General features: G+C 42.7%; 3 protein-coding genes and 1 non-coding gene across 20 annotated transcripts; 3 read left to right on the top strand and 1 right to left on the bottom strand.

Moving 5' to 3' along the window:
• The first annotated feature begins 7,025 nt into the window (after positions 1–7,025).
• CYRIB (CYFIP related Rac1 interactor B) lies at positions 7,026–160,375 on the top strand. Of its 17 annotated transcripts, none has more exons than XM_070481601.1 (14): positions 7,059–7,125; positions 46,570–46,622; positions 107,090–107,128; positions 127,539–127,621; positions 128,535–128,617; positions 135,294–135,415; positions 140,567–140,672; positions 146,936–147,072; positions 148,145–148,222; positions 150,485–150,601; positions 151,519–151,598; positions 152,850–152,976; positions 154,418–154,488; positions 159,632–160,375. In XM_070481601.1, the coding sequence occupies exons 5-14, from the start codon at positions 128,545–128,547 to the stop codon at positions 159,693–159,695; spliced, it is 975 nt and encodes a 324-aa protein (XP_070337702.1). In that variant the 5' UTR covers positions 7,059–7,125; positions 46,570–46,622; positions 107,090–107,128; positions 127,539–127,621; positions 128,535–128,544; the 3' UTR covers positions 159,696–160,375. The 17 variants fall into 17 exon arrangements, with proteins under 17 accessions (XP_044637127.1, XP_070337698.1, XP_070337707.1 ...); XM_044781196.2 differs by having other exon boundaries at positions 7,068–7,365; XM_044781192.2 differs by lacking the exon at positions 127,539–127,621 and having other exon boundaries at positions 7,026–7,365.
• Positions 137,525–137,650, top strand: LOC123275906 (small nucleolar RNA SNORA25). Its single transcript, XR_006512078.1, has one exon. It is a non-coding gene; the product is annotated as a small nucleolar RNA SNORA25 (small nucleolar RNA).
• Positions 160,376–167,246: 6,871 nt separating the features above from the next.
• On the bottom strand, positions 167,247–181,427 carry LOC106824805 (gasdermin-A-like). Its single transcript, XM_044743793.2, has 9 exons — positions 181,208–181,427; positions 180,493–180,679; positions 179,534–179,708; positions 173,440–173,545; positions 172,581–172,628; positions 171,549–171,712; positions 171,035–171,176; positions 169,809–169,882; positions 167,247–169,107 (listed from the first exon to the last, which is right to left on the bottom strand). The coding sequence occupies exons 1-9, from the start codon at positions 181,425–181,427 to the stop codon at positions 168,841–168,843; spliced, it is 1,383 nt and encodes a 460-aa protein (XP_044599728.1). The 3' UTR covers positions 167,247–168,840.
• Positions 181,428–206,868: 25,441 nt separating this feature from the next.
• Positions 206,869–236,875, top strand: GSDMC (gasdermin C). Its single transcript, XM_070480905.1, is given in 14 exon segments — positions 206,869–207,178; positions 218,385–218,602; positions 219,296–219,479; positions 221,467–221,635; positions 230,704–230,815; positions 231,879–231,926; positions 232,522–232,548; positions 233,058–233,141; positions 233,357–233,383; positions 233,670–233,696; positions 234,535–234,674; positions 235,006–235,135; positions 235,597–235,670; positions 236,358–236,875. Coding segments are annotated over 13 exon segments (1,476 nt in total). The 5' UTR covers positions 206,869–207,178; positions 218,385–218,388; the 3' UTR covers positions 236,598–236,875.
• The last annotated feature ends 6,918 nt before the right edge of the window (positions 236,876–243,793 follow it).

The following is a 243,793-nucleotide window of genomic DNA, read 5'->3' as shown; positions in this document are numbered from 1 at the left end:
AGAGAGGGTAATTAATTGGTCAGAGTCACACAGCTGGTAAGTCAATGGCAGAACCAATATTTCCACCCAGTTATTCTGGCTCTATTCTGGCTCATGTTCCTAACCAGCGTGCCGGCTCTCTGTGACAACAGGAAAGACTAACTTTGGACAGTGGTTACCCCGGGAGGAGGGGGGAGAGTAACAGGGGAGAGTATATAGGGACCATCGACTTTATCTGTTATGTTTTGGGCTTCTTTTTTTTTTTTTTAAAGAATCTGAACAAATATGACTATATTAGTTTCCTAGGGCGGCCAAAACAGAGTACCATAGACGAGGTGGCCGAAGCAACGGAAATGTATTTTCTCCCAATTCTAGAGGCTGGGATTCCACGGTCAGGGTGTCAGCAGGGTTGGTGCCATCTGCAGACCCTCTCCTTGCTCTGGAGATGGTCCTCCCTGTGTCTGTGCTGGGTCTTCTCTCTGTACGTCCTTGTCCTAATTTCCTCTTCTTTGAAGGACGCCACTCACAGTGGATCGGGGCCCACCCAAATGACCTCATTTTAACTTAATCACCTCCTTAAAGGCCCATCTCCAAATACAGTCACATTCTCAGATACTGGGGAGTAGGGTGTCACCATATGAATTGGGTGGGGGCACAATTCAGCCCGTAACAGTGGCCAAGTCATCAGAGATGACAGAGATTTATATTAATCTCTACACTGCTTTGTATGCATGAAATATTTCACAATAAAAAAGTCAGTGTGATTGATTATAATACTGGGCTCACAGTAACGATGAAGCAACACTGGGTGGGAAGGCGCAAGAATCCAGGAGGAATAAAATGGCCATGTGCGGCCGCTGTGCAATCTGGATCAGGCTTCTCAGACCTGGCTGCACGGTAAAAACACCAGAAGAACTTTGAGAACATTCTGAAGTCGGAGCCCCACCCAAGACCCATTAAATCAGGATCTCGGGCTGGGGCTCTGGTATTGGAGGGTGAACAAGTTCCCTGGGGGGGTTCTAATGCCCGGGGCTGAGGCAGTGGCTCTCCATTGTTGACTGTGTTGGGGTCGCCTGGAGGGCTTGTTAAACCCAGAGTGCTGGGTCCCACCTCTGAGTTTCTGAGTCAGCCAGTCTGGGGTGAGGCTGACACTTGGCTTTTCTCGATAGTTCCCAGTGCTGCTGCTGCTGCGGCTGGTCCGAGCACTGTACCTTAAGAACACTGCTCTGAGAGCTTGCACACTTGCAAACTGCAGGCAGACACCTGTTGTTGGATGAGCGCAACATTTTGTAAAGATTGGAACATGAATGCCTAAGGATGGGGCACATCCTTTCTCCTTCGCCACAGTCCCCACCACTCCCTATTGCTCAATCAGGCAGATTTCTCTGCATGAAGGGTGAGAGTCTGCAGAGAAGCTCTGCCTAGTGGCTGGAACTGTCAGGCAAGGTCGGTGGCCCTTTTTTCATTGACATCAGTATCTTTTCCCATTTGTCCATCCATTCCTTATTCAACGCACCTTCATTTAGCTCCTGTTATGCTTCAGGTACTGTACTAAGGGCTGGGCCCACAATGCTGAATAAGACACAGTGTCCGCCTTGGAGGAAATGACACTGAAGGAGAAACAGTAGTCTCTGTCTCGCATGCTCCTTCTCTCCTGGGCGAGTTTCAGGCTGTCAGTGGCCTCCCAGTCTATGGTTTAAACCTCTGTAGGATGAACATCCTCACGTATAAGTGAATAAAGCATCAGGAGTCAACACTGTGCATACAGTGTGATTGCAACTATTTTAAAATGCATTTAAAACAGACTGAGAGATAATACGTCAAAATGCTAAGAAAGAGTGGTTGACTCCGGAAAGGGCATTATGGAGGAGTTTTGCTTTCTTATACTTTTCTCTCTCAATTTTTTTCTATAATGAACATGCATTACTTTCATAATTAGATAAAATAACTCATAGAAACACCCTCCCTTTCCTGTGCATGTATGCACGTGGCGTGTGTATGTGTGTGCGTGTGCACACATCTATGCTTGTGGGTCAGGGGAGAGAGACTGTTTCTGCTTGGAGAAATGACTCAGATTTAGTGAGTGGCTTTATTTTTGTGTGATCAGCAGGGGGGAATTTCTGTCCCTTATCAACAAGGGCCATTTGATTTCTCGCTGAACACGCTGCTGATACAAGATCGCATCTCCACATAATTGAGTTTTCCTGGACAACGAAAGTCGACCCACTTTCACAGCAATTCGTCCTTCAGTAACCAGTCCACAGCAACGCCTCTGAAACAAACCCCACTCCCCAGCTTTTCGGGAGGATTCAGGCTCTTAGTGGCGTGTGAAAGGCTAGTTGCTCCTCCACAAAAGGATTCCAGGGAATCTGCAGTATTTTCACTGGCTCCCTTGCTTTCAGTGGTAACTGTCACTTTCTAATGTCCCAGTGACAGCCACGCATCCTTCTCTGGAGATCTCTGAGCAGCGCGGAGCTGGCTACGCCTGTTCGACCCCATCGCTATTGCCCACCATGCATGGTGCCAGCACATGGGAAATCCGCACAGAGCTGCTCCTTAGTCGGTGCGGTCCCAAGTCCCTAGAGTGCGAGAAGAGGTTTCTACAGTTGCCCCAAGAACTTCTTTGGTTCCTCTTCCCCGTGGACTCATGTCTTGAACGATTTCATATACCATTCACAACCACGACTGCCAGGTTGCATTAAGCACCCTCCGGGTAAAATTGTACCTATGCTATTGCACTCAGCCCCCACGACCATCCTCTGGCATAAATGTCATCTTCACCCCATTTTACGTAATGAGGAAACACGAGGCGCAGACAGGCCAGCTGCTTTCCCTAAGGTCCTGCAGCTGACAGGAACGAAAGGCGGGATTCGAATTCAAGTCTCTCTAACTCGACCCAGAGCTTTTCCAGCACGCCATCAGGCTGTTTTTGCAGAAACACAAATGAAGTTATAAAAATAATAATAAAAATCATGCTAACAAAATTGCATTATTCCATACTAATTCCTTTTACTTTTGATCATTAAAGGATCACTTATACACACTGCCTGCTCACGAGGAGTGACAGCCCCCAGTTGCTATGATGCTGACATTTCGGCTCATCTGGGCAGCCCTAGTGTGGATATGCTGCAATACTGAACATGCGCTAAAGGTCCTGCTCACCAGCTCCTCCCCTCCCCACACCAAGTTTTCTTCCTTCTTCCCTGTTTTTTTATTCAGGTGAAATTCTCAGAACCAATAGTTACCCATTTTAAAGTGAATGATTCAGTGGCATTCAGTACACTGACTATGTTCTGTAACCACCACCTCCATCTAGTTCCAGAACATTTCCATCACCCCAAAAGGAAACCCCGTATCCATTAAGCAGTTACCCCCATTCTCCCCTCCCCTCAGCCCCCGGAAACCATCACTCATTAGCTTTTGACGCCCTGGTTCCACTTTGAGACTCCTCCCTTAAGGCTGTTGGTTCTGAACGGCCGGACGTGCGGGGACCCTGACGACCGGGTAAGTGGAATGTCACTGAGCTTGCCTTTATCCTGGTGGGTGTGGGGTCTGCTTAATTGCAAAATACTAACCAGCAGGGCGGAGACGGAGTCCTGTGTCTCCTGACTTCCACCTTCTGCACCCTCTCCACATACCAGCATTCGCTCTGGTGACAAAGCACAAGCACAGCAGGGACATGCACAGCTTTGAGGGGCTTTTGTACATATGATGGGAAGAGCCAGCACTTTGCTCGAAAGATGTGTGGACTGTATGTGCTCTGGGAGAGCAGGAGTCTAAGATTGAAACTAAAATGTGCATGCCGTTCTTATAAAGCATTATAAAAGCATATATATCAAGCTTATAAAGCATTAAAAATTCAGTGTCTCACACAGCTTACTTAACAACAGAAGATAATGTTATTATCCCCACTTTACAGATGAGGAACCTAGAGTCAGGAGTTAAATGACTCGCCCAGGGTTGCACAGATGGACATTGCATGCAGGCCATTCCGACTCCAAAATCAATGCTCTTTACAGGATGCTAGGTGTTACCGACTGAATGTGTCCCCCCCCAAATTCATATAAGTCAGCCCTGCTGGTCTAGTGGTTAGGATTCAGCGCTCTCACCACTGTGGCCTGGGTTCACGTCCCAGTCAGGGACCCACACCACCTGTCCGTCGGTTGTCACACTGTGGCAGCTGTGTATTGCTGTGATGCTGAAAGCTCTGCCACTGGGATTTCAAACACCAGCAGGGTCACCCATGGTGGACAGGTTTCAGCGGAGCTTCCAGACTAGACAGACAAGGAAGAAGGACCTGGCCACTCACTTCTGAAAAAGTTGGCCATGAAAACCCTATGAACAGCAGCAGAGCATCGTCTGATGTAGCGCCAGAAGGTGAGAGGATGGCGCAAAAGACCAGGGGGATTCCACTCTGCCGTCCACAGGGTCCACAGTGTCTGGAGGGGTCGGAATCGACTCGAGGGCACTAACAACAAAATATTCATATGTTGAAACCTAATCCCCAACATGATGGCGTAGGGAGGTGCTGAGGTCAGGAGAGCAGAGCCTTCATAAATAGGATTAGTGCCCTTAGAAAGAAAGAGACCCCAGACAGCTCCCTCCTCTCTTCTGTCCTGTGAAGACGCAGTGAGGGAGGTCGTCTGTGAACCAGGAAGCGGGCCCTCACCAGACACCAAATTGCCAATGCCTTGATGGTGGACTTTCCAGCCTCCAGAACTGAGAGAACGAGATAATCGTTGTTTAAACCTCCCGGTCTGTGGTATTCTGTGATAGCAGCCCGAACAGACTAAGACACTAGGCTTCTACCTGCCATTGTCAGATGATGCCCCAGGGAAACACAACAGGTCTCTGCAGGGGTGAATCGGCAGATGTTTTCCCAGGCATTATCCCTAGCTTTCCACTTACTTGAATTTGTCAAATCTATCAGGACCTGATTGAGCCAAGACTGGAGGCCAGCATCATCCTCTCAGCCTCACCGTGTCTAGTGAGGGGAGACACATACATATGACTTGGACTCCTCATCTGAGGCATCTCTAAATTCAGTGGAGTGCAGGCTAAGCGTGATCCAGCCCCTGCCCACACCTTCACCTATTCCTTCCTGCTTGTCCACCCCCTACATATGTACTCTTTGTTACATTCCCTCCAGTTTGCAGTTCCCAAGCATGCCAGAAAGTCCCTCCAGGTCCTACTAATGTGTTAGGTTCTACACATGTGCTATTTAATTTACCCCTCCCCCTAACCTAATGAAGTAGTTGTCATCAATTCCATTTCACAGATGAGCAAACTGAGGCTCCAAGTGGCCAAGTGCTGGGCTTTGGAGCCAGACCATCTGGGTTCACGCCCAGCCCTCCCTACTATCTAATTAGTATGACCTTGGGCAAATTCCATCTCTCTCCCAGCTCCAGGATCTTGCACAACACGGAGGATGATGAATCGGCCTCATGAGACTGTTGTGAGAACTCAAGTAGACGGGCACAATGTTTGGCACCTGGTAGGTACTTCAAAAATGTGCGGAATTATCCATGCCCACTTCCTAAGCTGCCGAGAAAGTAACTAACCTCCGCTCAGCCCTGTTTGATTCCAAACCTTCTCCCTGCTTCTTGTGTCCATAGCTCAAGACCCAGCTGCTTCCCACATCCCCACCTGGCCGCGCAAGATAGGCGTCAGTTTCCCTCTTTTAGGAATGACAGCCCTGATGCTTAGGCAAGCTGCCGTGTGCTTCTTTTTCTCCTCTTTGCCTAACTGCCTCTCAAAACTTCAAGGGAGGGTTTTCTGATCTCCTCCTGCTGCCCTCTCTGTGGTTCCCTCCCTTCCAAGTCGAGTACACCCCCTTCCCCCTTCTCTACACGCTGTCCTCTGTGCCGCTTTCCTGCGGATACGGAGTCACACAGCACCGCCCCCCCACCCCCAACCACCACCAGAAGGCTCTTGGAAGTGCTGTTGGAATCATCTTATCTCGGTGCCCCCAGCTCCTAGCACTGGGCCTGGGCAAAAGAAAGGGCTGTAGACACCTTTGTTAAGGAAACCAATGGCTTATAATCAGGTAAATCGGTGCTCACTATGATCTGGTCACATCCCAAGCCCTTCCTCCCCCACCTCCAACCCCTCCTGGGGGTAGCTGGGGGCGGACAGTGGACAGACAATGAAAGCTTTGATGTCACTCTTTGGATGCCCTGCTAGAGGTCAGTGGAAAGATACTTTAGAGAACACTGTCTATATGGCTGAATTTCAAGATAATGGTAGATGGGCTTGAGGGCTGGGGCGCAAGGCAGAGGGGAGAACCACCATCTCAGTTTCCTAGCCATATCTTGTGACATGGAGAAAAATACCTTCTTTGCCATTACAGACAAGGGGAAAGACCGGGTCTCCCACAGGAGCAAAGCTGGAGTTACAGCGAGCAGCTTTTGTCTGGGAATCTCTGCGCTAAAAGTCCTTGGAGAGCCACTTACGACAGCACGACGCCCCCACTCTCTCTCCCCTGGCTCTGCTTTCTTCTTCCTCACAGCGCGCAGGCCACCAAATGCATCAGATATTTATTGCCTGTCCCCTCCACCTGCCACCCCCCAGGCAGGGATTTTGTTTGGGTTCCCAGCTGTGTCCCCAGGACCTAGAACAGCGCTGGCACTTAGTAGGCCCTCAATAAATAGCTGTTTAGGGCCAACGCACGATTGCATGCACATCCTCTCACCGACCTCGCCGCGGGGTGGCCCGGGCAGGGATTGGCATCATTCCCAAGGTGCAGGTGAGAGGGGAGAGGACCAGGGCCAGGAACCTGGCTGGCCTGAAGGTCGGAGGCCTCCAGTTCGAGCTGGAGCCCTGCCAGACAGGCTGTGACCCTGGGCCATCAGAGCTGGACCTTCCTTCCACCGGGAGGACCACGAGCTCCCCAGCGCACCCCGCGCCCGCTTGCCCGCCCGCTGTGACTTGCCCAAGGTCACCCCGGGGCCAGGCCAGGGCGGGTCGGCTGGGGGAGCAGGGGCCCCCGCGGCGCCCGGACCCCGCTCCCGGGCCCCCGGCGCCGGGCTCGGGCGGGGGCGCGCGCTGACGCGGGGCCCGCGATGCGGCGGGGCCGGGGCGCGGGGGGAGGCGGCGGCGGCGCGCGTCCTCCTTTTGTGCGAGCGCCGGCGGCTCGGCTGCTCGAAGGTAAACAGCGTTTCCTCTTCCTCCTCGAGGCGTCTCTTCCTTTTATAGTTATTTCTCGCCTGGCACTCGCCGGGGCCGCTGCGCCGCTGCTGCCGCCGCGCCGGGGGCCGCTCGCAAACCTGTGGCGGTGACGTGCGACCGGCCAACCCGGAAACGGCGGCGGCGGCTCCGAGGCTCCGAGGCTCCGAGGCTCCCGGCTCCAGCTCCCGCGATCCCCTCGCCGCTCGCCCGGGCCGCCAGGTACGTGCCCGGGGCTCCCCGGCGCCGCCGCCCGGGCCGCCGCGCGCGCCCTTGGAGCCGCTTTGCACCCGGAGAGGGCGCCGGGCGCGGGGCGCGCGCGTGATGGGTGCGGGCAGGGCTGGGGGTGCCATGCGATCCGGGCCGCGCCGCCGCGGCTGCAGAGGGGGCGCCGCAGGGGGTGGGGAGCGGCCGGCACGGAGGGGGGTCCCCAAAGGATGCGCCTCTGGGGGCCTGGGGCGGGAGGACGCGGGGGGCGCACGCAGCGGGGCCGCCGCCCGGGTCCACCCAGCTGCGGGGAGCGCGCCGCGGCGCCCCGCGCCTGGAGGGGGCGCGTGCTCGTTGGCTGCCCCCCACAGACCCCTCCTGGGCGCCAGGTGAGGGCGCGGGGTCTGACCCTGGCGTGGTGCAGCCCCCCAGCCAACTTCCATTGGGGGCTCGGAAGGCCAGTCGCTTAGAATTGAGGAACTAGAGGAGGGGAACGCCATCTCCACTGGCCTCCCGACTTCCTCCTGGGGTAACCACCCGCCTCTGTTTAAAGAACACTTCCTCTTTGCCCTTTATCTTCTCATCATCTTTTTTTTTTAAATGGAAGTTCAGTGTTAGCAGTGTTAACGGGTGAATGCCCTGGCAGCCTGCAGGGCTTTCCTGGGGCTGTGTTCACACCGTGGGTCTCCAACCCTTGTGTCCTGTGTCGGGGGTGGGAGGAAAGAGGAACCGAGGACTTCCCTTGCTGGAGCCCCCCGGGGGCTGTCTTTGATCCCCACCCTGCTGCAAGAAATGGAGCCGGTGGGGGAGGGGTTGAGCGGGAAGGAGGCCCCGCTGGGGAATGTCACGTGGACTTAGCACCTATGTTTAGTTCCTGGCCCTGCCACTCACTAGCTGTGTGACCTTGGGCAAGTTGCTTACCCTCTCTGAGTCTTAGGCGCCTGTCAAATGGGTTGCTTTGAGTTGGGCCTAAAGAAAGTGAGCGTGGGTTTCCTGGCCTGGAGGGGGTGCAGTAATGGAAAGTGTCATTGTCAGTCACCTTTAATTTCTACATCCCCAGCGCCTAGAAGGGTGCCTGGGGCATATGGAGGGCTCTCCGTAGATATTTGTAAAATGGATAAGTGGATGGTGAATTTTGAGAAGTGAGTGGGTGCGGTTCCGCATTTTGACTTCCTTGCCCTGTAACATCCATCCCACAAACATTTTGCCACCTGGGATCTATATAATCCACCGCTTTCCCCGAGGAGGATTATCTTGTGAAAATATTGACTCTTTGTGAAAGGAGCTTAAACTCTGACTTTGAGCTTCCTCCGTTCTTGGAAGATGCCATTTGGTGGAAGGGAGAAGGAAGCATTATTTTGATTGCCACCACCAGGTGACAGGGCGGTCAAGGCGGGCTGCCAGGACTGACAGCTGGGCCGATTTCCCAGGCCTGGGGGTTCCTGTAAACGTGGAGGAAGCTGGGGAGAGGTGCGTTTTCTCTGTCGGTGGGGCACGCAGGAGTGGTCAGCTGGCCTGCGTTTTCTTTCGGGGGAGGCACGTTGTAATGTGCACTTTCTGGATCCTTGCTGGACTCACCACGGGCAGGGCAGAGGGTGTGTGCTGAGGGAGCCCAGGGCGGATTAGTGCGCAGGGGCCCTTGGAAATGGCCTTCGGATAAAGGCCCTGTGTGCATTTCTGCGCTTCACTTTGGGAGATTTCCAAGTCATTTTGCCTTCTCTGCCTTCCGTGCCTCCCTTTCCTTCTCAGCTCCCAGATGCTTCTGTGCCCCACTCTGAGGACCCTTAGTTCGGAGGGTATTCCACATCTGGAGGGCGGGAGACGAGCCTGAGGGCTCCTATGATCTTAAGAGTTGACGGCAGGCACCTCTGTTCACGGCCAGCAGCAGTGTGAGCACGTGCAGAGTCATTTTCAAGACGTGGAGTGGCCGTGGATACCTGTGAGGCAGAGATTTGGTTCTTGTGTTGCTAGACTTCAAGAGAGGGCAGGATCTGGCCCAAGACCCTCAGCCCCGAGTGGCAGATTCCGGACCCTGCCCGAGTCTTCCGTCTGCACAGCTCTCTCGCTGTTTCCTGTAGGCTGTGCGCCCTCCGAGCGGCCTTTGGGTTTCCCCTGGCACCTGGCAGGCTGTCTGGCATATGCTGGGTCTGTGGTGCAGTCAGAGCGACAAGAGTGACGTCTGTTTCCCCTTTGTGCATTCTGTCTCTACCTCAAGGTCAGCATACTGGCCCGTAGGTGACCTTGAAATTGTTCTCTGGCTGTCTCTCCCAAGTGTGTCTTGATTGCCCAACATGGAATCCCGGTCCATGAGCCTGGCAGCTCTTACCTGGGGATCCAGAGACCATGACAGGAGGGACTTCTGAGGGACACCAGTGCCAGGAGGCTGTGGCCTCAGGTTCAGCATTACTGCCATCCCCTTGATTGAAGAGACCATCATCATCTTGTGGCTTTGGCCATCTGGGGCTTGGCCGGCTTCCGTGAAACCGCCTTCCAGGGGAGCATTTTGGGAGTGGTGTTGTGTCAGTGAAAAATCAGATTTAAAATCTGTGCATTTTAGCTGTGGGGTAGCTGTGGAGCCTTAGAGAGCTCATCTCCCTCTTTTCCTCATCTAGAAACAGGCCAGATAACCCCCGCCCCTCCCCCTCTGTCTCATGGGTCCACGGTAAGAGGCAAGATCCACCTTCACACCCCACGTTTCCCTCCTCCTGCTGTGTGCCCGTCGCGGAGTTTCTTCACCTCGAGGAGCCTCAGTGTCGTCTTCTGTGAAATGGGACCATACATCGTGGGGTTGTTTTGCTCCTCGGATAGACTGAGTGGAGCCCTTAGCATGGGCGCCGATTAATGGCGATCGTCATCAGTGATTATTATCACCCTCATCAATAGGAGTCGTTGCTGTCTCTTCATCTAGACCATGAGCATCTCGAAGGGTGGACCGTCTCTCTTTGTGAACTTGGACTGGAGCTTCTCCAGAGAGTCCGTTGGGGTGCGAACAGGAAGGCTCATTTTATTCTTTTTCTCCTTCCCCTCCTGGGGATACTTGATAAAGGCCTGAGGAAGAGTCACTGTGGTCCTGTTTTTCATCCATTTCCTTGCTCATAAAGGCAGCCCTTCGTGTGCTCTGGCCCTCATTTCATCTCTTCTCACAACGTTCGCATGGACTCCTTCCAGCTTCCAGCCGAGACCTGACTCCCCTGGGTTCTCAAATGGACTGACCCAGCTCCTGTTGCTGCCACAGAACTTTGGGAGTTTCCTTCATGATCTTAAGAGGGTGACCGGCCTCAGCAGGTTGAAAGAAACGTGGTAATTTCGTAGCCAAGGATGCCCCGTGAAGGGCAGTTCTGTTTTTCCTCTCATCCTTTTCTCCTTCTCAAGGCAGCGTGCCTGTGGGTTTAGAGGCCAGATGGCCTGGTTCACATCCTGGGTCTCTTGCTTACTAGCTCTGTGACTTTGGGCAACATACTTCCTGTCTCTCTCTGGGCCTTCTCCACCTTTCAGAGGAGGACTAATCATCGCCACTTGGAAGGGTCGCTGTGAAGATGAGCTCAGAGGTCGTGTGGAGATGCTCGGCACGGTGCGTGCAAATGGCGGTTGCTTTTCCCTCCCCTTCTGGGCTTCTGTCTGTCCCCACCCCAGTCCCATCGCCCTGTCCCTCTGCTAACAGGGCACCAGTTCCCACTGGAAACCAAGCCCTTGGCTGGCAGCTGCTTCCTAGATTCAAGTTCAAGCCTCCGTGTTTTCTCAAACCAACTGTTGACTGGCCATCGTAGGGCGTTTCCGCCGGATGGAAAGATCATTGTACCAGAGCTTGTCGAGAAGGCTAAACTGGGGAGTCCCTGAGTTTACGTTCTGTCCCAGTGATTTTTTTTTTTCTCCTTTCCAAAGACTGCCATCTGCTCCAAGGGAAGGGGACAACATGTTCGTAAATATATAAATAATCGAAGTCGACCAGGAGGTTTGTTTAAAGAAGTGTTGCTGAGAGTGATTTTTATAAATATTTAAGATAATCTGAAACCGCTAGAGGAATGGCAGGGTTTATTAAAAAACTGAAGACGTGTTTTGGAAACGTTCCTTTTCTTTCCAAGTTGAATAAACGTCAAGAGTAGAAAATGAGGGAAAGGCATTTTCTGAGCATGGAGGCAAGGCCCGTTAGGGGGCAGGCGGGCCGCCGGTTGGTGTGTCTCTGCTGCCAGATGCTGGAAGGTGTGCAGTCACTCATTTATGGGGGTTCAGGGGTAGGAGGGCGAGGGGAGCTGGATCCACGGAACCAAGGGTGGAAACCAATGTTGATTTCAAATCAACATTTTTGAAAACTGCCCCGGTTTCCTTGAAACTCACAGGGCCGGTGGGTAACACGTGCCTGGAGTCACCCTCGGGGCTGCACATTTCCCATCCTGCTTGTGAGAGTCAGTGGCAGGCTTCTAGAAGGTTCCTAAGGTGAATGTCCTTTGGTTTATGACGGGCTCTGTTTTAGCGAGTCCTGCTCAGGCCTGCATGTGGGAGGCCTCTAGAGGGCAAAAGTGAAGGATGTGGGGTAGGGTCGCGTCAGAGCTGGAGGGCACCTTGGAACAGTGTTTCCCAAACTGGAGGTGCCCCCAGAGGTCCTGCGGATTGCCTTGCAGATTCTGAGTCAGAGGCTGGGTGTGGGCCGAGATTCTGCGTTTCCAGCACTTTCCCACATGATGCTCTGGTTTGTGGACCACACTTGAGTAGGGAGAGCTTGGAGGTCCCCCGTCCCCTCGTTCATTCGAGACCAGCTGATGCTGAGGATGCGAATCTGAATATGGCGCCAGAGGCTCCTGAGGCAGCTGATAGGTTCGTTACTGGAGGAGGCAGACATGCCCAAAATACAGACGATAAAAAGATGGAGGCTTAGAACGAGCACGGTGAGAGCACGAAGCGCTTGTGGAGAAGACAGCCCTCCTTTATCTCCCAGGCGGTGCCTACTAAGCCCAGCAGGGCCTGGATGCCCTGAACAGTTGAGGTGGGATGGAAGCAGGGAGGGGAGAAAGGGAAGCAGTGAGCGCGTCCCAGGCCTTCGCTTATGACTGTGTTCTGGAAGGGCTGGGCAGGAAGCTCATGCTTGAGTTGCAGCTTTTAGGCATCCAGTACTCTTAGTTTAACAAGAAGGAACTGGGACCCAGAGGGGGAAGCATCTTGTCCAAGAGCAGACCCAGGACCGGGGCTCCCAAGCTAGGCTTTTCCCACGGCCCTGCAGTGTCTGCCTGTGAGCGCCTTGGGGCATCCTTAATGCAAGGTTCTGGGGCCAAGGGGATGCTGGGTGCTGGACATCCTCCCCCAGCTCAACAGGTGTCTCTGCCCCTGACCTTCCTTTGTCAGTGGACTGAGGGACTAAATCCTTACATCTACGGTCAAAAAAAATGCCCAACACAGAAAAGGGGCAGCTTTGAAATCACCCACTGGGTCAGAGACTAATGGCCTCCTCGCTCCCCCCGCCCACCCCCCATCCTCTGATAAGGACGGGGAAGGGCAGTGAGGTGCAGTCATGCAGAGGAGTTAGTGGGGGAAGACGCTTGGGCAGTGGGAGGAAGAAAAGCTCCGTCCTTTCCTCGTCTGTGTCATACGGTCTCCTGTGACCGGCTCTGCCTGGCCACTTAGAGCTGCTTGGGATTTAAACCCAGTGCCCACTCAGCAAATACTGTTGCCTTGGGGAGCTGAAGGCTCCCAGGCCCCGGCATGCAGGAGCTGTGTGACCTTGGGTAATCGTGGCACCTTGCTGAGCTAGAACTGTCATGGCTAAACATTTGCCTCTCTGTGTTGTTTGGAGGACTAAATGGGATAATGTGTCTAAAAACTCTTAGCATAGCACCTTGCAGAAACATCCCGTACATATACTGCCTCCCCCAAGGACACAGTCACAGGTGGGTGAGAACCCATTTGTCCAGTGCTAATTTTGGGCCAGGGCTATCCTTCTGGCAGAGATGGGGTATGAATCTGATGGGAGGAGAGGGGTATTTCTTTAAGATAATTTCATATTTCTGTGGTGTCTTTATGCAAAACTGAATGCTGTGGTTGGCCCCTCTGGCGTTCTCCTTTGAAAGGGGATGGTGTCAGGCTGAAGAACCATGGACTTGGGGGAGGTACATCTTGGTTCACACCTGCCTCCCTCACTGCGAGGTCTTTTGCACATTGCCCAGTGTCCCCCAGCATCCCGGTGCCTGCTTTTCAGCCTGTTGTGGCTCTTAAGTCAGAAAGTGTCTGAATGTACCTGACATCTAGTAAGTACTCAGTAATTTGAGTTCCCTATTCACACGATCTCGGGGCTAGGACTCAGGGAGAGGAGTGTAGACTCAGGGAGGCCTTCCTGCCAGTCATGCACTGGCCCCAGCTTTGCTCAAAACCAGAGTTGAAGTCAAATGCAGTAGATTGCAATGGAAGTGAAACTCAGGCAATAACATCCTCTACTCTGCTCCCTGAACTCTGGTTTTGCGTCTTGAGGCACCAGAAGCTGGCTGGGGAGCGTGAGATCAGTTAGGCTTGTGAATGAAAGCCTGGTGACATTTTACAGTCATTTCTGAACATGCCTTTGTGGCTGTCAAGTGTTCACTTCTTTATGGAGGAATACCATTCATCCTGCGCTTCGACGGCAGTAATTTGAGTGAGTACCTACTGTGTGCTGGGCCCTGCGATGGGTCCATGTGAGAAACAAATAGTGTGTGTCCCACTGCCACCCATACAAGTCCCAAGGGCCTGAGCAGCTGAAGAAGGAAGGATTTTGGGTTTGTTTCCTTGGGCTAAACCAAGCCTTACCCCTCAGGGCCCATTCTTGTCCTCCAGGAACTGGAAAAGCTCTCTGGCTAGGTTTGGAGAAAGGATGGTAGGGGAAGTCACAGGACACCAGTGGACATCCCAGCGGGTCGGTTGAAGTGCGGCCAGGACTGGGGAGTGAAGCAGCATTTCCGATCCTCTGCACGGTCGTTTACGGCCCAGACAAAAGCCTTGCTAACAGTAAGGCTCCTGTAAACATCATGTTGTGGGTTTTTGTGATTTGGGGTGTTTTTCTTGGTCTCCCTTCTTGAGCATGGACAACGTGTACCTTGCATATTTTTTTCCTTACATGCACAATACCTCTGCAAAACGTTATCCCCATCTTACAGATGACTGAGAAAACTTTGAAGCTGATAAAAAGCAGAGCTGGAATTTAGATGCCCCACGCCAGCTTCAACGCATACCCACTCTTTTTACTCCCTCTTTCAAGGGAACCTCAAACATAACTCGAAAAGTCTCCAGTGGGGGTTGTGTACCAAAGACCAGACACTGCTGTCGTGAGATGCTGTGAGACGCTGCGAGATGCCGTGAGATGCTGCGAGATGCTGCTCGCCGAGGGCGTGGTTTTCTTGCAGGGCATCTCGTGGTGACAGGCGTCTCGGCAACCTCGTTGCCCAGAACCACCTACTGTGAACTTGTCAGCCAAGGAAATTCAGAATTTAGAAATGAATCTTGCAAGGAGATTGCTTGGGCTAATTTGAGTGGTGAAGTTTTTGGTGAATTCAGTGTGAAACTGACTCATGCTATTAATACCCTTCTTGAAGCGTTTGCTGTTGGGATTTGTAGCATGTTGCATCCTCTGCCTGCACACACTCCTCCCCGCTCCCCGGGAAAGATTTGGGGGAAAGAAGGGTCCTGTGGCTTCATGCTTTGGGGCAGTTGAATCTTTTTTTTTTTTAAAAAAAAGATTTGCCCTGAGCTAACATGTGTTGCCAATCTTCTTTTTCTTCTTCTTCTTCTTCTCCCCAAAGCCCCCCAGTACATAATTGTATATTCTAGTTGTACGTCCCTAGTTGTGGCATGTGGAATGCCTCCTCAGCATGGCCTGATGAGCGGTGCCATGTCCGTGCCCAGGATCCGAACTGCCGAAACCCTGGGCCGCCGAAGCGGAGCTCATGAACTTAACCCCTCGGCCACTGGGTGGGCCCTGGGGGGGTTAAATTTGAAAGGACACTGGTCCTTGTAGACTTGAGAAAGTAAGTGGACACTGGATTAATACCTCCTCTTACAGTGTTCCTCCCTTCCACTTTCAATATGAGAACTTGCCAGAATGTTCTATGCATGTGTTCCCTCTTCCTCAGTATTTCTTTCATCTGACCATACCTTAAGCTTCAGCATCCCCAGGGGAGGGTCAAGAATCCACATTTTGGACAAGCACTCTCAAGTAATTCTGATCCTGTGATCCCTGTTCGAGAAACCCAATTAGAGAAACCCCCCAATGCTATAATCTTTTGCCCGTGTGCAGTCTGTTTCTAACTCTGGATGTGCCGGGGTGGGGCTGTTGGTGTGAGACAGAGGACGCTGAAGATCACCTAGTCTGGTCCTTCCCAGCCTTTTTCACGCCATGCAGGAAACAGAATTTGTAAGGCACAGCTTGGGGGGATGGGCAGTAAAAGCAGAAGCATCTCTGAACTGGAGGTGACTGACCCGGGGCCCACTCCTCCCAAGTGCTAAGGAGGTCAGTGTCTCAACACACGGTAACCTCATCTTGGAATCCTGCTTGGGAAACTCTGATTTTGCATCTAAGTGGGATGCCCAGAGAGGTGATGCGAGTTGCCCAGAGTCACACAGGAGTTTGAAAATCATCTAGGCCACTCATTGGAAGAACGAGGGACCAGGCCAGGGACGTGGAAGCCCTGCTAGGGGCCACACAGCCAGCTTGGAACAGACGGGCTGTCCTCGGGAGGCAGGTTATAAAGCCATGGGGCCCTCCCAGCGCTCAGCAGCCCGGTTTCCTGTTCTGATCCAAGACTGATTTTCTGCTGGCACCTAATGGACCACACAGCCCTCAAGACCTGAAAGCACCAAAGGAGGGGGACCTTACACAGCAGGGTCAAGCCTCATTCTAAAGTTCGGAAGTCAGCACAGCAGCAAAAATTCATAGTGAAAATGATTCCGGACAGTCTCCTAACTCGCCCCTGATGGACAGTACACGTGATTTTGTGTATGTGATCCTGTTTAGTTGCATGTTTGTTTAAATATATGGCATACACAGTCATGTGCGATATACAGTAAAGTACAAGATACAATACCCCCAAAATAAAACAAATACAAATAAACATAATAGGCACAATCCACTTTTACAGTATTTAATTTTTTTTGCTGAGGAAGATTAGCCCTGAGCTAACATCTGTGCTCACTGTCCTCCACTTTATATGTGGATTGCTGCCACAACAGGGCTGATGAGTGCTGTAAATCTCTGCCTGGGATCCGAACTGGTGAACCCAGACTGCCGAATTGGAGTGTGCCGAACTTAACCACTATGCCACCACCAGGCTGGGCCCTATAGTTTTTTAAATTAAAAAAAATACATTTGTCCCTTTGTGTCTAGTTGAGTCTGGCTGAGTTAAATGAGCACGCAATGTCATTCTATTGCGTGTCACGGTGCAGTGAGGACGTATTCAGAACGTGCAGTGTCCGGGCCCAGTAGTGGCTGACAGATATTACATGTGCTGTATAATTATTCTGGGGTCTCTCCTGCTTGAGTGTGATTAACTTTGGGGGGATTTCTTGGGGTCCAGCTGTCCAGTGAGAGAGACCCCGTGGACAGAAGACCCAGTGGACAGGAAGGAGGCAGCCCTTTGGCCTAGAGAGATCTGATTCAATTTTTTTGAATAAAGCCGGTCTTTCTGGTCACAACAGCTCCTAGATTTAGGACCTTTGTGATTGTCATGGATCCTGCGCCTCTGGAGTCTCTGGTTGAACGCGCCATCCTGGGCTGCCATGGGGACCCCTGTTTGGGAGGTGGCCCCTCCTCCCTGAGGCCTCGCCTCTGGGTGAAACTGTCTCTTTCTCAAGCAGTGTTTCTCCAGGTTTCAGTGGGGACATGCAGGGGGAAGTCTAGAAAAAGGACATTTGCATGCTTCTGACTTCACCCCAGCCCTCCCCCTCTCAGAAGTTAATGAGGAATAAAGGAAGTGTGACCTTTGGAAGGCCCCCCGCCCCCTACCCACAGCAAGCCCCTCCCCGCTGATCATGGCTGGAAATGCCTCTCTCCAGATAAGCTCATCTTTGTCTCAGACCTTGGACACTTAAAACCGAGAGAAAAGGAACCTGATCTTTCATGGGGATCAGATTAAATAGCTATTGCGGCAGGAGAGGGGAGGACTTGATTCCACCTTGGAGCTTAGTCTCCACGGCATCACGGAGCTTGCACACGCTGAGGTGCAAAGACGAGATGTTCCAGAAGGACTCCCTCCGTAGAAAACCCAGCGGGTGCCCCTGTCCCATGCCTGAGGCCTCTGAAAGGTGTCATCCCCTGAAGGCACTTGCAACTTCTTGCTGGTGGCCAGCTGGATCCTCAAACGACCCTTCTGGGCAACCATGGCAATTTATGTCAAGAGCCATGTAGAGGTTCATAAGCTTGGACCCAGTGAACCCACTTCTGGGAAGCTCTCCTGAAGAAATCGTAAAAATTATGGGCAAAATGTTGCACGAAGATCTTCAGCTCAGGTTTTTTTAGTTTTTTTTTTTTTTTTTTGGTGAGGAAGATTAGCCCTGAGCTGACATCTGTGCCAATCTTCCTCTGCTTTGCATTTGTGGCTGATGAGTGGAGCAGGTCCACGCTGAGGATCTGAACCCAGGCCACCGAAGTGGAGCACGGGGATCTTTAGCCACTCGGCCACTGGGCCGGCCCCCAGCTCAGTGTTTTTTACAATAAGAAATTAACCGAAGTGGAAATAACCTAAGTGTCTGACTATAACTGAAGACTTGAATCGGTTCTGCTGTAGCCACTCAAAGCGAGGGCCAAGGAGGCTGGGAGGATGCAGAAAAGCAGTCATTTCTAGGACCAAAGATTGGAAAGAAATACGCACCCAAATCGTGTCAGGTATGGTTGGGGGAGACGAATGTGGATGAATTTCTTCTTTTCTCTGTTTTGCACGTTTTCTGTAATGTGGTTATGTTAGTTTTCCCGGAAGCAAACCGTCACCCCTTCTCTCCTCATCTCTCTTCCCAGGAACCTAGAATTCTGCCATTTCCAGGGAAAGAAAGAAAACCAGAGTTTAGATCCCTTTATCAATGGCCTATGACCAAACAGATCAATTATTTCCAGGGAAAAGTAAGATGATTGACTAAGAGCAGAGTGTTTGGAGCAGAGGGAACTTCTGATCAGGTGCAGGGAGCTGCTGTCCTGTGTGTCCGGGGGGCTGAGCTATAACCGGTCGTGGGATCGCAAACTTCCAGACAGTCCCTGTGGCCTTTAAAACGCCGTTTCTCTCCAGTTCTGTGTCTGCTGTGCGCTTGTCATCTTTGCCTTCGAAAGGTGCCTGGAACGCAGGTGCCGAATGCATATTTGATGAATCAGTGTGTGAATTAATTCTCTGCTCTGGGTAGAAAATTGAAATTGGAGTGTTTTTAAAGACTCATTTCAAACCCCAAGAGTTTTCATTTTTAGGTGTGTGTATATGCGTTTCTGTAATTTGATATGACAGGGGCACACATTTTGGCATCTCAAGTAGGCATTTATTGAGTGTCCAGAAATCCCTTTTTCCGCATTGCTCTCCCTCTCTGTTCTCCTGCCCGGCACCTGCCGTCTGCTCTCGAGCACCTGCCAGGGGAAGTGGTATGTAAATGATCGGTGGTGCTGCTTTGGATGAATGAAGAGAGGAACCCCAGCCGCTCGCAGGGCCGGGCGGCTCACCAGGCTGAGTCATGCCTGTTCCTCGCCCTGGCAGTTTCGAGGGTCACAGGAAGAGTCTGGAGGACGAGAACACACGGTGAAGAAGCTGAGGGGAGAGGCTTCGCGTGGCGCCCACCATCTCCTGTGATCCCCATCAGCACCCCTCGCCGAGGCTCATTCACGGAGCCGGAGGCCCCTCAGGAGAGGCAGGGCTGCTAAAGGGTTAGTGCTTGGGACGGGTTGGAGCGGTGGCAACTCCACGGTTTTAATAACCTGAGGGTGTCTGTCTCCTGTGCTCCCCGGGGCGGGAGGAACCCCCGTTGCTGATCCCATGGGTCTTGCCCCTGCAGGGTGTCACCAGCTCTGCTAGTCGCTTCAGGCTGTCGCTCCCTTCTCTGAGCTCCCTTCCCTTCCCTTGGAGTAGGGATCAGGAAGCATTCCTTACAGGAGGAGGAAGTCGAGAGTGTGTGAGGCCCTCGTAATATGTGGTGGTATGTCTGTCCCCTCCCCACGTCCCTCTCGCAGTGACCATAACCTCAAGGTGCTGCCACCTGTCTCCCTCCCAGAGGGGTGTGACTGCACTCTGGGCAGCAGGGGGTCTTCTCTAGGTCCACCCTGCTCTCCTCTCCCCTCCTCCTGCCCTGTCCCCTCCCTGCTCCCGCCTCCACTCCTTTCTCAGAGCACGGGCCAATTCCTCTGCTGGAGAGGAGAATGGAGAGCTAACTCTAGGAACACACAGCTATGAATAGATGTGCTGCAAGGAAGCGTTTTGCCCAGTTTGAGCCAAGCTGAGTATTGTCTGCACTGAATTAAAGATGAGCTTCCTGGCTCTCTGTTCTCCTTTGCATTGACCAAAAGCTATGTCTTGAATCTCAAAAAAAAAAGGAGGGGCTGGTCCAGTGGTGTAGTGGTTAAGTTCGGTGCTCCAATTCGGCCACCTGGGTTTCACAGGTTTGGATTCCAGGTGTGGACCTACATACCGCTCATCGAGCCATGCTGTGGTGGTGTCCCACATACAAAATAGAGGGAGATGGGCACAGATGTTCACTCAGGGCCAATCTTCCTCACCAAAAAAAAAAAAAAAAAAAGGAAGGAAGAGAAAAAGTTAGAAAGGGGCTTATATGATAGAAAATAAAGTCTTAATAACAAGACTTTACATCCAGAGAGTGCTTTGTGTTTATGCCATGGCCTCATTCCGTGAAACATTCCTGAGCCCAGGGACTGGGCCTTTTCTGTGTTACGTCCACAGGTCAGGCTCACAGAAGGCCTTGCTCCAAGAGTGTTTGTAGAATGAGCGCATAGCTTTTTCAGACATTTGAAGCCCAGAGAGGTTGACTGATTTGCCCAAGGCTGCACAGCTGGTCAGGGCCAGAGTCGGGATTTAATTTCTTAGCCCTGGCTCTTCTTAAACTCCACTTGGTGGCCTCCTCGCAGATGCACTTCGGTCCAAAGCCTAATTCATGAAAAGGGCATTTACTGAGGCCTCATCCCTCCTTTATGAAGGCTGGTATTTCTTGTCCTCTCAAAATTAGCCTGTTTCATGGTGGCCATGTAAACTGTCCTCCCCTGCTTTCCCCTCCCCCGCCCCGCCCCTGCCACGTGTAAGCGTCTTCCCGGTTGTATGACAGTCACTGGGTTTCCTCCAGAGGTCCTGGAAGCCCCCAGGGGCTGTGTGATTTGGTGAGCTGAATGTCAGAGTGAGCTTGTGGCTTCCTCTGGGAAGCTGGAGCTGGACAAGAAGACGCTGGTCCTCAGTGAGTGAGGACACTTGCTCTCTCTGCGATGGTCCCCAGGTGGGCTCTCCTCTGGGCCAGCCACGCTTTGTTGTCCCAGCTTTTCCATTTTCTTCTCTGTGGGAAGGGTCACTCATTCGCCAGATGCGTCCAGAGCCCTGACTGTGTGCCAGGAACAGTGCTGTGGTCCTGTCCCTCCCAGGAGATGCTGCCCGGTCCCCTCAGCCAGTACTGGACCGCGTCTTACTTGAGTCCCATGCGCCTGCAGTCTCTAAGGATCGTAGGAGGTGTTCAGAGGCCGCCTATGGGTTGACTCCACTGGGGCCGCCTCCGCACCCCTCTCCCCACTCCCTTTTCAGGTCCGGTGGGTGAAAACCCTGTCTTTGGTGTTTTCTTCTTTATTTTCCATTTGCAACAAGCATGAACTATGTGCCAGGATTTGGGTTAGGTGCCCTGATACATCGATTAACAGGATGCAGACGCTGCTCACAGAGGGCCCTGGACATAAAAACAAATCGTGGTATTACTAAGCAAAGTGTTACAGTTATGAAAATTTAAAAACTTACAAAACAATGGATACATTGTTTAGGGGGAACAGTCACATGTAATAAAAGTATAAAGAGGGGCCAGCCCGGTGGCGCAGTGGTGAAGTGTGCATGTCCTGCTTTGATGGCCTGGGGTTCACCGGTTCAGATCCTGGGTGTGGATGTGGCACCGCTTGGCACGCCATGCTGTGGTAGGCGTCCCACATACAAAGTAGAGGAAGATGGGCACAGATGTTAGCTCAGGGCCAGTCTTCCTCAGCAAAAAAAAAGAGGAGGATTGGCAGCAGATGTTAACTCAGGGCTAATCTTCCTCAAAAAAAGAAAAAAAAAGTATAAAGAAATGCACAGCAGTGATCAATACCAAATTCAGGAGAGTGCTTACCCCTGGGGAATTGGGGAGAGGGAGAGGATTGGGGTGGGATACCCAGGGGACTTCACTTGTATCTGCTGTATTTTATTTCTTAGCTGGGTGGTGGGTATGAGAGGTGGTTTTGTCACTATACATTTTTTTGTGTGTCTTCAATCTTGCACGGTAACATTTTTAAAATAGAGTTGCAAGCAAGAGGTTATTTGAAGACACTAGCCTGGGAGGGTCTCCAGCCAGATACAGAAGTTTCTCCTCTCTGCACGTCTAGCCAAGTCCAGGGCTTAGCCAGGCTCACACACGCCACATGTTGAACTGAACTCTGTCTGGAGGGGCTGGGGAAAGGCTTTATAGAGAAGGTGACGGTTTGAGTTGATTTTTGAAGGCCAGTGCAGGGAACAGCATTTCAAAAGGAACAGCACGTGCAAAAGCAGGTAGACCAACATTCAAGAAGCTACTAGGTATGAATGGGTGGGAGGGCTCAGCTTTGGGGTGGTCCTTCAGTGTGTTTTGCTCTTAATCATTATACTCAGAATGGCTCAGTATCTAGGTTAATTTGGAGTTGACTCAGGATGGACTCCACTCTGGTATTAAAACCAAGTCAGTTTCAGAGAGTGCTTCGATGTTTGTTGGGCCTCAGCACTGTGAGAGATTGGTCCCAGCCCAAGGAGACTGGAGGGTCAGCATCAAGTGCAGAAAGCCATTGTAAACCAAGACTCTGGTAAAGGAGTTGCACTCCTACGGTGCGAAAGCTGGTGAGAGAGATCATCTCTTGTACAGAAAAGAGCCAAGGTTGCCATTGTCTGACACTGAAGACTCATCTGGGAGACTGCTGCCTGCTCCGAAGAGGAGGAGGAGGAGGCAGGAGGGCCAAGCTCTCTCTGAGTGGCTGGGGGAATAATGTATATGCAAGATCATTTTCTTCAAAAACATTGCAAAGCCAACGAAACTCCCCGGGGGGACCCAGATTAGAGCTGGGAGGGGCAGTTCCATCAGTGCCGAATCACAGATGTTGACTGTTTTCTGGGCCTCTCTGGTTACCCTCCCAGTGTTTTCTTTAATTGTGGAAACTTGTTCTTTAGGGTGTTGTGAAGGTTGGCCCTGAGCATCACCCCTTATTTGCCCCCCTTGATCTCTAGGAAGTCACCACTTCCTGGGGGCTCCTGGGGGACCCTGGGGGCTCCTTGGGGCTCCTCACTGTCTTTACCACTTATATCCAAACTCAGGCCAGACTCCCACGCGTGTTTCAGTAGAGAGGACATCCCCACACCCCAGCTTCCTGCCTGGGCTGGGGAAGAACATGGTTGCGGGATGCCGTCACTGAAAGGGACCTTGGCCAGTATCTAGTGCAGTGGCCAGATAAGGAGACTGAGGCCCTGAGGGGTGAGATGACAGTGAATGTTCTGGAAGGCGGCACCCTCAGCTTTTGACACTTCACGAGGTGCTGCTTTTAACTCCAAGCACAGGTTTTACCTCCGAAGGCTGTCCCCAACTAACCCACAAGTCCACAGGACTTTTAAATCCAGTCTCGATGAGCTATGTGACAAGCCAGTGGTAGGAGCAGGGTGGGGAGGCCATATTAGCTGCATCGTGACGCTCTGGCCGGGTCCAGAGGCACTTAGCAGGGCTCTCCCAGCGGGGACCCATCAATCCTTCAGGCAGTTGCAGTTTACGTCTCACTCTGGACGCTCAGGCCCTGCACCGCTGTGCGCCTTGGCCCTGGGCGTGGAGCATCCTCCTCTGAGTTTTGTATAATCACAGTCATGGTTGAAAACTCACAGCGCTTCCCCCTGATTTTATTACCTAGTCTTTACCCACACTTCATCTGCTTTCTCTTAAACACTTTTTTTGGGTCTGTGTTTATAGACCCTGAGTAAACACAAATCCTTGACTTTAATTGGGAAGCCAGCCATGGCCACAAAGGGGGCTCACTCTGTCTAGTTCTCTCATACTGGGGATGTTGGAAGGAGAGTAAACGAAGGCAGGGGATCCCCAGTAGCTACGAGAGTGACCTGGGAGTGAGAAACTGTGTGTTCTCCCCCCCCTTTAGCAGACTGTGTGCCCTGTGTCAGCTTAAGTTACATCTTGACATGACCTGCGATGGATCGCTTGACGTTGACTGCATTTCATTCATTCATTCGTTCATTCACCAAAGGGACACCCCCTTTTCGTCACCCCGTTTCACGCTCCGACCTTAGAAGGCAGGTTTTTGCCCGTGTCCGCTCCTGCTTCGCTGCCTCTGGAATAGAGCATACCATACATGCTCGGTAAATGTCTGTGCGGTGAATGAATGAGAACCCGGCGTTCCATCATTAGGAATCCATTTCTTTGTCTTAGTCACAGGCCTCTATCTTCAGGGTATCTTAAAAAATACCCCAGGGGGAGGGTGTAGACAGCAATAAGTTGATTGCAGGAAGGCAGACGGGACTCTGTGGTCCCCGGGAGAGGGAGAGCCGGAAGCTGGCTGGGGTGACGAGTCGGAATGGAAATTGGTATGAAGAGAATGGGCTTAGAGGCCCAGCTGGTTTTCCCAGCAAGAATGTCTTGGATAAGTCATCCAAGCTCTCCGAGACAAGCTTCCTGATCTAGAAACCTAGGGGGTACTGCCAATGCCGGGTTCTTTGAGTCTTCCCTGCCCTGTCCCCCTTGGTTTCCGTCTCCCCCATGGCCCCTCGGTCCTCCCAGCCGTTCCCATTGGTCCTTGCTCAAGACATTCATTCTGCTCCCACTGTGTGCCCGGCCCTGGGGATGCAGAGCTGTATGAGGTGGATGAGTCCCTTTTTCATCCACATGATACAGGGTGCTCTGCGCCCATGGAGGGGGGGTGGGCATCCAACCCCGCTGGAGAGATCAAGGAGGGCTTCCCAGAGGAAGTGGCTTCCAAAAGGGTCGGGGCTGTGTTTTATTACTCTTTAGATTCCCAGCTCTGAGCAAAGTGCCTCACGTATAAGGGGTATTCAGTGAACAAGTCATGAATGAGCGAATGCATATTAAAAAAATGCATTATAAACTGGAAAGTGTAGTGCAAATGGCGGGTGTCAGTATTATGATTTGTGGAGGGTAGTGCAGGGGTATCTAAGGCGAACTCTGTCCCCTAGTCTCCTGAGGACCAGCTGTTGCCAAGAGCTAGGGTCTGCCCTAGAGCACAGCCAGCAGGTGACAGTGTCAGCTCTGCCTCTTGTCCCCACTACTTGGGGGAACAGGCTGCCCAAGACTTGACATTTTTAGCCAACTCAGTAGCCAAGAGGATCCAGATTTGGACCAGAGCCTGAGTCCTCCGGACCACGGTCCTAGGGCTGGTGGCTGATCACAGAGGTAGCTCACTGGGGGTGTGTGTGTGTGTGTGTGCGTGTGTGTGTGTAAAGAAATGGAGCGATGCCCAGCAAGTGCTGACAGAGGTCTGAGGCACACACTCCCATTGCCGACCTCTAACCCTCCACTACAGTGGCCAACCCCAAAATGAAACTTCTTTCATCCTCTCCTCCAGCCATCAGAACTTCTAGAAGTCAGGGATGGTGACTGACTCATCTTCGTTACCCCAGTGCCAGCACAGGACTTGGCACATCGGGGTCTTGGGACAGATTGCAGAACGAATGAGTGAACGAATGAACGAATGAATGAATGAACTTCAGATAATGGCCTCCGGTTATCCAGGATGGAGCTGAAGCCTGAGGTCTTCATGGGGTCGGGGAGAGGGAGGATTCTGGAAATGACCTTTCGCTACAACTTTAGATGTTTTGCAATAGCAGATGCTTGAAATTCTGCTTGACACTTGCTCCCTGTGGTGAGAGATGAAGAAACACTTCCTTTGTTCACACTTGGCTCTGAGTCTGTGTAGACACACACAGGCCTCTCCCTCACTTCTGCCGCCCAGAGAACCCCTGATTCCCTGGGTGGGACCCAGTTATGGTGACACGGGGCTCCTGGATCTGCAGTCACTTGATTCCATAGTTTGGTGAGTTGGTGTGTCTCAGGGGCACTTTCTATATTTTGGGGTGCTCAGCATCTTTCAAACCTTCCTGTTTGGGGGACCCCCAATGTGTAAGCCTTGGAGGGAGGCAGTTAGAGGTCCTTGAGTCGAGTCCAGTGGAGATGGTGAGTGTCCTCGCAGACTTCCAGTGGCGTGGCCTTGGCCACCTTCCCCCTCTGCCGAGACTCCTCTGCTCCTTTTCCCCAGCCTGCCTGTTGATTCTGGGAACTTCCCGTTATTTTCTCATTGGATTCCTTTTTTTTCCGTAAAATAGTCACAACTGACTTCTGTGGTCTGTAACCCTGACTGACCTGTACCGCTGAGGCCACAGGGAGGCACCTGTCCCTAATATGGGCCCTGGTGAGATGGCGAGCTTGCTGAGGATGCTCCCCAATCTCCCGCTTTTTGTGAAGGCCTGGTCCCCTTCCCTGAAGACCCAGTCTGCTGCACGTCAGGTCAGCAGAACTCAGCCACCTGCTGTGTCACACCTCGCTGTGCTGAGAGAGAGAGGAATCCAGAGATAAGGAGTCCATCATCCCTGCTTTAAGGGCCTTACGGTCCAGGGGTGGAGACAAGCACACAGTTGGATAGCCCCTCCCAGGACGATGGGAGAACGGGGCAGGCAAAGGTGCTGTGTCTGCCCAGGGGACTCCTGACCCTGATGGGGGACCCGCAGAGAAGAGCCGAGGTTGGTGGGATGCAAGGAGTTAGCTAGGCTCAGTGAGGGCTCAGCATAACCAAACCCGGGAGGTGGCAGGTGTTACTACGGGCGGGGGCAGAGCGTGGTGGATGAGCAGTCATTATGGATGATCCATATGCTAGGGGTCAGGGAACACTTTCTGTAAAGAGTGAGATGGCAACTATTTAGGGTGTGTGGGCCATATGGTCTCTGTTGCAACTGCTCTGCTCTGCTGTGCTAGTGTCGGAGCAGCTGTGGACAGTCCTTAAAGGAGTGAGTGTGGCTGTTTCCAATAAAGCTTTATTGACAAACACAGGTAGTGGGCCTGATCCGGCCCGTGAGCTGTGCTTGGCTGACCCCTGTTGTACACCATGCTAAGGAGTTTGTATTTTGTGTTGCGATTATGGAGAATAGATGTACTTCAGTTGCTGATAACCATAAATGTCCAAGGATAGGGCAGCCTCTAGGTGGGGTTTGATCTGGACCCTGGCTCATTTCTTTGCTGTTCTCTCAGTTCTGCCCTCCTGTGTGAGCTTCGTCCTCAGGCTGCCTCCCTCGTGGTGGTAACGTGGCTTCAGCAGTTCCAGCCTTCACATCTACTTCTCCTCCCAAATTCTTATTGGATCACCTTAGGTCATGTGTACACTCTGGAGCCAATCACTGTGGCTGGTAGAATGCTGTGTGCTGATTGGCTTAGGCCTGCGTTCCCACTTCCTTGAATGGCTCCCTGTGACAAAGGGATTAAGACCACTGGGGCTCCTTGCCTTAGTCCAGCCAGTGGCCGCCTGGAAGGGAGATACAGTCAGTCCTGCCCAAGCTGCGTGACTGCTGCCCAATGGGGGAGGGTGGGATAAGTCCATACACGAGAGGATTGAAAGCAGAAAATCCATGCTGCCAGATACACCATTTCCAGAAAAATCACACTGGTGACACTGTGGAGAAGAGCCAGGCTAGAGGCAGGGATGTCATTAGGAGGTCGTTTCTGAGGCTGGGTAGCCGGCAGTCAGGCAGGGGTGCTGGACCTTGAAAGGAGAGAATGGATCTGAGAACTGTTCAGGGGATGGAGTTGACAGACCTCGTGACCAATTTACTGTGTGCGAAGGCGCTGATGGGGAGGGAGGGAGTAAGAAAGATAAAGTTATCAAGAAATGCCAGTTTCTAGCTTGGTAACAAGTATAACTAGATGAAGGACACATTGGTAAGGGAAGATGTTGAGTTCTTTAATGAACAAGGTGAATGAATTAGAGGGTGCCTTCACCCAAGGTCACCTTCCTTGCCCACCCACAACAGATCCCACCTTTGATTTTTAGAATTTAGGGACAGCCAGGAAAAGCTGTGTTCCCCTACAAGAAAGGTTGTTCTTCCTCCTTACCCTGTATTCCTTTTTGCCCTGGCTGCCAGGAAGCTCAGAGCCAAATTTGTGCTTATTCACAGAAGCTATAACCAGCCCTTAGGTTCAGTCTATTTGCATCGTTTCCATGGTCATTTTCTTTTTCTGTTTATTATCTTCATTGATCCTTTTTTGTGGCAAGCTCTCTGAGCCCTCTTTTGGAAAGAGGCAAGGTATAAATAAATGAATGATAAAGAAAGGAGGAAATAAGGACACTGTGTTGATCCAGAGCTCTGAATCTCTGTTCCTTTCAGAAGTATTCGTCTGAGTTAAATTCTTCTAGTCTGGGCCAAGCTGGCTGATCTTGGACAGTAGAAATTTTAGGCTCCCGGAGGATGGGGAGTGTGTCACCCTCATCTCATCCTCCGATATTTATCTCAGGCTGTTGCATTCTAGGTGCTTATGAAATGTCTGAGTAGCGCAGTGAACTGGCGATGGCTGAGTCATATGCTCCCTTTCTGAGCGGGGCTCACGGGTAGCCAGCAGGCTTGTTTCTTCCTCTTTGACAAGTGGGCAGGGTGCTGGGAGGGTGTTTTTCTCTCTCTCCAACTCATTCTTCAGACTGGGCTTGATCTTCTGAAGGTGTAAATCAGATCATAAAGTCCCTCTGCTTAAAACCCTCAATGGCTTCCTGCTGTCATTTAAACACTAAGCAAAACCCAGGGTCTGAGGACCCGGCCCCTGCCTTCCTCTGAACTCCGTGCTGCCTCTCTGCCCTTCTGCGCTGGCTGCAGCCCCCCAGCTGCTGTCGTTCCCCAGAGATCTGGGCTCTTTCCACCCTTGGCGCATGCTGTTCCCTCTGCCTGCTCCTGTGTCCCTGGGTCTTCGCAAGGCAGATGCCTCCTTCCTCGGTTTCCGTCTTTCCTCCTCTGACAGTCTTTCCTGTGGCTCTCCCCTTTGCTCCATCTGACACCCCATCCTTCCCTTCGTAGCTCTCCTCTCGACTCGTAGGTAGTGTGTGCGGTTCGCATGCTGGTTCTTAGGTCTCCTGCACCACGGTGAAGGCAGAGACCACATCTGTCTGCTATTTGCCTCGGCTCCCCAGAGCCTGGCACCATGTGGCGCTTGCTCAGTAAATGCACATTGACTGAAACTTGGCTGGCCATCCATCCCTTCCACCACTGTTTATTGAGTGCATACTATGAGCCAGCGGGCACTACGCTAACGCCTAGGGAGGCAGCAGAGAAGGAGAGCCGCCCTGGCGGTTTCATTTCACCTTTGCTGTCTGTTCTGCCTTTAAACGATGTGGTGTTCTTTTTTTTTTTTTTTTTTGCAGAGGAAGAAATGCCCTGAGCTAATATCTGTTGCCAATCTTCCTCCTTTTTCCTTCCTTCCCCTGCCCCACCAAGCCCCAGTACATAGTTGTATATTCTAGTTGTAGGTCCTTCTAGTTCTTCTACGTGGGATGCCACCACAGCATGGCTGCTAACAGATGAGTGGCATAGTTCCATGTCTGGGAACCGAACTCAGGCCACTGAAGTGGAGCACACTGAACTTCAACTGCTAGGCTCTCAGGGCTGGCTCACCATGTGTTGTTCTTTACCTATTCATTCATATATGTGTGTATACGTGAATACATATGCATACATACATGCATGCATGCATGTATGTGTATATGAAACAATCATTTACTGAATACCTGTGTTCTATATATAGGCTTTTATATATATAAACATGTCTATATATAAAACATGCATATATATGTATGTACTTGTGTATGAAAACAGGCATTTCTCGAATACCAACTGTATGCTACAAATAAAAGCATGTTTGTATATGAAACATGCACCTACAGTATATATACATAAACGTGTGTAGGTATCTATACTGTGTATATATATGAGCATGTGTGCATATATGTGCATATGCATCTGTAGATATATGTAGATATATGTCTGTTGTATGTATAGTAGGAGAGCACAGCCTAGTAGAAGAGACGGAGAAGATAACAGCCTCTGGAGGGAGTGCAGTGTGGTGCGCAGGGCCTGAAGCTGAGGAGACTGGGCAGAGAGGTGACCCTCGGCAGTTACCGTGAGGCGGGAGCGGAGATGGGGTGTCAGGCGTGGGTGTTCTGAGCACAACCTGCCGCCAGAGCGGGACTCAGTCCTGGTTACCTTGAGAAGGATGGTCTGGCCGTGCTGCCTGCTGAGGGCGTGACTCGAGTGGCTCCTTACATGTTGATTTAGGTGCTTGTCAAAATCAGACATCGCCTGGGATGAACTTAATTTGGGTTCTTGTAAAATAATCAACGAGATGGGAATTTCCGAACTCCGAGAGACTTACGTCCGTGCAGACATGAAACTTCTCTTTTTCCTTAGAATTGACAGTGGAGTGGGGACCGGGGCTGGGGGAGTCAAGTCAGAGAGAACTGAAGACGTTTCTCCTGCTCTCCCCGCATCCCCTGCCTCATCTAGAACTTGACCAGTCATCCTGGTCCTCTGGCCGGGATCTATCGTTCTCTTGCCCCATTCCCTCCTGGGTCTTGAAGCCAAAATGAGGACCCTTTCACTTCATTGATGCTGCGTGTGGTCCCCTAGGACCGGGCTCCCCAGGGCTTCTTCAGCTTGGGGCTTCTGGACAGGTCACCTGTGTGAGCCCTGCATGCTGGCCACATCCCACACTGGCTATTTTTTGTCTTTGTAACAGCTTTATTGAGGTATACAGTAGACAGAGTAGTGGCCTCCCAGAGATGTCCATGTCCTACCCCCCAGAACCTGTGAATGCATTGCCTTCCCTGGCGAGAGGGATTTCGCAGATGAGACTAAGTTAAGGACCTTAAGGTGGGGGGATTCTCCTGGATTATCTGGGTGGGCCCAATGTGATCACAAGGGTCAGAGTCAGAGAAGGAGGTGTGGTGATGGAAATGGAGGGTCAAAATCAGAGATTCAAAGATGCTACGCTGCTGGCCTTGCAGATGGAGGAAGGGGCCACGAGCCAAGGAATGCCAGCAGCCACCAGAAGCTGAAGGCCAGGGAACAGACTCTTCCCTGAGCCTCTGAAGAGAGTGTGGTCCAGCTGACCCTTTAATTTCAGCCCAGGGAAGCCCACTCTGGATTTCTGATCTCCAGAATTATAAGATAATCCATTTGTACTGTCTTCAGCTGCTACATTTGTGGTAATTTGTCACACCAGCCATAGGAAATTAATGAAGGTATATTTTGCATACCATGAAATCTATCTATTTCAAGTATATGATTCAGTGATTTTTTTAGTCCCTTTACCGAGCGGTGCAGACGTGACCATAATAGAATTTTAGAACCTTTTCATCACCCAGTAAGATCCGTCCTGTCTCTTTACAGTTAATCCTTGTCCCCACGCCCAGCCCTAGGTAACCACCAATCTACTTTTTGTTTCCATACATTTGTCTATGAACTTGCCTTTGGGGCATTTCATATAAGTGGAGTCAGATCATATGTGATCTCTGGTGTCTGCCTTTTACTGAGCGTAACGTTTTTGAGGTTCATCCACATTTGAGTGTATCAGTACTTCGTTGCTTTCGATTGTGGAATAATATTCCATTGTACGCAGACACCACGGTGTTTCTCCAGTCTCCCGTTGATGGACTTCGGGTTGTTTTCAGTCGAGGCTGCTGTGAATAACGCTGCCGTGAGCATACGTGTGCCAGTCTTTGTGTGGACATAGGTTTTCATTTCTCCTGGCTGGATACCTAGGAGTGGAATTTGCTGGGTCATGTGGAGTTTCGAGTTTAACTTTTCGAGAAACTGCCAAACTGTTCTCCAAAGGGGCTGCACTATTTTTCATTCCCACCAGCAGTTTGTGAGGCCTCCCTACACTGGCTTTTAATTCTCTAAGGATGGTGGCTAGCACAAGGGGCTGAGCACACCTACGTGCCTGTGTGTGTGTGTGTGTGTGTTCGTATGTGCACACCTGGAGAACATTTCCGAGGTCCTGTTTCCACTGTGTGTGATTGGCTGTAGCCAGAGGTGGGAGGAGAAGAGAGAAGAAAAGCTTCTCTCTTTCTTTTCTGGACTTTGAAGAGGTAAGCAGTTCCAGCAGCTTCCCCTGCACCCCTTTCCCTCCCCGCCCCCAGTAGAAGCTCCACAACTGAATAAATAGTCTGTTGGGGTTCTAGATCCGCGATGCTTGGTCCATCCTGCATTCTCTCATCGCCAGTTTCGTTTGGGGCATTTGTCGAGATTTGGGGTTTTGGCATTGAGTGAGACCTGATGTTGGTACTTTTAATGTAAACAAGGAGGCAGAAAGTTCAGTTCATCAGGACACTTGGACAAGTCGAAGGCTTAACTCGGTGTGTTTCTTCTTTGCCCCAAGCAGGCCTGCCACCACATTAGCACAGCCCCATCCCCTAGTTCCAGTTTCTTCTCGTGAGTTCTGCTTTCCCCCCTCATCTGAGCAGGTCTAGACTCCTCCCTGGGTGGGGTTGGGGGCTGGGCATAGACACAGAAGGTTCCATCTGTGCATAGACGTCTGCCTTAGAAGGGGTCGGGGTGAGTGGCCCACCCCACGTTGGGACGTGATGGGCGGGCTGAGCTCTGGCGGTGAAGCCTGGTGGTTCAGTGCGGGCTCGGGCGGCAGGCAGGCCCCTCTCTGTTCCTCAGTGACAACAGCAAACAGAACACAAGTTACTTGTGGACAGAGATTGGTCAAAGCATCTCGCAAGCATGACATATTCTATTGATTGTATGGTGGGAAATGGCCATATGGACTTTGTGACTGACTCTGAATTCCATTTGATTCTATGAGGAAACAAATGAGCAATGTTGTGGTGCCTGTGTGAGGTTCTCAGGCCTTTGAGGAGAAACTTGACCATGGAGTTTCTGGACTATGCTCGGATGACCAGGTTGTAGAGCTGGACCCTGGAGCTATTAGGGCCTGGGGCGCATCTGAGCCACGGGTGGTTGGTCCTCAGGCGGGAAGGCAGCCGCCTGACCTTGCCCCAGAGAGGGGTGTGGATGGGATGGTGTTGGCTGGGCTGAGCCGAGTCTCTGAGGATCATGGCCTGTAGGTTCAACAGTTGACGGGTGGCAGCAAGGGAAAGACCCAGCGAATCTGAGGTGATGGCCTGGCTCAGCAGAGTGGCCTAGCCCTAGAGTAGAGCTCAAGGGCCTCGAACCCTGTTCCATGGATGATTCAGTGGCTGTTCAGCCATTTTTGAAGGTGAAGAAACTGAGGCTCAGAGAGGCTAAGTGACTCGTCCAGGGCCACACAGTGAGTGAAAGGAGCAGCCAGAAATTCAACTCCAGGCTGTTTTTGAAATCACTGTCACCTTGCAAATTGAGATTGATAAAATTAATCTCATCTTTAGAGATTAGTGAGATATAAACCAAACAACACAACACCAAGCAATGAATGAGCATCCTCATGACAACTTGGCTGGGTCCAGGAGAGGGTAGACATTTTCACAAAGCACCACCACCACCCAGGTCCCCATTAGGAAGTAGATACTGCCTGTCATTGCACAACCAGCAGCTGTTATTGTCTGCTGCCACTCTTGGTGTTGTTTACGGGCCCTAGAGAGGGTGAGAAACCACATGAAGCCGAAGGCCTGGAAGGCTCCAGTCACCCTGCCAGGAAACGCAGGGACCCCATTTTTCAGACACCCGGCGAGAAGTAGTGCGAAGAGCAGAAAATGCGTACAGAACTTCTCGCTGGTGGACCTTGCTCCGTGAGCATGTATTAATCAGTGTTGTGATACAATAAATTAAAATGGAGGGAGTTATTTATGAACGTCAGGGGGAGAGAGCAGAGAACCCAGTCTTTGTCCTGGCACGTCTGCCTTGTGAGTGTGACTGTGGGGCGTCATTTCACTTCTCACAATCTCAGTTTCCACTTCTGTAAAATGGGAAAGTTGCACCAGACGATCTCTAACATCTATTTTGAAATGAAACTCTTTGCACGTTGCAATTATAAATGCTGTCAGTTCATGGTCAGCGTGGAGAGAAGTTCTAATCGTAGATCTTCTCCTGTGGCTTTAGATGAAATTTATGCCGTTCAAACCATTTCAAACAGTCTTAATTTACATGACAAAGGCTTATTCAACCCGGAGCCTCTTTCTGTCTCAGGTGGGTGTTAGGAAGCTTTGGGGAGGGTCTTGATCGTCATGAGGGGGAAGAGGCTGTGTTTATGAGGTTCTTGCACATTTACTTAACCCCTTTGAAGAGCAGGCTTTGACCTCAGTGGACACAGGATGTGGGTTACAGAGCAGCAGGGGTCCCTGTTGTCCTCAAAGGGCTTATGGTGTCAACTGCGACTGTGAAAACACCTACCGTGTGGAAACATTGCTCCTGTCAGAGTGCACAGTTGCCTGGAGCTGAGAGAGCCCTCTGTGTAGGTCCGTGTGGCTGAACTAGAGGGTTTGTGTGGAGAACACAGGGCATCGGGCCGGATGATGCTGGCTGTAAGGTGTGTTACAGGAGCTCGCGTCACCGTCTGCAGGCAATGCCAGCCACTGAAAGATTTGTATTAGAAAAGGGCCTTAGTGACAGCGTGGGAGATGGAGGACGAGACTGGAGTCTGGGGGTCCACCTGAAAGAGGAGTGTTCTGTTTGCACAAGTGGAGGGCTGAGGGCCTGCGGCCAGCCTCCCAGAGGCCATCAACAAGCCGCCAAGTCCGATGAAATGGCAGCCAGGGCAGGAAGCAGGGCCTGGTAGCAACCAGCAGCTTCTCCTTAACTCACTGAGAAGTGTGTTAGTTGGGGCTCTGGGTTGCAAGTGACAGAAACCAAATTCAAGCTAGCTTCAGTTTAAAGAAGGTTATTTGTTGTGTCACGTAACCCAGCAGTCAGGGGTCGTGGGTCTGCGGCCTGGAGCATGCTGGCTGGGTTTGGTCTCCCTCCGTCCTTGGCCTTGCTTTCGCCTTCTCATTTCTCCAGAGGTCTCTCCCTTAGATGGGATTCAGGCTTTCACCCTCTCATGTTAACAACTCTGTGGGGGGAACAGGCCCCCCTTCCCAGGTGGCTTCAGCCAAAGTATAGAGAAAGCTCTCATTGGCCAGTTAGGGTCACATGCCTGTTCTTGAACCGGCCATTGGTTCTGGAAGATTCTGTGCTTTGACTGCCCTCCCCTAGGTAATATGCTAGCCTCTGGAGCCCGTGGAGGGGAAGGTTAGGGGCTGCCCCATGGGAAAACTGGGATCGTAACCAGAGGGGTCGTGGAGGTTGGGCAGGCAAGACGTCAGCTGTATCTTGCAGGGGATTTGGCGCCCACTTTCCTTTTGCCTGGTTAGGGAGGCCTCTGTCGCAGTGTGACCTGAACTCAGATGGAGTGAGTGGCCTAGAGGGAGGGAGGTACCGTGGTTCTGTGGCCTGTCCTTGGTGCCACTGCCACATGGAGAGGTCTCTCCTCCTCTGCCTCTCTCTTCCTTCAGCAAACATTTATTGAGGCCTTGTCCCTCTTCTGAATCCCTCAGAACTTTGTCTGCGTCCTTCCTGCCCCTTCCCCATGCCCAGGGATGCCAGTCAGAACATTTGACGTTGGGCACTCCTTAGAGTACTTTCTAGAAGCTTCCACAGTGTCTTGACATTCATTCTTTCCTCGCTGGATCCTGGGGAAGATCTGGGAGTGCTGGGGGCGGGCCGCATGGGGTAGGGCTCTGGACAGCAACTATTTCCCAACCTGTTTGGAAGTGTTTCAGTCTTTCAACAACTGGTACAGCCAGGCTGGCGTGAGGCAGCTGAACGCTTCCTGCGGGTTTGAAGGCTGTCAGGGTGGGGCTAGAGTAGAATGTTCCTCACTTCCATCCCCCTTCCTCTCCACATGCACACTCGAAAATGGTTTCCAGTGGGCCTTTCAGAGAGGGAATGTGCCATTGATTTTTGTGGAGGTTGATCGAGAGAAGCCGGAGTGATTGCTCTGGAAACGGCGGCCTCCCCCTGCCCACCCCAGGCTCTCGGCTGGCGCTCTGCGGTGGTTCCAGATCGACTGCCCTTTCTGTAGAGGTTCAACCAGGCCACCTCTGCCCACACTCACTCTCTTTGCGTCTAAGCATTTATTTATTTTTTTTCCTGTGAGCAATTCAGGTTTATAGGCCTTGGAGAGTGTGCCCATATTTGATTTTCATTAAGGAAGTCTGGAATGAGGAATAGAAAAAGTTACTTCTCATTTATTATTTCTGGAGGACCTGGGGGTGGATAGATGGTGCCACATGATTGTCTCCAAGAGAGGCCAGGCGAGGGAGCATGGAGTGGGTCAGGGTGCTCAGGGGGGGCCCATGGGAAGAGAAGAAAGTGAAGGAGACAAGAGGGGGCACACTTTGCAGGCGCTTGTGGGCCAGAATCGGGAGCGTGGAGCAGGCGAGGAGAACGGAGCCCTGAATGATACCTACCACCTGTTACTACTTCCTGCTGGCTGGCCATCTGATCCTGTTAACTGATCTCAGTAATCCTCACCACGATCTTTAGCGGTAAAGAGTATCATTTCCATCTTACAGCTGAGGAAGCTGAGCCCAGAGAGGTTAAGAAACGTGTCCAAGATCACCCAGCTACTAATTGGCAACCCGCATGCGTCAGGCTCCATAGCTGTGCTAAAGACCCCACGAACTGTTTTGAGGATAGGTGGGGTCCTATAAGTTAGAGGCCTGGAATACTGAAGATTTTATCCGGACTGGCAGAGCCTGTATCTGGGCTGTAAGAGGAGAAAAAAAGGCATGTGGGTGGGGGATGGTGGGGGATGCGATGGGCATTGAGCTGGGGTAGAAGGGAGAGACTGGGCTCAGGAGCCCAGAGTTCCTGTCCCAGCCCTGCCCCCAGCATCATGGGGCCTTGGTGAGTCATACTGTCTCTAGGAGCTGGTTTCCTTTTCAGTGAAATGAGAGCAACAACCACAATAATAGCGTTTATTGTGGGCTTCCTTAGGGCTGGGGCCAACCCTGGGACACTGGGACAGAGAGGTGCGTGGATTGGGGCTTCCGCCCTTGGGTGCTCAGGGTTTAGTGGGAAACGAGGACACTGCCCACCAGGGCTGCACAGGAGACAGTGAGTGGGCAGGTGCTCTGCCATTTGGGGTGGGAGGGAGGGGAGCAGCTGGTGTCCCAGCTCTGGCTTCAGGGCCCTGCAGCCCTCTGACTGTTGCCCCTGCAGCCAGAGGGAGGGAGCCATTAACAAGGGGACTTCCTCCCCCAGCCCTGGATAGTGCCTCCCTGCCAGTGCTCATCAGTCTCCCTCCCAAGCTTTCAGATGAAAATTACCGAGTCCCCAGCTGTGCAGCCCATTCACCTGGGAGCTTTCTGCAAACACCTCGATTCCCAGTTCTGGGGAACACTGTTTTAAAAAGCTCCCCGGGTGATTCTGATCTGCAGCTTGCTGCTCCTGGGACCCACCACCCATTCCTGCCCAGGGAGTGGATTCGTTAGGGCCCTAGGGCCTGGGAGAGGCTCTGGGAGGATCTGCTGCCGGGGACTGTGCAACCTCTGGGCTCCCCTCTCCCGGCATCCCGACCCAGAGGGAGGGAGTGGGGGCTGCCGCCCCATGGCACTTTCCAATGGGGCACCTTCTAATGGCACTCAGTGACAGCCAGCCGCAGGCCTGGGACAGAAATCGCAGCGTGGCGAGCCCAGCAGGACAGCCATGCAGTTCAGAAACAGAATTTAAACCGCATGGGGATTTTTGGAGATCTGGTTGAATTGATACCCACTCGTGCATTCTTTTGGGTTCAGAATCAGACTCTTTTTTAGCATTTTTACATAGATTTGGTTTAGCTGCTTCTAAAAAAAAACCCTATTTCTTGAAGTTCTGCTAGGGGCCAGCCAGTCTCCAAACATTGTCTCATAGTACATTTGTAAGAATTACAGATGAAGAAACAAGCTTCCCCAAGAAGTTGTGACACATTAGCAAAGGACGGAGTCAGGATTTGGACCCAGGTCTGTCTGGCTCCGAAGCTCGTTCCTGTACACAGAGATGGACCCTGGTTTCACATACAGTCGTGCGCCGCATAACGATGTTTCAGTCAACGACGGACCACATGCGTGACAGTGGTCCCATAAGATCAGTACCGCAGAGCCTAGATGTGTAGCAGGCTGCACCATCTAGGGTTTGTGTAAGTACCCTCTGTGATGTTCGCACGATGACGAAATCACCTAGTGACACATTTCTTAGAATATATCCCAGTCCTTGAGTGATGCTTGACCGTGTGCAAAACCAGAACTTTCGTCCATTACAGGAGCCACTAACCACATGGGGCTATTTAAATTGAAATTCATTAAAATTAGGTAAAATAAACTCGGTTACACTAGCCAGAGTTCAGGTGCTGTCACCACATGTGGCTGGTGCTAGCGTTTTGAACAGTGCTGATATAGAACATCTCTATCGTTGCAGAAAGTTCTGTTGGATGGTGCTGAGCTAGAGTGACCACAAGGCACACACAGGGCTCTGGGGCCGGGCCTGTATGCCTGAGGATGGCGAGAGGAGGAGGAATTGGGAGCAGGCTGTGTGACCCCATTGGAGACCACCAGTAGAACGATCAGCCATCCTGGTTTGCCGAGGGCTTTCTCGGGATTTGAGACTTGCTTTGCTGAAGCTGGGAAATTCTCTGGCAACCTGGAATGAGTTGGTCTCTCTGTGCACTACACAGTTTCCATGTAGATAGCACTACTGGGCTCAGGCCCAGGACGAAGGGTTTAACAAAGAGTTACTCAAAGGTCCGGGGAGCAGCTAGTTGGATGAGACGACGTCATTCAGATAGAGTGGGAGGAGCGCTCTGAGAAAGGGGAGCACCAGGTACGATGTCCCCAGCAGGAGCCCCCATCTGGACTGAAGGCTCCTTGAAGGGGCACACCTGACCTGAGAAAGGACATCTGGGGAGCAGTTAATCAGGTGAAGGACTTTGGAAGTGGGAGGAAGCTAATGATCATCCCTGGGTAGTTAGGATTTGGGGAAACTGGGTAGCTGGTCCCAACTCTGCTATGATCCTACTGTCTGACTCACAGGCTAGGTCCTTTCCTTCCACGTTTCAGATTCTCTCACCTGTAAAGTCAGGCAGTTAGACCAGATGCCCAGAGATAATATTCTGTACCTCTCCCTATGTCCCTTTTTCAAGTAAATAGTGATACATCTTTAAGGGTCACCGTCCTTACACTGAGAAGCTGTTTGATGATCGCCTCTCCGTTATTTCAGAAACACTGTCTTTACCTTGCTTGTCTGTTAGCCAGCTTCTTCCCATTTCTCTCCTTTAAAAAGGGAAGGGCTAGAGCTAGCTTGCAAGGTTAGGGTTTAACTGAGACAGTATCAAGTCTGGCACACAGTGACTGTTCAGTGCACATGGTTCTTTTCCTTCCTTCTCCACCTTCCTGTTATGTCTCTTAAATCAAAGGGGTGCTGAACTGGACTTCTTGAAAAAGAAAGAAGATCGCTTACTAAAGTACACAATAAAAATTAATATTGTTAGTTTAAGGAGATGATTGGTTAAAGCTTCAAACTATTTATATGTTAGGCACCCTACTTGCTTGTCTTTCCCTTCCCCCTAAAATCTCTGAGAATTCTTAAGGTTAAAGGCAAATTTATCATTTGGACATAGAGTTGCAAGTTCCACAGTTTCCTTAAAAACATTTGTTTAATATATAAGCAGACCATGATGCTATGGCAAAATGCAAGACGTGTGTGTGTCTTAAGCTGACATCAGCCTATGTAAGGAGAGTGCTGAAGCAAAAGATATAGAAACCATGTTTGGATTTTATCCTGCTTCAGAATTTGATCCTGAAAATGGCCCATAGTTCTCGGAGGAACGCAAAGGGAAATGATAATTAGTAGACGCTACTGCTGAGTGTTGTCTTTGAAAGGGAGCTGCCTGGTGTAGTAGCAGTTTCTCCCCAGATCTCAGGCCCCGAATCCAGGAGACAGGTGTGCTCCACCTTTCATGGTCCTTCAGCTTAGAGGGTCATGATCTCAGGGAAGATAGGATGTGAGTAAAAGAGGCTCTAGGGGTCATTATTCCTTCAATGTCAGTATAGTAAAATATTCGAAATTAGCCTTGGCTATTTTGGGGTAGAAAAATCCAAGCCAGAGAATTTTTATAAACTTGCGGTGGACCCTACAATCAGTGATGTCTCTCAAAAGAATCCCAAAAGGTGTTTGGGATTCCCATCTGGGTGGCGAACATCATTGAAAGTCCGAAGTACTTTGTTGTTCCTGGTATTAGGATTGTAGAAAGTTGATATATTTTTAAATACATGTGTGCGCGCACACAACCTTCATATATAATTCTTCATGTTCTGAGTGTATTTTGGGGGTTTTTGCAAATAGAAGCAAAATCTCTGGTTTTGCAAGTAGAAGCAATATTGCTGAAGATAGTGGGTCCTGTTGTCCGGTAAGACACATTTAAGTTAATAGTGTAGAAACTAAAATGAATATTTCTAGTACTAATAATGGTAATATCAGTAATAGTAATAATAATACAAGGTGCCCCCCCAAACTGCTTATGATCTCATTGAAAGAGTCAAGAAAAACATCAGATGATAAAACAAAATGGCAAATGATTAAGTGATGGGAGTTGGGAGGAGAGTATGATTGATGAGAATGGCAATAATCTTAACATTGTTATCCGCAACTGTTTCTCTCCTTATTTATTTATATTTACTTATTTCCTAGGTTCTGATTTTAAATATTTAGGGCTGCCACTGTGACCCTATGCTTTGTGTTTCTTTGTTGCCCTGTAGTTGCCTTTGTCAGAGTCCTTGTCCCCTTGTGTGCAGTAGCCAATCCACATGCTCCCCTGAGTGCGAGATCCTGGAAGATGGGAACCGTGTCCTCATCTCCATCTCCCTTGTGCCTTTGAAGCTGCCTGGCGTGTGACAGTCAATGTTACGTTCTTACTGAGCAGACCAAGCCATTGCTAGCCAAAGGCCCGTGTGATCACTTTTGGCCTCGTTGTCTTAGTCCCTTGGGGCTGCTATAACAAAATGCCACAGGCTGGGTGGTGTGTACACAGCAGAAATTTATTTCTCACTGTCCTGGAGGCTGGAAGTCTGAGATCAGGGCTCCAGCCTGGTCGGGTGAGGGCCCTCTTCTTGTTGGATCCGCAAGTGGCAGAAGGGGTGAGGGAGCTCTCTGGGGTGCCTCTTATAAGGGCACTAATCCCATTTGTCAGGGCTCCACCCTCATGACCCACGCACCTGGTAATGCCCTCACGTTGGGGCTTAGGATTCCAACATATCGTCGGTTCTGGAGGGACACAAACGTTCAGACCATAGCACTTATCATTGACGTATAATATACCTACAGAGATGTGCACATCATGATTATTTTTGGATGTGTGTTTTTGAGGGCAGTTGATTTAAAACATGAAATGGCAGACTTTTGGAGATAGAAGGCATGGGGAAGCCAAGCATCAGGTGTGGGCTGTGGAAGGGTCTCGTGATAACGGGCGTGCGTCCAGAACCGAACCCAGCGGATGCTCAGCGTCCCTGTGGGATGCCTCCTGTGCTCGGTACAACGGGGGAGAGATGAGGGCTGCAGTTGTTCATCCGAGCAGGGCAAAACAAGAGATTTGGGAATGTTCTTAATAAAACCTTTCCATTTTGATTAAAAAATTGTATTTCTTTTTTTAAACAGATTTTTGGTTTCTCAGTTGTAACTGAGGGGTAACGTGAACTCACATAAGAATCCCCTTCCTGATTCAGGCTCGGGGGGCAGTTGTAGGGAAACGCTGGACTGAGAGACCATTTTTAACTAATTGCAGTGTTAGCATTTCCAAGTCACTATGGAAACTGCTCAGCATTAAGAAGTCCGCTTTCGCAGCACCCCCTTGAATGGGTAAACTAGCTACCTGGGCAATGATCACATTTAGTATCTTCTCCCACAAAATTATAAAGAAGAATTCATTTGCATAAAAGTCTGCTTTCAGGGGCCGGCCCCGTGGCCAAGTGGTTAAGTTTGCGCACTGTGCTTCGGCAACCTGGGGTTTCACCAGTTCGAATCCTGGGCACGGACTTGGCACCGCTCATCAAGCCATGCTGAGGCGGCGTCCCACATGCCACAACTAGAAGGACCCACAACTAAAAATACACAACTATGTACTGGGGGGCTTTGGGAGAAAAAGGAAGAAATTAAAAATTAAAAAAAAAAGTCTGCTTTCATAAGTTTGTTAACCATTGCCCTAGTAATTTTTTACTTCATTGCCAAGTCCTCCTAATGGTGTCAAATAAATTTCAGCCTAGTTAAGGAGAAATATCATGAATTCTGACTAATAATAACAATTATAAATAGCTAACATTTATTGAGTTTAGTATAAGCCACTGTTCTGGGGGAAAGCTTTATTAAATAAGTGATTAAGAGTTGTTGGAAATATTACAGAGCTCTTGTAATTGAACAGGATTATGGGTATACGTTTATAATTTTAGTAACAGGGATAAAACGAATCACGGCGAAGAAAAAACACGTGATAAGCCCATAAAATTACAAGATGAATTCGCTGAGGAGCAGGAGTAATTATTTGGGTTATTTTTATTGTTTAATTACCATTTATTAAGTGTCTTCTGGGTCATGGGCACTGTTAGGTACTTTTACGTCTGCTATTTTATTTAATTACAATGAGTTCCTCACTTCCAGATCGGATTTCCCGTGGGCTTCCTTTGACTAATGAGTTATTCTAGCTGCTGCTCCTCAGTGCCGTTTGCACATTACAGTCACCTGGGGAGCGTTGGAAACCTATGATGCTGGCGTTTCATCCTTAGGGAGTCTGTTTAATTGTGCCAGGTTGGGACCCAGCAACAGTATTTTAAAAAAATTTGCCTCTCTCGCCCGTGAACCTTGGTTAAGGCGGGGTGAGAACCACTGTGTGAGACTATTTGAGATGTTATTTCACTTGCAGAAAAATACTCACTTCAACTCTTCAGCGATAAGCAACTCTTGCGGATTTCGGGAGTAGAGTTCACTATGCCGGGTGGAACAAGCCAAACACCTGTTTTCCTTTGTTTCCTTTCTGGGATGTGGGAAGTGCCAGAGTAACGGGTGAACGAAGCAGGCTAGGAAATGTTGCCCTACGTGTCTCAGACCCAGAATTTCCAGGTGCGCTTAATTTGTCGCCTGGTTTTGCCCTGTGGTGTTTATCAGAAACATCATGCCAGTGACTTGCATAATAAGTTGTTTTTTTAAGAAAAAAGGACTCTATTTAAGGAACTTCTACACCAGAAGTAATTCTCTTAATGAAATACATACACAGGTACCCAGTACAGATCTGTGAATAAAAGCGTCTAAGAGGACACACAGAATGATGGGGAATTCTTTTGGTGGAGAGGTTTAGAGGTCGAAACGGCTTTTTCAAAAATCGTCTTTGATGTCATAGTAAAGTTGTTTAATATCAAAACATTACAGAAAAAACAAGAGAGAATTAAGTGGTTTGGGGAGCTCAACTTTTCTTTAAAAATTGCTGTAGCCTTAGATCATATGGTAGAGAATTAGTCTAAAAAATGATCCATAATCAAAAACATATCCGGTCTCTAAAAAAGTTCCAATCATCTCCATAAATAGATTTGCCTCGATGGGAACTTTTAGTCCTGCCTAGAAAATCCCAGGAGTCGTGGAATGTGGTGTCACTGGTGGTCGGATAAAGGAAGGCTTCCGTTAGACCTGATGACATTAAGGTTTTCTCCTACAATAAGCCATGTTTCTGGTACAGGTGACAGGATGGCCTTCCATTTAAGAATGTTGTGCCCCTCTTAAAAACATTCTATCTCATTTGCTAAGAGACCTTGGCAAGTCCTATCATTCTTCTGGACCTGGGGTTCTTCATTGGTGTAATGAGAGGATTGTCATTTTCAGGCTGGGCTTCGCAGAGGCCCTGGAGTGGCATAGAGAGCCCCGGGGAGGAGGGTTGAGTTGGCACAACTCTGGGTCTCGGGATGTCCGGCCCTGGCCTCAGGCAGAGCTGCTGTATGTGGGGGTGGGGCTCTGGGTAGCTGTTCATCTGTAGAGAGAGGAAATCAGTTCAGTTCAGCATGCATTTTTGAGAACCTACTATGCGTGAGGAAGAGTACCAGGTGCTGGGGACACCAGGATGACCAGAACACAGTGTCAGCCTCCAGGAAGATTAAAATGTCCCAGAGGAGACAGACAGGCACCCAGATGATTCCAGCATTTCTTCAGCTAGGTCAAGGCGGGTGGGAGAGGGAAAGACCGATGGTGTTTTTGGAATCAAATGACCAGTAGAGGACAGCTCCCTCCTTGAGTCACTGCCTAGTTACTCCCGAGGGGAAAAGGAAAAGGAAGGACGAGGGCCCATGTGGGATGGCTGGAACCTCCCTCGTGCGGTGGCATGGACTCAGAGACTTCGGCATGCTGGCAAAAGGGCTGTCAGGGAAAGACCTGGGCTCTCAGGAGACCACAGAGTCCACCCAAGGGCTGGAGGTCCCCTAGTCTGGGCAAGCTACCCTAGCGAGCCCACCCGCCTACATATCCAGGCCCATCTCTCTTCCTGCCTCTTGTGCTTGACCATGTGAACCAGCAGTTTAGCCCGGGCCTTTGCACGTGCTGACAATTCTGCTTGGATCCTCTGCTGCCTCAGCCGGGCATGTTCTAACTTGTCTTTTAGTTCTCAGCTTAGATATCATCTCCTTGGGGAAGCCTTTCCTACATCCATCACTTTCCATCCCGGGCTGAGTTCATTAAATACCCATTTCTGTGATTGCCCAGCAACACTGTTGTAACGTTTTTTCATACTCCATTGTAGTTGCCTGTCTGTCTGTAATTGCCTCACTAATCGATCACTCAACCAGGTCCTGTGGCCCAGTGGTTAAGTTTTCGTGCTCCACTTCGGTGGCCCAGGGTTTCCCCGGTTCAAATCCTGGGTGTGGACATGGCACCGCTCATCAAGCCATGCTGAGGTGGCATCCCACACGCCACAACTAGAAGGACCCACAACTAGAAATACACAACTGTGTACCGGGGGTCTTTGGGGAGAAAAAAGGAAAAAAATAAAAATAAAATCTTTAATCAATGAGAACCCCTAGGTGGCTGGGATGGTTTAATTCATGGACTTATCTCCACATGGAATCATGTCACAATGCTAGCACATCATAGGTGCTCAGTGGATAGTTCTTAAATTAAAGAGTGTCCTCATTTGACAGCAGAGGCTGCAGGAGCTCAGAGAGGTTCGGTGACTTGCCCAAAGTCACACAGCTCTGAGAGACTGAGAAGAGGTTGGAGCCCATGGTGTGAGTCTAAAGAGGAGACAAGATCAGATCCGGTTTCTAGAGCTATAGACCGGGTTCTCTCTGCCCATATCATGGAAGTGAAAAAAAGTCACCCGTTTTGAGATGACCATTTTTCTTCTAGGGGAGTCATACCCTGCCTCCTGGGTTTGTCTGTAAAGTGATACTAAGACCAGCTTATTCTTTGTGTTCTTAGAACAAAACCGAAAAAAAAGAGTCTTGTGAGAGTGAGTGAGTATACTTTTTCTAATTTGTAGGACTTTTGCCCAAGGGCCTCAAATTTTTCCCAATTGAACAACTTGTCCCCATTTTCTATTTTGTAAATCTGGTCAAAGAATCAGAAAGAAAGAAAAAAAGATTCTTTTTGTATCCGGAAGACATAGCAAGAGGAGGCAGCAGAACTGTAATCGTGGTTCTGGGCGTGTGTGCGTGTGTGGTGTGTGCATGCACACCCACGTCGAGTGTGGGGCGTGTTGCACACATTTGAGGACATAGCTTGTGAGTACACTTAGATGATTCTTAAATTAAATCCCCTCTTTTTTTTGGCCACTGAGCAGTTCTATGGTTATGACTTAAAAGGGAATTTTAAACCACACTCGTGCGACAACAAGAACAACAAAAAGGAAACCCGTACAGTCATATGTTGCATAATGATGTTTCAGTCAACGACGGACCACATATACGAGGATGGTCCCGTAAGATTAGCGCCACAGAGCCTCGCTGTGCGGTAGGCTGTACCATCTAGGTTTGTGTAGGTGCGCTCTGTGATGTTCGCACAATGATGCAATCGCCCAGTGACACACTTCTCAGCGCGTGTCCCCATCCTTAAGTGACGCATGACTGTCCTGGCAGACAAAAGAGGTGGCAGAAGCAGCAGTAATGGTTGAAATGATCAGCCGATAGACAGCTCCCACGACAATCAGGCTTGGCCTCCAAGCCTTCTGTGAAGAAAACGAGGCTGGTTAAGTGGCTTCCGGTACTTGCAGCACCCGATGAAAAGTAAAGAAAAAACACTAAGGTAGCTGCAGGTTTAATCAAAGGAGAGGCCAGGAAAAGGCATTCTGTTTCTCGTTCACACAATAATAAGAGTGTCTAGACACTTCAGACCTTGCTCCTGTCTTCACACCAAATGCTGGTGAGTGTGTTTGAATGGGATATGGTTTAACTCTGGTTTTATGAAAACTCCCTTTGATTCATAAGTTTTTGTCCCTGTAAGAGATTTTGAGGGTGACAAGGATGGTGTATTGTACGTGTTTGTTTTCCTTTCTCTGCAGTGGAGAAACCTAGAACAGGAAGTGATTCAGGCGTAGAATGACTGAGACTAGGGCAAACTCAAGTTGAGCCAAGCGTTTTGCTGGGACCAAGACTTGTTGCTGTAGCTTAGAGTTCCGGCATCCTTTATCTTCGAATTCTGAATCTGAAACAACAGTCTGGCCCAACCCGCTGTCTGTGGGACAACTCAGTCCAGCCAAACAGTCCCTCAGTCATAGGAGTTTGGTTTGGGTCTTTGCTCTTTACTTGCTGTGCAACCTGTAGCAAGTTACTTAACTTCTCTGAATATCCACTTCTTTGTTTGTAACACACAAGACTATTTTGAATATTAAATGAGAAAAATGTTTGTGAAACATGCTGTGTAAACTATAAATGGTCTGAAGAAATATTATTTGGAGTTGTTATTCCCAGACTGTGTCTCTGGTATGGGAAAAAATAACAGTGGCTAGGATTTATGGGGGGCTTATTGTGTGCTGAGGACTTACTGTAACTTGCTGAATCCTTGCTGTAACTCTATTTTACAGGAGAAGAAACTGAGGCCTGGAGTTTGAGTAATTCGTTCAAGGTTACCAAGTGGGTAAGTAACAGAGGCGGGATTGACCATGGCCGGCTGGTTCCAGGGCCGAGAGCTTCATCTGAATTGTCTTGTTCAAGCTTCACAACAGCCCTAGAAAGTGAAGTTCAAAGAAGAGACGTAACTTGCCCAGAATCACTCCACTAATAAAGGGTTGTCATCGTCCGTTTGGGCTGCTCTAACAGAGTACAATAGATGGGGTGGCTTATAAACAGCAGACGTTTGATTCTCACTGTTCTGGAGGCTGACAAGTCCAAGATCATGGTGCTGGCAGATTTGGAATCTGGTGAAGGCCCGCTTCCTGGTTCTTTTTGCTATAACCTCACGTGGCGGAAGGGACAAGGGAGCTCTCTGGGGTCACTTTTATAAGGACACTAATTCTATCCACAAGGGCTCCGCCTTCATGACCCATCACCTCCCAAAGGCCCCACCTCTGAATGCCATCACATTGGGGGTTAGGTTTTGGGGGGACACAAACAGTCTATTGCAGGAGTAGAGTTGGGATTCACATCTAGCAGTCTAGCTCGAGAGCTGGTGCTGTTGACCTTTGTTAAACTTGTCACTCTTGTAAGACCCCTCATGGGAAACCAAGTCTATGAGCCTGGGTACCCTCTGCCCCCAACAGAGCACTTCCCTTGTCTGCTTCTTCTTTCCCTAAGTTCCTGGTGTCCTCACTCACTGGCCTCTGGAGAGGATTAGTCATAGAATGGTGACCAATTGGCACAATGTTATTCACGAGGCTCTCATGCATGCTTTTCACTTTTAATTGAGGTGTAACTTACATACTTAATCCTACCTCTCGATGAATTTTTAATATGTTACACCCATCTAGCCACCACCCCGATCAGGATAGTTCCCTCAGGCCCCTTTGTAGTTAGTACAGCTCCCTGGGGACAACCACTCTTCTGACTTCTGGAAGTCAAGTCCTATCTGTCATATCATAGATTCTTGTTTCTAACACATCCAGATCCGAATATACTTGCTCAACAAAAACAAAACAAAGTAGAGATAAAAATAACACTTTATATCACGTGGGTGATCCTGTCTTTCCACCCATTGGGCATCTCTCTTGGAGAGAAGAGGAACGGGAGGCAGATCTGCTGTTTCTTCTGTTGGTCTTTGTTCCTATGGCTTTTTAGAGTGTGAGCATCTCGTGCCATTGAGTGTGTTTCTCATATTTATAGATTTTAGGTGTCATAAAACATGGTCCTGAGCTCCAAGCCAGCTATTTCTTCTGGTGCTTAACATAAGAAACCCAATTAAATGCTGAAGGAAAGACTGGTTGTGTTGTACCTAACAAGAGAGGGTTTTGTTGGTCTCCATTATGAGACCTTATTATGGGATTTTCAAGGAGCATTTTGACTCCTTTCGGTTTTTGTATTACGTGCTGACTGTAGGAGCTAACCCAGGAGTACAAGGCAGTTGTAATGTGGACAGAGCTCAGCACGGGTAAGTGGTTCTATTAGATTTGGTGACCTGGAGCACTTCTGGCAACAGGGTGGACCTAGCTGATTTGTGTGAGTCCTTCCTGATATGAACATGGAGTTGACTGAAATATAATAATTATATCTAGGGGAGCTCGTCAGAAAGGGAAGTCCACAAGTGTCGAACATAAAGAGAGAAATCTAAGCCAAATGGTTATGTGAGCTGAAGCCTTGGCAGTTTATGGGGCTTTTGCGCCCAGGGATAGGCTGTAGAGCCTGGGGGTGAAGGTTTTAAGTCTAGGTGGAATTGAGCCCCCAGGAGCCTTAAACATCACACTTCTTCCTGAAAAGGGGCTAGAAAAACTCCACTCTTGGGAGAAACAGAGAGGAAGCTTGCCTTTAGTGGACAAAAGTCACCAGCAAGACTGGGGCTGTACCATATGTGGTTGTGGCATCTCTATTGTTATCTTCTGTGAGATATGCAACCCCCCACGCTGAGAAATTAACATAAAAACTGGCCTAGGACCATGGAAATCCCTAGTGCAAACATAAAATTGCTCCATGGGGCTATTTCAACCACCCAGACCTAACAGGACTCCCACAGAAAGAACTACCTCCTCTGAAGATGAGTTCACAATTAAATAGTATGAACTATTCAGGAAGTGAACTGCTTTGAGTTGAAAGTAATAGAACGATGTAAAAGTGACTATAAAATAGTATGTTTAAAATGATTGAAGAGTAAAGATGATATCAAAAATGTAAAGAAAGATGAAAAAAGAATAGGTTGATTGGAAAAGCAGCCAAATTGAAATGAAAAATGGCCCTTGACGTTAAATTCAACAAAAGAGTTAACTGACAGATTAGTCATAGCAAAAGAGATAATTAGTGAACTGGAAGATAATAATAACAGTTTACATCTAAGTCCTTAGTGTGTGCCAAACACTGTTCTGTGTACTTGTATTAATTCTAATCTTCAGAACAAAATTATATAAGGAAGGCATTACCATTATCATCTATGTTTTACAGATGAGGAAACTGAGGCATAGTAGTTTAAGCCATTTGCCCAAGGTCACACAGCTGGAGCTGGGATTGGACCTCAGGCTGTCTAGCGTAGCCTAGAGTCTGTGTTTGTGATTACTATGCTTTAGAAAATCATCAAGAATAAGCACTGAATGATAAAGAGATGGGAATGTGAAAGGATGATAGAGTGGCATAGAGGAGAGAATGGGAGGGCGTCGCTTATGTTTAAATGGAGGGACTAGGAGAGAGGCAGTATTAGTAAGGATTGGATGTCCCTGAAGATGTCCTCCAGCCCTTAGATTTTTTCACAAGAATTCGTGACCATATTGAGGGCTGAAATATTCAAAGAAAGGTGGCAGAGCCTCAGTTTCCACTGTAGTATACATTGATGTGCTGATATGTTTGACAAAGGTCTCTCTAATTTGTAGCATTTGCTGATTTCTATGGCATAAGTACTTTCACCATGACCACTTTCAAACTACCCACATGATGTCACTGAACATGGAATTGGGAAGAGACGTGCACAGTCAACTCTCTTTAGGCAGCGTGAGCTGGCTCAGCACACCAGTGGCTCTGTGTGTTCCTTCTGTTTTAAATGCTGATCTCCAGGTTGTGCATCCAGGAATGCAATTTTCAGGAAGTAGTAATGTCACCAATGCCACCCATGGTGGTCTAGTGGTTAAGATGCTGTGCTCTCACCGCCGTGGCCTGGGATTCGTTTCCCGAGCAGGGAACCACACCATCTGTCTGTCATTGTCACACTGTGGTGGCTGCATGTTGCTGTGATGCTGAAAGCTATGCCACCGGGATTTCAGATACCAGGAGGGTCACCCATGGTGGGCAGGTTTTAGTGGAACTTCCAGATTAAGACAGACTAAGAGAAAGGACCTGGCCAACCACTTCTGAAAAAAGTGGCCATGAAAACCCTGTGAACAGCAGTGGAGCATTGTCTGATAGAGAGCCACAAGATGAGAGGATGGTGCAAAAAGGCCAGGCAGGGTTCCACTGTGCTGCACACAGTGTGACTAGGAGTCAGAATCGACTCAAAGGCACTAACAATGACCAAAAACGTTAATATCATATGTGATATCACAGGGGCAGGAAGAGACAATGGGACAAGAATGGAGCTCTGCTCCCTTTCTTCTCTTGTATTTAAAAAACAAACATTTTGTGAATGTGGGTGGAGAAACTGGCATACTTATTACACTATTGGTGAGAGTGAAAATGAGTATAACCTCTTTGAAGGGCAACTTGGCACTATCTCCCAACATTTTAAATGCATGTACCCTTTGACCTGCAATTGCATTTGAAGGATCTCGTCTTATAAATCCTATCTTTCCTATAGTTACACATGTTGTGTGTGAAGATACGTGTAATGTATGTTCATTGCAGCATTGTTTGTAATAGCAAGGCCTTGGAAGCAGCTGAAATGTGTGTCAACAGAGGATTGATTGAATGAATTATGGTATATTCTTACAGCAGAATACTGGGCCACTATTTAAGAAAGTAGGTCATACTAAGAGAGAATGATCCCCAGGATATATTCTTCTTTTTTTTTTATTTTTCCTGCTTTTTCTCCCCAAATCCCCCCAGCACATAGTTGTACATTTTTTCTTTTAGTTGCAGGTCCTTCTAGTTGTGGCACGTGGGACGCTGCCTCAGCATGGCCTGATGAGTGGTGCCATGTCCACACCCAGGATCCGAACCAGTGAAACCCTGGGCTGCCGAAGTGGAACGTGTGAACTTAGCCACTCGGCCACGCGGCCAGCCCCCAGAATACATTCTTAAGTTAAAAAAGAAAGGCAATATATATGCAGAAAAGTGTATGTGGTATGCTTTCACGTGTGAAAAAAAGAGGGAGGTGTGAGTACTTATGCACACCCAGCCACACACTCACATGTTTGCGTATGCATAGACTGTTGCTGAAAGGACACTGGAAAAGAAGGTGGTTATGGGTCTGTTGACCTCTTGAAGAAAAAGCCTAGGTGATTATGGATCTAGGATGGATGGAAGATATCTTACTACATATCCTTTTATATTTTTTTGAATTTTTAAGCATAAGCATGTAATATTTTTTCTTTTAAAAACAAACTACTGTGGGAACTTTCAACATGAAAGCCCCTCTTATTTTGGGGGGAGGTTGCTAATTTCCAACATTTATTGAGCACATGCCGAGCACCAGGCACTTCTGGTGCTGTCTGGCTTAGTCCCCACATGCCCACATGCTGGGGGTCTTTCTGTTGCTGGCTCTGCCTGGATCCTAGTGGTTGCCTGGTCTGTGTGTGGTAAATGGTCATCCCATTTTCAGGAAGAAGGGAGGTAAAGTCTTTGTGCTAAGTCATGTGGCATGCAAATAAAGGAAGAGGAATTCAACAGCGATCTTAAAAGTATTTTAGAAACAGCGGAAACCCAGCTGCTTCCTAGAAATCCCAGTTATCTGGAAGGCATCTCAAGCCTTTCTCACTCCTGCCACTGATCCCTGGCCCCTCTCTTGGGACCACATGGAAGTGTTCTGCCAGTATTAATTTTTCCAACGGTAAGGTTCTTTGCTCTGGGAAGTTGGAGCTGTGTTTCTGGATCCAGTGAATCGCCGATGTGTTTAGAAACAACAAAGGCAAGGAGAATTTGTCCTGTGGTGTCCTCCTTTTCTGACTTATTTTATCTTCTGTTGAGTATGCATCACCAAAGGTCTGAGACACTAGCTCTGTTCCTTTAGAAAGACCAACCTTCAGGGCCTTTCTTAGCAAAATAGATGTTGCTGGAGGGGCTTCCATTGTTGTTATTGTTTCCTGCGATCAGTCACATTTCTAATGCATCCAAAATGTTTTGTGGAAACAGAGGCTTTCTTCTCTCTCCTTTTTTATCATTTGGTCATAAATTCAGTAAATAGGTTATTCATCTTGAAAGGGCCGTTTTTAGGATGCTGTTGTGATTTGATCAACAGTAATTCAAATGGGCAGGAAAACTGGAGTGAAAACTTAAGTCTAGAGAATCAAAATAATAAAAACTGACCCGAGTATTACTTAAGAGTGTCATATGGTCTGTAACATTGCGATGAGATTCTTGCAGGTGAGTGCTGTTGACCTTGCCAATTTGCTGTCTCTGGAGATGCTTTTCTGTGGGCTCTTCAGAGAGCGCCCTTGACCCCTTTAAGTACCGTTGCCCCGAGTGCGATGTGAGGTGTAGTGGTTTTAGTTTACTGTGAGATGGATGTGGATCAACAGTGTTATCTTGACTCCTCCAAACAGCAATTCTATCTTCTCTGCCTGGATGCAGATACAGAGTAGATTTAAATACCGTTTCTTGTGTGAGGCCTTTCCTGACTCTCCCGCTCTGTCTTCCTATTGCTCTGTGTGGTATTTAATTAAAGCAATTATCTTTCAATGATTGTAGTTGTTTGTAGCTCTCTCCACATCAGACTGAGTGCCAGGAAGGATGGCATGGATCATCTCGCATCATCTGTGCAGAGCTGGCATGCAGCATATGTCACAGCACTTCAAATTTCACTAGTCAGGAATCTTTTGACCTCGAAATAGAACCCCAGCTTGAACTGGCTTCCATAGAAAGGGAATTTGCTGGTTTACATAATTGAAAAGTCCAGGGATGGAACTTAAGGCATGGATCTTAAATGGTCTTTCTAAAGCTTATGCAATTTTCGCCATGTCTCAGTGCTGCCCACCATTTTTTTTTGGATTGTGGTAGCAAGATGGCTGTCAGCAGTTTTAGCAGAAGGAAAAAAAGGCCACTCTCCCAACAGTTCAACAAAAGTCTCAGAATTGAGTCTCACTGTTTCTGATTGGTCTTCTCTGGGTAACTTGCTCCTCCCTGAACCAATCCCTGTGGCCAGGCGAGTGCGATGCTCTGATGGGCCATCCTGGATCAAATGCCCGCCCCCCGGAAGAAGCTGGGTTAGGGTCTGCCCCTCCCAGAGCACAAGGACTGAGAATGAGGGAAGGTGGATGTTCCCCGGGACAATCTGGGAACCGTTTGTGAATGGTGGGTGGGCGAAAGTCAGGATGTCCAATATAGTAGGTTTTAATCAGTGTACTCAGCGAATGAATTAACAGACAAATGAGCAAACGAGATCGTGCTGCTGATTTTGTGAGCTGGTTATACAATATCTGGAGTGGGGTTTTAACAGATGGAGCTTTTACAGAGAGGAAGGATAAAAGAGAGCCTTGAAATCAAGTCATATAAGGATGACATTAAATTAGCTGAAATATTTAACAAGAGACAGCAGACATACAAAAGCTGTTTACAAATGTCTGAAGGGCATTCATAGGATGGAACATTCTGGGTCCCTACTTTGTGTCATAGGTGCTGGGCTAGACACTTTGTCACCCCACTTTTATTTTCATTTTATTATTATTATTATTATTTTTTGGTGAGGAAGATTGGCCCTGAGCTAACATCCATTGCCAATCTTCCTCTTTTTGCTTGAGGAAGATTGTCCCTGAGCCAACATCTGTGGTAGTCTTCCTCTATTTTATATGTGGGATGCTGCCTTGGCATGGCTCAATGAGTGGTGTGTAGGTCCATGCCTGGGATCTGAACCCGTGAACCCTGGGCTGCTGAAGCGAAGTGCACAAACTTAAGCACTACACCACCAGGCTGGCCCCTATTTTATTATTTTTTTATTGGACAACTAATTTATATTCATTATAGATAATCAAAAAAATGCAGAAAAAAGAAAAATAAAAGTCCTCCCATAATCTTATCAACTAGGGCTAATTGCTATTAATATTTTGGTGTATATTCTTTCAATCTTTTCTCCCTATTTATAGCTACATTAAAAAAGAAATCTTATTGAATCTTGGTAATTGTGTTTGTCAGAGAAGGAAACTGGCTGCAAGAGTTTTGAAACTTGCCTGAGGTCCCAAACGTAGGCACTAGAACTCTAGGGCCAGGATTCTGTCCACACGTGTCAGCCTCAGCAGCCCTCTCTCGTTTCTGGGTCTCTGATTTATTTACCTGATGCAGAACCACAGTCTGTGTACTAACTGATAGAGTTTTACTGCTGTTCTGTTCTGAGAATCTTGATTTCATCACTCATTGTGGATTTACTCACTCATCTTCATGTATTCAGAAAATATTTTACTGGGTGCTCTCTGGGTGCTGGGGGTAGGCCAGTGAATGAGGCAAGGCCCCCCTCCTCCTGGAGGTGACAGTCTAGCTGAGTTCCACATCATTTGTAAATGGTTAAGTGACAGCCCCTAGGGATGTTCAGATCTGCAATACTGCCGATTGCACTAGTCCCACACCTGTTTCAGGGAGAAACCAGCAAAGCAAAGAGGAAGCACCAGAGCCAGAAAGCTGTATGGTCTAGTTTTATACATGTCCTCTGCCTGAGACTCCTCTCCTAAAAGGAGTGGGTGTGTGGCGAGGGGTGGGAGGCCCAGGGTAGGCTTTCTGTCCTCACCCTCCCAGGGCTGGCTCTGCTGGATGACCCGGAGTGTGGCCCGCCACTGTGTACCTATGATGACCCTATTTTCTGAACCCCAGATGAGAATCCCTGGTATGAAGCAGGGTTAGCTGAGCAGAAGGAGGGAAATGCGTATTGCTTGAATGCAGCCTATTGAGGTGCTTTCGCGTGGCTCCCCTCTCCCAGGGAGGAGACTATTATTATCTTCATTTTGCAGATGAGGAAGCTGAGGCTCAGAGCTGTGATTTGAGCTCAGGCCCATCTGATGGCTCCACATCCTGTGAGCTCCCTCTTCATGCCCCCCTGATCCAAACATGTTTGAGGAGTGGGGCTTGAAAAGGTTCTGAAACTTCAGGTGATTTGTTAAGTTTCACTCCATTCACTTATTTTAAAAAAGTATTTATTGAGGGGCTGGCCCCGTGGCCGAGTGGTTAAGTTCGCGCGCTCCGCTGCAGGCGGCCCAGTGTTTCGTTAGTTCGAATCCTGGGCGCGGACATGGCACTGCTCACCAGACCACGCTGAGGCAGCGTCCCACATGCCACAACTAGAAGAACCCACAACGAAGAATACACAACTATGTACCGGGGGGCTTTGGGGAGAAAAAGGAAAAAATAAAATCTTTAAAAAAAAAAAAAAAGTATTTATTGAAGGCCTATGTTCAGAAACTGTGTTAGGTCCTGGGACACTGGGTGATGAGACCAACAAGGGCTCCTGCTCCCAGGGAACTGGCAGTCTGAGTTAAATCATTGCAAGAGCAATGAGGTTTCTGCACAATCCTTTGTTCAGTGATCCATTCAGCCGCACACAAGGATGTATCAAGGATGCTTTGAGTTGCGAGGGACAGAAAACTCAGTTCAAATTGGATAATTGATAGGAGCAGTTGAGTGGTTCGTCTAACCCTAAAGGGGAGAGGTATGTAGGTTTCAGGCACACTTTGATAAGGGCTCTAGCTTCATTTCTTTGTGATTCTTCGGGCTCTGCACTTCTGTCTTTTGTTCTCAGGTTGACTCCCTTCATGGTAGTAAGAAGGCTAATAGCAGGGCTTCTGCATTGCACTGTTTGATGCCAAGAGACACCACATGGAATACGCATGCTGTAAGAAGTGTAGAGAAGAGCTGTCCAGTGTAGTGGCCTGGCTGCCAGCACATGCTTGTTAGTCCTCATCTAGGGAGAAAGAGCTACCGGTCCCACCCCAGAGCCATTGAATCACATTTCTGAGCTTCCCTCTGATTGGATCATCTCAGGACACACACCCATCTCTCAGCCAATCATGATGGCAGAGGAAATGAGATACCACTGATTGGCTTAGACCACTTGGGACCCACTCCTGGAGTTGGAGGTGAGGTCTGAATGACTGAAGGATGCTCCCTGGTGGGAGAGGAATGGAGTAGACGTTGAGGGGGCGGTGTGTAGGATTTGGGTATAGAAAGATGAGGAAGGCATTACCTCCTCTTTTGAATAGCTCATGTTCTAGTGAGCTTTGTGAGATGTTGGCAATGATCAGAGGAAGGGCGTTTACGTTTATTGAATGCTAGGCACTTGAGATATGTTTTCTCAGTTAGCTCTTATCATGCCCCTGTCAAGTAAGTATTTCCGTTTTACAGATGAGGAAACAAGTGCAGAAGATATGTTGCTTGCTGGTTGTCACACACCTAGGAGGAGAACCCAGCTAGGAGGAGAGCAGGTGTTTTGAGGGTGTGGATCCCGCATTCCTTCCTCCTTTTTGTGATGGTTGTAGAGAAAATAGATCGTTAACAGAGACCCTACAAAGGTTCATCTAATGACTCCTCTAAGATATCTAATCAGGATCTTGGGAGTAGTTACTGCTTTTCATTTCAAGCTTTTATTAGAGGAATCCTGCCTGCTTTTTTTCCTTTAACTCTAGATGGGAGGAAAACTCCTCTCTCAGATCCAGATAAGCAACAGATAATTGAACGAGCTTCTGAGAAAAGCAGAACCATTGTCAACTCACAATGCATCAGAAGAGACGGTTGCATTCAGATGATTTTACAAAATTGACTTCTCTCTCCTTTTGACTTTGTTGCCTGAGGCTGCCATTCAGTTTTAAAATAATAGAGTAACTATTATGTAATCGTACACAATGCCTCTTTCCCCTGGGCTCAAGTAAACTCACGTGTTCAAAATACAGAATACATTTTTTGGTAAAGAGTTTATGATTCCTAAATCATAATGCCAGTATGATTCCTAAATTAAACTGCCAAAATGAGGGCAAACAAGCTGGATTTTCTGATTTTCTCCAGACTCCGTAGAGACATAACATCCAATAGAGCAGGAGATGATTTGCCAAAAAGCATTTGTGTGCTGGTGGCAAGGTGTCTGTGTTTGTATTGCTCCCTGCAGCCAACGTGCATGTCTTGTGCTTTGCTGCCAGGTGAAAGAGTATGGATCTCCTGACCTCATAGATCTCCTGACCTCATCAATCTCCTGACCTCACTTACCTCCACCCCATCAGATGTAATTTCTTCCTGGGAGAAACTAACAAAAATAAGGAAATGAAAACAGTGATTGGTGACAAGTTGGTGCATAAGGTTTCCAACTTAGATGCTGGACTTTCTGAGTTCTTGAGTCTGCTTTTCTTTTCTTTTTTTTTTCTCCAGATTATTACTGATAATAATTAATTTACCTACCCACATTTCTATTAGGTTGTCTACTATGGTTTGGGTCTTGGGGACAGAGAGTTGAGCAGAGCGTAGTCTCAATTACTGATAGCCTTCAGTGGCCCTCCTCTAACCAAATATCCTCCCAGTCTGTCCACACCAGTATAATTTTTTGGTTCTCCTTTACTTTGGGCCTGGCAAACTTGTTAAATTGGACCTTGGGAAAGATGTGAAGACGAGAAGGACTTGAGGGTCAAGTGCATGCCTTAAGTGTCAGGTAAACACCAGAAACACAAGGTTGCTGGGCTCATCTTGATGAGCCTAGAGAGTGACCACTGTGGTTGTTATTAGGGCTGGTATTTAGGGGTTCTTTGTTAACCACAGTGTAACCTAACTCATCCTGACTGTTGTGACCACCACTCTCATGGAGGCGGCAGGATTCATGGAGCCTGGCCAGCTTGCATGTGCATGTGTGTGTATGCGTGTATGCATGCAAATATATGTTTGCATAGGTGTGAATCTTGATGCCTCTTCGACAGTGGTTCTCAAACTTGTTTGCACATTAAAATCATCTGGAGGTCTTTTAAAATTCCAAAGCCTGGGCCATACGCTAGATGAATTAATTCACTAACTTTGGGGGTGGGACACAAGCGCTAGCAGTTTTTAAGCTCTCCAGGTGATTCCAATGTGCAGACAAATTTAAGAACCACTGGTCTATGAGAATTATAATAATAACATTATTACTATTATTTGAAGAGGAGTAGGGATAATGGTAATGACGTGGTACTTGCCACATTATCATTTACCCACTGCTGCCTGTATGCCATGCAGTGTCCTGGGTGTATAACAAACATTATCATGTCTAATCTGCATGGTAATCCTGCAAGCCAGCTCTGTAGGTGGTTGGAGAAGGAAAGGAGGGGGTCATATCTTTTAAACTGCTGTCAGCTACAGAGTTGCTTAAGCTAGATTGTCAGGTCAAGTCCAGAAAGAGAGAGTTTTTGGGCTCATCTTCTTGATCCCAGAGTGACCACTGTGGTCATGTTTGGGGCTGAGATTTAGGGGTTGTTTGTTACCACAGCATAACGTGGCCCATCCTGACGGTTGCAACCATCCTTTTAATAACCGCAATAGATTCAGGAGTCGATATGCAAAAGCACAGTTTGCAAAGTTATAAATTGAGGGTGAGTTTATTTTGCCTTGTGGCTTGGAAAGAGAATTGAGCGTAGTAAACCAGGCTATTAATCTTGGGTTGATTGATTCATCCATCAAAATCACACTGTACGTGTTTCAAGGAATCAGGTTAAATAAATTGATGAAACATTACCTTGTGTTTTTGTAGCGCTTTTCTCAATGGGGTACATGGTGCCATACAAACCTCATACCATTGCTAGTCTTTTTGGTACATCCTAGAAAGACTGTAAGGTGTGAATAGGGATGTGTGTTACCGCAAAGTAAAAACAGGAAATAGTTTACGTTGAAATGCTTATTCAACATCCTTAGAGATGCCTGACTGGCATCTTATTGGGAAGGTAGGATTTTGGTGGGGAAGTATGAGAGTGTTGGAAAGGGTGTTTGTAGCAGAGGGAACAGCATGGGCAAGGCACAATAGCAGGAAATAGTATTTACAGGAACTCTGTAGGCAGTTTAGTATGACTACCAAGAAAGAAACCATTCTCCACTCTTATGGGTGATTGGAAAGTCTTATAGAACCTGCATTTCCACTTGTTTCCTCGTCATTCAGCACACACATCTAACACTTTCTTTTTCATCTTTGGAAGAGATTTGTGTGTAATGAAGGGCAAATAAGGATCATGCTTTAATTGGCCTCCTATATCCTGGGGGATCACACCAGACACCATACCAAATGTTGCACCCTGCTTATGAGTAGAGATGTTTTACAAGACTCTGTTGGCACTCAGTGATCTAGACTCACCTTTGGAAATGAACTCAGCAGTTCTCTGACAGTGTAGACAGGAACCCCTGTGACCCTCACTCTGGGCTTAGAGTCCAGGCCTGGAATTGTGCTCCTGCGAGCCCCCTCTGGGCCCCTCTTGGCTCCTCCGTTTTCCTAAGTGTAAAATGTTGGCCTGAAGGTGAATTGCAAGGCACCTTCCCCGTCTAAAATTCATTCAGAAACTGATGCAGTCAATCATTAATACAAGTGGCCTATTAGATAAAAATGCCATAAATGCTGAAATGGACTTTCAGCGTTTCTCCAAGACACCTTGGAGAGATGCTTCTTCTCCAAGTTCATCTTCTCCAAGTTTATGGGTTTAGACAAGACCAGAGCTTGGGCACGGTGACTTTCTCCTGCCCGCCGTTCTCTGTGCATTACACCTGAAGGAGGCATGCCTTCTCATTAAACCTGTGTTCTAATATGAAGCCAGCATGAGGATTTTAGAGAGGAAGCTAGCTCAACCAGGAAAGCTTCTTAACTTGGACCATATTGGATGGCTCTTGGAAAGGTTTTTTTTTAAACCTTATGCAATATCATTTTTTCGGTAGCTTCAAAACTCAAAACTGTGAGGACCTAAACCTTTACACACTCTTTACTTGTGTTTGGCATACTCATTGTTCTGTCTAAAGCTCTGTATTTCATCTGTTGGGTCACAAAACTAGTGACTTAATTATTTTGGCTACTTTGGGGAGGGTTTCAATCTCATCTCCTCTGTGTTGCTTATCTGATTTCCTGGCTCTAGGGCTGTGGCCACCAGGGGCATTCAGAGTATGATTAAGGCCCTAGGCCTGGTTAACTCAGGCTGGACTCGTGCCGTCTCTCTGACCAGCTGCAACTGTTTGGGTGCATGCCTGTGCCAGGCTCTGTGCTGGCACTGGGAGTGCAGTGGTGACCACACAGCATGGCCTCTGCCCTCCTGGAGCTAACAGGTTCAAGCAAGTCCACAAAGTACAGTTACAATTATGTTATGTGCTGTAAACAAAAAGCACAGGGTCCTGAGCGCTCTCACAGCGAGGGATCCAAGCTGGTTTGCTCCAAGTTCAAATGCATGGACATGCTGAAGAGCTCAGGCAAGCAGTTGGGGGCTGAAGGCATTAAGAGCAGGATGCGACCCCGAATGCAAGAGAGGACCAGGTGAAGGGTTGGAGATGAAGCCCACAGTCAGCAGTAGGGTCCGCTGATTTGATAAAGTTCAGGACCAGGCCCTCCCTGGACATCTTCTCCTGCGTGCTCCCCTCTGACTTCCCAAAGCCAAAAGGAATTATTTTTATTTTAATAATTTTTATTAAAATTGTAATTTTCCAGGCCGCATATCTGTGTCCTTCCTTTGGCAAGGGTGTGTTGCTTTGTATGGTAGTAAGGTGGCCTGCCATTCAGCCTCTGGGAGGGAAGGCTGTTTCCTGTCCCTCGTGTGGCCCTGGGTGGAATTGTGGATCAGATGATGAGTGAAAAGGTGTACCGCTCACCAGTTAGCCTAAGTGTGTGGGACTCGTCGTTCTTCATCCACAGCAGCAGGTCACAAGAAGGCTCAGACTGCTGAGAACAGGAACAGGTACCACCCTTGGTGCCCCTTTGTGCTCAAATTCACCAAAACGCTCATTGATTGAGGCAGTTAGTGGAGAAAGTCTATCAACTTGGGAATAGTTTAAGAGGTATGAGCTGGTGATTAAAAGTTCAAAGTAAACTGGCTTTTCTTCTCTGCATCATATTACCTCATTTTCTTTCTGCTCTGTGATTCTGTTTCCATTCGTAGAGTACCTACCCGCCAAAAGCCTTCTATTCGCTTCTTCCCCCCACCCCCATCCCCAGGAAGATTAGCCCTGAGCTAACATCTGCCAATCCTCCTCTTTTTTCTGAGAAATACTGGCCCTGAGCTAACATCCATGCCCATCTTCCTCTATTTTGTACGTAGGATGCCTACCACAGCGTGGCGTTTGCCAAGTGGTGCCATGTCTGCACCCAGGATCTGAACCGGCGAACCAGGGCCACCGAAGCAGAACATGCGCGCTTAACTGCTGTGCCACCGGGCTGGCCACTCTATTTGCTTCTTGACGCCCACCTTCAGGTTCACTCACATCTCCCTTGGCCCCTTCTTCCAGGCCTCTTTCATTTTCTCCTGTCTACAGACTTACCTGTTTGTATGCTTTCTTTTTAAACAAACAAAATTGTTCAGAACATTGAAGGAAAATTTAAAATAAATTATTCCATCTCTACTCTCATTCCGTTATCACTGAGTTTGAACTTCTCTGATTCCGTCTACCATTTCCCCATCGGGGTACGTGTTTTATATTAATGGCATTCTGTTTATATTCTTTTGTATTTTGCTCTTTTAACTTCATATTCACAATTTTTCAATCAACAAATGTTAACTGAGCTCCTACTGTGGGCCAGGCTCGTTCTAGGGGCTGGGGATAGATAGTCAGTGAACAACCCAGACATAGATCTCTGTGGTCCTGGAGCTGCCGCCTAGTTCACAGAGGGAGACAATACACACAATACAGATTCTGTTAGGAGGTGATCACTGTTACTGAGCAAGCAATAGAGTTAAAGAAGGTGGGCAGTATTAATTTATAAAATATGTTCTCATGTCGCTATGATCCTCCTGTGTACTTAGTGGTTGTCTCTTATCCTTAATGTTGATAATTATAATTTATTTAGAACCTTAGGACTATCAACGTTAAATCTGGACAGGACTTATGAGTCACTAAGAGCAAACCCTTCATTTTTGAGGTGAGTTAACAAGTCCAGAGAAAAGAAATGACTTGCTCCAAATCATACAGCCCCTAAGTGGCCAAGCAGGGGCTTTTAAATTTTAATTAAATTGATTTTCATTAATTCTAAAGGCAGTTCTTTCAGGATCCTGCTGTGCTGTTTCCCTATTCTGGGAAATTTAATTTCTTTTTGGGTAATTTTTTTTTTTTTTTATAAAGAATGCTGCAATGGGCAACTTTCTACTATTTGATTTGACAACTTTCTACTATCTTAATGAAGGTAGCAAGTGAACAATAGCAACAACAATAACAATAATGAATGATAGAAAGAGCTAATATTTATTGAGCACTTAAATTTGCCAGGCACTGTGCTAACTGCTTTATGTGAAATAACTTAATTCTGACAATGAGTGCCATTATTTTCCCTTTTTCTCTCTTTTTTTTGCTGAGGAAGATTTGCCCTGAGCCAACATCTGTGCCAATCTTCTTCTATTTTGTATGTTGAATGCTGCCATGGCATGGCTGTTGACGAGTGGTGCATGTGCATGCCTGGGAACTGAATCCGGGCCACCGAAGTGGAGTGTACTGAACTTAACCACTAGGCAACAGGGCTACTTTCCTATTTTTTTACATATGAGAACATGAAGGGATTCATGCTCGGGTCTGTCTGAGTCTGAGCTCTCAGCCACCACCTAGAGCCTTCTAAGTTTGAATACTAAAACAGCAAATTTCAAAAACCAGGATATCAATATCTATCAATATTTATTTAACACTTAAGAGTTACAAAAGAATATTTACATATTAGGGTTAACAATATGTACTTGCTGTTTTTAGGGTAAAAAGTGGTCATGTATTAGCAATTTCATATGTTCATCTATTCCAGTTAATCCTCACAATAACAGTGAGCTAGGTGCTTATTGTGCCTATTTTACAGATGGCAGTCTAGTATTTTAGATGGAGTTTGGACCTTGGGTGATTTAATTAACGTTTGTAGAGAGAAGGGAGGAAAGGAGGGGTGGAAGGCAAGGAAGGTAGAGTGACATGCAAAGTCAACAGCTACCAAGATTGGGGATCAAATCCTGGCTCACAAAGTGGTAGCTTTGTGACTGCCAGCAAAATACTTCAATTCTTTGTGCCTCAATTTTCTTATCTGAAAACTGAGAGTAATAAAATCTCTCTCATGATGTCATTATAAGGATTGAGTTATAGAATGGGTAGGAATCGTTTTGTTCGAAACTCGCAGACACTAAGCCATGGATCAGAGAGGCATTGGTGATAGTAATTCCTTCTGTCATTATTATATTTCAAAACAAACTGCTTTCTCTTTCCTCTAACCATGATGTTTCTGTAAAACACACAAAAAATCTTTTTTAAATGGCATCAGTAAATTAATGACCTTGACACAATTAGGGATTCTCTTTCTTTACAGATAAAGTTTCCCTCTGATTCTGATGGAATGCCCTGTAAGGTGGGTGGAACGGCAGAAATTACCCTCTATTTGGGTTTCTAGGTCACAGTAGGTTGAGGTCCTGGGAATGGATGGCCTGCCCATCTGTTCCTCTCCCTTCCATTCCTGCCGTGCCATCTCAGATTTTATGACATCTCATGCCCTCCTTCAGGTGACCCCCTCCTGTGCCTGTGTATCTTGATGAGGTGGCCTAGCCACAGTGGAGGTGGGTAGGTGGGCAGAGGTAGTGAGTGGCTTTGATCACTGAGCCGTCCTGATGGAGTGGAGTCTGCTCTTTCTGTCTCCTTCACCACGGGGGCGTGGGGAGGCTCTTCCTCATGGAGGGGTGTGACTATCAGAGCTGGAAATGCCAAGTGGCTACTGAACAACACAACAGGCTAAAAGCGCTTTGTGGAAAAAGGGCAGCACGTCCTGAGCACACCCTCTTGGATTTTTCTGCAGCCAGCTTGTCTCTAAATGGGGCAATGGGCTTTGGGCTGCAAACTGCTTACAGCATCAGTAAACCCCGTCCACCCACCTATTCCTCTTGGGAAAAACTTTGCCTCCGGGCAGGGTTGGGAGGGAGAAGTGCAGGCTTGCAGGAAGTCTTTCTTTTCCTCTTTTTACCACTAAAATCTTGGCAAGAAAACAGGCTCTTTATTTCTGTCGCCTGTATCAGCAGCAGATTCTGAAATTGAACTCCTAGGCACCGTCCTGGCTTCGTCATACATCGCTTTTCCGGCTGCAAACAATTTTGCTTCTCTAGAAGAGGGGGACTCTAATAACGCCAGGTGGTGAATGGGCGGTGGGGAGTACACTTCTGTAGAAATACAGCTCGAGAGCAATACAAACAGAGAGAAAAAATGGGAAGCTTGTCAACAGGGAAGTGGTGTATTAAAACAGTTTACCTTTGTTAACACTGGAGAAACTTCTCCTTTAGTTTAACACTAGATTTGTGAAAGACTCTATGGCATAGCTGCATGGCAGAGTGTTATATAGCCTTTAACAATGACGTAGCTGAAATACCTTTATTAAAGAAAGGTGATTAAGATAGATCATGAGAGAGGGCCAGCCCGGTGGTGGAGTGGTTAATTTCACATGCTCTGCTTTGGTGGCCCAGGGTTCACAGGTTTGGATCCTGGGCATGGATGAAACACTGCTCATCAGGCCATGCTGTGGCGGCATCCCACATATAAAATAGAGGAAGATTGGCACAGATGTTAGTTCAGGGCCAATCTTCCTCACACACAAAAAAAAGAGAGCTCATGAGATGAAACAGCAGATTATAATTCAGTATATGAACCATTTTTATAGAAATATATGCATTTTCTTTATATAGATATAGACAGAGAAAAGCATTTGAAAGGGTATCCACATGGTGTGGGAGGTTGGGTCATGAGTTTTTTTTTTCTTTTATTATTTTCTTCCTTTTCCTCATCTGTATTTTCAATTTTTTTCTGCAATCAAAATGTATTATTCACATAATCAGGGTGAAAAAAAGGTATAGGGGGCCAGGAACCTCCGTTTTTTTTACCCAATCCTTCCTCATATTTACTGAGGGTCTTCTAGGGGCCGGGTGGGCACAGTGACACGTGTTGGAGTGGGCAGGGTAGCCCTGTCCTCTGCCTTCAAGGAGCTGATGTTTTAGTGAGAAGCTTTTTTTTAGTTAAAATATTTTTAAGCTACAAAATAAAAATAATTACAGGTTGCGATAAGTACTGTGAAGGAACACAAGCCAGCGATGTACTAGGGAATGACTGAAGGGAGGCTGGGGTTCGACTTTAGGAAGGGTGGTGGGGAGGACCCCTTTGATGAGGTGACCCTTGAACCTGGAGGCCGAGAAACGGCCCGGGGAAGCAGCCAGAAAGCATTTTCGAGGCACAGGGAAGGACCAGCAGATGCAAGGCTGTTCGAGCCCCCTGCCTCCCTGCAGGTCACTCAGAGGCCTGCGAAATTAGACCTGGAGCTGCCTGCCTTTGAGGAATGTGTTCCATTTGGAAATGTGATGGAGGCTCATAGATAGACCTTGTAACTCGGGAAATACGGCCATCAAGACAACTTTATGGCTCCTGAGAGATGGGCTATGTTTTGCTAAATAACAGGAGCACTTTGGGTTTGAGCTGTGGCTTTGTACTTGGGTTCTTTTTGAATAGCAGCTGTGATGCCATCTTTCAGTGCCGGATGAGCTTCGAGCCCTGCCTGGGGATTCTCAGGTCTCCTTCCCGTGTCCTCTTCTACGTGCACTCAACTACCTCCTTAGATGCTCATCCGTAAGGCATGACCCTGGAGTCTTAGTGCTTAGCCTTGAAACCCTGGCTGGGGCAGAAATCTTTGGAAGGTGCCTCTTTTTTCAAGGATTCAGTACCTGTATTCATTCATTCTGCGAAGAGGAGGAGGGAAGCAGTTGATCAAAGTCCCTGAATGTTAGCTTGAGGACTAAACTGTTTACTGCAACAAAAACTATATGCTGGGTGCTTAAACATATTGAATGGTGTTATCTGAGTTAACGATGGCAGCAGCTATTCACAGAGCCCTCTCTAAGGGCACTTGGGCAATTCAAATCAAGGACCAAATAGTGTTCAGATCTTTTGACCCAGTAATTACAATCTAGGGAATTTGTGCTGAGGTCATAATTTTTTTTAATGGAGAGAAACCAAGAAAACAAAGGTATCTGTAACAGCAGTAATGCTCAATCATGGCATAGTGCTTTGGGGTTTTGAACGTATTTTCCCGTACAGTATTTTTATGAGAGCTGCCCAAAATTCCGGTGAAGTAGGTTCTTATGCCCATTTCACAGACAGGAAATTGAGCGTTAGAGAGACAAATGAGGGCCTCTAGCACATGTGTCAGTGGGTTTGCTCAGAAACTCAAGGTACTATGGTGAGAGTCAGAAAGCCTAGGGAGGGAACTGAAAATGATGATTGAACTTAATCTATGCCTAGTTCTGTCCCAAATGTTTTACAAATTTTATCTAAGTTAATCCTTACAACAAACTTGTGGAGAATCTGAGGCTCTGAGAAGCTGAATAACTTGTGTAAGTTATAGAACAGGTTTCACCCCCTGGCCAGGCTAAATCCAGAGCTTTGCGGCTGTTTTAGTTTTGCTTGATTGCCCTCTGCTTCACAAGAATGCATTACTGAATGAATGAATGAATGAATGAATGAAGGGATTATGGGAGTTAGGACTAGAGAACCGGCTTCCATACAGAATTAGACATCAGGATTCCCATGGGTGGTAGGTGCTTTTTCACAGCTCTGGAGTTTTGACATGCAATACGGTAGCCCAAGCTTCTCCCTAGAGAGTTGCAGCTTCGCTGGCCTTGAGGCCACACTTTTCCAACACCTTCATCTAAAAGCTCTCTTTCGTCGCTCAACTCATCCCTTGCAAAATGCCCGGAGCCGAATGAGTTTTGGGCAAACCAGGCATGCAGGGTGTGGACCTTTAAGCAACCGAAGAAAACCAAGCTATTTCAATATGATGAAATATTCTGCAGCCATTAAAATGATAAATGTGACTGTAGAAATATGAAAAAGTGTTGGGAAATAGTTGCACATAGCTGAAGATACCAAGGAAAGCAATACGCATTTTCATGGATAAAGGTTGGAGGAGAACTGGAATGAAAACTGTGTCAAGGTCTCGGGATCAGATGGTGTCACCATCCAGTTAGTCTGCCAAGCTAGGAACGTCAGGGTTATGCCCCACAGCTCCTGCTGCAGCTTCCTCCGGATTCAACTAGTCACAAACTCCTGTAGATTCTAGATCTGTAAGTATCTTAATGCTGGTGCCAGTTCTTCCTCCCCTCTGAGTTTCCTAACCCAGGCTCTCATTATCGCTCACCTGAACCCCAAAAGCCTCTTCACTGGTCTGCTGGCCTCCATTCTCTTTCCCACCGTGGTCCATACTGGACACTGTGGTCAGAGTGATCTTGATACAAAACACATCTGATTATGTCTCTCCCTTGCTTAGAGCTTCTGTTTGCTTGTTGCCTTCAGAAGGCAAGTTCAAACTCCTTAGCGTGGCCTATTGTCCTTTATAATCTCACCACCCCAGTGTTACCCCCAGCATGTCATGAACTCCTCTTATTCTGCCCATGTGCCTTTTCTTCTCGGCCCTTCTCCCATCTCTTCAAGACAAAGCTCATCCTCTCTGAAGCCTTCACAACCAGCGGTCCCAGGGAGTGTTGGTTCCTCCACCCTCCTAAGTTACAGTGAATCATGCTGTGTTGTAATTGTGAGGCTGCAGCTCTTCCTCTCGCTAAATTCTAAGCCCCTCCAGGGTAGGGACCACCTGTCTTACTGTCCTGCACCTTAGACCCTCAGCATGGTGCCTACGACATAGTAGAGGTGCAAAAATGGTGTTGACTGAATGAATCAATGACTGAGTGAAACAATTTATAATGTTTTAAAGTTGATTTAGTAAAAAATAAAAATTTCAAGGAAATCAGCATTTAAAGAAAGGAACAGGATTTTATGAGATTTTCAGTAGGGCTCTTGACCCCAAAATGTTCAGAACCATTTATCTCCATGGTAATGATCTGCTCAGCAAACTGAAAATACCCCTGTGAGAGGTAACATTTACACTTTAGTGTTAATGAAAAAATCTGAGAGTTTTGTAACAGGATTAGGATGAGCTAGCTAGATGGGATGTTCTGTTTTTGTATGTCAAGAGGGAGCATTTATGTTTGAAGAGTAAAGGGGGAATTAGGGAAATAAAGAAGATGCTGCGCCCTCCCTTGGCCGCATCCCAGTTCTCTGCCCACCAGCCATTTTTGCCCAGAGCAGACCCTAGAACAAAGTCTCATTTATCTGAAAGAGCTCTGCGTGGCCCAAGTCTCAAGTGGCGCCCGATTTCTGTTCTCAGGCCGATCATTTAACACCTCCCAAGGGCGTCTCCGCGATACCATCGCAGGCCATAACGGTGCACCTCTCGGCTCTGGGGAGCCTGTCAAGCGCATCTACCGGGTCCGGAGTGGGAGTGAGGCTCAGTACCTAGCGGAGGGGGAAAGGCGTGCCCACCAGCCCTGCCATTCCAGGCGCGGGGGGGTGGGAGGATCTGGCAATTAGGCTGGTTTCAGCTACAAAGAGTCCTGGTCTCCGAGTCCCGAGTTCCAGTTCCTGCCATTTCCGAGCTCGCTGACCTGAGGCAGGTCACCGCCAACTCTGAACCTGTTTTGCATTTGTAAAATGAGAAGGCTGCACGACCCGGACCCACCCAGGCACCGTCTCAGTGCGAAGGTGCTGCCCCTTTAAGGAGGGCGGGGGAGCGGAGGACGTGGCCGCGCCCCCTTCCTCTCCTCCCCGCGCCCGCCCGACCACCTGTCTCCGGCCTCGCCCCGCCTCCTTGGGGAGGGGCGGGGGCGCAGGGGGCGGGGAAGGAAGGCAGAGGATTTACCTTGCGGGGCGGGCGCGCGGCGCATGCGCACGGCCGGACAGGTCCGCGGCGCCCTCACTTCCTGGCATTCCTCCCTCCCCCTCCTCGCCGTTACCCTGTACATCCGGGTCACTTGCCCTCCCCGCTTGGAGCCGCTGCCGCTGCCGCCGCCGCTGCCGCCGCCTGGCTCGTCGCGGCTCCGCTACAGGGGCAGGTGCGGAGGGGCTCCCGGTCCGGCCGCCGCCGCTGCCCCGCTCCGGGCCCGGGGCTCCCTCTAGCGCCGCTGAGGAGCTGCCGGCGCGGCTCGAGGAGGGCGGAGGAGCGGGGCTGGGAGAGGCTGGAGGCTCGCGCGGAGGGTGAGTGGTTTATTTTTACCCTTCTCCCCGCTTCCCTCACGCCCCTCGCTTGCCGGCTCCTCGACCCCATGTTGGCGGAGAGGCGGGGGCGGTGGGGCCCGCGCCGGCGCGGGGCTCCCTGGTTCCCCGGCGCGGAGGGCCCGCCCGCGGCCACCCCGGCGCGGCGGCGGCTGCCCCTCGGCCGCGCGGCCCGGCCCCCGCCCCCGGCGCCCATTCATTCGGGTCCTCCCGGCCGCCGCCTCCCCTGTCCCGCGCCCCGCCGCGCGTGCTCGCCGCCCCCCACCCCAAATCCTGCCGCCCCTGACCTTTGGCTCCCCGGCCTCCCTGCCCCGTCGGCGTCCCCCGGTCCCCGGAGCCCACCTCCCTTTGCTCCTCGCGGCCGCCTTTCCTCCCTCGCTCTCTCCGTGTCTCGTCCCCACATGCACACCCCCTTCTCCCGGGGACGCCGCCACCCCTGGGCACCCGGCCCTCCTGTCGCCCGCGTTGAAGTTGGTGTCTTTATTGCCCCCCCTTCCACCTGTGCGCCCAGACCGTCCAACTTCTGTACTGCATTGACCTCTTAATTCCCAGCATTTGAAGCCCGGCCTCGCTGTCCTAGGGTGTGGTCTGAGTTTGTTTCCAAAACACACAATTTGTACTATAATTACCCCAATCTATGACTGTCAAACTGTCGTGGAAGTGGCACTTGCCTTGCGCGTGTATGTGTTTCTCTGGCTATTCTGGGCCATACCAAATATGATCTTCTATTTATTTATTTATTTTTTTTTCTGGAAGAGTACCTATGATGGATTAATTTTCTCCGAGTGTAAAATTTGGCAGAAGATTGTTCTTCTTGCTCCTCCTCCACATTCCTCCTCGCTCGGTTCCGTGACTGATTTGCAACATTACCTGTTAATACTGTTTGTTTCTGAGACTTTTTCTGGTCTCATTTGGCAACAGCAGTTATTGGGCATCCCCTGGGGTGCAGAATACTGATGGAATGCCTGAATTCTTGCAGCACCACAAAGTGCTGTTCTGGATAAGACAGAGATTTTTGGAATTTGTTTACACTTTTTTTTCCCCTCCCGTAAATTTATTGAGTTTGCCATCTTTTTACTCCTTAATCTTTACGTGAGAAATGTCTGTCAGTCAATTTTGTGTTTGTATAATCTAGCAATTTGGCAGACTGACATTCCAGAGGAGAGTTTTGTATGTCTAGAGGAATTTCAATCATTTAGGTGTTTGGGGACTTAGTGCAAATCATTTTATGCTAATACACCTCAAGAAAAATACACTGATCCTTTTAATTCCTTAATTGTGTTTAATAATAGAACCAGAAGCTTTGTGTCTACAACAACTTGATAATTGGGCCTTATTTGATAGCCCATTTGTGAAGTGTTGCATTTAACTAAAACTGCCTGATCGGCATTTGTGAAATGAAATGACAGCACTTTTTTTTTCCCATGTAACTTTCATAGTCCATAATGAACTCCAGGGAAAGGTCTTAGTCCTGAAGTACACCTACCTGCCTATCAGTACTATACAATTGTTATCAATAACAATGGCATTTTCGAACAGTCCTTTCTTCTGGGGGCTTGGGTATTAAAAAAGGCACTTGGCTGATTGTCCCCGTTTAGGTTTTGGATAACCACTCTAGCAGTAAGATTTCTTAATTCAGTCAACATTGCAGTTTTTTGGTAGAACCATTTTGCTAGATAGTGTCTTTTAATTTCCTTGAAACTTTAAGAGTTATGTAGCTGCCTCAGAGGAAACTCTTACTTTGTAAAATGTTACAGGATGTATAGTATGAACTCTAGGTTATTTGATAATTGGATAGAGGCTAGATTTTTCTCTCCTAAGAAAGTGGTTGATCAAAGGGAGGCATGATTAGTAAATTGATTCTAGTTGCCCCAGCAAAAATATAATTTTAGGTGTTGAATAAAACTAAGTGAATGTAGTTTATTTCTGATAGATTACAGATGACTTTTAACATAATCAAACTTAAAACTAATTTCTCTGAACTTTCCCCAAAAATGGGTAAAAAATTATATGTTAAGCAGTGTCACGCTTTGGATTATTTGACTCATATTTCAAATGGTCATTTTACCTTTACTTAGTAAGTGATTGATTGAGGGATATAGAGGATGCTTATTTTATTTTACTCCTAGTCTCCTTGGGGAAAATACTGGACTGTCACTTACATGAGGCTACTTAACTCATTAAGTATTGATGCACTCAGCTGTTAGAGCCTATAATTTTCTCTTTCACTGTTTAAGGAAAACAAAATTATAATATTTGGAAATATTTAATTATATTGTTAGTGGCATGCCCACTATTATATTTGCTCTCTCCTTTTCTGTTACTCCACCAGAGTTTAGCACAGTGCCTTGCTGGTGCACAGCAGATATGCAATAAATGTTTTGAATAATTGAATGAATGGTAAGGTCAAAGAGTTTTCAACTGTAACATCATTTTGTAATTATGGGGCAAAAGTTTTGGAGAAAGATGTTGATTGCTCCAGCTGCAGTCTTCTCAAGTAGCTTGTATATTTTGAGGATTGCTATATTTGATTATTTAAACTACTTTGAGATCTTTGGTGAGAAAAGTACAATAGATTGGCATTTGGTGTTATGCCTTAGTTCATTGAATGGATTCATTCACTTAGAATAGATATTTGATATGTCTGTCTTGTCAGCATTCATGAGCAATAGTCAATTCAGACAATTTCTTGTGCATTTAAAGTTCCTAAAAGTCAGCATAAAAATTTTTGGATGCATAAGCTCATCCTATATTATGACCAGTTCACTAAATTAGGTTAATTTTTCAAGGAATATTTTTTCATACGGCAAAAATGAAAGGCATAATCTGATGACAGTGGTTACTTAATATTTCAGTTGTGATGATGATGATTAATGTTAACAGTAACTAACACTTACGGAGTGTTTATTACTTACCAGGCAGTGTTATAAGACATTGAATCTTTACAACAACCCTGTTAGGGAGGGAGGTAGTTATTAGTATTCTCAATTCACAGACTAGGAAGCTGAGGTTAAGTAATTAGTGACACAGCTACTTCGTGATAGAGCTGGCTCTTGGCTCTTAAATATTATGCTGTAATATCGAACGCCTACTATGTGCCAAATTCTCCATATACATTAGGTTTGTTGTATGACAAGCTTGTGAGGTGTGGGTTAATTCCTAATTAACATTAGGAAAGTAGGGCTCAGAGAGCTCAGGTAACTTGTCCAAGTGTGCCCTCAAATAGGATGAAGAAGGCTGGTGTTTCAGCCCAGGCCTCTATGACTTGTAGTCTTTACTAAAGTTCTATTTCAAAGTACTAATTTGAGCTCCTGTACTTTATATTATATATTTAGAAGGCATGCTTAAAACAGCACATCTCAAAACTTTCTCAGCTGCCACACAAGATGGGTAATGTTGACTTGTTCTCTGTGGGAGCAATACAGGATTATAATTTCTTCTTCACTGACTGGAGCTTCACCCCTTTCCCGCTCGGGCAAGTATATTGGAATGCAGCTGAGTGACATTGTAAAACTTTGTAAACAAGGAAATCATTCTTAGAATTTTGATTCTTTAAATATACACATTTCTTGTGACACATGCCACATCCTGATAGTGGTACCGTGGGTGAGAATGCCTGTTTTCAGAGATATTGGCTGATTTTATTTAATTAGAAGACCTAATGCAAAGGGGTGTGTGCGTGTGTGTGTGTGTGTGTGTGTGTGTGTATGTATTTTTTTTTAAAGATTTTATTTTTCCTTTTTCTCCCCAAGCCTCCCGGTCCATAGTTGTGTATTTTTAGTTGTGGATCCTTCTAGTTGTGGCATGTGGGATGCCGCCTCAGCATGGCTTGATGAGCAGTGCCATGTTCGCGCCCAGGATTCGAACCGGCGAAACCCTGGGCCACCTAAGCAGAGCGTGCCAACTTAACCACTCTGCCACGGGGCCAGCCCCCCAAAGATGTATATTTTTTGTAGCTATTTTATTTATTTTGAAAAGATGACATTAGTGGTATATGGTTGTATTTGACACTGTGAAGCTTTCAATCCTGCACAGTTATTTTCTGCCATGCAAGTAATCTCTACCTGATGTATTCTAGTTCATGCATTATGTGTGGTATATATTAAATCTAGACTGATACACATGCTTTTTCCTGGCCTAGAATACTTCTTCCAGTCATAAATTGGCATGTTCTCAGATAATCCAAATTAGACTGAATATTAATTTAGGTCAATAATTTTCAGAAAAAACTTTCTATGAAAAAAAATCATGACATTCCCAGATATTGTTATTTGGGGATTATTTATGTCATTTCTCTTAGGGTAATAGAGAATTAAAGGCACTAATTTAAATGAAATTTGAGATTTAGTAGATCTTGAAGTGGACTTTTATAGTTTGTTGACTTGTGCTCTTATTAAGAGATTCTACTCATTGTAAAATTTTAGTATATATGGACAAAAACCTTGTATTTAAGCCCTGATTTGCTCTTGTCTGATAGTGTGAAGATTCTCAGACTGTAAGATGGGAATAATAATGTCTCTATGTGCCTCACAACACTCTTGCAAAATTTTTATACTAATTTCAGTGCAACATAACAGAGAAGATAGACTCTAATTTCACGAAAGGAATGCATTTCCAAGTTTAATGATCATTACACGTTTTTTGTTTTTGATCATGTATTTCTTTGACACCTGGCACAGTACTTGTTGTATGATTACCATTAAACACCTGAATAGTTATTGAGCACATAAGCAGGGTTATGTAACAGTGAATAAAGTGTTAGTGGTCCCTCCTTATGGTAGAGTAGAAGATAGAGAAAAATAGACAGTATGAATTTAGTGCTCTGTGTTTCACAGGTACCTAGTCTTAAATTTTATGAGTCAGGATAAAAGCTCACGTTGTAATGCCATCTAAACTAAGACCTGAAGAGTGGACCAGTAGTCAGGCAAAAGGGAGAATGCATGGGCCCAGGAAGAGGGAAAGGCAAAAGCCCGGAGGTGAGAGGTCACGTACATTTTAGAAATGGATACTGGTTCTGTATGGCAGTAATATAAGATGTAAAGGAGGTGTGGGAAAGAGGTACACAGTAAGCAAATTGTAAGGCAGGCTGCATGAGTCATGTTAACAAGTTCAGGTCAGTTTGGACTTAAGGCTATGGGGAAACCCTTATAGGATTTTAGGCAGGGAGAGAGTGAAATACTCGTTTGTCCCTTCAAAAGATTATTTTGACAAATTTTGGAGAATGGATTGAAGGTGAAATAAGATTGAGTACAGGGAGGCAGATTAAGAGTATGTTGCTAAAGTCCAGGAAAGAATTTATGTTGATCAGTACTTGAATATTGACAGTGGAAGGATGTTGTTGAATCTGTAAGATTTGGTGATTTACTCGATGTGGGCTCCATTGAGCCAGTGACTTTGTTTCCACTGGTAGAATAGGGGATAAGTTTCCGCCAGAGGGCTCGCTACCATTTTTTCATGTAAAGACGACTTGTTGCTGGGCCAAGGGAAAGCCAGATGTATTCTCAGATATGCATTTTCATTTGACTCTCCACATTGTTAGTCATTGAGAATGAGTTGACCCACCCCAAAGTAGGAATATCACTCTGGAGGCTCATGAGGCCTCCATGAGTCAGGCGTTCAGTTTCCACAAGAGCCCAGTAGCAAGCTGATAGCTGCTTTCCTAAAGGAGTGTGCCGGATAGCTGTGTCAGGGAGGCAGAGTCCAGAACCCCCACAGGCACCTCCAGGTGGAAGCTGCCTCCCTTTGTCAGAGGCTTCAGTCACTAAAATCGTGACTCACAGAGACTTGTAACTCAAAATGGTTGTTAGAGTTGGGGGCCTCAAAGGTAGTGGCACTTTTCTACATGCAGCCCTTCTTGATTGAGAAAATCCACTCTGGCACTTATAGGATGGGGAAGTACAACCATGTAACACATCAGTTCCTGCTATACATTAGGATGTAGAAGTGACAACAGCAAGGCACTGAACTGGCCCAAAGAGCCCCATCCATAAGTCACATTCATTTCCCTTTCCTACCGTAAATCTTTCCCAAACCCTATTAGCTGAATCTGGATGTTCCTCCCTCCATGGGACCAGATAGGATGGTGACCTGTGTGCCTGTATCCAAGAGAGCCATAAAATTTTGAGTCCTTCCAAAGCTCCCTGGGCAGCCTCAGAGGGGTATGCATGTCTTTCAGTCCCTTTTGAGGGTCAGGGAGACCTCAGCCCCATCACTTATTTTTCTCTGTAAAGCAGAAGAGTTTGTGGGTAGAAGTAGAGAGGGATGGAGAAGGAGGCATGGAGGGAGAGAGCAACCCTGTCTCAGTAATCAAGGCACTGTATTCACTTTCAGTCACTCCCTCGTAGTTCAACCAAAGGAACTTCTAATACGTTTGGTCCGTCTGAAGCTCTGTATTGGCAGCAACATCATCATTACTTAGACGGTCTCTTTTAGCTTTGGGGATTTCTTGGTTCAGCAGTCACAGCCACATTGCCGTTCACCTGGAGACAAGGGGCTTGTTGCCTCATTGTCATGACACATCCCTTCCTCTGCCAGCCCAGAGGAGAAATGAATAACAACCAGGTCACCTTTTGGGTGATGGATTTCAATCCCACTTCTCTGCTCAGTTTCTAAATGTTAATTCAGCTCCTGTTCATCAACATGTAGGAGAGTTGGGGATCCTTATTCCCACCTTCTCCCCACCTACCACAAGGATCAGTCTCAGATCCTAGGATGTCATCTCATTTCTCAAAATTCTGCCCTTGGAGGCCTTTATCCTCTCTCTTCTAGAAAGTCATGGCTGTGTCGCCATCTCATCTTGTTGCCAAAACTGTCCAGAACCATGACAGTCTGAGATCTTACCTTACTTGCATGCTACTAAGTTACTGTGCCACATTTTCATCGATGCCGGTAGAAGACATGACTCTCCATGTGTCAGAGAAGAAGGACAGTTTATTACTTTCAGTAATAGCAGTAGCCAGAGTATCACCATTTGTGCTGGTTTCTTGACCCTCAGTCTCCAGGGTGAAGTGAAGAGGGCTAACTCTGTGGCTACGTTATTGGAGAGAAGCCCTGAGTTTAGGGAACCTAGATCTTTTAGAATGAGCAGTATGCGTGCCTGCCCTTTTCTTTGGAAGGATACGTTGTACTTACTGTATTGGATAGTAAGCATGTCTGTCCTTTGCTCCAAAGGAAGACACTGTCTTAATTTGTCAAGGCTGTTACACAGACACCCTTGAAAATAAAGTCAAGAGAGAAGGGCAGTTGTACCTCGGCTTGCACATTCAAAAAAGACCTGTGAGAATCGTTTTCCAACGTATGTAAATTGTACCTCAATAAATCTGCCTTAATGTAGTGAGAACACAGTACGTGTTATTGGTGTTCATTTCCTTGATCTGTTTTTTTGGACAAACCTATATGCAATGACATTGGTGGGATTTTGAGATTAATTTCCTCCAAGGTAAGTTGGTAACTAATAACATTTACTCAAAAAGTAATGACTAACATGTTCAGACATGTTTTGATTTGAAAAAAACTGTATCTGGTCTTTTAAGAATTTCAGGGACATTAAATTAAAGTGAAATATGAGAAAACCACCTTGGGTTGCAAGCTTTGAGATTACTTTGATTTCGTTTATGTCAAACTATAGTTCTCTGCTTAAAATTCTGGCAAATTCTAACAAACAAAACATTGTTAATTAAGCACAACATTTTAAAGGGAGGCTTCTTTTGCTTTAGATCTTGGGACAGGGTAGATTTAGGGGAATAAGAGAGGCTAGCATTGTTTGGAGGGAGGTTTAAACTTATAATTTTTCATGTTTTTTTTTTAAGGGGATAAGACTCCGTTTTTATCAATTAGCATGTTATAAATCCTCCCTTCTAGTTATTTTCTGTAAACAAGTGTTCTAAACATAATATTTGGAAAGCTGACTTGCGAAGATTTTTTGTTAGATTTGAACTTGTTTTGACTTAAATATTTAGTGTGTTCTGATAGTACATAAATATATTACCAAGTTCTTTTTAAAAGTACAGAGAAGTCATCTTCGTTTATTCCATTCATTTGGGTTAAAGTGTACATGAATTTACAGACTTGGAAATGTAAGATAATCTTCTACCTGTCATGATGCCAGTTCTAAGTAGCTAGTGGGTAAAGTAGATTGATGCCTGAGAATCAAGGGCTGAAGACCTTGGAAAAGAGTCTGATAATTGGGACTTCGTATATTAAAATATGAATATGGTTAAACTAAAGCTTTTCTTTTTTATTTATAGAGCAGTGTGTTGAAGCAACAGTCAAAATATGTAGCCTGGGGTTGGCAACCCTTTGAAATGGGGTGCCAAAGTTCCATTATAGTATGTGTCATGGTGACAACTGGCCTGTGTTCTGTCTTTGGTATGTGTCACTGACCCCTTCTTAGTAATCTATTAGCCTATTAAATGTGTCTTTTAAGAACTTTATTTTAGCTGATTTTCAGTGTTCTTCCTTTATAAGCAACTTTTAAAAATAGTGTATATTGTTTAATAAAGTCAAATTTAATTTTTTAAACCGTTCTTGGTTTGCCTAGTTTGGGTAGGCAGCCTAAGTATGTAAATAATTTTAAAAATATTTAAGAACTTTAGGATATACAAGCAAAGCCTTTTGTGAAGTTCTTTACTATCTCTGGTCTCTCTGATCCCTTCTAGAATCTTATTTGGGCTTCACAAGTAAGAGATGAATGAACAGTTTTTTAAAAAGTATAGCTAGTTTGCGGTAGTATAGGAAACTGTCCGCAAGTCATAAAGTAGGGCTAAACAGGTGCTCTGAGACAATTTTCCTAGGCAGTTTTTTCTCCTTGTAGCAAGGTTACGTTGCATGTCAAGTCTCGTTAACTAATTCACTGTACCTAACCTTTATATACACCCTCTTTCCTCATTCTCTGTAAAATGGGAAATGTAAGCAATTCTTTTCACGGATTAGTTGAGAATACTGAAAAAGAGACTGCCAGGAACTATTTATTACTTGAATAGTAGTGAATAGGTTTAAATATTTAATGTGTTCTGGTATTTTATAAATATATTTACCAAGTTGTTTTCAAAAGTACAGAGAAGTCATCTTCCACTTATTCTATTCATCTGGGTTAAAGTGTACATGAATTTACCTTCAGGCCGTGTCTCCTTAGATGTGGCCTTGCTGGATTTCTGTCAGGGAGTTCTGCAGCAGGCTTTGGATAGTTCTGCCTTTGTTTTTAGTCTCTGGTATAGGAACATACAAATACATAATATACATATGTGTGTGTGTTTTTGTTTCTGTATAGCTGTATTCCTCTTATAATCTTGTATAGCCGAAGGACATAATTAATGTGGAAGAAGCTTATGACTTTTTTTTAATCTTAGTAAAGACGTGGGGCTAAAAGAGATGTGCTCCCATGACTCTTAGAAGTACGCTACAAAAAAGTAGAAAGGAAAAATCTCCTTTAGTCCTGACAGTAGAGATAAGTGTTTTTACATGTGCTATTTTGATATGCTATTTTCATGTATATTTTCTTTTAATACAGTTTTGTTACGTTACTGATTTTTAATTGGGCGTCTAGAAAAAATAATTCCTTCAATACACATAATCATGTGCTAACTTTTTTTTCACTGTCTTTTTAAAAACAATTTTATTGAAGTATACAGATTAAATTCACCCATTTTAAATGCACAATTCAGTGATTTTTAGTAAATTTACTGGACCATAGTTCAGTTTTGAAACATGTCCATAAGCCCAACCCAGTAAGTTCCCTGTCCCTTATTATACTTCATCTTCATTTCCTACCCCCAGCTCCAGGCAACCACTTACCTAGTTTCGATCGATTTTCCTTTTCTGGTCATTTCTTATTAATGAAATCATTCAATATATGTTTTTTTGTGTTTGGCTTCCTTCACTTAACATAATGTTTTTGAGGTTCATCCTTGTTGTTGAGTGTATTAATACTTTGTCCCTTTTTATTGCTGAGTAGTATTCCATTATTTGGATAGGACATATTTTCTTTATTCATTCACCATTTGATAGACATTTAGATTGTTTCTACTTTTTGGCTATTATGAACATTTGCCTGCAAATATTGCGCCTTTTGGGTAGATGCCTAGGAATGGAATTGCAGGGTCATGCTAAGTTTATGTTTAACTTGTAAAGAAACTGTTAAACTCTTGTTCAGACTGTACCATTTTACATCCCACCGGCAGTGTATGAGGATTTCACTTTCTCCAAAGCCTCCCAACATTTATTGTCTTTTTGGATTATAACCATTCTAGGGGATGTGAAGTGGTATATTATTGTGGTTTGAATATGCTTTTCCCTAGTGACTAATGATGTTGAACATGTTTTCAAGCCATTTTCATGTCTCTTTTGGTGAAATGTCTATCAGATCTTTTGGCCATTTTTAATTGGGTTGTCTTCTTACTGAGTTGTAAGAGTTCTTTATGTTTGACATTCAAGGCTTTTATTAGATACATGATTTGCAAATATTTTCTCTGTCTATGTTTTATTTTATTTTCTTAATAAGATCTTTTGAGGTGCAAGGTTTTTGAATTGTGGTGGAGTCCAGTTTACCTTGTTTTCTTTTCTTTTAAGTATCATGCCTTTGGTGCTGTGTCCAAGAAATCTTTGCCCAACTCAAGATGATGAGGTTTACTCCTAGGTTTTCTTCTAAAAGTTTTCTAGTTTCAGCTCTTACATTTAGGTCTGTGATCCATTTTTAACTTTTTGTGTGTAACATGAGGTAAATTTCTCAGTTCATCTTTTTGTATATAGATATCCCTTGTCTCTGCACTGTTTGTTGAAAAGATTATCCTTTTCCCCATGGAATTGCCTTGGTATCTTTGTTGATAATCAGTTGACCATAGATATATGTGTTTATTTCTGGACTCCCATTTCTGTTTCATTGATCTACAAGTCTGTCCTTCTGCCAGTACCACATGTCTCCACATGGCTTGATTACTGTAGCTTTTCATACCATATCTTAATAATGCAAATAGCCATTCTTTCCTTGTAAAAATATATGCTTATTTATAAAAAAATTGAAACAATATAGAAAAATAAAAGAAGAAAACAAAAATCACCATCTAAGTAGTAACTGTTTTGGTGAACATCCCTCCAGACATTTCTGCACATATATGCATGTTGTATGAGTGCACACACACCCTCCACAATTATACATAAAGACACATCAGTATTTGCCCACGCTCATTGTTCTTGTGTACTTTTTGAGTGAATGCGTTTATTGTCAGCTTTAAGAGAGAACTGATTATTTTTCTTTCTTCAGGCACTTTTGTAATTCTCTGAGTTTTTACTGACATAAACTTCTGAGAAGAGTGAAGACTTTTTGGGCTAAGAACTATGAGTGCTTTTTTCTTCGTAGCATGTTAGATGGAATTTATTTCTAACTTCATCTGCTGAAAGATGACTTGAAAACAAATTTTTAAATGTGTGCTCTGTGAATGGATGGCAAATTATGTGTGAAAATTTAACAAAACTAATCCCCAAAACCAGTTTTAAGCGTTTGAAGTTTCCATAAATTTGCTCTTGAGTATGAGATTAACCTTTTGGCAGTTGTGATGAGTGTGGAGCCAGTAAATAGATGTGTATGGTGATAGAGTTTTATTTGCAGTCGTGTGAGGACTGGTCCCCGCTGCAAGCTTGCTTTTACCATGTTAACAAAGGAATAAGAACCTTTGCTCTTTTGCCCTTTGCGAATTCAACCTTGTAACCCTTGATGAAGCTGGATCCTGAGATGCTTTCAGTAGCCATCATGGAACTGTGACCAAATGCTGAAACACTTCTCATCTGAGTGTAGGTGAAGTGCCGTCATCAGAAATTCTCCTGACATTCATATTTTTCTTGTAGGATGATTTTATATCGTGAATCCATGGTGTAAAATCACAAGTAGAGATGTCATAGGTATAGGGGAGCATACAGATTATGCTTAATTTTAAAAAATTGAAATTTAATCTGTGGCAGTGGCGAGCCATTAAAGGTTTTGAGTTTGGGGAGTGATATAATGAGAGAAGTTTCAGAAAGCCACCCTCACATTGGTTTAGTGGAAGTTTGGTGTTTGAAAAAAAAAAAAAGACATGGTTAAATTGTGTGGGAAACTGGATTGCTCAATGAAATTATATAAATGAGGTCTTTCTGTATGAGATTTTGAAAACTTAAAACTTGAAATAGATTTTCAGATGACAAATGGACTCTTTACAGATGGGAAAGCAGTACACTAAAGTGTTAATGGTGGCTAGGGCTGTGTGATGGGATTATGGATTTTCCTTCCTCCTTTTTGTGGAAAATTTAGAAAAATCTTAAATATATTATGTTATAAGATGTTAAAATGGAACTCTTTTATTCCGAGTTTGGCCCTAAGTCAATAGATGCACGTTTCTAAAGTGAGTTGTAAGAACACCATACAGGTCTTGGAACAGAAAGAGCCGGAAAATGGATCTTGTGTGACTTCTGACACCTACCCCATATGTTGGTATAAAAGGATTCAGGAAGTTGGAAATTAGAAGAGCTTTTGAACTGAATTGTTGGAAATTGGAAAAGAGTTTTTGACCCATGTTCTTGGTGTGCTAGGAGTTTCTCCTAACCTCTCCCCTCCCGTCTTAGAGCGCTGCCTCTCATGTACAGAGGCTTTATGGTAACGACTTGGAGAGCCTTAATTTATAACTCATGCAGTTTGGCAGACACAGTCGGTCGATGTCTGTCTCACTCTTGCATAGGTGGAAGAGAGATGTCTGCTCTAGCAGCACAGCAAAGCAAGGTTACTGTGTGAGTGCACTGCCCATCCTCCCAAAGTTCTTTGGGGCAAGGGGTACATGTTTCCTGTGGACCAGGTGAGGGCCACTAGTGAGAGAAAGCCGGTAGGAGCAGGATGGTATGGGGTGGAGCGGGGAGGAACAAAAGGCTGGATTCCCAGAGGAGATGCGTTGTTCTGCATCAAGGGAGTTGCAGTGAGAGACTTTCCTAGGGCTGGAGTGGGTGAGAACTCCAGGGAACCCCTGAAAGCACAAGTTTAACTTTTCCAGCCAAGAGAGTCCCCATGCCCTCTGCTGACACGTCCTGCCTCACCCGAGGTTAGTCCAGTGGAAAGGAGGGGAGTAAAGCACAGTGCTTTCATACTACTCAGGCAGAGCTGGGACAGAGGGAGAAGCTGTAACCTTGAATGAAAAATTTTGATGATTATACTAAACTGGATCTATCAATTTCTAAACTCAGTTTTTATAATTTGAAAATGACCAGAGTCAATAGGCTTGCCTAGAAAAGTTCAGGGACATTAACTACCACCATAGTTAATTTTAAAGGACAATGGTGGACAAGAAGTTGTTTTGTGATTATATCCCACATTTTCTGCATGTTCAGGGTAGTGGTTATAGTTGTTTTTCTAATAAGAAAGATACCAGTGGAAGTGAATTTTTACAAGAAGGATGTGCCCATTGAGGCATTTTGGATAAAATGTTGTCAACTTTGGAACCAGGCAGATCTGTGCTTGAGTCGGATCAGCCTCTTGTTAGCAATGACATGAGGTAAGTAAACCAGTTTTTAAGGTTCATTTCCTCATTTACTTTTGTTTTTAAAGATTGGCACCTGGGCTAACAACTGTTGCCAATCTTCCTTTTTTTTTTTCTGCTTTATCACCCCAACCCCCCGCCCCGTACACAGTTGTATATCTTAGTTGCAGGTCCTTCTAGTTGTGGGATGTGGGACGCCACCTCACTGTGGCCTCACGAGTGGTGCCATGTCCGCGCCCAGGATCCGAACCTTGGGCCCGCCACAGCAGAGCGTGTGAACTTAACCACTCGGCCACAGAGCGGGCCCCTCTCATTTACTTTTTATAAAGAGGGTGACATCACCTGTTCTGCAGTGTGCTACGCAAAATTTATGCTATCAAAATGCCTGGTATGTAATAGGTATTAACAAATATTAATAACTTTTTTCCCTCCCTATAGCAAGTGTTTCCTATAGTTTTAAATGTTTTTACTCTCCTTAACATGTGTTTTACTTCTAAACATATTCCTTAAAAATACCAAATGGATTAGGAGATTTAGTATGACTGCTGGATGCTATCAGGGATATAAGAAATGTTAGTTTTAAGTATAGCTAAAAATTACACTTTTAGGGGCCGGCCCTGTGGCTGAGTGGTTAAGTTCACGTACTCCGCTTTGGTGGCCCAGGGTTTCACCAGTTCAGATCCTGGGCGGGGACATGGCACCGCTCATCAGGCCATACTGAGGTGGCGTCCCACATAGCACAACCAAAAGGACCTACAACTAGAATATACAACTATATACTGAAGGGCTTTGGGGAGAAGAAGAAGAAAAAAAGGTTGGCAACAGAGGTTAACTTAGGTGCCAATCTTTAAAAAAAAAAAATTCCACTTTTGATTGGAAATGTGGAAGATTTTCAGAGAGAATGAAAATTTGTTTTACTTATGTGTTGGTTTTTAGTGAGGAAACATATGAATTAGGGGTCTAAAGAAAAGGTAGGCCCAGGTGGAAAATCTTTTCATTACTGTTCTTGGAGCAATTTGGAATATATAAAACTAAAAGAAGGCATCTTATTGCAACTTGGTAAAAAACAGTATCATTCTGCTGTTGTTTTTTCCTTAAAATGTACTACTTTTCCTGGAAAGTTTTTTAGTTATTTGATGTATTTTAAAACGATCTTGGTATTTTGTCGTCTTTCTGGATGTTCTCTTATACTTTTTTTTTTTAAGATTTTATTTTTTTCCTTTTTCTCCCCAAAGCCCCCCGGTACATAGTTGTACATTCTTTGTTGTGGGTCCTTCTAGCTGTGGCATGCGGGACGCCGCCTCAGCGTGGCTCGATGAGCAGTGTCATGTCCGCGCCCAGGACTCGAACCAACGAAACCCTGGGCCACCTGCAGCGGAGCGCACGAACTTAACCACTCGGCCTCGGGGCCAGCCCCTCTCTTATACTTTTTTAATGTTCAAATTTTTATACTTTGAAACAAAATTTTCTTTTTAATGATATAGGCACCTCTTAAATGTCTCAAAAAGTTGATTTATGTCATCTGTAATTTCAGAGTATCTTTATTGTTTATACTCTACACCTCAGGGTTATGTTTGTAATGTAGTTAAGTTTTGCTTTTTGTAGGAATGGCTTTAAATTAGGAAGGAAGTTATAGTTAACCTTTCTGTTTGAGTCCAGAATATTCTTTATAAATCATTCAAGGGTCTTTGGTTGCAAGTTGATGAAACTGAGAGGGTAATTTGGACGGAAAAGGAACTTACTAGGATGGTGGCAGGTAGCTCACAGATTTGGTGGAAAAACTAGGAATCCAGGTTCAAAACATGAGTGGTAACCAAAGGAGGACGAGCATCAAGAATATACAACCCAGATTGTGTTTCAGGAACAGTCTGGTTAGCACACTGGGTGCTGATCTCTTGTTGCTGCCACTGTGAGTGATTTCTCAAGATAAGTCGTGGGAGTGGAGGTGTGGTGTTTGTGGGCTGACCTTCCCTGACCTCCACACTTGTGCTCCATTACCCTCCATGTCATCATTTGGAGGCCCTTGACCTGGCAAATTTAACATGGCCAAGATGAAACTCCTGGTGTTTTTGTAACCCCATACCTTCTCCTTCCCACCAGCCAGTTGGTCTTAGAAGTTGTTCTGTAATCTGAATTTGTCAGGTTTATGTCTCCTTATAAGTAGATTCAAGCTAAACATATTTGACAAGTATTTTACATAGGATAATATGAGGACTTACCATTGTATCACATCAGGAGGCACATAATGTCCCTCACATTTTTTGATGATAACCAACCTTGATTCCTCAATTAACATGGTGTCTGCCAGATCTCTCCACTGTAAAGGCATATTTTAAAATATAGATTTTTAAAAAAATCACGTGATTTATTTTAAAATCATGTTTATTTATTTTTTCCAATCGGAAATATCTAGGTAAAAATTACTGATGATATGAAAGTATTCATAACAGCAGTAGAAATATTCCAATGAAACATTCATTTGGTTTGTGGGTATTTATCTGTTGAATCATTTAAACTAAGATGTTTGCGAAATAGAGGTACCACAAAACTAGTTTCTTCCCCATGTAGCTTGAAGTTTTGATTTGTTGGTTTGCTTTTCTATTCTTGTGTTTATCCTAATGTTTTGAGAATAAAAATACTCAAATACACTGTTTTGAGCATGGAGCACAAAATAGTACGCGTGCATGTTGACACTGATTTCAGGAAATGGACAATCCCTCCTTACTACATAAAAGGCAGCACGGGGCAGTATACACATGTATGCCAGAATCTGAGAATACTGAATGTTTTCCACTTGGGTCTGTGCAAAACGTCTAAAAGTTAGGAAAAACAAAGTTCCACTAAAGACTTACCAGTTCTTTTGAGAAGTTAAATTAACCTATATGATACGATTGCTTTTGTAGTTGTATGTATTGATGTTTTAGCTATTGAACCCATTGGATATCATGTGGCTACTTTCATTCTTAGGAGAATGGCCTGTGAGACATGTAGGTAGTTTTTAAAAAGAGAAGATAAACACAGGAAAAAATCCATTTCATCCCAGGATGTGTTGCATGTTTGCCTATGTGTTTTAAAGATAAAGCTTTAACATATAAATATATACTCTTTGGTCATTAAAGAGAAATTTTTAGAATAGAACATGCCCTTTTTTGGAAGTGTTTTTCCCTCATTTGTTTGTAAGTTCAGGCTTGAATGGTCAATATCTGGAATTATCTAAACTGCAGTAAGTAGAAATAAAAGAAGGGCAAACAGATTAAGGTTCAGACATGTATAGCAAATAGAATAGTGATTGTTGAAAACATTGCTGTAGTTTTTGTATTTGGTGGGACTGAAAAATCTTACCCATTGTTCTGTGGAATTCTTGATGTTGCCTCAGTCTCAGTTAAAAAAAGTCTTAAGGACTTTGGTGTTAATGTATTATGTACCCCTTGTTAGCAATCAGATGTATAGCATTTAAAATGCCTTTTTTAGGAGGAGAGAATATTCTCCTTTTCCAGGTTAGTGGATATGCATATATAAATCCTAAAAAAAGAGTTTTACTTAATTTAAAGCATATGAAAAATGTCTTTGGAAGTTGTTAGTGGTGGTGTGTTTTGAACGTACAAGGCAAACTCAAACGTCATCACTTCTTTAGCTTTTTCTGAACTGTCCTCTAGATGTAATTCAGTTACTCCCTCATCTGTTTTCCCTTAGCAGTTTAGCCACAGAACCCTAGTATAGCATTTTGCTTAATTACACTGTGTTGTAGTAATTTGTTTACATGTCATCGCAGAGACTGGGAGCTTCTGGAGGGCAGGTCTTGTCTTACTCAGCATTTTATACAGCTGGCCTATTGGAGGTCCTCTGCTAATCTTGGTTAAATTGCCATTAGGAGCAGTTTAGCAATTTTTTTAAGATTATGTGACAAGGCATTTTTTATAGTCTTTAAAAAAAATCTATTATTTGATTGCTGCCAAGACAGCTGTGCAGTAATTTCACGTATCAGATATACAGTATCTCTCCAAAGTGGTTAACTAGCTTGTTGCAAATGAGTTGTTTTGTCAGCCTGGAAAAACCGTCATCTGTATAGTCGTGGTCAACATGTTAAGAGTACTTTATTTAAAGTCTCTTTATTACTTTACTTTTTAATAGGAGAAATTAATACAATTTTCTAAATTTTGTCAGTTATCTGCTACCTTTATATTGATCTCTCCATATCTCATTTTCCCAAAACAAATCTTTTTAGCAGGATGACCAGTTTTGTGGGGCCATAACTCTAAATAAGTTGCATTTATTCCAGTCTCCTTAAATCTTTTATCAGTTGTTTGCCTATTCAGTTGTCCGCTCATTCAGCATATACACACTGGGGACTAGAAGGTGTCAGGCATTGTTCTTAGAGCAAGGGCTGCAGTAACTGGACAGGCTGTGATAACAGCTTTCAGTTCTGGGAAGGAGCCAGACATTTTGATGAGTGATATGATGTGTTATGGGGCCCGTGAGAAGATACTTAACTCACACTTGGAATATACCTTCTCTCATGCTATCCTGTCCTCTAAATTTCTGTTGTAGTTGTGGTCTGTGACAATAATCTGGTATGGAGAGAATTGTTATGGACTTGTTACTTTTTATATATGCAAATATTATTTCCACAGGAAGTCATTAACCTCTTTCAGGATAAAGATTGTCTTACTTCTTTGTGTCTCAAGCACTGCTGGAGACGCAATAAAGATTTTAATAATATTTGTTGAATTGACACACAGAAACTCCATAACTGTATGGTTCTGCTTAAACTCTTTGGGCCATTAGAACTAGGAAAAGGATGGTACTAACAGCACCTGTGCAGAGAGGATGCTGTTGGCTTAATGTGACAGGTAAGACCTGGGAAAAGAACCAGTGTAATAGGTGCTCCTCATTCTTTTGAATCTCTCAATCTTATGAGTAGGTATTATCTTCCTTTCTACAGATGAAGAAAGTGAAGCTTTGAGAGACTTAAGATTCTTGCTCAAAGTTAAAAAGCTAATGTACTCTTTCTGTCAAATTAACATCTTATGTGGATCCATATTTTTGCCAGGAAGATGATTAAATATTTGCTTTGGTCATGGAACTGTCTGGAATTAGAGCAATATATGACAACCTGGGCACAGAGCTTCTCTCTGGAGCTCACAGGCCAAATGTGGATCAGGTCTGTAATGTTGGCCTTGTTGATGTCATGCTGCAGTAGCCTGAACTAAATGGTGCGCTGGCTTGTTATTTTAAGCAACACAAATCACAACTTACCTTTTAAACCAGCCAGATTTTGCAAATTACTTCTCTAATTTTTAATGATATATTAAGGATCAAATTTTTTTTTTTTTACTTTTTATTAGGATTATGATAGTTCACAACCTTGTGAAATTTCAGTTGTACATTATTGTCAGTCATGTTGTAGGTGCACCACTTCACCCTTTGTGCCCACCCCCCACCCTGCCTTTCCCTTGGTAACTACCAATCAGTTCTCTGTCTACATGTTTAACTTCCACCTATGAGTGGAATTCAGGTCTTTTTGTTGCCCCATATGAATTTTAGGATTCTTTGTTGTATTTCTGTAAAGAATGTCATTGGGATTCTGATTGGGATAGCGTTGAATCTGTAGATTGCTTTAGGTAGTATGGACATTTTACCTATGTTTTTTCTTCCAATCCATGTGCGTGGAATGTCTTTCCATCTCTTTATGTTGTCATCAATTTCTTTCAGGAAAGTCTTGTAGTTTTCATTATATAGGTCTTTCACTTCCTCCGTTAAATTTACCCCAAGGTATTGTTTTATTTTTGTTGAGATTGTGAATGGGATTGTGTTCTTGAGTTGTTTTTCTGTTAGTCCGTTGTTAGAGTTTAGAAATGCTACTAATTTATGTATGTTGATTTTATACTCTGCAACTTTGCTGTAGTTGTTGATTATTTCTAATAGTTTTCCAGTGGATTCTTTGGGGTTTTCTATATATAAGATCATGTCGTCTGCAAACAGTGAAGGATTAAAAAATTTTAAGAGCAAGATGTGTGCATTTGATTTTATTAGTGGTTCCTCGTTTTCTTTTGCATATGTTGATTTTTCATTCTAGTATAGTCACGCGCCACGTAACGATGTTTTAGTCTATGATGGACCTCATATACGATGGTGGTCCCATAAGATTAGTGCCAAATGGCTTAGGTATATAGTAGGCTATATCATCTAGGTTTGTGTAAGTGGTCTCTGTCGTGTTTATGTGGTGACAAGATAGCCTAATGATGCTTTTCTCAGAATGTATCCCTGTTAAGTGATGCATGACTGTATATGGAATAATGCTATTTTAAAAAATTGCATAGTTGACTCATAATACAGCTGACTGTATTTTGAAATTTGTGATATGCAGTTCAGACCCAGAAGGTTGAGAATATGTTATGCTTAAATACATACTTTTGTAGAGCATTATCTTAATTTTTGGCACTTTAGGATGTTGTTGCTAAATACTTGCTTATGTTATATATTTCCAGCAATACAAAAAAATAGGTATGTCAAATTAAGATGGGAACTTAGGTTTGGGACTTTGGATTTTCCAACTGTGAAATTGCCTGTGTTTCTGTTACTATCAAGTGTAATTTTCAGAGGTACTCTTCAAAATACCACAATTGTAGAAAAGGACACCATGGTCTTTGTGTTCTTTGCTTCCAAAATAAACCATTTTCTTTCTGCTTGTGTAAGTTAGATCTGTTGATACTTAATGTATTTTTTACATAGGTTAGATCTATCAGTGTTTACTATAATTGAAAGTGAGCAATCAGCTGTTTTCTTCTTCCTTGTTGTATAGCTTATAGTATGGAGTTGAACATCATTTTTATGCCTTGGCCAAATTGACATCCTTCTTCCTTAGTTTGGATCACCTTCCAACATTGTATCCATTGCGTTCTGAATGTCGTGAAATATATCCAAGAGTTCCTTTAATATGATTTTTTTTTTTTTTTTTTACTGGTGTCACTTCTGGGACGTCTTCGTCCTTTTCATTGTAACCACTTTCCTCATTTATGTTGATAAGCTCACCTTCACAAAGTTCCTCTGACTGCATATTTAAGTCTCTAATGGTGGCAGTGTCAACATTCTCACAGTCAACTGTTTCTTCTGTAACTCAATTTATGTTCCATTAGGATTTGACTTCCAGTGTTATTGCTTTTGTTTCTTTACTGCACTTTTACATTTGGTGGCGAATTCCCTTGTTTGGTTATCCGTATATGTAAAATGTCACATGAGTTTCTTACTGGGAGACAAGGAGGAAAAACAACTACACACTTTGCAGTCTGTGTGTGACCTGAATAACAGATGTTCAGTGATCAGTCACTGACCATCTTTGAAACAAGTGATGTGGTTGGTCACTGATAATGATATAAAAGGTTGGAGAGAATTAGAAAACTCTAAAGCATTCTGTATTTTCAGTATCTTCATTTCCCATTACATTTTAAAGAGACTAGACATTTTAGAAAAAATATATTTATGGGTATGGTTTGTACATAATAATGATAGCATCAACTTACATTTATAGAGTTCCTTGTTACGTGTCAGGAACTGTTTTAAGTGCTAAACACATATTCATTTATATACTCCTCACAATAACCCAGTGAAGTAGGTATTACTGTTATCCCCTCTGCAGATGAGCAGACGAAGGCAGAGAGAGGTTAACTTGTCCAGTGCACAGCCTGGCGGTCTGGCTCCGTAGCTCATGCTTTATATGGTATGCTTTGCAAATCAGTACTAGTTTATAAACTGTTGCCAGTCTGCAAAGAATTGGAATTTGCATTTTGCATGTCTTTTAAAAACTTCATTATTCTAGTATTCTGGGTTTTTTCCTAGTAATTTTTACACAAGTGTTGGACCGTGATGGATGGAAAATTTAAAACAAAACAACTGTCCTTCACACAGAAAGCGTGAAGAAGCTCAGTAGGCTATGCAGGAAATACTGTGTAGTACTCTAGAAGTGACCTGTATTCAAAGAAGATGCCTTGGTCTTCATAAAAAGATTAGTTAATATTCATGTATAATATATATGTTATATATATATATATATATATATATATATATAAAAATTGTCTCAATGAAGAATTTCAATTAATCGAACAACTTCTGCTTCTGATTGTGATGGAAAAGAAGGTTTTTACTGTAATTATAACACCTTAGGAAAAGTCAAGGCTTGTCTCAAAAGCTTCTGAGATATTTAGGCATCATTTTGAAAATGGAGCGGATCCCTGAAAGTTAAGGTATTAAATTGTGCCATTCACCTTTGTGCTTTGCATGTAGATTTATCAGTTTCTTTAACAGTGATAGGAGAAACGCATACTTGTTTCCTGTCACCATAAGCATGCAACACAGATGAAGAATTCACTGAATCATTTCACCTCAACCTTTTTTTTTATTTTTTAAAGGTTTTTTAAAAACTTTTTATTAAGATTATGATAGTTTACAACCTTGTGAAATTTCAGTTGTACATTATTGTTAGTCATGTTCACCTTAACCATTTTTAAAAGTGTTATATCACTTTATCCTATTGATCACCGTATAGAATTGTTAAGGGAAAAAAAATGATTTGCAAGAAAAGAAAGGCAAAAAAAAGAAAAAAGAAAAACCAGTCCTAAGCCTTTGTTTTCATTTGAGTGTCTGTTCTCTGTTCCAAGTCATCCTGCCCCAGCCCCAGACTATAGCCTAACTTCTCCTGCTAGCCTTTGAATGCTTACTCATTTGGCTTTAAAATTATTTTAGTATTTGATACATATAAAATGTATGAAACTTATGTAGGTTATAAAGTATTAATAAACGTAAAGTGAACGTCCATGAACTCACCACTCCTTTAGGATCTAGGAAGTTACATTGTTCTTTCCCTATACAACCTCCTTACCAACCCCCCGGGCCACCCCCCCCCACCCCCAGCAAAAGTGCTCTCCTGAATTTTGTGTTTGTCACGTTTATAGCTTAAAAAAAATCATATATATCTATATCTGTAAGTAATATATATTTTAGTTTTGCTGTTTTTTGAGCTATATAAAAATTGTCATGTAGTCTTCTGAGCCTTTTAATGAATTCGTCATTGTTTCTAAAATTCATCCTTATTTTTGCAGGTGGCTCGAGCTTTTTGTACTGCTCTGTAGGTTTTTGTTGTGTGAAAAAGTCACAATTTATTTATTCTCCTATCAATGAACATTTAGATTGTTTCCAGTGTTTTGTGTTTTGTTTTTTCTATAAAAAAGAATGCTGTTTTGAGCATGCTTGTACATTTCTCCTGGCATTCATATACAAGCGTTTCTCTAGGTACATACCTGAGAGTAGAATTGTTAGATTATAGGGTATATTCAGTGTTCAGTTTAACAAGATAATACTAAAGTTTTCTAAAGTGATTATAACGGTTATAATCCCACATGTTGAGTATCTAAGAGTAGGTATCAATACACATTTTTCTCTACACTTAATATTGTTAATTTCTCAAATTTTACTAATTTAATGGGAGTGAAATGATATTTTACTTGGTTTTAGCCAGTAAGTGTCAAGGCTGAGGATTTGCCTTTTGTGTTTCTTTTTTTTGAAATGCCTCTTCATGACTGTGGTCCATTTTTCTACCAATTTCTTGTCTTGTTCTTCTTGAGTTTAGTGGTTCTTTATATACTAGACACTAATCTTTTCTCTGTTATATGTGTTCCCAGTATCTTCCTGTAGCTTAGTGATTTATATATTTAGTTTCTTTGAAGTGTCTTGATAAACAGAAGTTTTTGATATCAATAGGATCAGATTTATCAGTCTTTTCCTTTGTGGTTAATGCTTTTAGTATTTTATTTAAATTATGCACTCCTTGCCTACCTTTGGATAGTAAAGAACCCTTCCTATATTTTCTTCTAAAAGTTTGTTTTGCCTTTCAACTTTGTCTTTAATCCCATCAGAATTGATTTACATGTATGGTGTAGCATAGGGATTTTACTTTTTTCTATATGAGTAATCAATTAACCCAGCTCCATTTATGCAACAATCTCTTCTTTTCCACAGTGATCTGTTGTGTGGTCCCTTAACATTTACCTACTCTTCATCTACGTATGTGTTTGTTACTGGACTATATATTCTTCTTTTGGACTGTGTGTTCTCTTTCATTTGCCGGTTTGCCTTTATATTAATACCATCCTGTCTTAGTTACTATAGTTTTATTTTACATCTTGGTATCTGATTGGACTGATTGATACCACTTGATTCCTTGATCAGTTTGACTGTTCAGGAGTTTTTGCTTTTTTGTGTAAATTTTAGAATCCACTGATTAAGATTCATGGAAGAATCTTTTTGGGATTTTGGTTGGAAATGCATTTAATGTTTATATAAATTTGAGAGAGAATTGACATCTTTACAGTATTGAGCCTTCCTTTTTATGAACATGGTGTCTTTACATTTATCTATGGCTTTCTATAAAGTTTTATGATTTTTTTCTATGCAGACATTGTGCAACGTTTGTTAGACTTAGTCCTAGTTAGTATATTTCTTTTTGCTACGATAAATTGTGTCTGTGGGGGAAAATTATCTTTTGTGCTTTTTACTTGAGAATAGAAATGCAGTTGAGATTTGCATATTGATAATAACATTCAGTTACCTTGCCAAACTCATGAATTGTTTTTTCCTTAAAAAATTTTTTTAATCTTCAGTCTCTTTTTCTTGACTTTGAATACTGGCTAGGACCTACAGTACAGTGTTGAATGGAAGTAGTGATAGTGGACATGATTGTTTCACTTAGATTTTTCAAGGGGAAGTTTCTAACAGTTCTTCGTTAAGAATTCTATTTATTATAGCCTTTTGGTAGAGGTAGGTACCTTTTATCCTTTCTATTCTTACTTGATTAAAGTTTTTTTTTTGATTACTAGTGAGCATAGCTTTCATGAAAAGCTCTTTCTACAGCCTTTGAGCTGATCATATGGAGTTTTTTTCCTTTAATCTGTTAATGTGATGAAAAGCAGTTTGTAGGTTTTTCTGAATTAACTTCGCATTTCTGAGATGAGCCAAATTTGGTCTTTTTTTTTTTTTAAACTTTTTAATTGGAGCGTAGTACTAGGAATGGGGAGAATGGTGGTAGTGGGAGGGATGGGGTGATGAAGCAGGACAAGAAGTAGAAAAGATAGTTATTTCAGTTCTAGTGCAATGACTTATGATAATTTTGGAGCATGTATATTTTTAGTAGGATGTATAAAACCAAGTAGGCATTTATTTGATCTTTTCTAAAATTGACCCTGGAGAAAATAATATTTTCCTTATATGTAGAATTGTAAAGCTCTATTTTTCCTATGTTATTACCTCTCTTCTTATTTACTGTTCCTTTAAAATTAAATCATGTCTGTAAATTTTATAACGGATTTTGAACAAATGGAGTAGATTAAATGAACAACACTGAAAACTCTACTTGTATCTTTTCTTTTAACAAGCATTTAATTTTACAGAATTTGAGCTTATAGAGCTGCAGAGTAGGGTATGTATTTGTTTTACAGAATATATCTTAAACCTCTGGAGTCTTTAGGTTGGCACACTTGCAGCACCTGCTGGTCAAATGCATCTTATTGTCTGTTTATTGCTGTATATTCCAAAACAGACCTGAGTCAAGGTATCAGAGAAGTCCTATTGTAGAAAGCTCAGTAATCAGGGCAAGGTGTTGACAGTAACCCGGAGATCCAGAAGTAAGAAGATTCTGCATAATATTCCCGAAGCCTGGTGATCATCTTAATCTAGCCCTTGTCTCAGGTTTTCCAGTCGTGCTGTTATGGTTTATTTTTTAAGGAATTATTCTTAATTTTATAGTAGAAATTAGTGTGGATGTAGTATTTATTTTACAGAAAGTCACATTTACAGAAAGGAATATTGTAACCATTATTGCTTGAAAGAGTTGTTTCCTGAAAAATAATTCTGTCTCTCTCCTTCCCTGGCCGGCCCCCCACCCTGACCCCATGACTCTGGGTAAGCTACTTACCCCTTTAAAGCCTCAGTTTCCTCGTCAAGGAAAAGAGACTAATAATTTTATCTCATTAGATTTTTGGGCTTCAGGTAAATAAATCATGCAGGAGTTCTTAGTACAGTGTCTCAAACACAGTGAGTACTTATGAAGTGGCAGCCAAGTAGACAGAGGGATAACCTTAAAAGACCATATTTAACTTTCTCATATACATTTATATTGAGTGATCCAGGAAATTCAGACATGACAGTGATTCTCTTATAACTAAGTAAGGCCTTAATAGAAAAATGAGAAAGGACTAGTTTTACAAATGCAGAGAAAAAATAGTTAACCTCATTAGTAGTTCAATAAAAGACAGTGTGAAAGAAGGCACTATCCTGTATGTGTATGTGTACATGTGCATACTTTTTAAACACTGGAGTTCATGTCCAGGATGCTGTGATATTGGCCCATGAGTGGTTCTGATGGCATTGTAAATTGGAACACATCTTTGGAAAGCAATTTCGCATTGGATATCAAGGTCTCTACATATCCTAAAAAATTTTAAGTTATTTCAACAAGGATTTGTATTGGTTATAACCAGGATAAGTATGCATTGTCCTCTGCGCAAGGGGGCCACATCTGTGGGTATGTCAGGCACAATGTAGACATGTCATTTCTGGGATCAGGGCCTCCAGGTCATGTCTTGGAGCAGTGGTTAGTGGTATATAAACCCACATTGGCACCTGTGGCGTGCTGGACTTAGGAGAGCTCCTATGCATACACTCCCTGGCCTCACTGGTGTGTACGGCAGTGTCTCGTCCAGGCTGAGCTCCAGGCACCCCATGAGGTTCTTCCTTTCACTTCCCTGCCACCTTAGAGGATGATTCTCCTCCTTTCTAACACTGTCCCCTATTCCGTGTTTGACAGGACTTACATGGTAGTCTCATCTGAGAAATTTGGGACAAGCATGCCTGGCATTGGCTTAGGCATGTTTGTGCCTTGATGTCCAGGGGTTATGTTTGTGAGTAGGCAAGAATGTGACCCATGTGTACAGGGACACACATATTTACAGCCAAGGCTATTGCTTGTGGGGTTTTGGAACCCTAACTCAGGCAGAACTACCTTACATAGTGTTCAGGTTGTACAATAAAATGACTAGTTCATAATTTGAGAATGGGATAATTCTAATTTGCACAAAATATTTAGGTGCTTTTGGAGGCCCAGGCTATAGCATGTCCAACAGTAGGAAATTGTTTGAAAAAAATGTGATATACCCATATGATAGGATGGTACATAATGATTTTGGAAGAATTTTTTTCTTTTTCTTGCTGGGAAAGATTCAGTCAGAGCTAACATCTGTTGCCAGTCTTCCTCTCTTATTTTTTGATTTTTTCCTCCCCAAAGCCCCAGTACATAGTTGTGTATTTTAGTTGTAAGTCCTTGTAGTTCTTCTATGTGAACCGCTGCCACAGCATGGCTACCGACAGACAAGTGGTGTGGTTCCATGCCCAGGAACCGAAACTTGGCTGCTGAAGTGGAGCAGGCTAAACTTTAACTGCTAGGCTATCAGGGCTCGTTCTGGAAGAATTTTTAATGATGTGACAGTATTGCTTATGATATGAATGATTAAAAAAACAGGACACATACAAAGAAATTGGTGTTCAGTTGTGTAAAAATATGCATAGAAGAAAAATTTGAAGGGAATAAAATTGTTACAAGTAGTGACCTTTGGTTGTGGGGTTACAGGTAATGTAACAATGTAGTGATATTTTTCTTTCTACTTTCTCTGTACATATATTGAAGGGAAAATTAAAATTAAAGAAGTTTTTAGAACCTACGAAAATAAAGTCATGTTCTGAAGACCTGGTTATTTATTCAACTGTTGCTTGTAAATTTACTACTTCTTGGAGATAATACCACTTTTTTAGACTAATGAGAAATGTTGATAATTTAGACTTTCTGGACCATGGGTTTACAATAGAGATTAAGAATTTCCTGATAGTGATGATTTTAAAATGCGAAGATAAGTTAATATTTAATATATGTAATATCAAAGCATTGTATAATTATATAAGGTATTAGTTATTACATAATATCAAGATTGATTATATATTATATATACATGATTATCTATGTAGAAAATGTAGTTCTGAGCATAGTGAGGAGGGGGGCTCTTAATGTAACCTTCCCACTTTCTTCTGATGAAACCATTTCATGATGGTAATCATGGCATAAGGTGACATAGAAACCTGAAATTTGTATTCAGGTATTTGAGCTCTAGTGTGTCTGAGACATGGATATTCTTAAGTGTACTGTACTTGAGGTAGAATGTTAGATATGTATATATTATTGTAATTTTAGTATTAAATAAGTAAAGATTTGACCATGTTCAACAAAACTGGCATTTCCATTAATCTTCACACAATTATTTTTATTGAGTTCATAATAGTTTACATCATTGTGAAATTTCAGTTGTACATTATTTCTTGTCTGTCACCATGTGAGTGCTCCCCTTTACCTCCTGTACCCACTCCCCACCCCCCTTCCCCACTGAACTGTTTTCCTTGTCCATGTGTTTGTTTATATTCCACATATGAGGGAGTCATATGGCGTTTGTCTTTCTCAGTCTGTCCTGTTTCACTTAGCATAATTCCCTCCAGGTTCATCCATGTTGTTGCAAATGGGATGATTTTGTCTTTTTTTTTTTTTTATAGCTGAGTAGTAGTCCATCGTATATATGTACCACATCTTCTTTGTCCAGTCATCAATCTATGGGCTCTTGGATTGTTTCCATGTCTTGGCTATTGGGAATGGTGCTGCAATGAACATAGGGGTACATGTGTCACTTTGGATTGTTCATTTCAAGTTGTTTGGGTAGATACCCAGTAGTGGGATAGCTGGGTCATATGGTATTTCTATTTTTAGTTTTTTGAGGAATCTCCATACTGTTTTCCATAGTGGCTGCAACAGTTTGCATTCCCACCAGCAGTGTATGAGGGTTCCTTTCTCTCCACAACCTCTCCAACATTTGTCATTTTTAGTCTTTGTGATTACAGCCATTTTAACAGGTGTAAGGTGGTATCTTAGTGTCGTTTTGATTTGCATTTCCCTGATGATTAGTGATATTAAACATCTTTTCATGTGTTTATTGGCCATCTGTATATTTTCTTTGGAAAAATGTCTCTTCATATCCTCTTCCCACTTTTTGATCAAGCTGTTTGTTTTTTTGTTCAGTTGTGAGTTCCTTATTTATTATGGAGATTAACCCCTTGTTGGATATATGATTTGAAAATATTTTCTCCCAGTTGGTGAGTTGTTTTGATCTTAGTTTCTTTTGTGTTGCAGAAGCTGTTTAGTCTGATGAAGTCCCACTTGTTTATTTTTTCTTTTGTTTCCCTTGTCTGAGAAGACATGGTATTTGAAAAGATCTTATGTCTTATGTCAAAGAGTGTGCTACCTATATTATCTACCAGGAGTTTTATGGTTTCAGGACTTATCTTCAAGACTTTGGCCCATTTTCAGTTTATTTTTGTGTATGGTGAAAGATAATGGTCTACTTTCAGTCTTTTGTGTGTGGCTGTCCAGTTTTCCCAACACCATTTATTGAAGAGACTGTCTTTTCTCTATTCTATGTTCTTGGCACCTTTGTCGAAGATTAGCTGTCCGTGGATGTGCGGTTTTATTTCTGGGCTTCAGTTTTGTTCCATTGATCTGTGTGCCTGTTTTTGGACCAGTACCATGCTGTTTTGATCACTGTGGCTTTGCTAGTACATTTTGAAGTCAGGGATTGTGATGCCTCCAGCTTTGTTCTTTTTTCTCAAGATTGCTTTAGCAATTGGGGGTATTTGGGGGTCATCATATGAATTTTAGGATTCTTTGTTCTATTTCTGTGAAGAATGTCATTGGGGCTCTACTTGGGATTGCATTGAATCTGTAGATCGCTTTGGGTAGTATGGACATTTTAACTATGTTTATTCTTCTGGTCTGTGTGCATGGAATCTCTTTATGTCGTCATCTATTTCTTTCAATAATGTCTTCTAGTTTTCATTGAATAAGTCCTTCACCTCCTCAGTTAAATTTATTCCTAGATATCTTATTCTTCTGTTGTGATTGTAAACAGAGTTATATTCTTGTGTTCTCTTTCAGTAACTTCATTATTAGAGTACAGAAATGCTACTGATTTTTGTAAGTTGATTTTGTACCCTTCCACTTTACTGTGGTTGTTAATTATTTCTAACAGTTTTCTGATGGATTCTTGAGGGTTTTCTATATATAACATCATGTTGTCTGCAAACAGCGAGAGTTTTACTTCTTCACTATTTGGATTCCTTTTATTCCTTTCTCTTGCCTAATTGCTCTGGCCAAAACCTCCAGTACTATGTTGAATAAGAGACGTGATAGTGGGCATCCTTGTCTTGTTCATGTTCTCAGAGAGATGGCAGTCAGTTTTTCCCCATTGAGTATGATGTTGGCTGTGGGTTTGTCATATATGACCTTTATTATCTTGAGGTAATTTCCTTCTATCCCCATTTTAAGAGTTTTTTTTTTTTTAAATCATAAATGGCTGTTTGATCTTGTCAAATGATTTCTCTGCATCTGTTGAGATGATCTTATGGTTTTTATTCCTCATTTTGTGAATGTGGTGCATCACATTGATTGATTTGCAGAAGTTGAACCATCCCTGTGTCCCTGGTATAAAGCCCACCTGATCATGGTGTATGTTTGATGAATTGCTGTATTTGGGTTGTCAATATTTCGTTGAGGATTTTTGCATCTGTGTTCATCAGCAATATTGGCCTTTAGTTTTCCTTTTTTGTGCTATCCTTGTCAGGCTTTTGTATCAGAGTGATGTTGGCCTTGTAGAATGTGTTAGGAAACGTTCCATCTTCCCTGATATTTTGGAATAGCTTGAGAAGGATAGGTATTAAATCCTCTTTGAAAGTTTGGTAGAATTCCCCAGGGAAGCTATCTGGTCCTGAGCTTTTATTTTTTGGGATTCTTTTGATTACTGTTTCAATCTCTTTACTTGTGATTAGTCTATTCAGATTATCTATTTCTTCATGATTCAGCTTTGGGAGGTTCTAAGAGTCTAAGAATTTATCCATTTCTTCTAGATTGTCCATTTTGTTGGCATATAGCTTTTTCTAGTATTCTCTTATAATCCTCTGTATTTCTGTGCTAATCATTGTTATTCCTCCTCTTTCATTTCTAATTTTATTTATCTAAGCTTTCTCTCTCCCTTTCTTTGTAAATCTGGCTAAGGCTTTGTCAATTTTATCTGTCTTCTCAAAGAACCAGCTCTTTGTTTCATTGATCCTTTCTACTGCCTTTTTTCTTTCGATTGCATTTATTTCTGCTCTGATTTTTATTATTTCTGTCTTCTGCTGACTGGGCTTTGTTTGTTCTTCTTTTTCTAATTCAGATAGGTGTAGTTTGAGATTGCTTATTTGGGATCTGTTTTGTTGGTTAAGGTGAGCCTGTATTGAATTAATTTCCCTCTTAGTACCACTTTTGCTGCATCCCATGCGAGTTGTTCTGGTATGTTTTCATTTTCATTTGTCTCCAGATTTTTTTATTTCTCCTTTAATTTCTTCAGTGGTCCATTGGTTGTTCAATAGCATGTTTAGTCTCCACATCTTTGTCCCTTTCTCAGCTTTTTTGGTAATTAATTTCTAGTTTCATAGCATTGTGATTGGAAAAGATGCTTGTTATTACTTCACTCTTCTTAAATTTATTGAGGCTTGTCTCATTTCCCAACATATGCTCTATCCTTGAGAATGTTCTGTGCACACTTGAGAAGAATGTGTATTCTGCTGTTTTGGAATGGAGTGTTCTATATATGTCTATTGCGTCCAACTAGTCTAGCTTTTCATTTAATTCCACTGTTTCCTTGTTGATTTTCTCTCTGGATGATCTATCCATTGATGTGAGTGGAGTGTTGAGGTCCCCTGCTATTATTGTGTTGTTATTAATATCTCCTTTTAGGTTTGTTAATAGTTGCTTTATGCACTTTGGTGCTCCTGTGTTGGGTGCATAGATATGTATAAGTGTTACGTCTTCTTGGTGGAGTGTTGCTTTGATCATTATATACTGCCCCTCTTTGTCTCTCTGTACCTGTCTTACCTTCAAGTCTACTGTGGTTCATATAAGTATTGTGAGACCTGATTTCTTTTGTTTGCCATTAGCTTGGAGTATCATCTTCCATCCCTTCACTCTGAACCTGTGTTTGTCATTGGAGCTGAGATGTGTTTCCTGGAGGCAGCATATTGTTGGATCTTATTCTTTAATCCATCTCGCCATTCTGTGTCTTTTTATTGGAGAAATCAATCCATTTATGTTTGGGGTGATTATCAATACATGAGGGCTTAATGCTGCCATTTTGTCCCTTGTTTTCCGGTTCTCCTGTATTTCCTTTGTTTCTTGTCCTATGTGTTTTGACCTGTCAATCGAGTTATGTAGTTTTGTATTTTGTGTTTCTTTGTTTCCTCCTTATTTATTATTTGTGATTCTCTTCTGCTTTTTTGTTTAGTGGTTACCATGAGGTTTGCATTCAAAATCTCTCGTAGGTTGGTTTTCTCACATCTTATTCCATCTTATGTTATGAATTTGTGGTTAAAATGACAAGATCATCTTTCTTTTTGGTGTTTTCCTTCCCTTTATCTTTAATGTTATAGTTGAGTGTTGGCTAACCTGTTCTGATGTATAGCTACAATTTTCTGATTTTGTCTACCTGTTTATCTCCTTACTATGTGCTTTGTAACCCCTTTCTCCCTTTTTTTTTTGAGGTATGAGGGCCTTCTAAAGGTTTTCTTGTAGGCATGTTTGTGTGGCTGTGAACTCCCTTAGCTTTTGTTTATCTGGGAAAGTTTTTATTTCTCCATCATATCTGAAGGATATTTTGGTTGGATAGAATATTATTGGCTGAAAGTTTTTGTCCTTCAAAGATTTGAGTGTCATTCTAGTCTCTCCTGGCCTCTAAGGTTTCTGCCGAGAAATCCACTGAATGCCTGGTAGGGGTTCCTTTGTAGGTTATTTTCTTCTGCCTTGTTGCCCTTACTATTTTTTCTTTGTCATTTACTTTTGCCAGATTCACTACTATATGCCTTGCAGTAGGTCTTTTTACACTGACATATTTAGGAGATCTGGTAGTGTGTTCCACGTGGATTTCCATCTGCTTCCCTAGGTTTGGGAAGTTCTCTGCTGTTATTTCCTTGAACAAGCTTTCTGCTCCATTCACCTTCTTTTCTCCCTCTTGAATACCTATAATTCTTATGTTGCATTTCCTAATTGAGTCGAATATTTCTCAGAGACTTTCTTCATTTCTTTTTAGTCTTAGTTGTCTTTCCTCCTTTATCTGGAGCATTTCAATATGTATGTCCTCGATTATGCTTATTGCTTCTCTGTTGTCCACTCGAGCATTCAGGGAATCCATATTTTGTTTTATCACATTGATTGTGTCTTTCATCTCCAATATTTCTGATTGATTCTTCTTTATAGTTTCAATCTCTTATGACGTAGCTCCTGAACTTGTTGAATTATTTCTCTACATTCTCTTTTAACTTGTTGAGTTTTTTGATAGCTGTTTTGAATTCTCTGTCATTTAGATTACATATTTCTGTGTTTTCAGGACTGATTTCTGGATACTTATCATTTTCTCCTTGGTCTGGAGAGTTAAAATAATTTTTCATGCTGCTAATAGGACGTGGCTTTGTTATTTCACATTCTGGTATTATTTGGTCACAGTTAAAACCTATCGCCACTGGATGGGGGTCAAGAGCCACGTATTCTGAGCCCTCTGCATCCTTCTGGGATCCCAGGCACTGTAGCTAGCACTGGGTGGGTAGGAGTGAGAGTCTCTTCTGCATGTTCTCAGGGTTTTCTCGCTCTGCTCTCTTGGGGTGTTGTCTTGATGAGGTTAACCCTACATTAGCTTTCACCTCAGTAGGGGCTTTCCCGTAGCTTGCAAGGGATCTTGGGGATCTTTGATGTTCCTGTGAACGAGCATCCCCTCCCCCCTTCCTTCCCTCTTGGAGGCCACACGCATTCCAGAATCACAGTGTTTTGGGGAGGGAGCGAAGTTTTCTCTTACCCCCGTTGCACTTCCTCCGAGGCGGGGTGGGCTCCAACCTCTCCACCCTCCGATGTGTGACTGTTTGGGTCTCTCATAACGTCTTTTGTGTTTTGTGTATGTCCTCTGTTGGAGTATGAATGTCTTTTTTGTTGTATGGTGAAGGGGAGAGATCTCAGGAGAGCTCATTCCACCATGATGCTGACATCACCAAACCTCAATCTTCACACAATTTTTGAGACTATTTTTGCTGTTTTACAAATAAAGAAAACTGATGCCCATGTAACAATTTAAATAAGTGGAAAGCTCCATTTTACAAATAACAAAACAGATACTCTCAGAGCTTAATATTTTAAATAAGTGGAAACTCAGTCCAGGTCTGTCTCATTCTAGAACCAGTGCTGTAAACCATTTTGCTTATATTTCCTTTTTACTATTATGGAATATAAATTCTTTTCATATATATGTTTTTTCCTTTCTCTTACAAATTCTCACGATGTTCTCTTGATGTATTTTTGTGTACATTTGCATTAATTATTAAAACATTTTTGATTTTCCTTATTTTTAATTGTTATGTGATTGATTTTGTTCTCCATTTTAAATTTCTTATAGTTCTTCAAAATACTCCTTTAAAAATAAGGTATTATTCTCTTTTTTGATTTGATTTTGAGAAATTAGACTCTAATCTATCTAGGATGTGTAGGCTGAGAAGGGTGTATCTCAATTCCCCATGGGATTATTTCACTACCCATTTATGAAATAAAATTTTCTTTCTTCATTGTCCTATGATAATTACTTTATGCATTCCTCTTGTGGAGTATTCTTCATGAACCTTCTGTCTCCTTTTCTTGCTTGTCCAAATACTGTTCATTCTTCAAAATCTATTTCAGCTACCATGGCTCCATAAAGTCTTTCCGTCTGGTGTCAAAGATTGGCCCTGAGTTAACATCTGTTGCCAGTCTTCCTATTTTTTTTTTGTTTTTTTCTCCCCACAGTCCCAGTACATAGTTGTATATCCTAGTTGTAGGTCATTCTAGTTCTTCTATGTGGGATGCCATTGCAGCATGGCTTGATAAGTGGTGTGTAGGTTGCTGCCCAGGATCTGGACTGGCGAACCCTGGTCTCCTGAAGCAGACCACCTGAATTTAACCACTTGGCCACGGGGCTGGCCTCCATAAAATGTTTCCTAATACCTGATTTCCTAGCTGAAATCTCTTCTCTTAATTGCCTATATGTAGATATTTCTCATGAAACTTCATTTTTACCTTGAACATTTTAATTGCTGTCGTGAGACTACATGCTTCTACAGTGTGCGTTCAGTCTTTTTCATCATAGCATCTCCTAGAGTATCTAGTTTGGCACTGTAAACATAAGAGACTTTCCGATAAATATTTGATGTGTGGCTTTTTTGCATTTTATATACAATTGGACCTATTCTGATTTCTCTGTTCCCTTTTCCTGAATTTATACCAGTTCCACACAGTTTTAATTATTAATGAGTAGGACTGGTCCATCTCATCTGTTTTTCAAAAAATTTGTATAGGCTTGAATTTTTCTTTTTTCTAAAATAGATATAGAATAACCTTTTCAAGTTCTTAAATTAAAACTTACTTAGATATTTGTTGGAATGGTCTAATAATACACTTTTATAATATCGTCTGATCTGGGACTATGGTCAGTAGGCCTGTTAACTCAAGTGCTCTTTTCTATTTTTAAGGTGGCTTTTAAGATTTCTTTGTGTACATCAGGGGGAGCTTAAACAAATTGAATTCAGTTAGATTTTATCATATACCCAAACGAAGGAGGAATGCGGTCTAAGTTGCATAACCAGTTAGATTTATGTACCATCATTTGAAATACTGCAAAACTGTAAATGTGGGTAACATAATGCTCTGAAGTCATAACTTGTATGTTTTATGTCTTGCTGGAGGCAAAGAAATTTTAATACTTACTTGAAGAACATCTAGCATTGTGAATTTTAGATGCCTGGATTATCTAATTTACATCTTATCTAATATTCACTACTTAGGACCTGACATTTGATTTCTAAGGGTGAAATCATTTACACATCTTTCATTATTTGTGATTTATTAAGAATTAGGATAAATAGCGTTTTTTTCCCATGGTTTTATGCAAGTGACACTGGTTTTTCTCCTATGGTTTATGAAAGTGGCCAGCCAAGCCATTTGCTTTGTTGATTTCTGGGTGCCTGCAGTCGGCCTTAAGGAAGGAACTTTTTCTTTGGCAGAAAAGGCAAAAATGTGTTTATTCATTCCATTTGTAGTAACATTGATCCAAAAGGAGCTTTTGAGGAAAACCAGAGTGGTTAAGCTTTGAACATAAATAGTTCCCATTCATCTCCTAAGTGATAAAGAAAAGTAAAAGATTTAGGATTAATAACATATAACTTACAGACAATACAAAGTTCTGGGGCAGAAGTTGCAAACTGATGGTTCGTCAACCAAATATAGCTCTTACCCTGTTTCTTTTGGCCTACCGAGTGTGTCTAAGACTTATCTAATAGTTGATAATATCTAAAAATTATTTTACATGAATATCCGGCACTGGATCACCTGCATTTTTTAGCATGGCATGTTAATATCAATGGCACCTTTTAGATTAGACACACACCTTTGTTTGCCCTGCTTAGCACTTCCGACCCTGTATGCATTTAACTTTGTAACCCCTATTCTAGATGCTCTTGAATATGGAAATAATAGTAGATCTAATAGTGCTAATGCAGTTGAACCTACAACTTTGAGTTTATATGAGAAAGAATAGTAGATGTGAAGATTTTAGGTAGTGAGAGTTTGAGTGGAATATTGGTTATTCTACCCGCAAGGTGTTGGTGTTAACACCTTCAAGTTTCTAGATTTGTAGATGTCTCAGGATGGCTGATAAGTTCCTGAGGGTATCTCTTATTGCAAAGCCAGTGAGCGGAAAGTGAGCCCCAGTAGCGCAGCTAAGCAGAGGTGCCTTAGCTGGAGTGAAAATGTGAGGTGGGACACAAGAGGTGTCCCCTACACCTCAACCCCTTGTATCTTCCATTAAGAGCCATTTAGTCCAGTCTACTACAAAGCTTTCAAGGTGATGGCTGGCCACAGTCTCTACATTAAACTTATAACAGGAGGGTTAGTCGAATAGTGTTTATTATTTCAGTCCTCCAATACTCATTCTAGATTTTCCTCACCTTCAGCATTTTCCTGGTAGAGTGACCCAGACCTTCTTCCCCAAGGGATCAGTGCCCTTAGTTGCTTTATCCTTGTCTGGCCGTAGTTGATACAGCTGCCCATTTACAGTTATCGCAGAGCATGGCAGCCCAGTCTAATCCCCCAGGTTCTCAGTATACTCCCTCCTATCCCCATCGTGTAGCAGCAGCCATAAGTCCTCATGGTTGTTAGGGTCAGTTTACAGGACCCTGCGTCCCCACCCCTGCAACATAGTAACTCCTTCCTTAGCATGCCAGTCCAAAGTAAGGAGTCCAGAATGACCAGATGATAGTTGTTGCCTCAGAATTCTTCCTCTGTCTCCTAGTAGAAACCCCTTTTCTCTTCCCCCAGAATCAGAATTTCTAATCCACTGGAGCCTAAAGTTGTCAACTCTACTTCCATCTCTTAGTTCCTGGACCCGTGTTCCTGTTTATTTGTCAGAGATACAGCACCACATTTCAGCTGTTGGAAGACAGCTGAAAGTGTCAGATCACTTGCCATCTTGGAAGGCAGTTCTCCATCCCTTCAAGATGTCACCAAGCACTTTTATACACAGAAATTGTTTGTTAAATCTAGGTCTCTTGGCTTATAGAATAAACAGTTAAGGAAAGAAATTTTCACATAAAGGTGACTAGTTATATTGGTCAAATGTTTCTCCTCACTGTGTGAACAAAACTAGTTTGTTATAGTGGCTATAGCTGCTGTTAGTTTCAAAGTTAGAATAAATGGACTCTGAAGATTTAGTCTTCCGTAAAACTGTTTTAGGCTTTGAAATAGTAAAACCAGTCTTAGAGAGGACTTTGATTCACTTGAGTTGTGCCAAATGTGCCTCTGGCAGATATTAGGTTCTTAAATATAAAGATCTTAGTACCTGTAGTAAAAATGATTTTTTAATACGTTGAAACTAAATGAACTTAAACTGTGATAAGAATATACAAATATGCCTCCTTTGATAATTTTAGGCCACTGTTACAAGAATAAAGAGGAATTACTAATTTTCCTCTCCTGTTATCTCCTGCTTCATAATCTGTGATGAGAACTGTGTACTTTTCTTGGTACACTTAGTAGTCTTTGAGTGTCCTGAGGGTGACAGCTAGAGTGTCTTATCACCTAATAATATTTCTCGGGGCTTGACGTTATGCCTTACTCTTAGTGGGTCCTCTGTATATAGTTGTTGAGTTAATCCAAGGAGATATAGATAGATATATGGGGGTGTGTGTGTGTGTATATATATATATATATATTCACACATATATAGCATATGCTTGTGATATATGATAACAATCATGAACTTTATCATTAGTTTTAATAAAATTAGTTTTAATAAAATTAGTCTTAATTAATAAAACGTTTAGTTTTAATAAAATTAAACTTTGTTTTAAAGTATAGTAATGTTTTAGACTTTCTCTTTTTTCTTTCTTTAAACAGATAGAGGGACAAGAACTGAATCACCAGCACTGGCTGAAGGTAAATATGTCTTTGGGGGAAATGATTATTCAAATACAAATGAAAAGTTATGTTTTAAATAAAAAACTACATTTGCTAAACATAATTTAAGGAAAATGTTCTATACATAATATTGAACTGCTAAAAACGTCTTTAGGAAATACATTGTTTAGTTTCTCGCTTAAAGAGGAAGTAGTGGGGAAAATGTAAATTAATTAGAACGTTTCTTTACAGCTTTCTTTTGATAGGAGAGGTATGTTTTTCTTTGAATTTTTAAAAATCATTTTAGCTATCACCAGGATAGTTGATTAAGAAAGGTCTAATTCTAGTAGTTAAAAAATATATATATTTGGAAGCTAGAAGGGAAGACACTTCTACATACTTTTTAAAATAAGAATTCTACCTGTTTCTGGTTTGGGTCCTTTTTTAAAAGTCTTAGAAGTAAAGAACACAACAACAACAACAACAACAAAATACTACCATTAAAGGATCCTGAGTACTTAACCATTTATAATCTTGTAATTGTTTTAATTATAACAAGTTGATAGATATTTGACAATGTAATTTTTCTGTAGATAAACTTCTTCTTCAAGTGAAAATGATCAGCTTAAAAATATCTTTCTGTGGTCTTCCTATTCATCAGCAGAGATATTTGCATTTCGAAACTTACCTGTTTTATCAGAATTGATATGACAGTTATCATAATGATCCTTTGGAATCGTAATCACCTCACCTACTCTGTATGTTACAGTTCAGGAGTTCTCACCCATTTTTTGTGCCACGTGAATCCCTTCTCAGCATAATGATTCTAATAATGACTCATGATTTTATGAGGTAAAATACATAGGATTAAAAAAGAAACCAGTTATATTGAAATACAGTTAATAGTAAAAGTGCAAATTTTTGATAGGGTAATGTATATGCTTCTTACATTAGAGATTCAGCTTTAGCAACAATTCTGCCAAATACTGTAATTTTAAATAGTGATGTTTGCAATAATTGTAATATGAAAATACCTGTAATTTCCATTGATGAGAAGTTCGTAGGTATTTCTACTACTACCGTGGTTTGTTGCCTGTAGTCTTAATTGAAGGAATTGCTAAATTGCACATAGAGGTTAATGAAGAGATTCCCATCCAGATTCACAGGTCACTGAATTCTCTTTCTGGACCCCAGATTAAGAACTCCTGTTCGTGAAAAGTTAGCTAGACCTTTCTTTCTCCATCATATTTGAGTAAGTGTAGTTTTTTATATTCTGTATAACTAATCTTAAAGAAGTGGAATTACACATCTGTTTCTTTAGAGATATCCTAATGGTGTAGGCTAGAAGTTCTTGAGACAGCTTTGAAGAAACTTCTTTTTGGTGGTCAGTAATCACAGAAACAACATATTCTGTGGAAAAGGGAGTAGAAGGTAAGTGTTAACCCTTTGAGAGTTCCTGCCTTCAAAGAACTCCCATTCTAGTTCAAGGAACATGAAATAAACATGTAAAAAATAAAATATCAGTTTGAGAAGCCAAAAGTTTAACAAGAGAAATGTCAGAATTAATTGCCACAGGAAGGATGCAGATAGTAAGTGCTCTGATGTTTGTGTGATGGAAACACAAAAAAAGGTCAAGACTTGTAAAAGTCACCAAGTGTTTTGCAGTTACTTCAGTAGTATGAGCTGTACCACGATAACCTACCAACCTAGGCCAGGAAGAGTGTAGAATGGTGTGACTAAATTGGAATGTTTGTCTGGCAGCTTGTAGCTGACCTCAAATAAAGGGAATGGCAGATGTATTGATGTTTGGTTGAAGCAAAAACACACTAATATTTGTTTTGAAGGGGACATGATGGAGTATCAGACTTTTGTTTTTTTTGGTTGTGGTACTTGATTTGTTCTATCAATGTGATCTGGCCCTGATGTCATATTTTAAAGATGTTCCCAAAGCTGCACTGCCAGGGTCATTGGATTAAGCCCCATTTTTTAAAAACTAATTTGCTGCTTTTGCCTAAGTCACCAAGTGTCTTTAGTATTCAGTTCCTTCTTTTACAAAATTAAAGAATTGAGCTACATGATTTCACATCATTTCATGAACCCTGTATTCTGGGCTCAGATTTTCTGTTCTTTCTGATTCCTTTCACTTCCCCCCTTTGTCTTTCCTTTCTCCCTACCAGCAACTTAAGACATATGGTAAAAATATTCAAAGCAGTTAAGTGATTTGAACTTTGGTTTATATAAATATTGCCCTTGTATACGCTATGTGAAACAAAAAGTTATAATTATTAGATAGCATTCTTAGTTCAAAAAAGTTTATATATGATATATACATCCTGCATTTTGGTCTTACTTAATGGTTTCAAAAATCCGTTTAGGTGCCGGCCCCGTGGCCGAGTGGTAAAGTTCAAGTGCTCCGCTTTGGCAACCCAGGGTTTTTCCAGTTCTGATCCTGGGTGTGGACATGGCACTGCTCATTAGGCCATGTTGAGGCAGCATCCCACATACCACAACTAGAAGGACCCACAACTAAAATAGACAACTATGTACTGGGGGGATTTGGGGAGAAAAAGATATCAGGTCTTGTCTTTTGAAAATAATCATGGCGTATGCATTTTTAAATTTACTCATGGACTCTGTCTCTATTCTCCAACTGCAGTAAAATAATAATTCTTAAAATGATGTAATGAAAACGTATATATTAGGTTATAATTACCATTTCCTCTGCAAGATGAAAGTGGAATGAATGACCTTTGCTGGAGTCTTTAGCATTAGAAGAGATACTGATTTATACATGTAGAAAAATTGTTGAAGTACATACTTTAAAATTATATAATTATAGAAGAGAAAATTTATAGTTTGTGTATTCTGTTTGATTGTGATGAACCTGGAGAAGTTCTATTTAAGAGAATGATTTTAAGTGAAGTTCAAGAACAAGTGAAACATATGACTATGCCCTCCTATAATTTTACTGTATTAAATTCCTTTAGCAAGCCAGGCTCAACAGAAAGACCTGATAAATGGTAGAGAAGTGTTTCAGGACATCTTTTAGTTGCATCTTAGCATTTTTCTAGTTGTCATATTTGTTTTTCTTAAAATTTTCTTTCTGAGAATTTTATTCTTAGAAATTTTGGTATTAGTATTGAGGTAATTTCTTCCAGGAACACTTGAAATTTTTCTTTACTCTTTTTGGATGAGTTACGTATACTTTCGTTTGTGACTAAGAAGCGATATGGCAAAATGGTTGAGAGAATTGTTGGGAGCCAGGTTTGCCTCAGTGAGAATTTCAACTTCACTGCTTACTAATTGTTGGCCTTTGGCAAGTTACTTAATCCTTCTGACCTTCAGGTTGTTTGCTCAGAAGTAAAGTGAGGACTGTAGTACTAACCAACCTCATAAAATAGTTGAGGATTTTATAAGATAATACTGTATATATAGTACTTAGCATGGTATGTGGCACAAAGTAAGATTTCATTTATTGACTTTTACTCTCATTTAGTACTTAGAGCACCCAAGGCCCCCTGCAAAGGTGCTTTGGATACAAAAGTTGTTATAGTCACACTCAGGGAAAAATGGTTCTATTGCCCTTAGTTCTTTCTGTTTATCGTGTGTGAGAAGGTCCTTAAGATGAGTATTTCCCAAATAACTCCTTCTAAATTTTATTCTCTTTCAGAAGCTAAATCCTTTGTAATTACTAGACAGGAGATAATCTTGGTTGTGATTTTTGCATTTATGAGTATATATGTATAGTCTGATGGATAGCTTTTCTTTTGACTTCAGTTTAATATATTTTAAGGTATTTCAAATATTTAATGGGTTGTCAAGTGGTACAGGGATTGTTTGTTTAGTTTGATTCCTAGAGGCCAGTGAGTACTGGGACCAATGAGGAGAAATTAACCAGTGGGTAACTTTCAGCTTAATACAGATTTTGTGTGATTTTTGGTGGTGTGATTCATGTTGGATTAATTCCATTTTAGCATGCCATGGTCAGTTTGGGCTGCTATAACAAAGTATCATAATCTAGGCGACTTATAAACCACAGAAATTTATTTCTCACAGTTTTGGAGGCTGGAAGTCCCGAGATCAGGGCACCAGCACAGTTGGGTCCTGGAGAGGGCCCACTTCATAGACAGCCGTCTTCTTGCTGTGTCCTCCCATTGTACAAGGGATGAGGGAGCTCCCCAGGGTCTTTTTTATAAGGGCACCAGTTCCATTCATGAGGGCTCCACCTTCATGACCTAGTCACCTCCCAGAGGCCTTAGCATCACATTGGGCAGTAGGATTTCAACATATGAATTTTGAGGGGAGACAAACATTCATAGCAGCATGGATGGTCCCTTCCTGGTCTAAGATTCTCTTATTCATTGATGATTAGATATGAAGCCATTCTGCCTGATGTCTTCCACTCTTCATAGTGATATTAATGTTAAGCAGAGACCCCAGTCCACTAAAAAAAAAAATGAGGGATACCTCATTTCAGAGAATACTGTATCTTTTAACTCAAATTATGAGAGAAAGAAAGTAGAAGGACAAATTTTAAGAACCTCTTAACCATTTCAGTTGTAGTGGGGTAACAGGGAATGGTGCTTATTCCTTGTCTGCCAAATTCTGGCAGATTTAATTGAGATTGGAGGCCTCCTGCCTTTTCTTTGCCTTTCTCCACTTAAATCTATCTGGGGAAGAAAGGATGGTGGCAGGTGTGGATCTCATCTTTTTGCTACCATGAGGCCTCCTTATCTGCGAGTGAGGCCTGAGTTCCTTGCCTATTTTGCTGTAGTTTGGTGACTAGAAGAGGAGTCCAGAGGCTCGTGTTCCTGGAGGGTGAGGTGGAATGTTTATATGTAGTAGGCAAAAACATTTCTGTAGTCCTTGGTTAATCTCCATGAAAAATATATATAAAAAGGTGCTATTTCTGAGGATGACTGTTGGACTTAGGATAAGAATTTAAGGATTTTGGCTTTCATTGCTGTAATACATAAGAACATGAGAAACACAAATGAAGGTTACTTCAGCAGTGATAAAGAATATTGAGACAAAATATAATTGCTGTCCAGACCAGCCTTACTGTGTTAGTAATAAACCTTTGCCTGATAACCTTGCCCTTGATTGAGTTTCCTAACTTTTGTGGAGCTTTGTCTTTGACTTATTCCTTGGTAGGCAGTACATTCCATAAGCTTACTCCCTACTCTGTAAAGTTTCAGTTTGTTTCATTTGACCTAAAGCTATACCTTTTATGGGATCCTCTTAGTTTAGGTATGCTTTTCTTTGATAAATAAGCTTTTTTACTTGAATTGTAATTCATTTGTTAATTCAACAAATATTTATTGCATGCTGGCTGTGTGACAGAATGTCTGCCAGGGGTTAGCGTTTCAAAGATAAAGAAGATATAGACTTAGATGTATGAAAGAACTTTCCTATAAAACTTAAGTAACTGACATGTTCTATCTTTTATAAACTGTTCTACAGAATGGAAAGAGCTAATATATAAAATAGGCTTGATAGCAAAACCAGTCAAGAACAGAGAGAAAAATTATAGGTCAGTTTTACTTATGAAATAATCTAAAGTGAAATATTAGCAAACCAAATTTAGGAATATTTACGTTTATAAATGACCAAATAGAGTTGATCCTAGGAATGCAAGGATGGTTTAGCAGTAGAAAATGTGTTCATGTAGTCTGCCATATTCATAGATTAGATGAAAAAATGGTTGCTATTATAAAGGTGGCAGTTCTGCCTCAGAATGATGTTTATGATATCCCATTTTTTGTGGAAGTTCACAATCACATGGGTGAATAAAAGGCCAAGAATAGCTAAAACAATTTTGAAGGTGAATCGTTGGTTACACAATAAGCACAGACCACAGAAAGATGAAAAATTGGACGACATGTGGCAAATGGCACCACTAAGACCTATTACAGACAAGGAGAAAGTATTTACCATGTATATAAGCATCAGAAGATTGGTATCCAGAACTCCTATTTAGAATTCCTAAAGCCCAGTTTGGGGGGAAAAAAAAATGGGTGGTATATCAGTTGGATTTGAGTGAGGAAAACATCCTACTCTAGGTATTTCAAACAGAGGAAGTTTAATATAGAGGATTGGTTACAAAGGTATTAGACTGCAAGAGCAAAAGGGGGAGGGGGAGGAATAAAGTGGCAAAAAAAAGATGGGGTGATGCTACTGCTACCAGATGTAAGCTGCTGCCACCACTGGACTGGAACCCACAAACTACACCTGCTTCTGCCTCTAACTGGGGCATTAGATACTGGAATCACCCCCTCTGAACTGCTCCTACAGCAACTGCTGGTCTGCCCTGGCTGGAAATAGGAAGCTTCTCTGTTTCTCCCGCCTTCTCCTCACCCTCCAGTGCCCCTTATTGGCGTAACCTGACAGGAGCCCAGCTGGCAAGAATGTTTGGAGCATGTGATTTACAGATTCTAAGCCTCAGCAGTACAGAGCAGTGTATAGAAAGGTAGGTGTGGGACTGAGAGATAGTGGGAAAATAAATGGCACGGGTGGCAAAGGATATGAATTATACATTTTACAGATGGCCTGAAAACATACAAAGCAATGCACATTTTTACTGGTAATTAAGAAAATACAAATTAAAACATCAATGAGAAATTTCATAATCTAAAAATTAAAGCTTGAGGGTTTTGAAGCATGGGGGAGAGGAAATCTTTTACTAGTGGAGCACTGAATTGATAGAAGTACTTTGGAGAGCAATTTGACACAATCTAATAAGGTTACAGCAGCCCTTTGATTTCCAGATTGCTGTCCTGTGGAAACTCTTGTACATGAGCGCAAGGATATGTCGTGTGTGTAAGGATGTGTAAAGCATAATTTGTTAATAGAGAAAAATTGAAGATGCATTGTCCCTCAGTAGGGGAATGAATAAATAAACTTGTTTTTTGAACAGTGAAATAATATCTAACATCTAAAATGAGTGAACAGGGATAATTCTCAAAACACCATTGAGTGAGAAAAGTGAATTTTAAAGGAATATGGACAGTATATCATTTATGCAAATTGAAAAGCACAACAGTATTATGTTGTTTATGGACACATACATTTGTAGTAAAAATTTTTAAATATGTTTGGAAAGGAAGCATACTTTTCAGATACTGATTCCCTTGGGAGATGGGAGTGGGGAGGAGAGGAAAGTTGGTTGGGGGAGACTGGGAGGTTAACTGCACAAAAAAGTGGAGAGGTATCTGAAGCAAATATGGCAAAATATTATTGCTTTAATCTGGGTGATAGAGTATGTGAATATGATGGATTTTTTGTGTTTGAATTATTTTCTAATTTAAAGAAATAGAAAACAAGAAAGAATTAAGTATCAGCCTTTTGGGGAAGCCATTGGTTAGGTGTTCCTTTTTCTGTGTGTTCATAGTGTCGTTTTCATACTTCTGTATGGAAGCATGCCACACTTCTCATCTGGTCTCTTCCACTTGGATGTGGATTTCCTCTATGCCAGGTATTCAGTATCTGTTACAGTGATTAGCAGACAGGAGCTAAGGAAAGTTGGTTTGATTTAAAACAGCAATAACCACCACCAGGCATTGTGGACACTAGATAAAGAAGTATTCAAGATTTTATATAATGGTAAGGTATTTTATTTAGTAGATCATCCATGTGTTGTTGCATGTGTACTGGTAAGAGTTCAGGCACCTGAATTCCAATCCACTGGTTTTGGTTGGGCATCTTTGTTGAGTCACTTGTGTTCTCTGAGCATCAATGACTTTACATTTTTAATTTTTTAAAATTATCGATGCATACATAAGAATGTGTATACCTTTATCCTTTATTTGTAAACTTAAAAACCTAAAAATAAAAGACTCTCATGAATCCACCAGTAATTGTGGGACTAGAACACGGCCCAAACTTTCGAAGTCGCCCCAGTCTATGTTCTTATCTCTCTCCAGAGATAACCACTATCTTAAATTTTGTGTTTGTTGTTCCCTTGCGTTTTAATATATATATTTTACCATGCATATGTGTATATAATTTTTTCATGGATTTCAAAATAGTGGTAAGTTTTAAGAAAATGAATTTAGAATACTGTTTTTTGTCTAATGATCATATATTTTCAAGAGAATCCTTCATAATAAATCCTTGTAAATAGGTAATTTTGAGTTTTGGGCTTCTTTTGCATATTTCCATTACACACCATTCTATAAATTCCTAAATTACTTACCTTTGAACTTTGTACTATCCCTTTGCATATCCTATGTCTGTACCTGATGCAAGACATTTTAGCAAGAAGCATTTCTTTACTTTCTTGTTCTATGATTGCAACTTAGGCAGTAATTTGCATTGGTGTTTTAATTTTTAATGGCTGGAAGCATGGAAGAGTACTAGTACTAGTAATCTCTAAATCATACTCCAAGGTGCTGTGACAGTCTGATGGAATACTAATTAATTAGGGTTCACTTCCGTTTCAGGAGCAGTATTGGTCTCCGAATTTATTATATTCATTGCACATGGCCAGGCATCCTAGTGAGTCTTTTATTTAAAATAGCTTAAATAAGATTTTTCATTTTAAAGTACTAAATCTAAGTGTATCCACTAGATGTCAGCATTAGGAAAGATGCAGCGTAACGTATCGAGTCACAACCAGAAACAATGTGGGAGATTCAGTCTAACAAATAAATTGACTTGTGTAAAGTCACGTATTTTGTGATGGAATGAGGAGTAGAGATCGTTCCCTTCCCTTGTTTGTTTATGTCACGTTTCTTTAAGGCAAGTAACAACTCTGTAATTACTAGACTAATAAAATATATTGATCTCGACATGTGCTAGGGATTCATGCTGAGATTTTAGTACTACTGTGATGGTATTGTAGCTGCGAACCCAGCATTAATACCTGAATCCTGCTTCTCTTCCTTTACATTATACAGAGGAAAGAGAATCAAAGGATCACTTTATTGATAGCTAAACTAGTACCTGATGATAGATTAGATGGTGTTGGTAAGGTTAGGGATTCAGCTACTCTCTAGAACTTTCTCTGTATCAGTAAGATTTCAACCAGGAAAGCTTGATATTTTACTTGCTAGGTATTTTAAAACAGGGGACTTAATATATGGGTTTATTTACTCAAGTGTTGGAAGCCTGAACAAAAAGAGGTTACTGAAATCTGAGTGTTTTTACTAATAACATTTCTGACACCTATTCTGAACTATTTTCCAGCACAACTTCCGACACCAAATATGTGACTTTTTTCCCCACATTGATCAGTTCTCCACTCTCCAGACACCAACTGGATGTCCTAAAATTCATTTTGATTCTGACACTAACTCTCTGGAGTTAGTGCAGACCCCACGGGTTAAGGGCTCTTCACTCCAGAAGCCAATTGCAAGTCCCAGGCCTACTGTACTTCTCACCAGCCAGCTATGAATTGAGGGTTCCCATGACCTCCTCAGCAGATTTGATGATTTGCTCTAATGGCTCACAGAACTCGGAAACACTTTGCTTGCTAGTACCAGTTTATTAGAAGGGGTTTTATAAAGGGTACAAATGAACAGCCAGACGAAAAGGTACATAGGGTGAGATTCGGATATGTCCTGAGTCTAGGAGCTTCTGTTCCTGTGGAGTTGGGGTGTGTTACCCTCCCAGCATATGAATGCATTTACCAACCTGAAAGCTCCTCAAACCCTGTAATTTATGGGTTTTTGTGGAGGTTCCATTATGTAGGCATGACTCATTATAAATCATTGGCCACTGGTGATCAGCTCAATCTCCAGTCCCTCTCCCCTTCCTGGAGGTCGGGAGATGGGGCTGAAAGTTTCAACCCTCTAATCATAGCTTGCTCTTTCTGACAAACAACCCCCATCTTGAAGCTGTCTAGGGGCCTGCCAGGAGTCACCTCATTAAAACAAAAGGGGCTCCCATCACCCAGGAAATTCTGAGGGATTCGAGAGCTCTGTGTTAGGAACTTGAAGATAAAGACCAAATATATATGTCTTCTTATATCACTTAAGGTAACTTAAATATTAAAGGTAACACAGGAAGCAACCATTCATTCTAGAGCTGGGGGAACAAAAGGGAGAAGGGGTAGGTTATAGGTTAGGCAGAATTTAGGAGCTCAAAGGAGGAACCCTGTGAGGCTGGAGCTCAGACCTCCGAAGGGGGCCAGCCACTACACTGCTGCTACGAGTTCCACACAAAGCTAGAACCTAGAACCATCGCTGTGTTTTGCATGACAGGAAAAGCTGACAGGACTTGACAAACAGAAAGGAGGACCTTCTTTCTTCCCATGTTCCAGTTCCCTTTTAGTCTCTCCTATTGATGGAACCTAAGGAGAAGTCAGCTGACCAGTGGCTAGGAAATGTACTTTACAGCTTTTTAGCCCCAGCATCACAAAGCATATTATAGAAGGATAGGCTTGGGGATGAGAGAGAAGTGATAAATAACCATCAGCATTCATTTATCCATGTTGATTTAAGTACAATGATAACATTTTCATGCTTCTCAGAATTCTAGTTCTTGGATAGCTCATGCTCAGATTGTCTGTGAGTACAGATGGAAGGATAAAAACCCTATGAATATAGACTCCCAGAGGGGATGCTAAATCTACTTATTTTATCAAGTTCAGTGGAACCAGGAGTGGGGAGAGAATTGAAGTCCTGGGAGCTCAGGTTCTACTTAAGCATGTTTACGATATAAAGATCGGAAAACAGGAAGGGCAAGATAAAAAGGGAAATCTTGGTTATGACTTAATGAACAGATATTTGTTGCCCATTCATTGTCCTTATGCTAAAACAAGATACTGTTTAGCAGCTCCTCTTGTTGGAAAGAAAGGGGGTAAAGAAAGAAGTGGAGAAGCAGGTGCAGGAGGAAGGTTAGGGTGTGATGTGCATTTGGAGTGCTATCAGAATGCGTAATGTAATGTCAGGGTAGTTATTACAGATGCCTTATTGGTGACATGCTTGAGCTGGTTATTTCTCTCCATTATACTGGTGTGCAACTGTTGGAGGTTTTTACTTAGAGTTAGTAGTTTGTTTGATACCATCCACTGCTATGTTCCTGATGTGAGTTGCAGCCATATCAGAAGCTCAGAAGGAATTGTGATTATACCTCTCCTTTAAATTATTGTGTACCTAACTGGTCCTTCAAATAAAAGAAATGTTACTGGATCCTACCTGTTTATAGTTATTAAGTTAATGCAGTAGATATTTATTGAATATTTACTCTGCACTATGTTGAAGATTTGCTTTGTGTGCTTGTATCAGAGGTGCACAAAATATGCATTTGGACAATAAGGTCAATATTCAGCTAAGGCCAAAGCTGAAAATCATCATAGAATAAACTTCTGGGATATATTCATAAATCTGAAAATTTATCAAAATTTAAGTATTACAGTGTTATTAATTTTAATAGTTTTGGGGGGGGTGAGGAAGATTGACTCTAAGTCAACATATGCTTTGCTAATCATCGTCTTTTTGCTTGAGGAAGAGTGGCCCTGAGCCAACATCTGTGCCCATCTTCCTCTGTTTTTATGTGAGACACCACCACAGCATGGCTTGATGAGTGGTGTAGGTCTGCACCTGGGATCTGAACCTGTAAACCTGGGCCGCTGAAGTGGAATGTGCCAAACTTAACCACTACGCCACCAGGCCAGCCCCAATAGACAGATTTTTAAAGTTTGACATATTGAAAATTTTTTTTCTTGTACTGTTGTCGCTGCTAGATTACTCCTGGAGTTCCTCTACTGTTCATTTGCAATATTAAATCAACATTTGCTTTCAAGTGGTGATGCTGCAGTTTCGTAGAAGCACTTCTGAAAACAAGACTTGTGCGTTGTTTGAAAAAGATGGTGCTTGAGTGTTTTCAGAAGCAGGTGTGTTAAGTGAGAATGTTGATATCATTTGAATTTTTTTGAAGGTCCTACTATTTTAGCTTGTACTTGCTGCTTTATGCAATCACTTGAGAAATGTTTGTCCTTAAACCCTAGATCTAGAAACGTGACATTGGAGTTAAGTAACTGGCTTTCAGGATAGGAAAACTGTGAGTTTCTACCTGCCTTTCAACTTTGCCTTCACCTGATTTCAACATTTTCTGTGTAGTAGATTGATTAAGAAGGCTCTTTTCAACATGTGTCATATAATATTTCTAGTTCCTCTCTAAGAGCACATCAGTTTGGTCATTTCTTCAACAGGTTTAGCAGGTGAATTACTTTCTCTGAAAGAACCATTGCTCATTAGTAGTTTTTTTTCTGTTGGCATTATTATTATCTTCAGAGTACAGTATTAAAACTTTTTTATGTTAAAGCAGATTCTTTAACATATAATAACTGCTTGATTATCTGACAAAGCAATTCCAGAATCTCTTGTATATCTGCTAGTTTGTCTTTGAAAGGAGAATTATGAAAGTGATTCACTATATTTTTGCCTCTGCAAAATATTATGTTTTGTTATATTACATTGTGTTGTAATCAGTTTCTGAACATTCAACTGAAGAGTGTGAACAAAATGTAAGCTCTTCATTCCCTTAATCACTCCTGACCTTCATCAAGTGTGTTCCATTGTCAGTAAAAATTGCATCATATTTTTCCTTACTGATTTTCCATTCTGTTAATATATCTTCAGATTCATGGTACATGTGTATGAGAACTAGAAATTTCTTAGCAGACAAATAGAGCAGAAGCATAGTTGAATTCCACATTAACCCACCATCTTGTCAATTTTAAAGACTTCCAATTGTTTCTACAGGTCTGAATGTCTGATGAGATAGAGAAATAGCATATTTAATATTCAGTAATATTTTTATTTGCAATAGAATATAATTCAGGAGCATTTTATAGTAATATGCTTTGTAGAAGATCTTTTTGCCTAGGATTCAGAACTTGGATAAATATAAGAAATTCTTTGTCTTCAACACTAAAAATGCTTGGCAGTTTCTAGTGATCATTTTTGACACATTTTTTTCACATTCACACATTTTTAGTCACCATAAATTGGAAGGTATGGAATTGTATTAAAGCATTCTTATGAAATCTGTTGTTTTGGAGTTTATTATTAGAACAAAATATGTTTTCAGTATCTCCTTTCTCTCGAAAACTTCATGCTTCTTTTTTTTTTTTAAAGATTTCATTTTTCCTCTTTTCTCCCAAAGCCCCCCAGTACATAATTGTGTATTTTCAGCTGTGGGTCCTTCTAGTTGTGACAGGTGAAATGCTGCCTCAGTATGGCTTGATGAGTGGTGCTATCCGCACCCAGGAGTTGAACTGGCGAAACTCTGGGCTGCCAAAACAGCATGAACTTAACCACTCGGCCGTGGGGCCAGCCCCTCATCATATTTCTTTATGTTCTTTATTCAGTTATCTGGGTTGAAGATGATCATGGATGTTGTCTTGATTTTGGAGTTTGTGCTCCTTATAAAATTTTGAGGGGGCAGAATTGACACTCTGCTTTTAATTCTTTCTCCGATAATGTGAAGAATTCCCAAATAGGACTTTTAAGGAAGACTTAAGGTCAAAAGGAAATTAAATACAATTTAAAGCCACATTTTAAAGCTTATTTTATTTAATGAGATGAATGCCGTTCAGTTTTACAAAGATCAGAATTATGATATAGGCTAGTCTCTATTCTTACTTGTATTTTGGAGCCATATTTGTGGCTGTAGAAAGATAGTATGTTCTTCCTAAATGACCTTGACAAGCTCTAGACTTTCTTGATATTCATATTATCTGTCAGTTTATTTCCCTAATATTTAACATTTCAAACGTTCTTAGGTGTGCATATAATTAATAGTTTTTACTGAGAGAGAGAGAGAGACAGACACTCTTCATTGATTTGACTGGGAAGGCAATGAGCTCCTTCTAAATTCTCAGGGCTTTTTTTTTTCAACTCAGCTTTCAATTATCAATATTTATTTTGGTCTTTCCTCTCCCCTCCTTGGAACACTCCTATAACTTACAGACAATTTTTTGTTTTCTGTATATATTTTTAATCATGCATATTCGTCTAATATTTATGACTGCCTACAACATTCCAGGCATTGTTTTAGGTGCTGGGGATAGAGTAGTGTACAAAACAAAGGCCCTTCCTTCTTAATGTTCTTCTTGCCTGGAAGACAGAGTAAATAGATAATCAGAGGAATGAATGTGTGTTAGATGGTGATAACTTATAAATTTGGAAAGAGGATAGAGAGGAGAAGATATGCCATAGATAGATGGATCGAGGAAGCTCTCTCTGAGATGGTCTAATTAAGCAGTGACCTGAATGAAGTGCAGTAGCTTGTCACTGAAAGGTCTGTGGACAGAAGATTCTGGGCCAGGGAAAGATAAGTACAAAGGCTCTGAGAAGAGAGAAATCTTCCTGTGTTTGAGATGCTGCAACAGGCTGTTATAGAGAGTGATGGCAGATGAGAGGAGAGTGAGCCCAGGAAAGATCATGTAGGATTTTGTGGGACCTGGTAAGGAGTTGGGATTTTATTCTGAGTACATTGCTAAGTCACTGCATGTTTTTAAGCAGAGAAAATATGTGGTCGATTTATTTTCTTAATAGATTGCTTTGCCTCTTAGAATAAGGAGAGACTGTAGTAGGAGGCAAAGGTAGAAGCAGTTGGGAGGCTTTTGAAGTAATCCTGGCAAGAGGTGATGGTGGCAAGAAGGAGGTAAGATGAAGTGTCCACTAAGCTAATGAGAAAAGTGTATTGAGGAAGTGGGAGTGTCAGTTATGTCAAATGCTCCGGAGGGTGAAGTAAAGTGAGGAGTTGAGAATTGACCATTGATATTAGCAACAGGGAGGTTGTTTGATGACCTTGCCAGAGCAAATTTGGTGGTGTAGGGTTGGGCAAAAGCCAGTTCTTAGTGAGTTTAACAGAGAATGGAAGGAGAAGAATAAAACACAATGAGTGTAGACAACTCTTCTTAAGGAATTTTGCTACGAAGAGAAGCAGGGTGGGAGCTAGTGAAGGAAATAGAATCAAGGTAAATTTTTGTTTTGTTTTAAGATGGAAGAAATAACTGCATGTATGCCAAAGGGAAGAGTACAGAAAACGAATAGCCATAAAATAGGAAGGAAACTCAGGAGAATATGCCATCCTAAATATCAAATGAAGAAAGTGTTTCAGGAAGGAGTGAGTGATAAACTGGGTCAAAGGCTGGTAAGAGGTCCAGTAAGTTGAAGTATGAGAATTGTCCTTTGGATTCAGCCAGATGCAGGTTTCTGTGACCCTGACAGGGACCAGCTTCATTGCAGTGGTGAGAATAAAAGCCAGATTGGAATGAGTTGAGAGAATGGGAGGGGAAAAAGTAGAAAGAAGTAACTACAGACAGCTCATTTGACAAGTGTTGCTATAAAGGGGACAGGCAAGATGGCGTGGTAGTGGAGGGGACGGGAAGCCTTGAGTAGCGAGTGGGAGAACGGGTACCCTTCAGGAAAGGTTATCCATCAGGAACAGGTGCAGAGGGTGGAGTGAGCAGTACTGATGAAGAGGTGGTAGAAAGGATAGTAGATGTTTCTTTTTCTCTTTTGTAAAAAACATAGTGAGGTCATTTCTTGACTGTGAGATTGGAGGATAGATTCTTGGAGGTTTGAGGAAATTTAAAAAAAAAAGCCTTGTGGAATGGTCACCTGGTAGAGTGGGAGAGTAGATTGACTGGAGATATGTGGTAGAATTGGTAGGCAAATTGAGGATGCACTTCATGTTTGTGGTCATATGTTTAAAGTAGTGGTTCTTGACCAGGGGCAGTTATGCCACTGGGAGATATTTGACAATATCTGGAGATGTACTTGGTTGTCACACCTGGGTGCTGGGGTGATACCAGGTATCCAATTGGTAGAGGCCTGGGATGCTGCTCAAAATCCTGCAATGCACAGAGCAGCCACCATGACAGAGAATTATATGGTTCACATGTTGTTAATGCCAAATTTAAGAAACCCTGATTTATGGTAAAGCTAGTCAGTATGTTTATGAGTGTTTTTTCTTCTCACCACTCCCCTGAAGATGCTTATTAAGCTTGTAAACAGGACATGGAAGAAAATTGCCACTAAACAGAGTCATTCAGATTGTGTTAAGTATGCTGAAGGAATAAGTTGGGTGATGTGAGAGAAGGTAATGGGACGAGGCTGCAACTACTATTGATAAAGTTGGCAGACAAAAGCTTCTCTAAAGAGGGGATGTTCAAGTTGAGACCTGAAGGATGAAAAGAAGCCAGCCATGGGAAAATCCTTAGGAGTGGCATTCTAGGCAGAAGCGAGGGCATTATAAAACCCCTGAGCTGAAGAGTAAATGAAGTAACAGCATCTCTTAAGAATTTTCTAGAAAGAGAGAGGAAATAGTATAGTATTAGCTGTACCGTACAGTTGTGTTTCTATTGGCTTCTGTTACTCTAATTAAGGAAACTTTTTTTCAAATGTTTTATGGGAAAATGGTCTAATGTATTTATTAAGTGCCTTTTGTGAGCTCAGAAATACATTCCACAGACTACCGGCCAGGAAGAGCATGTTCCTTTCCAGATAAGTCTCCAACTTTGAAGCAAACATGTAACATAAGAGCTCATAGTCACAGAATTCACCAGAAATATTATAAACACTTGAGGTAAATTATATCTGGTTTCTGTATATTAAATTTGCATTAAATTTCTTCTTAGTTTATTTAGTAAATATTTATAGTATTTTGTTTAAGTCCAAAGATTACAATAAAAAGAAATTTGAAAGACAATTCTTTAGCTTTTTCTTTCTAAATTCAGATTGTAAGACTTAACAGTTTATTATTCTAAATTATAATGTTTATTATTTACTTTGAAATATTGCCTCTAAAATGTATCACTAGTATTTTGGACCAAGTTTTGTATAATTTGAAAAATCTTTTAAACCTTTTGGTATCTTTCATATCAGATTTATTTATTTCTCTGAAACTTAGAAATCTTGTTAGTCAGAACTCTTTTAGATGCAGATGACAGAAACCCAACTCAACTAAGCAGATAAAAGGGAAATCGGTTGAAAGAAACTAGGATATGTTAAAACCAGAGGAAAATCTAGTAACTAAACTGAGGGAAAAGGCAACTGGAACTCAGGAGCAAATGGAATCAGAAATTAATGACTTTAGGACACTTTCTGTGACTCTCCACTGCATGTTGGCTTCGTTCTTTTGTGACAGAGTGGCTTTCTCTGTGGCAGGAAACGTGGCTGCCACACATAATCTGAAGCCTCACATTAACAAGTTCTGCTACTAGGAACAGATCCTGTAGGTCAGTGCAATTGCTCTGACAACAGCCGAAGCAATAGCAGCAAGTGGATTGCCAGGCGTGGTGTTAAATATTTTGCTCATATTAACTCATTTAATGCTTTTATGCACCCTCTACAGTAGATATTATTATTGCACACATTTTACGGATGAGGAAACTGAGGCATGGAGAAGTTAAGAAACTTGACTAAAGTCACAAAGCGTGGAAGTAGCAGAGCTGGGGTTTGAACTCAGGCATTTGGTACTACCAGAGCAGACAGTTAGCTATTGAAATCAGTCACACTGAGGAGATGGAAGGTTTTTTGTTTGTTTTGTTTTTGGCTGAAGAGTTAAACTATGTAAGACAGAGATATGTTTATAATTTTTTAATTTATCCTTATAAAAAAGATATGACAACTGATATTATAACAAGCTGTTTTCAGATCTTTGAAAAGTTCTCAGTTTTTGTTCAAAGGGACACACATGGTGTGGGCTGTGCACACAGCATCTGTCCTGTGTGCTGTGTGGTAGAGGGACTTTCTGCCTTGGATTGCAGTTGTCCTGCAGCAGTGGTTCTCAGCCAGTAGTGATTTGGCCCCCAGGGGACATCTGGCAATGTCTGGAGTTATTTTTGGTTGTCGTAACTTGTATGGTAGGTTACTACTGGCATTTAGTGTGTACAGGCCCAGGATGCTGCTAAAAATCCTACAATTTGAAACAGACCCCTCACCCCCCAACAAGAATTATCCAGCCCCAACTGTTAATAGTGCTGAGGTTGAGAAACCTGTGCTAGATAAACTGGACCATTTTCAAACTAAGTGTCTCTGTTTGGGATGAAGAGGTAAGAAGAGTGAATGGGTCAGGACCAAATATGCAGGGTGAGGGCTATAGGGTCACATTAGGCTAGAGTGCCTCGAAGGGAGGACTAAATAGTGGAAGAAGTTTGCAGGAGATGTAGGAAAGTGGAGCAGACAAACTTGGCTAGTTTCAGCGTTCTCCCTGAGGATCGACTGCGCACAAGTGACAAGGTAAGGAAACCTGACCTCTCCCTTCTCCCTCTCCCCTGTGCCTGATGACAGTCTCATAGGACTAATTTTAGAACAGCATTTCAGCAATATTCTTGACAAAAATGGGCCTTGTGATTTATTCTGAATTATAACGTTGAGATTCATTGATCAGTTGAAGACTCTGGTTTGTATTAAAAGAAATAGAGCCGTTATTATTTTTCTTAAATTATTTTGTGATTTTTGGGTTATAATTGTACAATAGCGAACTTTTATTGAATGCTTTTTGTATGCCACTGTGCTAAGTCAGTGCTTAATCTCCTTGAATTCTCATGATAACCCTTTAAGATAGTTACTATGATTATGTATATTTTACTGATGAAGAAAATGAGTCCCAGAAAGGTTAACTAACATCCTCAAGCTCAAACAGCTAGTAAGCTAGAGTTAGAATTCTAGTTTGATTCCATAGACTAAACTCTTAACACCAAATGGTGTTAGCTTTTTCCTCTTACAAACAGTTAATTTCAGTCTTTTCTCATGCTTATTTCCCATTTGTAGTTGAAGTTTTGTTACTACTAGGTAATTCTTTGTATATTTGGTCACAGTTCTTGTTAGAGAATTTATATATGTTTGGAAACAGATATTCCATATATGTTTGAAAACTTTTAAAAATGGAAGCTGTGAAATATCCTATTTCCAAATGGTTCCTAAAAAAGGTCTATTGGATAAATTTAGTAACCAATTTGAGGTAATTATTTGGATGTGATGATTTTGAAAAAATGCGTATATTTTCCTTATATGTAAAAGCTTGGTGGTATTAAACTTTTTACAATGTATGAAATAATTAAGATGAAATATTTTCCTCTTAGTTTTAGTCTTAGCTAATCCATCTGTGTAAAACGTTGTACAAAATCTTTCCAGTGAAATTCTGTGTAATAAGGATTTTAATATCAAAAATATGGTAGATCTCTACCTCTGCCATTGGGAGAATATTGTTTTAAAAGAGAGGGGACCCTTCAGTATTTATCATATTTGTGAATAAATTAGATTAAACATTTTCTAAGAAGTGTGTGTGTGTCAGTCCATCAGACTTTGACCTCTAAAGCAGACAACTGTTATGCATATACATATACTGTTATTTCTTCTTGGGGAAGCTTAACATTAGGAACCTGTGCCATTGTGCAGGGAGTAGGTGGAGGAAGGGTGGACAGCACAGGGGGACAAAAGTGCTCACTTTTTACAGACTGCTTGTAATGGGGGTGAGTAATAAGGTGTCTTCTTTCATTGATAAAAATATTGTTACTTTCACGTTTTGTTTCATTTGCACTTGGCAGCAGTTCCATATTTGGAGAAAAAGCACTGGGATTCCGGGAGGGGCGGGTGCAGGGAGCCCATGGTCTGCCTTCCCTTTGGTCACTGCACCTTCCAGGTGTGAACCTGGTTTCCTGGATGTTCCTGACACCTCCTTCCACCTTCTTCCTCGCTGAGGCATGGCAAATTCGTGGGCAAGATTTATGCCGATGTCTTATTTTTACTGTTTTTCTTCTGTAAACTTACTAAGTTGTGATAATTGCTGGCTCCCTTTTTGCTTGTTTGCTGTGTTAACTTCTAAGTTACATACTTGTGTGGTTGTATATAGTTGAAATTGTTGAAAAATCAATCTATGAGTTAAATAATAAAAAGTTTGATTAATCTTAGGAGTATAGAAGATGTAAGAAACATTGGTTTATGTGTGGTAAAATTTTTTAAATGGGTCATTAATTGATAATCCCTTCAGTCTTTAATGGTTAAATGTGGTTTGAATACTGTCTTCCTTGTATTCCCAGTAGGATTTGATTCTGCAAGAAGGAAAATATCCCTATTATTTAAAAATAAGGGTCTCAATATTTACTTATTTGAGAAATCTATTTTTGATGTTAATTTAAATTGAGAATAAATGCCTCAAACATTTTAAAGGAGCACAGTCTGGGTAACCCGAAGGACAAATTCATGCCCTGGCGTAGATATTAATCAAATGTAAGCATTACAAGTTATATGTAAAAATCTAACCTTGTTTCCAATCTTGATTTATGTAACTTTTTTGATATGTCGAAAAGAGGGACAGTAACCATAAACTCAGAGCCAAATGTGCTTTTGTTGTTCCAAATTTTCAATGCTAGAAGCATATAAACCTGCACCTGTTGGTAATTATGAGCAAGCCAGCCTTTACCGAATCCCAGGCCTCTGCTTAAAATTTTTTTACTGGAACTAAATGATGTTGCCATTTTTATTTTTAGGTTTGCTGGCATGGGTAATCTCATTAAGGTGCTAACCAGGGACATAGACCACAATGCAGCACATTTTTTCTTGGACTTTGAAAGTAAGTCTCTTTAGCCCTTCACAGCTGGTGCATAATGGTAAAGGTGAAAGATAATTATACTCACACCGCAGTGAAGGCCAGCCAGAATATTTGTTAATAAAATATGGGGATCAAACAAAGTTTGCATGATTTTTTTCTTAATCATAGGCAAACATCACCATCATATGTATAATTCTTTAGTTTTTCATTTGCTAAAATCATGTTGAGTCTGTAGCCAGTGCTGTCCTTTCATTAGTCCATGAAGCAAGTAGCCTTATGATGAACATTCTAATAGTATGCCTTAGTGACTCTGCCTAGCAATCTGTTTGCTTATAATCCAATGATAATTATATAAAAAATCAGAATTGTGCTGCGTATCCAGAATCACTACTTTAAATAACCTCTACAAATTATTAATAATCCAAATTTGGTTAGAAATATATGCTCTATTTAATGGCATACAGGCAGTAAGTTTAATATTTTGCTATTTTAACGTGAAATGCAAAGGTGAGCTGCGGCCAAAGTCTTAATATTTGGCTTTGAAATAAATTGTTGTTTCAGTGCAATATGAAGATTACATGTGAATAATTATTGATCAGAAATTTCTTTTTCAGAAGACTAGCACTATTGGAATACTTACAGAATTTTTCATTATAAGGCCATTAATGAAACTTGTCTTGGGAGAATTTTGAGAAGAATTAGACCAACAGTTGTGCCATTGTGTGCAGAAAAACCACATTTCACCTCTAGGTCCTACATATCAACACCTTGAGAACCCGGTTTGCTGTCTGCCAGAGCACAGTCTGGGTAACCTGAAGGACGAATTCATGGCCTAATGAACATTTTCCCTGTTATTATTTTCTAAAAAAAATAAATTTCAAATGTTCTTTTTTATAAAGGGATATTTTCTCTTTTCTCATTCTTGTCTTGACAGGTACCTTAACATGGGGAATCTTCTTAAAGTTTTGACATGCACAGACCTTGAGCAGGGGCCAAATTTTTTCCTTGATTTTGAAAGTGAGAAGATGATTTTATATCTATTTCTCTTTGCCTGCAGTAGACTGCGTTTGTCTTGCACTAAATGAATGTTTCCACTTTGCCATCTTTTTAACTGCTTTGCATGACTGAGCTATGAATTGTTTGAGTAAAATTTCTGGTGCCTTCTAGAACTGGAAGTCATATTCTGTAGACTAAATTGTGATAAAATGTTTTTACTTGAATTTTTTTGAGATTCATATCTGTTGGACATTATAATTTGAGATCTCTGATGAAAACATTTGAGATTCTCTAATGAAAATATTCTTATGAAAAAATTTTGATGGAAAAGACAAATGCTACTTCAAGATTTGTTAATAGAGGCACTATTTGGGGAAAAATTTATTGCAACTGAGAAAAATTGACTAGGTTTCACTTACTCTGTGTACCTATTGAAGTATTTTAAATACAAATCTGTTCATGAAGGCCATTCAAAGCTCAGTAATTTGGGCATAATATTAAAAGGTAAGTGTGAACCTGAATTATTTAATCTTTGCAGATAATTTGAAAAGTGGAGAAATTCATTATATGCATTTATTTCAGGAATTCATTTTTTTCTAACTCTAAATAAAAAGAAAAATAATGGGTTCACAGACCTTTAAGTAATTTGCCTTCTGTTTGTTTTATGTTGCATGACCTATTGTAATATGGTCTAAGAGTGGCAGGTAAGTGTCATTGACCCTCGTGCATGTTGAAAAGCTTTTGCTTTTTTGGCTGTCAGTATTGCTTTAGCTTGTCTGGTTGTCAAATTGAGGACAATGATATTAAATTGGTGTTTTAGTGTGAATGTTGCTGTTTTAACTGATAATAAGAAAATTGTTAGGAAAGGGTGAAGAGATAGCCCTGAAGTTATAAATCATGTGATCCCTTGGATTTTTATCTGAGATTAAAACATTTCAACAAATTTTCAAATACTTAAAATTTAAGACCTTTTCTGGTTTTAAAAACAAAATAAAGAAATTCCTTAAAATAAGTTCCCAGAAAGTCATTACATTTTTCATCAACTTCAGTTTAGTTTATGTGATATTATACAATTCATTCTATTTTATGAATAATTTAATGTATTTTTTCTTTAAACCAGGACAGTTCATATGAACACATCAATTTATAGCTGATCTCCATTTTGTGAAGTAATTTGGTCTCTGATATTTTTCTACTTTGATGATGTTCCTATAAGTGTTCTGTTATAGTTTGGGTACTGTGTGTAGACTAGTAAAGAATAGTAATGTCAACATCAGGACCATATTAAATTGTTGGGTTTTTAGGGGAAAATGTTATTTTAAATGAATATTTTCTTGACCCTTCGCAACAATTTAACGGGGCTATTTTAAGTGCATGTTTAGCATGAATTTTAATCAGCTTGGGGATGTTGAGCAGATTGCTGACTTGAAGATTATCCTTTCAGATGAGGCAGCTTACATTAGAGCTATACTTTAGTTTATTTGCGTCTGTTTCAATCTTGGTCTTGTATATCTTTCTGCTCTTCTGTCTCCTTTTTACTCTTTGTCTCAAATTCTTTACATTTGCAGAATCTTGGCTTTGATATAGTCAAGATCTTGTTCAAGACTTGGCACTTGATCTTTTTATAAATGTAGCATTATTTTGTGGTCAAGTGAGAAGCATGAATTTACTGTAGTATTTAAAATATTATTTTGTCGTGGTTTACCAATCTGTGGGGGTTTGGATCATTATCCTTAAAATTTAAATAGGTAATTTAGTGGCAGGAAAAGGTTAAAATTGCTAACTGCACCAACAATAGCCACAATGAAGATCCATATATAAAGTGTTAACTTCTTAATGGCAGATATAGATTAAAAAATGGTATTTGTTGACTGTATCAGCCAATGTAGAACTTCTGAGTTGACACTTACTGGTATACTGTAAATGAAATTCAGTGCAAACACACTATATGTAGACAAGAGTTTGCCCACTATTATTTCTTATTTAGATTTTTAAATGTTTGCTTTTGAGTCTGACATTAGAGTTCTCTTAATCAATTTTACCTCTCATCTGGATATTTGCATATTTGTCTTTTTGGAAATATGCATTTGTGAAAGTTTACCTTATCATTAGGCTACTGTAGTGACTTTAGCCCATCAGGTGGGTCCTCTCTTAAACTGTTTTATACCAGACTCAAAATGCGAATACAATTAATTTGCCAGTTCCTTATGATTACTGAGAATAAAGGCACATCTCTCATTAAATAGAGTACTTAGTACTTAATTGTTTATTTTTAGATGAACAGTGATATTCAGGTTACCAGAGTAATTTAGTTTTACTGTTTCCGTCACTCTAATTGGTTAAATCTAGCTTATTGTGTCTCCATGGTTGGGCAACTATAGAAATAATTCCATACAGATAGATATACTGGCATTTTGTATTAAGCTATATACAAATTAACTATCCTAGTACATTTAAAACATTTAATGGAATCTTGTAGTTTACAAAATGAAGATTATATCTTTAAAGTAAATTATTACTCCCGTAATTTATGCACAGTCACACACGTGTACTGTTTTTCACTTCAGTTCAACATACATTAATGGCTTGCCTCCTGTATGCCAGCCAGTGGGAGGTGAGGATGCAAAGATAACTAAGAAACAACCCCTGCCTTTGGGGAGTTGTCAGTCTAGAAGGATAGATAGAAATGCAAACGAGTAATTTCCTTCACATAATTTACTTTCAAGATTTAGATCAGGAAGGGATTAACTTTACCTAGTAGTGAGTAGATTGGGCAGCACAGAAGACTTTCGGGTGGTGACATTTGAGTTGGGTGTGGATTAGAATAGTTCAGGCTAATTTAGTGAAGGACATTGTAGAAAGAAGTAACAACATGTACAAAGGCTTAAGGCGTGAAATGGCATTCTGTGTTCAATGAAACATACTGTTATCTACTCTTGAGGTGCTAGAAAGAGGGTCTTTTCCTTAAAACCAGTTGCACCTATATGATAAGATTTTATTTTAAGAATAATGATTCAATTAAAATATAAGGCCAAAACTACCCCATAAAATTTGGCAGCAGTTAAGCTGATGAAGTTATATAAAAAGCACTGAATTGGGGCCTATATATCCTCTTCTAGTTCTTGGAATTATTTTATGACATTGTTAATTTATAGCTCTTTCTGATGACATATCTTTAGCCTGAGTAACTACTATGTCTATTAGTTCACTAAATTGTGGTTCTCGGGAGAAGAGGGACTACCGTTTATTCTCGTGTCCCTTCCCAGTCGTGGCATAGTGCTTTGTAAACGAAAGAAGTTCGGTATTTGTTAGTTCACCTTGATTTGCTTATCTCCAGGTAGACCAAAATAGAAAAGTAAATGTAGGTGGTCATTTGTAAATGAGAAATAGAATCTTACTTTCTTTGACTCTTTGTATAGTGCCTTTCCATTTAGTCATACATTTCCTCTAATTCTTGTGTCTTTTATGTTACCTGTTTCCCCCATCTTTAAAAATATTGATACTCACTCCTTTAGTCTAACTTTATTTTCCCATTTTTACCTCTTGCCTAGTTTAGGTTGTTTGTGCCCTGTACTTTGAAATATCTTTATTCTGGTGGCATTTTCTTATATTTATTTTTCTAAAATGATATAGGATTATATTTTTCAGAGATAAAAATACATAATAGCCTCCTTTAACTCATGCTGGAGCATATTTATATCTCTATACCTTCTCATTCATTCAACAAGTATTTATTGTAAGAAGTCTACTAAGTACTGAGTTTATAGTGTAGTGGTTTGTACTGTACGTTGAGGTCCCTGCCTCGATGAAACTTACGGAGATAGATCATAAACATTTACTGAATGAATGAAAGCAAGATTAAAGCAGAAAAAACACTTTTCACAATTATAATTTTTATGTGACTTGGTTTGTATTATTTTCCTTTTGTAGCTGATCTTTGCCCCCATTTGTACCATAACAGCATCAATTTTAGCAGTTATTTTCAGTGACTCTTCTATAGGAAACTGGGGGAAATTATTAAAATATTTAATTTTACCTTCAAACAGTAAGCACAACTGAAATATGCTTTGATTTCCCTTGAACAGTTTTTTCAACTAAGCTTGATGAGTAATCAGTCATTCTACTCTCAGTAGTAGATGCATTATTTTGCAATCAAATGAGTGTCCTTTTGGTAGCTGGCTAAGTGGTACATTTTTCTTCAAGTAATAAAATTTTTCATTCTTTACTATGAAAAATCAAAGTGACAAGTCTTGTTTGCATTATATAATATCATTTTTTGAAAAAAATGCTTTATTCTGTATAGCCTTTTGCCCTCCCTAGTATCACCCTTTTGCATGACTTGCTATCAGTAAAGTAGTGCTTACCTGTCTGCTATTTTCTGTTTGTCTTCATTTCTATAGCAGTCTTCAGCAGCTTTCAAAATTTTAAATGTGACTTTTCTGTGACAGTCTAAAAAATGTTTAATCAGTGTGGTGCTGGGTGTTTTTTCCACCCTTAGGGGAAACTGGAATTTTCTCCTTTATTTTAAATTTCTTGGTACTTATTAAACCTTAAATAATTATTAACCACTTCCAAGGTCTATCTAAACCTCCCTGATAATGTTTCTTTTGTACGTAAGTCTCCGTGTCACATTTTTCCGTTAACAACTAGTCACCACATCAAAAATACGTAGTTTAGTATTTTTAAACTTCACACATATCTTTTGATATATAATAGTCAAAATATTGTCCTTTGTCATGAATTCCCACTTCATGAATTCAAACTATGATATGTGTCTACTATTGATGTTATGTCTGTAGTTTCACAATTCCATAAGAAAAAGTATAAAACTGCTGTTATTGCGTGTAAAATGTATTTTTCTCTACTGCATCTGGTGTAAGTATAAAAGTTATGAGGTATACTTTTTAAAGCGTCTGTCTAACTATTACTTTGGAGAATACGATCTGGCTAAATATGAGAAAATATTACTGCTGAATGATAAACCCTGATTTTTAAAGAACCATTTAGCTACAGTATCAGTATTTGCTCCTAGTAATACCTTTATGGCTTTGGACACAGAGTCTTTTTAATTTTTCAGTTGGCTCCTCTTGTGTAATTATTTTGTCATAGTATTTTCATTAAAAAAGAAAAGACACATGATTTCTGAAAGGAAATTTGAAAAATAAGGGAACAGATATGAGAACACAAAATCTTAAGTCGATTTTGCATGTAAATGTTACTTTATTATTGTTGCCATAGTACTGTTTTAAATATGTTGAATTTAAAATTTGATACCGTAATTGTTAATTTAAAAAAGTGTATATTTTTTACTAATTGGCAGGTTGTTAGGTGGAATTGAATTATGACGTGACCAAGCACAAATAAAGTTACAGATTTTAGGCATGTTGACTTTTAGTTTCATGTGTGAACTGTTTCTTTAAAAATAGATCATTGTGTATTTGTAGAGAGGAAAGGAGCCTGCAGAAAAATCTAGGTACTAATTTTATATGATTGGTAAAGAGATTTATCAGAAATTTTGTAAATTCAGTTTATAAATTTGATCTGCCTCCCCCAGCCCCAGAAGGGAAAATGTTAGCGTAGAGGTGTTCTGCCAGCATAATCTCTCTCTAAAACATTACGCTAATGGTAATGTTTATCATTTTAAGTGCTTACTGCCTTATCTCTAATACTGAATGTGGTCTTTGAAAGATTTATGAAAAACTCAATTTCCTCATGAAGCTCCCATTTCTCCCTCCAAAAAATAATCAAATGTATTAAATAAAAAGATTTATCCTTAGAGAAGCAAATGACCAAGTTAATAAAAGCAAGATTTCTGTTACCTCGAGGCTGGCAGAGAGAAATCCAGATTTAATCATCTATTAACCTCTGTTTTGTGGCTAACACCACAGGTGGTGGAAATGCCCATATGTTTGTGTATCTGATTATGCTTTTTATAACTATAATTCTTGCTTCATTTTTCTCTCACTCAATCTCAAGTATATAACAACTCAGTTTTTGCTTTAGTATTTCAAAATTTCCGTGGATAGTATTGTAGCTTAAAGTGTCTAGTTTTCAGCAGCCTAGTAATTCTGGAGCAGTTTCATGATTGAACTCCTCTGCACAGCAGTCTTGCCTTGGTGTTCAGCAGCAGAGTTCATTGGTACAGGATTTAGAGTGGTCCCTAGAAGAGGGGAGCATGTGAACACTCTTCTTTTAAAACAGTTCTTCATTATTTATATCAAAGGTCAGTCATTAAAGTGAACCTTATGGGGAAAAAAGTAGTTTCGATCTTAAACCATAGGTGAGCAAGATAATACTAATCAGCCTTTCATTTCTGTAGTATTAAAATAGCTCATTACTAATGCGTTTGCAGTCATTTTGATAGTGATGAATGTAGTAGAAAAGGTGATTAACATGATCACAATTTAAATTTTGAATTATAATTCTCAAGTTTATTTAATATACCAAGTCATGATTTGTAATTTAAAAAAATAATGTTTGGTGTTCCTTTGCTTCTTTGTGATATTTACAAACTTGAGGCTAATTATTCAGATGTAGAATTGTGGAAAAGTTATCGATCTTTTCTAAGAAGTGCAAAGTTAACATTGAAGAAAATGTTAGTCATCTTTAGAAATTTGGATTGTTAATTGCTTAGAGTTATACATGTAGTAAAAAAATCACGTGACTATAAGTTTTCTTGTGCTTTCCTGCTGTTTAGATGCCCAGCCGACAGAGTCTGAGAAGGAAATTTATAATCAGGTGAATGTAGTTTTAAAAGATGCAGAAGGCATCTTGGAGGACTTGCAGTCGTATAGAGGAGCTGGCCATGAAATACGAGAGGTAAAGCATAAACATTTTCTGATAAACTAAAACGCACTGTGTCCCTCTTGTTTTTAATCTCTGTTGTTTCCTATACTTTAGAACTCTCTGTTGCGTATTAAGTATTATATTTAAAGGAAGATCACTTGCGTTATTTCAAAAGTGGTTGCAGTGATATAAGGGTAACAGGAAAACAATGTTCTATAAATAGGTAATTTATATATATTAAAGAAAAATTTATTCTTTTGGTTGTTCTCACACCTGAAATTTATAGTATCCATGGCGGACTATATTGTACTTTTTTTGGAGGAGAGGCGAGAACATAGCTCTGTGGCTTTTTGTTCTGCCAGTCTATTTTTTGTGCTTCTCCTAAGCTTCCTAGGAGAAAGCTGAAATCATCTTTGCAGTTTGGACTCCTCTAACCCTGTCTCACGACTTTACAGCACAGACCAAATGTTGGTGTGGTCTCCCTCAATTTTCTTCTCCCAAACCTCTGAGCTCATCCAGATTTCCATCTGTCTCTTTTCCCATTTCTTCTGTTTTTTCAGAAGATGCTATGTCCCTACTTCTTACCAAGTCTAACTTCTCTACCTTTGTTCTCCCTCCTACTCTGAAACTTTACTCTTCTAATTATTCCTTCTCTTAATCATGTCTTCTATCTTTTTTCTTTTATTGACTTCTTCCCCTCAGTGTGTACACCTACTCAGGTGTCCTATCCTACCCAAGGAAATTCCCTGGCCTCTGGACCTTCTCTTTCTCTCTTATTACCACATTTCCTGAGGGCATAGCCAACACTTTGTTTCTTCATTTTCCCTCACCCTTCTGCTTCTATTATTCTTCTCCATAAAATAGAACAAAAGTTATCAAGGATGAATCTGGTGGATTGACAATCTATATCCAACCTCATTCCTCTAATGATATTTGGAGTATAGTGAAGGCAGAATTAAGTACAGGCACCAGAAGATGATGATTCAAGAAATGTTTTGGACTAAGGGGACACAGGTTTTCGTGACTGACTGGATGTTTAATATAAAGGAGAAGGGGAGGTTAAGTGATTCCGTGGTTTCTAGTTTAGGTGAGCAGTTGGTGATCCATTAAGTGAGGGAAATTTTAGATAATGTGAATTCCATTTTTCACCTCTCCTGCACTGGATTGCTTGTTCCCTGAATGTCTTGCACACATACACTTCCTTGCCTTTGTTTTTGTCTGGAATATGCCCTTCCTTGTTTCTTTTCCTGTTCAATTCCTAGCCTTCTTTCAAATCCCGAAAATCTCCTGCTTCCCCCTTCCTCTTTTGCCCTAGTAATTTGCACACGTTTCTTTTATGGTAGCCATCACTTTTTTTTTTTAAACCACTGATATTTGACGTTTCTCTTTCCACCACTGTGCCTCCAACTTGAGGAGGGTGAACCTGGTCTCTGACTAATTTTTGTGTTATCAGCACCTGGTGCGGTGCTTGTAAGCAGTTAGTGGCTGTTGAAGAAATAAAGACAACAGCTTTACACTAATCTTGTCAACATCATTAGCTTAGGTAAAACCTTAACATCTCAGTAAAGCAAGGCATGTAACCATTTCTGTGAAATTCAAGTTCTCTGAACATTTAAACATACTTTGAAAAATAAAACGTTTATGGAAAGTAAAGGTTTAAATGATCAAGCAGGATCTTAATTTACTAATTGGTAAATTCTTCTTTCCCTATAAGTCACACCAATTCACAAGTTGTTCTAAAAATGTTTCATAGTGTCTCTAAGTTAAGTGTTAGTGCTAAAAATTATTTTTCAATTGTTCATCAGTGTTATATCATTAAACTTCTTTAAAGTTTGTGTTATAAATGAGTTCTTATCATCTGGTTATACTTATCTCCCATAAACAATAAAGAAAAAATAATCTCGTTCATTATAGAGACAAACACCATTACCTATTTGATTTTTTTTTTTTTAAGTGGAACTCTTAGGATTTGTAAAAATCTTCCCAAGTGGTGGAAGGGTTACTCTGCTTATGTGTGGGAAGGCTCACTATAATAAAAAATAGTGTTTTTCCCAAAGTCTTTATATTAACTTAATTGAGTGCATATTAAGATTTAGTTGTAATCTTCTAGAAGAGAATAAAATAACAGAAAAGTTTGTGTGTAGGTCATTTCAAAGAGGGCTTATGGAGCTGTGAAACCAGGAGCTCTTAACGCTATGACCAAAGATTGAGGTTCTCCATAGGATGCCAGTCAGTCAGTAGTGCTGTGTTTCCCGAGGAGATACAAAATGTAGCAACATATAGTTCATTCACAGTATTCCTAGATTGGACATGTGAGAAAGTAAATTAAGGTCTCAAAGTTAAAAAAAAAAAGTTTGTATAGAAAAATAACACTGAAGAACACTGAAACATAACAGGAGAATAAAAATCAATGGTAAGAGATTCACCTTATCAGGCTTTGAGAATTATTACAAAGATCTCACCATTAAACAGTTGGGTAAAGGAATTAAGGACAGAAAAATAGGTAAATAAAATATGTGAGCTAGAAACTCGTGTTAAAAAACAATTTAAATCTTTGATAGATGAGGGATAAATGTGTATTAAAGCAGTTGAAGAAATTTTCACTGAGGAAAGCATATCATTTTTTGGGCTTATCTGTAAACAGAAAGATTTCTAAATAGTAGAAAAACAATTTAAATTAAGAAAGGAAGGTACAAATAAAAGCAGAAGATATATGAAATATACAAAGAACAGATAACATCCCCATATGTGTCACAGGTCAATGTAGAGAGTTAATAGACTTAGTAGAACAACCTTTCTACCTATGAAAATGCACAGACAATAGAAAATGTTCAGATTTGCTCATAAGTGCCTATCGCTGTCAGGTTTTACTACACATAATGATAAATTGTTAAAAGCTCAAAATTGGTTAGTTTATGAAGAAACAGGTTGTCCTAATTAATGCAAGTGGTATTGTAAAATGGTTGTCTTTTTGGAGGTCAGTTTGGCAATGTGTAAAATAAGATCTATAAAATTATTTGTACTCTTGCACCAGATATTTAACATTTTAGAAAATATTCTCAGAAATCACACAACTAGAATATACAACTATGTACCAGGGGGCTTTGGGGAGAAGAAGGGGAAAAAAAAAAAAGATTGGCAACAGATGTTAGCGCACGTGCCAATCTTTAAAAAAAAAATTCTCTGAAAGACTACCATTCAAGAGGAAGATAAATGTAAAAAATTTTATGGCCACTTTATTCATGGTAGTAAAAATGTGAAAGTAACTCATAGAAGTATTTTGAGGATAAAGTTAGATATTCCATGAAGAGAGCATAGCACAGTGCCTGACATGTAGAACATACATTGAGTTTACCCTTATCACTATGCTAATGATGTGGAATGAGATATATTTTGTTTAAATAGCATTTTGTTAAACATGACTCTAAAATAGAATAAAAATTAAGATAGAATCTATTAAATAAATAAAGCTTATTCTCTAGGATAAAACACTAGAGAGAGAATGAGAACTTTCCACGAATGTTTTGTAATATCCATAACAGTTGTAACAGCTTTGAAAGTAAGAGAATACTGCTCCACGACGACGTTACCATTGACATTTACTAAGTGCCCTTTGCATGCTGGTCTATAAGGGGTGCTGTACCAAAAACAGTATCAAACAGCAGTCAAACTGGTGTGAAAGGAGAATGAACCAGAATTAAAAAGAACCATAAAATGTTGTCATAAAAGAGCAGCCAGTGTCTTCAGTTCTAAATCCAGGCAAGACAGAGCCAGGGAAATAGTTAACTCTACTAAGGTATGAAAATAGGTGGCATTTGCTAGAGTATTTTGATATGGCATGAGTAGATATTTAGAAAATCATTTTTAGATCCTTGTGAGAAAAGTTGGATAGGCTTCTCAAGAGAGGAACATTAAAAAATTTTTCTGTTTGCTTATTTCCTGAATAATAAATAAAATAAACAGATTTTTACTACTTGATATAAAACGTTGCTGAGGCTGGGCTTGAGGCTAAAAGGAGTTTTTTTTATATACATCAGGACAATAGCACAGTCCCTTTGAAATATTCAGTTTAGCTTGTTTGAAGATGTTAGAGAAAGCAAGCCAGGTTGTTGAAGAAAGCATTGTTTCATAAAGGTTTAAGAAAAGCATCTGTAAGAAAAAGGAAGATGAAAGCAAGAAAATATATTTGGGGAGCAACCGTCTGTGTTCACAAAAGATTACCTATGGTTTGAAAGACCAGGCAAAGAAAGAGGCATATTCATGTTCATATTAGAGTATCTAGATTGTTTCATTTTCTCCCCTTTCTGATTTGAAATTAGTTTTTCTTCATCTTATTCAGGAAAGCCTAAGAAAATTTGGATTCCAGAATAGGATTTTAGTTATAGGGAATAAGAATCTTTGACAATTTCTACATCACATTTTTTAGGTTGATTTAGGTTCTTAAGTGTTTGGTAGGTTTTTTAAAACTAGTTTGGACCCTACAATTTGAAGTATTGAAAGTTTCTTGGCCTGTTCCGAGAGTTGGCGTCTTGTTTCATTTATTGCCTTACTTTTTTGGTTGCCTTTTATTCCACTAAAATAATTCTTAGAGAACTACTAAGAAAGTCTGTCTGTGATATGGGAAACAATATAAAGTTGTTTCTTTTTGTGACTCTAAAAGTATCAAAGCATATTTAACGAACATAGAGTGTGTCGTTTTTTATTCCGTTATATCCATATCCATTGCAAGGGTGACTAAGAGTGTGTTATAGCAGGTTTAAAGTAGCCACAGAGGGGCCGGCCCAGTGGCGCAGCGGTAAAGTTCGCATGTTCCACTTCTCGGCGGCCCGGGGTTCACCGGTTCGGATCCCAGGTGCGGACATGGCAGCGCTTGGCAAAAACCATGCTGTGGTAGGCGTCCTTCAGATAAAGTAGAGGAAGATGGGCACGGATGTTAGCTCAGGGCCTTATTCCTCAGCAAAAAGAGGATTGGCAGCAGATGTTAGCTCAGGGCTAATCTTTCTCAAAAACAAAATAAAATAAAGTAGCCATGGAGTTGCGAAGCTGAGCATCCCTGGGTCCATTATTCCTTACTTTATAGATTATTACCAGGGTTTCCTCCATTTGCCGAAACCTGTATTTTAATGTAAAAATAACGTTGTGATTTTTTAAAATCTAACTATTTTTATTCTTTGGATTTTGAAGGCAATCCAGCATCCAGCAGATGAGAAGTTGCAAGAGAAGGCATGGGGTGCAGTTGTTCCACTAGTAGGCAAATTAAAGAAATTTTATGAATTTTCTCAGAGGTTAGGTAAGTTGAAAGTTTTGTAATTACTTCTCTAGTGAAAAAGACATTTATTGACACCAGAACTTATTTAGAGTATTTTGTGTTCACATTGCTAAATTTATGTTACATAGGTAAGGCCAGTTTGTTAGACTGTAAGGTTTTAGCATAATCGTCTTACCATCCTTATGAACCCAGGTCTTTAATTCACTTAGACCATGTTCGTTGACAAATTATAACTTCCACAAGGAAATCTCTGATTTCTTTGCAGCCTAAAGGGTCCTGTTATGAGAAACCACTTGGTAGAATTTCTCTCCAGCTCTACAGCAGATCCTTTCCCATATGTGGGAACTAATCCTCAGGTTCCTGGGTTATTTAGAATTTTGTGATCTTAAAATCGTTGCTGATTATCATCAGTTCATGTATCTAAAACTGTACATGATGAGAAATAGGAAGCTAATGACATACCTAGAGCTGTCTACGGAGTTACTGAAGCCCAAAGAATTCAAAACCGTTTGCTTTTTCCCTTTCCTGGGAAAAATGATTCAGAGATGAGAATTGTGCCTTCTATACAATAAGTAAGCAAAGTTGGAATTCCCTTGTTGGAGAAGGAAGAAGGCAGAGCAGATAAGATTGAGCTGCTTCTATAATTTGAAAGACATAAATTGGAAGAGTTTTACCTGGTGAAGTTGTGGGCTTAGTGGAAGAGCGGCATACATGTATGTCAGAAATATGAGACATTTAATTTTAAGTTATTGACACATGGTTTTGTATAGTTTTGATTTGTGAATCATATAAACATGTTACACATTCTAACTGAATACATACGATTTGATAAGAAAAACAGACTATAAGATAGAAGTCAACTGGGGCTCATAAGCTGAGTTTAGACCTAAGATTTGATTTGTTTGGCCCAGTTGACTTCTATCTTATAGTCTGTTTTTCTTATCAAATCGTATGTATTCAGTTAGAATGTGTAACATGTTTATATGATTCACAAATCAAAACTATACAAAACCATGTGTCAATAACTTAAAATTAAATGTCTCATATTTCTGACATACATGTATGCCGCTCTTCCACTAAGCCCACAACTTCACCAGGTAAAACTCTTCCAATTTATGTCTTTCAAATTATAGAAGCAGCTCAATCTTATCTGCTCTGCCTTCTTCCTTCTCCAACAAGGGAATTCCAACTTTGCTTACTTATTGTATAGAAGGCACAATTCTCATCTCTGAATCATTTTTCCCAGGAAAGGGAAAAAGCAAAAATTCCTAATTAGTTGCCAGGTTTAAAAATTGGTAATTATTCGAGTTTTATATTCTCTTGTTTTTTTGAAGTCTGCAGTTGCTTTGGGAAAATCAGTAGCTTAGGCAACAATTGATCAGTTGATCTGCGTCTCATTTTGCCAGAGCTCAGTGGCAAACCATCTCTGTGCTTATTAGTTAGGACATGTGCTTTCTAGTTGTCAGGAGGTCCCTATCACTTGTTAGTTTTTTGCATCTTGCCCTTCTTATACCTTTATATTAGCTACTTGGCCATTTGTGTGACTGTTTTAAAATTAAAATTCTATTTTAAAAAAAATGCCTATGTTTTAGAAAAAAGTAAGAGAATGGCTCTATTTTCTTAGATGCAGTACAAACTGTTAAATGTAAAGACAAATAGTGGCCAGCTCCGTGGCTGAGTGGTTAAGTTCGTGCGCTCCGCTGCGGCGGCCCAGGGTTCGGATCCTGGGCGCGGACATGGCACCGCTCGTCTGGCCACGTTGAGGCGTCGTCCCACATCCCACAACTAGAAGGACCTGCAACTAAGATATACAACTGTGTACGGGAGGGTTTGGGGAGATAAAGCAGGGGGAAAAAAAAAAAGAAAGATTGGCAACAGTTGTTAGCCCAGGTGCCAATCTTTAAAAACAAAACAAAACAAAACACAACTGAATTATAAGAATGATCCCTGCCTTCAACAGGATTATATCTGTGTAGGAGAAAGAAATAAATTACTAAAAAAAAAAAAACAAAAAACACAAATAATAGTGGAGATAGAAGTGTTTGTGTAAACTGTCTTTCTTACTAGAAATAAGAATTGTAAGTTATTTTCCCAAGCATGACAATCAGTTCTTTCATACTATTTGCCTTTCAATCAAATTTCTCCGTGGTCTGTAGCCTTGTAACCTCAGAGAGCCTACGTCTTTTAATCTTGGTTCTCTTGACTCCTACTTATTTAGAGTTTTTCTTTTGTTGCTAATTCCTAGCTGCATTTGAAGTTAAATTGCTTTGGCTGATGCTCGGGTCCTATTCAAGCTTATCTTGATCTCTTAGCATTTGCCAGTAAAAAAAGAACAATTAATAGGCCAAACCAATCAGGCTTTACATGTTTTCTTATATTTTAACTATTGGAGTTAAAACAGGCTAGTGGTGTGTGTTCCATCATGGTGTTGTATTGCATTTCAGCAGAGGCATATAGTAATAGGGCAGTTGATAGCAAAAAGCTATCAATTGTTATGCTGTCATGTGGGAGCCTTGTGTAATATATTTCATTTTTGTAGTCTAGGGGCTTCTGTAAAGTTAGGAGCAAAGTACAAATTTAAGATCTCTTGGCCAATAACCTGGTTAATAATGTTTCCAGTTTCCTTGCTGACATGATGCATATCCTTGCTTGCATATGATAGAAACTCAGTGTTTGTTTAATGAATGAGTGAGTGAATGCATGATGGATTAATGATTATACACATCTGATCTAGCAAATATGTGTTGGGTATGTAGGAGAAGCAATAATTATGGATTTTAGGCTTTGGATGCATAGTGCCCTATGTTTGAATTCTGGGTATGCTGCTTATTAGCTGTGTGGTCTTAGTCACATCACTTAAATTCTCTGAGCTCGAGTATCCTATCACCTCCAGTCTGTTGAGCCCTCTGCTTTATATACCACTAAACCTCTCTTGTCTCTTCTCTTCTCTTCCTACCTCTCTGCTGAGCCTGAGATGAGGTTAAGCACCACAGATAGCACACAGAGAACCACACAGCTATGATGATGTGCATGGTCCTTCATGATCTTCCAATCCCAAGGAGATTGTTGCTTGGCCTGAGCACTACAGATGTACCATGGGGTGCAATCTAGAAGAGGGACTCTGATCCCTTGCCAATTTGCATATTTATAGAGGCATCGGGAAGGGATCACTTGACTAATTTGGAAGATTCTGAGCTTTGCCGACAGGGTTGAAACTTGCGGGCCTGGGAAACATCAGATACTTGCTTGTTTCAGTCTGAGGCCTTCCCAGTTGAGGTGGCTGCCTGAGGGAGGGTTGTGTGACAAACTGCTTTGTGTTTCCTCAGTCTTCCTCCTGTTCTAGGGACTTGGCTGTAGGGACCGCCTCTAGGAGTCACAATGAGTGAGTCTCTCCAACATGTTGACTCCTTTTCACTGGGCTAACTTTATCAAAATCTACTCACAAGGTCCCAAAGTGCCCACAATAATTGTGGTCATGTCTCTTGGTGTTTTCAATCCCCTACAGTTCACATCCTTTGGATTTTCTTCTGAGGAGTCAAGGACTGGTCTTTGATAGTAAATGGGTGGCAGTGAAGAATAAATGGCTCTTGTCTCTTAAAGGGCAACTTTCTGCAAAGGCCTTCTCTTCCCAGTCATCCAGTTGTTTTCCCTTCTTGTTCTACCTTTTGGCCTAATCTGTCTTTATTATTTCTCCCAGTTCTTTTCTTTGCAACCTTCTTATATAACTTTGGTGTCTGCACTGCTCTACCAGCTCATTTCTTCCAGAAATTAGGGCTTAGCAGTCCATTAATTTCCTCCTTGTCATTTACCTTTTCTGCGAATCATAACCATGTGATTTTGTTTTAGGAGCTTCATCAGAGAGAGCAGTCTCTATGCCATCTCTTCTTTGACCTCCCTTTCTTTCCAACTCAGCCAGAGACCTGGGCCACTTTCTGGGATCCTCAGTCTTTGATTCCTCTCTTGACTCAGGGCATTGTAGGCTGGTAGGACTGTCTTGTATCAGCAGAGGCCTCCAAGGTAAGAGGCTGATCTAGCTGCTTCAAAGGCAGATAAACAGTGTTCGCATCTGGAGTTTCCCTATTATAGGTCTACTGTTGAGGGCTTCAGCCATTCATGGACAGACGTTCTCCAACTATGGTCATTGGCCATCCCAACTCAGCCAAGAGACCTGACTCTACCCCTTGGAGGGGGTCTCCCATTCCCCAAAGTGGTAGAACACTGTGAATGGCGGAATTAACCTGAGGCTTGATAAAACCTTGGAAATGCTCATTTCTTTTTTTCTTTAACAGCCTGTAACAGTGCTGATGTTTTGGGCTTTTTAAAAATGGTTTTTGATGTTGCCATATTTCTCAAACTTTGCTTTCCACTTACATTAACACTGACATGTGGAATAAATATTGAGAGAAGTGAATCATTTTTCAAAATAGCCAAAAAATGTTTCTTCTCTTAATTGATCTTCTTCACATGCTGTCTTGCACCTCTATAAGCCATCCATACTCCTTAATCCATTCTCCACATTGCAGATGAAGTGGAGTTTTTAAATGCTAATTTGATGATATCAATACCATGCTTAAATAGTTTTTGCAGGGACGTTAGGATGACAAGGCTAGGGTGTTTCATATAGCACACAAGTTATCTGCATATTATTTCAGTCTTAGGTTCCTCTCCTTTTGGCCCTCTCTCTTCCACTTGTATTGGTCTTCTTGCAGTTCCTCTACTATGTCCTGCTCTGCTCAGTTCAGGATCTGGCTCCCTGCCCTGTCTTTTTGCAAACTCTTGCTCATCCTTAGTGCACTCCACTCTCAGCCCAGATGTCACTTATTCAGGGAGGTCTTTTCCTGAACCTTCAACTAGGTAAGGCCTCATTTTTATACCTTTGTATTGTACTGTGTACTTCTCCTTCTTAACACATATGACAACTGTAATAATTTGTCTTTCTTCTCTCTCTGTAATTAGGCTCCATGAGGGCATAGGGCTTGTCTGTCTTCATCTCTGTTTTTTCCCCTATGCCTGGCCTGTAGTAGACAGTCAATATATTTTCTGACTTTCTATTAAGAAAAGATAATAGCTATCATTTGGAGTTACCATGTGGATTACAGATAATGTCTCTGAAGTGCCTGGCTCAGTACCTGGCGCATGATAGACGCATGAGAAGCGCCTACTATTGGTGATAATCCATAAATTATTATTTTTTAAGATTGCAGAAGGCTAGGTAGAATATTGCTTTATATGAGAGACACAGTTTATTATGGTGGAAAAACTAGAGCTGTGGAGTCAGAAACACCTGGCATTTACTAGCTATATCTTTGGGGTCTAACCTCTTTGAAACTCAGTGTACCCATCTGTAATGCCACATAATAGTTGATGGTGAAAGTTAAATGAGAGACTAGGTTAAGCGCATAGTATGGTGTTATTCATAATTAGGTCTTCATAAATAGTAGAGCTGGTTTTCTTTAAGTTGAGTTGATGATCTCACATAAATTTATGATCATTAATATTTGTTTGTTAATTTGACATTTGTTCGTTATTGTCAGATTGTTGTCTAACTCTGTAAGCTTGTTTTCTCTGAATAGAATCTAGCATTTTTTTCTGATTCTGTAATATGTATCAGAATTAGTTTTGATTTCTGTAATTTTTTTGAAGTGAAAAATTAGTATTTTCATTTTTAAACACAATATTTATTAGTCTGGCATTCCAAAAATAACACTTGTTTCAGTGGGACCATTTTATTTATGTAATGCATTAGAATGTTTATATTAAGGTCCTGAAATACCAAGCTCTAAGACACTCAGGAAGCTAATTAAACCAAGTATTTTGTGTCCTTTAGTAGCTGAAAGAAAGTTTGTGTTTATAAATAAATAGCATATTCAAAGTATGACAAGTTGGTAATTTGTTCATAGCCATGTACAGATTTGATTGTGGACCCAAAGCCATTTTGAAGTTACTCAGCTATAGGTAACAAGTACCATTTCATAAAAATCAACACTGTGTAGAATGGTGAAAGTAATATAAAATTTGCCCTTTGATCCTGGTGTTTAATTCAAATTCACTTTCTGCATTATTTTGAATTTGGGTTTACAGAATTATAAAGTTGAATTAGTCCCTTTAAGGCTTTTATTCTGTTAAATGGTATTCAGTTGTAGTGATTATATTTAGCTAGTGTGGCTTTTAAAGAGATCTTACTTTTATGGGAAGCAAAATTACATTTATAAATTGCTCACTTTTTAATAAACAAATATCAGAGAGATACAAACAACTTAACAATTTTATCTTTTGTTCTTTAGAAGCAGCATTAAGAGGTCTTCTGGGAGCTTTGACGAGTACCCCATACTCCCCTACCCAGCATCTAGAGCGAGAGCAGGCTCTTGCTAAACAGTTTGCAGAAATTCTTCATTTTACACTCCGGTTTGATGAACTCAAGGTGAGATTTTCTGCTGGCCCTGATTGTTAGGAAAATCATGAGTCTTTCAGTGCACACTGGGAGGAAATGCCTGGAGACCTTGTTAAAATGTGTTTAAATGATATCTACTGATCCTTAAAAATGGAAAACTGGATGTAAACATTGTGCAGATCTCTTGATATATGCATAGCAAATAGCAAATGACTGAATATTCGGTCTTCATTTGACTTTGTTTCAAAAATCTTCTCTGAAATAATACTGACTTTTTCTAATATTTTTTTCTTTCCTGCTCATCTCTAATTTTTTCCCAATATTCTTTTATATAAAAATGTTAGGGTATTTTTTTTCTCTTTCCCTCTCTTCTCTCTTTTCCTCTCTCTCATTCTCGTTGTTTCCCTTTCTCTTTCTCTCTCTCTCCCTTTCTCTTTTCCTATCTATCTATGTATAAACGTCCTATTGTTAGAAAGAGTGAGTGTAAAGAAATAAGCACTGGCTTTCCTATCAGGAGCCCTGAGTTCCACTTCAGGCTCCATCACAGGATCCAATCATAAGGCAGGTCCTTTAACTTTTCAGGGCCTCAAGTTCCTTGTCTAGAAAATGGAAGAGCTGAATTCATAAGTCCAACATTTCATGATTCTATCATAGACCACCGTTCTCTTATTAATGTACAAGTGGCTTGTATATAAAATTTTAGTCTGTTCAGTTGCTCTGTTGACCATATATACATGCTTTTATTGTAATAATTCAAAACTAGTGCCTACGTATTCCTTTTTGTTATTTGGGAATAATGTTTTTTGGTAAACAATCTTTTAGTATTATTACCTGAAATTATTGAAAGAAGGAAAGTATACTGACTGTGACAAAAAAAAATAGTCTGCACAATTTTATATGTTCAGTAAGGACTGAATAAAGTGTTAAATAATTTAAGTGTGAAGAGCCATCTTAGAGGATACCAGTTTTAGTTCTTAAAATGGTATTACAAATTAGGGAATGTTACTTAACTGTTTAAAACTGTGTTTAGTAGATTTTTCACTTAATTTTTACACTATCATTTATACATAATACCTTTTTCTTTCACAAATGTCTTCTGTAGATGACAAATCCTGCCATACAGAATGATTTCAGCTATTATAGAAGAACGTTGAGTCGTATGAGGATTAATAATGTTCCAGTAAGTTAATGCTTTGAATTACTGGGTGGTAATAATAACCCAGCTCTTTATTTATTGTCTATTCTTTTATTTGTTCATTTGCTCATTCATTCAGATAAAGTTAAAGCTAGTAATAAAGTTAGTAATTATGGGCAACCACAGCTGTGGGAAGAAAGAGCAAAATGTAGTAAACCATATGGTGTTTACCTGTTTTTCTACTTAGTCTGTTAAATTCCCATGACTACTTCAATGAAATTGCTTTTTGTCTGTATAACATTGATAGTTATAAAATTTCTCTTTATATTCCCATTTTAACTGCACAAAAATTTTGTGAGTTAGTACTTATGAGTTTTTTGTCCCCATGTTCTTAGAATGGAAGAATTCTAGAGAGAAACTGACCTGGGGTAGAAGTACTAACATTGGCAAGGGGGGAGAGCAAGGTCATGGACTTTGAGCACTTCTGTGCCCAATCTGGTTCTTTGAGAAAATGGCTTCTGTGCCCGTTCCTTGTCTAGCATAGCATCTCTTCTCATTTCCTTAGGCTTGTTAGTCTCTTGACTTCTCATCTTAAGCTATTTAATACCCGTTTCTACCTCCAAGGAGTCACATGCCACGAATAAAACCTTAAATAAGGAGAAAGTGTTATCTTTTTCTCTAGGTATTTTGAGGACCTATATCATACTAATAGGTGTGAAAAATAGAGAAATTTCTAGGATCAGCCCTAGCCTCAAGTAGATAGTTTAATAAAGAAATATGTAAATATGCAAGGAGTGGTAGGTGGCATAAGAGGTTGGAAAAAAGTACCAAAGGATACTGTTCATTTTTTTTTTCATTGAAAAAATATTTTCTGAAGTGGTTTCTCTAAGATAGGCTCTGGGTTGGAGGAAAGATTTGTCTTCCATGAAGCATTTGTTGTTTGCATCAGTTTGGTTTTGCATAGACCAAGTCCTGCTGTGAGGCTGACCTTATCGTCTGTCTTTTTTATACCCACCATATAAAATAAGTAAAAGCAAAACACCAGTCCTCTATGACAGCCATCCTGCCATCACTCAAGGCCAAAGACGTTAAAGTCATCTTTGTACTGTGTTTAGCCTTCAGTAATTATAAGTAAATCCAGTCACTGTCAAGTGAAATCTCTCTCAGATCTCTTCCCTGTCCCCCTCTTCATCTCTTAATACTTCTATCTCAGTTGAGAGCCTAATTCTCACTCTCCTGTTGGCAGTCATTCTGTAGCAGTAGAACTTATTTTCTGACCTAGAGTCTTTTCCTTTTTGGTACAGTCTGCCCACTGTCGTCAGTTAAGTTTCTTTAGAAAATTGAGGGGCCGGCTGGTGGCGCAGTGGTTAAGTGCGCACGTTGTGCTTCGGCGGCCCGGGGTTCGCCGGTTCGGATCCCAGGTGCGGACGTGGCACCACTTGGCAAGCCATGGTGTGGTAGGCGTCCCACATATAAAATAGAGGAAGATGGGCACGGATGTTAGCTCAGGGCTAGTCTTCCTCAGCAAAAAGAGGAGGACTGGCAGCAGTTAGCTCAGGGCTAATCTTACCCCCCCCCACAAAAAAAAGACTTCATTTCTTATTCCTTTCTTCTGACACTCTAAGTGGCTCCCCGTACTTAGATACGAACTTAAGCTATAGTCTCACCCTAATCTTCCTTCCCAACCTTATCTTTCACTAGTTGCTGTCCCTTATTACACTGAATACATTGAATTACACGGAATTACATTCTGCTAAGTCATTGGAAGACATGCTCCTCCCCTTGACTGGTTGGAATACGTTGTTTACCTGCCCATCTTCACTTGCCAAAGCCTGACTCTTCTGTGCGTCCATTTTAGTTTCTTCCAGTCTATCTAACTTAATGTTTCTGTCACCCGCCTTTTCCATCATTGTCTCTTAGCATGTTATTGTGGTTGCAGTGTGGATTCTTGTGTGTTCCCAGTGGAGGCAGGGTGCAATGTCAGTCGTCTTCCTATCTTCCATGGAATTTAGAACAATCCCTTTTATACGTTAGGCAGCCCATCAAGGTTTTATTTAATTGCTTAATATCATTTAAAATATTTTAAAGGTTAATCTTTTAAAAAATTGCTTAATGTCATTTTTAGTATTTGTGTTCTCAAAGAATATTTAAGTATTATGTGTACTTGAGGGTCTAAAATATAAGAGTATTTATTAGATTAACTTAACAAGTGTTAATGAGACAGGCACTCTGCCTAGGTTCTTTTATAAATGTTACTATATTTAATACTTTATGAACTGATGCCAAGTACTCATATTTTCCACATAGGCAGAAGGAGAAAATGAAGTAAATAATGAATTGGCAAATCGAATGTCTTTGTTTTACGCTGAGGCAACCCCAATGCTGAAAACCTTAAGTGATGCCACGACAAAATTTGTCTCCGAGGTAAGCCTTGTCTAGGATGTTGTTCTTTGCCTTGTTACTCTCCTGCCTGTCTGCATACATGATGACCTCAGCAAGTCTCATGACTTTTAAGTCCCATCCCTAAGCTGATAGACTCCCAGTGTATACACTGAGTCGTGTCCCCTTCCCTGACGCCCACATGTGCACATCTACCTGCCTGTTTGCAGTCTCTTTGGTTGTATTGTTGACACCTCATCGGTATCATGACCAAATTGAAGTCTTGATTTTTTTCCCCCACCAACTCTGCCCTTTCTCCAGTCTTTCCTTTCTCAACTAACAGTAACACTGTACAAGCAAATAAGGGTTATAATTCTAAATTCTTTCCTTTATCTCATCCCCTATATCCACTCCATCAGACAGTCTTAGTGGCTCTCCCTCCAGAATACACCCTGAATCTGAAAACTTAACCCCTGTCTTGCTACCTCTCCAGATCAGTCTACCATCCTCTCACCTGGAGTACTGTGTTCATGTCTGACTGTTCTTATCTCTTCCACTCTTGCCCCACTGTAATCTCTTCTCTAAAGAGCAGCCAAATAACCTTAAAACATAAACCACATTCCCTTCATCCTCTGCCTAAGATGTTTGCAGTGACATCCCAATACCCTTAGGATAAAATCCATATACCTCATGGCCTGTGAGGCCCGGTCTGCATGTTGCAGTTGTTTCCGTCCAGCTAGAATGTAAGCGCCTCTTGGGAGAATAGGGTCTTGGCTGTCTTGATCCTAGCTGTTTCCCTAGAGCTCAGAACAGTCCCCGGAATCCAGTGCACATTTTACAAAATTGACCGGAGGAACCAGATTTTAAAGTTGCTAATTTTTCGTGTTATGCTGAGTTTAAATTCTGCATAAGTAATAACTGTTGGTCACTTTTACTTTTTTTGTTTTCCATACACTTTACAGAATAAAAATTTACCGATAGAAAATACCACAGATTGTCTAAGCACCATGGCTAGTGTATGCAGAGTCATGCTTGAAACACCGTGAGTATCAGCTGATCTTTTTCCCTTTAACTTTCATGTTGAAATGTTTGTCCAGATATGAATATGTCATATTTGGAAGGTGGAAATCAAGTATATCTCACGTATCCAATGTTAACATATGAACAAAATTAAAATAATTTGAAAGCTTAATGTAGCTTGTGGTTAGGTATGAAGTACAGCTGGTTTTCAGGTGCCTCAGACCAGTCAGACTAACTTAAACTCTTTGGAATGGGGATTTTGTGGAGCTTTTTTGGGTGTGGGGGATGAGTTTTGGTTATGCTTCTCATAACCATTCTCTCTCCCTTTTCACTAGAGAAGCTTGCCTGTTTGCTAGAGAGTTAGAGTTATTCTCCTTGTCCTTTTCTCTCAGTATTAGTTCTCAGTCTTCAATTTTTTTCTTGAACACTAACCTAAATTCTCTTCTGGGTTTCTCCTCTCCCTCAAACCATTTATGGTGTACACCACAAAGTTTTCTGGCTGGATTTTCCTGACAGCAGGCAGAAAAAAATCTCTCCTGGATTCCTGAATAATATATGGTTTTACTAGATAACTTTTGTTTTTGTGGAGCTTTTTATTTTCCAAAGCACTATAATATACATCATCTTACTGGAAAACCTTATGAAGTAAGAGGGCAACTACTCAGCATCATCATCATTCCAATTAGGGGAGCAACCTCCTGGGAAATGGAGGGACTAATGCACAGTGGATGACCCCACACATGTGCCTGGATGTCTCTGTTTTTGTTCTGGACTTTCTGCCATGCCATGCTGCCTTCTGTATAGACAAAAGTTCTATTTTCTTTTTCCCAAATGAGAGAAGAATATGATTAAATTTTAGCAAATTAAAACTCAGTAATACAATAATGTGTTTAGATCAAGATCGCCCCTAAATTGCAAAAATACTTGCTCTGTTAAGCTAGTAACTTTTTTCATCATAGTAATCATAATAGCATTTACAAAGCGCCCATCCCCAACTTGTACTTTGGGGCTACTTTTAATTTCTCTAAAATTGTCTGACCCCTGCAGGCAGAATGGGTAGCATACTAAGGTGTGTATAGAGACCAGAATATGTAAATGATAGCTGTTCCACCCACCTCATTTCTCTGGGAATCTCATGCAGAGAAGGAGGTGGTGCACAATGTTCTCTCTTTTAGAGATCAACAGGATAACGTCTTTGAGCATCAGCTGAGAGTTGAATCAGCTCATTAGTTTGTGATGTGCTTCATCCATCCATATCTTTTCTACCCTCCAGGGAATACAGAAGCAGATTTACAAATGAAGAGACAGTGTCATTCTGCTTGAGGGTAATGGTGGGTGTCATAATACTCTATGACCATGTACATCCAGTGGGAGCATTTGCCAAAACTTCAAAAATTGATGTAAGTTATATTGTTTTATATAATTCCCAATAATTTCCATACATGGAAATCATAGACTTTTATTTAAAGAGCTGGCAGACTGCACTCTGTTGCAGAACTCAGGTTTATAGTTTGTGATAGTGGTGGATTTTGGTTTCCTCTACTCTCTTGCAGTATTATTTACAGCCTGTATACAGATGTAAAATGATTGAAGGATAACTGTATTGTTTTTCAGAGTATCTCCATGTAGGGAAACCTCATACTCATAAGTGGTCCTGCATATTTGGCAACGTAAATAGATAATCAGGCATACGAAATTTTTTTTTATTGTATCCTTTTATTACTTTGGCTAAAGCCCATTTCAAACAAAAGTGTATATTAAAAGTCAGTAGAGGTGCTCCAGTGAAGAAAGTTGAAAACTACATATTTTCCCTCCTCCCCTCAATCATCATAAATTGTGGCTATAGCCTGGGTTTCTCTGTTTTGTCATTTCTCTCCTCACCTTGTCACATCTGGTTCATCAGAATTATCACCAGTGTTTGGTGAGAATTGTGTCCAGTTTCCCTTTCACAGCTAGTTCAGGCTCTTAGCATTTCATAGGTAGATTGCTGATTGCTAGCTGGTCTTCCTGCCTTCATTCATAGCCATCCTATGTAAAGAGAAATGAGTTAGTATTTATTGAGTGATTACTGGGTCCCAGGAATTTTGCATTTGTTCTCCCATTTAACTCTGAAAATACTCATAGGATGTAGGTGTTATCTCCCTCGTACTAATAGAGAAATTAAAGCTTAGGGAAATGAAGTAGTATAGTTGCTAGTGAATGGTAGAGCGGGATTTTGAACTCACATCTCCATGGCTTCCAAAGCCTGTGGTATCTCTGCTATGCTGTGGTTTTTCACAATAACCAGGCTCATCTTCCTTACGTACCATCTTCGTTGAGTTGTTCCCTTGTTTAATAGCCTGTGACAAGCCCCTGCTGCCGTCCCCATCAGTTCCACATGAGTGCTCATGGCTTTCCAGGCCCCTGTACGCTCCCCTGTGCGAGTCGTCTCAGCCCTGCAGAATTCTGTCCTCTGTGTGTGATGTACGTCATTATTGTTGTTATGGCGTTTGTCTGCCTCTTTTCCTTGCCAGCGTGTCCATTCTGTCCTTTCCAATGTTACTCAACACCTTTTCCAGGAAGTCTTCCCTTCGCTGACCCTTAGTTTCTCATGAGTGTGGGTGGTGCTTCAGTTTGACTGATTGGGTTCTCAGGAAGTTTTGTTTGGCTCACAAACTGAAAATAACAACACTTGGGTAGATTTTTTTCTTCCTGTTCTAAGAATAATTATTTTGACATTTCTAATGTGTAATTTCTTATGAGTTCTGTAATTATGGTGCTAGTTTAAGTATTACTGTTTTGAAAGTGAACGTTAGATGAAAAGAAAGATGTTTCACCTTTTCTGTTTCCTTTTTTCCTCAGATGAAAGGTTGTATCAAAGTTCTTAAGGACCAACCTCCTAATAGTGTAGAAGGTCTTCTCAATGCTCTCAGGTGTGTATATGTACATGTGCATGTGTATAGGAAAAGTTTACGTAAGAAAATGCTTCCAAATGTGAATAGCGCAAAGGATGTGAACATGAATGTTCCATGTAGAAATGCAAAGATCTTGTTTTGCTCACTGGTAATCTTGCTTTCAAATGTTGGTTACAGGATTTTTATAATGAAGTGGTGTGTGTGTCTGTTTACATAAGTGAGAGTAGCAGTTTTGTTTCTTTGCTGAAGATTTTGGCTTTCATTTTTTGCCTCTCTTAAAGCAGAGATGCTTATTGTTTATTTTTTAATGAAAGTAATACATGCTAATTATAAATAAAATTCATCAAATACAGGAACATTTAAAGAAAAAGAAGTCATATTATCTCACTATTTTGGAACAAACTGCTGTTAACATTTTGGTATATGTTCTTGTAGAGGTTTTTTCTTTACACTTAAAGATAGTCGTAGGTTTATATAGTAGTTATCTTTTTACAAAATAATACCATACAAACTGTTTTACAACTAACTCTCTTCCCTTAATATAGTGTAATTACATTTCTGTGTTCAGAAATACAGATCTCTATTATTTTTGTATATTTTGTCTAGTGAAAAAACAGTCATTATTTGAGGTCTTTTCTCAGCATAGACTATTTGATTTAGCTAAGAATGAAGGAATATTTTTAAATGAAAATCTCAACACATTATAACATCTTGACTACAGAGATTTAATTGGTGATATAATTTCCCTAACGTACAAGATGATTTGCTCATTACTTGATTATTTGGGGTTTAAGCACAAAAATTATATGAACACAGAAATATTTATATAGTGACTTTTTGAGGCCACAGGCCATCTTTGCGTTTCACTGCAGTGCATTGTAGTTCACAGAATAGAATGAAGTGATTTCCAATTCACTATTATATTCCCCGCATATTTTGTGAGCAAAACAGATTGTATTCCTCTTGAATACTTAGTCGCACCTGGTACGTCATAAAGTGAAATCTAGGCTGCGTCATTTCAGCTGAGTGGAACCATCAAATGATTTTATTAAGGTTATGAGAACTATTCTGTAAGCAGCGATAACCTAAATGATCAGAAAGATTAAGGGACATAGTAAAGCAATTAAAAATTCTTACAATGTTACGCTATTTCATCCATTTCAACCAAGTCTAGTTTTTAGAATTTTTTACTCCTGAGGTTTTCGCAATGCAAACTTCATTGGTTTTACCAGTATTTATGGTGGTGTGAATCTTTCCTACTTGGTCCCCTTCTGAACGAACGCCCACTGGGTCCAGGCAGCCTGACTTCTCCCAAGCCCTTTTCTTTTGGATTGGTTAGACTCTGAAGCCGGCAAGTGACAGGAAATCTTTTTTAACAACTAAGAGAGAATTGAGATTCAGAAGGTTTTAGTGTTATTTCTTTACCTTGAAGGGACTATGCTTAAAACATTAATTTAAAAACCCAAGAGTTTACTTTTCTTTTTTAGAGTGTAAAGGGAGGTCAATGTCTTTTTCTCTAGAGTTGGGGCAGAAGAGGGCAGTGGCAGTGAGTGAGCGATGGAGTTGAGGGCTCCACGCAGCAGTCTGTGAGGGAGAGGGGAGGAGAAGCAGCAGTGAGGCGGGAGCTGTCGGCACTTCCCTTAGGTTTTCTTTTCAAATATAGAATGGAGGGGCTGGCCTAGTGGCATAGTGGTTAAGTTTGCATGCTCCACTTCCGCAGCCTGGGGTTTGCGGGTTCAGATCCTGGGCACAGACCTACATACCTGCTCATCAAGTCATGCTGTGCTGGCATCCCACATGCAAAATAAAGGAAGACGGGCACAGATGTTAGCTCAGTGCCTATCTTCCTCAGCAAAAAAATACGTATATATATTAAAAGTATATATATTTATAAAAACTAAAAATTCGAAAATGAAGGTTTTTTGCAGTGACAACTCTTGAACTGTCTGTATTCTTAGTGACCATATTCTGTGTCTGCTTCTTATTTTTTCACCTGGAAAGTTCTATAAGGCTAATTAGTTTAGTTGATGCTGTGGAGTGGTGGTTATAATTAGTAACATTTTTATATCACTGTCAATGTCCAGCGCAATTTTATATGTAGGACTTATCTTCACCACAGATAACTCTGTGAGGCAGGTGTGGCTATGGGGTGTTGGAGGTGTCTCCGTTGTACAAAAGAGTTACCTTAAGATCTGGAGAGACTAAAGATTATACAGCTAAGTAAATGTTGGAGCCTTTTTTCAAATTCAGGATTTCATTCTTGAAATCCCAAATACGTGATGTCACACTGTTGAGCCTTAAGTTTGCTATGTGCTTGAACTTCAGTGTGCTTTGGAATCGCCTGGGTGGATATGAAAGATGCACACTCCCAGGGCACCACCTCCAGAGCGTCTCTTCCTTGGGTCTGGCGTAGGCTCAGGCACCTGCATTTTAAATACACGCCCCGGCTGACGTAGGTAATGCTGATCCTTTGAGAAACACTGCTTAAACTAAATCAACCAGCCCTTAGAGTGCTTCACTCAGAGCAAAGGAGATACTGTTAAGAAAGCATTTTGTAATCCCAAAAATGCTGTGCAAGTTTTAATTGTTATTTACACCTCTACAAAATGGAACCCCTTTTTGCTGAATTACTATTTTTTTTAGTGAGTAGCCAGTTTACTAGAGATGTTCACTCCATAGTTTTCCTAAGAGCCAACAGTTAATAACCAAACTATTTTAAATGTGAGTATAATTGTGCATATATATATTGTTTATTTTGAATGCTTTTCTGTAGTAATTATGTAGTACCTCCAGCTTACAGTATGTGATTATGAGAAGGCAACAAGTTATGTCTACATTTTACAGGTGGAGAAATGGAACCAAATACCTTTAAGCATAAGAGGAGAGAGCTGGAGCTGGGGGGTTAAAGTTCAGTGCTAGACAGTTGCCTTCTTTATTAAATTTAAGAGTAAAGGTAAATAAGTTTTCCTTCAGTAGAAGAGTCGTATGCACTTGGGAAAGGACTTGTTTTTTGTGCACAAAGTCAAATGATGCCATACGTGTTCATACATTACTTTCACATACCTCAGACATTACTGGCCTTTTCCTGATGCAGTGTGGTGATGTCATAACCTCCATTGACTCTGTCTGGGGAAGGATCTGAGACCCGTGGAAACTCATGACCACATCCCATGGAAGGAACGAGAACTTGTGCCTGAGTAGAGAGAAAAGCACAACTTTGCAAGGTCACAGTACCTTGCTGAGTAGTAATACTTTTAAGTACTCTGTAGTGGAAATTTTGTTATTCATGTTACTCGGCTCTTTGCATCATCCAGTTGTACAAAAGAGGGGGGCGGAAACAGAAATGAAGGGATGGATGTTGAAAATTCTTTTCTCCTGACATCAGTAGGATTATGTGTAGCTATGTATACTTTATCTGCACTTGGTAACTGAATCACGGGTTAAGTCTGCTGCGTCACCGACCTCTTAATTAATATTCCTTTATGGATTTTCATTTCCAGCCTGGCTGCTTACCTCCTTATGTTCCTGCCACAAATTCTTATTTAGCGCCTGTCTTGTGCCAGGCACTCTGGGATCTGTTGAGTAACGTGGGAACAGTGGGAAGTGGGAACAGTGGGAAGTGACTTCCAAGTAAAACTGTAGAGAGTATATCAGATACTTTGTCTCTTTACCTATCCAAACAGTTACTTGAGTATAGGTCCTTTCTTCAGTTTTTACAATTGATTTGAAATGAACCTAACAAGAATTGAGTTTTAATTTCCTTAACACAGAAAGGCTATCTGTGTGTACCTGCTTAAAATGATATAGTCCTTAAAGATTATTTGTGAAATTCTTGTAAGCCAAATTAACCAAACAGCATTAAGTTCTGTCTAAATTATCTCCAAAATGTATCCCGCAGTCAAGCTTTTGAGCACCTATTTCCATTGCTGCTGATCTGGTCCAAGCCTTGGTCATCTGTCTCTTAGACCTTTGTCATAGCCTAGCCCCGTGCTTGGTCCCTCTGCTTCTCCTTCTGCTCCCTCTGGTTCTCCCTCAGCAGCCAGAGTGATCCTTTGAAAACATAAATGAAATCACACAGCACTTCCCCACTTCATGTCCTCCACTGGCGTCTCTGCACTTAGAAGAATCTCCAGACTCCTCACTGTGGCCTGTAGTGTCCCTGTGACCTGCTCTTTCCTGGTCTCTGTGGCCCCATCTAGTACTTTCCTCCTAGGTTTACCCCTTCTGGAGTATTCACGTGTTGTCGTCTTTCTCTGTCTGCTAGGTTGTAAGCTCTGGAATAGTGCCTAACACGTAGTAGGCTTGCTTATTGAATTTCTGCCATGTAGAGGAATCCTATGGTGAATCTTCTCATAAAATAATCACTCTTAGTGATTCTTTTTTGGATTCTTAATTTGGATTTATATGCTTTATAGCAAAACACCTCTGCCTAGAAGTAAGGCGCTGAGAGAATTGAAGCGTGTTGGGATGTGACGGTTACAGCTGTAGTAGCTGAGCTGACTTAAATACAGAATAGAACAGGGGTCAGCGAACTTTTCTCTAAAGGGCCAGAGAGTAAGCACGTGCTTTAGGCTTTGTGGGCCACATGGTTTCTGTCATAGCTGCTCAACTCTGCCATTGTTCCAAGAAAGTAACCCTAGAAAATACTTACATGAATCAGCATGGCTGCATTCCAGTAAAACCTTTTATGTAAACACTGAAATTTGAATTTCATATATTGTACATCTTAACATGAAATAGTCTTCTTTTGATTTTTTCCCCTAGCTATTTAAAAATGTAAAGTATGCTTAGCTTACAGGCTTTACCAAAAACACAGGTGGTGGGCTGGATGTGGCCTGCAGGCCGTGATTTGCAGACTCCTGGCTGTAACAGTTAGTTCCTGTGGGTGACATGTCACAGCTCATTGTTTACTTGAGAATTGAACCAGATCGATTCAGGGAGGTAGTTAAACAGCTAAGGTAAGCAGCTGTTGGGTGTTCTGTGTGAAAAGCGGTAGGGAGGCTAAGGTAGGCAGAACCTGAACAGGGTTAAAGCTGGGAGGAGGCCTGATTTGTGAGAGGTGCCTTCCCTGGCTAGTTGCTCATCTTTGGTAGTTTAGAACTCAATGCAGGTAATGTTGTCGTTTTAAATTCCCTAAAATCGATGTCCTTTTTACTTTTAGGTACACGACAAAACATTTGAATGATGAGACTACCTCCAAGCAAATTAAATCTATGCTGCAATAACAGTTCTGGAACAAGCACCTGCTGTAGACAAAGACAGTATTCTGCAGTGACTGGGAATGCACAGTTTTTAGTGATTGCAATTCCTCTCTCATTTACTCTTGCTTTGTATTTCTGTCCTCTGTTCCTCCTCCCTCTTTTTTAATCATGTTCTTGTTCTTAAGACTTCTTTTCTGTGCCAAAATCAGTAAAGTTATACTCTGAAGGGACATTGTCCTTTCAAACAGGCCATCTAAGGCAGCTAATTATGCATTGCATTGGGGTCTCTACTGAGAAAAATTCTGTGACTTGAACTAAATATTTTTAAATGTGGATTTTTTTTGAAAACTAATATTTAATATTGCTTCTCCTGCATGGCAAAACTGCCTATTCTGCTATTTAAAAACCCTCAATGACTTTATTTTCTACTGCCGCTTTTTTCATGTGCAGCCAAAATGAAAATGTTTAAATTAACTGTGTTGTACAAATGGTACCCAACACAAACTTTTTTTAAATTAGTAAGACTTTTGTTTAAAGTTTTAAGTTTGCATTTTGACTTTTTTTGTAAGGATGTATGTTGTGTGTTTAACCTTTATTAACTAACGTTACAAACTGTGATGTGTGCGTAGAGTATTACGTATGCATGTTCATGTTTAAAGAATGGCTGTTGATGATAAAATAAAAATCAGCTTTCATTTTTCTAAGCGTGGCTTGGTTCACTGATGTTTGTTTTTAGGTTTCTAAAGCTTTCCCTGTGTCTATTTTTATGGAATGCATACACTCATTGCACAATTTTCCCTCCTTTTAGGGGGAGCTGGGTCCTTTTAATAGTATATTTCTTCATTATTGTCTCTGTACACAGTTTTGCTTTTAAAATCTTGCTAGTTGCAGTGAGACCAGCGAGCTTATCATTAGCTTGACTTTTATTCTTGGTTTAGTCTTGTCTGGATGTAGTTGTAGAAGGAAAAACGCCCTCTTCCTTGATTCCTGTTTCCCGGGAAGGCAAGGGCAGCACCTTGCAGCAGAGCGTGTGGGATAAGCACTGCCCGTAATACCAGGAGGCACTTCCCAGGGGAACTTGAAGTCCGTGATCGCACTAGTGTGGAAAACTAGCATGTGTGTTATTTTAAGATCATAAAACCTTAATCATGAAATCTGAATGTCATCATTGGGAGAAGCTTCTTAAAGATTGTTTAGTCCAACCATGCTGGTTGTTTAATGAGGAGAGTTTCTGAGCTGTGAGACAGTTAAGAGGGTTAACTCTGGAAGAGAATCCCAGGGCCTTCCATCAAAACCTTCTGGCTTAATAGTGCCGGATCTTGACTCCCACAGCCCTTCATCATGGAAGCCCTGCTGCTCTCTCTGGTCTTCCTCCCACGCTCTCCCACTCACACCCTGCCCTCCAGCCGGGCTCAGCTGCTTGCTGTTTATATTGTTGCATGTGGGGTCACACTTCCATAACTGTGGTGTGGCCGGTCCCTGAGCCTGTTATCCTCTTCCTCCCTCATGTCCTTCTGTTGAGCAACAGCTCTCATCTTTTGAGGACCAGTTTGTGTCACCTCCTTCACGAAGCCTTCAGGATAACATTAGCATGTCTTCTAGGCACCTTCTGAGAGTATTGTAATGGGTTAAATAGTGGCCCCCCAAAAGATAGGTATACCTGGAACCTGAAAATGTGACCTTATTTGGAAGAAGGGTTTGCAGGTGGAATTAAGTTAAGAATCTGGAGATGAGACCATCCTGGATTAGAATGGCCCTAAATCCAGTTACATGTCCTTACAAGAGAAGGGGAAACAGACACAAAGCAGAAGGCCATGTGAGAATGGAGGCAGAGACTGGAGCAATGTGTCTACAAGCCAAGGAAGCAAGGATTGCTGGCAGCCACCAGAAGCTGGGAGGGAGTCATGGGACAGCTTGTCCCTTACAGCCTCCAGAAGGAAGCAACCCTGCCGACACGTTGATTTCAGACCTCTGGCTTCCAGGACTGTGGGAGAATACATTTCTGTTGTTTAAGTCACCTAGTTTGTGGTGATTGGTTCTGGCAGCCCTAAGAGTCTAGCACAAGCATCTCGTCAAACACCTCTGATACTTCACTGCACCTGTAGGTATCTCTTCTGATCCTATGAGAGGATAGGGTGAGAACTTGAGAGAAGAGCCGCGTCTGATGATCCCTCAGTATCCCAAGGATCTTGCACAGTACCCAAATTCGAGCAGGTGCCAAGTGACTGCTTGAATGGAGTGAGTGAATAGAAATGAAAGTAACGTCGCAGCTGGAATAGGTAAAATAATGCTGCTGTGGCCTTTGCAGCTAACATAGTTCACCTTCTGCGTATTGGAGATGAAGTGGAAAAATGTCTAACTCTAGACGGGGTTAGCAAACCAGCCTGTGGGCCTGTCTGCCTGACACCTGTTTTTGTACAGCCTGTGAACTAAGAATAGTTTTTACATTTTTGAAAGGCTGGAAAAAATCAAAAGAATAATATTTCCTGGCGTATGTAAGTATGTGAAATTCAAATTCGTGTCCATAAATAAAGTTTTGTTGGAACACAGCCTCGCCCATTTGTTTACATATTATTTTTGGCTACTTCTGTGCTACAACAGCAGAGTGGAATTCTTGTAACAGTCCATATGGCCCTCAGAGGCCAAAATATTTCCTATCTGGCCCTTCACGGAAAGTTTGCCGACCCATCATCTAGTTACAAGAGCAGGTTTCTTTGAGAGCCTCGTGTGATAGAAGCACACTGTTGCAGTGTGCTGGAAGGAGCTGTCTCTGCAGCCAGGAAATGGATTCCGCTTCAGGTCTGTTAATTGCCATTCAGATAGCCAGAGAGAACAAACAGCATCTTTCCACCTGCCAAGTTTACCCTCTATTCACAGTGTCTGTCCTTAGGATCGAGGATTATGGGGCTGGCCATGGGCTCATCAAGAAAGAGGCCAGGGTTAATTAGCAGAGTCCACCCTGCATACTGGAGGGAGCTGTGACCCTGCTCTGGTGTAGGTCTATCTTCTGTCACTCCAAGCCGGCCTCCTTTTACCCCCTCTCGCCTCTAAAACACAGCTCTGGTCAGTATCTCTCTACTCCTCCCTACTTGAGCCCCGTGCCTCTTCATGACGTAAAGGAGCTCTTGCCTCCTCCCTTCCACCCACTATACCCGTGATGATCTGCTCCCCACCGCCTGGTGTCTACAGCCCTCCACGAGGTGAGCAGAACATTTCAGTTGGCTGTTTCCTCACTGTAGAGATTGGGGTTAAGAAGCACTCTGGAGTATTTTAAGATTGCTCCAGGCCTTTAGACTAGTCGTAGGATAATTGGCGTTGTGCTCAAACCTAGGTGTTTTGAGTTGAAATGCCATTCTGGTTCCATTTGAGATTGCAGGAACTGCCATTCCGTAAGTTCTTATAAAATAATTCCTTACAGAGCTTACTTCAAAATCTTTAGAATACAGCGTGATCGTGGAAGATGTAATGGACAGATCTGTGGATTAAGAGTCAGGAAACCCAAGCCGTATTCCTTCTTTGGAACTCCGTTTTCCTCATCAGTAAAATGAGAGAATTGAAGCAGATCTCTAACATTGATTCTATGGCGTGCACCACATGTCTCACGGACGGACTGCACAGGCAGCCGTGGTGTGAACAGATAGAACACACTGCAGAGGTGGACTGCAGTTTAACCCTAACTCAGTGTGACTTTGGGTGAGTCTCGTGTGTCCTCATTTATAAAACAAAATTCTCAAACTACCTTACCTCTCTTCAGTGGCCCTGAGGAATATGCTAGATAATGCCCAGAACATCCTGTGCATATCAGAAGTGCTCCCTGTCTTACTGTGCCCATCGTGACATTTGACTGTATTAAAAACAGCCATGGAGCCGATCCCAGGTGTCCTGCCATTGGTATGTCTTGTTTTGCATTTATCTTAAGAGTAGCCCACAGTACCAGTTCCATCTACTTCTCTCTGTCAATGACAGTGCTGGGCAGAGCTGCGTAATTTTAACGAGCCCCTTAGAGATCCTGTAACTGATTAATAAAAACTTACTGAGTGGTAGCATCAGTTTTCTAAATGAGCAAGTGATTAACTGTGTATTTGAAACTGAAACTAGCAACACAATTATTTCAATTGTTGAGCTGCAGCCTGGTGACACACTGCTGCGGTGAGCGTGTTCACGAGCTCATCTTTGTGTAGGTAAACATTTAGTAAATTCCTATCCAGAGCCCACCATGTCCTAGGACTGTAAAGATGGATGCCGGGTAGGGCCTTAACAGAGGTGGGAGCAGTTTTCCGGGTGTATAGAGGGCATTTGGACAGAGGAAGCCACTTGAATAAAAGTCAATGTTGGCAAATATTCTCCAGTATGTGGTCTGAATATTGTGTGGACATGAAACACCAGGATCTTTCAAGTATTGTTTCTTGGAAAATTCCTAAATAATCTGTGGTTGTAGGAGGAATGGTATGGCTTTGGTAAGTGAGATAGACCTGCATTCAAATTTTATGTCATCTATATTTATTCTTCCCATCCCTAAACCCGAATGTACTCATTACATCACTATTCCACACTTTGCTCTCTTCACTTTACATGAGTTGGAGATTGCCCAATAGTATTACATAAAGAGCATCTTCGTTCTTTTTGAGTGCTGTGTAGTATTCCATTACGTAGATGTACCCTAATTCACTTAACCAGTCCCCTATTTGATGGACTCTTAAGTTGTTTCTAAACTATTGTCATGTAAGCAATGGTTTAAGGGCAAACCTTGTGCACACGTCTTGCATGTATGCAAGTATTACATGTCTGTCGCACTCCATGTCAGTCACCTCCGGCCATGCTAATCTTGCTCCCCCTTGAACACAGCGTGGGGCACTCCACTGTCCAGGTCCTTTGCAGTGGCCAGTCCCCCTGCTGGGGTTGTGGATGGTCATGCAGACTTTGTTCGGATGTTATCTCGCCAGTGAGGCCTGCTGCAACCCTCCTGCTTACAGTGACAGCCTCCCGACACTCCACACAGCCTTTCCACTGTGTTTGTCTCCCCTGCACTTACCGCTGAACGTGCTGTTGTAGCCTCAGGTTTCCGCGGAAAGCAGAGCCTGAGTAAAGGCTATGTGCTATGGGTAGTTGGTTTTAGGAAGTGATCCCAGGGAGCGGAACCAGAGGCTGGGTGGAGTGAACCAGGCCAGGAGGGAAAGCCAGTACAAGGCTGGGCTCTCCACTTGGGACTCTGTGCCCCTGGCCCCTCTGGGGAGCTGTGTAGAAAGCATCTCGGACCTGTCTGGAGGGCAGATGAGGGGAGCATCTATTCACCAATGCCCATCTTCCGTTTGTCAAGGGTTGTGACAATGGGAGAGGCCTGGCCCCTGCCATCCCTGCCTCCTTTCTCTGTCCTTCCCTACCCTCAGACTTACCTCCCAGAACAGCCCACAGGTTGTCAGTGATGACTGGGAGTCATGCTGTAGGCCAGTGTCCTTGACCAAAGTGGAGTCCTAGGGCCCGTTCAGCTCTAAGGATACCCTGGGTTCCCCCAACAGTGTCCAGCAGTCTCCTGTGTAACACTCAGCACAGCGGGCCTTAACAAAGTGACCATGAAGTTTTGTTCAGTGCCTGTGTCCCACCCCAGGTGGTCAGTTCCATAAGAGCAGGACCGTGTCTGTTTCCTGCACCATCGTATTCCCAGTGCCTAGACGTAATCAGTTACTAGAGTCTATAGTACAGTAGAGGATGCTAAGGCCATGGGAAAATTACAGTGGATTGGGAGTGCTGGGTGGGTGGGCAGTTTGCAGTTGAATAGTGCTGACAGGGGTAGGTCTCACTAAGAAGGAACTTGTGAGCCAAGACGGGAGGGAAGGGTTAGCAGTGAGGGTCTCGGGGAAAAAGCTCTAGACAGAGCAGAGCAAGCGCAGAGGCCTCAAGGCTGGGGAGTCTGAGGAGCAGCGGGGTGCCCGTGTGGCCAGAGCAGGGCAGCCAGGGAGGGAGGCGCAGTCTGAGGGTGATGGGTCACAGAGCCATAGAGGCCACCAGGTCAGCACACAGCCATCAGAGGGCTCTGAGTGAGGAGGGCTGCGATCTGACATACTTAGGCTCTCTCTATGGCTGTGCCAAGAATGACCCAGGTGAGGCAAGACAGGGGCAGGGAGACCAACCAAGCACCTGCAAGGATTGAGCAAGAAGTGATGGTGGGTCGCTGAAGTGGATGTGGTGAGAAGTGACCAGACTCGGGGTATATTTTGAAGGTAGAGCCATAGCTGTCTCCAGCATACTAAATGTGGGAGGGTGCGAGAGTCAAGGATGGTCCTTGTTTGGGGCATGAGCCCCTGGAAGGAGGGAGGGAAGCGAGAAGGTGGTGGGTGGAGCATATCGTGCGGAGTGGGACGATTATTTTAGGCTCAGTCAGCAGTGGCATCTTCCGCCAGTCAAGAGCTTCTGCCCTGAGAGGCTGGATCATTCGGCCTGGGTTCCGTGGATTTCTCCCGGGGACATTTGGCAGTGAGAGGCTGGGGGGAGGGAGGGGCATGAGGGTGGCCAACAGGACAGTCCGAGCAGGGGAGAGAGTCCAGTGTACGGGTTCTGGTTCCTTTTCTGTCCTCCGCAGGCTTTATGGCTTCCCTGGGCCCCATCTCTCTACCTGTGAGAGTACAACTCTGTGGTCCCACCTCAGACCTGGAAAGGCCACTAAGGCAATGCTAGCTTCCAGGCTGTGCCCCATCTGCCTCTTTCGAGGGGTCCAGAGAAGGGAGAGCTGCACAGGGGTGGCCGGAGGTGGAGGAGGCGCCCATGCACGGAGAGACGGCTTCCTTCAGACCCCCACGGCTGCGAGGCAGCTCCCCTGTCCGCCTCCGCTGCTGGCCCCACGTTCACAGCTCCTGGGACTCTGACTTAGCTGCTGAAAGGGGATTTTAGACAAGGACCATCCTGTGGGCACCGATGGGTGGGCTCTCTAGGTCCTACAGAGGGAGGAGACCCATCTTTATTGAGGGGTGCAGTATGTAAGCAGGCTACTCAAGAGGCATGAGCACGTGGAGATATTATTACCCCTATTTTACAGGTGAGGAAACAGAAGTTCAGAGAGGTTAAGAAACTTGCCTAAGGTCACACAGGTACTGATAGGGCTGGTGTTCACCCCAAACCTATCGGTTTCAGGGCTCTTGCTCCATGTTACATTATTTTTCTCCACCTTAGATGATAGAACCCTCACTTTCTAGAAATAGTTTAATCAATACATTGTTGGTTCAAATTGTGATCATCTCTAATTTCAGGCAAAAGTTACTTTTCAAGAAGGTTGAACTTAAAAATGTATGTGTTATGGAACCACGTTTATTACCGTGTTCACCAGAGAATCCTGTCGTTGCCACTGGATGTCTATTCCCCCTCCTGCGAAATGAGAGAAGACGAAGTTCAGAGAGGGGAGGATGCACGAGGAGGAGGAGGATGGACGGTGGCGGGGTGAGGGGCTGGGGCATGGTGGTGAGAGGGGCTGGGCAGCTGCAGGGGGTGAGGGGATGGGAAAGGAGAGAGGATTTTAAGGTAGACTATGTCTGTGGACTCATTTAAAGTCATTTAAGACGTGAGTAAACAATGAACCCCCTTTAATTTACTTGTGGCTGTTTAACTTGTTGATAAAACATGAGGGGCTCTGAGCCCCTAAGAGCAACGTGCATAAGGAGAGACGTGATTGATTGGATGACCTGACAGCTCTGGCGACAGAGAGTGGAAAGGTATCTCTGTTCTTGCTTCGCCCACAGGGAGGCGCCGTGTCAGCGCTCTCCCATCAGACAAACCTGGAGAGGCTTAGATGCAGTGAAAGGACGACAAGGTGCATTATTGCCAGAATAGCCGTCAAGCGGTTGGTGTGAGGCCTGCCAAGTTCCCCTTGCCTACAACCTCACTTCTCACGTTACGGAGAGTGCTTAAGGACAGGCACACAGTACAGTACATTTTTAAAGAGCAGGTTTACAAACTATAAATACGTTACCAAATTGTCTGCCAGATAATTTATACGTGTGCAGGGAAAAAATGCTGAAAGGATAAACACCAATAGGTCAAGACTGGTTATCTCTGGGGAGTGGAATTAGGGAGATTAAAATGTTCTTCACACACTTTTTTACAATGACCATTGTTTGGATTGTGAGGTAAGTTTTATGATTAGAAAAGAATAAAATGATCTTGCTCAGAGTGGGCAAACCGGGCGGCCTGCCTGCCGCGTGAGCACTCTCCTGCTGAGGTTCACTTCGTTCTGGGTCTGCGATGCCAAGAGCGCTCGTCTGGGATCGGGAGGCCTGGTCCCGGTCTGCTGGCTGTGATGTGTCCTCAGGCTCTTCCCCTGCTCCCTGTCCACGTCCCAGCACATGCACATGCATGCACAGGCACACACACTCTTCCACTGCTCGCACACACATGCACGGCCATGCTCGGTAATGTGAGTCTTACCAGAAACACTTCCCATCGTGAAACGAACCCAACTGCTGCTCTGGGGAGGTGCCGGGGGTGAACCAGGGTTATGGAAAGAGCCTGGTCCACGAGTCAAGGGCTCTCATCCCACCCCAGACCCTGGCCCACACCCCCGGTCCGTGTGGCCCGTGGGATCCCTGAGGGGCGCAGCTGCATGAGACCCGAGCAGTTTCATCCATCGCTCTCATTTTACAGATGGGAAAAGGGGTGATTGACCAAGTCCTTTGTTAACCTAGAGAGAGGTCCTGCAGCCTCCTCCAGAATAGTGACGCTATTAACAATATAGACATCACATAACAATAGCTGACAGCCAGGGACTGTTCTGAGTACTTTATGAACACTAACTTTTTAAATCTTCACTACAGTCTTATGAGCTAGGGATTCTGATATCTCCATTTTGCATGGGGTGATTTGACGGGATCTGGAAGCACAGAGAGGGAGTAATGTGCCAAAGCTGCACAGCCATCAGTGGTGGAGCAGTGAATGGAGCCCAGGCTGTTCTGGAACCACCTCTACTGCCTCTTAGAGAAGAATCCTGATCCAACGTGGGACCCTAAGCTAACGGGTGCCCCCCAGATCTGGACAGGTGACTACTGTCTGGGGACCAGTCCTGGCAGAGCCCCACCATCACCTGTGACCACCAGAGGGACAGCTGCGTCCTGGGCCTGCACAGAAGTTCTGGGCCAGCAGTTCCCTGGAGTCAGGACGGCTGGGATCACAGGATGTGGCACCCTTCTCAGGCATCAGCAGAGGGGGCCGCAGGGCTGGGGTTGGCCAGCAGCTGCAGCCCTGCAAGGGACCCATACAGTGCAGACAACTGTGGCACCACATCAGGGTCCCAGAGGAGCTGGTGGCCGGGTCCCTGCAGCTCCAGCCCACAGCTCTCCGCCAGGCTCAGGGTGAGGGCCGCGTCCTCGCTCTGTAGCGATGAGAGGACTTCCCGTGGGAGGGAGAAGGGTGTTTCCTCCATCTGATTGAAGTTTGCCTCTAAGATGCTCTCCACCTGCAAAGAACCACCTAGAATGAACAGGCAGGTCTCCCAGCCCCTGGATCGGCGGAACCCCACTGTGGATGGGAGTCTGGGGCCTCCTCTCCCCAGCACATCCCAGCCTCAGCCTCGTGGCCTTGCTCCCTGCAGGACTGGGGTCCCAGGTAGTGTACCCCGACACTGCCCTTCCCGCACTGGCTGGAGTCAGAGGTTCTGACACTCCTAGTGCTGCCAGGCTCTGGGCACACTGTTCTGCCTAGAGACCCATCCCTGTCTTTCCGTCTGAACAGTGTGGAGGTGTCGCCCCTCTGGGAAATGCTCGAGCCCCATCGTCGGTGCCCCCACAGCCGCCCATGCCAGCTAAATCAGGCCCTGTCTGTAACCACCTGTCTGCGCGTCTCCTTGACCAGACTGCGAGGGGTGGGGCTGCCCCTTTCACCTTCGTATTCTCAGACCCTAGCTGAGGGCCTGGCACAAGGTAGGGATGCAACACGGTCAGTGAACAAACACGCACAGGACTGAGTGTGGCCCACCCAGCAGAGGCTGCGCGGGCCTGGGGTCTTGGGGGTCAGAGCCTAGCGTTCGTGCTCTCTGTGGGTGGGGGCTGGGTAAAGGGGCTGACAAAGGGCTCTCAAGGGATTGGGGACTGGATACCCCAACCAACCACTTGGTGTTTCCCCAGATGTCCCCCTCAACAGTACCTCCCAGGCTCTCACCAGCTCCAGCTGCCGAGGCAGGATCCTTCTCTCCAGGGACTGGGCCAGCAGGCAACGCTGGGTGTCGCTCAGCACTGGGGAGAGATGGGGGTTGAGGCACCCGTGTGTCTCCTTGTAGGCCTTGGGAACCCCAGGAGGAAGGCCTTGGATGTTGGAGCCGTAAAGCCAGGAGAAGCCCCACTAGGTACCTCTGGGGCCGACTTTCCCGAGAAGGTTCTGGCTGCCTGCCCTAGAAGTGCCGAGCGGTCTCAAGTTAACTGGCGCCCCTCCCACCCCCCTCAGTCTCCCTGAAACACAGTCAGTTAAGGCTGTAACACTTCCACTTCACAAAGGGCTGTCACATGTCTTAGTGCATCTGCTGGCCCAGCGGCGGTGCCAGCTCATCATTAACCAGGAAAATGGTGGCTCCTCGTTCTGTGAGTGGCAGAACTAGGATGAGAAGAACCCAGGTCGGCCTGATCCTGAACACAAAGCTCCGACTTCGAACAGCATCATCTTTCCAGCCCCGCGGGGCAGGCCCAGCCTGACTGGCACGTCTGCATCTTAAGCTCCTTGTCACACGTGGGGAGGGAACTCAGGGAGGCTGGGCACCTATGTGTGCAGACACGTGTTCAAGGGAGCGGGCATGTGGGTAATACAGACAGTAACTCTTGTTTTCTTGGAATGGACATTTCTGGCGGGGGGGAGATTAATGACAAATGATTAATAGAGTGACAGAAGAAAGGAAGAAAGTGGAGGAGACAAGTGGAAAGGGGACTGCAGGGTGGGGGAGGGCGCTCATGGCGAGGCCTGCAGGAAGCAGTGGCCTCTCCGTGTCAGGGGCAGGTTCGAGGACCTGCTGGTCGGCAGGGCTCGTGGTCGGGAGAAAGCACTGGACCCGTGGAACCTGCCAGGTGCCTGTCCATCACCAAATCTGATTGCCAAGGGGCCTGCATTTGTGACTGCCTGCTGCTCACTTCTGGCCCCCAAATCTCAGGCCGGTTCCTCTTTTGGGTGATTCTCACCCAGAACTATACAGGGAAGGGGATTCTGGGAAACAAAGACGCCACTTCCCAAGGTGACAACAGCAGCCCGGTCCAGTCTTCCAACGATCTTCTGCCACGCGCTGCCCACGAGCGGGGAGGATACACCAGCACTGGCGCTCCGCAGCGCCAATGGTCTGGAGCCTCAGGGGGCCTCCCTGTGCCCTCTTCCTCCCAACCCCAGTCCCGGGGCACCCCTCTTACCCACTAGCGCTCCAAGAACGCAGAGGATGGCCTGGCCTTTCGAGGTCGACAGGCTGCCCGAGGGGTCCTGGAGGGTGCTTAGGATGTAGGCCCCAGGGCCGCCCAGCTGTGCCAGCACTCCAGTGTCCAGGGCCTGCTCCAGCTGCAGGGGAGTGGCAAGGAGAGGCAGGCTTGGGTCTCCCCTCTGCCCTCTGTCCACGCACTTCACCATCCAAGCACCCATTCCCCACCCCCTGGCACCCTGTCCCCTCATGTCACCAATGAGACTGGGACGAGCCTGGGTTCCATGCCAGCAATGCTGAGCCAGGGTCCCTCCTCTGGGCTTCAGTGAGCAAATGCTTGGGAGAGTCTGATGCACTAGCTGGCACAGGGCTGTGCCCACTTACCACGGGGCCATCCAAGATTGTGCGCCACCAAGACCCAGAGCACATCCCATTCCTGCCTCTCGTTGCCCTGCCCCACCCTGCCCTGGATCCCAGCCCCCCACCCCGGGTCTGGCCCATGGGCCCCTGACCGTGTCCTCGAGCTCCTGCAGTGCCTGAGAGTCCTTGAGCAGCTCTTGGAGGGCATCCAGCAGTGTGTGCCGCAGCCCAGGGAGCAGCGTGGCCATGTCCTGCAGCTGGGCACCCACCTGCCTCTGCAGGCCCTGGAAGTTGGGCTCCTCGTCTAGGGTCCAGCCTGTAGAGACAGGTGGTGGGCACTTGTGGGCTCCCATGCCCGGGCCCCTGCCCAGGGCCAGCCAGACCCCAGGTGACCTCAGCCTGACAGGGAGGTCATCATGTCACAGACCTGGGCTGATGAAGCTCCTACCTCATGCAGAGTGTTCATTTATGTGCTCACTTCTCCTTCATTCCTTTGTTCCTTCAATAAGTGTTTATTGAATGCCTACCACATATCAGGTCCCAGCCACGGGTCTTATCCTTGCCTTTTCCCACATCCCCCCCGCCCCCCCATCACTTACCCCAGCTCAGGGCCAATGCTTCAGCCAGAAGGAGAAGAGCCACTTCAGGGTCTGCTCTGGGTCAGTTCCTTAGAACCCTTGCACTTGGCTCCATCCTGCCCAGCGGCCCCGCTGGGATAGCTAAGCCAGGGCTTCCCACTGTCTAAATACCACCGCAGCAGGGGTGGGGTGGGTGGATCCAGCAGCGCCCAGACACCCCTGCCTTCCTACTTGCATCCTGTTAACAATGCAAACTGCCTCCTGAGAAGCCTCCAGGTACCCAATGCCATCCAAACATCATGACCGGTCCTCCTGACCTGGCGAGACAATGCCACCCTCCCTTTGTGTGGGTGGGAAATGAAGGCTGGTATGCGGGGAGCTGGAGCTGAAGCAGGTGAGCGCCTCCCCTGCTCACCATCCTTCTACCCACAGCCTCTCTCCAGTTCTCCTGGTTCATCTCTATCCCGCTGGGAGAGAGCACACAGCCCTCCCTGTGCCTGGAGTGACTCTGTGGTGGAGGGAAGGGACCACAAGAATGTCAGGGCATTCTCTATGGGAAGCGGTGATTTCTGGCTGGGGTTGTGGGCCTGGGTGGGGGCCACTTACCTCCGCCAGTGTCTCTGCAGAGCTTGCCTTCAGGCAGGTACAGCACAGCTGTGTGGGAGCACAGGTAGGGAAGACATGAGTGTCTGAGAGGAAGGCAGAGAATCAACGATTATGGAGCTCCTTGGTGTGCCAGGCACGGAGCCAGGGACCTCACAGCTCATCTCCTGTGGCCTCACAGCCTCTCTATGGACAGGCAGCAGAAACCCCTTTACAGACGAGGATGCTGAAGCTTCAGACATTAGGTGACGTCCCCAGGGCCACATATATGGCAAAGGGCAAAGCCACCACTCAAACCTCAGTGCATTGGACTCTCAAGTTTGTGCTCTTTCCAAGAGGGCAGGGGTGGCTGTCTGGATCTTCCTCCTTCTCCCCACCCAAGCCACAGATCCAGGGGGCCAGAGTAGAGCCTCCAGAGGGGCCTCACCCTAGGCTCAGTGTCCAGCCCCATCTCTGGTCTGCAGGGCTCTGGGCTGAAGCACTGACAGGTGAGCAAAACCCACTGCCTCCCGCCGGCCACCCCTGGGCCATGGATGGGCAGGACCACTCCGGGTCCGCAGGAATCTTTGTGCTAATTACCTGACAGGACCCTTCCTCCAGCCGAGAGCAGCCCCACCCCAGGGCAAGTGGCACAGCTGGGCTCTGAGCCCTCCCTGATTGCTGACCTCAGCAGCCCTCTAGGAAAGTCAAGTCCTCTTAGGAGCTGCTGGAATGCGGGCCTGGCCGGCTGATTGCTCAGGCCAAGGGGGAAACAGCTTCTCTTTCTCTCTTCCTGGCCCACACTTGGAAGTAGCCACTCCCCCTCCCTCAGCCCTCCTGGATGGACAGTCCCATCTCCCCTGCTCCTCCAGCCTCCACTTACTCCAGCGATCCCCCTCGATCTCCAGCTGCAGCACCCTATAGGCCAGGACAGTGCCCCTCGGGACGGTCACCGTCTTCTCCTTGGCCATGTGGCTCTGACCCTGGAGCTAGGAGGGAGGCAGGGAGAACAGGACATCCGGTCCACACAGGGTTCTAGGAGCTGCAGGAAGGGGTCTTGGGGCAGACAGGAGCCCGGGATGGGAGGAGACCTGGGAGGAGGAGCTACAAGGGTCTCTTGACGATCAGGGGCTGCAGAGGTTGGAGGGGAGAGGAAGACCCAAAGGCTGGGGACAGGGCACACTTAGGCACAGCAAGAATAGCATTTTGCAAAATATGTTGCACATATTTCCAGAAAAAAACCCAAGGCATTCTGGGATCAAAGCACTACACACGGGCATGGGAAAAGCTCCACAGAGCCCCACGATGAAGAAACGGGCTTCATTTTATCTCACTCAGCACCGCCCGGAGTGTGGAGTGTTCACTTTGAGACACGCTGAGCTGGAGTCATGAGGCATTGCAGCTGGATAACCTCCAATGGCCACTACGTGATCCTCCCTCACTTGACAGGTGGAAACCGTGGCACAGAGAGGGGAGCACTCCTGGAAGCTGGGACTCCAGAACTGGGACTGGTGGTGCACTGTTATCACCCCACTTCCACAGGGAAAGTGCTATTTAAAGTCATAGTAACAGAACGAGGCACATGGCTGTCCTGAACAAAGACCACGAATCCCAGCTCCTTTGCAGCTAGATGTGGCCACATAACCAAGTTCTGGCAAAAGTGAGCAAAAGTGGCGTGTGCAAGTCCTTCTCTCCCTCCTGCAGGCTGGAAGGTGGACACAGTAACTGGAGCTACAGTAGCATCTTGGACATGAGGGGGAAGCCATAAATTGAGGGTGGCAGAGTGACAAAACGAAAGAGTTAGGTCTCTAATCACTACTATCTGTCAGGACAGCCCTGAGGCTCCTATCTGGACTTTGATATTAAGAGAGAAAGCCGTTTCTTGTTTAGAGCCACCGTCATTTTAGCTTTTCCATCACTCACCACTAGTGACTAACTGTCCTGGTTTTCCCAGGACTCTCCTGTTTTCGCCCTGAAAGTTCTGTGTCCCAGGAAAGCCCTAGTCTCGGGCACACTAGGAAGGCTGGTCACCCTACATGGAACCAACGACCTGGAGTCTCTATGTAGAAAGGATCAACAGCAAATCGCTTTATCCCAAGATGGCTCCCTACTCCCCAGCTCTCCTCCACCTTCCCTGACATCACCCCCCATCTCCTGCTCAAAACTGACAGGCGGGCGAGTCTGTCTGCAGCCACATCTGCTGAAACAACCCACATTACAAGGCCAGCCACCTGCTGTGTCAGAACACGGCTGCAGTTTAACTGGCTTGATTCAACACACGGGGGTTGGAACCAGACAGGCCCAGGTTGGGATTTCGGCCCCACTGCTGACCAGCTGTGAGCTCCCAAGCAAGGAGCTTAAGTTTCCACACCTTACGGAATCATCATGAGGGATGGTGGAGAACAATTGATAGAGAGCATTTTGAAGAATGTTCTAGCTCTGACACAGTAGTGAATCGTGGCAGCTAGGAGACTGACCTCAGGGGCCCTGTACTCACCTGCACTCAGGTGGGTGGGGAGAGGTGGGGCCAGCTGGGATGCTGTGAGTTCGACTTAATTGGTGGGAGATCAGAGTCCCAGAGCCCTAGAATGCTAGTGTGGGGTCCACCCTTCCTGCATTACCGTGGGGACCTGAGCCTCACAGAGGCTCGATGACAGATGAACAGAGCTGGTGAGGAGCAGCTCTGGGGCCTGAAGGCAGGTGGAAGGAAAGGTGAGTGTCACTGCCCCCAGCGTGTCCCAGGCATTTTCTCACATAGCTGCTGAATCCTCACCCCGATTTCCCAGCCCAACTTCACGGACCAAACTCAGAGGGTCAAGTGACTTGCCCAAGGCCACACAGCCAGCCAGGGCCAGAGCTGGGATTTGCAGTCGGGCACGCATGGTTCCCAGGTGGATGAAAAACCCCTGACACTGTGATACCAACCCTGGCAGCACATAAGAATCACCTGGGAGAGTTAAAAAATACCAGGGATTGGGTCCTGGTCCAGACCAATGAAAACAGAATTGGGGTAGGGTGGAACGTCTGGGCATTAGTATTTTAAAATAACAAAAAACAAGACACCTCTCCAGGGGATTCTTATGTGCAGTCAGAGTTGAGAACCATCACACAAGTGCCCAGGAATTTCATTCTTGTTTAGATGGGGTGATTTTTTAAAATGTTATTGCAGTCATATTGGCTTATAACATTGTGTAAATTTCAGGTGTACATTATTATATTTCAGTTTCTGTATAGACTGCATCCTGTTCAATACCAATAGTCTAGTTTTTATCCATCACCATACATGTGTGCCCCTTTAACCCTTTCACCCTTCTCCCACTCCTTTCCCCTCTGGTAATCACTAATCTGTTATCCATGTGTTTGTTTATTTTCCACATATGAGTGAAATCATATGCTATCTGTCTTTGTCTGACTTATTTCACTTAACATCATACCCTCAAGGTCCATCCATGTCGTCACAAATGGCTTGATTTTGTCTTTTTTATGGCTGAGTAGTACTCCATTTTATATATCTCTCACATCTTCTTTATCCATTCATCCATTGATGGGCACTTGGGTTGCTTCCATGTCTTGGCTATTGTGAATAATGCTGGAATGAACATAGGGGTGCATAAGTCTCTTTGAATTGTTGATTTCATGTTCTTTGGACAAATACCTAGTAGTGGGATAGCTGGATTGTATGATATTTCTATTTTTTGAGAAATCTCCATACTGTTTTTCACAGTGGCTGCACCAGTTTGCATGCCCATCAGCAGTGTATGAGGGTTCCCTTTTCTCCACATCCTCTCCAACACTTGGTATTTCTTGCCTTGTTAATTACAGCCATTCTGATGGCTGTGAGGTGATATTTCATCATACTTGTGATTTTCACTTCCCTAATAATTAGTGATATTGAACATCTTTTCATGTCCCTGTTGGCCATCTGTATGTCTTCTTTAGAAAAATGTCTGTTCATATCCTCTGCCCATTTTTTGATTGGGTTCAGGTTGTTCATTTTTTTGCTGTTGAGTTGTACCAGTTCTTTATATATTTTGGAAATTAACCCCCTGTCAGACATGTGATTTGCAAATATTTTCTCCCATTTGGTGCATTGTCTTTTTGTTTTGTTGATGGTTTCTTTGTTGTGCAGAAGCTTTTTAATCTGATGTAGTCCCATTTGCTTATTTTTTGTTTGTTTGTTTCCCTTGCCTGAGTAGACATAGTGTTCAAAAAGATATTGCTAAGACTGATGTCAAAGAGTATACTACCTATATTTTCTTCTAGTAGTTTTATGGTTTCAGATCTTACATTCAAGTCTTAAATCCATTTTGAGTTAATTTTTGTGTATGGTCTACTTTCATTCATTTGCATGTGGCTGTCCAGTTTGCCCAACATCACTTGTTGAAGAGACTTTCCTTTCTCCATTGTATGTTCTTGGCTCCTTTGTCAAAGATTAACTATTCATAGATGTGTGCTTTTATTTCTGGGGTCTCAATTCTGTTCCGTTGGTCTATGTGTCTGTTTTTGTGCCAGTACCATGCTGTTTTGATTATCATAGCTATGAAGTATAATTTGAATTCAGGGAGTGTGATACCTCCAACTTAGTACTTTTTTCTCAGGATTGTTTTGGCTATTCGGGGTTTTTTGTTCTTCCATATAAATTTAGGATTCTTTGTTCTATTTCCATGAAGAATATCATTGGGATTCTGATTGGTATTGCATTGAATCCACAGATTGCTTTAGGTAATATGGACATTTTAACTATGTTTATTCTTCTAATCCATGAGCACAGAATATCTTTCCATTTCTTTATGTCTTCTTCGATTTCTTTCAATAATGTCTTATAGTTTTCAGTGTATAGGTCTTTCACACCTCTTTGGTTAAATTTATTTATATTTTATTCTTTTTGTTGTGATTGTAAATGGGTTGTATTCTTAACTTCACTTTTTGTTAGTTCATTATTAGTGTATACAAATGCAACTGATTTTTGTATATTTTTTACCCTGAAACTTTACGGTATTTGTTGACTATTCCTAGCAGTTTTTTCTTGGATTCTTTAGAGTTTTCTACACATAGAATCATGTCATCTAGGAATGGTGAGAATTCACTTCTTTCTTTTCAATTTGCATGCCTTTTGTTTCTTTTTCTTGCCTAATTGCTCTGGTTAAAACTTCCAGTACTATGTTGAATAAGAGTGGCTAGAGTGGGCATCCTTTTCTTGTTTCAATTCTCAGAGGGATAGCTTTCAGTTTTTCTCCGTTGAGTATGATGTTGGCTTTGGGTTTGCCATATATGGCCTTTATTATGTTGAGGTACTTTCCTTCTGTACCCATTTTATTCAGAGTTTTTACATAAATGGATGTTGGGTCTTGTCAAATGCTTTCTCTGCATCTGTTGAGATGATTGTGTGATTTTTATTCCTTATTTTGTTAATATGTGGTATCACATTGATTGATTTGCAGTTTTGAACCATTCTTGCATTCCTAGAATAAATTTAGTTTGATTGTGGTGTTTGATCCTTTTAGTGTATTGTTGTATTAGATTTCCTAATATATTTTTTATTTTCATTTTAAAATTTTTTGCTGGGGAAGATCAGCCCTCAGCTAACATCTGTGCCAATCTTCCTCTATTTTATATGTGGGTAGCTGCCACAACATGGCTGACAAGTGGTGTGGGTCCACACCCAGGATCTGAACCTGCAAACCTGGGCCACAGAAGCAGAGCATGCTGAACTTAATCACTAGGCCATGGGGCCAGCCCCTTGATTTGCTAATATTTTGTTGAGGATTTTTGCATCTATGTTCATCAGTGATATTGGCCTGTAATTTTCTTTTTTTGTGTTGGCCTTATCTGGTTTTGGTATCAGTAATGTTGGCCTGATAGAATATGAAGCTTCTCCTCCTCTTCAGTTTTTTGGAAGAGTTTTAGAAGGATAAGTTTTAAGTCTTCTTTGAATGTTTGGTAGAATTCACTGGGGAAGCCATCTGGTCTTGACGTTTGTTTTTTGGGAGGTTTTTGATTACAGTTTCAATCTCTTTGCTAGCGATTGGTCTATTCAGAGTCTCTATTTCTTCTTGATTCAGTTTTGGAAGGTTGTATGACTCTAAGAATTTATCCATTTTCTAAGTTATCCAGTTTGTTGGCATATAGCCTCTCATAGTATTCTCTTATAATCCTTTTTATTTCTGCGATGCCATTGTAATTTCTCCTCTCTCATTTCTGATTCTATTTGTTTGAACCCTCCTTCTTTTTTTTCTTAGTGATTCTGGCTCAGCGTTTCTCAGTTTTGTCTATGTTCTCAAAGAACTAGCTCTTCGTTTCATTGATCATTTCTATTGTTTATTTTATTCTATTCTGTTTATTTCTTCTCTGCTTTTTACTATTTCCTTCCTTCTACTGACGCTTGGATTTGTTTGTTCCTCTTTTTCTAGTTCTTTTAGGCATATGGTAAACTTTTTTATTTGAGATTTTTCTTATTTGTTGAGGTAGGCCTGTAATGCTATAAATTTCCCTCTTACTACTGCTTTTGCTGCATCCCATAAGAGTTAGTATGTTGTGTTTTCATTTTCATTTGTCTCTAGGTATTTTTTGATTTCTCCTTTGATTTCTTCATTGATCCAGCAGTTGTTCAGCAGCTTGTTATTTAATTTCCACATATTGGTGACTTTCCTAGCTTTTTTCTTATAGTTGATTTCTAGTTTCATAGCATTGTGGTCAGAAAAGATGCTTGATATGATTTTAATCTTCTTAAATTTATTGCAGCTTGCCTTATTTCCCAACATATGGTCTGTCCTTGAGAACATTCCATGTGCACTTGAGAAGAATGTGTATTCTGCTGTTTTGGATGGAATCTTCTCTATATATCTATTAAGTCCTATATAGGGCGATTCTTAGTGGGGCAGCTCTTTGGCAGGATTTAGGGTGGTGGGCAGGGCCCCTTGGTGGCTTTCATGACCCCCAGCACACCCACGTTTGCACCCCCAGAGCACACCCTGCACCTGTAAATGGCTCAGCCCGAGGAGGGAGAGCTGCCCTGCTCCCACAGCGTTGCTGCTGCTCTGAAGCGTGGTGTCCTGCATGGTCTCCACGGCCTCTGTCACCACATACAGGCTCTCCCTCTCCTTCCGGTTCTGCAGCTCCCTGAAGAATGAGGGCCTTGGAGTCCTCAGTTTCCTGCAAGGGTGTAGGAGGGGGCAGGAGAAGAGGCAGAGCTGGAGAGGGGCCTCTGCCAGAGCTCCCGGGGCCCAGGATCCCCTGGTGTGGCTGGCCTGTACTTAGAGGCTACTGATCTAGAACCAGGAGGCATGGTTGGAAAACGGGAGAAACTGAGGAAAGTCTGAGATGTCTGTTTCTACAAGGTTCAAAATGTCCAGACCAGAGGCCACAATCTGGCTTTCCTCAAGCCAAATGGGTAAAAGGCAAAAGTTATTTGGCCTACATGGTGTTTAAAAATTTTGAGATAATATTAAAATCAGTAAGTTTCACATCAAACCCCTGATTTCTGGCTTCTCTTGAAAAATAGTGCCACTAAGTTCAGATTCCTGCCTGGCAACAACCAGCAGCAGCTCTAAAGCAGCTGCCAGCTTCAGCCAGGCAGGTGTCTCCCAGTTTGCCACAGGTCACACCACTCCCTGTCGCCTCACATCCAGCAGCTCCCATATTTCTGTTTTGTTTCCTGGCCCTGAAATCATCTGGGTTGAAATCTCTGACCTAATATTAGTTCCTCTCATAGCCACTCTCTCTTCCCTTTGCCCCCTGAGTTCACAGCTAACAGTGGACTCCCCATCCCAACCTACTCTTCAGAGTGGCTTTACTCGATTTCTCAAGCTGGCAGGAGTCTTGGGCTTTTCTCTTTTGCCCCCCACACCCCACTCCAGCCTGGGGGGGCACCTGTGACCGCAGACAGACCTCAGCCAGGAGAGCCCCACCTGCTTGGTTGACCCGCCCTGACTCTCACCTCTTCTCCACCAGCGTCTCCCAGGTGTGAGGGGAAACCCAGAGGGTCTGCACAACCAGGGTAGTTGTGCGGGTCACCCCGCTGCTCCCCATCACCTTCCCCTGCAGCCCGGGGCTCACGCTCACGGCCCCTGTCACGGCTCCTGCCACCACCTCCTGGATGTGGATGGGTTCGCTCCGGCTCACCTCTGTGGGGAGAGAGGTCGAGGCTGGAGCCAGGTAGCAAGGGAGGCAGTGTTGAGTGTGGCTACGGTCTCAGCCCTGGATTCCAATTGGCCCCTTCCTCTTACTGGTTGGGGTATGACCTTGGGCAAGCCCCTTAACTCTTGGAGACTCAGTTTCTCCATCTAGAAAAGTAGATGGAAGAATGACAGGGCCTTCCTCCACAGGTGGTTGTCAGGAATAACTGAGAAATTGGCTACATGGTCCCAGGCACACAGCAAGCCCTTAATTCATGTTAACTATTATTGTGTTTAAAATAACTATCATAATTACTTATCACACAGCCAGGGACAGAAGGAAGAAATTAGTTCATCCTTCTCCCACATGGGAGGCACCTGCTGAACGGGGTGCCCAGGGCACGCTGCAGGCCAGCAGACCTGGGGGCTCTGGGTGCCTGGGTGGAGGATGTCAGCCTGTTCATCCATAGGAATGTTTTTTCGAGCTGCCCTGCAGTCCCTTCCACTCTGCTGCCCACGGGCCCCACCTGAATGTACCTGGGACGGGGGAGTCGGGCTCCAGCACATCCATGAGGGTGAAGACCGTGGGGATGAGGGGCGTGTCCCAAGGCCAAGGGTGGCGTCTGAGCTTCTTCCTCACCAGGCAGAAGGGACGCAGGTGCAGGGCGCTGGTCAGGCTGTCAACGGGCACCAGTTCGCCTCTCCTGCCCAGCTCTCTGACCAAGCTCTTGGTGTCCCTCGCAAAGAGGGACGACATGTTCCCTGGGGGGGGGGGGCGGGGCACAAAGGGCATGTGTCAACCCCGGGCAGCAGATGCAGGGGCCTCGGTTATGGCTGCCTGTGGGCTGAACTTCTAACAGAAGGTGAGGAGTGGGGAGCCCTAAGCAGACTGCTCCCAGCTGCATCTGACTCAGGGTGGCTCCTTACATAGGCACACAGGTGGAAATCACAGGTGCTCAAACCCCCTGGGAATATTCCTACACTCACTCCCCATGTGGAGGCATGGGACTGAGAAGCTCCAGGGCCAAGGACTTCCTTCCCCTCGTTTGAGAACAGGTGTTCCCCGGGAACATTCCTACATCCCTCTGCACCCTAGTTTACCCATCCAGAAATTGGAAGTTTATTCATCTTTACATAAAACATTTACAGACATTTATTATTATTTAGAATAATGCCTCCTCTATCGGATTGTTACAGGCCTAACGAGGTGATGGTAAAGTACTTAGAACAGTGTGGCATGTGTTGATAAGCTGTCACCCTTTGCCGGCTGGCCCCACTTCCCTTCCTGAGCTCACGGGGACCCCGGCAGGTCTAAAGCATGTCCCCATGCTTGGACGGGGTGAAAGGAAAGGGATTCCTCTCTCCGCTCCCTCCTCCCAGCATACACAACTGAGTTTTCTGAGTAGAAGCAACTAGACGAGCCTCTAACCTCCCCTCCTCTGGGCCCCAGTACCATTTTGTTCAGACGTCTTTGATAGCACTTGCCATTTCAGTGGGTGGGCACTGGGGAGCCACAGCAGGCTTGTGAGAAGGACAGTGACACTGCAAGCCAGGCTGTATTTTAGGAAGAGCGCTCACAGCCCAATGAAAGAGGAGATTTGAGTTGCTTATCACCACAGTCCAGGGGAGTGCACCGAGGGCTCCAACGTGACGGGAGGGGAGAGACTGGCCCACTGTCCTGTGCCCAGGGCCCACAATACTTTTAAGGGTCATGAAAATGTTTTATTTTAAAATCAGGAGAAAAAAAGAAACTTTTAGGTCTAAGAGAACATCTTAATACATAATATATTCGTCTTTACACCATACAGTCTTTTTTTCTTTTCTGTCCAACATTTAGAGCCAAAGGGAAACTTACACATGGTCGGGAGTGGGTTTGATATCTTTATGGAGGAAGGGGCCCAGAAGGTGACCGCGCGGCCTCGGGAGGGGAGGCAGAAGGGCCCCAGACAGTCCTGCGTCCAGGCCCGCAGGGGGCGCCAGAGGAGCGACCGCACGAGCCCAGGAGGAGCCGCTGATGTGTAGGGGGCAACCGGCAAAGGGGCCGGCCCAATTGACAATTCAGACTCAGGGAGATGGAGACAGAGGCTCTTCAAAGGAAGGGGCCTGAGACGGAAGGGCGGGGAGATGGCTGGGAGGAGCTGCGGGGCTGCCCTGCTCCGAGGAACCGCGGGGGGCGCCGTCGCGCTCTGCACCGCCATCCCGCCTCCATCCCGCCTCCATCCCGCCTCCATCCCGCCTCCATCCCGCCTCCATCCCGCCAACTCGCCATCCAGCCATCCCGCCTCCATCCCGCCATCCCGCCTCCATCCCGCCATCCCACCTCCATCCCGCCATCCCGCCATTCCTCCAACCCGCCATCCCTCAAACCCACTATTCCGCCATCCCGCCAGGACCCGGGGGTCCCCGGCCTTCCCCGCCTACCGGACGCCTCGCCGGCTGCCCCAGGGCCGTGGCGGGGTGACTGTCCCAGACTCCAGGCTATGGCCCACGCAGGAACTCTCTAGGACCCCTGCCCAGGGCCACAGGGTTTACAGCCCTGCCCCTGCCCAGGGGTCGTGGCCCCGGGAGGCGGTGGCGGGGGGGGGGGGGGGGGGGGAGGCGGGGCTGGGGGAGGCGGGGGTCTCCCATCTGTCTCTCCAACCCTGACGCTGACACATCCGGGGATGATTCTCCAGCTTTCAGTTGTCAATGGTAACATTTACGCTTTGTTTTTCTTTCTTTCAGCGGTTATAATTCATGTAGTTTAAAGAATCAAATTGTTCTACAAGATTTCTTTTAAACCTCAGAGACCGCCCCCAAACCCCGCTCCCCTCCATCGAAACCACCCCAGGGGCGATCACCGAACTCTTTTTGGTTGCTTGTTTTTGTAATTACCTCTATTAGCGCTCTTTTATAAAGGGCTCAATTGAGGTGTAATTCACATACCACACAATTCACCCAGTATTACTGGGTGATATTACTACCCAGTAATAATATGGACATTATTATTATAATTATTGTGATTTGGAAATTATTACACATTTTCACTACCCCCCAAAGAGCCCCTCAAACCCTCCTCCTCCCCCCATTCCTCCTAGCCCTGGGCAAACACTGATGTATTTTCCGTCTCTGGATTTGTCTCTTCTGGATATTTCATATAAATGGGGAAATAGAATATGTGGTCCTGTGTCTGTGGTCTCTCAAACGATAAGCTTGCTCTTGTAGGCGTTATAGGGCCCCCCTCCCTCTGCACCACACCCAAGTCCCACCCCCTATTTTCCCCAAAGTATGTTACAATTCTCTTTGTTCATTAATATTATGACTACATAAGCTCTACTCAGCTACTAATAAACCCTAAATATTTTTCCTTTCCTGTAGGATTTTTGTTTTGTTTCTCATTGTCCTTTTTCGTTTTTTCTTCTGTTTTCTGTGCATTTATATCTAATTAAATCCAAACTTTGCCGATGGCTTAAATCTCTTCTTAGTATGCTCAGCTTCAAGGTCTTCTGTCAGTTTCATCTTCCTGGAGGAGCCTTCCGATCTGCCCAGATGGGGCCTGGTTGTCCTCTGGCCCTGGTGCTGAGTGTCATCCTGGGAATCCCCCTGTCTCTCATCCACACGACATCTTTCCCAGTAGCCAGCGTCTTCCTCTTGAATCTCTCTTCCATTTTAGTGTATCACTTCCTCATAGCTTTCTGGAAAAGGGAACATGGGCAGTAATGTTTTAAAAACTTTGTCTGAAAATGATCTTATTCTCCCTGCAAATTTGATATAGACTTGTACGTTGGAAATAATTTTCCATCAAAATTAGGGAAGGCATTGCTCCCCTGCCTCGAGTTTGCTGTGTGGTTGTAGTTTAAAGCCACTCTCATATCCGATCATGTAAATAACCTTTGTTTTTCTCTCTGGATTTTCACTTTGTCCCACATGTTCTGAAATGTCACATAAATGTGTTTTGGTATGGGTCCATTTTCATCCATTTGTGTCACATTTGATGGGCTTTTTAATTCTGTAAACTCATATCCTAGTTATGGGATGTTTTCTTGAATTATTTAATTGATTATTTCATCTCCATTTTTTTCTTTTGGTATGTTTGTGCTCTTTCTTTGAAACTTGTTTCATTCAGATGTTAGTCTTCCTAAACTTCTCTTTCCAATTTCTCATTTTTTCTGTCTTATTTTTCATCTTGTGAGTTTTTGCTGTACTTTTTGAGAAATTCTGTCAACTTTATCTTCTAATCCTTCTATTGAGTTTTTATTTCTAATAGTTTTAATTTCTTTTTTTTTTTTAAAGATTGGCACCTCAGCTTACATCTTTTGCCAATCTTTTAAATTTTTTTCCTTCTTCTTCTCCTCCCCAAACACCCCAGCACATAGTTGTATATTCTGGTTGTGAGCGCCTCTGGTTGTGCTGTGTGGGACGCTGCCTCAGCATGGCCCGAGGAGTGGTGCCACGTCTGCGCCCAGGATCCAAACCGGAGAGACCCTGGCCTGCTGAAGCAGAGTGTACAAACTTAACCACTTGGCCACAGGGTGGCCCCAATAGTTTTAATTTCTAAGAGCTCTTTTTTGTTCTCTCAGTGTTTCTTTTAAAACAGCAACCCATTATGGTAATATTTTTGTCTGAGGATGTTAATGGTGTTTAAACATAAAGTATATTACTTTCTTCTTTCTACATGGTCTGATTCCTCTGAGCTGATTTTTCGTTTGTTTTGGTCTTGGACTGTTTCTCAGGTGTCTGGTGATGCTTGTCTGCTCTCGTTTTGGAGAGAGGAGTCAAAAATCAGCCAGAAAGCTTGAGCAGGTGGGGCGGGGGGTGGGGGGAGGTGTGTGGGGGGGTGGAGCTTATTAACTGTGAGCTTCACTAGAGGGCAGTAGTGCTTAACTTGGTTGTATGTTGGAATCATCCGGGAGACTTTGAACCTCTCTAAGCCTGCCCTCACCACAGAACAATTACATCAGAGTTGTGGGGGGTGGGACCCAGGCATCAGTATTTTGTACAGTCCCCCAGTTGATTCCTGGTGCACCTAAGGCTGAGAACCTCTGCTGTGCTGTTTCCTTGGGGAAACCAGATGTCCTTATCAGTAGGTCTTTCTCTTATGCTGCGTCTCCAGGGAAGAATCTTCTAGTTTCCTGCCTTGAAGGTAAAATCCTGGCTGCCTGCCTTTTGGGAGCCCAGTGCGGGAAGAGGATGGACGTGGCCTTCATATGTAGATGGTCACTAATTCCTTTGGTTTTCGGTTTGATACCCTAGCTCACAAAAATCTGACGCAGAGGAATAACCCATTAGACTTGAAGGTCAAGTTCCCCACCCTGGGAAGTCCTCCTTCTGCTCTTGGGATGGTCTCCAGGATGCTACATAACATAGTCCAGAGGATGGGATTCTGAGGCTGGAGCCTGGAATGATCCACCCACAATGATATGTTGGATGAACTTGGGCTGGTCACTTTCTAGACCTCAGGCTGGTTGTGTCACATGGTGAATTGATCTCACTAAGCCCTCCTGACCTTGGAGAGAGGTGAGATGTGAGGATGAAGGTCATGATATTTGAAGGGTTTTGGAAAGTTGCATCTAACCCATCACTTTCACGAGGTCCAGAGCCAAACCTGTGACTCTCCCACATTCTCCCCAAATCGCTCTTACCCTTTATGGCTTCAAGGTAGTAACGATGTGGAGCCTTGACATGAGCCATAGATCTCTTGAGTCCTCGTACATCTCATTGTGGATGGAAGCACCAAAGCCATCCAAATGACCCAAGAGGTTCCGATCCAGCTATAGGAGACTGTTATTATTGGAAATACAACAACAACAATAATAATATTGTTATATAACTTTGCCTGTGTCTTTTGATTCTATAAATGACTAATCAAGGTGGGGAGTGAGGGCTCTTTTACCTCTTCCAGGGGATTCTGAGCATCCTCAGTATGTGTGGCTGCAGTCACAGGTCCAGTGTCCTGGATCTCAGACATGCTTCTCATTCCCCTGGCATTGCCCCTTTCCTCCTCCCCAATGTATCTTGGTAGCCATGTCTCCTATACATTCCCCTTTTACATCTTTAATCAGCCTTGGGCAGCTGTGGGACCCTCTCACCATGTCCCTGAGGTCCTTCAGGGCCCCTCAGTCCCTTAGCATGGCCAGGATATTATGGAATATAGCATCCTGAACATCCTTTGGGAGCTGGGCCAGTGCCTCCGATTCCTGGGAAACCTCCTCTTGTAGGTGCTTGAACTCTGCCCTCAGGCATCAACATCAACCAGAGAATGGGGACAATTCTTAGATTAGAACATTCCTGAGATGATAAGCCCTTCCCCATCAACATGAGCCAGCATCTCTATCCCTTTATCTACCAAACCGAAAGCATCTCTGTGGATGGCACGTTTGACTTCTGGGGATGGAGCTGTCATAACAGGATAGAAAGATGGGCAATCCCAGTGCTCTGAAATGAGGGGGCCGAATGCAAGGAGGAGAGAAGGAGATTCTGGAAAGTGGTCCTGGGAAGTGGAAGAGAATGACCTGGTGCTCATTTCTGGGACATGTGTAGACAGCTGGGACAGCAGCACTGGACACACAGCTGAGCAGTCGCCCTCCGTGAAATGACACAGGGTTTTCTCCTCCTGTTCTCACACAACCCAGTCCACCGACCTAAGCAGATGGAAACCCAAAGCTGAACATCACAATATTCTCCAAACTGGAGTACCATTCATTTGTTTCAAGCTTCTTTGTCCACTGGACTTGGACTCATGACATGGGCGGAGCCTCGGTCTCCTCGAGGACTAAATGCAAGGATCTTGGGAAAGTTAGTTCACATCTCCACTTGTTTTCTTTTTAGTTCCTAAATCTCTTAAGTGAGGACACATTACACACAGAATACACTGTGTGCGAAAGCCCAATATAACACACACGAAATTTTATGTCCCTGAATCACAGTTCATGCTGAATAAATATTTGATAAATTAATTTAATTAAAAAATAGTTGGCTCTTGTGAGTGAGTGATGTACATCATATGTGCTTGAGCATATTTAGATCTGAATCCATAAAACTTTCTGCTCAGGGTCTCGCAGTATTTGGGGACTTTAACCGCCATGTTTCTGTGTTAGTGATCCCTTGTTTCCTCCAGCCACAAAACTGCACATGTACATAGTACAGCGGCCACTCTTCTGGAGTTTCCAGAATCCATCACTTACCCAAAGCAGGATATAATTTCAAATAATTAAATCGATTTCCCATTTCATCAATATCAAAGAGTCCCATATATTGAAATACTAAAATGAGGATATTAGAACATACTCTTGGGTCAGGAGTCAGGATTCTTTGGCACATGAGATGTGGGAAATAATAATCCCATCCATTCAGCCCTGAAGACAGGTCCTAATAGGATCCAGAGGCCCTGGGAAGTGAGTCTGGGCTGGCTGTGCTCTTGGTGTCCCCATCCCCCTTCAGGACAACTCTGTACCTTGACACCAAGGTACAGCATTTCCCCAACATATTCACACTGCTGGTTTCGTGCAGCACAGGACTGTTGAGCAGTTCCGCAGCCTCTGTCACCACATGTGGGTTCACAGATGTTTTCCGGCACTGCTTCAGAAATGATGGCTCTGGATCCAACACTTTCCTGGGGATCAAAGGGAGGAGCAGGGTCAGAGTGGGAAGAGATGCCCTCCTGGGTTACTCTAGGTTACCTTTCTCCTCAGGACCTGGAAGGAGTGCAGAGCCTGTGGACTTTGACAGGTGATCCCCCAATGGGAAGAAGGTTACTGGCTGATAGGTTAAGTTTCCTAGGGCAAAAGAACATCTCTGATACGCATGTTGGAGGGGCCGCCATTCTCTGATGGGGGTACAGGTATGAGTGTGCATGCCATATTGTGAAACGATTCTGCATTTTCCAAAATTCTATCTGCCCTGGTAGGGGCTGGCTTATAGGGTTCCAGCACTAGGGCCTCTCACCAGAAGAGGCTAGAAGTAGACAAGCCCACATGTTGTGAAGTCCTCAGGAGACCTTACTGTTGAAGCAGGGAAACCACACCCATCACTGTCCAGAGGCACAGTCAGGGTGGGATGTGGAGCAGACGAAGCAGGGAGGATTCTGGGTGATTTTTCTTGACTAGCACAGGTGGATGTTTATGGAGTCACTGTCCTTGGTAGGTGGTTGGAAGGGCTGACTTGAAGATATCGATTCAGGGGAGGTGTGAGAGGTCTGAAGGACTGAAGACAAATTTCCTGTCCATTTCAGTCTGAGACTCACCTCTGATTGTACTCAAGGCCCCACTGGGGTTGGTGCCCTCGATGACAGTCATATGGACCACTGAGAGACCCTTAACTTGCTTTTCAGTGGAGGAGGTCACTGAGCATCAGTGCTGGCTTTTCCCATTGCTCTTGGGGGGAAATTCAAGCTGCTTATGTGGCTCTAAGGTGCTGTGTCATCTGACATCTACTTCCCTCCAAGCCTCGTTTCATATCATCTTCCTCAAGATTGACTAAGCTTCAGCCTCACTGGGCTCCCTGCTGATCCTGAAAACATCCAGCTCTGTCCTGTCCCAAGGCCTTCAAACCCCTCATCTGGACCCCTTTCCTCCTGCTCTTGCTTCCTCCATTCTTTAGGTCTGAGCTCAGCTGAGCTCCACAGAGAGACCCAAACAGACTCCCTTCCCTCCAGCCAGTCTCTTCCCTTCAGAGCTCCCATCACAATCTCTGACCAGCTTTGTAGCTGAAACACATTACATGCCCCGTATGCCATTTATTAAAAATATCTAACTACCTTTTCTTTTCCATATTGAAAGGTTTGACCTTAGGCTTACTTATTTTACTTGGAGCTACTGATACAATTTATCTAGGAAATTACAGCCACTTTCACCAATGAAAGAAATATCAAGAGGAAAAATTTTTTTTGTTTCTTTGTGAGCAGCCCCCGAAACCCAGATACTCTTTAGCACCATGAACAGTCTTTGCAAATGCTATTTCTAGTAAGGGCCTCGCAGGACCCCAGGAATACAGAAATTGTGCAGTGCCCCGTCAAAGTAACTTTTAGTCTCTCTAAACAGTCTGTGATTTTAACTAGTTGCTTATTTAATTTGTTGCCTTTGTAAAAATACTATTTAAATTGACATCTCTGCTTTTAAAAGGCATGAAGACGTAAGGAGGTCTTTGTTAAGCTCTTAGAGGACCATTAGATATTCATCTTTGCCTGTGTCCATGGAGGAAAATGAATCCCAGGGCACTGTTGCGTACTTTATTACACAGAGTTTCAGAGTTGTTGTCTCATTCAATTTAAATTATTTGTTATTTATTTTTTATTGCTTATTTCCTCAGTTCCTGCCCTTTACCTGTCCACACCAAAGATAAGTGGTTTTAGGTCAAAGATTTTTATCTGTTTTGTCTTTGTTCCATCCCCAGCAAATAATAGCACAGTAATAGATAATTACTGTGTTAATAAATATATATTAGATAAGTAATAACTATTAGTTGAATGAATGAATGTCTGAATGCGTACTCAAGAAAAGCAGCATAATCTGGGATGTTTTCTTCATTCTAAGCCTCGGCAACAAAACCTACTGGATACCTCTTTGCCCATGAGGAGAGCACCTTTTGGGGCTCCGCTGACCCGTCCCCTTCCTCTCCCACAGACTCACCTCTTTTGAAGTTCTGTCCAGTTACAAGGTGGGATAGCAACAGACCAAAACTCAAGGGAGAATCCATGGCACTCAGTAGCTTCCATGACACGCTCATTTCCAGCCCAATGGTATTATATCGACACAAACCTTCTGCTTTTGGACCACAGGGTCAATGAAGAGGAACAGCTCTGCCATGACAGTTTCTGGGGACAAAACAGGTGACCTTAGGTTTAGTCAAGAATTCATTGGAGGAGCTAGTATGGGAAATGGAGTAACGGTCCTATTTTGCCCCAACCCTGCTACTCATTTAAATCTATTGCCAAGAAGCTAACTAATCAGTGGATATTTTAAGTATAAATTACTGCTGAGGACAAATGTTTGAATCCACTGTGGGGACCTGGATTTGGCCACCCCAAGATATGTCTCTTTGGCATGATGATTATTTGAGGCTAGTTACTTTGCAGACAGGAAAGCAACTGAAAAGTAGAATTTACTTACCCTTTGTAAGAGACATTTACATTGTAAAGGAACTCTCCACCTGTAAAGATATCTCCCTCTGTACCAGGAAGAAGGGGAGATGACCTTGTCTCTAGAAACTCTTAATCAATGTGGAAGGCAAGGACTTAAATCTGCATTTGTTTATTGTGCTTGTCTGGTAACCTCCTGTAACTGACTTCCCTCCCCCTCCCAACGTTGACATTTCTTTAAGGATTAAGCATCTCTCCTTAGGCTAGGAACTGATTGCTGCGCTCACCTGTGACCACCCAGCTCGAGACAGTAGACTTGCCTCCTGCTACACCCTCCAAGATAGCAGACCCACTACCTGCTGTGTCCATCAAGTGCTGTGCCCACAGGGCAATCTTGTGTCTATTGTGGGAGGGACATTTCAATCATATGTGAAACACCCTGTTTGGGGGTATATAACCACTCTGTGCACCCCACTTCTTCGGTGCCCTTTCTTCCTTTGGGAAGAAAGGCCCTGGGCCATGGTCCTCATAAAGCTTTGTTTAATTTTCTCTTGCTATTCTGTCTCATGTGAATTTAATTCGTTCTCTGGCCAGACGAACCCACATTCGGTAGAGGAAATGTCTTCCTCCCCTGCACCAGCCAGGGGTTGGTGATCTGGGATAATGTCCTAACTCTGAGAAATGGGGATGTCACTTGCACACTGGTCCAGGAAACCCATGACCTCGTCTTTCCAGGCACAGGGTCTCCTGCAGCAGGCACAGCATCCAGCCCCAGGAGGGAGCACACTGGGGCAGAAAATGTTTGGGACTGTAGCCAGACAGACTTGGGTGTGGATGCTAGCGCTACCAGTTCCCTGGTATGTAACACGGAACTAATTATTTTGTAAGCTTCAATTTACTTTATGTAAAATGGAGATAACGTCCTTAAGAGGCTGCTGTGTGAAATGAATTAACAAATGCCTAGGTCCAGATGATTAGTAGATTCTCAAATAATCTTAGTTCCTTGCCCCGTGTCTTTAGGCAAGGCTCATGCTGAGATCTCCCTGTGTGGGGTGTCTCAGGGATTCTTGCACGCTGCACCACTTCTCCCTGTGCACTCTCATTTTTCACTCCTTGCCTCCTTTGCCTCTGGTTGCCAACACCTGGGACTGAAGAACTTGGCTCCTGGATGTCCATGAGGGTGTATTCAACTGGAACATCAGGTTGTTTCAACAACTGTGAGTGATTCTTTCTCTTCTTCCGTAATACTGCAAGCTGATGGAATTTGTTCTCACTGAACTGGTGCTGACACGCCTCAGGTCTTTGTCTCCAAGCTTTGACCCAATTCTGGCTAATACTCTCAAACACGGAGTGCTTATTGCTAGGAGCTGATAAAAGGGGAGTACAAAGTTGATTTGGGAGGGGGAAGAAAGTGGGTAACCTCTCATGGATGCTTGATAGTTTTCCTAAAGAAAAGGATATATATATATCTTTTTATATCCTCATATATATATATGAGATTAACTTAGGTTTTAACTTAGAATAGTGACTAGACAACTCTCTTAACTTTAGTATTCTGAACAGAGTCTAGGCTTCCGAGGGAAGCACCATTGTGAAGTTCATTGCTCTTTATGGCCAGTGTAGAAAAACCTGTGTATCTCCCAACCTCAACCCAAGGATGCTCTAAAGGCCCAGGAAGGACTCAACACTATCATCAACTGGAGGGCCAGATGGCAGGTTAGGTGTGTGTTGAAAATTCATTGGTAGTGGTGGAGGAGTTGGCAGTGTTTCCAATGTGAAAGTGAAGGCCTCACTGAGAAGTGACATTTGAACAAAGACCTAAACTGAAACAGGGAGTGGGGATTGAACTATGTAGCTAATTGGGGGAAAGAATTCCAGGGAGAGAATTAGCAAGGGTAAAGAGGGTGGGGAAGGAATGCCTGGCATAAGAACAGGTGGAACGAATCAGAGAATTCATCAGAAAGTGAGGGCAAGCTGGTGCAGGCCCCTGTTGGTCATAGTCATGGCTTTGTTTTTCCTGGAAGTGGGATGGGCATCTATTGGAGGAGTTTGAGCTCCTGAGTGAAAAATTGAATGCATCTTTTGAGAAGAGACCTGTGGCTTCTGTGTGGACAATAGATGCAGGAAGGCAGTAAGGGCAGAAGTAGGGAGTCTAGTTAGGAGGGTTGCAATAATCCAGTTGATGGTGGAGAGGGACAGGGTGTTGGCACTGGAAGTGATGAGAAGTGATCAGATCCTGGTCTACGTTGAAGGTAGAGCCAACATCTACAAAAAGAGTCCTTTGACTATGTGACCTCCATGGCTTTTTAAATCTCTGACACGTAGAAAGAATTGGGAAATTGCTATATAGACATCAGAAAAATAATTCTGAAACAGGTTGTTTCTTAGGGAGTGAGGTGAGCAAGGGAGGTTAAGGACTGGTAGCTGTTGAAGAAGCAAGAATGTGAGACGGAGGAACCTTGAGTCATAGAAAATAAAAGGGAGCTGGCATGGAAAGTCCAGAGAATAAGTTATATGTACATTTGTCACTGTATGTGATGTCAGTGTACTCAGAAGGACAAGTTTATTTTCCATTTTTCCTTTATTTGCCCATTTTTTAAAATGTGTATTGTCTGTCTCCCGAAACTAAAGTCAGTCTTTGGAGTCAGGATTCTGTCTTACTAACACCTATACTCCCAGCACTAGAATCCTGACAAAGTGCAGACAGTATAGACCCGGAACCTAGAAACTGTAGCTGGTACTCAGTAACTGTTTGTTGACTGACTGGCTCAGTGAGGGGAGAGCTTCCAGAAGCTTAAATTATTCTGCATAAGAAAGGGGAGAGAGAATGGGGGAGAGAGCAGAGATCAAGAGCAAAATGGCTGAAACTTGTAAGACCTTGGGTGAGGGGTGGAGGAGGCGTAGAAGGGGGGAGACAGAGAAGCGGGAGGGGGAAGGAGGGCCCGGGAGAAGAGATCTGCATAAAAACCTGTGGCCAACGCCAACCTGAAAAGTTAACTAATGGACAATTTTCAAGAAAATAACGTGTGCTGTGCAATGGCCGCCCGAACCTCAGTCTCCCTGTGAGATCTTAAGTAAGTCGACATCACTTCCTAACTTGGCCACTACAGCATGGGATGACGAGCTTCGCTGCAAAAATTGGACACTCCTGTTGGGAAGTTTGCCAGGAGTGAAGCAATGGCAGCTGTGGAGACGAAAACAGGTGAAGGCAATTTACACACCAGCAGGATTCCTTCCGGCAGGAATTTGGAGTTTTTTCTCATGCTTTTCAGGATTGCTGCCTCCTCAACAAGAGGCAGCATAGGAGGGTCAGGGATCCTTAACTGCTCCTGGCTGTTTGATTTACCAGATTTTCCCCTTTTGCCCTTCCTCTGGAATGTTGGAGGGTGCTTCCAGACGGAGAGCATGGAAATATGTAAGGGAAGCTATCAGCTGTTTATTATGATCACCTTGGTTCTAAACCTCATCAGTTCTGGGCTTAATAATGTCGACAAAAATAATCCATAACCAATCTATAAATGAAAATTTGGGTGAGTTTATTCTGAGCTTAAATCTGAGGATTATAACCCAGGAGAGTCTTTCCACAAAGGAACAGAGCACTCCAAAGAAGTGGGGGTACACAGGGTGGTTATATACCCTCAAAGAGTATGTTTCACATATGACTGAAATATCCCTTTTACAATAGTCACAAGACTGCTCCGTCAGCACAGCGATTGATGGAAACAGCAGATAGGTCTGCTGTCTCAGTGAATGCCGCGGGGTGGTAGGTGTTTTTCCTCAGGCTGGGCGGTCACAGATGAGTGCTGCAATCAGTTCCCAGCCTAAAGAAAGATGCTTAATCTTTAAGGTGATGCCAACGTTGGGAGGGGGAGAGAAGTTGCACCTTTATCTCAAGGGCCTTTGCTCTTGCCATAGGGAATCTCTAAAGCAGATATACAATGCATGCTCAACGGCCTCCATCAGGCCCTTTTGGAAAGACAAGGTCAGGCCGAATTAGATTTACACAAAATGGCTTCCTCGTATACTCCAATATACCCTATTACTTGCCATTTTTATTTGTCATTTTCCCCTTTTGAGCTCTAATCTTTCGATAGAAAGCATTGATGATCATTGTCCCTTGGCGCCAGGGTGGTTGCTGCCTGTCCTGGGTCTATCATGTCCCTCGGTGCTAGGCTTTTATTTCATTTATTTGCCTAGTTGTCCATGTTGGGGGGAAATAGTGGACAAGCGTAGAGTTATATATGTGTTAACAGAGGAAGCATTTCATATGTCATATAATTTTCAATTAATTTTAGATTGTTGCACAAACGTTGTATATGTGCTTTTCTATGACACTTCACATTTACATTGTATATGATTATAGGACAAGTACAGCAACAATAATAACTCAGCATTTTTAAAAGGATTGGTCTGAAGTGAATTCTTAGTCATAGTCTCTATCAGAAAAGGAAATTTGTCCAGGGTTATAAGACAGATCAACCATCTCAAGCCGTCGAGCAATCATTACTTTAGTTTGTATGCTACTCTTACAACACTGAGTAAAGAAAACAACAATTAATTTGAATATTATGACTAGTACAAGAATTCCAAAAAGTAGTAGAAATAGGAATTCCAATTCAGATCGGAAAAGGGAACTGATACCAGAAGGGAGCTAACCAAACAATTCAAGACTGGGTGTCGGATCACATAAGGCATCCACTTGCTCCTTCATGTGTTTTAGCAGAGATGACACATTGGAAGATTCATCACGTATAAAAGCACAGCATCCAGTCTGAATGATTGTATATGTACCACCTTGGGATGCAGTAAGAATATCTAAAGCCGTTCTGTTTTGAAGGACAGCCTTTCTCATTAAAGACATTTCAGTATTTAAATAAGGGTACTCCTGCTTGACTATCATTAAGGGCTTCTTGAGTAAATTTAGTCAGAGATTCCATATGTAATAACGCCATCTTTTAGCTCCAAAGAAGGAGCAAATATAGTTGAAAATATAGCCATACCAGTGGAACACTGAACAAGCCCATCCGACCTTAAAGAGAGGGAGATTGGCAACAGATTTTAACTCAGCCTGACTCCTTCCCTGCTTTTAAAGGAAATTCAGGGTGCAGTGTTTTAGCCATCCAGGCAGTAGCCAAGGCCAAGGATTGTTCCACATAACCACTGAGTTCCATTAGGAGTCACTCGATAAATGCCTGGCCTTCAAGACCAGTCTGTTCCAAAATAATCCCTTTCTTTAAGTATAATAATATTCCAAACAAATTATAAAATAGGTATACAGTTTAAGCATAACAAAAGCTTAAATGAGGAGATAGAAGGTTGGGAATACAGGCCTGGTCCGGAGTCTTGGGACAGCTCTCTACAACAGATGTCGTCGTCATCTCCTCCTGGTATGGTCCTTTCCAACTGGGCTGTATAGATACTCATTTGGTGTCTCTTTCAATAAATAAATTCTTCAGGTTATAGTCCATGATCCTTAAGTTCTGGGAGCTCTGTGAAAGAATCTTTCATTTTACTTTAAGTACCTCAATAAGACTGTGACAACAATGTAATATATCCCTTAAGAAAAGCTGGTTCATATATTTCTTCATCTAATTGCATAGGCTGTTTTATTATTATTTCAAAATGAGACAGCCGATGTTTATAAAAAGTGTAGATCTAAGATTAAGGAGCACTAGCACAAGAGCTTTTGGCCGTGAGAGAGTAAATGCTTCTGAAACCTTGCCAATTAAGTTCTAGTTGTGCCATTAGTTTTACCAATCCTGACGATCGAGGATGGTAAGCGCAGTGGAAATGCTGCAATACTGGGCAAACATTACAAACAGATTTGAGTTCCCCAGTCACTGTGTAACTCGGGAGGAATTCCTCAAACAGGAATTATTCTCTCTAATAGTAATTTACCTACTGTTAAAGCCGTTGCTCTTCTGCAAGGAAAGGCCTCAAAACAATGTGAGAACATACAGATCCTTACAAGACATATTTATCCTTGAGATGGTGGCATTTGGACAAAGTCCAATTGTCATACCTCAAAGGGTCCCTTAGGAAGTGAAAGTGGCTTTGTGACTCATGAAGTGGCTTCTCTGGATTATACTTTGGGCATATAGCACAAGTAGTAGAGTCTATATGACCCACTGGGAGAAAGTTGCCAAAAGTGTTATTTTCCCCTTTTGTTGCAACCTACATATATTATTTTTCTTCTTCTGTGGTGATTTCTTAAGCCTGTAGAAGGAAATCTTTTTACTGGATTAGCAGAGTTAACAGAAAGTAGGAGGCATTCTTGAGGCTGGACAGCATATCCAACTTGAGAACCATCCTTGTTTATCATTTAAGTAAGACCCATTTGTAAACCAAATTAAACAATAGAATGCAGTTGTGGTCTTCTCCCCTTGTGATGTTGGAAGCAATGTAGCTGATGCGGAGTCCGTGAGCTGAGGAGTCAAAAGAAAGATTTTTTTGGACTCTCTCAAGGTCTGGCAGTAGTGCTCTCCCATCTAGAGAATAGCATGGGGACAGGACCCATGGGCAGGAGGAGCTGCTGCTGCAAACATGGGTTGACAGTAGAGCTAAATCTAAGGCATAGGCATGTGAGTCATCTCTTTACAAGACAAAGGAAAGAATATGTAAAAAAGTTAAAATGGTATCAGTGCAGGTGGGGTCTGGCTATTGGGTGGTCCTATAACTTTCAGATAAGAATCAAATCGGATTAAGTAAATGCCAGAAGCCACCACTCTAAATACTATCTTTAGCTAGAGACAAAGGAGGACGTTGTTGGTGGGGGGAGTCAGCTACATAAGGTCACCAGACAAGCACAATAAACAAGACATAAGTCCTTGACACCCCCATTAAGAGTTTCTAGAGATAAGGTCTTCCCCCGTTCCTCCTGGTGCAGAGAAGGAAATACCCACAGATGGAGACTTCCTTCACAAATGCAAATGTCTCTTATCAAAGGGCAAGCAATTTCCACTTCTCAGAGTCTCCTTCTCATCTGCAATTTTCAACAGTAACCAGCCTAAAATAATCCTCATCAGTAGCAAGGTTAAAATAGTGAATAACGTTTACCTGCACAATATAACCTGAGGTTTATTATCATTTACTTGACAATGCTTCTCATGCAATTTAGCTTTCCAAGCAAGCCTAGTTAGTATGCCTCCTTTATAGGAAGAGAGAACAAATTTCTTTGAGAAGTCCAAGGGGCCCTCTGAAAATCCTTAGAGAAATTCTCTTCTTTCATCCAGGTCAAAGGAAAACCTTTATTTAGACTTGACTATTTGTTTGAGGGAGAAGCTTGTCAAAAATATCAAAAGATTTTTAAACACTTAAACAAGATCAGGAGGTTGCTGATCCTGTCATTGTAAAACAAGTGTCAATGAAACAAGGCTCACAATATTTAATCAAAGTGACAACAGCAAAAAAAAAAAAAAAAAACCTTAATAGAGAGACCTCTGTTTTTTTGCACCTAGGAAATTACCTTAACAAAACATAGATCTTCTGTAAACTTACTCAGAAGGAAAAACCTTTTATAATCTCTTTATCAAGAGCAGACTAAGAGTTTAAGAAAATTATCCTTTTAAAAGAGAAAGTCAAATTTTAATTTCTGCACCAGCTTATTTTTAACACTAAAACTCATTCACTTAGTTGGATTTATTTTAATCTTAGCCAACTTGACCAGGCATAAAACTCCTTTCAGAATTTCTCCTTCACAAACCTTCTACAACTTTCTTTTTGCCTTCAGAATTTGTCCCATGTCCTTTTTTTTTTTTCCTCCTAGTACTTTAGGACAAATTTATCTTTCTTAACCAACCAAACAAAATTTCCATTTTCTTTTTTTTTTTAAAAGATTTTATTTTTTCCTTTTTCTCCCCAAAGCCCCCAGGTACATAGTTGTATATTCTTCGTTGTGGGTCCTTCTAGTTGTGGCATGTGGGATGCTGCCTCAGCGTGGTTTGATGAGCAGTGCCATGTCCGCACCCAGGATTCGAACCAACAAAACACTGGGCCGCCTGCAGTGGAGCGCGTGAACTTAACCACTCAGCAACGGGGCCAGCCCCAAAATTTCCATTCTTTTTATACCTTCTTTAGTGAAAACTTACACCTTACTTTCCTTGAATACAGAGCTGTTTTTCTTATTAATTTCTAGCAGCTTTAATCACATATATTAGAACTCTTTAACGTTTAACAAACCATAGCAAACTCTAAAAAGGTAAGCAATTACGAATTGTCTTTTATCCCAGCATTCTAAACACTTTTCATAATTTCTAGAAACACGCCACACTTTACAGTAAAACACCCAAAGACTTTTCGCCTCTCTGCAATAAGAAGCCAAAAGTAGATAACTTAGATATGTTTAGCAATGTTTGTGTTCTATCCAATCCAAAAATGACCCAGATACTCAGATTTTCATCATTTAACTTAACTTAGCAAAACTCTAAAGTTTTAAGTTACCAAAAAGAATTTGGAAGCTGTTTTTTCCCAAGTATACAGACCATAAAACAGTTATTTTACCCACTTTTGTCTATTTAAATCATTTGTTCCCAACAATTATGTTCAGATTACCCACAAAAACTTCATGAGACATTAGACAAACAGCTGTCATTTAAAGCTATTATTTTGCTGACGAATTTCTAACAGACAACCTGAGCTTATTTGACTAGTAAACCCAGGCTGCATATCTGCATCATATTCAAATACCAACAACTTTTGAGGACATGCCTTTTCAATCAAACCAACAACTTAAACTTTCATTAACCAAAGATTAACCTATATCATGTTCACTTGAAAGACATTTTGGTTAGAACTTTTAGAAAAACTTTTTGTAAGCGCTTACTTTAAGTCAATTGAATGGAGCTCTTTAGAAATTGTACCATCTGGAGGTAAAATACAAAAACTTTTGTAACATATATAGACACACACAGACAGACAGACATATAGACAAACATTTTCCTTACATTTGACTTTGGTGTTCTCATAGCAGACCGCGGTGAAAAACCTTGTTTTCCCAGTTTTTTTCCTCTTTCTTTCTTTCCTTTGGTCTTAGCAATCTGGCTTGGGATCCCCCTTTGTTAAGCAATTGCAATCACAGCATGAAGCCAACTGGAGTCTGGAGGAAAGGCTGCCCATTCGGGAACTGATCAAGCTGTTTTAGAAGCTCGATTTCCCGCTTCTCTTTTAATATTGTTTTGTTATAAAATCCGAACGACTTCTAAGGACAATGTCGTGGGTCAGAAAGTGTGCTGCTTGTGAGTGTTACTACCTATAGAAAGGTCGTAAACACTCTCTTACGTGCCTCGGTTTTTCCCTCGGGCCGTCTAATACCGCCATGGGAGCTAGGAGTGCAGGGTGACCAGCCCTTATGTGCGCGTCCCCGGACGAGCCTGTAATTAATTACCGTGAATGAGAGTGGAGTTCCCCATGGGACCACTGCACGTCGCGAGGATTGATCCTCTGACACTCCCACTGAGGTCCTTAGTCACCTAAGGGCGCCTTTTGGTAAAGGCCGGGAGGAGCAAGTGTCCCTTTTCTTCAGAGCTGAACACGTTCAGTCTCTCATTTCTCTATGAAGCAGTTTGTTCAGACTTTATAAACACAATTCTTTCCAATTTAAAGCCAAATTAAAAACGTCAGCCTTTCCCATTCACTCCCAAGTTCCTCTAGGCTCCTCTGGCCTAGGAACTTCCCTCTAGGCTCCTCTGGCCTAGGAACTGTACTGGTACCCCTCAAACCTCTAGTCTTAAGACCTTACCCAGCTCATATAAACTCTTGGACCATCAACTTAAGGAGGTCTGGGTTTCAGGAGAACTCACCAGGGTCACCTGAAGAATGCAGTGATCTGGGGGGGCTCAATGAGCCCTTATTGGTACCGAATGCCGGTTTAGTGTAGATTCCAGGTGGCCTCCGGGGGGTTTCTCTGAAATCCTGCCAAGACTATGCCAAGAACTGTCATCGAAAATAATCCATAACCAATCTATAAATGAAAATTTGGGTGAGTTTATTCTGAGCTGAAATCTGAGGACCATGGCCTGGGGGCTTTCTTCCCCAAGGAAGAAAGGGCACCAAGGAAGTGAGATGTACAGAGTGGTTATATACCCCCAAGCAGGACGTTTCACATATGATTGAAATGTCCCTCCCACAATAGTCACAAGATTGCCCTGTCAGCACAGCGCTTGATGGACACAGCAGGTAGTGGGTCAGCTCTCTCGGAGGGCGTAGCAGGAGGCAAGTCTATTGTCTTGAGCTGGGCGGTCACAGGTGAGCACAGCAATCAGTTTCAAGCCTAAGGAAAGATGTTCAATCCTTAAGGAGATGCCAACATTGGGAGGGGGAGGGAAGTTGCCACCTTTATCTCAAGGGCCTTTGTTCTTGCTGTAGGGAATATCTAAAGCAGATATACAATGCATGCTCAACAGCCACAGTCAGGCCCTTTTGGAAAGGCAAGCTCAGGCAGAATTAGGTCTATACCAAATGGCTTCCTCATATTCTCCGATATATCCTATTGCTTGCCATTTTTATTTGTCAGTTCAGTTCTATGATCTGAAAGTTTATCAGAAAACTGTAATCCAGAGTAAGTGTCAGAGTCTTTTCCATGAATTCCTCTGAAGATGAGACATATTTGCAAAAGCAAAAAGCATCAGAGTAAAACAACTGACTGTAAATAACGAAAGACTTAAAAATGGCAATTGACAGAAAAGCTTATTATTTCTGTGATATACAACATGTTAAACTAATAATTAGACTTATGACTGATAACCAGGAATGATCAGAATTTTAGGAATGTTACATAATTTTCAAAACACTTATATCAGTAACATTTACCCACATAATACAAACTAAGAAAGATTATCATCACTTATCTGACAATGCTTCCAAGGTAATTTAACAGACCAAATAAGCCTAATTAGTTTAGAATCTTCCATCTTATAGGAAGAGAGCACAAATTTCTCTGTGAAGTCCCAGGGGCCCTCTGAAAATCCTCAGAGAAATTCTCCTCCTTCATCCAGGTCAAAGGAAAAACTTTACTTAGGAATTGAATTTTTTTTTTTTTTTGAGAGAGAAGCTTGTCAAAAATGTCAAAAGATTTTTAAAACACTTATTTAAACAACGGTCGCTGTGAAACAATGCTTAGGTATCAACAGCAAAAAAAACCTTAATAGAGAGACCTCTGTCTTTTTGCACCAAGGAAACATAAACATAGATACAACCAAACATAGATCTTTCGTAAACTTACTCAGAAGGAAAAACCTTTTATAATTTCTTTATCAAGAGCAGACTAAGAGTTTAAGAAAATTATCCTTTTAAGAGAGAAAGCTAAATTCTAGTTTTTGTACTAGTTTACTTTTTCATATTAAAACTCATTTACTTAATTGGATTTACTTTAATCTTAGTTAACTTGACCAGGCATAAAACTCCTTTCTGAATTTCTCCTTCACAAACCTTCTACAACTTTCTTGTTCCATTCAGAATTTGTCCCATGCTTGCTTTCTTCCCTTCTAGTACATTAGGACAAATTTATCTTTCTTAACCGAACAAACAAAAATACTTCCATTCTTTATACCTTCTTTACTGAAAACATACATTTTAACTTTCCTTGAATGCAGAACTGTTTTCCTTATTAATTTCCAATAGCTTTAATTATATATGTTAATTAGAACTTTTAACCATTAACAGACAAAAGGTAAGCAATTATGAATTGTCTTTTATATCAGCATTCTAAACACTTCATAATTTCTAGGAACACATCACTTTACAGTAAAAGACCCAAAGACTTTTAGCATCTCTGCAATAAAAAGCGAAAAGTAGATAAATTTAGATGTTTAGCAATGTTTGTGTTCTATCCAATCCAAAAATGACCCAGATACTCAGATTTTTATCACTTAACTTAGCAGAACTCAGGATTGTTACCAAAAAGAATTTGGAACCTGTTTTTTCCTCCCCCTCTGTTTTTTTTTTCTTCACTCTTAGGAATTAGTGATGGGCTAGGTAATATTCCTGGAGGGGGGAGGTGATAATCCTTTTTGAGATAAAGGAACTGGGTGGAATCTGAACTGCCTCTAGAGCTGTATTTCCAGTCTTGCAAGGATTTTCTAAGGACAGTTGCTCTTGATTTCCCAGAAACTGGATTGTAACTTGAATGACATTTTAGGTTGATCTACCTGTCCAACCGCATCATAAAGGCACAGAGAAACCCAAGTTTTCGATTTTACAGAAGGTCCAGGTTCTGGTCAGGTTCACTCTGAACTTAACCTCGACTTGGTGACAACAGAAGAGATGATGAACAAAACAGATAAAGAAAGGAAAAGAAGAGATCAGACCTCACCTTCATGGCCTCTTCCAGAGGGTTATCAAGATAAGAGTCACACAACAGTTCCTGTGCAGGGCACACGACCCCAGCAGGACAGTTCACAGAATAAATCACAAGTCTCCTACCCTCATAACTGACTCAGTAGGTGACTAAAATACTCAATGAGTCAACCATCAAGAGGGCACCCCACTTGGGGTCGCCGGGGTGATCAGGCCCGGAAACCCAAAGTTGGGGCTCCCAGGGGTGGAGCCTTTGACTCTTTAAAGATTTCTTTGTTTCCCAGTTGCAAAGCTCAAAAGGAGACGAAAATGGCCATTGTAACTCTAAGAGAGATGAAAGAAAAGGAGCCATTACCTTGAAAATTCCCTCATTGGGGTTCCTGTAGCAAGGGATGATGTAAAAAGTCATTAAATGATTTCAGTGCAGATGGGGTTTGGTTATCGTGCGGCCATATAACTTTAGATACGAATCTGGTCATATAGATGGGCATGTAGGTGAGGATGCCCTGGGCTTCTCTCCCTGGGGCAGCCCTAATTCATACCTTGAAAATCCACATCATAAATTTTAAAGACATTTGGGTTAGTTCTATTCAGAAAAACTTTTTGTAAGCGCTTACTTTAAGTCAATGGAATAGAGCTCTTTAGAAATTGTAAGGGTGCCGAGGGAGAAGAAGGAGATGAGCTCTGAGATTCCAAAGGCAGCTGCAGAGGAGATGGAAGAGATAAGCGGGGTGGGACGGTTTCTGACTTCTTATCCTTTTTTAATTCAGATACAGTCTCTGCCAATTTACGGTTAGTCTCCTGTAAAGAATTCATTTTATCATTATTATGTTTTGAAGCCTCTAAATACCAATCATAATAAGCTTCCCATTCTTTTGCTTTAGTTTTAGAGCTGGCTCTTGTCAGTGTCACAATCCGATGTACACATCAGGATAGATGCGGAGAGGGCTGATGGCCACTCTGAGTTTATTATAACCAGTGTTTCAAAATATACATAGCTTACATCTGTTAAACATACACAGGTGTTCTGGATGAAGTAATTAGCAAATGCCAAGAATTCTTAGTGATTTCTCAAGGAACCCTCCCTCGGCCTCTGTTTTGATGTTATCATGTTATTGCTGTGCTCGTATATTTTTATCTCACAACAGGAAAAGCCTCATAGGCAATGGCTCCTCCTGCTCCCAATATCGATATCCTGTCTCCATCTGTGCCCCTGGGCGACCGATGCCTGGCTTAGGTTGCCTCCCCCTGGAGGTCTTACCCGTCTTTGGCTAACTGGCCTTCTCACCTCTGGGTCACAGTTTGTTGGCAAACCTTTTCCAGGGATTATTAACCCTTCCTGCATCAGGGGCGGCTACAGCTCTTTCTACTTGTGCATGCAAATACAGTAGCTTTGAGATATCCAATGTTCCCCACTTTGGCCATTTAAGACATAAGTCATTCTTAGTTAATCCTTCCCATTTTGTTAAATACTTGTAAGCATTGTTTCCGTATGCATTATACATGAAACCAGCTGGAGTCCCAGTGGGAGGTTGTCCATCTGAGAGCTGGCCGGCTTTAGAAGCATGGTTTCCCATTTTCTTTTTGCTTGTCTGTTTTTTTTTTTTTAAATAAGGTCTGAACAACTTCTAAGGACAGTGTAGTGGCTCAGAAGTGTGCAGCTTATGAGTGTTACTCCCTATAGAAAGGTCGTAAACACTCTCTTACGTGCCTTGGTTTCTCCTCCGGCAGTCTAAAACCACCATGGGGCTCAGAGCACGGGTGACCAGCCCTTATGTGTGCGTCCCCGGACCAGCTTGTAATTAATTACCATGAATGAGAGTGGAGTTCCCTACGGGACCGCTGCATGTCTTGAGGATTGATTCTCTGACACTCCCGCTGAGGTCCTTAGTCACCTAAGGGCGCCTTTTGATAAAGGCCAGGAGGAGCAAGTGTTCCTTTTCTTCAGAGCTGAACACGTTCAGTCTCTCATTTCTCTATGAAGCAGTTTGTTCAGACTTTATAAACACAATTCTTTCCAATTTAAAGCCAAATTAAAAGGACAACCAACCCAGCTCACTCCAAGCTCCCTCTAAGCTCCCATGGCTTAGGAATTCCCTCTAGGTTTTTCTCCACCTAGGAAATGTACTGGTACCCCTCAAAACCTCTAGTCTTAAGACCTTACCCAGCTCATATAAACTCTTGGACGGTCAACTTAAAATAAGGAGGTCCGGGTTTCAGGAGAACTCACCAAGGTCACCTGAAGAATGCAGTGACCCGGGGGGCTCAATGGGCCCTTATTGGTACCGAATGCAGGTTCAGTGTAGATTCCAGGTGGCCTCTGGGGGGGTTTCTCTGAAATCCTGCTGACTACACCAAGAACTGTCTATGAAAATAATCCATAACCAATCTGTAAATGAAAATTTGGTCGAGTTTATTCTGAGCTTAAATCTGAGGATTATAACCCAGGAGAGTCTTTCCACAAAGGAACAGAGCACTCCAAAGAAGTGGGGGTACACAGGGTGGTTATAGACCCTCAAAGAGTATGTTTCACATATGATTGAAATGTCCCTTTTACAATAGTCACGAGGCTGCTCTGTCAGCACAGTGATTGATGGAAATGGCAGATAGGTCTGCTGTCTCAGTGAATGCTGCGGGGTGGCAGGTGTGTTGCCTTGGGCTGGGCGGTCACAGATGAGCACTGCAATCGGTTCCCAGCCTAAAGAAAGATGCTTAATCTTTAATGAGATGCCAACATTGGGAGGGGGAGAGAAGTTGCACCTTTATCTCAAGGGCCTTTGCTCTTGCCATAGGGAATCTCTACAGCAGATGTACAATGCATGCTCAATAGCCTCGGTCAGGCCCTTTTGGAAATACAAGGTCACGCCGAATTAGATTTACACAAAATGGCTTCCTCATATACTCCAATATACCCTATTACTTGCCATTTTTATTTGTCAATAAAAAAACTCAGAGTTCACTGGACTTATGGTTCCCAAGGAGTGAAGTTAATTTTCTGTTTCTAGATTATCAGACAGCAGGGCAGGGCCCTTGGAATGTGGGCATGTGTAAGAGTGTATATGTGATTAAAACTTTTCATTTCAAGTCTATTGTTTCTACAATGCACATTTTAGAAAGTAAAACTCAATTTTGGTAAATCTTTTGGTCCAGTGGCGTCATGGAGAAGGCTCACTGTGATCTGTGTCCTGAATGCAGTGGATGTCAAATTCCCAAGATGGAGAAGGGTGGGCGTGAGACTTTTGTGAATATTGAAAGGAAGAAAAAAGTGAAACAAATGCCTTGTGAAATACTGTCAACTGAAAGGAATTGTGTTTTCGAGTGCCAGTCCCAGGGTATTACAAAACCCTGCAATGGTGGCCTTGCTGGTCATTTAATTTTCCGCTGCTGTAAGCATTTTGTTTAATCCTGTAAGTCTGCAGGCAGTAAGTGGAAGGAGAATGGGTTTGGGGCAAGTTGTTTTTGTTCTCTTTAAAAATCTTCTTTTATTTATCTTAAAGATAAATATTCTTGTAAGATTGGATTATATAACATGTGCATAGCACTTGACACAACAAGGTGTTAAAAATGTTAATTCCTCTTGTACAGATCCCCACAACTAGGCAGTTCAGAGGCTCTCCCCAGGGCCCTGGCATCTTGAATCTTACTTCTACCTTTCTTGCTGATCCTCAGTTGCATTTTACATACACCGCCTTTAAGAGGGAACATGAGCCAGATAAGTTGTTTCAGCCACAATGAAATCTACAAATCAAAGACTTGTTGAGACAGTTCTCTTTGCATCAGAAGAGCATTGCTTCTGAAGAGATCTCTCTACTCTGCTCTGGGAACGCCTAGCATATATATAATCAAATGTTGCCTCATTCTGGTCCATAGACTTTTGGAGGGGAAGGACTTGAGAGCTAAGATTCTGTGATCCAGAACTCAGCTCTCGACTTGGTCTCCTGGAAGAGAAGACGGGTGATTCTATGCTTGTTTTTCCAGGATATTGCATTGGAAATTGAGTTTGGGATCTGTTGGTGGAAGGAAAACTCTGTGAGCAGAGTCACATTTATCTGTTCTCTGGAGTTTGTCTGGGAAACTTTGCTTGATATCAGGAGGTCTGAGGACTGGAAGGAGGCCTACTCAATTGGAATCTTTCTCTATAAGACAAAACAATATACAATCTGGTAAGTTCTAACTGGGGTTCAAGGATGAATAAGAAGAGATGATACTATGGTCAGAGACAGAAATGTTCAGGATGGATTTGTAGAATGAATAGAGGGTTTGGTATTGTTTTTTTGCATAATTTGTCCCAAAAAGAAGGCAGCAATTCTTCCTGAAGTTCTCCTTAATAAAGGAGAATTCCTGATAACAACATGCAAGCATGTGAGGCTCAGGGAGGTATCTTTGTTACATCCTTATCCTGCTCAGTCTTAGAGGATCTTCTTTAGTTTCTGTAATTCGCTGTTGTCCACTGATCTCTTCTGTGGCCCACCCTGGACAGAGTTGAAATGGTCACATCATGGCTTTTACATGAACTATTGAATATTCTTTCTCTTTTCAGCCACTCAATGAATGTTCAAAAACTGAATTCTACATAACTGGGAAATCCTAGTCCTATTTGCACAGAAGGGAGCAATTTAAAAGGACTGGTCTCATTCAACGTGCTCTGTAAAATTCCATGAACACTTTTCCCTGTCTAGCTATTACATATTCAAGTTCATGACTTCATTTACACTCAAGTTTCAATTTCCACCTATGCACAGATAGCTCAAACATTTTTATCTCCAGGGCAGTTCTCTATTCTGAGTGCTGATCTATTTTAATCTCTTCTTGGATCTCAAAATCAACATATCCAAATATGAGTTATTTTCTTCCTCTTCAAACAGGTCTCCTTTCAGTGTTCCCTTACTCAAGAAAATGGCGCTGCCATCATCCAGCTACCAAGCCAGAGACCAGGAAATCTTTCTTTATCTCTCCCTCTTACTCATGCTCCCACAAAAGCTACCACTGACTCCGTTTGATTTTATAGCATCTCCTTACTCATCATCCTGGTGTAAGTTGCTGTTATCTCTCACCTGGAACATTGCCATAAACAGCTTCATAACTAGGCTACCTTCATCCACTGTTGCCCCCTTTCAGACTGAGGGGTCGTTTTGTATCACAAATCTATTTAGTTCACTCCCTTCCTTAGTTGCATTCTCTATTGTTTATTCCTGGTATTCAGGAACACTATTGATTTTTGATATTGATCTTATATCTAGCAACCTTACTGAATTCTGACTATCCTAATAATTTATCTTTTGATTCCCGTGTCTTGTACATAAATATATCATCTGTGAATAGTAACAGTTTTGATGTTCCTTTCAGATCTCGTTCTTCTCATTTATTCCCCTTTTATCACTGTGATGGATAGAACCTCCGGAAGATTGTTGAATGGCAGTGGTAGGAATGAACACCATTGTATTATTTCCGTCTTTAAAGGAATATTGCTAGTGTTGCACCATTAATTTGACGTTTGCTGCAGAGTTTTGATGCATTCTATTATCAAATTCAGTGAAAAAGTCCCTAAATTCCAAATCTGCTCAATTAAAAAAATCATAAATGGGAGCTTTATCAAATGATTTTCTTACATTTCCTGCAATGATCACATAGTTTGTCCATTAATATGTAAATGTGTAAGTTATAGTACTAGATATTTTAGAAGTAAATGATTCTTGCCTTTATTGGAATAAACACATGATTTTCTAAAGACATTTATGGGTTGAGTTTGCCAATATTTTGTTTAGGTTTTTTTCCCCCTGAGATTCTGAAAGTTTTATTATCATGGAAATTAGCAGAACATTGGAAAATTGGGAACTTCTTTTCTTTTCTTAAAGATTGGCCCTGAGCTAACATCTGTTGCCAATCTTCCTCTTTTCTTTTTCTTCTCCCTAAAGCCCCCCAGTACATGGCTGTATATTCTAGTTGCTGGTCTGCTATGTGGGACGCTGCCTCAACATGGCTTAATGAGTGGTGATAGTTCCATGCCCAGGATCTGAACCAGTGAAACCCTGGGCCACCAAAGTGGAGCATGTGAATTTAACCACTCTGCCATGGGGCCAGCCCCAGGAACTTCTTAGCTAGCTGTTATAGGTTTGTTAGGAAGGAAACATATAAGAAAATATCTCTTTAATTCAACCATCACTTATTATCTCTACTGATTGACTGCCAGACCACTTCCGAGCCTTCATCACCCCCCTCTATGAAGCTAAGAAACAAGTAAACTCTGAAAACTTTGCAATGTTAATTTAAACCCTTTTGCCAATCTAACTCTTTTAAAAATAGACTTCATTTTGTTTTAATTTTGTTGATCCTTTGTGTTGTTTTTCTAGTCTCTCTTTCATCTATTTCTGCTCTAATCTTTATTATTTCCTTCCATATGCTAACTTTGAGTTTAGTTTGTTCTTCTTTTTCTAGTTCTTTGAGGTGTAAAGTAGATTATTTGAGATCTTTCTTTTTTCTTAATGTTGGCATTTATCACTATAAAATTCCCTCTTAGAACTGCTTTTGCTGCATCTCATATGTCTTGGTATGTTGTTTTGTTTCCATTTTTGTTTCTCTCAAGATGTTTTCTGATTTCCCTTTTGATTCTTCTTTGACCCATTGGTTGTTTCAGAGTGTGTGGTTTAATTTCCACATATTTGTGAATTTTCCAATATTCGTCCTGCTATTGATTTTTAGTTTCATACTATTACGGTTTTAAAAGATATTTGATATGATTTTCATCTTCTTAAATTCATTAAAACTTGTTTTGTGGCCTAACATATGCTCTATCCTGGAGAACTATCTGTGTACAATTGAAAATAATGTATATTCTGCTGCTGTTGGATAGAAAATTCTGTGTATGTTTTTAGGCCCATTTGGTCTTTAGTTTTGTTCAAGTCCTCTGTTTCTTTGTTGATTTCCTGTCTGGATTATCTATTAATTGTTGAAAGCTGGATATTGAGATCTCATACTATTATTGTACTGCTGTCTATTTTTGCCTTCAGTTCTGTTAATACTTGAGTTATGTATGTAGGTGCTCCAATGTTGTGTGCATATATATTTACAATTGTTATATCCTCTTGATGAATTGACCCCTTGATCATTATATAATGACCTTATTTGTCACTCATGACAGTTTTTGACTTAAATTTCAATATATATGATGTAAATATAGTCATCCCTGCTCTCTTTTGGTTACCATTTGCATGGAATATATATTTTCATCCCTTTGTTTTTAGTCTATGTGTGCCCTTAAAGTGAATCTCTTGTAGACACCATATTGTTGGATCTTGTTTTTTCAATCCATTCAGCACCTCTATGTCTTTTGATTAGAGGATTCAATCCGTTTGCATTTAAAGTAATTGCTGATAAATAAGATTTACTATTGTGATTTTGTTAATTGTTTTCTGACTGCCTTATTTTTCCTTTGTTCCGTTCTTCTTTTCTTGCTGTCTTCCTTTATGATTTCGTGATATTTTGTAGAAGTTTGTTTTCATTCCTTTTTCTTTATCTTTTGTGTATCTGCTAGACTTTTTTTTTTTTTTTTAAAGATTGGCACTTGAGCTAACAACCATTGCCAATCTTCTTTTTTCACCTGCTTTTTCTCCCCAAATCCCCCTGGTACATAGTTGTATATTTTTAGTTGTGGGTCCTTCTAGTTGTGGCATGTGGAACACTGCCTCAGCATGGCCTGACAAGTGGTGCCATGTCTGTACCCAGGATATGAACTGGTGAAACCCTGGGCTGCTGAAGCAGAGGGCGTGAACTTAACCACTCAGCCACGGGGCCAGCCCCTAGAGGTTTTTTCTCTGTGGTTACCATGAGGCTTATATAAGACATCTTATACTTATAACTGTCCATTCTACTTCAATCATATATAAAAACTCTACCCCTTTTATTTTCCCCACATTTTATGCTATTGATGCCACAATTTGCATATTTTTATATTGTGTACCCATTAACAAATATTATAGCTATAGTTATTTATTTATTTTATTTTTATTTTTCTCTGAGGAAGATTTGCTCTGAGCTAACATCTGTTGTCAATCTTCTTTTTTTATGTGAGTGGCCACCACAGGATGGCCACTAACAAGTGGTGTGGAACTGAACCTGGGCCCCCAAAGTAAGCATGCCAAACTTAACCACTACGTTACTAGGGCTAGCTCTAGTTATTTTTAATACGTTTGTCTTTTAACATTTATACTGAGTTAAAAGTGATTTACTCACCCGTATTAAAATATTACAGTATTCTGAATTTGACACTATACTTACTTTTACCAGTGAGTTTATTCTTTCATATGTTTTTATCTTACTAATTAGAGTCCTTTCATTTCAGCTTGAAGAGCTCCCTTTAGCATTTCTATTAAGGCAGGTATGGTGGTGATCAACTCCCTCAGTTTTCGTTTGTCTGGGAAGGTCTTATTTCTCTCTCATTTCTGAAGGACAGCTTTACCAGGTACAGTATTCTTGGTTGGCAGTTTTTTTCTTTCAGCTCTTTGAACATATCATTCTATTCTCTCCTGGTGTGCAAGTTTCTGCTGAGAAATTTACTGAGAGTCTTATTGGAGTTCCCTTGTATGTAATGAATCACTTTTCTCTTATACTTTCAAAACTCTCTGTCTTTGAATTTTTAGAATTTCAATATAATGTGTCTTGGTTTAATCTTCTTTGCATTGATCCCATTTTGTGTACCCTTGTGCTTCAAGGATCTAGATGTCCATATCCCTCCCCAGATTTTGGAAATTTTCAGCCATTATTTCTTTAAATAAGCTTTTTCTCCTTTCTCTCTTTTCCTTTTGGGCCTCTTATAATGCTTGCTTGGTTCTATTGATGATGTCCCACAAATCTGGTAGACATTCTTCACTCTTTTTCATTTTTTTCTTTTTATTCCTCTGACTGGATAATTTTATTTTATTTATTTATTTTTTTATTGAGTTAATGATAGGTTACAATCTTGTGAAATTTCAGTTGTACATTAATGTTTGTCATTCGTGTTGTAGGTGCACCACTTCACCCTTTGTGCCCACCCACACCCCACCTTTCCCCTGGTATCCACTAAACTGTTCTCTTAGTCCACATTTTTAAATTCCTCATATGAGTGGAGTCATACACAGATTATCCTTCTCTAAGTGGCTTATTTCACTTAACATAATTCCCTCAAGGTCCATCCATGTTATTGCAAATGGAATGATTTTGTTCTGTTTTACAGCTGAGTAGTATTCCATTGTATATATATACCACATCTTCTTTATCCATTCGTCTGTTGATGGACACTTAGGTTGCTTCCATGTCTTGGCTATTGTAAATAATGCTGCAATGAACATTGGGGTACATAGGACTTTTGGGATTGCTGACTTCAAGCTCTTTGGATAGATACCCAGTAGTGGAATGGCTGGATCATATGGTAGTTCTATTTTTAATTTTTTGAGGAATCTCCATACTGTTTTCCATAGTGGCTGCACAAGTTTGCATTTCCACCAGCAGTGTATGAGGGTTCCTTTTTCTCCACAACCTCTCCAACATTTGTTACTATTAGATTTAGATATTTTTGTCATTCTAATGGGTGTAAGGTGATATCTTAGTGTAGTTTTGATTTGCATTTCCCTGATGATCAGCGATGATGAGCATCTTTTCGTGTGCCTATTGGCCATCCGTATATCTTCTTTGGAGAAATGTCTGTTCATGTCTCCAACCCATTTTTTGATTGGGTTGTTTGATTTCTTGTTGTTGAGTTGTGAGAGTTCTTTATGTATTATGGATATTAAGCCTTTGTCACATATATGACTTGCAAATATTTTTTCCCAGTTAGTGGGTTGTTTTTTGTTTCAATCCTGTTTTCATTTGCCTTGAAGAAGCTCTTTAGTCTGATGAAGTCCCATTTGTTTATTCTTTCTATTGTTTCCCTTCTCTGAGAAGACATGGTGTCCAAAAAGATCTTTTTAATACTGATGTCAAAGAGTGTACTGCCTACGTTTTCTTCTAGAAGCCTTATGGTTTCAGGTCTCACCTTTAGGTTTTTGATCCATTTTGAGTTTATTTTGGTGAATGGTGAAAAAGAATGGTCAATTTTCATTCTTTTACATATGGCTTTCCAGTTTTCCCAGCACCATTTGTTGAAAAGACTTTCTTTTCTCCATTGTATGCACTCAGCTCATTTGTCGAAAATAAACTGTCCATAGATGTGTGGTTTTATTTCTGGGCTTTCAATTCTGTTCCATTGATCTGTGCACCTGTTTTTGTACCAGTACCATGCCGTTTTGATTACTGTAGCTTTGTAGTGTGTTTTGAAGTCAGGGATTGTGATTCCTCCCGTTTTGTTCCTTTTTCTCAGCATTGCTTTAGCAATTCGGGGTCTTTTGTTGCCCCATATGAATTTTAGGATTCTTTGTTCTAATTCTGTAAAGAATGTCAGTGGGATTCTGATTGGGGTAGTGTTGAATCTGTAGATTGCTTTAGGTAGAACGGACATTTTAACTATGTTTATTCTTCCAATCCACGTGCATGGAATGTCTTTCTATCTCCTTATGTCATCATCCAATTATCTCAGAAAGGCCTTGTAATTTTCATTATATAGGTCCTTCACTTCCTTAGTTAAATTTACCCCAAGGTATTTTATTCTTTTTGTTGCAATTGTGAATGGAATTGTGTTCTTGAGTTCTTTTTCTGTTAGTTCGTTATTAGAATATAGAAATGCTACTGATTTATGCAAATTGATTTTGTACCCTGCAACTTTGCTGTCGTTGTTGATTACGTCTAACAGTTTTCCAATGGATTCTTTGGGGTTTTCTATATATAAGATCATGTCATCTGCAAACAGCGAGAGTTTCACTTCTTCCCTCCCTATTTGGATTCCTTTTATTCCTTTTTCTTGCCTGATTGCTCTGGCCAGGACCTCCAGTACTATGTTAAATAAGAGTGGTGATAGATGGCATCCTTGTCTCGTTCCTGTTTTCAGGGGGATGGTGCTCAGTTTTTGCCCATTGAGTATGATGTTGGCTGTGGGTTTGTCATATATGGCCTTTATTATGTTGAGGTAGTTCCCTTCTATGCCCATTTTGTTCAGAGTTTTTTTCATAAATGGCTGTTGGATCTTGTCAAATGCCTTCTCTGCATCTATTGAGATGATCATGTGGTTTTTATTCCTCAGTTTTTTGATGTGGTGTATCACGTTGATTGATTTGCGGATGTTGAACCATCCCTGTGTCCCTGGTATGAATCCCACCTGATCATGATGTGTGATCCTTTTGATGAATTGATGAATTCTGGTTGCCAAAATTTTGTTTAGAATTTTTGCATCTATGTTCATCAGTGATATGGGCCTGTAGTTCTCTTTTTTCGTGGTGTCCTTGTCAGGCTTTGGTATCAGCGTGATGTTGGCCTCATAGAATGTGTTAGGAAGTGTTCCATCCTCCCTAATTTTTTGGAATAGCTTGAAAAGGATAGGTATTAAATCCTCTCTGAAAGTTTGATGGAATTCCCCAGGAAAGCCATCTGGTCCTTGGGTTTTATTCTTTGGGATGTTTTTGATTGCTGTTTCAATCTCTTTCCTTGTGATTGGTCTGTTCAAATTGTCTGCCTCTTCTTGAGTGAGCTTTGGGAGATTGTAGGGGTCCAAGAATTTATCCATTTCCTCTAGGTTATCCATTCTGTTGGCATATAGTTTTTTGTAGTATTCTCTTATAATCCGTTGTATTTCTGCAGAGTCTGTTGTTATTTCTCCTCTTTCATTTCTGATTTTGTTTATTTGAGCTTTCTCCCTTTTTTCTTTGTAAGTCTGGCTAGGGGTTTGTCAATTTTATTTATCTTCTCAAAGAACCAGCTCTTTGTTTCATTGATCCTTTCTACTGCCTTTTTCGTTTCAGTAGTATTTATTTCTGCTCTGATTTTTATTATTTTTCTCCTTCTGCTGACTTTGGGCTTTATTTGTTCTTTTTCCTCTAGTTCAGTTAGGTGTTGTTTAAGATTGCTTATTTGGGATTTTTCTTTTTGTTAAGATGTGCCTGTATTGTGATGAATTTTCCTCTTAATACAGATTTTGCTGTACCCCCATATGAGTTGGTATGGCATGCTATCATTTTCATTTGTTTCCAGGTATTTTTTGATTTCTTCTTTAATTTCTTCAATGATCCATTGCTTGTTCAGTAGTGTATTGTTTAGTCTCCACATCTTTGTGCCTTTCTCAGCTTTTTTCTTGTAATTAATCTCTAGCCTTATAGCATTATGATCGGAAAAGATGCTTGTTATTATTTCAATTTTTTTAAATTTGTAGAGACTTGCCTTGTTTCCCAACATATGGTCTATCCTTGATAATGTTCCATGTGCACTTGAGAAGAATGTGTATTCTGCTGTTTTAGGATGAAGTGATCTACATATGTCTATTAAGTCCAATTGTTTTAGTTTTTCGTTTAGCTCCACTATTTCCTTGTTGATTTTCTGTCTGGATGATCTGTCCATTGATGTGAGTGGGGTGTTGAGGTCCCCTACTATTATTGTGTTGTTTTTAACATCTTCCTTTAGGTCTGTTAATAGTTGCTTTATGAATCTTGGTGCTCCTGTGTTGGGTGCATAGATATTTATAAGCGTTATTTCTTCTTGATGAAGTGTCCCTTTGATCATTATATATTGTCCCTCTGTGTCTCTCTTTACCTGTCTTATTTTGAAATCTGCTTTGTCTGATATAAGAATTGCAATACCTGCCCTTTTTAGCTTGCTATTAGCTTGAAGTATTGTCCTCTACCCCTTCACTCTGAGCCTGTGTTTGTTCTTGGGGCTGAGGTGTGTTTCCTGGAGGCAACAAATTGTTGGATCTTGTTCTTTAATCCATTTTGCCACTCTGTCTCTTTTTATTGGAGAGTTCAATCTGTTTACATTGAGAGTGATTATTGATGCATGTGGACTTAATGCTGTCAATCTGTCGCTCATTATCTTGTTTTCCTGCATTTCTTTTCCTGTGTGCTTTAGCCACCCATTTAATACTGCAATTTCTTATGCTGGGTTTCTTAGATTTTTCCTTATTTATGTTTTGTGGCTCTGTTCTGTTTTTTAGTTTAGTGGCTACCCTGAAGTTTGTACTTAGAATCTCGTGTATAATATAGTCTATTCTTGGTGGTCTCTTACTTACTTGGCCTGGACTGATTTAGACCCTTTGCTCTTCCCCTCCTAAATAATTATTTTCATTTCTTATTCCAACTCGTGTTATGAATTTGTAGTTAGAGTGATAAGATCATCCTTGCTTTGGTAATTTCCTTACCTTTACCATAAAGCTATAGTTGAATATTTGCTATCCTGTTCTGGTTCTATCCATCAGTCTCCCTACTCTTTGGTTTGTGACCCCTTTCTCCCTTTTTTCTTTTTTCAGATATGAGAGCCTTCTTGAGGATTTCTTGTAGTGGAGGACTTTTAGTTACAAATTCCATTAACTTTTGTTTGTCTGGAAAAGATTTAATTTCTCCCTCATATCTGAAGGATATTCTTGCTGGATAGAGTATTCTTGGCTGAAGATTTTTATCTTTTAAAGCTTTGAATATGTCACTCCATTCTCTCCTAGCTTGTAAGGTTTCTGTAGAGAAATCCACTGAAAGTCTGATAGGAGCTCCTTTGTAAGTTATTCTCTTCTGTCTTGCTGCCCTGAGTATTCTTTCTTTGTCTTTCATTTTTGCCATTTGTACTACTATGTGCCTTGCAGTAGGTCTTTTTACATTGACAAATCTAGGAGATCTGAAAGCTTCCTCTACACACATTTCTCCGTCAATCCCTACATTTGAGAAGTTCTCTTCTATAATTTCATTAAGAGCACTTTCTGCTCTATTTTCCTTTTTCATGTTCTCGGGAATTCCTATGATCCTTAAGTTCTTTCTCCTCATTGAATCCACTATCTCTTGGAGATTTTCCTCATTTTTTAAAATTCTTAGTTCTCTTTCTTCCTCTGTCTGGAGCCATTCAGCCCGTCTATCTTTGATTATGTTAATTTGCTCTTCTATAGTGTCTACACGGGCATTCAGGGAATCCGTCTTCTGTTTTATCTGGTCCATTGTGTTTTTCATCTCTAGTAATTCTGTTTGATTCTTCTTTATAATTTCAATCTCTTTTGTGAAGTAACTCCAGAACTCATTGGCTTGTTTCTCTATCTTTCTCTCTACCTCATTGAGGTTTTTGATTATAGCTGTTCTGAACTCATTTTCACTTAGTTTACCTCATTCCAAGTCCTCAGGACTTAATTCTATGTTTTTATTGTTTTCCTTCTGATCTGGGGCTTTTATAAATTGCTGGATGGTAGAGGAGCAGTTTTTTCCCATGGTGGTAGAATTCGGTTGCAGTTACAGCCTGTCGCCACTAGATGGGGGTCGAGAGCCGTACGTTCTGAGCTCTCTGCCTTCGGGCAAGATGGCAGCGCCCAGCGCGGTTTGCCGGGAGGGAGGGGCTGCTTTTCTCCTGTGCCATCTGGATTCGGATCAGTTCTGTTCTCTGGTCTCCCCGGGCCCTGGGTTTATGGGGTCCCTGCGCATGGAAGCTTTCCCCTGTCTGTGGGGTGCTGGGACCTCTCCACTTGACTCCCACAAAGGTACTCTTGTCTGTGGGTCATTGTCAAAATTGGTGTTTCTTTGGAGAGATGAGGACTCAAAATTCCTGTTCTGCCATCTTGCTAACATCATTCTTTGAAATTGAAAGTGTTTAATGGCAGCATGAGAATATCATCCAGGTGGATGACTACCTATACCAGGCTCTTGACTCATAGGAGAGGTGATTCACTCTATAATTTTCTAGTGAAACAGGGTCCACTTAGAACAACAATGCAGGCCTCTGGATTTTTTGATTTATCCCTCTCATTTCCATTGTCATGAAGGCTACACTCTTGTTCTATTTCAGTCACAGTAAGATTGTATAAATTTTGAAAGGCATGGATTTTACACACTGAACATGGGTAATTCACACAAACATAAAAATCAGTCTTCCAGTGGGTGATTAAAAATCATACAATTTGGCCAGCTTGATCTTAACTACCATGGCATAAGAAAGTACATGTGTTGAATTTTTGGAAGGGAATTCTTCTCCTCTTTGTCACTTCCAACAAATTAACTAAGTGCTCATGGGTCCCTCTGACCTGGGTGGTACTCTAGTCTAGGTATCTCATCTCTGTTCACTAAAGATCATCTCACTAGATAGTTGTTTAAGTAAGACTTAGGCCCCTTCCAGCTTCCAACATGGGCATACTTTGCATTTATATCCTATCTCGTTGTGTAGAGAGGACAAATACTTCTCTATGAAGTATTCAAATTACTGTCAACTTTCTGCATGACACATAGAAACTCATTTACTATCAACTGTAGACCCAACTGATCTTTGTACTCCCCTTCTGTCTGCTCCTAGCAACATGCCCTCTATGTTTGAGAGAACTAGCAAGAATATCACCAAAGAGATTGGAGACAAAGATCTGAGGCCTGCCAAAAACTTGTTGAGTGCCACCAGAATACATCATTTTTCTTTATTACTGAAGAGGAAGACTCACTCACAGTTCTGGGAACAACCTGAAGTTCCAACTGAAGTCTCCCTCATGGACATCCTCGAACCAAGTTCTTCAGTCCCAGGTATTGTCAGCCGTGGGCACAGGAGACAAGGAGTGAAAAACAATGGAGCTCAGGGAGAGGTGGTGCAGCACGCAAGAAATTCTGAGACATCCACACAGAGAGATCTCAGGATGAGCCTTGCCTGAAGGCAAGGGGCGAGGAACTAAGATTGTTTGAGAATTTACTGATTATTAACCAAGGAATACATTAGTTCATCTAGTACTTACAGCAGCCTTTTGAGATAGGAATATTATCCCCAGTTTACATAATAGTAAATTGAAGCCTACAAAATAATTAGTTCCACATTACATACCCGGGAACTAATAGAGCCAGGGTCCACACCCACGTCTTTCTGGCTGAAATCGAAATATTTTCTGCCCTAGTGCTCTCCCTTCTAGGACTGGATGCTGTGCCTGCTACAGGAGGCCCTTGCCTGGAAAGATTATGATGTGGGTCTCCTGGACAAGTACGCAAGTGATGTCACCATTTCTTAGGGTCAGGATATCATCCCTGATCTCCATCCCCTGGGTGGATTCAAACATTTGTCCTTGGCCGTAATTTACTTTTAAAATATTAATTGATTAGTTAGCTTCTCAACTGAGAGATTAAAATAAGTAAGAGGGCTGGGGCAAAATAGGACCATTATTCCACTTGGCACACCAGCTCTTCCAGTAAATTCTTGGCTAAACCTAAGGCTACTATTTCTGTCCCTAGAAACTGTCAAGACAGGACGGTTCCTCATCACTGACACTGCGGTCAAGAAGTGGAAGGCTCGTGTGAGTGTGAATGCTGGAGTAGAAGCGGGCTTGTTGCCGGAAGCTGCTGAGTTCTATGGATCCTCCCTCCGATATCGGATTGCTACCATCCCATTCCATACCTGGACAGACCTTCAAAAGAGGTGAGGCTGTGGGAGGGGAAGGGAACGGGTTGGCAGGGTCCCAGAAGGTGCCCTCCTCTTAGGCAAAGAGACTTTGTTGCTGAGGTTCAGAATGAAGAAAATCACATCCCAGATTATGACGCTCTTCTTGAGGATTCATTCATACACTCATTCAACTTAATAGTTATTAGTTATGTAATAAATATTTACTAAAAAGGTTATTATGCATTACAGTGCTATTTTGTGCTGAGAATAATGACAAGACTGATCAAAATCCTTGTCCTAAAGCAGATTATATTTAGTGGAGTAGGGGACATGCAATGAGTGAGGAAATGTTATAAAAAATAAATTAACAAAGTATTAATTTAAGAGAGACAAAGACTCTGAAATTCTTTGCTTAAATAAAGTATGCATCAGTGTCCTAGGATTTAACTCCTTGCGTGTGGGGAAAAAGACAGATCTTCAATAATCCTCTAAGGGCTTAACAAGAACTTCTCAAGTCTTTACGTCTTCTAGAGACAGAGATGTCAATTTAAATAATATTTCTATCAATGCAAAGAATTATTAAAGTAAGGAACTAATTAAAATCACAGACTGTTTAGAGACTAAAAGTTACTTTGACAGGGCATGCACAATTTCTGTATCCCTGGTGTCTTGTCACACCCTTCTTAGGACTAACATCTGCAAAGACTGTTCATAGTGCAAAAGATTATTTGGGTTTCTACAGCTGCAAGAAAAGAAAAAAATTTTGTCCTAGGAATTTCTTTCAGTAGTTAAAGAGGCTACAGTTTCAGGGATCCATTTTATTATCTAGCACCAAGAGAAATAAGTAAGCCTGAGCTCAAAACTTTAAATGTGAAAAGAAAGGCAATTAGATACTTTTAATAAATGGGATGCAGGGCATGTAATGTGTTTCAGCTAAAAGGTGGTCACAGATTGTGACGGGGGCTCTGAAGGTAAGCAGGAGGTGAAAGAGACTGGCTGGATGGAAGGGAGTCTGTTTGTGTTTCTCTGTGGAGCTAAAAGTTGAGCTCAGACCTAAAGAATGAAGGAAGCAAGAGCACGAGGGTCTGACAAGCCCTGGGACAGGACAGGGCTGGATATTTTCAGGATCAGCAGGGAGCCCTGTGATGTGGATGCTTAGTCAATCTTGAGGAAGGTGATATAAAATGAGGCTTGGAGACAAGCAGATATCAGATGACACAGCACCTTAGAGCCACATAAGGGGCTTGAATATCCCCCCAAGGGCAATGGGAAAAGCCAGTACTGATGCTCAGTGACCTCCTCCACTGAAAAGCATGTTAAGGGTCTCTCAGTGGTCCATATGGCTGTCATCCAGGGCACTAACTTCAGTGGCCTTGAGTATAATCAGAGTTGAGTCTCAGACTGAAATGGACATGAAATTTGTCTTCAGTCCTTCAGACCTCTCACACCTCCCCTGAATCTGTATCTTCAAGTCAGCCCTTCCAACCACCTATTAAGAACAGTGAACCCGTAAAGACCCACCTGTGATAGTCATGAAAAGTCACCCAGAATCCTCCCCGCTTTGTCTGCTCCACATCCCACCCTGACTGTGCCTTTGGACAGTGATGGATGTGGTTTCCCTGCTTTGACAGTAGGATCTCCTGAGGTCTGTTCTCAACCATGTGGACTTGTCTACTTCTAGGTTCTTCTGGTGAGAGGCCCTAGTGCTGGAAACATATAAACCAGCCCCTACCAGAGCCAATAGAATTTTTGAAAATGCAGATGTCTTTCACAGTATGGCATGAACACTCTCATACATGAACCCCTGTCAGAGAATGGGGGCCCCTCCACTGTGCATATCAGAGATGCTCTGTTGTCCTAGGTAACTTCACCTATAAGCCAGTATCTTTCTACCCATTTGGGGATCACCTGTCAAAGTCCACAGGCTCTGCACACCTTCTAGGTCCTGAGGAGAAGACTAACCCGAGTATCCTGAGAAGGCATCCCTTCCAACTCTGACCCTTCTCCTCTTTTCCATCCCCAGGAAATTGTTGGATCCAGAGCCATTATTTCTGAAGCAGTGCCGGAAAACAGCTGTGAACTTATATGTTGTGACAGAGATAGTGGAACTGCTCAACAGTCCTGTGTTGTATTAAACCAGAAGTGGGAACATTTTGGGAAAATTTTCCTTCACTTGGAATATGTTTGTTAAGGTATGGGATGGGGACACCAAGTGCATAGTCAACCCAGCCTCACTTCCCAGGGGAGTCTGGATCTTAATCAGTATCTGCTTTCAGATGTCAGAAAGGGTGGGGTCATAATTTCTCACTTCTTCTGTGCCAGTGAATCCTGATTCCTAACCTGAGACTATATTCTAACATCCTCGTTTGTAGTGCTTTAATATATGGGATTACCCAGTATTGGTATAATAGGAAATAGATTTAATTTTGTGGTATTACATTTTGCTTTGGGTAAGTAATGGATTCTGGGGAATCTAAGGGTTTGGCTGCTGTACTGTATACATGACCAGTTTGTGTATGGCTAGAAGAAGTGAGGAACCACTAACAGTAAACCTCAGCAGTTACAGTACCCTAAATGCTGTGATACCCTGAGCAGAAATGATTTAAGGAGTGAGATTTAAATACCTTCAAGCACATATGATTTACATAACTCACTCTTAATAGCTATCATATTTTTAACTGATTTAAGGAAATTCACATATCAAATATTTTGTGTCTGTTATAATGTATTTTGCACAATATATATATTTATGTGTAATTTGTCCTCACTTGAGAGATTTAGGGAAAAAAACAAACCAAGTTGAGAGCTAACTTTCCCAAAGTTCTTGATTTTGTTCTGGAGGAGGACCAGGCTCCACTCACATTATTTGATTCCAAGTTCAGTGGACCAAGAAATTTGAACTGAATAAAACATTACTATAGTTTGGAGGATATCATGACATTCAGCTTTGGGTTTCCATGTGCTTGTGTTTGTGAACTGGGTTTTGTGAGAACAGAAGGAGAAAACCCTGTGTCATTTCACGTAGAGTGACTGCTCAGCTGTGTGTGCCACCTTCCTAGCTGTCTATAGTCAGCATGGTTCCAAATGTTGGCTCCTGCACAGTGATCTTGTTAAACAGTTTGCTTATCACCTCTCGATCATGGGTGCAGCAATTTTGTTTTGGTCAACCAGACAAAAGATCAATAAGGAAATGGAGGACTTGAACAACTCTTTGTGGACCAGTTGGACCTAGCAACACTATGTAGACCATTAGACCTAACAGACATATACAGAACACACCATCAGCAGAGCAGAACATACATTCTACTCAAGCACACATGCAACATCCTTCAGTATAGTTATATGTTATGCCCCATGTAAGTCTTACCAATTTAAGAAGATTGAAGTCACACCAAAAATCTTATCTGACCACAATAGAATGAAACTAGACGTCAATAACAAAAGGAAAACTGGAGGGGCCAGCCCCACAGCTGAGGTGTTATGTTTGCACACTCCACTTTGGCTGCCTGGGGTTTGCCAGTTGGGATCCTAGGTGCAGACCTATGCACTGCTCATCAAGCCATGCTGTGATGGCATCCCACACACAAGAACTAGAATGACTTACAAGTAGGATATACAAGTATGTACTGGGGCTTTGTGGAGAAATGGAATTAAAAAAAAAGGAAATTGGCAGCAGATGTTAGCTCAAGGCCAATCTTCTTCACCAAAAAAAGAAAAAAAGGCATACCTTCAAAATAAAAAAAAGGAAAACTGGAAAATACACAAATATGTGGAAATTAAAGAGTGCACTGTAGAACCTTCAATTTTACGTTTTTGATATCATCTCTAACCTCTTTTTTCTTCTGTGTGTATCTCTTATCCACTCATCATGGAAATAGATAATTTTAGTACTTTTGTCTTTTGACCTTCATGTTATCTTCATAGCTGGTTGATCTGCTACTTTGACTATATATTTGCCTTTATCAATGATTTTATTGTGCTTTTTGGTTTTTGGATAATTATCTTATTCCTATTTGTGGTCTTCTCTTTTCCACTTAAATAAGTCCCTTTAGTATTTCTTGTAAGGTTGCTTTCTTGGTGATAAACTCCTTTAGTTTTTGCCTGTCTGGGAAGCTTTTTCTCTCCTTCCATTCTGAATGATAATCTTTCTGGGTAGAGTATTTTTGGCTGTAGACTTTTTCCCTTCAGCACTTTAAATATTTCATGATAATTCCTTCTAGCCTATAAGGTTTCTGCTGAGAAGTCAGCTGATAAGTCTTCTGGGGTCTTCTTTGTATGTAACTTGTTGCCTTTGTCTCACAGATTTTAGAATTCTCTCTTTATCTTTAATTCTTAAAATTTCAATTACAATGTGCCTTGGTGTGGGCCTCTTTGAGTTTATCTTATTTGGTGCTTTCTGTGCTTACTGTACCTGGATGTCTGCTTCCTGCATTAGGTAAGTTTTCAGCTATTATTTCTTTGAATAGATTCTCTGCCTCTTTTTCTCTCTCTTCTAATGGGACACATATTATATGAATCTTAGGGTGATTGACATTGTCCCAGAGATCCTTTAGACTGTCCTCATTCTTTTTTCTTTTATCTGTTCAACTTCAGTGATTTCCTCGTCTTTCATCCAGCTTGCTGAACCGTTCTTCTGTATCATCTATTCTGCTATTGAGCCCCTCTAGTGAATTTTTCATTTCTAGTATTGCATCTTCATTTCTGATTGGTTCTTTTTTATATTTTCCAGTTCTTTGTTGAAGTTGTCACTGAGTTAATCCATTCTTCTTTCAAGAGCAGTGAGCATCATTATGACTCTTAGTTTGTACTCTTTGTCATATTAATTTTTTATCGCTCTTTTGTTTAGTTCTTTTTCTGGGGTTTTGTCCTTTTCCCTTACTATGAACATATTCCTTTGTCTCCTCATTTTGCTTCTTTTTTTTCTGTGCTTATATTTATGTGTTAGGTAGGTCAGCTATGTCTTTTGATCTTGGGGAGGTGGCCTTATGTCAGAGATGTCTTATGAGGCCCAGCAGTGTGCTTCCCTCTCGTCACCAGTTCCAAATGTTCCAGGAGTGTCCCCTGTGTGGGGTACATGTGTACTTCTGCTGTGTCAGGGTTGCTCTTGCTGCAGGTGCTTGTGGAGGCTAGGCTGTCCCCCTAGCCAGTTGGTTGTAATGCTCAGCTGTATGTAGCTGCTATGGACACTTCAGTCACTTTATCAGGAATGGGGAGCCCCAGCACAGTTGGCTGCAAGGTCTAATAGTACATTCCTGTTGCAATTTTTCTGCTAAGTGAGTAGGCCCCCAGCATGGCTGGTTGCTAGGCTTATGGTCTTACAATTGTTGTGGGCCTCAGGACTGCAAGGCTGTTTTCAGCTCTCTCATGATTTCAGCTTACTGGGTCTGGCTCCAGGTATGGGCGCACCCAACTGTTTCAGGCTTTGGAAGGTAGAGATGATCCCCTATGTGGCTGTTTGAGAAGCACAACTCTAATGCAGCTGACAAGCCCCATTGCCTGCAAAGCCACACACCTGGTCAACATGGTCCTGCTCCTTGTGTGTGCCTGACCCCCTGAAGCAGACCCAGTTGCCCCACTACAGAGTTCCAACACACTCCACCAAGGCAGGCCTACCCCTCATGCATGCCCTCCCCCATAGAGGTGGACCCACTTGCTCTGCTGCAGAGGTTCCAGGCATCCCACCTATGTGGGCCCACAAGTTGCCTGAGGGCTTGATGTTGAGTGGGGCCAGTCCCTAGGGTGAGTTGCCCTGCCCTGGCTGAGTTGGATTAAATTGGCACTCTAGGGGGTAGGGCAGACCCTGGGCTAACCGGCCAGGGGAGGAACTCCAATGGAATCTGCCAGCATCTGTGTCAGCAAACCTGTACTAGGTCACAATGATGGCTGCTGCCAAAGTCTCAGTCCCTAGGGTGGTGTCACTCTCAATGAGATGCACCCAGAGCTTAGCAAGTGAGTCTCTTTTCACCAAAGGACTGTGCAGGTTTCTTTCTGGTGACTTTAGGTTGCTTTCCAAAATGGGTGAATTTGTGCATGGGCCCTTTAAACAGCAGGCTTTCCCCCCCTTATAAGATAGCTTCTCTTGGGGTATTCCCTGATGTAGTTAATAGCCAGCAAACCCAGATATTATGACACTTGTCTCGGTTGTGCTTAATTCAAAAGCTGCTTATTGTGGTAATGCTCCTCTGCTCAGATCCCCTACTCCTCCAGGGAAGCCTTTGTACCTTAAGATTGCTCCCAGCTGGCTGTGAAGTGCTGTGGGTTGAAGGTTGATTTTTCCTCTCCAGGAGGGAATTTCTGCCTCTTCCACTGTAGTCAGTGCTGTCCCTTGTCGTGGGGGTTATTTTTATCCAGTTTTCAGTTTTCTCTCAGGGGTAATTGTTCCAAGAGTAGTTGTAAATTTGTTGTGTCCATGGGAGGACATGAGTTCAGAGTCTGCCCAATGCCACCATCTTGACACTGTCTCCTCAATTTTGCAAGATGAAAAGTTTCTGGAGATCTCTTTCACAACAAGGTGCCTAAGTTAACACTACTGTACTGTACACTTACAGAACATAAAACTTACCATTCGGACCATGTTTATCTTTTCCACAATGAAAATTAAGTAGGAGGGGTACATAATAATAAAAGTGTTATAAAAATTCAAGTAGCTTCCCTTATCTGTATAACTGAAATCCATCCTGCTTTTATAGCAAAATGTGGGGCCTTACTTATATCCTCAAATAACTTATTGTCATCTTCCTGTTGAATAGGGTACACATTCATAAAGACAAAAAAAAAATAGTAGAAACAGCAGCAGACAAGAAATGTCAAAATTTAGAAAATTCTACTAAAAAGTAGACAAATGGTAACAGACCCTGGAAAGCAAGAATAGTGGAGCCCCAAATACATCAGGGAAGGAAGCCTAGAAACAAGAACCCCTGAAAGTTTCAGGAATTGGAGGCCTCAGCTACCTCTGAAGAGAGGGTACAGGTGGGACTGCACGTAAAAATATTGGTTGAAAATCTATGTAAGGAACACTTGGAGTTCCAGATCCCTTTCCCACATCTGCATAGCCTGGAAACTACCCTCACACTCCACCCCCGCCCCAGTAGAAGACTCTCTGGAGAATTTAAACAATGTGGGCTCTCGATTTGGAGAGACTGGTTACAATGAAGGATGGGGGTAAGGGACCATATTGGAAAAGGGAAAACAAGTGAAAATCCTTTTTTTGTGTGGGGAATCTGAGCCCTATCACCCCATTCAGCTCTGGGCATCCTGCCTCCACCTCCTATAAGCCCCAATACCTATATCCCAGGCACAGAACTTAGGGGTTATTCCCTGGGAATATTAACCAGTCCAAAAGAAAAAACCCAACATCCCTATAGTTGGGGACGCAAAAGAAATAGCTTGGTCCCTGCCTGATCACCCCAAAGTGGAATACCCCACTCAACAAACCCTGCCATTGCACACTTAACCTCTATCATCTTTATAATGCCTCATTTGTCAATAAAAACCACAGAACTAAAAATCATAAGCACTTGAGGAAAACCTTAGATATACACATACAAAAACCCTACACTGAAATTAGGAAACGTGAATATACAAAGACAACTCAGAGAGGAAAGAAACACCTTATTTCTCAAAGTGATATATAGAGTTTCCATGAAAGTATGATGCTCTATAAAAAAGAGTATTCATAGCTCTTATAAATTAAAAAAATAGTAGCAAAATGTCATTTTTTTGTGAGTTTATTACTACTGATCAAACTACATTGATACATCATTATCACACAAAGTCCATAGTTTTACGTCACGGTTCATTTTGGTGTTATATATTCTTTGGGTTTTGACAAATGTATCCACCATTATAGCATCATGGAGAATTGTGTCACTGCCCTAAATATTCTCTGTGTTCCACTATTTATCCTCCCTCCTGCCAACACCTGGCAACTACTGATCTTTTTTTGTTGTCTCCATAGTTTTGTCATCTCCAGAATGTCATATGATTGGAACCATACAGTACTTAGCCTTTCAGATTGACTTCTTTCATTTAGTAATATGCATTTAAGGTTCCTCCAGGTCTTTTCGTGCCTTGATAGCTCATTTCTTTTCAGTCATGAATAATGTTCTATTGTGTGGATGTACCACAGTTTATTTATCCATTCACTTACTGAAAGACATTTTGGTTGATTCCAAGTTTAGGCACCTAGAAATAATGCTGCTTATAAACACCTATGTGATGATTTCTGTGTGGACATAACTTTTCACCTCTTTTAGGTAAATACTAAAGAGCATGATGTCTGGATTGTATGGTGCTAATACGTTTAACTTTGTAAGAAACCACCAAACTGTCTTCCAAAGAGGCTGTACCATTTTGCCTTCCCTCCTACAATGAGTGAGAGTTCCTGTTGCTCCACATCCACATCAGCTTTTTGTAGTCTCACTGTTCTGGTTTTTTGGCCATTCTAGTATGTGTGTAGTGGTATCTCATTGTTGTTTTCATTTTCATTTTCCTGATGACATATAATATGGAACATCTTTTCAAACGCTTATTTGTCATTTGTATATCTTCTTTGCTGAGGTTCTGCTCAGGCCTTTTGCCCATTTTATAATTGGGTTTCCTTATTGTTCAATTTTAAAAATTAACATTTCTTGCAAGGCTTGTCTACTGGCAACGAATTCACTCAATTTCTATTTGTCTGAGAGAGTCTTTATTTCTCCTCCACTTTTGAAGGATATGTAATTAATTATAGGTTGATTTTTTCCCCCTTAACCCTATATACATCATTCCACTCTCTTCTTGTTGACATGGTTTCTGAGGAGAAGTTGCGTATAATCCTTAAATTTCCTTCTCTATGGATAAGGTGTTTTAATCCTCTGACTTCTTTCAATATTTTTCCTTATCATTGAATTTCTGCAGTTTGAATGTGATATTTATAGGTCTAAGGTTTTTTTGTTTTTTGTTTATTTGGCATTTATCTTGCTGGAGTTCCCTGAGCTTCCTGGATCTGTGGTTTGGTGTCTGACATTAATTTGGGGGAAATTCTCAGTCACTATTGCTTCAAATATTTCTTCTCTTCCTTTCTTTCTTTCTTCTCCTTTATATATTCACATTACACGTATTACAGCTTTTGTAATTGTCCAACAGTTCTTGAATATTCTCTTCTATTTTTTCACCCTCCCCCCCACCCCGAGTTTTGAGGATTCTCTTGAGATATCCTCAAGTGCAGAGATTTTTTTTCTCAGCTGTGAAAATGAGCCAATCAAAGGCATTCTTTATTTGTCTTATAGTGTTTTTGATCTCTCTGGAATTTCTTTTTGATTCTTAGAATGTTCATTTCTCTGCTTACGTTACTCATCTGTTCTTGCATTTTGCTTATGTTTTTCATTAGATCCCTTAGCATATTAATCATAGTAGTTTAAAATCCTCTGTATGATAATGCTGGCATCCTTGTTATATCTGAATCTGATTCTCATGCTTGCTGTGAATCTTCAAACTGTTGTTTTTGCTTTTGAACATGCCTTGTAATTTTTTTTGAAAGTTGGACATGATATACTGGGTAGAATGACCTCTGATAAATAGGCCTTTAGTGACGTGATGGTAAACTCTAAGGGGCAGAGGGTACCATTCTATAGTCCCGTGATTGGGTCTCAGGTTTTTAGTGAGCCTGTGCCCTTGTTCTGTGAATTTCACAAGAGCTTCTCAGTACTCTCCAGGTGCCCCCCTCCTTAGGTAGGACAGATGGCTAGAAGGAGCTAGAGTTGGATATTTCCTTTTCCCCACGTGGAAGGATAGAAGAGGCTGGAGTTGGGTGTTTCTCTTCCATCAGGTTTGTTTGGCTCTCGTAAAACCCCAATAGGTTAGGCTCTAGCAAAGTAGTTTCTCTTAAGGCAGGCCATATTAAGGAGAACAGAATGCTCTGAGAGATTTCAAAATGGTTGCTTTCCCCCTCCCACTGCCTGAAGCATGAGGGAATTTTTCTCTGATATTCGCTGTGAGAATCTGGTAGAGCTCCTGGAGAGAAAACTCACAAAAGTGCGAGGCCCCTCTCACGACTGGGTCCACTGGAGTTTTTAAGTCCCAGACTTGTCCACACTGAGCCTCCAGCAATTTGTCAGCTATAGTTCAGGTTTTCCTACCGCAGCATTGGTTCCTGTGGAGGTTTCTGCTCATGGGTTTCTGCCCTCATAAAAGGTGATGCGCTATATACGCCTTTCTGTCTCTCCAGTTCTCAGGGCACTGGTTTGCTCTGTGACCTCGCTTCTCTGACAGATCTAAGAAGAGTTGTTGGTTTTTCAGCTTGCTCAGCTTTTTACTTGTGGTTAGGATGGAATGACGACTTCCAAGCTCCTTACACATTGGACTAGAAACTAGAAGTCAAAAAATTTTAAAAATAGAGAAGTCAGAAAATTTCCAAAAAAATTAAGAAGACAAGAGAATATTAATAAAAAAAATTTAGAGGATCAAGAGATCCAACTTCTGAATAATAGCAATTCCAGAAAGAGAGAACAGAGACACAATGCTGTGGGGGAAAATCATTGAAGGAATAATACAAGAAAGGATCTGAGAACTAAGGAAAATGCCAACTGCAGGCATAGTTTAATGAGTCAACAAAGATCTACACCATAGAACCTAGGTGTGAAACTCCGGGCACTTGCTTCAAGAAGAAAATCATGAATATTACTAAAAAGGAAAAAATAGTCGCATTCCAAGGAGTTCCAGCCTGGAATTCCATGTCCAGTCAAATGTCAATCAAGTTGAGAATAACATAAAGTTGTCTTCAGATATACAAGGTCTTAAAAAATGTACCCTATACATCCCTAGAGAGAATGAGTAGGAGGCAGAGAGGGCACATGATTATCACATTAATTAAGTGATAAAGGAAAGATCTGGAGTGAGGGGAAGCAGTCTCCCCAACAGTAAACAGTGAGTATTAACTTAGACAGACACTGGATATGAATATTTTAGGAAGATGGGGGAAGGAGAAATGAGGAGTGAGAGGAAGATTAGGAAAATGAAATCCTCATCATCAACAGGATAAAGTACATGGATATACTTAAATCTGGTAAAAAAAAATCAGATCATTGCAATACAAACATGAGATTGAGAAATGTGAAGGTAAATACTGGACAAAAGAAGGAAAAAAGCAATAACTGGAAATCAGGATTAGAGGGGATGAGATCAGAGGACAGCTGAGTCCTTTTCTCATGTTTTTTCCAGATCTATCTGAGTTTTCAAATCACATGTGTCTATCACCATGTTACCTGGTTTCTCTCCCCAGGGTAAAGAAGCGGGAGAGCGTCTCAAAGTGAGAGAGAAGAAGCTGACTCTGCAGAAGGGCATGGTGATGGCCTATAAGAGGAAACAGCTGGTTTTCAAGGAGAATGGCTGGGGTAAGCAGAGGGTGAAGGAGGAGATGGGGAGAGGGGTTCTGCTTCTCCTGAGAAGAGAAACGAGACAGGGAGAGACCATCAGCAGGCAACCTTCCCTTCTTCGCCTCTTGAGGGAGAGGAGGAACATCATTTCTCAGCTGTCCATGGCACACACACGCCCCAGGACCCACAGCCAACCCCTAGGATGGCCTGACGGAAATGTTGCTACAGGAGATACAGAGTCTCTTACATGGAGAAGGACAAAAGGGGTGCCCAAGGGAGAGGTGTCCTTCACACTGGGAAAAGTGCGGCCCTAATCCTGACCATCTCTATTCATTCAAGGTCCTGCCATGCTCAGCAGCTCACCTGGGGGAGCCACAGAGCCGTCCCCAGGTTACCCCTAAGATCCCACCACAGTCACAAACAGAACTTCAGATGTTGTGTTCTAACAGCATAATGCAGGATTTTATCTACATCTCTTCCCTCCCTCACTAGCCTCAAAATGAACAGTGTCCCAACACATTGGCTATGGGTTCTGACTCCACACAGACAAACCATTTGCATCAAACCATACTTGCATACACAGGCGGAATTGTAATCACTGAGAAGACCACTAGCTCACCAAACCTGGCGTCTCCCTGCCAAAATGTAAGTCCCTGCTAGAGGTCAGCCTGATACAGTGGGGTCCAGGTCCTTGGAGATGAGGAGATGCTCTCACCATACACGCAGACACACACACACACACACACACATTATGCACACACACACTCTCTCTCAATCCTTCCTGAAGGAGGAGGGAGGAAGCACTTTCCCTCACCTTACAAAGGCGGCTCCCTGCATAATGATCACTGAGGCCCTTATTTAAGGGTGCTCTTCAGAGAGTCAGATTCAGGAGACAGAGTGAGCTCAGGGACTCTGAGTTTCACAAGCATCCCAGCTGATTCTGACGCAAGGGGTCCCCAGGCCACCCTGAGATAATCTGCTGCATCAGGCCAAGAGGGATCCTTGGGGGCTGCAGTGTGGGGCATGAATAACTCCAGCAGGAGTGACTTTGTTTCTCCTGACCTGGCTTCTTTCCATCCAGACATTCTTCTCATGTCAGATGATGACAAGCAGAACACCTTTCCAGAAGGTGAGTCCTAGAGCTGAGTGAGCTCTCTGTCTAGACCTCATACTTGCTGAGCCCTGACCTCTTTTAGAGGCTAAGAGCCACGAAAGGGCCTCAGCCCCACAGACCCCAGGGAGACCCTCCCCTGGCCAGACTCCTCCACTGCCTCCCAGTCTCTCCTGCCTTTGACCTTGGCAAGGGCCCCTGGCCACAAGGAAAGCCACCTTTCTCCTTTGAGGACCGGCACAGGGGTGTGTGTGTGTGTATGTGTGTGTGTGTGTGTGTGTGTTTGTGTGTGTGGAGGGGAGACTAACTCCCGATGAGTGAGCACTTCTGCTTTCTTTCCAGGGAAAATTGTGCAGCATTCAGGGATGGGTCAGTGGATGTTTTTGAGCAGGAAAGTGGGATCTTATCCCTCCCCCAGGCCTCTCTGCAAAACCACAACCCCAATGTTGCCTTTGCTGTCCTTCCCCAGGCACTGGGATCTGGCCCCTGGGCAAGGGGCAGGGATGGATGGAGAGGAGCCGGTTGGGGAAGTAGGGGGCAGAAGGTCAGAAAACTGTGTTTTAAGAGACTAACCCTTGGGTGGGGAATTTCGTTTCTCTTCTTGGCCTCATAGGAGAGATTCCTTGCACCTCTCAAACAGGTGAGCGTGTGTGAGCTGGAGGCAGGGATGGGTCCTTCCTGCACACATCTGTGAGCAGAGCAGACTGCCCCAGCCTTTGCCACCACAACCCTAGTGCTGCCTTTGCTGCCCTTCCCCCAGGCATTGGGTTCTGGGCAACAGAGAGGAGCGGGTTGGGGAAGTAGAGGCAGAAGGTCAGAAAACTGCGTGTATTCAGGTACTAACCCTCGGGCGGGGAATTTCGTTTCTTTTCTCGGCTCCATAGAAGAGATTTCTTGCACCCCCTGAACAAGTGAGTGTGTGTGAGCTGGAGGTGGGGATGGGGTCCATCATGCAAACATCTGTGAGCGGAGCAGACTTCCCCAGGCTTTGCCACCATAACCCCAGTGCTGCCTTTGCTGCCCTTCCCCCAGTCACTGGGTTCTGGGCAACGGAGAGGAGGGGGTCCGGGAAGTAGGGGGCAGATTGTCAGAGAAAGTAAGTGTCTTCAGAGACTAACTCTTGGGCGGGGGATTTTGTTTCTCTTCTAGTCACAGTAGAGCTTTCTTGCACCCCCAAAGCTGGTGAGTGTGTGTTTGCTGGAGGCTGGGATGGATCCTTCCTGCACACATCTGGTGAGCAGGGCAAACTGCCCCAGACTTTGTCACTACAACACCAGTGCTGCCTTTGCTGCCCTTCCCCAGGCACTGGGATCTGGCCCCTGGGCAAGCGGCAGGAATGGATGGAGAGGAGCGGGTTGGGGAAGTAGGGGGCAGAAGGTCAGAAAACTGTGTGTATTGAGAGACTAACCCTTGGGTGGGGAATTTCATTTCTCTTCTTGGCCTCATAGGAGAGATTCCTCACAGCCTACAAAGAGGTGAGCGTGTGTGAGCTGGAGGCGGGGATGGGTCCTTCCTGCACACATCTGGTGAGCAGGGCAAATTGCCCCAGACTTTGTCACCACTGCCCCAGGGCGTGGCCCTAGTTTCTATGGAATGGGGAGGGTTGAGAAGGCTGAGGAGGTGGAGGGATGGACCCAGATGAAGCAGGAAGAGGTTAAGCAAGAGGGAGGAGGTGGTAGGAGGGCAGAATCCTCCAAAGTACCCCTAAAGCAAATCTAGGGGGATGAGAAAGGAAGATGACCACTTGTGATTCCCTTCTAGCAGGAATAGAGACACCCTTTGGTCAAGGTGAGTGTTTATTAAGAGGGAAACTGATCCTTCTGGGTGGGAAACTGCAAGGCTGAGAACCCAAATGGGAGCTTTCCATGCAACTTGGAAAACTGCACTCTACTCCCAAATTTACAGTCCTGCTTCTTCATTCATTTATTCATGCATGCGTGTAACAAACACTTACTGAGGACCCATTAGGCAAAGGCATTATTCGGTGCACTGGGGACATAGCAGTGAACTAAATGGAAATCACCTCCCAGGAGCCTCCATTCTGGGGCCCTATTCCTCTCAGCAGGCGTCCATGAGGCCACCTGGAGTGTCCGGGGAGAAGCAGAGTGCCCCCAACACCCACTGCTTGGTGAATTCTGTAGGACATAGATGATACAGGCAGAATGATGAGATAAGAAGGGTGACCATCTTTGGGGGCTACCCCCCCAAGCACTTCATATACACAAGCCCATTTAATCCTCATACCATCCCCACCCAAAGGATGTGGAATCTGAGCCCACAGCACCTAACATTCTCATCTCTAGAGCCCAAAGCTGGAATCCACACTATTCCACACACGTCCAGAAACAAGCACCTTGTCATTCTCTTCCACTTTCCAGAATCTCCTTCTCTCCTGCCAGCATTCTGCCTGCTCATTTCAGAGCATTGGGATTGCCCATCTTTCTATCCTGTTATGACAGCTCCATCTCCAGAGCTCAAGCATGCTATCCACAGAGACACTTTTGGGTTGGTAGATAAAGAGATAGACATGCTGGCTCATATTGATGGGAAAGGGCTTATCATCTCAGGAATGTTCTAATCTAAGAATTGTCTCCATTCTCTGGTTGATGTTGATGCCTGAGGGCAGAGTTCAAGCACCTACAAGAGGAGGTTTCCCAGCAAATGGAGGCATTGGCCCAGCTCTCAACGGACGTCCAGGCTGCTATATTCCATAATATCCTGGCCATGCTCGGGGACAGAGGGGCCCTGCAGGACCTCATGGACATGGTGAGGGGGTCCCACAGCTGCCTAAGGCTGATCAAAGTTGTGAAGGGGCGAATGTTTAGGAGATATGGCTACCAAGATACATCGGGGAGGAGAAATGGGGCAATGCCAGGGGAACGAGAAAGATGTCTGAGATTTGGGACTCTAGCCATGTGCCCAGTGACCAAGGCCTGCGAGTGCAGCCCCCGCATATGGAGGGCATGTGGAATCCCCTGGGGTGAGGTAGAGAGCCATTATAGCCACCCCTTGGTTAATCACTTATAGACACAGAATTTACAGGGAAAATATCATCATCATCATCATCATTGTCATCAATAATACTTGTCTTCTACAGCTTGAACAGGAACACTTGGGTCATTTGAATGGCCCTGGAGGCACCATCCTAAATGAACTGCGAAAGGACTCAAGATATCAATGGGTTAAACCAAAGTACCCCATCCTTTACCTGCTTGAGGCCATAATGGGTAAGAGTGATTTGGAGGAAGAGCGGGAGAGTCACAAGGCTGGTCCCCCAGAACCCCTGAAAGGGCTGAGTTAGATGAACTTCTCCAAAGCCCTTCAGATATTATGACTTTTCATCCTCACATCACGCCTGTCTCCAAGGGCTAATGGGATAAACTCTACATGTGACACAGAGCCTGAGGCCTAGCAAGACCGGCCTAAATCCAGCTAACATATCATTGGGGCTGAATGATTCCCGGCTCCAGCCTCATAATCCCATCCTCTGGACCATGTTATGTAGCATCCTGGAGACCATCCTAAGAACAGCAGGAGGACTTCCCGGGCAGGGAACTTGACCTTCAAGTCTCATGGGTTTTATTCCTCTGACTCAGAGTTCCTCTCTCACAGGGTCTCCTTGTTCACAATAGGGAAGAAAATCTGACTCTTCATCACTGTTTTTCCCCATATGTCTCCCTGTCCCCAGTACTGAGTGACATCCAACATGATCTGCTGGCCCAGTCCAAGGAGAAGAGGATCCTGTTCCATCAGCGGGAGCTGGTGAGAAATCCCCAGGGGCCAGCATCCAGGGAAGAGGGTGAGGGAACCAGAGATAAGAATGAATCAGAGAAAAGAGAGATGGCACAGGTTCCTGCTGGGAGGGGAGTCCGGCTCCCTCTGTGGCCACTGGGGCTGCATCTCCTTCTGGAGAGCAGGTCCAGCAGGTATGAGGCTACCTCAGGAGGGGGTCAGTTTCCATGGCAACCCCTGCAGAGGCACCCACAGTTCTAAAATAGCCATACAAGAACATGTGTTTGGGAGCTCAGGAGATCTGAGTAACAGCCCTGCTTTACTTACACGGTCACCTTTTGCAAATTGCTCTCTCTCTCTCTCTTTCTCTCCATAGATATGTGTATATAAGTACATCTATGCATATAGATGTCCACATATACATACACACATTGCACACACATGCATATACATATCTAATTCCCGACACCACTGCTCTGCAGGGTAAATCTTAGTATCACCATTTAGCAGCTGAAGAGCCAATGCTCACTGATTTCCAATAACGTGTCCATAATCACATCAATCATAGGCCATGATCAGGACATGATTCCTGGTCCCTTTGACGCCAAAGCTTTTTCTCCCTTCAGTTACCCTGCATGACCTCTGGCTCTTGGGACGAAGGTTTTCTCTTCCTGACCTCAAAGGCTGACTTGTAACCTCTGACACTGTTTCTTCTAGGTGAGGAGCATCCTGGAGCCCAACTTCAGCTACTCCTGGAACATTCCCTTCATCATCAAGCGCAACCTCCTTGCCCCACTCCAGGGGGAGGGTTTGGCCATCACCTATGGCCTGCTGGAAGAGTGTGGCCTGAAGATGCAGTTGGATAGCCCCAGGTCAACCTGGGATCTGGAAGCCAAGAAGCCCCTGTCTGCCCTGTATGGGATCCTCTCGATGCTGCAGCAGCTGGCGGAGGCCTGAGGCTTCCCTGGTGGGTGGTCAGTCCAGAGAGGCCTGGCCCCCGCCCCCAGTCTATGCTGTGAGTGTCCTCAATGGGCTCAGGGGACCCAGGGTCACGCCTCTCTGCCTTTCCCGGTGGGATAGAGACAGGGATGGACGGAGACTGGAGGGAAAGTCCTGGGGTGATGGAAATCTCTCTGTCTAGATAAAGGTTTATGCATTTGTCAAAACTCCTCCAATAGTGTGCTGAAGAATCGAGCATTTCTCTGTAAATTTTACTTCAAAACAATGTAGACAAATACTGAACTCTAGTTAATAGTATGCATTCTGAATTGTTTTGGGTGAAGTGCGCTGATGTCAGTAATTTACTTCAAAGTGAACCAAAAAATAAGGTGGATTGATGATAGAAAGACATATATGTGACCAAGGAAATGTGGTAAAATGTTAATAATTAGGGAATATGGGTGTAGGATATATGAGAGTTCTTTTTTATTCCTGAAACACTTTGTAAGCCTGAAATTGTTTCAAATAAAAAATCACCCCCCTTATCTGTGTTTATATGTGTGTGTGTACATGTTCGTGTGTGTATGTATTTTTTTCTCCACATCCTTAAGAAGGCTTGTTATAGCTGCCTTTTTTTTTTTTTTTTTTGCTTATAGCCGACCTGGTGGGTATGAATTGATATCTCATTGTGGTTTTTATTTGCATTTCCCTGATGGTTTACGATTTTGAGCATCTTTTCATGTTCTTATTGGTCATTCATATATATTCTTTGGATAAATGTCTATTGAGATCTTTTGTGTTCTTAAAAATTTGGTGATGGAATGAATATTCAGAGTGATGTAGAGAGAATTTGGGTCAAGAATGACAGAATTGGGTCTAAGTTTTTGGCTTCTGCAGTGGGCTTTTTGTAGTGCTGTGTTTTGAGGAGCTATAGCTGCAAACCAGGCTTGGGTAGGGAAGATGTTACCTGAACTTTGGGTGTATTGAATTGGAAAGGTCTGTGAGATCTCCAAGTGAAGGCGTTGAACAGGTGGTTTGAAATAATGGTGTGGAGTTGAGAAGAGAAGTTGAGTTCAGGATGTAAGTTTGGGAGTTATTGCTCCATAGAAGGTAATTGAAGGCATGGGGATAGATGAGGAAGATTGACTTCAGAGGCAGTACGTGGAAGAAGAGAAGTATTCCTAAGACCGAGCCTGAGGATCTCCAACATTGAAAGGTGGTTGGAGGAGGTTGAGCCAGGAAAGGAAATAACAATGGGGTGGTATAGTAGGCAGAATTTTTAGGAATGGTCCCGAAGATCCCATGCCCTCATCCCTGGAAACCCGTGACTGTGAATTCACTCATGTGATTATGTTATGTTGTACAGCACAGTTGATCTTAAAAATGGAGATATCTCGATGGGTCCAACCTAATCAAATAAATCCTTAAAAGGGAGAATTTCCTTCAGCTGATGACAGAAGAATTCAGAGAAATTCCAAGCAAGAGAAGGATTCTCTGTGTTGTCACTAGCTTTGAGGATGGAGGAGGCCACGTGAGAAGGAAGAGTGGCAGCTTTAAGGAGCTGAGAATGAGGCCCCTTTAGACAGCCAGCAAGGAAACCTGGACCTCAGTCCCGCTGCTGCAAGGAGCTGGATCCTGCCAACAACCTGAATGAGCTGGAAGCAAGTTCTTCCCAGAGCCTCCAGAACCTTGACTTGGCCTTGTGAGACCAAAGCAGAGAGCCCAGGCAAGCTTGTCTTGAATTATGATCTACAGAGTGTGAGACAATAAACAAATGTTGTTTAAGCTGCTAAACTTGTGGTAACTTGTAGAACAGTAATAGAAATCAATGCAGGGGGCTAGAGGAAGGAGGAAAAACCAGGAGTGTGTTGAATCATCAACATTTTAGGAAGAGTGTTTTTCGAGGAGAAAAAGGCCAAAAGATTTGAATGTTTCTGAGAAATTAAAAAAAATTAATACGTAAAACATATGTATTAGGTTTAGCGACATGGATGTCATTTAGGGAGGTCAGCAGGTCTATTTGTGGGGCGCGATGGGCCCTGAAGTTGCCCTGGTGTGGGTTGAGGAAGAGTGGGAGGTGAAGGTGTGGAGATGGCAAGGGTGGACATCTCGAAAAGTTCCCTCCCTGTTGGCGGGGAAAAGAAGATGGTTCTAAGGCAGTAGGTTCCTCGGGTGGGAGGCGGTTGGAGGGTTGGGTGAGAACTTCTTTCCGCTTGAGCAGGACGGAGGACCAAGAGGAAGCATCAGCAGTGAGGGAGAGGTTGAAGGTTCAGCAGAGATAAGTGATACGGGTGAGTTATTTTACTTGAGATTTGGGCTTCCTCCCTTGTAAAATGAAGTTTTTTTGACTAGATGATTTCTGTTTATTTCTAAGGCTCTCATATTCTGTGATTATGGTTGTCACTTTTAGCTAAACTCCCAGTCTTACTTGGTTCTTACAACGCTTTGGGAATTTCCTTTGGTTCAAGTCACCAAAGTCCTTCTAATTGAGGGTCCTTGTCTATTCTTTTGACCAACTCTCTCCTCAAACACGTTCCCAGGTGTCATAGGGGCATGCTCCCCCTGAAGGCTCTAGGGCACAATCCTCCCTTTCTTCTTCTGGCTTCTGGGAGATGCCAGCGATTTCTGACATTGCTTGGCCTGTGAATGCATCACTCTGATCTCTGTCTCTGTCTTTTTTTAAAAAAAAATTTTATTTTTTTCGGATGTACATCATATTTCTAATTCTGGATACATTACATCATGTTCACCACCCGAACACTAATTATAGTGCATCCCCTCACATGTGACCCTAATCACCCCTTTTGCCCTCACCTCTACCCCCTTCCCCAATGGTAACCACCAGTCCAATCTCTAATGCTATGTGTTTTTTTTTTTTTGTCGTTTTTATCTCCTACTTATGAGTGAGATCATATGGTATTTGACTTTCTCCCTCTGACTTATTTCACTCAGCATAATACCCTCAAGGTCCATCCATGTTGTCACAAATGGCTGGATTTCGTCATTTCTTATGGCTGAGTAGTAGTCCATCGTGTATAAATACCACATCTTCTTTATCCATTCGTCCCTTGATGGGCACCTAGCTTGCTTCCAGGTCTTGGCTATTGTGTATAATGCCGCAATGAACATAGGGGTGCAAGTATCTTTATGCCTTTGTGTTTTCAAGTTCTTTAGATAAATACCCAGCAGTGGAATAGCTGGATCATACAGTAGATCTATCCTTAATTTTCCGAGGATACTCCAAACTGCTTTCCATAGTGGCTGCACCAGTTTGCACTGCCACCAGCAGTGAACAAGAGTTCCCTTCTCTCCACACCCTCTCCAACATTTGTTGTTTCCTGTCTTGTTAATTATAGCCATTCTGACCGGAGTGAGGTGATACCTCATTGTAGTTTTGATTTGCATTTCCCTGATAGCTAATGATGTTGAGCATCTTTTCATATGCCTGTTGGCCATCTGTATTTCTTCTTTGGAGAAATCTCTGTTCAGATCTTTTGCCCATTTTCTAATTGGATTGTTCATTTTTTTGTTGTTGAGCTGTATGAGTTCTTTGCATATTTTGGATATTAACCCCTTATCTGATATGTGGTTTGCAAATATCTTCTCCCAATTGTTAGGTTGTCTTTTCGTTTTGTTGATGGTTTCCTTTGCTGTGCAGAAAGTTTTTAGTTTGATGTAGTCCTATTTGTTCTTTTTTTGTTTTGTTTCCCTTGCCCGGTCAGACATGGGACTTGAAAATATGCTGCTCAGACCAATGTCATAGAGCGTACTGCCTATGTTTTCTTCTAGAAGTCTCATGGTTTCGGGTCTTACATTCAAGTCTTTAATCCACTTTGAGTTGATTTTTGTGCATGGTGTAAGGGAATGGTCTGCTTTCATTCTTTTGTGTGTGGCTGTCCAGTTTTCCCAACACCGTTTATTGAAGAAACTCTCCTTTCTCCATCGTATGCTCTTGGCTCCCTTGTCGAATATTAGCTGTCCATAAATGTGTGGGTTTACTTTTGGGCTCTCAATTTTGTTCTATTGATCTGTGTGTCTGTTTTGTGCCAGTACCATGCTGTTTTGGTTACTGTGGCTTTTTAGTATAATTTGAAATCGGGGAGTGTGATACCTCCAGCTTTGTTCTTTTTTCTCAGGAATCCTTCGGCTATTCGGGGTCTTTTGTTGTTCCATATAAATTTTAGGATTCTTTGTTCTATTTCTGCAAAAAATGTTGTTGGAACTTTGATAGGGATTGCGTTGAATCTATAGATTGCTTTAGGAAGTATGGACATTTTAACAATGTTAATTCTTCTGATCCAAGAGCACGGAATATCTTTCCATTTCTTTGTGTCTTCCTCGATTTCTTTCAACAATGTTTTATAGTTTTCAGTGTACAGATCTTTCACCTCTTTCACTAAGTTTATTCCTAGGTATTTTATTCTTTTTGTTGCAATTGTAAATGGGATTGTATTCTTAATTTCTCTTTCTGCTACTTCGTTGATAGTCTATAGAAACGCAATGGATTTTTGTACATTGATTTTGTATCCCGCAACTTGACTGTATTCCTTTACTATTTCTAAAAGTTTTTTAGTGGACTCTTTCGGGTTTTCTAGATATAAAATCATGTCATCTGCAAAGAGTGACAGTTTCACTTCTTTTCCAATGTGGATCCCTTTTCTTTCTTTTTCTTGCCTGATTGCTCTGGCTAGGACTTCCAATACTATGTTAAATAAGAGTGGTGACAGTGGGCATCCTTGTCTGGTTCCTGTTCTTAGAGGGATAGCTTTCAGTTTTTCTCCATTGAGAATGATATTTGCTGTGGGTTTGTCATATATGGCCTTTATTATGTTGAGGTATTTTCCTTCTATACCCAATTTATTTAGAGTTTTTATCATAAATGGATGCTGTATCTTGTCAAATGCTTTCTCTGTATCTATTGAGATGATCATGTGATTTTTATTCTTCATTTTGTTAATGTGGTGTATCATGTTGATAGATTTGTGGATGTTGAACCATCCCTGCATCCCCAGAATGAAACCCACTTGATCATGATGTATGATCTTTTTAATGTATTGCTGTATTCGAATTGCTAGTATTTTGTGGAGGATTTTTGCATCGATGTTCATCAGTGATATTGGCCTGTAATTTTCTTTTTTTGTGTTGTCCTTGTCTGGTTTTGGTATCAGGATAATGTTTGCTTCGTAGAAGGAGTTAGGAAGCCTCCCCTCCTCTTCAATTTTTGGAAGAGTTTGACAAGGATATGTATTAAGTGTTCTTTGAATGTTTGGTAGAATTCACCAGGGAAGCCATCTGGTCCTGGACTTTTATTTTTTGGGAGGTTTTTAATTGCTGTTTCGATCTCCTTACTGGTGATCGGTCTAGTCAAATTTTCTACATCTTCTTGGTCCAGTTTTGGAAGGTTGTATGTTTCTAAGAATTTATGCATTTCTTCTAGATTATCCAATTTGTTGGCGTATAGCTTTTCATAGTATTCTCTTATTATCTTTTGTATTTCTGAGGTGTCCATTGTAATCTCCTCTTTCCTTTCTGATTTTATTTATTTGAGCCTTCTCTCTTTTTTTCTTGGTGAGTCTAGCTAAGGGTTTGTCAATTTTGTTTATCTTTTCGAAGAACCAGCTCTTGGTTTCATTAATTTTTTCTATTGTTTTTTTAGTCTCTATTTCATTTATTTCTGCTCTGATTTTTATTATTTCCTTCCTTCTGCTGATTTTGGGCTTTGTTTGTTGTTCTTTTCCCAGTACCTTTAGGTGCACTTTTAGATTGTCTATTTGGGATTTTTCTTCTTTGTTGAGGTAGGCCTGAATTGCTATAAACTTCCCTCGTAGAACCGCTTTTGCTGTATCCCACAGATTTTGGCATGTCGTATTTTCATTTTCATTTGTCTCCAGGAATTTTTTTTATTTCTTCTTTGATTTCTTCATTGACCCAATCATTGTTCAGTAGCATTTTGTTCAATCTCCACATTTTTGTGGCTTTTCTGGTTTTCTTTCTGTAGTTGATTTCCAGTTTCATACCTTTGTGGTCAGAAAAGATGCACGGTATTATTTCAATCTTCTTAAATTTATTGAGACTTGTTTTGTGGCCTAATGTGATCAGTCCTGGAGAATGTTCCATGGGCATTTGAAAAGAATGTGTATTCTGTGGTTTTTGGATGGAATGTTCTGTATATATCTACTAAGTCCCTCTGGTCTAATGTGTCCTTTAAGGCGAGTGTTTCCTTATTGATCTTCTGTTTGGATGATCTATCCATTGGTGTAAGTGGAGTGTTAAAGTCCCCTACTATTATTGTGTTCCTGTCTATTTCTCCTCTTATGTGTGTTAATAATTGCTTTATATATTTAGGTGCTCCTATGTTGGGTGCGTAGCTATTTACAAGTGTTATATTTTCTTGTTGGATTGTTCCCTTTATCATTATGTAGTGCCCATCTTTGTCTCTTATTACAGTTTTTGATTTAAAGTCTATTTTGTCTGATATAAGTATTGCTACCCCCGCTTTCTTTTCTTTGCCGTTTTCATGGAGTATCTTTTTCCATCCTTTCACTTTCAGTTTGTGAGTGTCTGTAGGTCTGAAGTGTGTCTCTTGTATGCAGCATATACATGGATCTTGTTTTTTTATCCAGTTGGCCACCCTATGGCATTTGATTGGAGCATTTAATCCATTGACATTTAAAGTAGCTATTGATAAATATGTATTTATTGCCATTTTGTCACTTTTTCTTTTTTTGGGGTGTTTTAGTAGTTCTCAGTTCCTTTCTTTTCCTCTTGCTGTCTTCACTTGTGGTTTGATGGCTATCTTTAGTAGTGTGTTTGATTTCTTTTGTCTTACTTTTTTTCCTGCTTGTTATAGGTTTCTGGTTTGTGGTTACCATGAGGATCCTATTTAATATACTGTGCATGTAACAGTCTATATTGAGTAGATAGACTCTTTAGCTTGACCTCTTTCTAAAAGCCCTACTTTTTCACTCCCCTCCTGCCACATTATATGTTTTTCATATCATATATAGTCTTTTGTTTAGTGTGTGTATATCCATTACCCTCTTATCATTGAAAGTGGTAATTTTAGGACATTTGTCTTTTAACCTTCATATTACCTTCACAGGTAGTTGATCTGCTGCCTTTACTATACTTTTACCTTACAAGTGATTTTATTGCCTGCTTTTTCTTGTTGTTGTTTTGTTTTTTTTCGATAATATTTTTTTCTTTTATCTCTA

Source organism: Equus asinus, chromosome 12 (assembly GCF_041296235.1).
Source record: "Equus asinus isolate D_3611 breed Donkey chromosome 12, EquAss-T2T_v2, whole genome shotgun sequence".
NCBI classification, from domain to species: Eukaryota; Metazoa; Chordata; class Mammalia; order Perissodactyla; family Equidae; genus Equus; species Equus asinus.
Note: the sequence above shows the minus strand (reverse complement) of the source record. Positions and strands in the feature narration are given on the sequence as shown.

Coding starts and splice junctions, on each gene's coding strand:
- CYRIB (XM_044781190.2), top strand. CDS start 134,678: ATGATTGAACTCCTCTGCACAGCAGTCTTGCCTTGGTGTTCAGCAGCA. Junction 134,820..135,293: donor CTTCATTATTTATATCAAAG/GTCAGTCATTAA, acceptor CCTGCTGTTTAG/ATGCCCAGCCGACAGAGTCT. Junction 140,673..146,935: donor TGAATTTTCTCAGAGGTTAG/GTAAGTTGAAAG, acceptor TTTGTTCTTTAG/AAGCAGCATTAAGAGGTCTT.
- LOC106824805 (XM_044743793.2), bottom strand. CDS start 181,427: ATGTCGTCCCTCTTTGCGAGGGACACCAAGAGCTTGGTCAGAGAGCTG. Junction 179,709..180,492: donor GAGACGCTGGTGGAGAAGAG/GTGAGAGTCAGG, acceptor ACACCCTTGCAG/GAAACTGAGGACTCCAAGGC. Junction 169,883..171,034: donor CGTTCTTGGAGCGCTAGTGG/GTAAGAGGGGTG, acceptor ATCTCTCCCCAG/TGCTGAGCGACACCCAGCGT.